The sequence below is a fragment of the Limanda limanda genome, chromosome 2 (genome assembly GCF_963576545.1).
Source record: "Limanda limanda chromosome 2, fLimLim1.1, whole genome shotgun sequence".
NCBI lineage: Eukaryota > Metazoa > Chordata > Actinopteri > Pleuronectiformes > Pleuronectidae > Limanda > Limanda limanda.
This window is the reverse complement of record NC_083637.1, coordinates 30,160,176-30,448,533: the sequence shown is the minus strand read 5'-3', so window position 1 is coordinate 30,448,533 and position 288,358 is coordinate 30,160,176. Positions and strand designations below refer to the sequence as shown.

The 288,358-nt window shown below is 40.6% G+C and overlaps 1 protein-coding gene and 1 long non-coding RNA gene across 2 annotated transcripts; both read left to right on the top strand.

The window, feature by feature from the left end:
- The first annotated feature begins 121,465 nt into the window (after nucleotides 1-121,465).
- LOC133019231 (VPS10 domain-containing receptor SorCS1) lies at nucleotides 121,466-273,135 on the top strand. Its single transcript, XM_061085637.1, has 27 exons — nucleotides 121,466-122,170; nucleotides 198,364-198,431; nucleotides 205,475-205,574; nucleotides 225,034-225,192; nucleotides 235,683-235,756; nucleotides 239,123-239,187; nucleotides 240,486-240,604; nucleotides 240,802-240,891; nucleotides 242,233-242,412; nucleotides 243,393-243,539; nucleotides 245,654-245,756; nucleotides 249,461-249,537; nucleotides 252,105-252,196; nucleotides 252,566-252,673; nucleotides 254,915-255,032; nucleotides 256,513-256,646; nucleotides 258,961-259,074; nucleotides 260,433-260,604; nucleotides 261,591-261,777; nucleotides 262,389-262,522; nucleotides 263,765-263,888; nucleotides 265,015-265,127; nucleotides 267,840-267,974; nucleotides 270,531-270,630; nucleotides 271,037-271,142; nucleotides 271,831-271,988; nucleotides 273,074-273,135. The coding sequence occupies exons 1-27, from the start codon at nucleotides 121,466-121,468 to the stop codon at nucleotides 273,133-273,135; spliced, it is 3,744 nt and encodes a 1,247-aa protein (XP_060941620.1).
- On the top strand, nucleotides 161,413-162,069 carry LOC133026019 (uncharacterized). Its single transcript, XR_009683172.1, has 3 exons — nucleotides 161,413-161,503; nucleotides 161,637-161,707; nucleotides 161,799-162,069. It is a non-coding gene; the product is annotated as an uncharacterized LOC133026019 (long non-coding RNA).
- Nucleotides 273,136-288,358: the final 15,223 nt, after the last annotated feature.

The window sequence follows — 288,358 nt, the reverse complement described above, 5'->3', positions numbered from 1 at the left end:
TTGAAGATTTTAAAATCTCAACTGATATTGTTCATTAAATTAAAGATATTCTCATGTGGGCATGTAAAGGTAACAAACACCACCAGTCAACAAATCCATAAACTCAGTTTTAGCATATTCTGTTGCCAGCCATGAGAAGTGCTGTGAACGAGCCTGAGCAGGCAGCCCTTCAATCCAGGTCTGTGGACTGTTACAGGGTTAAAATATTATTTTGCATCTCCATAAAGATTTGGATTTCTTTCAATTTGTTTTCTTCCAGCCCCAAAACTTGCTCTTTAGAAAGTGAAGGTTCCGACCCCTGTTTTAGTTGGTAAGACAACAATAATGCTTAATTGTATTGTTTCAAGGCCGCATTCTCTTAGAATGTCACTGGGTGCATCCTCAATTCACTGAGAGAGCTTCATGCACACTTCACACACTCACACACACACACACCACACACACACACACACACACACACACACACACACACACAAACACAAACAAGTTGACTGAAGCATGGACTTAAAGCAACACTAAACCCCACAGTAACATATGAATGGTAGATGGATATATTTTTGTAGATGTAACAAATAAAAGACTTTGTCCTGGATTAAAACATAACCACAATGATGACTTAATACCCTGGTGTTCAGAGGTGTGATTTCAAAGTAAACCACTCTGAACCAACACTGTACAGGTAGAAAAAACATGAAGTGTTGAAGTCTAGAATTATTCCAAAGGTCACTTTTAACAACAGCTTACTCCACTTTGGCAAGGAGCAGCCCAATTAACATTCAGATATGTTGGCAGCTCTGCACCAGTGCTTGTCATGTTCTTTACAAATGGACCTGGATCTTTTGCACGAAATGCATGATAACTCAGCCATTGTGCTCTTACAGTTTTTTTCAATTGCTTAAACACTAAAATCAAAAGTACTACACAATTATCAAAACCTTACACTCAAGGAGCATAACATGAGCCCAGATCTGCACCGCTATAAGCACAATGTCAGCTTCACACTTTTTGCAAAACAATACACACAGTGATTTGCAAAACACTAAACACACTTGTATGCATTAGACACAGAAGGATATGAAGATGTCACTTCCTTGCAATTCCTAAGCACAGACTGTCAAATGACACCCCTATGAGCCAATTGGTTAAACACAACCACCAGCTGCACAAACACATGACTGCTTAATTGAAGACACACCAATCAGGTTTAAGCACTATACAAAAGCGGCAGCTGAGTTCACCTGTCTTCAACCAAAATGGAGCTTGTGCTCAAAAAAGAAGAAGAGTGAGGGTGAGAGGGGGAATCCATGGAGGAGGAGAAGGCTGCAGCATGAGTATGTGGAAGGATGTATTGTTCACTTTAGCACTGTGATGTTGCATACTGCACACGTAACCTTTATAATGTAAATGTACTGTATACCAGACCTATGCTGAACTACACAATCTTGTCTTTCACTGTATTTCGGAGAGTTTTACAGATGGATTCTGAGGAAATCCTGCCTTAATTAATATCCATAGATGAGGCAGGGTTCAACCTGACATAAGCAAGTAGGAGAGACAGAAATATCATTGGCCAAGGGGCTATAATCAATGTCCCAGGGCACCGTGGGGGTAACATCACACTTTGCGCTGCCATTACACAGAATGGGCTCCTCCTCCGTCACGCCAGTAGGGGCCCTTACAACACACCTCACATTCTAACATTTTTGGACCGACAGCACAACATCGTCACAGCAGTAAACCACAGGCACCAGATGCAATACATTTTCATATGGGACAATGTGTCATTCCACCGCTCTGCTCTGGTCCAGAACTGGTTTCAACACCATCCACAGTTTACAGTACTATACCTTCCACCATACTCTCCCTTTCTAAACCCAATCAAAGAGTTTTTCTCTGCATGGGGGTGGAGGGTTTACGATATCCGGTCCCAGGCCCTCATTGAAACCTGTACTGGTTTCAATGAGGGGTACTGAATTTTCTTGTCTGATATTTGCTGAGCTTACAGTGTTATGCACACTCCTGTAGTAGCATGAAAACTGGGACATGTTTTGTTTTGATTCTCAATGTTGACTGATTTGGGAATATGGAGAGAAATAAATTCTATTTTCATGAGTCTGCAGCATTGGTGTTGTGTAGAGTTTTGTGAATTTATTGTCTATTTTTCCACTTTTTCTGTGTACTTCACTTACAGGACTCTAATCACTGAGAACTGTAATTACTAAAAGTGTTTTAGGTTAGCAACAGCAGTGTTTAACTGGTTCAAACAGAATTAAGTCATATGAAAAGTGTGTGTTTCATATGGTAACAAAATATGGTTTTGACAAATAAGTGTATAGTTTTTGCAAGAGTGTTTCATTTTGCAAAGGATCTGAGGTGTTCTGCTGATTGTGTGTGTGGTTGTGCTAATTGTGTGTAGAGTTTTGAAACACCGGGCCCTGTTTTCAAAATCATGCTTAAGCAATCGTGAAAAACTGTAATAGTGGAGGTGATTCATTGAAAACACCTCCATGGTGGACAAGAATGGAAATGTGAAATGAAATGTCACTCCCCGTCTGTCTCCAGTCCAGGAAGAGAGGCATTAATAATAAAATGGTAATCCCACCCTACTCGTAACCTGTTATATATCATCAATCTGTGATATGCCAAACATTCCACGAGTCATTATGTGACAAAATTAGGTCCTTTTATTTTTCTGGTCTACTGACTTTACCCTAGCCTGGGTGCCAGACGAACTTAGCCCCGCCCACAACATTTGTTGTTCGGGAAGTTCGGTCTGGCATCGCTCCGTTGGGGAGAAACTATGATCGAACCGAAGCTGGTCGATCCAATCAAATCGTCAGGGCGGGCTTTATACGATGATTGACAGATGATCTACAGTGACGTAATCAACCACGTCACCAGAGAGCGCTGCCTGCAGAGCTGAGATGTGTCAATGCTGCCATCGAGTCTGTTTCAGCAGACATCGACAGCGCATTCATTTTGAAAGAGGAACAGAGGAACGTGATCAAGGCATTTGTAGATCGAAAAGATGTTTTTGCCGTCCTCCTACGGGATTCATAAAAAGTTTAATTTATCAGCTGGCCCCGATGCTGCAGCCACACAAGCAGTCATATAAATAAAAAGAGAGTGGGGGGGGGGGGCGCTACGCTCCTCAGCACATATGAGACAAAAAAGACACAAGTTGGGACGCTGTAATGTTGGAGCAACAAGGAAGTGTAAAACGATTAGCTGCCATTTCTCCTCCTCGCTGGCTCCTGCAGAGCCATGACAGCGGAGCTCTGCAGCGCAGCGTGCGGATCAGCAGCTCCGTGGATTTCTGGTAGGGACGGATCTCTCTCAGAGCCGCGGTCCCGGGCCGGTCCCGGGCCGGTAGCGAGGCTCTGAGAGAGATCCGTAGCGGGCTTCTTCACGCTGCCGCCGGCCGGGGCTCTCACGAGCAGCCCTGGTCACCGGCTGCTTCCTGGGGGCTTTGCCTCCGGTGGATATACGAGCGGCATTAGCAGCAGTTCCATTGATTTATTTAGAGAGTGAACAAACTCGTGAAACAGACAACTGACAACAACTATGCGTCGCTTGACATACGTCACATACTAAGTTGCTCTGATTGGTTGTAGGTCTATCCAATTGAGCGAAGAGGCATTTTGTTTCCTGGTTCTGTAGAAACACGCCCCATAATCACAGACCAATGGAGCGGTCTCAGACTCATATTCTGACTAGAATAATGAGTATGACAACGTCAGGCTAACTTTACCCCACCCTGCATCACCTATTTCCACTTCACTTAATGGTTTTATAGGGTTTCTTCCAACTTTTGACAACTGGCAGAGAGCAGGGGGTGAGCTCAGGGCAATTAGACTGAGGTGCATTAATGCACATGAGCTCAGTAAAGTCAGCTTGATAATGGATATCAGATCTTCTTTGGATAGAGTTTCTTAAAGTGAGTCCAAGGATACAGTTTTTCTTTCACTAGCTAATCATCACATGAACATATGAATGATAACATCCACTTTCACTTTTGCATGTGTAATAATTAAGTACACATGCTACACCGGGACTGGTGTAGTTTCAATTCCAAGGGACAAAAGCTGCCAAAAAATCTTGGCCCATGACTGCAAAGGACAAAACAAAAGGATGCTTTTAAAAGCTAAAAAAAAAAAATGTCCAGCTTCTAAGCCTGTGGACCTTGTGTAATCTATTCAGTGAAATTAGAGACAAAATTGTCATGTGTGGTATGTAAATACGATTAAAAATGTGTTCAACAATTTGTATTTTCCCGTACATAAGTACAACGCAATTTGAAAAAAAAAACACACGAAAACCTGAATATAAGTATATGTATACTTTACAAACAATTTTAGCTTCATTTAAATTGATATATGCGTGTGACAAATTACCTGAATCCCACAGGTCAGGTAAATTGTGAACCTATGACTTTCTTTTCATAACTGCAGCTCTCCACTGAACCACATGCAGCAATTAAAACATCCATGTGAATCGTTTGGTGTAATACATTAAATGGACTTATTATTCATGAACATCATGCTATGTAATACCACGGCGAGTGAGAGAAGTCAGAGAGAGTGAAACAAATCAACACATGGTCATCAATATTGCATCTTTTTTTCCACCAACAGCTCATAACAATTATACAGCACATGAAGTTAATGAAGGAACATCATGAAGAAAGAGGGACGACTGAAGGACACAGTGGCTGTTCAGTGAGGATTCATTAGTATGCGTTTATAGAGGAAAGAATGGGAGAATGCACGGCGGCTGGAGAGCAGGAACATGAGCGAGAAAGCTTAGAATTCATCAAGCTTTTTTTCCTCTAAGTGTTGATTTTCATTCATGAATTTATCATGAAGCAAGCTGACCTGAATGCACGAAAGACATCTGAACCACTTACAAAGAAAGTATCAGAAGAATAAGTAATTCCTTCACCACTCCGTAACTTTTTAAAGCTAGATTTTGGTAAACATGCTGTCTCTCTCTCTCCCTCTCCCTTTCTCTCTCTCTTTCTCTTCTCTCGAACCAGAAAATAAGTGATGAATTGTTCTGACTCTGCCACCTCCAAATGGATGCAATCTGTAAAGAATTGCCGTTGTGTGAAAATGCTCTCATTATATGCTTATGGCGAACGCTTTCTGGCTGTTAAAGCATACAGCTGTCATTTAGAATTATAGCCAATGTACTCATATCTACATGTGGTTTGTTTCCTTCAAAGTAAATAATGATTCAGTCCTGATTGAGTCAGCTTCTCTAGTGATATGTTGATACTTAAATTGTATCTGCTTCAATTGAATATGCATATTTTGTATATGGTATTTTATTTTGTTTGTAGATCCGAGAACCAGTTTGGTTACTAAATGTTTTATCAAGCTTAGATTTAGCCTCTATGATATACTGTATATTGTTTGTTGTTTTAACATCTGATCATTCTTTGGCTTAGCTGAAATTATAATCTGTGTGCACGATAGAACCATGTGAGGTTTTATTTCTTGTTAAAGTGGGTTCCAGTATTTTTCAACCTGGGCCCTATTTTGGTATAAATGTTGCTACAATGTAATCTTATTGGGTAACTGCAACAGTCCACAAAATGTCCACCGAAAGTGTTTATTTTTACCAATAAAAGGTTCAAATTGTTATTGTGGTAACATAACACGTCTCAATCGATGAGAAGTCTCACTCTCAACTTTGCACCAGTTCGTTGTGCCTTCTCCATTTGTTGCCTCTCTCTTTCTTTGTAGGAGCTCTAAGTTTTTATACCCCAGCTCAAACAGGTAGGGACAACCATCATAGTTAGATGATTAGATGATTCATCAACATTGTCCACATCAGAAAAAGTTTCAGCCAAAATAGTTTTTCTCAATAAACTCATCCTTCTAACTTTCTCTTTTACGCTCACTCTTTCACTCACGTTTCTACCTTCACTCTTCCTGCAACATTCAATTCTCACAGGGAGGGACTGTTTGTGAATGAAGTCTTGTGATGTTGAGCTGGGACAGGCAGATGACAGGCTGGTGGCTGGCTGAGGGTGAGCAGAAGATCCTGTGAGCTGGAGAAGAGGCAGGCAGGTTGGCTCTGGCAGGAACACAGAGAACAGGGAAAAACACAAGCAAAAAGGTCTGAGCCATGACAGACACTCTGACATTGTCTAACACTTGTTGAGTGAGACATGTGTAGACTCTTACAAAGACCCCAGATACATTTTTTAACCTTTATTGGTGAAAAAAGCAATAAAGGTGGAAATTTGGTGGAATGTTCCAGTTGCCATGAATGAGATAACATCGTAACAACTGCCACCGTTTTGCGGCTGCTGAGGAAGGCGATGTACTGGACACCCTGTAAACAAACTTGTGGTCGTATCTGATGCTTACAAACTAATGACACTTTAGTTAGTAGTGGTAATGAAGAATAAGGAGCAGACAATTTAGCAATGACCTTTTCACATATTTAGGCAGTGTGCCACATCTTGCTTGCAAACTGACTACAGCCGGGCAATCTTCCCCTTGTGGATGTTTGTTTTGTCTCGTGTTGAGCGAGCACATACATACATTTATGTATTTGGAAACAGAAAACCTTATCCAGAAAGCTAATGGGAGTTGGGTTTCATGGCAAGTCAATGGCTCTTTTATCTGTCTCCATAGACAGAGAAACAACAGCACTCTGGCAGGGGTTGCTATTGTTAAACAAAGATGAATAAAAATATACTGTAATGAATGCAATGTAATGCAATGAAATACTGCCCCCTTAGGAGACATATGGCCAAGCCCAGTAATACACTACGTGATATGAAAATGATAATCTCAGCGCAATTGATTAACACTTAAACATTATTGTGCACATTTCACAACTCTAATCAAATCACTTTACAATTGGGAATATTTAAGTACCAAAAGGTCGAACATGTCGAGTGGTTTACCAACCTTCACAAAGCATTTTCTGAATGTTTTGAAACCTGAATTATTCACATCCTAAGTGCATGCACTGTCAGTGTGCACTCCACTTCTGTGGTCGATCAGTGGCTCTGCTGCTGCTACCTCCAGCTCTGGTGGCTCCATCCATACTAATTTATTTTAGTTTTAAAACTCACTTTTAAAACTAAAATGATTTCCGTCCAGTGCTTTTGCTCTGTATATGAAGTCATCCCCATTTATACTTCCACACCTGCAAATGCATATAATGCGACCATTCACACACTCTGGGCATGTATGTACTGGTGTGAACAGGAAGCGGATTGACTTTTCTGCAGTTGATTGTGTAACCCTCTGGGAAAACCAGTTGTTACCAAAACACTTATTTATAGTATTATTTATATTTCCACCTTACTGAGAATTCCTTTTATTTAATTAACAATTCTGTTTTATTTCTCTGTATTTAATTTATTATTATTAAGTCATTTCCTTTTTGCTCAGGAAGTGTTCCACAGGTCAAAAAACTTGACAACGAATTAGCCTATTGGTTTAAGGTGAGATAACTGCATGTTATTGGTGTAAAACGGTCTAAGTCCCGCCTCCTCACTCACGTTAGATAGGTGTGCAGTCGAGTGTGGAGACAGACCCGGCCTGATGAGAAGTGGAGAAGTTGAAATTACGGAGCGATATTACTGCTACTGGTACTCGATATAATACTGAACAAAGAGAAGTTAGGGTATGTTTGAGCCCATAAGAAGTTTATCAACTACTGAGAGAACCTGGAGAGCAGCTTAGAGCACCGGTTATTCTTTACTTTTCCCGGTGAGTTGCACATGCTCAATTAGCCACCACACGTGGCACAGTAGTGAAATGCTATATGACTTAGCATAGCCTCGTGGTGTTTTTGCCATTGAGTGTACTGTAAGATGTTTCATATTTCTTTAGTTATAGAGACAAAAGGGGACATTTGTGTGTGTAATATGAGTATGTTTGTTAGTTACATTGAGTACAGAGCTAAGGATTATGTAGCTGAATTTCAGCTTTGAGATTAGCTTTCTGTTCATCATTGTGCTGCTTGCATTCACAAATGCAAGGTGTCAGTGTTGTGACAAGAAAAATATTCACATATAGTGAGTATTTGATGTTGAGCTGTAGGTTGTTTGCATAATAATCTAACATTCATATGGTTTCACTGCTATTAAAATTGTAATTTAATAGTATTGCTTATACTTTAATATTAAGAGTTAATGTTATGATACAACAGTAATCCTTTATCCATGGGTTAAGTACTGAATTGTATTATATGTTGACATTGATAAAATTGAACTGTACAGTTAAGAGAATACGAATATTTGCATATGTTGCTATATAAGCCGTGTTATGTTACACAGGCTGGGTTTTCTGGATACCCTTGAACTTTGAGTTGGATTGGAATCTCTTCCTGACGAGGGAGATGGCGAGCCACCCGTGTTGAGCACCTGGATTGAGGAGCGCTTCCAGCATTCATCTACCTTGCTGTCAGTGTGGTAGGACTGTGGGGAAGGACCTCAAAGGACAGTTGAATCTAGCAGAACATCCTATTTTTTGAGGATCACTTTTATTTTCTGGGTGCACCCATTTCAAAAGATATTTCTAATTTTTCTAAACTGAATGCCGGCAATGTTGTAATTTGTGTGTTAATACAATTGTTTTCATTTAAACTTAACTCTGTGTTCTGGTTGTTCATTGTGGTGTCTGATTCCTGTTAATTACTCCTCCCTACGAATCTGGGTTATACTGGTCCAGTGTGCACCTACCCTCCATGTGGGTTACAATTGCTTAGCTGCAAAAATACTTTGGAATTGAGAAAGAATGGTGAAAATAAGGATGGGGAATTTCCTTTCTTAAAACGTAACCGACAGTAATGTCAGCATTCAGCAGTGATAGTTGAGTTGTGACTGATAAGAATCATTAAGGAAGTGAATGTGGGGGACTGTGTCATCATTTACGAAGGTCTCTGTTTCTAACCCTCCATACTACTGGAGTTTTCAAACTAAAACCAGTAGTATTTCCAAGGTTCTCAGTTTTAGATGTCCAAAAATCTAGAGTTGTGCAGATGACAGGTGTAAATGCTGCTACAGTGATGTGCTTTGAAACTTAAACAGAGAAGTGTGGATGTAGCCTGAGCTCAGCCGAACAACCCTCTGCTGGAAATGGAAATAAACAATAAACATCCTCTCGGAAGATGCAAATGGCGTCTACTGAGAGGATGACAACAAGCAAGTAATATGGTGTGCCGATATCACCAGGAAATCAAATACAACATTTTTTAAACCAATAAAACTTTTTTTTAACTTTTTAACTGAATGTTATTTTGGCTGTTGAACAAGACAGTAATTAAAAATTGCTCAGCTGTCCCCCCAGTATAAATCCCAACGCAATGACACAGCAAATTCAACTCCAAAAGGGCACTGCTCCAAGCACAGCTCTGTGCTGATTTTAGAGCTCCCTTGGCAGACTGCCCTGCAGCCCCATGATTGAATGCCACTTGACATATTTTCAATAGGTTTGTCACCTTTTTCCTGTACTCCTGAATATACATCAGAGCAGCCAATGTCTCAAGAGAGGTGTTGATCCTCCCTTTTCCTTTTAGCTCTCTGATACTATCTTCAAGCCGCAGGGTACCTCCTTTTCCTCGACAGATGGAAATGTGCAGGTAGAGTTGATCTATAAACCTCTAGATGTGGCTGGAGAAGTTTGTGACTAACACATGGAAAAAATATAAATATATAAAATGAGGAAACCTCAAAGCAAAGGACATGTTTAACTTGAAGATCAGAGACGCAGGATTTTTACACTGGAGCCATCTTAATTTTCACCTAAATGCAGACCAAAATATTATGTAGGCCATATTCCATTGACAGGGATGACAAGATTCCTCTGCAAAGACAAGGCAACAGCAAGTACCTTTGCATGCGTCATGTGTAGCACAGTGGAAGATAAGAGTCAGAAGCTGACTGTGGGTAACAGTGAGCCAATGGCCTTTGACAAAATGCGTTTAGGGATGATAGGTCTGCCTAATGAGGTCTGGCTGAGGAAATGACTCACCTTAAAGCCACTAACAAGATTGCTGATAATTCAAAAAAATGACAGCTATTTACTTGTCTGTAAAATTACACTGTAAATTAATTAATGTCCCTCCAAAGGCTAAGACAAATTGCCAATTAAACACATTTAATATCACAGTTGAATATTGAAAATGTCAGCTTTCCAGTCACCTTATGTGTTGTCCTGAAAATGTATACAAGTGGCAAGTGACTCATTTTCCCCATTCAACTGTCAACATTTCACTAAGTTAACTTTTAAAAGTACAGCAGAATCTAAAGTACATCAATACACTGACAGGGAAAACAGACACTTCACAATAAAACAGACGACATTTCCCACACTCCTACAGGGGAGCCACAGGGATTGCACTTACCAAAGTACAATTTGCTACCTGCAGTAAAGTAACATCACGATGCATGCTCTTCATGCAGTTGTCAAAATGTTGGTAAGTATCTGTTGAAAGTTGAAAGCATCTGCAACTCACAAACACTTGCAGGGGAAATAAGGGAGTTTACATAAGCAGCCCCAGTGTCCCTACAGTACAACTATAGTCACTGCTGATGCTGAGACAAACTTCTATATGGGACTGCACCTGTCAGAGGACCTGCTGTGTGTGGGCGCCACCGGAGCTTGTATTTACCCCGGAGGAGCCAGAGCAGCTGTGTTTAAGGTCTCAATTGAGTGGGAAGAAGAGGATTGCCCTGCTGACTTGGCACAAATATTACAGTACATGTGCTGTTCAATTAATAAGGTGTCTTCAGAGGACCACCAAGGAGGGAAGGTGAGAGGAGGGAGCCTGAGGAGATGGCCGTTTGGGTTCATGGCCCATTTGCACCCACACAAAGGCAGTTATTTCTAATTGTGTCAGCTACTTCAACCAAATCTGTAATAATGACCCTTGTGTAAGTAAAAAAACATGCTGCTAGTCACTTTTCATTTCACCCTGAAGGAACAATAATTAATTTATTACCTTTGTCAGCCTTCGTTTTAGTGTCCAGCGGTAAGGAAAACGCATGGGGGTGCTTTCCCAAGTTATCGTTGAAAGAAAGGGGGGGCTTAGCCCCTAAGGGCTCCTTTGGGGCTGCGGATATCCATTGTTTCAGACAGTTCATAGATTGGTTCAATCAGAAAGAGTGTGATTTTTCTCTGTATCTTTGCTTGCATTCATTCAGTATAAGATAACAGAAGTTATCTGTCCCCTCTGCTAAAGAATCTTCTTATATCCATCTGGTCAATGAATTGGATGATATACCGCTACAATAGCGTTATGAGGGACACTGACATTTAGTTTTCACTAGCATTAACTGATTATAAACAACATTCTATAGGCACTGATATAATTGTTTTAAAATACTAGAGATAGATATTAATGCAAAGTATAGAGAGCTGTCGATAGTTATTTCTTACATTTCAAATTTGCTTGTTCACATTCTTGCTCACTGGAGACATTTTCTAACAAAATTGCTAGCTAGCTAGCTTAGTGTTAACATAGCTCATTACAATATTCCCTTTCATTTGCCTCAGGTAAACCTCAATTTAAGCAGATAACAATCGTTAACAACTACAGATAGCCACATTCTGTAACCACCTGTACTTACAATTTCACTCTGTGCATCATTTACTATGAGCTAAAATCCTGCTGTGTTGATGAGAGACGTTACTTGGCAGAGTGAGAAAGCCAGCGCAGCAGCGATGCAGACCCCCCAAGGTCCTAGTGCCCTGTCTTGTATTGTTACAGTTTTTTTCAGTCGCTAACAAGCGTTTTTCTAAACAGTAGTCACATTTTCAAAACTCTAAACACGATTAGCACAACATCGGTCCTTTGTGGCCATACCATTCACACATTTCATGTTGTTTTCACACAATATGCAGTCAGTGAACACATTTATATAATGCCTACAACAGACAAGCTATACCTCCAAACAAAATTATGGATTGTTTTTGTATTATTTACAAATGTTAACACACAACATCCCACAATTGCAAACACAACATTCCAAACCTTAGATACAGTATAAAAACCTCTGCTTCTGTAATACAGTAATATCAGTTCTAAAACAATATATTTCAGCGCCCAATCACAAACAATCACAAACAATTGAATAATTGACACACAGCTGATGTATGTTGGGCATATTGGGTCAACCACAGCTGATTCCACTCTGGCTTAGAATCAATGGCATTACTAAAAGGAGGACTTTGAGGAGTGATGTTTTTGGAAACAGAAACCGAAAAAGATGTCTGGACGAGGAAGAGTTAGAGCAAGGGGCCCAGGGAGAAGAGCAGGCCCAGTGAGAGGAGCAGTGAGAGGTGTAGTAGTGAGAGGAGCAGGAGTAGTGAGAGGAGCAGGAGAAGTGAGAGGAGCAGGTCCAGGGAGAAGAGCAGGCCTAAGGAGAGGGCAAGGTAGAGGTATAAGAATGCGTGGTGGTGGCATTCTAAGGGCTACAAGGGCAGTGGTGAGTGATGGAATTCGTGCCACTATCATTGACCATGTGATAAACCACGGTCTTTCACTAAGGGAGGCTGGTGAAAGAGTACAGCCCAATTTGGGGCGGTCAACGGTTGCGTCAATTATACGCATCTTTCAACAAACCAACAGGTAAGTTTGCATTTTACATGGATTGTTTCTATTCTCACTTGACATGTCAATGAGGCCATACAGTAATGCATATGTTGATTTTTTTTGTCCCTCAAAAGAATGCAACGTCTTCCTCCCTCTGGGGGAAGAGGTAAGCTCCTTAATCATCAACAAGAGCTTGCCATAGTAGATATGGTTGTTGCAAATAACGCAATTAAACTGCATGAGATTCAAAGCAGAATTTTGGAGGACCAAGAGATATTTCACAATATCAATAGCATCAGCCTCGCAACCATTACGCGGACATTGTCCAAACACAGAGTGCGGATGAAACAGCTCTACACTGTTCCCTTTGAGAGGAACAGTGAGCGAGTCAAGGTGCTACGACAACAATATGTCCAGGTATAGTGTGTATATTCAATTCAATGTACAGTTCTATAAGCTTTGCACTTTTCAAGTAGGTAACCTACTCAGTAATAGGTTACAGTACTGTATGGTATATAGTACTATAATGGCATGATTTACATACATTTTGTTTCAGAGAGTTATGGAATTGGAGGCCAACCAGGCCCCTCATGAATTCGTATACGTGGATGAGGCAGGATTTAATCTGGCCAAAAGGCGTCGACGTGGAAGAAATGTCATTGGAAAAAGGGCCACAGTTGATGTTCCTGGACAGAGAGGGGCAAATATCACTATGTGTGCGGCAATTTAAAATGCAGGATCACTCCTCCACAAATGTCAGGTTGGACCTTACAACACCGAGCGCCTCCTTGCTTTTCTCGATGATCTCCACCAGCGCCTGGTTCCAGAGCAGGATCAGGAGGGTGAAAACAGGAGGACCTTCGTTATCACCTGGGACAACGTGGCCTTCCATCACTCACAAGCAGTTACAGCATGGTTTGAGGTCCACCCAAGACTGATTCGTCTATTTCTTCCACCCTATTCACCTTTCCTCAACCCCATAGAGGAGTTATTTTCTACATGGAGGTGGAAAGTCTATGACCATCAGCCACATGACCAGTTGTCCCTCCTTGAAGCCATGGATGCTAGCTGCAGGGACATCACAGTTGATGATTGTCAAGGGTGGATCAGGCATTCCAAGCGGTTTTATCCAAGGTGTATCGCCTTGGATAACATCAGATGCGATGTGGATGAAAACTTGTGGCCTAACCCTGAAGATCGCAGGGATTAGATAAAGGAATTTTGTGCTTTTTTTTAGTTCTCCCTTTTTACTGGGCTTTTTGGTGTTGCTTTTTTGTTCATGGATATTTTGTTAACTTTAAACAATACTGTAAAACGTTTTCTGTTGTATCATACTGTAAACAGTATTTCTACTATACCTCCTGTAGTAAACAGTAAAGAAAAATAAACTGATTCGCTTTTTACTGGAATGCTTTTGAATGTGAACATTACATGTGGATATACAGTACAGTTCCCAACCAAAAAATTTGGCATAAAAAACAGTGGATTGCATGTTTTGCATACAAATACCTGTAAAACTGAAACATAAAAGTCTATGCAGTTTTGTAATGTCCACAATAGCCAGTATTTTGAAACCTGGTGTACTTTGATTGGCTGCATGTTCCTTGTGAAGTGAAAACAAGAGTTATTCTTTGAAAGAATAATTTCATTTTGAGTCAGATGTCCAGTGTTTTGGTAAAGTTAGTGTGTGCAGAGAAAGATGTCTTCTATTTTGAAATGAAGAGTTAGTATATAGTTAACAAAATGTGCTTTTGAGAAAAAAATGATCTATTTGGCCAATCGTGTTTTGTAGGTGTAAGTCTGTGTTAAGAGTTTAGAAAAAGTATTTTAAGTATAGGTAAGCGCTCGTTAGCGATGGAAAAAAACTGTAAGTATGATGAGAGGCTATTGGATTGTAATTTGAAGTGGGAGAAAACATACAAAGCAGAAACGCACTCACATATGTAGCATGTTAGAACTTGTTAACTTGTCCATGTGTAAAACAATAGTTTAATTTTTTTTTAAAATTAAAAAAAAGAAATTAAAAAAAATCCCAAAAATTATTTGGGGGGGCTGAAGAACATTTTAGGGGGGCTTCAGCCCCCCTAAAAACAGGCCTAACGACGCCCCTGAAAGTAACCCATGTGGCCCACTCAACTTTCATGATTATTGGCTGACCATTCAACTCCCAGGATAAATATAACTTTCGATTCCATTTTCTGGCCCCAGCTCTTCAAAACCAAAGGTGCCTTTTTCTGTTGCTTCACTCAGGTTCTAGAATATACGTTCCCTCCCACAACTGGTCATTTTAAATAAATCTTTAAAAGCTGTCTTGGTTTTAATTTATTTTAATCTGAGTCTGCCTCATAATTGTGTCAGTGTCCTCTCGTCATTTTTCATCTTCGATATGCATCATGCTTTAAATTCAATTTTCAATAAATTATGATCCCATTTTGTAAAAAAAAGATGGAAAAATGATGAGAAGAAGATCTGTTACGCTGAATGTGTTTTCTTGCTTTTTGATTGAAATGTCTTCACTTTGTCCAGTGTTGTGATGTTGGGACTAAGGAGAAGACTGTTTATTGTGTTTGCCACCTTCCTGATTTGTAAGAGTTACGTACGGTTACTAATTTCATCCCACCTCTCCAAAGGTGTTTTGGCCGATTTGATCACAATCCAATTTACTCCTGTACTTTTATTTAGCTTATGTTGATTTAATTTCATTCCCCAACTGTTCAATCCATTGTACTTTATACAATAATTTAGTTAGCATTACACATTTGACAGCTCTTTGTCCAAACCTTGCAGCCACATTACCCACAATGCAGTGTGGTGAGTGTTTTAGGTGTTTTGTGTACCCCAAGCACGGATGAGGAGCAGGCTACAGAGGTCTGGTGAGCTCATTTTCTACAAGTTACCAGATTCCATAAAGCTCCCTCTGCAGCCTTGAAGGATTGTAGTCAACTTTTTCGACATACGCAGCAATTCACCCTAAAACCTGTACACTAGTCCAAACCTCTCCGGAGACTGTATACAGGGTTTAAAGAATGTATTTAAAACAAGAAACTAGTGTTTTGAAAAAGGTTACCTAGACTTCCTGTACCAATGAAAAGCTCAATTTCGAAACAATTTAACACACCATTGCTCTGTTCATTACACGTAGGCCTCTCTTGGTCTCGTATGACACGTTATATGGGCTAATATTTTCTGGCTCTGCTCCTTTACAGGACTTTTGTCTACCTTTGTGGTCGTTTTTGGATTTTAGAGTTTATTGTTTCCTGTTTTAATTTGAAATGTCTTAACGTGTGTATCTTTTGCTTGTTTTACAATGTTTTTGTCTAATTTCCTGTGACTGCCTTTATGTGTTTTACTGGTTGTATATAGTCTCTGTGTTCTCCCTACTCGTCTTTGTCAGTTTGTCTGCTCAATTAGCCTTGGTTCAATATCAGTGCTGTTTGATAGACAAGCTGAGAAAATCTTGTCTCATATGAGTAATTGCCTCATTCAATATGAAATAAAAAAGTTCCCTTGAAGGTTTAACATCGATTTTACCCTTGCAATAAAGTATTGCACAAATTAAAGAAGATATCTCTCCAACATGCTCTTTCAGTAAAGTGTAGATTGATTACTTAGCTCATTTGCTTTTGAATGTGCCTACTCTCAAGAGTTCTGCTGGTTTATCAAATCTTTAAGACGTGTCATTACCTCTCAAATTTTGGGGGAAATATTGTTAAATCACAATCATATAATTGACACCAACTCTCCCGTGTACTTCCTTTCTACTTTTGATTGTATGTTTCCCTATTCTATCAACTAGTTAAAGATACCTCTGTGTGTTTGTGTTTCTACCCCAGGCCAAACAAACAGTCCATTCAAAAAACCCACATGTTGAACACATGCACTGCACAAGTGTAAGCAGTAGTGTTTTTTGAATTATACCTGGCCTTGACCACTGGAACCTGATCAAGTACATTAAGAAAAGGCACATAACTCAAATTGATTCCAGATATTAACATGAGTGGCACACTGAGTGTAACATCTGCACCAAATGAAAGGCTGACCAAACTAAATATTTTCAGATCAAATTGCTTTATCTGCTTAAGCTGCTCTATAACCAGGTGGTTGAATAGTCTATTTTGCTTAGGGGGGTTCCTTATTGAGTGAAATGACCCATAGGTATTTCAGTGTTGGCAATGAAAAGAGCTGTTAGAATTCTCTAAAAACTACTTACCTTCAGCGTCCTCTTTATGAAAGGAAAGGAGAAAGCACCATCCCAGAGGACATAACTGCCCCAGGGCAGACCCATGTAAATACTTAAAATACTATTAAGCTGTTCAATAATGGTGTCATGATCCAAAACTGATTGAAATCCTCACATGAATGACTGGGCTGTAAATACATACATTTCTTCTTCACGTGTCTAGTCATGTTTAAGTACAAGCACATTGTTCACAACATCATCAGCATTATCATCACAACATAATACATATGTAAATGTCACTTTAATACATTGGAATCAATGAAAGTCTATATATTTATGTCTGATTATCGTTTTCTTTGGTCCCTTGCTCAGTTCTTTTTATTAAATTACTATTTCAATTTATTTGAATGACTCAACTTTCTCTGCTTGAATATCATTTCCATCCTATGAATTATAATTTCAGTCATATATTTTGTTGTTACTTCCATCAAGTAACGTATGGTCAAATTGAATTGTAGGTGTACAGCATACACTATTTCACTGCATATAATCTGAATAAACTTGGTTAGTGTAAGCGAGAGACTGTTTTTGCACCACGGCTCTCCTTCACATCTTTCCTTGAACTCATGGCACTTTCAATCAGGGTCAGGGAACAGCGAATAAAAGGAACATATTTTGACTTTTAACAAGAATTAGACCGGAAGGGGGGATGAGTTTGGGCTTCATCTCCAGCAGTGGCCAATCTTGTGCCAGTGTTCCAACATCCTGCTCAGGATACTAGGGAAGGGCAAACACAGGGGAGGGAGTGGTGCATACAGCTGCAACACATACATAACACGACAATGACATAATATCAGCTTTAAGTTGATATAGTAAGCAGACATCTGTAATCTCATGTAATAATTCTGAGTCACAGTACCTGACACCTTTTTGATTCACACATAATTGCTTGATTTGTTTTTAAGGCTTTATTAGAGCAGTTGTAAGCAACTGTCCTGAGGATCTTTTGAAGTGAAGGTATATTGAAAAGTTACATAACCTCATTTAAACTTTGGGGAAAGGTTGTGACAAGGTAAGACGTAAGCAACGTTAAATGTTGGCACGAGACATGAGGCAGCAACAGGTACAGCTGACCATCAACACTGACCTCTTCTTGTTGAGGTCATTGATTATTATTGCAGGAAACAAATTCTACAGAGATGCCGCTGCTGGGTCTCTGCTGCTGTGAGGCGAATGGTCAGTTGCTATAATGGATTGATGTATTTGCCTTTGGAGCCAAAATGTCCATTAACGCTATTCATAGAGGCTTCTTCTTTGTTGGAGTATAAAAAGAGTGTGCAGGTGGGATTGGTTTGAAAACAGCATTAGAGAGAAAATAAAATCTCTTAAAACTCTCTAAATGTCAGCACCTGGAGAAGTAATTACTGAATAATTGCTATTGATCAGTACTTCTGTTAAATCCCTACAGAGATAGTTTTGGTCATTTTGCAGTATGATGCAGCACAAATCATTGTAATTATTCTTGCTAACCATTGAGTTTTTATTTAAATTAAATTTGTGAAAATCATTTCAGGATTTTGAAAGGAAATGGAAATGTTTTCATTTTATCTAGGAGGACAAAAATAACTATTCGGAGGACAAGAGACGTATTCTGACATGACGAGTCCTGCTAATGATTCATAAAAACAAAAATCACTCTAATGAAACTAACTACAAAGATTTTTTCAGCTGCAGGGCACAGACAAAATCATCTAAACACTGAATAGGAAATGAGACTCTCTGAATTAACAATTACAAACATTAAAGGTGGCTCTGATTAGGCTGAACAACAATCTGAAACATATTTTAAAAAGGTCTGACAATCAACAAGATGAGCATTCTCATAATGATTCGATAAATAACTCAGACATTCAGGGTTAAAACTAAACTTTAGAAAAAAACGTGGTCATCATATTTCAGCGTTCTTTAAAACTGCTCATTCAACAGCATGTATTTCAAGAATATTCACTGAAAAATACATGAAATAGCTATTTCATGTTGTTTTATATGAACAGTCACTGCATGAAAGTGTATTTTTTATCTTAACATCTCACTATATTTGGTCTAGAAGGGGCAGAGCCGCATGGCATAGCTTTGGATTTACTGGTCAATCCATCTTCTAACCAAATTATCACAAGGTTTACGCCCAACCAAGAGGAGACCCCTGTGGTAGACCCAGAACTCGCTGGAGGGATTTAATTTCCCACCTGGCATGGGAGCACCTCAGGATCCCCCAGGAAGAGCTGGAAAGTGTGGCTAGGAAGAGGGACATCTGGGATACCGTACTTGGCCGGCTACCTCCACGACCTGAGCCTGGATCAGCTGAGAACAGTACACAGATAAATGGATCTCACTATTGATGGTTTACAAGATGACATGATGAGATTAACAGGCAGATATATAGTATGTGTTTAACAATAAACACAAAAAAGACAATGAGCTTGCAACGTAATGTGTCACAGTTACCACAGTTTGGGGGTTAGGGTTAGATCTTCTGTTTCTCATCCTTTGTTGTAGGCAAGCCACCATCACCATGGTTCCCAACCATACTAAGGTGGAAATTCAAAATACATGTGTCTCATCTACATCCTTGTGGTAAGACCAACAAACTCACTACACTACTACTTGTTAAAAGTAGTTAACTCATTACTAGTCAAATCACAATAATCTTAGTGTAACATGTTAATCCCTAACACTGGACCAGGTGGATTCCTACTGTCCCGCATAGGAACACAAACCTAAATTGTTGCTCAGCAGAAATGTTTAACACACTGACTGAGTTCCATTTAGAGTGGATGTCATTTTAGCACAAGGATTACTGTCATATGTCAATCTACAAAGGCTAACCTTAACAGGCCATTCACATAAAGTTCGGAGCTATTCTAATTAATCCTGCTTTGCTTATTATGTGTGGATAGTACTATGGGAGTTGTTGTTGAAGTCCAGTGTGACTAACTTTCTTAATTACAGCTCCCCTCTTCTCTCTCCTCCCCACTCCTCTCTCCTCTCCTCGTCCAATTCACACAAAGGATCTTCTGCCCTTTTGTCCCCTCCGGCTTTCTGCATAGCTCATTTATGAAGTCTGGAAATATCTGCCAACTCCCACCATCCTCTGCCCAAAATAGCCGCTTCCTTGTACAGCAACAGGAGCAGGTCATGTCTGTCCTCTTTAGAGGATCGACGAGAAATTAGAACCCAGGGGTGATTGTCAACAAGCTCTGTCAATACATGGATAATGGTTGCCGATTGAAAGATGCCCTTTAATGGTGCTCCTGACATTGTAATGAAGAAACAAGATTGCAGAGACAGAATGAATATGGCAGTAATGACAAAGACCTGGATATGGGGAAATTCAGAAAAGTAATTTACAGAGAATGTGATTTACTGGAGTAAGACAGTAGAATTATTTTCTACAGGCTGCAGATATCGTGCACATTTTGATTTATTGATGAATGTTATCAGGGAAAGTCACACAGAATTTACTGGTTGTTAGACATTCATCCATCTAATACTTCTCAGAGTAATATTGCATTGCTCATTCTCTCCACCCATGGAATTCATAAACTTCTCAATATTCCAGTGCAATTTGAACATCATAATTCAAATTTGCTGCATAGTAATCTGCCTTGAGAGGCAAAATAAATCACACTCAGCCTCCTTGCAGTAATTCATGAGCTTGTTTGGGTCCTTTATTCCTTCCACTCTGTCACTACACATGAGCATGGCTGCAAAGCATGAGACTACAAGTCTAGGAAATGACAGAATGTTACACATCAGTTGTCGCCATCCCCAGTCATCATCACCAGGAAGTGATCACATTGCCCGCAGCTGCTGAGCATTGAGTAGCCCAGCTGGCAACTGGCCACACTAAAGTTAAGACCCTTTATGGTTAATTTGTTAACTATAACTTTTACAACTTGTAAAATAATAATATAAGAGCCTACAGCCATGCTAGTGTTCCTTTGTCACGCAATTGATTTGAGCTGAATGCAAACATCGGCCTGCTCGTGTACCATATGTGATTGTAATGTGATTCCACTGGCCATTATCTCATGTTTGTATAAATGTATTTATTTATTGGCTCAGGGCAACCTCTTGAGAAGAAAAAAACACTGGAGGCTTTGCGACATTGACACATGGGAGATCTCCTTAAGAGTAGTTGCTGACTGTGTACTAATATTGTGTATAATTGTCTAAATGTAATCTTTATGTGCACTGTGACTTATGGGAATGTAATGAGTTATGGGTGGGGTCACTGTAGTTTTGAGGGGCTGAAATGTTTAAATAATGTCATATCACACTCTCATAGTTAGCTTAACCCTTGTTCCAACATAACGTGCTGATCTGTTGTTCACTGACCAGTTTATATTCTGTTCCTGAACAGAGCAACATACAACAATTATGCTGATAATAATATACTAATCATAATGCTGCATATTGTTTATCATGGCAATAACACAAGTACTGTGTGAGTCAATGTCATTAGTTTGTCTGGAATTTTGATCATAAAACAAAGTATTGGATAAAGTGGATGAAGTGACAATTGAAAAGTGAAGAGATCCCCAGTTGTTACATTTCATCCTGAGGGAAATGGGACTTTCTGCACTAAACTCTATGCAACACATGCAACGGCTTTTGAGACATTTCACTCTGAACCAAAAACATCATCCTGCTGGTGTCAGAGCCAATCTATCTTCGGGATACGTCCTCTGGAGACCATCAAAGTCTGAACTTCATTTCATGGTAATTCTTCAAGTAGTTGTTGGGACACTGCTGATGAGAGATCAGATCACAAGTATGTGAGACTCATCCAGTGGGGATTATGAATGTCTGGGCATAGTGGTAGACTGACAAACGGCCTGCCAGACATTCTGTCTCCATGTTATTGCATGAAAAAAGTATTGCTTCTATTACAAAAATACAATCAACAATTGTGTGGAAATGGCTTTTGATCCCTGATTCAACAACTCAGAGACACTGTTCTGAAATGTCCTTGGTGCAATCAAAACGTTTTGTGCCAGTTGAAGTAGTCCACAGAATGATTTCATCCCTTGTTAACCATCAACCTAGAAAACTTTTCTTTCCATCCCTGGGATAAACCACATGTATTCTATTATGTTAAAATTCAGTTCTTGTTCTACTGAGTGGTTTCTTTTTATTTCTCAGTGCTGCATTAAACTATTATTTATGAGTGTCTGCTTGTGTGTGTTTCTGTGTGTGTGTGAGGGGTTTTCTTAGAGGGGGCGGGGAGTAGTTTTTATCTGAAGCACTTTGTGTTACATTTTGTTTGTATGAAAAGTGCTGTATAAATAAAGTCTGATTGATTGATGGATTGATTGAATAACACTTGAGGTTAATGCCATAAATAAAACAAGCATGTTGCTCTAATCGCAGGATGTAAATCCAGCTTGATTCTAACAGCTCAGCAGGTTAGACCCTGGGCGTCCTCTGCTGAAAGTGAGCAAACCTCATCTAAACACATGCTCTCAGAGGATCTTTCCTGTAAATACAGATAAGAAGAAATTAGACACATTTATTTAACAACGTGTTGACACAAGTACTTAAATGTGAACTGTGGATTTGAGTCTTTCTACACAGCAATCACAACTCTCCAAATATTTGTCTACATATAATGGAATGAAACCAACACGAGGGAGTAAGGCCACAACACTGCTCAGTCATTTTGGAAGTTAATTTTCTCCTTGTTACTTTCTTATGCACTATAAAGGTGTCACACACACACACACACACGCACACGCACAAGCACGCACACACACACACACACACACACACACACACACACACACACACACACACACACACACACACACACACACACACACACACAAACATCATGCATCAGGTGATTTTAGTCTCCCTTTTGGTTACTTATGCTAATAGCGAGGCTACCTCTGGGCCACAAACATATATTGTAAGTATAGGAGGTAAGAAGGTTTTATGATTTTTCCAGATTGTCAAATTTCAGTAAATCAAGTAAAAGCACAAGTAAAAGTTCTGCATTTAGCCCTTATCCCCACAAAAATTGTGTTTATTATATACAGGATATGCAGAATTGTTGCAATATTACTGATTTGTTGACATGTAAAGAGAAGCTTGTAATTAATTGTGGTTGATTCGTTTTTTCTATTATATCTTAAAAACGTTTTTATGTATTTACAGCATTTACTTATTTACTGTATTTGAGTACTTGCACTGGTAAACAGTGGTAACAGGTAATTATTATAAATAATAATAATAATAATACAGCACAAAATTAATCAAGCAAAGCAAAGCAATACTATGATTTAACATAAATTGCCCATGTTTTGGTCCTTCTCTCATACCTCATACCACTTTAGCTCTAGGCCCACAACTTAACCAACTATTAGAGTGTGTGTAGAAAAGTTTGCCACTAACCCACAGGCATCCTGATCAACTTTAAAGACAGTCGAAGGCTGTAGACGGCCATATTACATGTTACATGTCAAAGTACAGGTAACAAAGTAGGAATGTAATCCAGTCAGGCTCTCTGCCCCAACCTCTGCTCTTAAGGAGCAGAGGTTGGGGCAGTCAGTGCTGTGGAAAAGGGGAAAACACAAAACCTTTGAAGAAAGTTATGAGATTACACTATCATTTCTGCTAAATGCCTATGGCTCTTAATATGACAAAGTCTCAAGACATCACCCTTCTCATGCGAAGAGCAGAGGCAGAGAACTTAACAGATGATCATAAATATAAAAAATATTAACTATGGTATTTCTCTCTGAACATGTTGCTGTGAGATTTTGAGACTACTTCTAAATCTGATGGTAATTGCTGTCCAATCTCCAAGTTTCTATATCGTTGAAAATTACAGAAATCAATAGTGTGATATGATAACATGGATTTTAATGCATTTTACTGAAGCATTTCTTTGCTGTGGTGCTTTATACACTGGATTTCACATACATATTAAACCATTTCCAAGTCTTAATTTCAGTGGCTATCAACATTCAATTTTGATTATTACTCACCTTGTAAAAAAACATCAATGTTAGGCATAAATATTTTGAGACCAGGTTTTCAGGTGTGTCAAGTTTCTGTCAGTTTGTAAGAACATATGTTTTGCATTACTTAAAACATTTGTGTAAAGTAATATTGATACAAGTAGTACCTTACTTACTCCAAAATAAGGCAAGACATTTTGACAAAGGTATTTATCACATGCTTGTTGTGGAAAATCTGATGGTCAATGATCAACTCATCAGTGAAGAAAGCGTTCAGGAGCCTTTTGATGTCTTATGCTGAAATATTTATTGAAGCTTGGCCAAGAAGAAAATCTGAATTCATCGATATAACAACTGTGCATGATGTCCCCTCATATTCTGAAGTTGGCTTTCCTGCAGTCACACTTTGAACCCCTGCCGTCCATAGAATCTATGGGTCTGCTAGTTCCTCAACAATCAGATGTATTTTCTGGTTCTGGAGACAGTACTGCCTGCTTACGCAGTCTCATATCCGTTGTGTCTAGGAAGTGAAGCCTTTGACCTTTGCCAAGCTCTCGCACTTCCCCAAACACGACAGCCAGCTAAACAATGCCCCAGAGAGAGGCCAGGTAACAGTGTCTCCCAAAATTCCATAACAATGCAAACCCTCACACTGTGTGATGCAATATTATTCAAATGAAAAAAATTGAAACTGCAGACACTTGCTTTCTCTCCCTTCCTTGTGTTTACTGTGATAAAATGATGTAATAAATAAATGTGACGGAGATTGAGTTATTGGTAAATTACAAAGCAGCTATACATAAGTAAACTGCAACAGAGATTATGATTTCTATTAACTTCATGAGAAATTGTTGGTCATTTCCATAGTAAATTATGACACAAATATGTTGATACTGAACAATTTAGTAGAATAGTTAGTTACAGACAATTGTATTGGTTTGCTGCCAATGTGTCTGATCTAGACGTACAATTTCCACTGGACTGGGTTAAATAGCACTTTTATGGCTGTGTCCACACTAATATCATATGCGTTTATTTTTCAAAAACATTTACCTCAATGCCTCACAGTAGTACAGTTTTCCAGCCCTTTTTAGAGTTTTTAAGAAATGCTGCTAGCCCTGTTTAGTTTGAAAACTCTGCATTGTCATATTTTGCCACTATCATTTCTCTCCATACTGTTAATGGTCTTTATATGTAATCTCAGTGTTCACCATCCACTACAGCCACCTCATAGGGACTCAGTGGAATGCAGTGGTGGTGTAGTCGTATATCAACCGTTTCTAGGACACAGGGTTGCTCCGTCTGTGGGCATCATCGTCTGAAGGCAGGTCCTCTGGTCCTGATGACCTGATGACCTGAAGGCCAGACTGAACCTGAGCCTCTGCCCCAAATGGGAACGTCAAGCCAGCAGAGACCAAAACTGATGATCCATACAAATACTCCTAGTGAACTTTCAAAGTAGAGAACAGGCAGTTTGCTTCAAATTGCTCGGAAACAGGTTTTTTTCCACAAATCTCATTTTCAGTAGAATCTGCCTCACACTACATTGTGCTATGTAGTTTTATCACACATAATACATTTCAATAAATTCACTAGGCTCCAGGTATTATAGATAGATAGCACACAAAAGAATGATGTAAATAAAACACATGGGTTTATCAAGCCCTTGTTGTTTAAGATGAATCCTAGTGACCTTTATAAATCCTGTTGAAATAACAAACTGACCAACACATCAGTTTGCTAACAAACAATACTAACAACAAAACCATACATCTTAACACAGCTTCCAAGTTCTTGTTGTAGCTTAGTTGGCAAGATCATGAATGGACAAACAAGACATGCTAAACCTTATGTCAAATACTAGCATACTAGTTTATATGGCATGCTAATGGAGGCATGGACTCACAGGAACCCTGTACAATTTTGCTAATCCATGTATTCAAATAAAGTTAGAGAAGATGTTATGATAAGAAAGTTGTAAACCCTTTCATTTACTGAACTGGGGTGACCCTACTTCATTTTGATCGTATCATAAGTTGTAGCATCTTTTCTGGATGTGGTGGACCATGGTTGCACAGATTACTGTACTAATACAAATACACTGGTGTACATGTCAGTACACACACACACACACACACACACACACACACACACACACACACACACACACACACACACACACACACACACACACACACACACACTGTCAACCCAGAGACACACATTTCTGTACCAGTAAGATTTTGTACAGTTGACTGCACCAAGTTCTTAAGGGATAGATACCAAATTATGCAGCGCCCATGCAAACCTACATATTCATGCTGAGCACTTGAGTGAACTTGACAGTGTAAAACCATCCTCCAGCAGTCTGCCCGCGCCCCGTCACTGACTTTTGGATTCCATAAAACATATCCCCCTCCACGGCAAACACAGACCACCATGATGCATGTGTCTCAGATGTGCCCAATTACAACACAACACAAGTGAGTCATTTAAGGTTGAACAGTCATTCTCAACAGTCATTTTATACTATTCGGGTCAACATGGTCCCCCTTAGGTATCATACACCCATGTTAAAAAAACATATTACTAATAATGTACCAACTCAGATGAGATTCATACACAGTTGCCAAATTCTGTTCTATTTCATTACAGTTTATCGTAGCCGGCTGGTTCATTTGTCAGATAAGGCATTTCCCTTTGGGCAGGTAAAATGCTGTTTGCAACGACTCACTACTCACTGACGCATGTAACATTTAATGTCTGTGGATGAAAACAACTTCATTTTTGATGTTCGCAACACTGGTTCTTTTGCTGTCAGACTTTGTGGTGATTAATAATGGATGTCAAGGTTACAATTTGCTTTTGATACTTTTTACTGTGAATGGGCAGGGGTGCGTGTGTGTGTGTGTGTGTGTAAAATAAAAAAATAGAGATAGTCTTGTAAGCTGCACATATCCCATCAATCTTATTTACAAAAAAACAAACAGAAACATAATTTTTCTGTGACTCAGCCGCTAAATAGCGGCATGAAACAGCACAAGACCCTTCTTCTGCTCCTCATTTCTGTTAATGAATAATTTAAGCAGCTCTGAATCTATGACTGAAGGAGGATGAATCATAAGCAAGCCATTGTATGTTTTTTTACTTTGAAATCTGGTAATAAATTGAACAATCGTTTCAAACAAACATCTTCAGCTGGGCAATTTAGGTCTATCATTTGCATTTCCTTTTAATTTGTCTTTTTTACTTTTACTAGGTTGCTTGTCTGTGGTTCAGTTATATGATAATAACACTCAAACCAAACACAAATTGAGGAGTCAACACACAATTAAGGCTTGATGCTGATCAAATGTGGCCACAGTATGATCCAGCTCAGCAAAAAATGAATGAATATGATTATTATACCTGAGCTGTCAGCGTCCATGAAATGCTTGACTGTTTTAAATGGCATGCGGAGGCTCATCTTTGTGTGTGCATCTGTGATGTAAGACTAATAGGCAGCTCTGATTATTGTCTTCACTGAGTTAGATGTACAGATGACAGTGGTCTGAGCAGGAGGCTCACGTGTGGCACATTCACTTCTTTCATTCTATATGGCCGTAGGAGAATGGAGTGAAAACACCATCACAATACAGCCATCTTATCATGTTAATTTACAAATCATGGACTTGGAGGTTTGAGTGTGTCAGGCTGGAGGAGAAAATCGACAAACGCCAGTGACCATGCAGAGTAGGCAGATCGAGGATGCGCATGCAGCATTGGAGTAGAACACCACGGTGTCATATAGCTTACAGACATTTGTAGTAGAATGAAAAAAAACAGCTGTTGGAAACATGTTATGTTATGTAACTCACATCTTTGCATTGGATCCATTTTAACTAAAACACATTGGATAGATCTGTGTCTGGCTGGCTAACCTGACACATATTAACAGAGTAACAATGACATAAAAACATTAGCATGCTGTTTGGCTGACACATAGGTTCAGAGCATTGTGGCATTCATTCCAAAATGGTAATATTATGAAAATCCTGTTCTTTTTCTTCAGACTGTTACAGACACTGGGTACATGCCAGATGTGTTATGTTAATGCAACAGCTCCGATTAGAGATGAGAGCAGTGTAAACAGGCAGAGCTTCACTGCTGACACACTGTCAGTGCAGGATTTAATCACTGGCCTCTGATCAGCCTCAGAGGATCGTGAAAAGACTGTGTAATTATTTTGTCTGGAAAATTATAAGCAAAACAACGTGACACATCATGCATCCGAAGCCATCAGATTGCTCCTCTATCAGCTGTTACTGAGTCCCCAATTGAAACTAAACACATGACAAACACAGAGCCGGAAAAATGTTCAACCAAACACTCATTAAATATTAATGAGCACACAGTTAGACTGTGAAGTGTCTTACCTGAAGACAGATTCTTATTCCTTTCAGAGCGAAACAATCCACAGCCTACATAAGATCAAGGACCAGGGGCCTCATATACAACCGTTGAGTACACACAAAACGGGCCCTGAAAGATGTGTACGCCACTTCTCACGCAAACGCTGGGATCTATATAAAAACAAACTTGGCGGTAGAATGTGCACAGTTGTACACTAGAGAGATAGCAGTAGACCCAAATCATTAATAGTTTTAAATTATATCTTCTAACACTGTGCGTGTACCATCAAGTACCACTTTGGTTTTCATATAGTGTATTTGTGTGTGTGTGTGTGTGTGTTTGCAAAACATAAAGAAAAACAATTCACTTTCAAAGTTCCATTTTCAAATATCATCTGGAGTTAGGTTAGGATCCACTGATGTGGGAAGTATTCGATTAGATTGCTCTAAATACATGTGTTCAGTCATCACACAAAACATTTTTGGCCCATGATGATGAATGATCAGCTGTTACAGATTCTATAGATCTGTGATCTTGGATCTTTGTGCTGAACTGAGTCCAGTATTGGATCAACCTTACAGAACCGAACCATCCAAGTTCAAATACTCAGGTATGTTAGTGCATCTTCTAATCATTTAATAACAATAACTTTGTTAAATTTGATATATCACAGCGGTCTTTGAATTGTATAATCCTGTAGTTTTGGATGATTACAACACATACAGGCGATACAACAAGTTACCTCACATGTCCCACAGTGTGAAGAAATTCATTTTTTGCTTCCACCTTTGAATTTTTATTTCAGGCTCTGTTCTCTCTATCGTACCCACTCTCACTCACTGTATTATCCACAGCAGCAGCAGCAGTGTATTTTTTTTATTAGTGACATCACTGCTGTGGCCACCAAACAATCTCTCTTTCTTCACCTCTACCTCACTAACAAAAACCTTGATGTTGGGGTCAAATAGTTTCGCTTCTTCTTCTCATCGCTTGATGCTAATTAACCAGAGAAACCCATTGGTCAGCAGGTTATTTAAATATGTATGAGGTGCTTTGCATTGACCACTTATGGTTGAATGTGGGTGTTAAGGGGGCAGAAAACGTACTATAATGGAAAGTTTGCAATTTGTATATGTGAAACATGAGCAGATGTGTGGAAGGTTGACCAAACAGCTAAAAGCCCACTTTAGGTTTACGATAATCGCCAAGAGGCTTTCATTTTATGGCCTCATTGTATATGGTTGCGATTTCACACCAGGGGTCTTCCACAGAGACGTGAAGGCAGGATCTCTTCCAAACTGATAAGAAACCAGGAAGGTACCAAATACGTTTGCATACCCATGGGAGGCCTGTGGGTATAAGGACACAGACATCCCCTCTGTTCTTTGTTGATATGTACATGTCATTCAGGCGATTGTACTCTGAGTCCATCTGTAGATGCTGAATTAAACTGAGAGACAGACGAGTGCTTGACCTTGTACTTGATTGACAGAAATTGCCACCACAGTACGGAATAGTTTCCAGGTGGACTGTGATTTATAAGGGAACATTGCCATCAGGTGTGCATGCAGCGGTTTTATAAATCTGAATCTTTTTTTGCATACACCATCATCGGCTTTTGTGCACATGCATAACAAACATTTTCTACTCATTACTCTCCTGCTGGCCTGCACAACTACTTCTGAACCTATCACTTTATTTTAATTCCACCTTATGAGTAGGATTGTGAGTTTCGGGGCAACCAATTGTTCATATTTATTCATGGTTCCAGTTTATATTTTTGTGACCTGTATATTCGGGGCCACTAGTAAAGCTTGTTGTCACGAGGACTTTGTGCCAATGTCATTTTTCCTAATCCTTCTCAAATATGGCTGTATTTTCCTGGATGCATTCCTGCAGAAATCTCAATTTTGGCAGATCTGTAAGGCTGCTGGATGATGCTTGAGGGGAGGCGCTGGTGCAGTCGGAGGGGAGGGGGAGGGGATCTTGTTTCTTACATGGCTTGTCAAAGTGTTGCGTAGTGAACAGATGCTGAAGTGAGATGAGTTGAGGAGGCTAGTTTTGGCGAATGCAACTATATGTCATCGTACCCCGATTAGGTTTTTAGGGAGACGATACATGAGAGTATGTGAGAAAGCAGAGTCTCATCCCTCTCCCCATCCTCTTTTTACAGCCGTCAAAACTACAGGCTGAGGAAGGTAACATCGTCCTCTCTAGTGTTGCAGAGACCATTAGGATTACTTGAGTGCTAATTTTGCTGTTGCTAATGAAGTGAGTTCAAATTAAGGCACACTTCCTAAGTGATAATTGATTGTGTGGTCATTAGGTGAGAAGTAACAAAGCATAATTCTACAGCATCCACCTCCAGGCTCTGTTATTGAACGCATGCTACCAGTCCCACAGGAGCCCAGCCCACTAACAGATCATTTAAATAGTCCAGCCATATGATGAAACCTCTCTCTACCTGGACTCTACTTTGCCCTTTGAAGGTGCCATTAAGTGCTTGGAGCCACATGAAAGAAATGAACCATGATAGCGCCAGTGGCTCCATCTTTCTGCATAGGCTCAGCTTCTTCCTCAGCGGCGACAGACGGCTGCCATTGATAATTGGACTTAAGGTCCTCTCCTATTATGTGCTTGTCGAACAGCAATCTAACACTTTGCCATCTGTTTGTGTTAGTGTTAATCATATCTATTCTCCTACGTTATTGTTCCAGATGGCCTATGTAATTGCATTGCATTGCATTGTTTCTTCTGCAGATGTTTTATGGTGTGGTTTCAGAGCACAGCCAGCTCTGAGTTGATAAAGTACTGGAATTGTTAATGGGAAAATAACCGCTTTCACAAGCTGGTTCCAAGTTTTTGTCACTAGTCACACAAACATTGAAATTGCCGCTAATGGGCCGAGGGGAGCCATTGGAGGACCAGCGGCCGTATTTGCATAGTTCCACAAAATGGAGGAATCCAAATTTAGACAGTGGTAGTGATTGCATCCACCATGGTGTGAAAAAACAAACAAATTTCTTGGCAATCGGATGTTGAAAGAGCTCCAAATGTACTTTATGCAGGGCCTTCTCATTAGTTTGGTTGGAGGGAGAAAGCATAAAAAATATACCATGGTGGCAGCGATAGCAGCTGCAACAATAGCAGCAGGAGTTTCAGTTCCAGGGATTAAGTTCTTGTGGAGGTACTCTTGCTGCTCGGTTTGTTTTACAATATATGGAGAGATGGGAAGTATCCAGAGCATAAATGAAACTGTTTTATGAAGGCAGTGCCACTCCAATAGCTGTCATACTGTCTAACAGATTTGCCATTAATTTCAAGAGTCGCATAACCTTTAAGGCTTATGAGTAAAATACGAGACAGTGGCTGTATAGACTGCCTTGGCCGTGCGATGCTGTACCGCAGCTTATTTTCCCTAATCGCCTGTGTGAGCACAACACCGCTGATTCAATCTGAATTTGACAAATGCTGCTGACTAGAGGAGGACAGCTCTGGCATCCTACATAGCAATTTTGAAAACTGACTCATTTTCCGGTGCCATTGTCTGAATAGCAATAGTGTCTGCGATGAACTGAAATCCCATTATCCCGCAGATACCTGAGCATCAGCTGTGCTGTGTGCGACACCACCAGGGGAAATGAGGGTCACTGAGACTCCCCCAGTCTCTGATTCATCTACTCAGACGAGGCAAAGGTCAAATCATGACTCCAGCTCATCATCAGCAGAGCTCCCTGAACCAGCCAATCAGTGGGGAAATTATTTTAAGGAAAAGGTGGGGAAACAGGTGTAGGAAGCAATGGAGAATATCAATTGCCATGTGAATATGTCACGATTATTATTCTCCGTTCATAGTCAGCAATAATTTATTCTGTTTGTTGAGTAAATCCTGTCACTGATGTCAGATGGGTTTATTTTAGGGAGCAGAGGAAACTAACAGCACTAAATACTTGATGAGAATGTGAATCCGTTGCTGACAAAAACACGGTTACTCCACATCCTCACTTTCCAAGGGCCAAGCTTATCTCCTCTAAAAGTTTGAAGTCAGCACATTTTCCTTCTCACCACTCTATTGTCTATTTAATGACAATGAAATCCTGCCTACTGTTGCTCCATTTTCATAACAGGCAGTGACAAAAGAAAACACAATGCTCATCTTACAGTGCAAAAATCACAGCAGGCTATGTCATGTTTCGAATTTAATTTCCTTTGTGTTACATGAATCAAGTTCCGAATCTAGTTAATTAAATCATGTATGATTCAGAGCCTAACAGTCGTGTGTGTTCACGCGAGGCAAAACTGCTGTAGTTGGCGTTGGGCTAAATAAAAAAGGTGCAAGTCTCATCTCATCACTAATGAAGCTATGTCTGCCGGATGAACGAAGTGACAGCGAGGAGGCTCATTTTAAACTGTCCACTCTACACTACACCAAAAGTGAAGATATTGTACAAGGCTGCCCACACTATCGAAGAAACAAAACATTACTCCCTCTGATCACATGTGAACAGACTCCATGTCAAGGTATCAGTCCTTATTACACAATGCTGTATAATCCTCTGCAGGCTGCAGAGAAAAAGGCTGTGAATAATAGTCAGGAGAAGCTCACATGAGATACAGTGAAACATGATGTGATCAGAGTGGGCTGAGGAAGGACAGTGAAATGAAGCGGTGCCGCGAGGAGCTGAGTATCTGCGATGGACCAGGGCACATGAAATGGAAAATAACTAATCACTGCCATCATAATAGCTGCTCAAAAAGGGTGTTTTGTCTCCATTTGGAGCAAAGCAGGAGATTAGAGGAGATTTAAAACTCATGCAATGTGCAGCAATATCAATAAGTTACAGCTCGCAAATGCAGGAGAGAGGAGCCGGGAGAGGATCCAAGGACTGAACATGACACCATGTCTCTCCCTTTATAGGAGTTTCTCAGGCTCTCATCTATTACACGTGCCATTGTGATTACAGATAGTAGTCTGGGAAATCATCAGCTAAAGTCGGAGTATTTTTCAGCTCCTGCCTTTGCCCTAAGGCCACATTTTTTTGGGGGGTTTGTTTTTATCTTGGTGAGTATTTCACTGAATCATCATTTTGGTTTCAACAGCTCAGTGACCTACTGTATTTGCCTTTATCCAACAATCAGATGATAGAGCAAAACATGCTTACGTACTGCTTTTAAATCACTTTATCGTACACTTCTCTGAGAAATGTCAATACAATTGTTGTCAAAGTAATGTAGTTACATGCTTTTTGGCCGGGAAACAAGTGAGAACAGACCAGAATAAAACACGTGTTGTGTGTTAAAGTATTTCTTTGCTGCTGTTCCTGCTGCAGAGGGAAAATTCATTTTTTCAGTGATGGTGGTTCAGGAGGTGAACATGCGGTCACTTCCCTTTTATTCATCACGGTGTCGCGTGAAGGTCAATGGTATTAATGACAATTTTACAACTACTGCCCACAATATTTGCCATAAATGTCTTGAACATAAAAATACTTGCACGCATTTGATGAATTATTAGTAGAGATTAGAAATCAATCAGTACAATTTTGAAATTAGAGCTGTCCTGCAGCATGTGTTGAAAATGACATCCATGTCTTGGGGACATCCTACTATCAAATTAAACTGTCTAATTGCGACGATGAACCAAGATAAATGCCTAGTTTAACATATAGATCTGCTTCACTGGTCAAATAGATCACTCTTAATGCCATGTATGACCGGCTGCTCTTGTATTAGCATTTGGAAGATTTTCACAGATTTAATTAATTTTTTTTTTCTACACTGGGCTGATAGTTGCTAAGCAGCTGAATTAGTTACACGTCAGGATGCTATATAAAAAAAATCGAAAAATTTAAGCCCATTAATTGTTGAAGCATGATTCAATTGTGGAAGAAAATGAGATAAGTACTGACAAGGCAGAAAAGGGCAAGATTTAAAGTCAAAAAAATATGGATTTCTTTTTTTTCTAAATGATTCACGTAAATCAGAAGATTCCGTCAATGGCTTTCATGTCTCAACTGAGAGAATTTTCCCTGTATCAGCTAATAGTGGGGAGGGGGAGGCAGCTTTGTAGTGCGGACAGCTCAGGAGGCTTGTGTTCACATAATGAGAGTCTTTATACCCTGCGTGAGTGAATCTGTCTTGTGTTTCAAAAGGCTCAGCTCTTGAGTGTACGATTGCACAAATGAGAAGTTAAGCATTAAAACACCTTGTTTCTGCTTTATCACATTCGCTGTGTTTTTCACATTCAATTCTTATGTTGTTTCATACCTCTGTATGACAACCTCTACTGTAACTCCATGATAACTACACACCTCAGATTTTGCTGATGCCCAGTCAGCAAACCTTCACATTTATTCCCCCAATTCCATTCTAATGTTTCACAGGTCCTCTATCATACTTAAAAGTACATATTCATATAGAAAGAGACGTGCTGAATGGAGTATCTGAGAGGGTGAAATGTTGGCAGGTTTCTAAATGAGATTATTAGCAGCGGGATCATTAGCATACACAAACATGGACTCTTATTATAAGGCAGCTGGACCACTTGAAAAAGTGTGAGACTGGGTCTGACCTCATTAGTCGGAGCATATGGGAGGCAGACCCGCGCATCAATGCAATAATCCAAGTTTCACTGTGAATGCCCAGCGTGATCTCCACACTAAACTATATGGGCTTAGTCTAATGAATATGGATTACCAAAAAAAGGCTGGACGTGTTTGGCTCTTCCACTTTGTTGAGCACTTCTCTAATCTGCAGTAATAGCCCAGAGACACAGGGTTGTTTGTCACAAACTCTGGATGTTCTATGTTAGATCTTCATGATATTGTTTGTAATTCTGGTAAAATGGCAATTTAAACAATAATAATAATAATAATAATACATTTTATTTATAAGGCGCCTTTCAGGGCACTCAAGGTCGCCGTACAACAGTCAGCAATACAGTCAGTTTCAAAAGTTTTAAAATGCACAAAGCAGAGCAGCAGCAGAACATCAACGTCAGCACACAGTAACATTAAGAGTTATCAAAAGTTTTAAAATGCACAAAGCAGAGCAGCAGCAGAACATCAACGTCAGCACACAGTAACATTAAGAGTTATATGCCTGCTTAAATAGGTGGGTTTTGATGGTAGATTTAAAAAGATCAATTGAAGTTGGCTCAATGTTCCTGATGTCCGGAGGAAGGGAGTTCCAGAGTTGAGGGGCAGAGTGGCAGAAGGCTCTAAATCCCATGGTGGACAAATGGGCTCGGGGGACGGTCAGGCTGATGGAGGAGGCAGACCTGAGAGACCGGGTAGGGACATTGATGTGGAGGAGGTCAGAGAGGTATGGAGGAGCGAGGTTGTGGATGGCCTTAAATGTATGGAGGAGGATTTTATAGTTAATGCGGTGTTTAATAGGAAGCCAGTGGAGTTGATGTAGAACGGGGGTGATGTGACTGATGGATGGTGTTCTCGAGACGATCCGGGCAGCAGCATTCTGTACCAGTTGAAGTTTATGGAGGAGTTTGTGTGGGAGACCAAAAAGAAGGGAGTTGCAGTAATCCAGGCGGGAAGTGACAAGGGAGTGAACCAGGATTGCGGCGGTGTTGGGATTGAGTGAGGGCCGGAGGCGGTTGATATTGCGGATGTGGAAGTAGGCGGACCGGACGGTGTTGTTGATGTGGGTATGAAATGATAGGGTGCTGTCGAGGACGACACCCAGACTCTTAACCTGAGGAGAGGGGTAAACCAAGGAGTTGGCTATGGTGAGGGTGAAACTGGGCTGTTTTGAGTTTTTTTTTTTTTTAGGACTTTGTTTTTAACTATGTACTTGTGGCACTCTGAGATCCTCGGATGAAGAGTGCCTTACAAATAAAATGAATTATTATTATTAGTGTGCTTAGAGCCAATGATGACTGCCTCAGTTTTTTCACTGTTCAGTTTGAGGAAATTGGAGGAGAACCAGGATTTGATTTCCTGTAAACAGGCACAGAGGGAGGAGGGTGGGAAGGTGGAAGAGGGTTTGGAGGAAACGTAGAGCTGGGTGTCGTCCGCATAACAGTGGAAGTTGATTTTGAATTTACGGAGGATCAGTCCAAGTGGGAGGAGGTAGATGATGAATAGGATAGGGCCAAGGACAGAGCCCTGGGGAACACCAGAGGAGAGGGGGGATGGGTCGGATGTGAATGATTTTAACTGGATGAACTGAGTACGGCCATGGAGATATGAGCGGAACCAGTCTAGGGGTGTGTCAGTTATGCCAATGGAGGCAAGTCTGTCAAGGAGGATGGAGTGGGATATGGTGTCAAAAGCGGCGCTCAGGTCGAGGAGGATGAGGATGGATAGTAGTCCGGAGTCAGCTGCCATCAGGAGGTCATTTGTGATTTTGAGGAGGGCTGTTTCTGTGCTGTGGCGGGGGCGAAAACCGGATTGGAACTGTTTATAGAGGTTATTGTTGGAGAGATGAGCATGGACCTGGGATGCCACTTCCTTTTCCAGGATTTTTGATAGAAATGGCAGCTTGGAGATGGGACGAAGGTTATTGAAGTTGTTGGGGTCTGAACCAGGTTTTTTAAGCGTCGGTGTCACTGCAGCAGATTTGAGAGAAGATGGGACAGAACCAGAGGTCATAGAAGAATGGATAATGGCAGTTATCAGGGGCAGTAGAGAGGGGAGGGAGGCTATAACCAAGGAGGATGGCAGGGGGTCAAGTTGGCAGGTGGATGGTTTGGATTTCCGGATGGGCATATAATAGCTCGGCGGTAGAGGGGAGTTGGAAGCATGAAAGTGGTACAGAAAGGGGGGAATGGAGAACCAGGGGGGGTGGACAACTAGACATGTGAGGGGTCAGTTGCTGGTGGATGGTAGCTATTTTTGTGTTAAAAAAAACCTTCATTAATGGATTTTTGGGCCACTTATTGAACAAGTTTTAAACACAGCATCTGGAAAATAATCACCTTATAAAGTTGGGGCCCCTCTGGGTTGGCATGCAATTTACATGTCCAGGAGATATAAAGTCAAACATGCTTATCTGGCTTTCCAAAGGCTCCAGCTCTGTTTCAGCAAGAAAAGTATCTGGCTCTTAATCTGTTCAGATGATTTACCATTACAAGCTAGTTTCCAAATTTTCCAACTGTGGTCCGCTTCCGGCTGCAGATGGAAGAAGTGGGAATTTGTAAACCATTAAACTAGAACACTTAGCTAAAAGAGGCTCTGAGCAGGAGAGCAGAAGTGTTCATTTCATCAAGGAAGACCATCATGAACAATATTTGACAATGACCAAAATTAGACTAACATTGGGCGGCTGTGGCTGAGGGGTAGAGTGGTCGTCCTCCAACCTCAAGGTCGGCGGTTCGATCCCCAGTCTGAACCATCTGCATGCCGAAGTGTCCTTGGGCAAGATGCTGAACCCTCAATAGCCCCCCATAGAATAACAAAGTGCTGCAAGTAGATGCACTGTATGAATGTGTGAGTGAATGGGTGAATGTGAAACTGTACTGTAAAGCGCTTTGAGTGGTCTTCATCAGACTAGAAAAGCGCTATATAAATACAAATCCATTTACCATTTACCATTTACCATTAGTAAAAGTAACCTTAAACAAAATGCCAAAATCATAAAATCTGTCAGTGAACAAAAAGGATGATATGAAAGATGCACAATTGACCTAGTTGCTAGTCTGATGCAATATTTTTCACTGACCTCCCTGGATATGACAGACGTATGCCTATGAGCACATTCCAGAAGTATTATAGTGAACAGGAGAGTGAATTATCTGTGCAGTGCGAGAACAGTATGACAGGGAGATTGGCGCTGTCCAAACTGTGGCTGATTGGACATGATGAATGGATTTACTGACGACTACGAGTCACATGCCAAAAAATGAAATCTGCTGACGGTAAGGAGGGGGGAATGTTGATACCATCAAAACCTAACATCATACACGTTTTGAATGTTTGATTTAATTGATGTCTTATAGTCTATAGACCCAGCAGGGAGGCTATGCTTTCATCTGCGTTTGTTTGCTTGTTTGTCTGCTGGTTAGTAAGCAGGATTATGCAATAACTACTGGACCTGAACACTGGGTAAATCCAGAATTTTTTTAATTAGCAAAATTAGGTGTTTTACAACAATTTCAAATGAATTTCATTGATCTTCATGAAAGAAATTAGGCATGTTTAGGGGACTGATATTTATGAGTGTATGTATTTTGCTCACCATGAGAGCAAATACAGCACACATCGTCCTCCATCAAGCAGCGACTTTGATTTACTGACAGTAATTACATGTCCTTATTTGACGGTGCACTTTCTGGCTCAGCTGTTCAGAGGAAAAGTCTCCAGCTGACTCTGCATCATGTAAAACGTTTCATTGGAACGGACAGTCAGACATACACATCAGGCTATAACATCAACTCATATTACTTCATATTTGCTTTCATGTTACTTTTAATAGGGTTGATTATTTAAGATACAGAGGGAGGGATGTAAATTATTTTACCCAAGGTAAAGGAGAGAGTGAAAAATTGTGTTTATAATGCTTTAAAAAAAACACATAAGAGGAGCTGCATACCCATTTAATAATTTTCATAAAGTCCCTGAGAGAAACTCAATTTAGCCAATTGATGTTGATAAAATGTGTATATTTATAAAGTATATCTATATTATTAGGTAAATCTTTGCATTAATATAACAGTTAAACCTTCACTCATTTGTTTTGCTTTTTGTGCAGCAGAGATATAAAAACAAAATGATTAAAAGGTCATCAGACGCTCACAAAGAGGTCAAACTCCTATAAAAACAAGACAACATATGACTTATATGTTGTCTGGTTGTCTGGCAGAGCAGAAACAGCCTCATATGATATGCTCTGCTCCCCGTTTCACTTATGTGTAAAGAAAGAATTCCTGTCAGGCCTTGTGTCCAGTCATGACTGTTCTTCCAGCCTCATGATCCTCATGGGGTACTGTTAGTTAGCCGCATTACTGTCAGCTTACATCTGACAGGAACCAGGAGAACGACATGACGGAAAAGAGCCTTAGAGTAAAGGCAGGTCATTTGGGAAGGGAAATGGAGCTGCCATTACTACCTGCAGTGCTAAACTGGCAGACATTTCCACAGCGATCATTACAGGGGTGCATAGCCTGCAGAATAAGGCACGAGGTGCTTGGATGTTAGAGATTTTCTCAGAAGGGCTCTGATGATGCCCAGAGCTGCACCGCTGTCAGGAACCCCAGGGGAGACGGAGAGAGGTGGTAAGCTTTTTTAAAGGTTGGAAATTGCAGGAGAACTACTTTTAAGGTCCCTAAAAGCCATCTAGTAGTCAGAGAGGCAGGGTGGAACACAGGGCATCTTCTCGTAGGTGCAACAAGTGTGACATGAATACATATCCTTGGTTTTCATGCTTTTTTGTATAAAAAATAAAGGTCTTGCTGGGTATGGAGGATGACTTTTTGAGTTATGGAGTAAATATCCAGATTCATAGATATCTAGCGTTTAAAATCAGATTAAATGAATAAGATGCAGATTGGGCTGCTAATATCCCCAACCCGTTCCCATGCTTCAACCCAACTCTTTGCTGACAAACACCATAGTTCATACGTTGAGCTAATCATTTCCAGGGCCATGATTTATAGGCCCCTTTTGCTAATAAAGACTGAGTAACAAGCTGTCAATGCAGACTCAAGGTTATTTATGTCCCCTGTTACAGCAACGTTTCCTCTTCACTGGGACAACAAGACCCCCTCGCCAATGATATTGGAACCCTGACACAGCAGCTTGATGGCATTTGTTTGCTGACGTAAGGATAATTTCATCTCATTTTAAGATTGCCATTGAAAGAACATTGTAAATCAAAAGAGGCCGCATGTACAGGAAGTGATCTCAAAGGTACATTTGTTGCCGCTGAAATGTGGTAATTTCCTTTGATTACAAGAAAGTTTGCTTGAGCAGTTGGAAATTAAATCTGGAGCTTGCTTGAATGTCAGTACACTTCTTGATCTCTGTGGTCAGTCACTGCTCCCTATCACAGCAGCAGTTTCACCTTTAATGTAGGAACAAAGCAGCTCTACTGGAATCAATGCACATGTCAGGACGGTCAGATTGGCAGAAAGGTCACAAAGCCCAAGACCGTTTAGTCCCCATATAAAGTATTCACAACCAGCAGCAGCTACTTCTCAGTTTCCTTTCATAAATTCCTTCTACATCGTGTCACCTGTCCTTTTTGGCTTGGATACAGCTCTAATATTCATTACCTGTCATCTTTATGATTCTGCCGGTTAATAATAAATAGTGTTGCTGTGGAAGCACGACCAAAGGGTTCGGTGCCATTTAACAGTACACGAGATTTATTAGTATAATGAACCCTAAATTACTTGAAATCAATATTAGCATTCATCTTTCATTGTGGCTATGCTAAATGAACTAGCTAGGGGCAGTTGAAAATTCAAACCTAGACCTGCAATTGTATTATTGTAATTAAATGCATTTCCGTGAGGCACAGTTAATTTCTTCATGATTGCCAGGAATTAATCATGGCTTATATTGCCATGCAGCAGGGGTCACAGTAGCTTTGAATGGTTTAAGGGAAATGCAGAATATAAATGACAGTAGACAGTGTTGAAGTTAATACTATTGTTGTACTACTACTACTATTACGATACTTTTCAGTTTGTGTACAGCTTTCATTCAACCTTCCACATCCCAGGATATGGTATGTTCTGCAAGTCTGTTGTGGCGAGCACCATCTTCTTTGCTGTGGTGTCCTGGGGTGTGGGCATCAAGGCAAAGGACGCCAACAGACTGAAAAAACTCATCAGGAAGGCAGAGTCTTTGGTTGGCTCTAAGCTTGTCACCCTGGAGGAGGTGGTGGAGGACAGGATGCTGGCAAAACTGCTGGCAATCATGGACAATCCCTCTCACCCCCTCTACAAAACACTGGACAAGCTAAGGAGCAGCTTCAGCCACAGACTCATTCAACCCCGCTGCTCTAAGGAACGATACAGGAAATCGTTCCTCCCAACCGCAATAAGACTGTACAACTCCTCTACCTCTGTCAGAGCCACCATCACAGAACTGCACTAAATATACCTATCTCCTTGCACTGTGTAGCCTGGACAACACTCTGCTCCATATACTGGAACACTTACTTCACATCATATGTGATATGTGTTAATAAAAACCATATTGATATTATATATCATTCTATACAATAATATTGTCTTTTGCACACTCTGTCTACATATTCTTACACTCATAGTATATTATATTATCTATTGTATAGTCAAATACTTATATTTATACCTCTACTATATATCATATCATATTATATCATACTCTTTGTATATTATTTGTATATATAAGTCTATATACACATTTTTATACATGTGTACATGTTATTATTATTATTATATTTACTATTACTATTATTATTATATATAGTGTTGCTGCCATTATTACTATATACTGCTATTATATTGGTATAATTACTATCATATATAAATATATATTATGTTATATTATATACTATATATACTGTGTTTCTGTTTTTATGCTTTCTACCTCAATATTTTTTATCTTATTGTATTGTATTGTATTTTATTGTATTCAAATATACCGGCTGCTATGACGACTTAATTTCCCTTTGGGGATGAATAAAGTAATCTATCTATCTATCTATCTATCTATCTATCTATCTATCTATCTATCTATCTATCTATCTATCTATCTATCTATCTATCTATCTATCTATCTATCTATCTATCTATCTATCTATCTATCTATCTATCTATCTATCTATCTATCTATCTATCTATCTATCTATCTATCTATCTATCTATCTATCTATCTATCTATCTATCTATCTATCTATCTATCTATCTATCTATCTATCTATCTATCTATCTATCTCTATCTAATGCCAATGAATTATGGATTACTCTCTAATTCCTTAATGTTCATCTATTGAAGATGATGCTGCACTGAAATCTACATCTACTTTAGCTCTACCAATCTCTCAACAAAGACTTCCCTGGCGGCCATTATTCATTCAAAGGATAAACATAAGTCTGGTGCAATCAAAGAAAACAGTCAAAAGATTCAGATCTGACTCAGTTGGTGGACACATCAATGAGAACACCACTTGCAGCTCACATACTTTCTGCACCAAATATATTCATGTTTGTGACATGTCTGTGTGTGTGTGTGTTTGTGTGTGTTTTAAGGCTGTTTAAGGGAAGTCTTGGGATAGACGAAAGACAGACTAGAGGGGGGGCGGTAGGCAGCTACTGTAAATTTGCTACATCATCAAATTCCAAAGGTCATGTTGGAGTCAGTGAGAGTCAGTGTGCATTATCTCGTCCATCACAGAGAGAGTTACCCTGAGCAGAGCTATCCTTCACAACGATGCAAGCATCACACCGTATTTATAGCCACAGTTTTAATAAAAAAGGTTCCAGCCTCTTCACAGTCAACTGTATTCAATCACTTCAAAGACAGTCTGTAAAGATAACTGTATTTTTTATTAATTTCTCTTTTAAATAATTGTAAATCGAATATCGATTTTGTTTCCTTATCTTTATTTAGGAGCGTGTTTAGGTTTGTGAGCAGGACTTTTTCACATTCACATTGTACTGCTTTTACTCAAAACTCTGCACTCACACTCAAACAGCACTAGATTTGCTCAGCTTGTGCTCAAACTGTGCACTTGCCCTCAGATCTCTTGCAATCCAGCTTCAGTTCTTCTCGTGCTTTAGCTGCAGTTTTTTGCCGTTTTTTTTTTAGAAAATCCAAGCGTAACCGTGGACAATTCACACATGCACAGAAGCAGCGTGTGCTGGAGGTGAAGAGTTGAAGCACAATAAATCTGTTGAAGCAACAAAGTACAAGTAAACAGTTTGAGCACAAGCAGAGCTAATCTAAGCACATTTGAGTGTGAGCCCTGTGTTTTCGGTCAAAGCATCACAAAATCAGAGTCCTGGTCTGAAACTGAAAGATCTGGCACTTGAATAAAGGTAAGAAAAAAAGCCCATTTATCTATAGCCTAAAAAACTAAAACTAACTAGGGCTACGTTGTAGCACTAATGGGCTAGAGCACCCGCACGTTGAAGCCTGTTGCGGGCGGTGGAGACAGCGATCGATGACCAAGCACACGTCTCTGCGTTGCATGCGTTTTGCGTACTGCGGCAGCGATAAACGCTTTACTTCCTGCGTCCGTCACGCGATGTCGATCCTTGCCTGCTAATTGCTCATTACGGTCCATGCTATCAATTGCACATCAATCAAGATTTTATGTAAATCTAATGATAGTTGTAAAACAAAGCTTACTTCCTGTTGCCAGTAGGTGGCGCCATCACTACTATTACGTACAGACTAATATATCTGTTCAAGTAGGGGCTCTAATGTAGCGTGACCAATTTTGTGTCAATTGGACAATGTTACCACAACTTAATTTTCACACTGATCAGCAGGTGGCGCTATGACCCTGAACTAATATTAATATATGGATGTGTTCAGGTCACCACTGTGATCATAGGTCAGTAGTTCGAAGCCGGTTGGATAATGCAGAATGGATTAACAAAATACTTCCTGTTTCATGGCAAATCAATAGGTGGCGCTATGACACTGAGGAAATAATGACACATAGAGCTGTTCAGGCTAAATGGCCAAAATGGCCACTAAATGCAAAATTGCCGGCCTCCTGTGTCGTTTTTCATAATGACCCTTGAGACTTTTTTTTATTACTCATCGAAATTTCAAACGATTTTTGTGAAGATCGGTCAAAGGGAAACCTAGGGGCTGGTTCCAAGAGGCGCTGTTGAGCCATTTTGCCACACCCATTTCAAATTACTCCAGAATACTAAAATATCCGTAGACCTTGAATATCCTGCAAAGTATCATAACTTCTTGAACATGTTCAGACCCTGAAAAAGCCCCCGAAAGAGGAATAATAATAAAAACTCTTACAATTTCAATAGGGCCTCCCACCGCTCGGTGCTTGGGCCCTAAATACAAAAATAAAGCCCATGTTTTTCATGGTTAATTTATTACGCCATTCTCAATGAGATTCAATAATGTGACTGTTTTATTAAAGAAGCGAAATCATAGTCTGCGACTTGGAAATTAGAAGTTAAATTCATGAGCAACCAAATGCAGACTTTGCACAATTCAATACAGCCTTACTGTAAGGATTAAAGAACATGGTTGGAGTTGTTGTTGGTGCAACGGCAGAAACAAGTAGGTTTCGAAGGTTTGACAGAAAAGACACAGAATAAATGAATCGACATGGGATTGATCTCAGAGCCCAGAGCTCCAGGTGAAGGTTTCAAACAGGTCCAGTTTTCAGAATCCAGTTCAGGTAAAGTGCGGACAAAGAGGCAAACATGAGCGTGTGGCAGTAGGGGCTGGCTAACTTAGGCAGGTATGGTGAGGTCGGTAGCTGATGCTTAACGTAGGCAAAATCAGTTATAGTTTTGATTCAGGTGAGGTGACAGAGTAACAAACCATGAAACAGAGGCAGAGAGGCTTGAAGGTGCTAAAGCATTACTGCTGTAAAGTGTATGATTTGAATACGTACATTAAAGGGAGGACGTTTTAGTTCAGCGTTGGGGATCATATATCTGACAAGGGGGAGCTGCCTTGGACCTCTATTATTCTCACTTTACATGCTGCCACCGGGCGACATCATCAGAGCACACAATGTTTGTTTCCATAGTTACGCAGATGATACACTACTTTACCTTGCTGCTGAGCCAAATGATAATGCTCTGAGCTCCATCACATGTCTCTCAGCAATAAATGCATGGATGAGCAAAAGTGTCCTAAGAATTAATGAGGACAAAACTTAAATCCTATACAAATATTGTAAACATTATACTAAATTGAGATGGAGCATATTTTAAATGTTTTATATATATATATAGTAGCTACAACTTCTTGTAGCAATTGTGAAATAAATTTCCCTCTGAAATGTCATGGATAGTCATTTTAAAGTGGCATCAAATGCCAATCTGCAGAGAGAGAGAGAGAGAGAGAGAGAGAGAGAGAGAGAGAGAGAGAGAGAGAGAGAGAGAGAGCATATGGTGAATAAAGGAAGGAAGTAAGATACTGAATTCACAATGTTTCTGCTACACTGGTAAATAATGGCAATGGTAACATGGGCCTCAAATGTGTACTTTCTTGCATAACTCTACATGATGAATTCCACAACTGCTGCTAAATAGCGCTGACGAACATGATGCTACAAATGTAGAATTTTGTAGTGAGATCCAGAGATGTATTTCATTTCATTCAGTAACTGGAAATGGCTTCAGATGTGACAAAGACATTGTTTAAAGAACTCTTGGCTAAAAGCACAAATATATACATGTGTATTTTACACCCTATGGAAATGAGCCTGATGTATGCTCCTCCTGCTGCTGCTTTACTAATATGATATAATCTATGTATTCTGATTTGACTAATGTAATCAGAATTTGATTAGTAACACTAAACACAGCCAGGGTCCTTTTTAAAGTCATTAATAAACATGAACATTAATAGTACACTGTTAATGTCATCAAACTGCTGTTATTCTCCAAGACATAGACATACTTTTCAATAGCTCTTTTATCTACTTGCAGCATAAATGCTAAGCCTTGTTCAAACAGGGAGAATTGCCCAACATCCCTCCGCCAGGATGCTCCACATTGTGCCTTTGTCCAGGATACTAGCAGACCATGAAATTAATACACTGTGGTAAATTATTCATTATTCCAGCCCCTTTTTATCCATTACATCTCAAAGGAATCCTTGACTGCATTCATGTTGACAATGCACAACCGGACACTGTGTGGCGGCACTCGTTTGTTTTACTTTGAACACGAGCGTTAACAAGCTGAACGTGGCATGTTAGATTAATTATGCTGCACAGGAAATGACCCCCAGGGCTGTGTGTGTCATATCACACCTATCGCTATGTCCCGAGGCCTCGAGATCCAGACTCCCTGTTCACCTAAGAGAGATATAACCAGATTACCACCCTCAGGCTGTCTTTGCTTCATCTCTCCACTTTGCAGAAACAAAAGCCTTTAAGAGTGTAGAAGGTCAAAAAACTGATATCTGTGTTATGGAAACCAGCGTTGTTAAAGTTTGGTTTGGGGGAATTGTTCTACTTTTCCTATTTATCCAGAGGGTGACAAACTCCTGGATGCCGTTTTTAGCCCCACCAGCAGCGTAGCTCCAGGGTTTTATCAGTGCTTGTTGAGTTGGTTGGCGCTACTACACGTGTTGTTATATGACGTACCATAAACTTCATCACAGGTTTCTGCTTTCTCCAATGTGGACTATGGACTTAACTGAGCATGTGAGAATGAGGGGATTTGTCAGTTTTTCCTGATTAGAGAAATTGGAAGTGTTACAACTGATCCACATTTCTCTCATCCCTGGTCTCCCAAGACAGATTTTAATGGTCCCCAGAAGATAAATAACAAATGAATGGCAATTCTCTGACTTGCCTCCCTTGCAATTTTTGCCTGTGTTTTGAAGGGGATGACAAAATATCATGCATATCAAAATACATTTAATTAAAACTCTTTATTCCCTGTATTGATTATTCATTAATTTCCTTGAAAATGCTACAGAGTACACCACTATTTTGTTAGGTAATTACAAATCCTGTTCATTTGTTCAGCTTCAATGGTGTTTTTCAAAAAAATTGAAATTTACAAAAGAGAAATTATTGCCTAATTAAATTATAATGAAAACTCCATTAAAGAAGAAACCGTCACAAAAGGCAGAACACCTTCATTAGTTAGATTAGTAAGAGGTCATATTGTTTTTCCTCCTTTATTTTTTATTTAAAAAAAATGCATCCTACTGGACATGAATGTTACAAGTCCTATGTGTTGGGAAATGTTCACCAAAGAACAGCTGAAAAGAATCATCTGTAGAAGAATGGCAGGACGTATTTACTTACCCTATCTTCAGCTTTAAAATACTCCGTAGCTTTTCCATTTAAGTCATAAGACAATTGTGCAGATCGTAGTTTTTCTCTTTGTTTAAAAATTGTTTGGTATCATGTCAGACAACTTCTGCCAAGCTCCTTCAGACTGGGAGGCAACCTGTTATTTGGTATAATTACAGGAACACTCTCCCCCTCATGTTTAATGGACTTTGCAGTAATTATGGTCACATTCATACCTGCAGAATAACAAATGTGCTGCCAGTATTCATCAGGCTTCTTTTCATTCTCTTTGAGAAAGTTGCAGTGTTGTGCTCGTCAACACCTCATCTTCTTGGATGCTGTCCATGGAGGTTGACATCAGACAATGTCCTTGACACATTTTGATCAGCCACTGAAATACCAATTTCAAAAGAAAAATCTGTTTTTGTAAATGGTTCTTCCTTTAACCATTTTAAGCGACTTTGCCTCTGCTCATATTCGTAAGCCTCCACATGATTTTATACCCTCTCACTTCTTAATTCAGCCTCACAGTCTGGTCTCTTTCTTGTACAGGCAACAATTACTTTTCATGCGGAGCCATGTTGCATTAGACAATACCAATACGCAATACCTTAGGAAGAGATGTGTTTTGTACATGACAATATACTTTAGATTTTCCAAAGTATGTGGTCAGATTTAACATGCTAGCATTAACATTAAAAGACTAAGTAGAGTTGCCTTTAGAGTCCAACACAATACACCTCATGTCACCCTCCCCTTCCAAGCATGTAGGGGAACCTACAGTGGAATGCAAGTAATGTAAAAAAAAAAAGCAAGATGCCAGTGTTTGGTTTGTCTGTTATTGGATACTGTAGAAAAATGGTGGTGCAACTTGGTGGAAGGGGACACAATCATGCACTAATTACAAGATAACAATGAATAGTATACTCTATTTGTAGTGATAGAACCCTAAATGTTACGTGGGACTGTAGAACAGGTGAACCCTGGTGCAAACACAGACGTGGAGACAGGTGTAGGGGAAAGATATTTATGGCCAGACATGGGGGAATGGGCTGCAGGTTAGTAATTACACCTGCTTCACTTCCATGCATCTTAGCCTTACAGTAAAACTGTTCTCATCATAACATGCACCAGGGAGGTTATGTTTTCAACCCTGTCTGTTTGTCTGTTGATTGGCTTGTTTGCTTGTAAGCAAGATTATAGAAAAACAACGGAATGGATTTCTACGAAACTTGGTGGAAGTCTGAAAGAAGCAGTATGGGTCAGGGAAGAACCCATTACATTTTAGTGCCGACCCAGATCAGGGGCACAGCCATGAATATTTTTTCTTTAGTTTTAACATAGCAAGATTTTTCAACATTTTGCTATTTACCCAGGGAATGAAGATAACTCGTATACAAGTGTGTGAAATGTTGTGCATGTTGGTTGAAATGAATGGGACTGCTGGCCCTTGTTATTACATTTAAACATGCAATCTGTTATATCTTTCACATAGGCCACTGTAACCGACTAAATCCACACAGTAATCGTTATGACCTGCTCTTTCAGAAATCTTTTTAGATTTATATATCAGTTACCAATTATTCTGGTCTCCCCTGTGTATTTAGACTCTGTGCTCCCAGTCACTTTCAACGCTATGTCTACTCAGGTTTGCTTGGTTTAGTTCGGTAGTGTTCATGGACCCGTCTCGGCTTAGTATATTGTCCACTTTTTGATGCTTTTCTTGATGGATTATGTGAGTTTTACCTCACTGCAGGTTTTCTGACCCAGCCTGTAACCAACTTTTGTTACAAAAGAACTGCATTGCACCTATCTGCCTTCAAGAGTGTTGCCATTTAGGTCCTGTTTCAAGGACAGTAATCAATTAGTCACTTGCATGTGGTTTGAATCGTAAACTGTCCTCTAAATAAGTGGTCACCAACCTTTTCAAGACAAGATCACTTTTTAATACCAAACGTAAGCAGAGAACTACCAACCTGATATCTTCCAAGAAACCCACCTAGGAGGGTCATGTTTATTAGTTTTTGCAATTTCTGTTAAAAGCTGAATGTACGAGCATTAATATACACAACGAAAGGCGGTTGTGCAACTTATCTATTCAATGCACAGTGTTCAAATTAATATCAATTTATATTTACTGCATCTGTTCAGTGCACAATATTTAGCTACAGTTCAACAATATGTTCTGCAGAGGAGCTGCTACTGTAGCAGAATGTTTTTTAAATAGGCTTTGCCTTGAATATATATATTGTGGTATCATCAGGGGTTGAACCACTTAGCAGGGTGTGGGGCTGTGCGTCACAGAAGTAGAGAAGTCAAAATAAGGGTTTTAAACAAAAGCCGGTTTATTAAATAACAAAAAGTCTTTCCTGAAGTAAAGCATAAAGTTCATCCACCGGTCATTAGTTGTCCTCCATCCACTTGCTTCTTCAGTGGGATCCTGTCCAAGGGATTTTCCTCCACGTCTCCTGCTCCTTGCTTGTGGCTGGTCTCCACTCCTTTGTTCCCCTCTCTCGCTCCCACACCTGAGCTCCAGCTTTAATGAGGGCTGAGGCCTTGGCACCTCCCCCAGCCGTGCCTTCTGGGAGATGCAGTTCCCCCGGCATCCATCTTGTGGGGATGTAGCCACTCTCCTGATGAGTCACATAACGCCCCTCTATAACCCGCCCTCTTGTGATGCCACACATCCCTCCCCTCGGACCTGACGTCCTCGGCAGGGTGAACGAGGTCCAAAAGGCATCACGGCGGGATAGTGCGTCAGCGTTTCCATGACTACGACCGGGCCTGTGAATGACAGAGAAGTTAAAAGGTTGCAGGGCTAAAAACCACCTGGTTACTCTGCTTTTAGATTCTTTGTTTTTGGCCATCCACTGTAATGGAGCATGATCCGTTACTAGAGTGAACCTCCTCCCCAACAGATAGTATTTGAGTGTTTCTAAAGCCCACTTTATCGCTAAACCTTCTTTCTCGACGGTGGCATAGTTCCTCTCTCTTGGCAGCAGCTTACGACTCAAATAAAGAACTGGATGTTCCTCACCCTCATGGATCTGGGACAGGACAGCACCCAGCCCCACCTCAGAGGCATCTGCATGGACCACAAACTCCTTACTGAAGTTCGGAGCCGTAAGGACTGGTTTTGAACATAAGGCCCTCTTGAGATTGCCAAATGCTTCCTCTGCTTCCGGGGTCCACTTCACCATCCTCGAGTGCTTCTTTGTGGTCAGATCTGTGAGTGGAGCAGCTATCCCAGCAAACTCAGGGATGAATCGTCTGTAATAATTTGCCAGGCCTAAAAACGATCTCACCTGCTTCTTTGTCAATGGGATGGGCCACTCTTGGATGGCAGCAAGTTTCGCCTCCTGTGGTTTGACGAGGCCTCGGCCAATGGTAAACCCCAGGTAGTTTGTCTCACTGTAGGCCAGCTTGCATTTTTTGGGGTTCGCTGTCAAACCTGCTTCTCTTATGGACTCCAGGACCTTCTCCACCCGAGGTAAGTGACTATCCCAATCCGGACTCTGGATCACGACGTCATCTAAATACGCAGAAGCATATTCTTTATGAGGTTTCAGTACCTGATCCATTAAGCGTTGGAAGCTTGCAGGTGCTCCGGCCAAACCAAAAGGCAGCATCCGATACTGCCAGAGACCTCCCGGCGTGGCGAAGGCTGTTTTTTCCTTTGCCTCTGCTGCCAACGGAACCTGCCAATATCCTTTTGTGAGATCAAGAGTAGTTATGAACCGGGCATTACCCAGGCTTTCAATGAGTTCGTCAACACGAGGCATGGGGTAGGCATCAAATTCAGACACAGCATTCAGCTTTCTAAAGTCATTACAGAAACGTACTGTGTTATCAGGCTTGGCCACCAGGACGATAGGGCTTGACCAGGCACTCTTTGACTCTTCAATCACATTCAGTTCCAACATCTTGCTTACCTCCTCCTCAATCACTTTCCTGCGGGCCTCTGGTACCCGATACGGCCTTTGGTTAACGGTTTTTCCTTCCGGCGTGCGTACTTCATGCTCCACCAGGTGTGTGCAGCCCGGCAGGGAGGAGAAAACGTCTTGGTTGCGTTCCACCAGCTCCTTTGCCTGCTGTAGCTGGTGAGGGGAAAGTTCGGGACCAAAACTCACTGCTTCCCGGGCTAATTCTCTTTGCTCCTTTGGGAAACAGCCAGTAAACAATGTCTCTCTGTCATGCCATTTTTTCAAGATGTTAACATGGTATATCTGCTCACCTTTACACTTTCCGGGTTGTCGTACTCTGTAATTAACTTCCCCCACCTTCTCGATGACTTCGTATGGACCCTGCCAGGTAGCCAAGAATTTACATTCTACGGTGGGAACCAGAACTAAGACCCTGTCCCCGGGTTGGAACTCCCTGGGTTGGGCTGTTCTGTCATACACAGCTCTTTGATCTCTCTGGGCTTTTTCCATGTGCTCCTTCACAATGGGAAATATGGCGGCCATTCGGGTGCGCATTGCCGTCACGTGTTCAATCATGGTCCTATGGGGACATGGTTGTTCCTCCCAGGTCTCTTTGGCGATGTCTAGCAGTCCCCTGGGTTTGTGTGAATACAGCAGGTCAAAGGGCGAAAACCCAGTGGAGGACTGTGGGACTTCCCTAACTGCAAACAGGAGGTAGGGGATGAGCTGATCCCAATTCCTTCCATCTTGGCCGACTGCCTTCCTTAGCATGGTTTTAAGAGTTTTGTTGAACCTCTCGACTAATCCATCTGTCTGGGGATGGTATACAGAGGTTCGGACCTGTTTCACCCGCAGCAGGGCACACCACTGTCTCATGACACGGGACATAAAGGGAGTCCCTTGGTCAGTCAGTATTACTTTTGGTAACCCTACCCTAGTGCTGAAGAGGAATAGCTCATGTGCTATTTGCTTAGCATTAGCTTTTCGGAGGGGGATGGCTTCTGGATACCTGGTTGCGTAGTCCATCAGGACAAGGATATACTGATGGCCTCGAGCACTCTTGGGTAGTGGCCCTACAATATCCAGCCCCACCTTTTCGAAAGGAGTCTCTATAATGGGTAAGGGAATGAGAGGGCTCCTGTATCTTGGTTTTGGAGCAGTGACCTGGCACTCAGGGCAACTGCGACAGAAATTCTCTACCTCCCTGTGAATACCTGGCCAACAGAACCTCTGTAATATTCTCTCTTTGGTTTTATCCACCCCCAAGTGAGCCCCTAGTATGTGCGTATGAGCTAACTGCATAACCGTTGGACGGTGAGGTTTCGGCACCAGAAGTTGTTCCACCACTTTATCCTGATACTTAATGACCTGATACAAGAGACCATTCTTGACTGCGAAGTGAGGGAATGAAATAGTTAGCCTAGGTCCCACCAGGGTTCCCTCTACCACCTGGACATTCTTAAGAGCATTATTTAGGGTAAGGTCCTGTATTTGCGCAGTACCAAACTGACCTTTCAGAGGGGGTTTCGCTTCCACGTCCAAAGCCTCATCGTCACTTGGCCCGGGTTGCAGCTCTGAGTCGGCCGGCTCTTCTGGTTCTGACTCCCCACCACTGGAGTCTGCTGCAAGAACTTGAGCTACAACAGATGAGGAATCGCATGGCTTGGAAGAATTGACCCCTGACTTGTTAGCTTTTTTGCCTGGAAACTTACGTTTTCGTGGTTCTAGCTCACACCTCTTTTCTGCCTCTTTCCACAGCATGGAGAAGGCTGGGCAATCTCGACCGATCAGGACGGGGACAGGGAGGTTCTTAATTACCCCCACTATAACATTAAATGTGCCTTTGGTAGTTGTCAGCCTCACCCTGGCAGTGGGATACTCACGAGTGTCCCCATGTACACAAACGACCGGGACGTGTTCACTTTGGGCAAGAGGTGAGGCTTCCAGGACGGACTCCTTGACTAGTGTTCGGGCACTTCCCGAATCGAGCAAGGCTTCTACATCCCGTTGATTCACAGTTACGGGGCAGGTCGGTCTGCAGTCTGCACTTTCCCCAAGGAGAGCAGCAAAGTTGGCGTGTAGACTGCTGGAGGACGCAGCTGTGGGCATTGGCTCGTCCGGCTTGTCACACTGCCACGAGATATGTCCTATTTGGCCGCAGCGGAAGCACTTCCGAGGGTCTGGGTTTGAGGATCCTCGTTGCCGTTGAAACGGGTTAAGCACCCTTCTCAGTGGGCTAGCAGGAGCACTAACCTGTGGAGTAACTCCAGGTCGAATTCCACTACGCCGAACAGGCACCGGAGCTGTTGGTTCTTTCCGGGTGAGACGAAGCATATCCATGGCTGCTTGATACTGTTCTACGGCTTCTACTAACTGCATGGTTGTTGTTATCTTCTGCTGGCTGATAACCTTTTTAGCATCAAACGGCAGGGCTCTTAGATATCGGTCGACGAGAAGGATCTCTACAATGGCTGCTGGACTGTTTTTTTCCGGATCCAGCCACCTGTTTGTTATTCTGGTTAACTCATGTAATTGTGACCTTGGGGTTGCCCCTGTTTGAAATTTCCACTCATGGAACCGTTGCGCTAAACTAAACTTGGTAAGGCCCTGACGGCTTAGTATCTCCTCCCTTAACTTATCATAGTCCCGCCCAATCGTCCCTTCTACATCACGAAAAGCTTTTAGAGCCTCACCAGACAGAAAGGGAGCCACAATCCCGACCCATTGTGTCTTCGCCCACCCCTCTCGAGCGGCTGTGGCCTCGAAAGCATGGAGGTAAGCTTCAACATCATCAGTCACTCCCAACTTAGAAAGGAAGTCACTTGCCCGGGGTGATGACCTGGTTTGTAGCTCCTGCTCTTTAAGTTGATTTGCCCTTACTTGCTGTTCCAGCAAAGCCGTGTTCATTTCCTGTTGGACTCTCTGTCCCTCCGCCATCAGCTGCAACAATTCCTCCATGTTGTTTTCGGGATCAGCTGTGTGAAGTTCTGAAAAAAGTTGAACTAAAGCGTCAATTCCGTCACTTCTGCTCATTCGCACTTACGCCCACATTCTCCACCACATGTGGTATCATCAGGGGTTGAACCACTTAGCAGGGTGTGGGGCTGTGCGTCACAGAAGTAGAGAAGTCAAAATAAGGGTTTTAAACAAAAGCCGGTTTATTAAATAACAAAAAGTCTTTCCTGAAGTAAAGCATAAAGTTCATCCACCGGTCATTAGTTGTCCTCCATCCACTTGCTTCTTCAGTGGGATCCTGTCCAACGGATTTTCCTCCACGTCTCCTGCTCCTTGCTTGTGGCTGGTCTCCACTCCTTTGTTCCCCTCTCTCGCTCCCACACCTGAGCTCCAGCTTTAATGAGGGCTGAGGCCTTGGCACCTCCCCCAGCCGTGCCTTCTGGGAGATGCAGTTCCCCCGGCATCCATCTTGTGGGGATGTAGCCACTCTCCTGATGAGTCACATAACGCCCCTCTATAACCCGCCCTCTTGTGATGCCACAATATATTGAATAGTTCCTTGTACTCAAATAAATAGAAGTACTATATAGTATGAAGATGTGAATCTTCTGCTCCTGTAAATATTTCACAACAAAATATCCTTTTTAAACAAAAGAAGGGATTCTGTCAACAGAAACGCTGGAGTGCTTTTATTTTGAAACGTATACAGAAAGTAGTTTTAACATTTTAAAATGCACGTTTGTGACATAATTTCAACAGATAAGCATTAAACTCATGTGAAATATAATTTTCTCTGTTTATTCTTTTGTGAAACACAAAGTTTATCTTTCTATGACACAAAGGTATTAACAACACTTCCCGAACCCGTTCCAATGTAAAAGCACTCCAGCGTTTCACTTTCTGAATCCATTCATTTGTTCTAACGGGCTTTCATTGTTATCAACAGACCGAAAGATGCGCGTCTTCATCCTGTAGTGTCCTGGTGTTAAGTCTAGTACATAACACGACTTGTTTCGAAGGCAATGCAGTACATAAACCAGCAGCTCTGCCGCCAGAAGCGGACACTCTGCCGTCTGAACAAAAGACACACAGCTGATTTGCGGCGCAACCGCAGACAGAGAGTTCAGAGAGTTGGGGGGTCGACAGTAAAGACTGTGAGATCGACCGGTAGATCATGATCAAAGGGTTGGCGACCAATGCTCTAAATGATAAGAGTAACTAAACATCCCATCTAAAACTTCTTCAACTCCAGTGAATGACATGCATATGGCTGAATGTTCAAGGTAAATCTTGGGTTTCTTCTAAAAAACCGATCCAGTAAGGAGAGAATGAGAGACAGAATCAATTAATGAGCTGTTGAGTATCTGTCCACTAGAGCTAAAAATTGTATCTGGGGTTGAATCACATGTTATAAATTGCATGAGGTTTGGCTGGAGCAATGTTCAAAGGGAATAGATTTTTGAATAAAGACATAACATATAACATAAAAAAAAAATACACATTAGAAAACTATTTTGCCCTTTCTTTTTTAGACAGTGTCACACTCACATTGCTTATCCAATGTAAGTGTTATAATCTTTATGAATTATAGATGAACAGGACATATTGGTCAAATGAAGGAGCCTTTCCAACATGATGTTGGTAAATTGGTTATAGCTGAAAAAAACCATCTTGTTGTAAATGGGGATATAATGGGAGAAACTAGTTGTCGTGTCACTGGAAATAATATTATAAACCAGTACCTCGATTTCACCACAGGTCATTCTTTTCAGTTATACGGAATGCAGACTCAGGCCTCTTCCTGGTTTAACGCATATTTGGGTTTATGTCAAACATCTTAATACATACTCTTTTTCTCCAATGCAATTATTGCTGTACCCAGTGTGCAACCAAAACAGCTCTCCTTGTCACTGCAACCCAAGAAAATAATTACAGATTTGTTCTCCAAATTAAATTCTTGAGGGACAGCGTTTTAAAGAGTCGCTCCCTCGAGGATTGAAAAAGCTGACGTAGCTGCTCTGTCTGTGACCCTTGTAGGCTGTTTGATGAGATTCACACTGCAGTTTATAGGAGATAATCTCCTGTGTTTAAATAATTGTACACACTTCAGCGAACTTCTTTTTGATCTTCTCACCTAGTCAACCCAATACCCAGGATGCTCTTTTCTAAGTGTTGCTTTATCTTTTAAAGGTCTGCTCAGTATAGAAAAGCAATTAATGTAGCCAAATATACCAGTGGGAGGGATTCGGATGTTGTCTGACTTTTTCAGGAAAATTGACCCAGTAAAGCACCAAGATGAAAGTCCTTAGCTGTGATCAGATGCTTGTCCACTTAATGCACTTTTGGGATTTTTAACGTGTTGGCTGGAAAATGTTTTTTTGGGGGAAGGTGTTATGTTGGTATACTTTATAGGGGTATTCCCATCTGTTGCAAGCATCAAAATAGGTTTGGAGGATTAATGGAGTATTTTTATAAACACATCTTAGATTTTTCATCTTGCTTTTAAACCATTTAAGACCCACAACTGGGAATTAGATTTAACAGTTGCTTTTTATACTGCAAATAAAGATGTCCATGCATGCTGGTGATGACGATGGATAAACCACTGGACTAGACACTCGATTATCATTCAAGGATATCTTGCAGAACAGCATTTCCAGTCTAGACAAAGTCATTATAAACTCCAAACCAAGGTTGTCCTAAAGTCAGTGGCAAGTCATTTTTGCTCGACAATCACTGGCAGCCTTTGCAAACAAAATGTCTTATCCTGGCTTCATCTGAAAGACATGGAGATAATTATCAAGGGGGGCCTCATCGGAATTCATTAGAAGTCCCTTGAGACAATGTGGCTATTATGTCAAAACCCCTGTCAGCTATTTTTATCATATCTGCTGCAGATCTAGTTGTCAGTGAATTCATAGGGAGGTAATTACCTCACACTCAGAAAAAAATAAGGTGGAAACGGGCAGACAGTGGGAGGGGAGGATTGCCACAATCCAACACCCCTCGGTGGTCTGACAACAGGAAGAAAAACGGGAGACAAGATTACTTTGTCATTCCGAAGAGAACTGTTGTGGAAAGCTAAATGTCAGCAGGAGCTATGAGTTTGATTAACCAGGTTCCCTGGTACAAAGCTGGAGGCAAACTGTGCTGCTGCATTTCAGGTTGTTACACAACTGAAATAATTCATTACCATCTCTGGTGCAGAAAGTTGAATCTAGTTCGAGTTTTTTTCTCAGTTGCCCTGATGAATGGAGTGGATTTGGTTGTTTTTTCTGGTGGACTGGTGTCCTGCCTGTAAAACATATTGATATATTATGAGAGCTTATTACCAAAGCCCATGGGATATTGACTCCAATTAAAGTTTCACAAGTAAGGCTTAGTGTAAGTCTTTTACCTCTATGACCCATTCATTCTCAATCCTTTTTCCCTTTCCCCACCTCTTTCAATCAGCTGATTGTGGGTGTAATCCAAAGAGATTCGACCACAATCTCAATCAGCCAATCATGTTGCGGTTGTCAAACTTTAAATCTGCTCTCCTCTCTTTTATTGTCATCTGTCACGTCTGATTCGCTGTAGCCCCCCCCCCCTCCTATCCAATCACTTCCAGTCTCCGCAACAAATGACCTAAGTGCCAAATTAAATATAATTTCCTATTATTGTTCAATGCAATAATCTTTCTTTTCAATTGACTGTCCCCCGTTTGTGTGTAATTTTCTCCATAGTACATCTCAGGCCACCTGTCCGTTACCAGATTACGATGTCTCTCTCTCTCTTTCTTGCTGACTGCCTGTCTGTTCCATTGCCTGTACCTGTCTGTCTGTAAGCCCTTGTCATCTTTGTGTATCCGAGTAACTTCTCGGCACCTGCCTGTCCAGACTTCATCCTGCTGCCACTTACACACAACAGTGACTGACAGCAGTGCAACCTTCACTTACATCTGTGGACTGACCGGCACTTAATATAGCCCTGCAGGACATTTTTCTACAGTTTGTACCATCATAGTAATTTAAAAGACATTCTTCTGAAAGGATGTTCTTTTAAACATCTCATAACACTGCACAGTGAAGGACTGAGCAAAAATAATGGCCTTTGCGTCAGTAGGGGAGCATTCAGCACTCGTCTCTGCTCATTTTCATAACACGCAGGAGAGAGAATTGTTAATTCAGGCCTTTTTCATCCCATCCCCTCCATCACTAGTCAGGTGCGACAGCCTTTTAATTAACCTGAGTGACATGGAATGATCACATTCATCATGTAGACATTCACTATTCACACAAGTGTTATTTGAAACCAAAATGAGAGAGACCCTCATCTACTGCTGCATGTCTACATGTAGGGAAAGAATGAGATAGTGGTAATGTTTACTAACTAAACATCCCCATGAAACAAGCTTCAGAGACATTCTGTATCCTGCATGGAATGATTTCCTGCACACATGATTTAATTGTCCAGGCACATCTCTATTAAGAAGATGTCTATAATTATGATCACACGGTCCTCAAGAGAGCTTGTAATATTTACACAGGCAGCTCTGATGTGGGAGTCGGAATCTCATTCACAGAATGCTTGGAAGTAATTTATTGCACCAGAGCACACGCGAATGGTTAATCGATAGGATCATAGCAAAATACATTTGCTTGATGCACTTTCACATCAATATTATGCACAGAATTTGATGTATGTCCCAATCTACCCAGTGTAATCCCTTCACTCCCAAGACAAATATGTGTGCGTCAATTTAATCAAGTGGTCACAGAATAATCTCATCATAAACAGCCTCAGCTGCTCGTCCTCTGGAGTGCAAGATGCGCTCCGATCTCTTATGCCCAATCACAGCATCTCGTTCTGGCTCAACGCCAGGTAAGATAGTACCCAAGCTTGCCAGACAGACAGACACCCTGGCCGGCAAAGGCCCACCCGGTGTTAATTCAGTGCAGCGACCAGCCTGCCAGGCAGACTGTTGGGTGATTGATGATGTTGCTGGGTTTAATTACTTTTATTTGTGTTTTTGGCATGGGGATGCCTGAGCAGTTTTTTTCCCTCTTTACTTGTCAGACAAAACCAATCATGGTGACAAGGATTTACAGACCTGAGTTTCATCCTGTCTCCATCTCTTAACTACTTATCATTTGTGTATTAGGAGACGCTACAGTGAAAAGAGAGGTGCCTCGGAGAATACTGTACAGCCAGAGCGACGGCTTGAGTAACTTCGTGGTGCAGAGTGGAGACACAGTTTTCCAAGCACTTAGAGTGTTGTGTTGAGAAGCCCAGGAGTCAATGGGCTCACACACACTAAAGACACCTTTCGACCTTTTGAGGAAATGCCTGCAGGGCTATAAAGAAGGCTCTTTCTTAAATATTCCCTTGGCTTAGCAGTACGACTTTATTTAACCTTCCTATTCAGCTTTTATAGGCTGTATATAAACATTAAATAAATGTTTATAACACAGCTGTAAGTAAATATTATGACTGATTAAGTGTTCTCCTGACAGGCTTCTTCTCATAAAAAGCATCAATGTCTAGTGTAGGAACTAATGAATGGATGATAACACAGTGTAACACAGCGGCAATCATATGCAATGATAAGATATAATCAATAATTAAATCTTCACACTATGTGCAAGCATTTATTACCAGTTTATATGAGTCTTTACCGAGCACCCAGTATATGCCATCTTTATCAAAACATTTAGTGACATACATATATTCACATGAGTGTTGAGTGCCCTGAGCTTTGATATATTTTTGGTGTTAATCAGTATTGGAAGAAGTACTTTCATCATTAAAGTCATACCAAAGTGTAGAAATATTGTAACACTGCACATTTGATTGAAGTGGTCTTTAAATATTCACCCACTCTCTTTGAATCTGATGCGGTGAGACATGGGTTCACTTGGGGCGAGTAATGCAACATTTCACCCAATCGATGTTCTGTTCTGTGGGTTATGACGCTCTCATCATTTCTGAAGACAACAAGCAGAAACAAAGGGATTTTGCACTCACTCACTGACAGATAAATAAGATATTGCCCGTTTCTTTGGTGTTTATTTTTAGAGCAGAGGAGTCGACAGATTGCTTACTTCACAAGAGTACCAGCGCCCCGAGGGTAGAGCGCCTCCCCTCTCACATAGCAGGCACTTTAAAGCAAAAGCAGTCACTGTCAAATTCCCCCGCAGTGTGTCACTGCTCATCCAGCTGGACTGGCAGTGGACGATAGACATCCAGAACTCCAGACCTAGTCATGAATTATACATTCTGATCCACTCTTAAGATGAGATGAGGATCTGCTGATTGAGTCTCACTGTCCTCTAATGAAAGAGTGACATCATGGGACAAGGGCAGAAAAGGAAAAGGTTTCTGAATTCAAAAAAATTCAAGATTTGGTCCACAGATGTGAGTGGGTTAATATTATTTGAAAATGCAATGTTATTTTAGCCAGAAAGAGTTTATGTCACTGCAATGAAAATATAAATAAATACAACCTCCTTGGTGGTTAGAAAGATTCCAGGATTATAAAAATAATTTTCTTTAACATTGCAAGATTCTATAATTTTTTTTACATTTCCACTGATTTCCCAGGACATTCATGGAACTTCAGGCAAAATCAGGCATACTTGGAGGACTGACATCTATGAGTATGTGCAATTTTGTGCAGCTTGATTTAATTTAAGGAGACTGTTGGCAGAGGTAATGACTGCATTGAGTGCAATTCTAGTTTAAATAAAAAGTTTTTTTTTTTTTTTACTGTTAAATGCTCTTTAGACAAGAGAATGAAAAATTCTTGTTTTCAAAATCAATGCGTTCTTTGCTCCCTTTTTAAAATATATTAAATATATTATCCTATATTAAAACTGAGCAATGGTTCTGATGCAAATTCAACTCAGGCTTGTGAGCCTTTGTGTCTTCTCTTGATGAGTGGTTTCACCATCACACCTCTCAGGAAACAACTTGACAAATTTATGCGGTAAAAAAGAAAAGAAGATAAAGGTAGGTTTCCATGTGTTAATTTCTCAGTAAACAGGATGGATGTCTAAATCTTACCCTGAGTCTGTGACAGTCACTCAAGCACTTGCGACAAGCCGCCACCCACACAAACCTTCATGCCCGCAAGCATTCTTCTTGCACACGCCCAAACACATGCGCTCACAACCCCCAAATTTACCAGTAGATGGGTTCCAATTTGCCAACAGAATGTCTTTGAGCGAAAGGATGACTGATATATTCATCTAGTGACACTCATTATCGTTCACTAATTGCCAGGTATAGGAAAAAATTATATCTCCCCTGCAGCAATTGTTTGGAGTGTGTCTCAAGTGATCACAGTGTCATACAGTATTTCTCCGTCTTATTTGTGAACGTCATCTCACAGTCTCCCACCAGTAATGAAATGCGGCAGAGGAGACAATTTGCAACAGAGTTATACCTTGAGGGCACAGCCACTGCCACCCAATTTCAACTCTTTATTGTTTTGCACCTACAATCAAGCCACGTTTTCCTCAGCTTCCTAGCTTGATGCTGCTGAGAAGCTGAAGAGCTGGGAGCTTGATTGTAAAGAATTGCAGGTCTGTTCTGGGAGTGTGCTTTTTTCCCCCTCTGTTGGTGATTGCCTGGCACAACCTAAGAGAAATGAGAAATACAAGCTGAAGTGTAGTTCTACTTGATGACTTCTGGTGCTTCATGTTGTGCTCTTTTTTAAAGAGACCAGTGCTGTCACCCCGTTATCTCTCCCCAAAAGGAGAAATCATCATTATCTCAACTTGTTTGTCTGCTGAAACGCAAGGGCTGCTTGTTCTTCAAATGGGCCTGTGGTCCAGCCAACACATCCAGCAACAAGTCTTAGTGTCACCATGACAGGAAACTGATCATATTCCCACCGCTGAATGCAGATTGGAAGCCTGACTCCCTGCAACCTTTGCAAATCATCAGAGAGGGAGTTGGATTTACAAGGGAGGTAGCAACAAAAGCATCATAGCAGATGCTTAGACAGTAACAGGATTGCAGAGTGCCTGCAGCCACAAAACGCACAAATAAACCACATGGTGAGCACCAACACCATCTAGACACACAAGCATGAACCAATCTTATCAATCAGCACAGATGGCAACATTGCTTAGTCTTGACGCATACTCCACAAAGCTGACCGTCGGCACAAAATATGGGCAGGGAATATTAAGGCACAACAGCATGAAATACAGCACTGACTGCAGGAATAGAGATCTATATCCCCGCACACACAGAACTGCCAGCAATTGCAGCATTACTTAAGTGATGAGCTGACATTCTATTTAACCAACTCGTGATGTCAGTTTTGATCTAGAAATTACATCATAGGATTACTTAATCCCAGGAAACAGGGTAATACAACCTGTTTAATTTGGCCAGAAAGTGGTAGTACTACTCAACATTTTAACTCCACTTCAAAGAGAGATTAACTTTACATGTGTAACTTTGTTTATTAAGATCAGGAACTGAAGAAGAGTTTGGCCTCAAGACCCCGTTATTTTCATTAGAGCAATAGTTGGACATTTTTTTAAATGTTCTCATTTGCTTAGTGTTAATGCCACTTTCATATCCATCCATTACATATTTAGCTAGAACTAGCACAGCTTGACTCTGTCCAAAGTAACAAAATTAGACTACTGAGCTCCTCGGGACCATAAACCTCCCAGTCCACCAGGTACTGAAAACCTCCAGGATGCTGGAGACAGTGAATGCTGGATGGTTGTCGATGATCCGTGTGAGCCAAATCTCCGTTTGGAGGGGTATAGAGTCCTACTCCACTGTCCCAAACATTGATCTGAAGCTTAATTCTAAGGCTGTTCTGTAAATAGATTTGTATAATACAATACATATTTAACTTAACTTCTGTTCAACCCATATCCATGTCAGGCTTAAAATGCCAACTTCCCAGCCAAGTCTGGTTTAGGACCCGGCCGAGTACGGGCACGGATAATTGAGTTGGTTGAACAGATACAGATAATGGTGTACTCGCTACTCCCTAGTTGCAACATTCAAATTTGTATACAGTAATTGAGTGCATGTACTTAGTTACATTCCACAATTGTTTACGGCACACCAGTACAAATAAACAATAACAATAATAACTACGCGCATGCATTGTAGGGCGAAGCGAATTTCAGAACATCTTATGAAATTTACACCTACTCTGAGCCAAAGACAACAACCGGATCTCCTCCTTGGTCAAGTGCCATACCAGCATTTGTGAACAACAATAATATTGACTGTAACCATTTACTTTATCCTGAGGATGGTGGCATTGACTGGATTTATTTTGCAGGAGCAATCAATTTGGCTGAAGGGACTAATGGGCCATTGACAGGGCTGTGGTTAGGGACCACATGAAAAGGGGCAAAGGAAGGTGGAGGGTGTCTGATGAGAGATTATCTCCGTCTTAGCTGGCAATCTTAGGCAGACAGCCTTTAGAGAATGGAACTGTTGGAAGAGCCCTTTCCTGTCCTGCTGCTCTTTGAGGCAAGTTGTACCAATGTTGGGGGCCAGGCTGTGGGGGTGCAGCAGTGGGGCATACCTGCACAGGTGGGAGAGGCACAGGAGCAACAGAATAAGTGGCAGGCATGTTGCCCCCATGCAGCAGAACACCACAATTCTGCATCTTCAGTTGCTTGTTGTGCCACCAAGTGTTGTTTGATTGACCTCTGCATGACCACACCATCACCCAGGAGCAGCTGTATGATCTTGCTGTAGTCCCAGAGCACAATTATCCTGTTTTATGGGGCTCTTATGGATGTTACAGAGTTTTATAAAGATGGCCACTGGTCAGGGGATCCTGTTGAACCTAAGACACAGCGTGAGAGGCTCTCCACACCTGATGTGATTTAAATAAGGTTTATTTTTAGAACGCTCGAAGCGTCCTGTTGTCAGACAAATCTGGTGCCGTTAAGCATATGCCACCCGCTGCGGATCAAAGGGCTGGAGATTCTTCCACGGAGCTGTAATGATATTGGCCTGAAGGTGGCTCAGTGTTAGGGCAGTTTCAGAGTGCCACCAGGTTCTCTGCCAGTCCCCGCGGTCGATGCACAGGTCACAGTGCTCATCCATAGCCTGGTAAATATAAGAGTACATAATAAAAAAAAAAATTGTCAATATCACAGGAAAAAAAGTACCACTTCTGTCATTGTAATCAGTTGATGGCCGTGTGCTGCTGGGGTAAAGGATAGTGATACAAAAGTAGCTCCAGCTATAGCTGCAGGGACAGTGGGAATGGGAAACAAAGAGGTGTGGAAATTGGGATAAATCACATCACAACTTCCATCCTGTCTGGAACACGAGTGGTGCTCCGTTTATTTAGCATCAGTTAGCATCACCATCAAAACAAACAAGATGGCGTTAAATACCCCAGCATGCCCCGGGGTCCCGGACGTCATTACGTTCCCGTCGCGCCGGGCCCCTGACGTCATCACGCCACCCAGCATGCACTGGGGTCGACGTCATGACCCACGCAGGAGCCTGACGCCGAACGCATTACGTAAACAATGGTGCGAACACATACTGAGCGCGGAGGTTGAATTATGTAAGTCCCCCACTCACTACACACGTCCCCCCAGAATTCACCATAGCAGACAAAAAATATCACCAAACAGGTGGTTGTATTAACCGGCCAAAACGACTGCGTTTTGGAGGGGGTGGAGGAGACACTACTGTGGCAGGTATCCCGCCTCGACAGGAGTGTGGGGCATGGAGTGTGGGAGGTTCGATAAGAAGGGGAACAGGGGGTGGATGCATAACTGGAGGCCGCCCGCGTCGTGGGGGCTGGGCTACTTCAACAGGCTTAGCCACGTCCAGATGAGCTGGTTTGAGGCGGTCAATGGAGAGTCGCTCCGGTTTGCCTCCCATGTCCACCACAAAATGTTTGTCCCCCTTCTCCAACACGCAAAATGGGCCCTCGTAGGGCGGCCGTAGTGGTCCCCTGTGAGCGTCGTGGCGAACAAAAACGTACTCCGCCTTCTGAAGCCCAGCGGGGATGTGCGACTGAGGGAGGCCGTGCCGGGAAGTAGGGACAGGTGCGAAAAGCCTTGCGTTGTCCAGTAGCGTGGCCCGCTGGGGAGCCGCAGACCAAGGGACGTTGGAGGTAGGAACAAAATCCCCTGGGACCCGCAGAGGCTGGCCATAGACAAGCTCCGCGGATGAGGATTGCAGGTCTTCCTTTGGTGCAGTTCTGATGCCCAGCATCACCCACGGGAGCTTGTCGACCCAGTTGCAGTCTTTGAGGCCAGCCCGAAGTGCAGCCTTCATCGACCTATGGAACCGCTCACAGAGACCGTTAGCCTGCGGGTGATATGCAGTCGTGCGGTGGAGTTTCACTCCGAGGCTCTGGGCCACCGTGTTCCACAGCTCAGACGTGAACTGCGCACCCCGGTCAGAGGATATGTCCGAAGGGGTGCCAAAGCGGGCAACCCAGGTGCCGATAAATGCCCGTGTCATCTCCACGGATGTCAGCGATGTCAGTGGCACAGCCTCAGGCCAACGGGTGGTCCTGTCAACCATGGTGAACAGGTAGGTGAAACCATGAGAGGAGGGTAGAGGGCCAAACAGATCCACGTTGACATGATCAAACCGCCTCTCTGGCACCGGGAACAACTCTAACGGGGCTTTAGTGTGTCGGTGCACTTTGGCCCGTTGGCACTCCAGACAAGTGGCAGCCCAGTCTCTAACGTCCTTTTTGAGGCCGTGCCAAACAAACTTCGCCGCCACCAGTCTCTGCGACACTTTTGACCCAGGATGGGAGAGGCCATGGATGGCATCAAAAACGCGCCGTCTCCATCCCGTGGGCACGATCGGCCGAGGCCTGCCTGTGGAGACGTCACACAGGAGCGTGGTGTCAGCCTCCCCAAACACGACGTCCTCTATCCTCAAACCTGTAGTCGAGGTCCTCAGGGTGTGTAAGTCTGGATCTGTGGTCTGGTCCGCTGCCATGCGGCCGTAATCCAGGCCAAGATGGACAGCTCCTGCCACAGCCCGTGACAGGCAGTCCGCCACCTGGTTGTCCTTACCGGCCACGTGCTGTAAATCCGTGGTGAACTCGGAGATGTAGGACAGATGACGTTGCTGGCGGGCGGACCACGGCTCAGCCACCTTGGCCATGGCGAAAACCAGCGGTTTGTGGTCGACGAAAGCGGTGAAGTGTCGACCTTCCAGCAGGAAACGGAAGTGTCTGATGGCGAGGTAGAGACCCAACAGCTCCCGATCAAACGTGCTGTATTTCCGCTCGTTGGTGCGCAGTTGTCGACTGAAGAAAGCAAGCGGCTGCCAGGCCCCGCCTACCCACTGCTCGTAGACAGCCCCGACTGCGTAATCCGAGGCGTCTGAGGTGATGGCGATGGAGGCTGTGGCAGAAGGATGTGCCAGCATTGCGGCATGCGCAAGGGCTGCCTTAGTGTCAGCAAAAGCCTTAACCCTGCCCTCAGTCCAGTCCACAGCGTGCATGGGCTTGCCTTTCAAGGCTTCGTGCAGGGGCTGCATGAGCTGAGCGGCTCGAGGGATGAACCGATGATAAAAGTTCACCATGCCGAGGAATTCCTGCAGGGCTTTCACGGTGAGCGGGCGTGGAAAACGTGTGACCGCCTCCACCTTTGATGGGAGAGGGACTGCGCCATCCTTAGTGACTCTGTGTCCCAGGAAATCAATGGTGGAGCGACCAAACTGGCACTTAGCAGGGTTAACAATCAGGCCATGTTGGTTGAGCCGCTCAAAAAGCACTCGGAGGTGCGACCGGTGCTGAGATTCGGACGTGCTTGCAACCAGAATGTCGTCCAAATACACAAAAAGAAAAGGCAGGTCACGTAAAACAGAGTCCATGAGGCGTTGAAAAGCTTGGGCTGCGTTTTTAAGTCCGAACGGCATCCTTAGGAACTCAAAAAGCCCGAACGGCGTAATCACCGCTGTTTTTGGAATGTCCAGTGAGTGCATAGGCACCTGATGATAGCCCCGGACGAGGTCTACCTTAGAAAAAATCACCATCCCGGCCAGGTGTGCTGAAAAATCCTGTATGTGCGGGACTGGGTATCGGTCAGGTGTTGTTGCCTCATTAAGCCGCCTGTAGTCGCCACATGGGCGCCAGCCACCACCAGGCTTGGGGACGATGTGAAGAGGTGACGCCCACGGGCTGTCGGATCGGCGGACTATTCCCAGGCGTTCCATGTTGGAAAACTCGGCCTTAGCCACGGCAAGCTTGGTCGGGTCGAGGCGGCGAGCACGGGCGTAGACGGGTGGACCAGTAGTGGCGATGTGGTGCTCCACACCATGCTTCACGGCAGACGCGGAGAAAGTGGGCTGAGTGAGTGATGGAAAGCTAGCCAGTAACCGGTGGAAGTCATCCGGTGTGGACAGCATGCTAGACAGTCCCATGGAGCCAGCCCCGCCGAGTGTGCACGTATAAGAACAGAACGTGACGGCGTCGATCAAACGGCGGTTCTTTACATCCACCAACAGTCCATGGGCACACAAAAAATCAGCGCCAAGGAGGGGAACGGCGACCTTTGCCGTGACAAAATCCCAGCCAAACCGATGCCCCCCGAAACACAACTCAACGTACCTCAGTCCATACGTGCGGATGGGGGTCCCATTAGCCGCTTCCATCGGGGGCCCGTGGCTGTCGGTCACCATATCCAAACGGGATGCAGGCAGGACGCTCCTCTGTGCTCCCGTGTCGCACAGGAAACGTCGTCCGGAGATGTTGTCCCGGATAAACAGCAGCCTGCCGACGTGGCCGACACTCATGGCCACTGCTGAGCGCCGGCCCTGGCGTTTCCCGACCCGCCGAACCTGCAGGGCGGCCGACATCTATAAGCCTTCGGTCCAAACTTCTCGTGGTAGAAGCACAAGCCTGAAGAAGACTGTTGGGGGCCTGAAGGTTGCTGCCGACCTGAAGGCTGCTGGGGGCCTGAAGGTAGCTGCCGACCTGAAGACTGCTGCCGACGAGAAGAGGTTGCTGCGATGAGTGTGGAATCCTCCATGGTCACTGGATCGCCGTGCGGTGCCAGAAACGCGGCCATTACATAGCGCTCTTGACTCGCCACAAAAAATTTATCAGCCTCTTCAGCCAGTTGTCTACAGTCGGTGATTGTGGTGTTGGCCAACGCAGCCCTGACTTGGGAAGGCAGCTGACGCAGGAAAAGCTGGGTGAAAAGAAAATGGGGGCTGTGCTCCCCCAGGAGATCCAGCATATGGTCCATGAGCTCAGATGGTTTGCTATCACCCAGTCCCTGGAGGGAGAAAAGCCTGCTGGCTCTCTCAGCGTCTGACAGTTCAAAAGTCTTTAACAGGTGAGCTTTGAGTGCCTCATACTTGTCCGTAGCTGGAGGGTGTTTCAGCAGACTCACCACCCGGGATGCTGTTGAACTTCCAAGAGCTGACACAACGTAGTAGAAACGTGTTGTGTCAGCTGTTATGTCCCGCAGGGCAAACTGCGCCTCCGTCTGGGCGAACCATGCTGAAGCTGATGCTTCCCAGAATTCGGGGAGTTTGAGGGCCACAGCGTGCACAGCCATGGTCAGGTCCCGTTTGTGAAAAACGTCAATCAAACGAACGTCAGGGTCACCAGTGTGGAAATTGGGATAAATCACATCACAACTTCCATCCTGTCTGGAACACGAGTGGTGCTCCGTTTATTTAGCATCAGTTAGCATCACCATCAAAACAAACAAGATGGCGTTAAATACCCCAGCATGCCCCGGGGTCCCGGACGTCATTACGTTCCCGTCGCGCCGGGCCCCTGACGTCATCACGCCACCCAGCATGCACTGGGGTCGACGTCATGACCCACGCAGGAGCCTGACGCCGAACGCATTACGTAAACAATGGTGCGAACACATACTGAGCGCGGAGGTTGAATTATGTAAGTCCCCCACTCACTACAGAGTAATAGATTATAACAGATTATGGAAAAACTTACCAGCTGTTAATGAGGCGGAGCAGGGTGTTGATGCTGAAGGAAAAGTATCTGGAAGGCTGGTATTACTTGGGAGGACAAGTGGAGAGCCAGGGGGGCATATCTGTGCACTCATACTCAATCTAGAAATTAAATACTATTTTTGGATTTTTTTGTAGTTTGCCTTTATCCAAGTTTTTTATTCTTCAGATTTGTCTTCATCATCACTTATCAATTTATCAATCCATCCCATTCACAACCTGTTCACTCTCACAATCTGTGCAAGCAAGGAGGCAAATAACTTCTGTGAACTTTGAACTGTCTGTGACATTCACCCGCATTAGTGTATGCGTGATCATCCCCTGACTGAGCAGTGAGGGGGGTTTGACTGCCTCAAATGCAGCTGGAAATACAGGCTTTGCCCACTTATTTATGAACTGATAGGAGATGTTTACAGAATAATAATAATAATCATTAATAAAGGAAAGATAAAATGTGAAACAATATAATGGCTGTGGCTGAGGGGTAGAGTGGTCGTCCTCCAACCTGAAGGTCGGCGGTTTGATCCCCAGTCTGAACCATCTGCATGCCGAAGTGTCCTTGGGCAAGATGCTGAGCCCTCAATAGCCCCCCATAGAATAACAAAGTGCTGCAAGTAGATGCACTGTATGAATGTGTGTGTGAATGGGAGAATGTGAAACTGTACTGTAAAGCGCTTTGAGTGGTCTTCATCAGACTAGAAAAGCGCTATATAAATACAAATCCATTTACCATTTAATCTTGTCAATGAATAGGGATCATGAAGACGGTGTACAGAGGATGTGCTTCTTCTGTACACCTGCAGATGCCTCATGAAGTGGAAGATGTCTAGCTATACAATGAGGTCTGACCACCAACAAAATTGTTGCTTTAGTTTGGTCTGTCCTCCCGACATCAGTCACAGTCGACATACAGTAGCTGAGGAGGGGCTACGCCAGCATTCAGGACTCTGCTGAGGATTTGGTCCACCTCGCTGCACACATGCGGTGTTCCCTTATGTAAGGAGTACCAGCTTCTTATTGATCTGTGATTGCACTGAAATGACAGTGAGTAAATAAGTTGTATAAATAAACAAGTTGTAAATCTGTGACTCTAGTACAACTGTCTTAGGTCTGGTTAATAGGTCATTCATTTCAGCTTATGTTTGAAACAATTCTGTTTTATTCCATTGTATAACTATATAAATGTGAGCAATTTTAACTTACTAATAATAAAAACATTAGCATATCAATAGCATTTGTAAACCAGCAAATTCGAACACATGTCAGTTATATATAGTAATATGCCAAAACTGCTTGTATTACAGTCTGGTTACACACAAGTTTATATTACTAATAAAGTGATTATAATATAATGCACACAACATGCTATTTTATAATGATAATAATACTGTGCTTCAAGAAGAGTAAGGCATAGTAACCCTGAGATTATGTCTTGGTCTTTGAGGAAAACCAAATGAGCAGGGTTTTTTAGCTTCCGAGCAAACTGCCTGACTAAATAAAATAACATTTCTGACATTTTACCTCTACGAAATAAATTCAAAAGTGGCAGAGTTCAACAGAACCAACCCACAACAACACCTGCTTCATTCCGAGGAACAAAACACCAGGTTAGATAGAAAAGACGGGGTTATTTTCACCAGTTTTTGGGATGTGTAGTGCCTTCATTCTAAACAAATTATATACCTGTGCCCTTTTTCTGTTTTCCTTTTTTTTTTGTTCAGAATCAAATGTTTTATGGTCACAGTTCATCTCAGAGCTGGTCAGCCAGCATGGTTCCAGGCATAAAACTCTTTTTATGAGGTTTTTCTGAAATGTCAGGGGAGAAAATGTTAATTTCCTTTCTTTACTTATTTACTTTTTACAGAACTATAGTCGTTCTAAAAGTGAGAAATCAGTGTTCTGCTCTTTACCCCAAAAAAATATATGTCTTTAAAATAATAAACATTTTAACTGGTGGTTTTCACATCACAACTTGTGACCTCCCGCAGATATTGAACAGAGATGATAAATCATGGTAATTTGCTCATTTACCTGCTGCTGCTGCTCAACACTAAGGAAGAAAAGACTTCTCTCAGTAAAGTTTAAATGGAGTCAGTATCAATATGTTTGTGTGTGTCTGTGTGTGCAGAATAACAGGACAACATATGGATGGATTTGCACCAAAACTGGTGATAATATTACGTGGGAGGGTATCTCCCAGTGATTGTCTTTTAGAGGTAATAGGTCAGGTTGGGGACTAGTGGGACGACATAAGAGCAGTACAGAACTGTATTCTTGTTGCGTTTACCTTGAATCCTGTTTGCCTGCTGATTTCGGTAAGATCTTTATGGATATTTTAACGACCAGCAATGAGGGTAGGTAACCCATCGTGCTCTGTATGTCGCAGGTTGTTTGACCCACCCTTTTCCTTCCCTGGTGGAGCCCAATAGAAGTAAGGCAATTCTCACCCGTCTATTCATCCTCCTTCCCTCATCCCTACTCTCATCCCTCCATCCTACTTCCTTCATCTCTATACCTGCATCCCTTTAATCTTTCTTCCTTCCCTTCATTCTTATTAATTTGGTGCATACTTCTGTCTCGTTAGTAGGTATTGTCTGGGGGGGCAGTAACAAGCTTGGCTGGAATGGAACCCTTATACTGAGTCTCATCTGCCCGGTTACCAGTGCAACCTATGAGATGCATTTTTATTCCAACCCCCTTACTCAACGTCAAATAAATTCTCCTCGATATCCAATATATCAATTTCCATTCTAATCTTTAAATCATATGTAGTTGGGGTGTTGTGGTTGCTAGTGACTTAAAAATAAAGAGCAGATCCTGCAGTTGAGTTAGTAGCACTAACTAAATCCCCTATTGCATTGCAAGTCACATTCAACCATCCACATACATTCAAAACGAGTGGGATAACTCTTTAATTAGTATAGTAAGGATTTGAGGTATAGCTTACAATGACAGATTTGGGCTGAGAAATAGAACGAATCATAACCTATACTGCTCAGTAAGTGGTGGTGACTACATTTTGATGAGTAATATGTAACTTGTAAATTGTGCAATTCACTGTTGTGTAACTTGCCCTACAGTGTTTGTAAGTGTAACAATATTCTCAAAAGTATAAAAACATTAAGACATAATTAAGAATATTAAATAGTGTTTGCAATTTCAAGGGAGAACTGCAGGGTGTATAAATCCCACTTGGTCCTATTAAACACTCCTATACAAACATAGTTAAACAAGCTTGAGAGCAGTTAAAACTTATTTTTTCACCCAAGTGATCCAAACCGTATTCTGAGGAAATAGCAGCCTGTTGAGAATATGTTTACCAAATCGAGATGCCTATTACAAGCTGATTAATTAAAAGCATGCTTCTAATTCCCAGAGAATATGTTGTGATCGGTCAACAGGACTATTTAAGAGTGTTTGAGGGAAGAGGTCTTAAATTGTCAACTTGTCCTTGTCCCAGCCAATGGCGGGATTAAGCAGGGGGATCAGGGAGTGTGTCTATGCATGAATCAAAGCCTTGTTCAAATACAGACGCATTGTTCTGATTTTAAATGAGACAAGAAAGCTTTAGCTACTTTGATAGTATAATAAACGTCCCTCTTTTGTTGTTTTCCAAGGACCTTGTGGAAAGAGCCACAGCTGGTGCAAATGGAATCTTTTGACCAGTTCGAAAATATGACTTCTTAGATGATCAAGAAAAATAAAAGACTCTGCCACATCTAAATTAAACATTGCCTTGATTCAGACACGCTTTGTAATACTGGCCTGCATTACCTGAATACCTAATTAGATTAGCAATCAATAAAGTTTCATCCTGCTCATTATCCTGTGCCACTTTAACTGTCTCACACATGTCGAAGAATGCTCTTACACAGACAAAATGAAATACCACTGCTGCATTTAAATAAAGTGCAAATGCCAGGGTCAACTATAAATCCTTCACCACAGTATACATAAACATATGATCATTAAGTTGTAGTACGTTTGTTTGGTCATCACGTGTGCTGTTTCTCTATTGAGTAACAGTTTTCTTACATTTACTTAAACCTTCTTTAGTATTACCCTCTGTAGTGTACCCGACTCACCCACAAGAGCAGGTCTTGTGTGACCATTGGACTGAATAATGAAAATATAGCTGGGAGCTGCAAACTGATGTTGCTGTCATCAAACTATATCATTTCTCGTGGAAGTGGTGTTTTTCGCCATCCTGTAAACACAAGTTACCGACCATGAAAACATGAAACATTAAAAGTCACGTTGCGTTCAGTGACCAATTGACTTCTAATGACTTTAAATGTTTGTGATTATTCAGGACAATTTGTTTGCGACAATCTCTTAAGCATATATTTTAGTGCCGCACCGTCTGACTGTGTAACGACATGAGGTGATAAAATGTCCACTTTAAAACTTGCCTTCTTTTCTTAGTATTTTACTCCATCCTCTAAAAGCAAATGGTCTATGGCCTATTAATCAATTAACTACCACTTTTATGGGCATTACATGTAATTGCATCTAAATTGGGTTCAATTGTATTTGATGGACACCCCATCCACCTGACCCATATATAGTTAAATTAATCAAATTTAAGTAGTATGACCTAATTCGACACTATTTCCTCTGTGAATGAATCAATTACTAGCTGAATGACCTTCCTTCTGCAGTCTGGACATCCACATGCATATTTTATTTACCTGCATGGTTTTATTGATGGTACACCCCATACAGCAGAATTGCCATTAAAACCAAAGTGTTAGTTCTCGTTCTGTATTGATCCTGGGCAATGTAATCTCACTGAATAGCTTAGTTAGCCATCTTAGAAAGTGTGAATCAGCTGAAAAAAGGTGTTGTGGAGAAGGTAATGGTATAGAGACAGCAGTGTCTCTGCTGCTCCACCTAGGTCCTCACTTATTTATAAATCCTCTGAGGTGTAAAGGTTAAGAACTGTCATCAGATTAGCCATTGATTTCAATTAGTGCTGCCTGCTACTAAACAACCGTTGTCTGTCTGTGATTCACTGACTTGTATTGATCCTTAGGTTTGTTCCATTACATTTGATTGCCAGTAGCCCGATATAAGTTGTGCAACCAGTTACCAGTCCTGCTCCATTGTTCTCTGCACGCGAGCCAGCTCTGACACTACATCCAGTCAGGTTCCTTAGGATGGACAGTTTTACCAGTAAAGGCTGCTAATAAGGTTAGGCTATGCATACTTCACACTGGTCGCAGAAATGTCAAATGGTAAGGTTACTTCACAGGAATAAAAATGGGCTGAGGGGTGTTTCACCAGAAGTATAAGGAGACAAAGCAGGTCAGCACAGAAACTATAGCTGCACAAAAAATGTTTTTCAAGTAAAAGATTGTCCTCTCACCAAGATTAAGCAGGTACTTAGTATACATGAAAAGATGAATGGAATCATTTAATCTAAAGTATGTTTACCAGCAGGTACTTGTTATCGTTGAGCAGCAGCGGCTAAAACACAGGATCACAATTTCCATCACACCCTTGACTCAAAGTCACTGCACTCAGAACATCACCCTCTATTCTGGATTCAATGAAACACAAAGAGGCAATTAATACCTTCAAAATGCTTGGTAAGTGTGACGTTGGGAAGCTAAAGAGTTCTTAAAAGTCTTAGATTAGTTTATTGATTCCTTTAGAACGATAAAACTATTTTTCTTTTAAGAGGCTATGTAAGGCATAATGTTGTTCTTCAGCTACAGGGAACCTTTCGGAGCTTTGGTCTCTCCCAATACAGAGCTTTTAGGCCACTTGAATGGCTGTCACATTATCAATCATGTAAGATCATGAATATTTCAGTCCATCTTGATTGAATTTAAAAAATGTCTAGTAGGGTTATATTAGGTGCCACTAGGGACATTTCCAGGGTTTTAATCTTGCCGGCACTGAGCCTTTCTCATCTGCCATGGAAGGAGGCTGGGTGGAAAGACATGATAATGTCAAGAGTACCAGGAGCAGCTTTTCTCCTGTGAAGACATGTGTAAACAACATAGGAAAATGCTTAAAAAACAGATGTTTGAATAGATGTCGATACACAATAATTATGAGGGCATTTTTCAAATTACAGGAGAACCAATTTGCTAATGGGATTTAAGGGGTCAGTTGTGGTTAGTCAGTGGTAGTGAGTATCTTCCAGTGCAACTAAATCAAGGTGAATTAACTTGTTTGTGAAGCTCCAAAAGAAAAAAGACCTCACTTGAATGTTTTAACTGTAACGTACACAGATCTCACACTCACACATAATTCTATTTTCCTTTGCTGAAATAGAAAATATGGCTTAAATCTTTAGGTGGATGACTCAAACTGAAATATATTGAACCCATACTAATAGCATGACTAGATACTATGAGTAGTAAGTGAGTAAACAGCAACAAGAAAACAAAAACAATATGCTTTTCTTTGTTATTGTTTTCCTTTGTTTGTATAATACTTTACAACTATAATTATTTAAGACATGACATTCCAATTTTGGTTGTCTTGGTTTCCACATGAATCTATGAAAGATAGAGACTAAGAACTCAAAGTCTCTCCAACAAATATTGTTGCTCCTCCCCCTTTCTTTTCCAGTTGTGTGAAAAGGGGTTATCTGTGTAGGAGGACCCACTGTAGCCTTCAGGAAGCAGACCCTCTCTATTCCAGGCCACTGTAGAAACAGGACAGTGTAATTTGGCGGGCTCTGTGGAAGACGACCTGCTCTCTACGTAGATATTAAAAGTATATTCCAAGCTAACAAAACATGATTCTTCCAATAATAATATTCCAACTCTTAGTAATCAAGAGTTGGAGCAGTGTGTTCACAAAACGAAGTGAGCACGTATGCTTGTTTCAATTTCCCAGTCACATGGCTGAGTATTAGCGTTTGGCAACAGCTTCACCTCCAAATTATGCATCAGTGCTGTTATGTTTCTAATAAATCGTGTAGGCATTTGTTATGCTCCTTTATACAACTTGGACAATAATCAGATAGCCATCCAAATAGAAAAACACATAGTTGTCAAACATGGTCAACACAAAGGAGAAATTGGAAATTGGGTTTAGTTTTATTTTGTGAAAAAGCATCACAAAGAATTAATTATGGCCACACGGGACATTGGAGGACATTCTTCACTCACCCCTCTGTATCATGTGAATTAGATAATAACCATTTCTGAGATTGATTTTAGAGAAAATGTTTGATCCTTGTAACAGTTCCGAGGTTGTAGAGCCATGTAGAGACACCATTGACACCCCAAATAGCCGCAGAGTAAAGCTTACTAAAGGGGCAGATTATGTCAGCAGCTAGGGGGCGCTGAAGGTTCTGGTTCATGGTCTATTTCTCGTGGTTGCACAGGAGGAAGAGACATCCTTTGGGAAAAGAAGCCCTAGAGGTCAATGACACATGAAATAAGATCGTTGTGACTCAAGTCTAATCCAAAATAATAACTTAAGATCGAGCTAATGAAAGACATGTCATACAGTTTGCACATCTGAAATCGAATGGCATTGCAAACCACCCAAATGTTTCCCACATGTAAGCTACAGACTGACAAACAGGGGACTGTATGTCCTATTCAGCTGGAGCTAGCTCACTTTCCCTCTGAAAAGGGTTTTGTTTTTCTTGTGCAAAAAACCTGATAAATCATGTGACTAGATGTTGAGCCCAGCATCACGATGAGTAGGATACAAGCTAGATGTTTTTCTCTGGAGTTGGTAAACACAAACAGGGAATATTTACTGATTTATAATGATCAGGTCATTACAAACATACATTCTAATGTTGCACAATGCCTCCGAAATGTGAAGGTAGGTCACATTTTGCTAAGGCATTAATGAGATCAAATATTTACTGTTTTGTTTTGTTCCCTCAACAAAAATCTACTTATGCAGGTTTAAGAATATATTCTGGCAGGACAAGGAAAGGCAGAGACGCAGGTACTGCTTACTGTTGTTTATTCAGTAGTCAGGAAGAACAGGCACATGTTCCCCATACGGGAAGTATATATAGCTACAGACTTTACATTTCCCATCGACCCACTGGGTGAGAGGACACACCCATGAGTGCACGCCACACAGCCCCCCCCCCGAACACCCAGAGGGAAAAATACAAAATGGGACAAAAGTCAGTACCTCTCAGGGGGTTTAACGAGGCGACCATAACGGCTACGCCGATCCCCGTCCGCAAACGCAGGGGTGAAACAAGCAGAAGGGACATAATTTACAACAGACACAGGATCAGGAGGCACAACTGGAGCAAACAACACAGGGGTCTTAGAAGGGGGGCGACCACGACGGGGAACCCGGGCCGGTAGCACCTCTTCGCCGCCCAACAGATGAGCTGGCTTAAGTCTGTCTAACGAAACACGCTCCCTGCGCCTGCCCATGTCCAGAATGAAACTTTTAGAACCCGCCTCTAACACCCTAAACGGGCCGTCATACGGGGGCTGGAGGGGAAACCGGTGAGCATCGTGACGCACGAAAACAAACCGAGCGGTCGCGAGATCCGTTGGCACGAAAGACCGAGGAGAAAAATGATGCACGGGCACCGGTGCACAAGCGGACTGTGACGCAGGACGCGGAAAGGGGGCCGAGCTGTGAGACAGAAACTCCCCTGCGATGCGGAGCGGCTGACCGAGCACCAACTCTGCAGGCGAGGCATCCAGGTCAGCCTTAGGAGCCGAGCGCAACCCGAGCATCACCCACGGCAACCGATCCAACCAGTTTGCATCTGAGAGCGCAGCCCGCAATGACGCCTTAAGCGACCGGTGAAAACGTTCACACAAACCGTTAGCCTGGGGGTGGTAGGCAGTGGTACGGTGAACCTGTGTGCCCAAAGACTTTGCTAGCGCCGACCAGAGCTCCGAAATGAACTGCGGGCCTCTGTCAGAGGTGATATCAGACGGTGCACCAAAACGTGAGACCCAAGCTGAAAGAAAAGCGCGTGCCACGTCCGCAGATGTCGTGGAAGACAGAGGAACCGCCTCTGGCCACCTAGTGGTCCGATCTACCATGGTAAGGAGATGTGTAAAACCCTGGGAAGGGGGAAGAGGCCCCACAAGGTCGATATGCACATGATCAAAACGCCTGGCTGGAATCAAAAATGGCTCGAGGGGCGCCCTAGTGTGCTGGTGAACTTTAGCTCGCTGACACGCCACACATGTGGCCGCCCACTCCTTGACCTCTTTGCGAAGGCCAGGCCACACAAACTTCGAAGACACCAACTTCACCGACGCCCGGACACCCGGATGAGAAAGAGAGTGCACCATATCAAAGACCCGACGGCGCCAAGCATCCGGCACCACCGGGCGGGGGCGGCCCGTGGAGACGTCGCAAAGGAGGGCAGGCCCACCATTTTGCACAACTGCCTCCTCCAGCTCCAGACCGGCACTCGCAGCTCTCAGTGCAACGATACCCGGGTCCCCAGGTTGATCGGCAGCCAGTGCGGAAAAATCAACCCCAAGATGCACAGGGCACACCAGCACCCGCGACAGGCAGTCTGCAACCGGGTTCGCTTTACCCGCCACATGCTGGATGTCCGTTGTGAATTCGGAAGTCGCCGCACGGCCGCCAAGAACCGTCCGCCTTGGGCACCATGTGGAGCGGTGAAGCCCACGGGCTGTTGGACCGCCTAACGATCCCCAAACGCTCCATGGTAGCAAACTCCTCCTTCGCGGTGGCTAACTTCACGGTGTCGAGGCGACGCGAACGTGCGAAAACGGGCGTACCCGCAGTGGGAATGAAATGTTCCACGCCGTGTTTAGTAACCGCGGCAGAAAATGCGGGCATTGTCAGCGAAGGAAATTCCGCCAGTAAGCGCTGGAAGACATCCTTTGACGCCGCAAAATTAGCGTGTGTTAACGGCCCGGGTCCCCCTGACTGACACGGAAAAGACGCAAAAGACACAGCATCAATGAGCCTGCGGTTAGTTACATCCACTAACAACCCATTAGTGCACAGAAAATCTGCTCCGATAATAGGAACCGTAATGGAGGCTACAACAAAATCACACAGAAATTTGCATCCATTGAAACACACCAAACGTCTCTATAGCCGAGCCGTTAGCCGCTGTCAGACGCGGACCACTGCCACGGGCCGAGAGGTCCGTAGCTGCAGGAGGGAGAAGGCTCTTCTGCGAGCCGGAGTCCACCAGGAACTGATTACCTGATATGGAATCATGAACAAACAGCAGCTCCTCTTGATCACCAGCGCCCACGGCTGCTACCGAGCGCCGGCTCTTCCGTTTCCCGGTGCCTGGAACGCGCACGGAGGAACGCAGCGGCGCGCCTTGCTGCCGAAGCGCTGATGGAAGAAACACAGCTGGCCGCGCTGTGTGCGGGTGGAGACTGCAGCCGTCACTGCCGGAACCTCGTTCTCCAACGTCGACTACGAGGACTCCACGGCCACACTCTGCACGGAGACGTTCCTCGAAGACAGCAGGATCCGGTCCGCCTCCTCAGCTAATCCACGGAAGTCGCCGGCCGCCAAACAGGAAGAGTTGGCGAGGGCTGCGCGCACCTGCAGCGGGAGCTGGCGCAAAAAGATGTGCGGGAACAGGAAACCCTCATCCTCGGAGCCCAGCAACGACAGCATCTCATCCATCCGGTCCACTGCCGAACCATCACCCAAACCGGGAAGCGACAGTAGCTTGTCCGCTCTCTCCGCGGCTGACAAGCTGTAGCGTCGGAGGAGAAGCTGCCTGATGGCGGCGTACTTCCCTCGCAGTGGCGGGGCCCGCAGGAGCTGCATCACGCGCCGGGTGGATTGCTGGTCCAAAGCCACGACCACCAAAAAATACCTGGAGTCGTCTGCCGTTACTCCTCGCAGATGGAAGAGAGCCTCGATGTGCTGAAACCACGGCGCGGGGTCGTTCTGCCAAAACTCCGGCAGTTTAACGTGCTCCGCGGAGCTGGTCGATCCTGGAAGCTGCTGCGCCATGGTCGTCGTGGAGACACGGTCCTCGGGAGCCGGGGAAGAAAAAACGTCTTCCCCCGATGAGGAAGGGACACTATCCTCCTTCACCTCGAACATGTTCAAAAAACGGGGTCACCAATGTGGCAGGACAAGGAAAGGCAGAGACGCAGGTACTGCTTACTGTTGTTTATTCAGTAGTCAGGAAGAACAGGCACATGTTCCCCATACGGGAAGTATATATAGCTACAGACTTTACATTTCCCATCGACCCACTGGGTGAGAGGACACACCCATGAGTGCACGCCACAATATAAGGTTTTATTTGTCTACAAATGTAATTGATTGCCTTCTTTGTGATTCATATTCATCTTTTTGTATACTGGAAAATACAAATCAAGATTAACTTTTTTTTATTTCCTTGCAAATTTATGCAAGTGTTATAATAATAGTAGCATTGTCTTACTATCTCCCCACTCATAAGCAGGTCCCACAGGTAAGTCAAAAAATATATTAATTTCTAATTATATTTAAGATATTAAAAGTTACTTCTTTAAAGTGACCTGACATCATGGTCTGTCATAGCTATTTTTACAAGGCTGATGTAAACCATTAAGCAGTACCTCTGCTGCAGAATAACAATGGGACCTCTGTGTTTTGCATACTTACAGTAATGGCAGTCATTTAATGGCAGAAAGATGTTTTTGCAAACTTTAGTCTGCAAAACATAAGTATTACTGTCATGAACAAGTGTCCTTGTGAGCCTTTGTCTGCCTCTAAGCAGAGGGAGATCAATGGAGAGTTACTAATTGGCTTGTATTTTTTGATGTCTTCCTCTGACATTTAGCCGTTTATCAGAGCTGCAGTGATAGATGTATCTGTGTCACTTGTTCAGCAGTGTTGTCAGCGGACACGTGGGAAAAAAGAGTGCTCATTGAAGTAATTATTCATTAAAAGAAGGCTGGGTGAGCCGGCGTAGAAATTAATTACAATAATTTTTAGCCTTTTGTTCAAGAACAGAAATACTACTAATGAGCTGCTTAGATTCCATCTGACTCCAGTCTAGGCCAGGGCTTAGCTTGCAATCTTAACTCTCAATTTCTGTTTTTTTGCTGCCTCTCTCTTACACGTGCATTCTCACACAAATGCATGCGCACAAAGGTTCAACGCTGCCAGGACTCAAAGCCGTTTAGCAGCCAGCTCCAACGCTGTCAAACTCCAGTAATTAAAAGCAGAAGGGTCTAATCAGGGTTTTTGACTTTGGAAGTGAACAGACAGATGGTGTAAGTTATACCACATCACCCCCTCCACCTTAAAAATTATAAAATGCTGAGGGGGTCCCACTTATCTACTTTCTCATTAATAAAAAACAATCATCAAGGCTTTAATCAACCCTGCTTTGTCGTGATACAGACATGTTCAATATTCTAGGTAAGCCTCCCTGCAGCAAAAGTGGGCAGAAAAACGTCTCTAGCTTTAGAGGACATCCTTAGCAAGGCTGTCCATTCAGTTCTGCCAAATCGATACTCTCGATATCCTCAAGCAACACAAAAAAAGATGAATGTTTTCATCCATATTAAAGCCCACTGAAAAGATCCTTTGGGGGAAAATAGTTCACCTCTTCAACCCTGCTGGGGGAAAATGGTTAGTATTCTCTGTGATAGATTATAGGCTCTATCATCTTCCCCTTGAAAGGCAGGCACGCAGCGTGGTAGGGATGCCACAGTATTAGATAAAGGATTCTTGCTGTCTGGAGTGGGAGATCTAATTTGAATACACTTTTACACTTAAAAGTGAAAGCGAAAGTATTCTCTGAGTTGGCTAATGAGCCGATTGGTAATGCATTTATTGCTGCTTACGTAATATGGAACATCTAACCCTATTATTATGCATCAAGATCAACAGCGCAGGCTTGATATTCTATTAGTTATTCATTATAAACCCCCTCTAACATGACTGTCTCATTAAAACTGTTTCCTAATGTAACACAGGGGAAACCCTGTTACCTACACAACCTTAAAATACCCTAAGTAGCATGACATGCAACAATGGGCTACATTTATCAAAATAGACATCAGCACTTTTTGTTTTGCTTGGAGTGAAAGTCAACTTAAATGGTAATGGTAAATGGATTTGTATTTATATAGCGCTTTTCTAGTCTGATGAAGACCACTCAAAGCGCTTTACAGTACAGTTTCACATTCACCCATTCATACACACATTCATACAGTGCATCTACTTGCAGCACTTTGTTATTCTATGGGGGGCCGTTCAGGGTTCAGCATCTTGCCCAAGGACACTTCGGCATGCAGATGGTTCAGACTGGGAATCGAACCGCCGACCTTCAGGTTGGAGGACGACCACTCTACCCCTCAGCCACAGCCGCCCACAGCTCGGCTTAAAGGGGACATAGTATGAAAATTCCTCTTTTTTAGTGCTTCTACACATTAATTTGGGTATCTGGCATGTCTACTGACCCAAAAACTCCGGGAAAAAAACACTATTTTTTTGCACTTCTGTTTAGATGCTAATCTGCATTTTGTGGTATAAGTACTTGTACTGTGCAATGACAATTAAGTTGAATCTAATCTTAAACTCCCGCGATATGTTATGGTTCCTCTTTGTCAGAAACGTCATGCTTGAGTGACTGCGAATGCGCTTCCTTATCATTCTCTCGTCACTATGAAATGGGAATCACTCTTACAAGGCTCTGAAGCTGCGGGCGGCTCTGAAGCCCTTCTGCAGTGGCTCCCTGTAAAGTGTTGTGCATGTCACGCATATTTTTGGTGAACGGACAGCGCACACACACAGGCCCCGCCGCACTCACTCACTCAGAGACACACACATGAGATCAGAGCTCGTTCACGTGACGCAGCCGACAAGGGGCAGGGACAAACAAGAGACAGTGTTCAAAAACCAAGTTGAAAAGAAACTACGATGAAGCCTGTCTTGCTCTTGGCTTCACAGTCACTGTGGTAGGACATGAGGAGAGACCAGTGTGTATTTTATGTCTGAAAACTCTATGAGACCCAACAAATTAAGAAGACACTTAACAGTACATTACATTACACCCAAGTCACATGCATGTGTTCTTTTTGGTTGAGCTTTATCATCTTTGTAACAAAGTGATTATAATTGAATACATTTTTTCTCTATTATTGAAAAAGTAAAGACTGATGGAGGAATGTAGTGATAATGTCACCAAAAGAACTGCAATTAAGTTGAATTTAAGAAAAGTTATGGCACAATTTTTTGAAAAAACGACAAATGTCACAAAAAGTTGTTTGATAAAGGATTTTTTATTTGCACATCAGAAATTCCTGAAAGTAATGTGGATTTAATGTTCATGTGTATGTTATGTCAATACACATGTTAAACTTGCGCATTTTTGGCCCATTTTGTTGGGGCGGGGGAGCGGGTGGGACATGAAAAATATTCTCGACCCAAAGTGGGGCATGACAGAAAAAGTTTGAGAACCAATGCACTACAAGCACACAAGCAGACAGACAGATAGAGAAAGAGAGGGGGGGCTATGAAGACCATCATCATTAACCTTCGAACCCCTACATTGAACGGCCCGGTGTCCGGTGTAAACTCGGCGGGAGGGGGGAGCTGGCTCATTAGCATTTAAAGGAACAGGCTCCTAAAACAGGTCACTCTGAGGAGGGCTGTTTTAACCAGGATAAAAAGGGTGCTCTTTTAAATTATCCTTGTGGTATTTTGACCAAAGTATGTTACAGACATTTCATTAAGACCCCAAGGAACCATATCAACTTATGGTAAAATGGGCATAATATTACCCCGTTAAGTAACTCTAATTCATTTCTATAACAATGCACGTAATGGCAACATGATACAAAAAGACTGAAAACATGAAAACAATATGACTGTGACAGAGGTTGCTGCGATTATGAACCTACAAAATTACATTTATTAAACAAGTCACTTTCCTTCGCTTTACAGAGATTTATGAGTATCAGCTCCTCGCTTAACTGCCCAGCCCGACACTTAACTGTTAGTTTGCTCTCTCTACTTACTGCTGCTGAGAACAGCAGGCTGCTGAAAAGTCTCTGAAAAGCCACCGTATACTCTCTGCCCACCACCAAACAGCAGACAGACACAGTTATAAACATAGAGGTGCACTTAGCAGCTTAAGAACCACATATCTCCCTCACAAGTTGATAGAGACTAGAAACAGAGTTAACAACATCAGACTTACTAATTGGTAGGTGGTCAGAAAGTACAGAGGTACTGGAGGGCAAGCAAAGATACATGTAGCCTATTTTAAGCTTAACGGCGTGCTGTGGCTCCGGGAAGTAGCGGGTCGTCCTCTATCCAGAAGGTCGGTGGTTTCAACCCTCCTTGGGCAAGATTCTGAGCCCGAATTGCCCCTGTCGGCAGTGCCGTTCTCATAGAAAAAGTGCTACACATGCACTGTGTGATACGTGTGTGACATTTACAAAAAAACAACTGTACTATAGAGCCCTTTAGTGGTCATCAAGGCTAAATACTCTCATTTTGAATTATACGTGTTGACAGCCTAATTTTATACATTTTACTGCATTAGTTTGCCAAGTCAAGTAGCCTATATGCATACGGTAAATGGCCTCTATTTATTTAGCTCTTGTCTACTATTGATTACCACTCAAGGCACTTACAGTGCAGGTTTATGTTGCCTACTGTTTTCAGACTAGCTAAAACTCACATACTATTTTGCATATTTATCATAAATACTGCACTTTTACAAAATAGAATGTCAAGCTAGACATAACTGACTAGTACAAGATATATCATAATGAATAGTCAAGCTGCTGTTCTCACATCCTTATACATCTGTCTGACCTCAAACTTTGCAGTAACATAACTGTACATCTAAAACAGTAAAAGAAAATTAAATTAAATTTATCCTCAGTTTACAATAAACAGAACAAGGAGGAGGAATTCCCTAGCCGAACGGCTTGGATCATGATTGGTCGAATGTATCTATCATGCTGCTTATTCAACTGAATCAGTCTAAAATCTCTTTTTAGAAAGAACGCAACGACCATCAAGCTGATCCACAATACCTACTTATAATTGCTGGCTGGGTAACACAGGAAGTCTAACTTTTCAGCCCAGCAAACTCTTCACAGGCTTAAAGATCTAAATCTGTTCAATCAGCTCAATACCCATCCTCAATGTTCACCATAACAAAGATAATTCTTAATTATAACAATAGTTATAATTATAATAATAACAACAAACAAAATACTAGAGTTGTTCTGTTAATCATTATCTTTCTTTACAATGTAAATGTATGCGTATTACTGTAACTTGACATTTGCCCCGGTGTAACCAGCCTTCATGCATCACAAATAGACTCGGAAACATTGTATTGTACTGGCCCCTCACAGACATCATGGGTTGGCACAGCTCAGCATCTTTCTCTTGCCTTGGTAGTGCCAGCTCTCAATGTTGTCTTGAAATGACACAGCTGAAAGACTCTGAACACACATAATTGGCTGGTATATAGGTTGCTAAGCTACAGTAAGCTTCCCCTTTTAGAGGTCATAAAGGTCTGGAACTTCCCCTGTGGAGAATTGAATGGTTTACATCAGCTGTTTCTGCTAAATGACAAAGATAAGTGCAGTGCATAGGTCTCATGGTGCTGTACGTTTGCGATTTTACATACCGAACAAGAGGTAAAGTTTGATTCGCACTCCCCCAAGTCCATCAAGGGATGTTTACGCCTGATTGCTTTTAATATATCAGCAGTGTGGAACTGCAGTGGGAGGATTTTTGCAGGTGTAGGGGGGGTGTAGATTTATGGCTTATGCCTGCCACATTCACTTCTTTCTAGGCCTGAGATTAACCAAGTCTTAATGTAACAGCTGAGACATGACTGCATCAGTATGAAATCAATATCTCATACTTTTGTGAAATTGAGTTTTGGGAGCACAGAGGCGAGGTGTGGAAGGCTGAGGCACTGGAGAACTTAACTCCAGACTTTACACACTGTTAGTGCACAGCATGGTTAGAGTGCCAATACGATTACACTGTTATATTAAAACATAAGCATAATATGCTGTCCTTTTCGGTTCTGTTTCCTAATGAGGCTTCTTTTTTAAAGGCTTTTCAAGTTGTGACTAACAGCTTTATTAATCTAAACAAATCTTTTTTTTGTCTATTTAATGACTTTAATCCAGCATCAATTTGTGGTCTGTACAGCTAAACCATGTGTGCTTGAGGATGTGAGACCGCACAAGCCAAACAACAAATAACCCTTTTGACCTGGATTTACACATAAAACTGTGCTGACTTCGAATTTACAGAGAGAGCGTAACAAATGAATATTTTTGCACTCCATAGACCCTTTGGATAACTGACCTGTTCTGATAAGACGTTCACCCTGTATTTTCCAACAGGGCTTTGGGCAGAGTGGATCCTGGCTGTCCTCTAATCTTCCCTGGTAACACTATCTACACACTGCAAACATGTTGGAATTTGTATCAGCTCAGGGAAGTACGTGGCAGGACTAGGATGGATCAGTGTGTTGCACACATACACAGTGATCAGTGCTGTCTGGAGTTTATTTGCTCTGTCCTTTTTTAACAGCCTTGTGACTTCTTGATGCACCCTCACAGAAAATACCTTCAAAACCAATGCTCATGACTTTGCTATTTGGTCGTCTGATTGTGTTTCAATAACAAATGTGGTTTAGCAAAAGTCAATGCAGATGATTTGATTCTTTGGATTCTGAAACCCCAATTACTTAGAAATCTTCCAATACTGTCCCTAAGATACAAAGCTGTGACTCTTCTGTTTAGCCAAACTGGACGAAGGGTAATACAGAATGGACTATTATTGTGGTCTTTTCATTTCTTATATCATCATTATAGGTACATGCTGCCACCCATTAGATTATGATATATGACCATTTGACTTGTCTGCATGAAAGATATTGATACCTAAATAACGCTACCTTCCATTTGTGTCTTTCACCAACAATCTCTTTGTAGTTTTCCCACTCTCAACATCAATATCTACAGGCTAACGACTGCTTGGCATCATGGCATGTGGTCAACATTTTACAGACCTCATATTTATTTGATGCTTTCTTATTGGTAATATATATTGATTTATTATTACCTCTAGGTCCTAGGTTAAATCTTGCACCATGACTAAGAATCTACAGCCATTCTCACCATCTTAGTTTAGTACATTAGCAAATAAATGTGGGTTTCCCTCCTGCACTCACTTAAGTTTAGAGTTTACAATGATTTACTCATTGAGTTTACCTTTTGACCTTATTTACATTTCATCCACAACTGCAAAGCAGATAAATAACGACACATGGCTTTTGTTTCATACAACATACTTGGTTTTTTAGATTAGTTGACACTGATTTTTATTTGTAGCGTGCACATTTAGTCATCTTCTGTACAGCCAAACTTAAGATTTATCATTTAGCTTACCTTATGTTCTAATTATCCTTTGTTTGTGTTACAGTGAGGGTGCTGCTGCTGCAGTTGGAGGGACATCCCATCATGCTCAAGCTAAAAGTGCGCTTCTTCTTCTTCTTCTTCTTGGATTTGGCAGACTAGACGCTGCAATGGTCTATTGCTGCCCTCTTCTGTTTGCTATCAATGCTCCCTTTGTCGTTATTCAAGTGTTAATATTGTCCAGTACTGTGTAGTCAGTTTCTTTATTTTGGTCCGGTCATCCAGGTGTATTAGATTCTGCAGAGTAAAAATTGTTTATCCCGTTGCTCCCAGGTCTCTGAATAGTTTTCTCCTTTGGGGTGAATACTTCTTGGATCGGATGAGGATATATTTTGTTGTCTCTGAGTCTCTGCACTCTCATTTGCCATCTGGGTTTTTTCTTATCAGAGCCAGCTTAGTCCCCAGCCCAGGCCTCAACCTAGTAACGACCGCTAAATCCTTCCTTTTGCATGCAAAATAGCTTTTTGTAAAATAAGACCTCCCCTTCTTTTCCTCTTCCCATGTATTCTGCCACATTTTTTTGACCGACTTGTTTATGATTGACGTGTATTCTGATAATTTGTGTCAAAGAGTAATTTCTATTCTTTCCCTTTGAGAATTCTATAATAACAAATCTGCTACCTCATTCCCCTCGAAACCTATGAGTGCTGGTACCCGAATAGCCGAACTACCTCACACCTTGCTCAGGATATCGGTGCCCGGTTATTCAAACCCTTAAAGGGACTCTTACCTTTGTTGCATTTTTACACTTTTTTTGGATAAGGTTAAATTGGTATTAATAAGGTAATGACACTCTAAAATGCAAGACAGACCCACCAGGAGTAAAAACAAACAATTATTTCACTCTCATAATATTTAGTGAAAACTTCAACCAATAAAATTCTTCGGACCGAAGGACCTTATTGGCCGACAGACCTGTCTGTTTGCTGCATGGACATGCAGGTTTTCCGTCTGCTTCTTGTGGCGCATTCGGGCCCGCGTCATCAAGGCATGTGAATGTAAATGTATATAACTTACCGAATCCATTGCTTTGGTAAACAAAAACTCACGTGCGTGCGCGGAGGCAGTAGTTTGTAAGTCTGCTTGTAAATAAAGTTTCTTCAAAAAAACACCGCGGATGGGAACGAGGGGGTGGGGCATTGGAGGAAGGCGGGATGATTTGAATGTGCTGTAATTCTCAAATGCAACAAAGGTAAGAGTCCCTTTAATGATGGCAACCCTAACACTCTCCAAAAAAACAGTTTGTAACTGAGAACTTTCCTCTTATTATTAAATGTCCCCATCTGACTTGACATACTGTACAAAAACTGTTACCGTGGGCACTGAAATGATCTGCCGATGAGCTGCAGTGAAGTGAGATTTGTCACCTTCTAAATTTAAAAGCATAGTGTCTATTTTCTTTTCAACTCTTCACGGTGAATCAATCAGCGTTATGCAGCCCATGTTGCTCCGTGTTTTGTTATAGTAAGCACAGATAAGATTAATTTATTCCCATCAGTACTTCTGGGACTCTATTGAAGGTCATTCATGAATGCGAGCGATGAGAATGGCATTTGAAATTGCAATTGAAATGTAAAACCTGTTTGTCTAACCAAGATGATGGTCTGTAGACACATTCGTACAGTGCATCTATAGGCAGCACCATTTGGGACTCAGCATCTAAGACTGTGAATCTGACCCCTGACCTTCTATTGGGAGGACAACCGCTCTACCCCTGAGCCCCCGCTTAAGGATGTGGTCCAGAGAATAAGATTGATATGCTACATGCAATAGTCTCAAAATAACCTTTTATATGAATTTAATTTCCCTTCATGAAGAGTTGCACAGCCTCAGCAGCTTTGTTACTTAGTAGCTTTCAAAATTGCCATTCCCATATAAACACATAAACACACACAGCCATCAGCAAAAGCCAAACGTCCCTCCATAGATCATCAGAATATCACTTCCTCTGTGATAGATGATGACCCCCACCCCGTACTCCTCCTCCTCCTCCTCCTCCCCCACTCTGTCCTCCTAATCCTATTTTTAAGCATCCGTTACCTCTTCTCCCCTCACAACATCCGGCATTCCTCTGAAGGCCCCTGACACTGACGACTGATCATGGATCAACCTTCCAAATACAAGGAGCATGTTGTACAGTACGGTTGTAAGACCTGTTTCCTGTATCTCCGCCCTCCTCTGTGAACACTAGTGCAGGACAGGGTAGGCATTCTGTACACACGGACAACTCAAGCGTCCAATTTAAAGGGGCGGTCTGGGATTTGACTCTGCACCAAAGGGCCCATAATTGGCATCCTTCTTGTCTTATTAAAGGAGAAAGCACTGGGATGGATCCCCTAAGCCAGATCTTGGCCTTTATTAGAGTTGTGTGCAGGCTGAACCACACGGACAATTAAAGGCATTACTCATCACAGTGCTTTTGTTCTCAAGCAGCAAATTAAAGTAATTAACTGCTGTAAATGAAACTTAAAAAGGTTTCAGTGTAACTCAGGCAATGATTACACAGCTGGAAAAGAGTCTAATTGTGACAAGTGAATACCGCCTAGTAGTAAGTAAACAGGATTTCTGTTATATATTCAAAAAGATTGTTCTGCATTCATTACAGAATTATATCTATGGCTCCAATGGTTATATTTTTTGTTTCATGGTAGAAATTCAAGCATTTTGTTTTTTTGCTCAATTTTTCAAGGACCTCTACTTTCCATAAAAGCTTTCTTTTCATTCATGTTCAGCTTTGAAAGCCTCCAATGCAGCAGTGTTTCATGACGCCCCTGGACAAAGACAGGGTTGACAGATTCACTGCTCCTCTGGTTCAGTAAAGCATGTTGAATTAACAAGTTTGTGCCATTGGAAGCAAGAGGACTTAATCCTACAGGGGGTGCAACAAAATACAGTTAAAAAAAGTGTTCTCGCTTCTTCTGACTGCTCAGTGATTCTCTTTACTTCCCTGCTTTGTTCACAGTCATGCTGGCATTGAACAGGACTAGTCAAGATCTGCCGCCCCCACTAAGCTTGCAGCTACAAGCAGTCCCACAGCCACCACAGCCCCACCTCTGCTACCAGTCTTGGCTGTGCTTGCAGCTTTTTTCCCTACGTGAGCCCTATTTAGAATACGCTGATATGTGAACAAATCTGACAATTAGCAGTTTGCTGTTTTAGTAAGTGTGCTGCAGTGAGTTAATATTTCCTTCGCCAGCTGAGTAAGAGGATGGAGACCATGGAAAGGCTCTAGAGACCATTTGATGGAGATGGCACATGCACAATTATCATGTTACCCCCCTATGGTTCTCCTTTACAGCTTGTTTTTCACATGGTGGCTGAATTAGCTCTTAGAGTAAATAGATGGGCTCTAAATACTTAGGTACTGTACACATCTCCCACTTTGTTATGGAGACAAACTTCCTGCACCACCACTAGTTTCATTGTAAAGCTGAAAAGTACAGCAAATGTGTCAACATGCATTTTATTCTTTTGTCCCTTACCATAGAGGATATTCTCTTCATGTTGGGTCACTGTATTGTGTGAAAACCATAAATTGCATAACTCAGGCAGTCAGACCTGCAAATGACTTCTGGCAAAGACGTTCCATTATCTGGCACAGCGGCTGAATGTGCTCATTGTGAGCTAGAAGAACAGACCCTGTTCTGGTAGGGATAAAGCATCCAACAATGCATCTAATGGCTGAGTGTGTTTCCTGCATGTCTCGATATGTGCTCTCTTCAGAGAAATACTGTTTCTGAATATAAGAAATAATTTAAATTGCTCTTGCTCAATTGCTCAGTTTATTGCAGTATTGTGCTAAATGAAAAATTCAGTAACCCAGGTTTGAGAAGTGAGTATTTATGACATACATAAGTCAGTCTATAAACATTAAATAGATGATGATGATGATGATTATTATTATTATTACTATGTATTTATTAGATCAGATGCAGATTGTGGCAAAATAAGACAATGTTGGGGAATGTGGCACTTTTTCAAACTAAATTTGCATTTATGCCATTTAGTTTTTTTCTTTTTTTCTTTTTTGCACACATAAATAAAGGCATTTTGTTTTATACAATTTTCCTTTTGCACACAACACATGCACACCTGTCTGAGCACTGGTTCTGTGTACAAGTACGTCCTGCAAGCAATGTTCTATGGGATTGTGATGTTATGAGTCTATCCTGCTATTACAGTTTTTCTCGGTTGCTTTGGCTCATTTCCACGAAACAGAAATGACATTCTCAGAGCACTAAGTGCAATTGGCAAAATAGCCTATATGGTTCAGCACAACTACATGGATCACCTTCAAAAGGTCATATCTCACCCAAAACAGTTAACTCAAGCTTCAAAACCAAATCAATTTCTCATTTAAATAATCAGTGCCCCCAAAATGAAAAGTTCCTTCTCGATTGCTGTGGCTCATCTCTCGGGGGGAAAAGGACATTCTCCAAGGTTTAAATACATTTGCCAAAATAAACTAGATGGTTCAGCAAAACTCCATGGCACACCTGCAAAAGGTCATATCTCTCCCAAAACAGACAACTCATCAGTCAAAACTAAATCCTTTTCTCATACAAATAGTCAGTGGCCCCAAAATGAAAAGTCCCGTTGGCATTGTTTAAACACTACAGGTCAAAATGTTTAGATGTTTTGTCAGTATGGCAGTGGACCATAGAAATATCCCTCATGTGCACATTTCAATCTTAGCTCAGTCCTTTGACACTGCATGGTTACAGTAGATGTTTTCTTTCCAGAATACTATGTGTAAACAGAAAAAAGATTAATTCAATGTTTCACATAAAATACTTTATTGCAGTCATACAGCCATGGAAATTGTTACAGTAATTGCCATACATCGTGGTTACAGTAACAGAAAATGTGTACAGTACAATATACTGTGGGACAATAAGCACATCAAAACTAAAATTAGGTATAGCCTACACTAACAACACATTCAGTAAGAAACTAAAGTAAAGCTAGAGTTTCACTAGTTTTCATCCTCACTCTCCTGCTCATCCTCGCACTCATGTCTGTCTGGCCACAGATTTTCATCAACATCACATCTGATGTTCTCCCTTGCTATGCAACGGGGGAAGAATCTGCGTGCATGCTGGAACCATCCCTGACACTGCTCTCCACCTCCATGCAGATAAAAACTCCTCGATAGGATTGAGGAATGGGGAGTAAGGTGATAAGAGCACCATCAGCATTCTTGGATGGGCAGTGAACCACGCCCTGATGAGCGGGCCACGGTGGAAGCTTACATTGTCCCACACAATGAAAAATGTGTCGGAATAGACACTATTACCATTTGTATTTAGTTGTTTACTTTGACTTTAGTTCAATAAATTTGAATACTACAGTTAACTCTACCATCAATAATTCCATAGTTGACTGACCACATACCTGTTGTCCCTGCGGAATGTTTGAATGATAGAGGAAACTGTAGAGCGTGGCACATTAGGCTGAACTCGACGACCTGCCTCTGCCATTGTGAGGCCATGGTTGACCACATGGTCCACAAGTGTAGCCCGAATTTCATCTGGCACAAATTGTTGTCTTCGTCCTCCTCGGCCTCTTCCCCCTTCTCCACCACCACGCACCCTTGCTCTTCTTCCTCTTCTTCTTCCTCCTCTTTCTCAAGCAGGCAGCTGCCCTTGGTCGTTTCCCTGGCCAGGTGCTTCCATGTTCATAAATTGTACTGAACTTGGTCAAGCTCTAGATATTTGATGGAAGCATTTATGCTCCTGGATAGCACCTGTCAGCTAACTAAACTTACTGTGTGATTTGTGATCGGATGTGTGAAACTCCCCCTTGATTAGTAAAGTTCTAGTTGCACCTGAAAATTAAGCCGATGATCCAAGAGATCCATATTACAGTATATACCATGATGTTTTTCATGGTATTATGTGCCTGAAAGATTTTGACAGTGGAGTGAACTATTGTGCAGGTGATGATGTAAACAAGGAAATTATGCCAACATGTTCTGCATAGAACAACCACTTGACTGAGAAGCAACATTCAGTTTAGACCAGCAAGATTTATTCAATTGGTAATTGGGCTAACTCAAGGCAATTGTACCTAACCATTTGCAAGGTGTCCTAAATCATATGAAAATTGTGCTTGTCATGTGCAAGGCTGTGCTAATACAATTGCAATTTGATTAAAGGAATGAGATCTTCCAATCTGTTGTGAACAAGTGCCCAGTGGTTTGGAGGTTTGCACGTGTTGTTTTGAGAATGTCATTTCTGTTTCGTGAAATGAGCCAAACCAATTGAGAAAAACTGTAATAGTGAAGTGCTGTGTTGCTGTGTTACGTCTGAAACATGTTTGTCTGACTGCTTGTGAAATGCAATTAGATTATGGCAGTAATTATGGAAGAAACTTTTGAAATTGTGAAATGTTGTTATAAGAAAACACATTGAGTTTGTCATTAAAAATACATTCCTTTCATGCACTAAAAAAGGTTTATTGCAATAACCCAGTCATTAAGCATTTCAAACAAATATATTTCATTAATATTGAAAACATAAAACTGATTCTAATAAATTTGAATCAAATTGTATTAATTGATTATAAATATATAATTTTTTGGGGTTATTATGTTATTATTTATGATGAATATGTGTCATCCAAATGGATAGACATTTTATATGCAATTAAAATACATAAGTCTTAAATACTAGGCCTAAACTTGTCCGCAGCTGGCTTGATCAGATATGACATGAAAAGCATTTAATTATAAACTGACATTAATGATTTCTTACTAAATTGTGGGCACAGGATGTAGAATGATTGCATATTCTTGCATACGGCCAATGGCCTCCTGTTTGGTTATACAACTGCCTGGTGCAGTGACCTTTTCTCTGCTGTCAAACTAGCATATATATATATATATATATATATATGTATAAGGCCATTATCTAATAGCAATTGTTCCGTAAGTGTTCGACCATGAGTTTAGGTCGTTAAAATAAAGTCCACAGTGATTAAAACCCCCCACCAACAGCTCAGCACGAGTGTGCATAAACAGTTTGTGTATCCAAAAGTAAATAGGCCTATACATATATATGCTTATAGAAACGTACACATGAGGAGGGTTGCCATGAGTGTTACCTGGTTTCAGCATCCTGGGCTGTAGTCCGGACCAATTTCCAATCACTACTTTCACTGGTACGTTACTTCGCAACTGAACATCAACGAGCTGTGAATCAATGCGTCCAGGTGCACTGGCTGTGACGTTATATACAGTATATTGAATTCAATTTAATTGGTATCGTGCCAAATCATAATAAACATTATCTCAAGGCTCTTTACATAGAAGGTCAAGACCTTAAAAAATATAGAGAAAACCAACAGTTCACACAACGACCAGCACTTTGGCAACTGTGGAGAGAAAAAAACTCACTCATTAAGTAGAAGAAACCTCCAGCAGAACCAGACTCATTGTGGGCAACATCTGCCTCGACCGAATTGGTTGAGCTGAGAAACATGGGAAAGAGAGGGGAGGTGGGTGGAAAAGAGGGGAGAGAGAGGAGAGAGATGGGGGGGAGGAGAGAGAGACCAGGAACAGAGGAGAGAGAGAGAGAGAGAGAGAGACCAGGAAGAGTTTGTTTTTCTCTGTGATTTGTGGTGAGATACTGGATCATTAAAGCATTTGAGAACTTCAGAAGGAAAAATCTTTTAACAACTCAGACATTTTAATAAAAACTAAATTGCTTTTTAAGAAGTGAAACATTTTCAAAAACACTGGTTTAACAATGAGATTTAACAGCTTATTGTATGAAATTGTCATTTTAATTGGAACTATAGCTGTCAAATGAATGTAATTGAGTATAAAATACAATAATTATCTCTGAAATGTATCAGAGTGGAAGTATTAAGTAGCATAAAGTGGAAATACTAAAGAAGAAGTACTTACATGTTGTAGAATACTAGAGAGTTAGTGTTTGTGACTTTGTGTACAGTAAACTGTCCAGCCTACAGTAGTGGAGTAATCATATATCTCTTGCGGTGCATGCATGAACTGAATGATCTTGATGGAACAAAATAGGCTTGTTTACTTTATTGATAAGCCTATGAATACAATAACCAGCATCTAGGGCAGACATGGGCAAAGTACGGCCCGTTGGGCCTTTTAACCCAGCCCGCCGAACTTGTCCAAATAAAAAAAAAAAATTAAATTAAAATTTTTTTTTTTTTTTTTTGGAAACTAACAATTTTGTAGCACTTAAATGGCACGTACTTATAGAACTTTGTAGTTTTGCTTTATTTTTGAAGAAACCGTACTTTCTTGATTCTTGTTGTTCTGGGTTTGAACCCTCGGGGTTGAATGCACTTATTGTAAGTTGCTTTGGATAAAAGCGTCAGCTAAATTAAATTTGCCAGGGATTGTGGTGTATAGGTCTTGAAAAGGCACATGATCTCCCTTCACTTTTTCCCTTTGCCCTGTGAGCCCTTCTGTAAAATGAGAGGATCAAGGAAACAAAGAGTGGACAATGAGTGCCGAGTGTTTAACACGGAGTCGACAACAAAATACTTTTTCACTGAAGTCCAATCGAAGGCTGTATGCCTGATATGCCGAGAAGTTTTCAGGGAGTACAACATCAGCCGTCACTTTGCTACGAAGTCAGTCAACGCAAGAATGGGTTGCTGCAGCTCAGAGGTTGGCGACTTATTTACAGACTCAGCAACATTTTTTTTCACAGACAAACTGCGATTAAAGAGTCATCTACCAAGGCATGTTTTTTGGGGGGCATTCGAAATAGCAAAGGCTAGCAAGCCTTTTTCTGAAGGCGGGTTTTTGTTAAATGGCCTTGCAAATAAGTGCTTTGCTACTTGGTAAAGGCCAAATACTTTCATGTAATGATTTTTCCATGTCATTTATATTAGTTCACAAAAACACTCCATCCATCTGTTCCTGGCCCGGCCCCTCTGTCAAATTTTGGAACCCATTGTGGCCCGCGAGTCAAAAAGTTTGCCCACCCCTGATCTAGGGTCAAAATAATGATATCTACATGTTTGGATAAACTTTTTTTTCCGTACATGAAAATTAAGTGTTTTAAAAAACACTTAATTCATTTCCTGGGTCTAAATATTCCACTTTCTTCCTTGTATTAGTTGATACAGATGTCAACTAATACAAGATGTCCATCTTCCTGTAAATATCAAATAACATAAAGATGTTCTGTTTTAAATGATTTGCAAACTACTAGCTACAGTTATTCTTTTTTTCCCTTTGGCTGTTGGTGGTTACTGAATAAAGACCTACTTCTTCAAAATGTATGTAGTGTCTCTAATAATGCGTTTACACCAAACACGAAGAAAACAATTTCACGCAATGACATTGCATACAAAGTCATTGCAATGAGAAGGGCAACGCCAACACGCAACAAAAATATTTGAAAGCAGCATAATATAAATCATTTGATATAAATGTGGCTGGTATAATTTTACAACAGTAGATTTTACTGTGACTCCAGATCCAGTAGATCCAACTCAAGCCTGTAAGGAACAGAAGAGGGGTCATTGGGTTCATCACACAAGGATAAACTGTTCTGTATATTGTACTGCAGCTATCCGGTACTATGTGGCAGAGCAACTGCTAGCCCAGGTACTTCTAGAATTGGATCTTGTAACACAAACATTGTCATCAAAAGTGCAAAGAATTCTCAGTGTCTATGCTAATATGATAAACTTACTAGACTTGCTCTAATTTGTTATGATATTAAGGAAATTGTTTTTTATAGTTGTATACAGATTTTGACATTCATTCATCACTTTCAGGTCTTGCTTCGTTGGCATTGTTTGACTACTTGTAAGCCATCATCATTGAACAATTTCCATTTTTTTTTGTTTTTAATTTGTTGTATTTTGGTAAACTTCATAACAGATAGTGATAGACAAAAAAAAAAGATATCCAACATCCAAGGTTTGAGTGTAAGTCATGTTCAGCTTATTATCAATGAAAAGAGATTATTTTGTGTCTGACAGATAACAAACAAAAAGGCAACATAATATACAGTGAAATTGATGACCAGTCTCCGGGAGCCTCCACAATAATACAACTTAATATGCATGAGGACTTTGGAAACCTTGGAAAAGGTCAGCAGTGTACTAAATACTGAATGCAATTAATTAACAAAATAAAAGCCCTGCCATAAACATAATGTTTTCATTGTCTCACTCAGGCAGCAAGCAGGTGGATAACTGCAATGCCTCAACAAAGTTGTTTTTCAGTTCATATAGCAACATTTAAATTTTACCCAACCCTCTAAATATCATTTATAGGCAGTATATAAACATGGATTTTATGTTTTTTAACACAGTACATGTTTTAAGTGGATATAAGAGCTTATTGATGTAATTGTCAGATAGTAGTCCTGTGGATACCCATAAGTGGAGGCTAATGTTTAAATATAACATGATTGACAATGCAATAAAGCTCAATAGCCCCATTTTCAAGAACAGATTTCGATGTCATGGGTACTTTAAAGCCACTAACTAACAAATATGGAGCAATTAAAAAATCTAATACAATTAAAATCCTCAAAAATCAATGAAATCTTGTCATTCATTCAACTAAATGAGTGTAATTAAATCAGTCTGCACTGTTAATGAACCAACCAGCATGTGAACAATTTTGTAGTGCACATTTGGGAATGTAAATTTGTCCACAAGCTCTTTCTACAGGATGCTGGCAAGCCGCATCAATGCTGCATATTCCAGAGGGAGATGGCTGCTGCACGAAGTGGAGATGCAACACTTGGCCCCAGATTTTGATCTAGAGGACTTGTGTCAGAAGCAGTGACATAAATGATGCATCTCCTCAGACCCATCAATAACACCCAAAGAGGGACTAATGGAGGTATAAAACCGGACAGATAGGACGTTTCTCTTGAAGCTTTCATAAATCAGCTACTCAGAATGACCTATATAAAACTGAACAGCACTGACGGGCTGCATAAATTACAAACGGACTCTGTAGGAAGCATTACTGTTATTGTAATTATCATAAAGCTCTTGCACCTTAAGCACATGTATTAAATGTCCTGGTAAAATGCATGAGGTTTTACTGCAGAGGAATATGATTCATAAATGATGTATACAGCACAATACAGTAACAGACCTCACAAGCAGGCTGAGTATGAAGAACTCTATATCCTGTTATCACCAGTTGTTTTCAATGAAATCCGATTTGTGAGGCTGATCACACAATGAATAGTATTAGGTGGTAAATCAACTGCATTTTGTTCATTCTTTGATTCATTTATTTGTCACCTAAGTCAACACTGTATGTGTTTGTGTCTGGTAATGTGCGTGGGTGTTTGTGCTCTTTGACCTTCACCTGGTGTTAACTTTGCACCTGAGCTAAATATCAGTAGAGTCCATTCCATTCGGGTTCCTGCTGCCATTTAACACAGAGGGTGATATAAGCACCAACCTCCTCAGTCGAACCAGAAAATGACCTTTCTAAGATTAGCCTGCCTTTATACTGTACACCTCATGTTGCCTTTATCGCCTCAAGTCATCACTTATGCTGCACTCGCACTGTGTTGGCAGATAAGGAAAGAACAGGAAAAACTTCATAGCATTGAAGCAATACTCTGACATAGAATGTGATACCACCAGATTAATGGATATTTGAAATGTATTATAATGCTATATACACATAATGTATTGCGGCTTTTTAATCAGCATACATGTTTGGTATTTCAGGATTGGACTTAATTAAAATGCCTTTGACTCGTTCTTTTTTTTTTTAATATCTTTGATTGGAATTACAAATCAGTAATGACTAGGAAATAGAAAAACATTGTCCTCATTATTCTGCTGGTAAAAACAGTCTGCATGAAGAATTTTAAAAGTTACAAATCATCACTGGACATGAAAAACATTAGTTGAAAGTTGTCTGTGTTTCTTTTTGTCATTTGACTTGCCTTTGCATTTAAAATTTTACGGTCAAAAACAGAATTCATTTCTTGTTGTTTATTTCTATTTTCTAGATAAATCAAATTTCCAGAAATAAGTAATAAAATTGTTTGTGTCTTTTCATGTGAATTGAGTTTGCATGGCCTGGGCATTCAGGGCTGTATAGGTACTTCACCTCACAACTGAACATCAACCAGAGGAGAATGTGCCTGTGTGCCTGTGTGGGTTGAGGAACGTTTGACTTTTCACTCAGAGCCCATGTAATCAGATTACAGAGTCCACACTGCCTTTGTGAGTGAGTGAGCAGTGTGCGTCTCAGTCTCGTCCGTGTTATTGTTGTAGTTGTGAACGCTGTTGTGACCGTCTGAGTAGAGAATCTCCTGCTGTGTTGTTTATATGAGAAGAACAAACTCCAGGCAGAGTCTGGACCCCTATTGTGTGCAAATATTCTGACATGAGAGAAAACAGCTCTTACTTTTCACAATCGCTGTTGCTCTTTCGTAGTATTTTCTGTTACTAAGCTGCCGACTGCAGTGTAGACAGTCTGCTTCCTGTTTACACTAGTTTGATGTACGTTATGGGTAACATGATAAATGTTTGCAGGGGCAGATTCAAAGAGTTGCTGATGTTTCTGGGCTGAAAAATATTTAAATTGAACGACATCTGACACTGTCAGATACAGGTGAGTTAAATGTGGTTCAAGTTTTAAAGTAGATGGACTCCTTTGACCGATTATAATATATATATTTTATTAAGCTATATGACATCTTTAGATCATTTATACTGAGGCAGCTGTGTAGGCAGCAAGTGAGGCTTCAGTAAAATACATTACAAACAGTTATATATACAGGTATGTTGTATTGTGAGTGCTTATTTCCGCTGGATCATTAAAGCATTTGAAAACTTCAGAAGGAAAAACCTTTTTACAACTCATACATTTAAAAAAACTAAATTCCTTTTTCAGAAGCTAATTATTTTCAAAACCACTGATTCAGTCTTTAACAATGTGTTTTAACAGCTTGTTATATCATCTATCGTTTGAAATCTTAATTTTATCAGAGTAGAAGTATAAAATACTATGCACTATGTACAACAAAAACGAAATATTTTTAGATTAACAGTGTTAATGTGACATTGTGTAGTGTAAACTGTCCCGGATGTTTTACTGTGCAGCTGATGCATGCCCCTGGTTTGCTAGCCTTCAAATAACTGTGTTTTTTACTTCTGCAGAAAAGCTGGGGCTGGTTATTTAAATATGTTGTTGTCTGTAAATATTGTATGGCATGAAATGCTCTCTATAGAGCATGCAACCATGTATCTCTTCCCTGTCCTTTAACTTTAACAATCAAGCAAAGCTGATTTGGAGAACTATTTTGCCCTAACTTTTAAGAGGCAAGGGTGAAATAGTTATGCGCTCATGACGGCCTGGCTAAGAAGTTTGTCCAACTCTGTAACAAGGTCTGTCCATGCCTCAGCAATTGGAGAGGCAGCTGCTCTCAGTCAGACAGAATGCAAGCCATGGCCTTTTACACCAAGGAATTAGGAGTGATGGGCTGAGACAGGGAAGAGAAGGAAAGGGAAAAGAGATGTAATTAGGGAGCAAGACAGAGAGGATGGGGTGACGGAGGAGGGTGAAGAAAGGAGAGATGAAAGGAGAAAAAAGCCAGTAAGAAAAAAAAGGGGGAAACAGAAGAGGAGGGAGGCCAAGAGAGACAAAGAGACAGTTGGATTTGGAGCTGAAAATCATTTAGCGCTAAGCTAAATGCCAACTAATAATAGACTTTAAATCAATCAGGCCCAGCTATCTTGCAGGAGAATTAATATGCCCCCTGGAAAGCATTGTCCTCCTTCTAAACGTTGTAGGAGTGCATGTGTTTTTTGAAACCTCTCTGAAATTATTGAAAACCCGGAGAGACCATTCTCATGTAGACAGATCGCTTTCATGTGATCTGTCTACAGATGAAAGTGCTCAGTGATGTGTTCCGAACAACATCTAATGATCAAATGAATTTAAATACCGCAGCTACCAAAAGAGCTTTTTGATAAAAAATGACAAAAGGATGCAACAGTAGAAATGTACAATAAAAGCAAACTTGTATCCTCGTGAGTGGAGCACTTGCTTTGATGCGAGCTCTCCACCACAGGTAATCAGCCTTCTCTGGTGGTTTGACAGCTCGGTTTGGGCCCTCTACATCTCATCAGTAAGTCTGATCTCCTGTAAACAAACAGTGACTAAGTGACAAATGCAGCCCCTCTAGGTATCTGTGCTCGTAACAAAGACTACTGTAGCAGCAATTTCTACTTAACTACTACTGGTGGCTGAGCTCGGTTTGATTCTGACGTGTGTATAAAAGATGAGGAGTAGAGGTTTGTCTAGTTGGTCCCTTTGACCATTTATTGTTGAAAGATGGATTACAATTTGCTTGAAACAAACTAAAATACATTAAACTAAAGAGACTCTCGTAGAGCACAGATTCCCCGTCAAACGTCACAACACATGGTCAAAAAAGTGTTGCCTTGCTCAGCCGCGCCCAGATGTCGTGGCTGGCTCCTTAAGCCTTTCCCCTTGGCTCCATACACACACACACATGCATGGCTAATAAAGAAAGATAACATAAAGGTTAATTTAGCTCCTACAACTACATTTGAACAACAGAAGGGAAGACAGGGTATGTTTAACTTCAAGTGTAGCTGTATTTACGCCCTGTCCCAATTCCTCTTCCTTGGCCCTACCCCTAGATATGAAATACCCTTTGCAGATAGTGTCCGCCTCCAAAGCGGACCACAAGGGAGTAGGCCAATAAATCTTCCCCTAGGAATAGGGTCTCCACTCACTACTTCATCAGCAGCCAAGCAATGTTTTAACAGTGACAAACAATATCAACTAAGGTTATTATATTAACAACCATAATATGTATATTGTCACATCTGACAGGTGTAAGACAGACGGGACAGATTGATCTATTGATCAAAACACAGTCAGCATGTTCTCATCGGTTCTTTCAATGTAACGTTAGTTCTTTCATAGAAACTTCTGCCCGCACTGAATATGTCAGAACATGCGCAGGGAAGTTTGCAAAATTTGGCTTGACAATTCATCAGTGGGTTAGGGTCAATGTAATGGAAATAGGAGTAATTAACATTACTCGGTACTCTTCCTCTGTTTACAATTTGCTTGGATAGTGATTTTCCTGAAACGCTTGTCACAGTGAAGTGTTAATTTCGTTGACGATAACGAAAAATATTCGTTAACGCCCCTTTTCCCATGACTAAGACGAGACGAAGACGAAACGAAAACGGATCTTTGAAAATAAAAACTATGACGAAATCTATTTTAATTTTCGTTAACGAGACGAGACGAAACGAAAATGTTGGCGGTTGACTAAGTCACAACAATTTTTAAATACATAATCGTATCAGGCCGTCATGAAGTACCCGGAGCGGCGAGTGTGTGTGTGTGTGTCTGTGTGTGCGTGTGTGCTCCCAGACAGCGCACCGGACCCGAGGCTCCGCCCCCTGCCGCAGCGCACTCGCTCAGAGACACAGTGAGATAAGAGCTCGTTCACGTGAAGCAGGCCGGTCACTGACTCACCGGCTGCTTCTTAACTATGGAAACAGTGAAAACACAGTTTCTTAAAATAAATAAAATGTCAACAGTTTTCTTTATTGTTGTTCTATAATTTCATAAATGCAATAATCTACAGATTAGTATAGTATAACTTTATATAACATTTTATCAGCTTTGTTATCAAATATGTTTTGCGGCTCCAGACAAATTTTATTTGGGGGAGGAGGGGGCAAAATGGCTCTTTTGATAGTAAAGGTTGCCGACCCCTGCTATAGACCTATAGGAGGGATATCTAATGGACAACCTAAGTACTGAAAGCTAGACTAGTATGCAGTTGTAGACACAAATGGGTCCCTGGACCTGAGAAGGGAAGATAAGGAGTTTAATGTGGCTATTAAATGTGACTAAAACTAGACTAAAATGTAATTAGTTTTCGTCGAACTAAAACTAGACTAAAATGTTCTGAGTTTTCGTCGACGAAAACTAGACTTAAACTAAGAAGGATAAAAATGACTAAATGTGACTAAAACTAATATGCATTTTCGTCTAAAGTCAAAGACTAAGACTAAATCAAAAATAGCTGCCAAAATTAACACTGCAGTGAATCAATCATTTTCAAAAAAAGACATGCTTTTTTTGAAAGATTTCATACAAACATTTATGAGTATTTTACCTGCAGCAGTCGCCAGGTTGATTTGCTTCATCCATTTGTAAAGCATTCGGAAATTTCAGTCTACCCCCTTAGTTTTTAGGGAAGGTCCTGAATACACTATGTTTGAAGGGAAACATGGCTACTTCCCCTACATCACCTTAAAGAATGGGAGAACACTTCTTCTCGGCCATGCACAATATGACGGAGGAGGGCCAAGTGGTAGGGCTAAGGGGTGAATTGGGACAGGGCATCAGTTACCCCCCTGTTTTATGTGCAAAGCGATGCCAGCAGAGCTTAAAACTGCATTTTGCATAAATGTTGTGTGATAACGAGTTAATTTACTCAGTGTCAGGGTGCAGGTAAAAACATTTTCACTTAACATTTTTATGCTTTTAAGAATGTGACAAATTGCTGCCTAATTATCTAAGATATTTTTTCACCCAATGAAACATTCATCATAGAGCGAGAGGTTTTTAAAGATAATGGCCTTTGAAGGCGATACTCTTTCTGCCTGCTTCGAAGCATATACACAAGATTTCTCAAGCTGTTGTCACCATGTGCTTGAAAAGCCCATTTTGCCATTGATGATATAATGGATGTCACATGAAACTCAGCCCTGCAAAAATCTTGCGTCCCCATTTATCACTCTTAATCATTTCCTGCAGATTTCTCAAGACCACATTTATTGAATGCATCTATCTTTCGCCTGTTGAGACTGTGGACAAAGATGGATAGCCCCAGCCTCCAGATTTAAGGACTTCCCAAGCCAGACTGAACACGGCTGACAAGCCGTAATCTTTCTAAATTCTAACCCCTGCCTCATCTCAAGCACGCATTTTTCAAACCATGGACTCATGTGAACATGCATAGAAACACTCCACAAGGATTGGGGTCAAGACAGGGTTATTGTTCAGAATTAAATCTTCTTAACATTTTAAAACTAAAACACTCACTTTTTCACTTGTTCAGTCATTTCTTATTCATGTATTTATTTAAAAACCTTGAAAGATTGAGGGAGAACATTAATTGTTAATGGTACCAAAGTACGGACATAGTAAGAATGCAGACACAGTTAAAATCAAATAGCCATTCAACTAGAATACATGGCTATATACCTTTCAAGGTACTACTAACCATGTTGAAATTAAATGTAAAACAAAATATATATAGCATAACAAATACGTTTTCCTTATAATCAATTACAGTGATTCCTCCTCACTGACATAGTGTAAATACATCTAGTTCCTGAGTTAATGATTTTCTGTTTTTGTTTTTTGAATTGTTTCACCGGTGGTAAGGTCTCTGCATACCAAGGCTGGGTCGGAAATCACCCGCTGATCACTATATAGTCCACAATATGCTGAGGTCCATTTTTTTTAGTTTTTTGTAATTTTGAATACACTGTAATGTCTGCCACAATGCATCATATGATAAATGCATCGTATGCATCGTGGGGTTGGAAAGACGGGGAAGAGAAGGGGAGAGGTCAGTAGGAACAGCCTTACCCGTCATACCCGTAAATACAAGCAGAGCAGAGCACCGCAGCACAAACTGAGGCCAGCAAGGTCATTATGCATTTAAACACGGGCATTTAATAAGCTTTTTACATGCATTCAATCAGTCAACGGTGCTTTTTTCCTTGGGAGTGTATGACCAAACTTCTTTTTGGCCTTGCCTTTTGCCTCTATGTTTTTCAGAAACCTTTGCCTGATCTGACCTTTGCCGTAGATTATGTCTCTGTAGACTAATGCAGCCCACTTCAATCTTAGTTTGGCCAACAGCATATTAATATGTATTTATTCAAACAACAAGTTTCTAATTTCTCTAAATATTGTTGAATTGCACTCTCTTTGCACAGTTAAGGACCAGTTTCAAGTTGTGAAGGTTAAATTCACAGAGTCACTCTTAACTGTTTGGAATCGGTGTACTAGACTTTCCTTGCCAGGACCTGGGTAGTCACTAAACAGGGATTAGGACAACCAGGTCTTATAACCCGGAAGTTGACATTCACCCAAAAATAATTATTGATTCGATTTTATGATTTCTATTACTTGTTAAATTTCCATGTTACATTATTGTATAATTGAACATAAAGGGTCCCATTCAATGACGATTTTTCATGTTGAGTTAGTTTGAATAAATCAAAAAAATGTGTTTTATGTACATGTTAATGTTTAAGTTATGACTTTATCTACTTAGAGTTAATTTATGCATGAATACCGAAAACTGATACCCCCCCAGAAAAGTCAGTTGTCTTAGTGCGTTGTATGCACCACAAAATTATTAACAACCTATATTTACAGCCAATGTTGGTACTTGTTCTCTTTGATTTATTCTGGACATGAGTTTTGCATTTGACACTGTGAATCACTTTCTAATGTGTTTGGTTTACTCTGTAAACTTGATTGATATTCACAGAAACCAAGACTGGTTTAAATGCTATTTATCAAAATGGAACTTTCTCATTTGTCATTAATGCCTCATTTTCTATGGCCCCTCTCATTTGAAGTGTTCCCCAGTTCTCCATCCATGCCCCCTTATTTTTTTGTATAAGCTGCAACTGGTAAGTATCATAAATAAACTCCAGATACTTAACCACTTTAATGCAGACACACAAATTTATGTTCCAATAAAAACCACTGAAGAGAGCAATTTTAAACGTCATTTATATTGTCTGTCAGAAATAAAGTGATGGATTTACCAAAACCTTCTTCAGTTAAAGCAACACTATGCAAGTTGTTCTACTTTAAAATAGCAGCTTCAAAATGACTCTGATGGTACCCTGTCTTAGAATAAAGAGGACAGTGCATCTTGTCATTCCCACTACTAGGAACGCCTGTTCTTGCACTATGTAACTTTAGTGAGTATATATCTCCTGTAAGAATTTTCATACATTAATATGTGAAGTTTTTTTTACACATATAAAAAATGCCGCAGGAGTGGTCATGTATTTTTTTTGACAGCACATTGACACCGGCATTAGCTCTTATCACCAAAATTGTATTCTCTCTTCAAGTTGACATCGGCGTAGGCGTCTTCTATGTGTATCTCACCCCCATCATGAGCTGTTTGTATTCTCTGTTTTTTCCCCCATTTTTTTGTCTGTAAGATGTCAGAAGTGCCACCAACAACATGTCCAGTTGGCCACACTGATAATGTCCAGACATTTTACTCAGGGGCTGGCAGAAAAACTCCAAAGATAGTCGACAAGAGCAACTGACTCACTCTCTGGATGATTCAGTAGAAAGTCCTGAGTTCAGTGCATGTCTGAAAGCAGCATGATTGTCAGGGCCAAGCATAATGTTGAAATGTAGATCAGGCAAATAGACTTAGAAATTATGAAAAAAATGTATTTATTTCCAAGATTTAGCTAGGAATCTTTTAAAATATCAATAATTCTGTAATTTTGTGGTACAGACTGCTTGGCAATTACTAAATTCAAGAAGAAAATATCACATCAGTCCAATTCTAACTTCTCTTCACTGGTTAACAACTCAGTTTTAGAACTCAAGATTCAAAATTTAACTGATGACTTTTAAAGCACGCCATATTTCAACTCCCAGTAAGGGTTGATGCTGTTCCCATATGGTTAGAGAACACACTCAGATCCTCAGGCATGGCTCTGCTGGCTGTGTTCATTTACTCATAAAAAGCTTTTCATTAACTTTAGCAGACTTATTGCAAATCACAATTATCTTTAATATTATCCCCTGTTGTTATCGTCTAAATTGTTGTGGATATTTGTAATTCTAATTTGTTTCTAATTTTTTTACCTTTATTACCTGATTTTGATTTCCTTATGTCTCGAATGGTTTCAACGTGCTTCAACAGCACTTTGTAAATTGCAATATAAATATGGTTATTATTTTTATTTGGAGTAGTATTGTGATCGTAGACCATAGATCATGCTGGTGGATGGCGATTAACAGATCAAGATGGGGGGCATCGTGATCACGGCTGATCATGGACTATGATATGAAAGACAGCTTCATATACAAGATGCCTACTCACATATTCTACCATTACTGACAATAACTCCATTTCAATTGCCATTGCAGATCCCTTCATCTCTATTAGACATTTTAGTATGTGTAAATGCTTTAAACATCGAAACACTTTCATTATGTTAAAAAACAGTTTCTTCTAATCAATGTTGTAAATATTGTCATTGTGCTGATGTTCTCAGCCACATGAGGCATCTAATGCACTTCAGTTTGCCCTGGGAGAGGGATCCCTCACATGTGGCTCTCTCTGAGTTTTGTCAATTTCACCTCAGTGAACAGGGTTTGTTTTGGTAGTTTGTTGTTGCAGTTACTAGAAACCGACTTAAATGTTTGATGTCCAGGTGGGAAACCATTTGCTCTTCAACAGAGAACCTACTGAAAACAAACGTGTTCTTTTCACATATGGTAAATGTAATGTATCAAAAGTAACAAGACACCTGGTAATATTAAAAGACCTCACAGTAAAATTGCTCTGCAGTTTGGAAAATACTGGATAAGAGATTTAAAATCTGTGAAACTGGCCTCAGATATTTATACTTTAGTATTTTACATTTACATTTTGATTATTTCTTTTCTGTGTTGTTTTTTTCCTCAATATTATACAGTAACACAGGTCTTGAACCGCATCAAACAAAGTAAGAATCAGTTGTACTCAGCACATCTGAAGTCATTGCCAACCATCAAGTTGAGGACCCTCTGTGCACTGTTAGGATGACTAAGTGCAAAATTTCTCTCCATTATTTATGAAACTTCTCAGTTTCTTTCCTTGCGCAGAGGTCATGACCCTCATTGCAGGGTGCAAAAGAAGGTTTGCGGGGAAGACATTTAAGATGACTTAAACTGAACTATTACATAATATAATTTTTTTTTTCATCATGTTGGGGAAATCCTCCATTGCTTTTGCCACAGTGTTGCTAATTCTGTGAAGATCTACTTTCCTGTTTTGCCCGTAGGACCAATTCACTATGTAATCACCTAACTCATGAAAATTGCAAAGGGGGTGAATAATTTAAGTAGCTGTGTTAAAAATTATCTGTTGTAGAGTGTCATAAAGGTAGTGGTCCAGAAACAGAAGAGACATAGTAAAGTAAATAAAAAGAAATCCAGGTAAAACATTTTTCTTTGTTCCTCATTTATAGGGTTCAAATGACATATTCCTCTGTTTCCAATATTTCTTTATTGTTACTTGAAGGCATGCTTAAATAGAGATGAGGACAGACCCTTGTTTCACAGTGGGAACATATTTTAGCTACGGCATTATACATTTTAATCTCATGTATGCAAGCACCTTGTTCTGCACCAGGAATGAAATGCTAATTGTGGCAAGATTGACTCAAAGTACAATAAACAGCAGTTTGAGGTTAGACCATTTGGCCTTGCACGCTTTACAAAAACCCCAGTGAAGGACATGATATTGAACTAAGCTGTTCAGCCTTATGGGAGACCAGCAGTGATTTGATTTGATTAAACACAACTGTGAAATCCCAGCTCACCAGGGTCTGCTCCAGTCAAGCCCTTCATAAAAAAAAAAACACAATTTGAATACACATTGCTTTGTCTGGGGGAGAATAAAGAAGTTATTTGTGATGAGGTATTGAGTCTGGATGTTGTTGTGTCGCATGTTAACTGAGCGAATAATTTTTACGGATTTTACAGCAGCTTATGTAATCGGAATGTGTGTGAGCAGATTTAAAAACCAGTGAAGCATTCTGAAATTAAGGGTTGATTAAAGGACAATGTATTAGTATTGTGTTTGAGCAACACAGGTCAAGTTATTATAGCTTGTTTCATCTTTATACAGTCTGATGGACCTGAAATATTCTACTTAATCAAATTCCTAACCCATTAAAAACCTGAGTCTTCTGCTGCCAGGGTAATAATGCTGAAGATTATGTACTTAAGTCTTGTGACACTGTTTTTTCCTTTCTGTGTCTACAGGAACCGTTCCGATTGATGAAAGTTCATTTACTCTCTGATACACTGAATATGTCACATACTTACACTTCACTTGAACACCTGGTTATGGCCAAACAAAAGGAAAACCTTATTCATGCTGATTTAACAACACAAAATTCTTAAAATGCAACACAACTAGAATACAACTCTGCTCGATGTGACTGGTTCACTTCATTTGACCTTCTGAATTTTGAGTATATTCATAATTATTTAAGTTTAGAGGAGAGAATTGGGGGAGAGAAGAAAAAAGAGGAGACCTGGAATAGGTGTTGTAGTTAAATTCAGTAAAATATATAATGTAGCAGTACCCATAAGTGCAATGGTGTTATCGATAATAATAGCAGCAGTGATAACAGCTCTGATTAATTACAGTAATACTGATATTAATTATGATAATAGTTGCCCTCAAGGCTTTCGTCCCTTGCACATTTTTCTCAAGGCACATAGTAAGATAGCTAATGCGCTTAATGACCAGATAGACTTAAGTAAGATTTTTGATGGATTTTGTCATGTCTGGCCATATGCAGATTTTGTTTCCACCTTTAAAAGAAAAAACTACATTTTGGGGCTTTTCTGCAACAGACTAAATATATTCAATAATGATAATTGTAATTACTAAGACTTCCTACTACATAGTACTTTACTCTTTGTTTTAATTCCTTTCAAGTTAAAGTGTGATGAAATTTAGAACTGCTTTGTATTACCTACACAATAATGTAGATTTATGATGAGGAACCGTTCAGGACTGTATATTCTGTGTCTGTCATATTAATACATTATCCTTTCATATAATCATGTGTGTAAATAATTTATATATATGAGAGTGTCAATATATACAATAAGGAAGACTATATGTAGCCCAGAACATAATGTGTCCTCATAATTAACTACTGAAATGGTTCATGAATTAAATATTGAGAAATATATAGGTCTGTCAGTTGCACATGACAACACACTCCACTTTAATATTTGTAGCTGATATTAAATGAGCCTTATCATTTTTGCATGGGGTGAAATTGGTTAAAATCCCACCTGTAGAATGACTGAAGGCAGCTCCACAGATAAAGTCCAAGTGTCCTTCAGCAAACGTATTACTCCAGTGAAACTGCTAAGCAGCAGCTAGTTGAAGATGCTTGGTACTTGGCAGCCTTGTGTACAAGTGTGTAACTGTGCAGAATTGATTGTGAAGCGCACAATTTTTAAAGAAAGAAAAACACTCAGTCAGCAGAGAGCTCAACAAAACACAACTGAAAGACTCCGAATCAAATCATACAACAATGATATCCTCACCACTTTAAACACGTGGTTAATAACCATTAGATATCTGGAGCTTTGAATGTTTACCACGTCACTGTGTCATTGAGAGGTCTGGAGGAAAAGTCTCAGCAGACAGTGCACACCGCTCAGATCCAGTCACTGAGCCAGGAGTTGTAAATGCCATCACATTAATGATGCCTCCAGGGTATAGACAGTCCCCTGCAACCATGTGCAGCATGTTTGTGAAACACAGGGTGGTCACAACCCGGCTGTCACATCCTGGCTGTTTAATAACCTCGTAGCCACAGTATCACTTTAATTACTTTGCTGTAATGAACTCAAGGAACCACTCCTCTTTATCATTCACCCCCAAAGAAAACCTGCTTAGACGGTGGATCTTTTTCATTTTTTAACCACATCTGCCTGCTGTGATTAATTTGACTTGTATGGCTACAAGACACCTTAAATACTGTGTGTGACGAATTCTATTTAAACAATGGCCCTTTTGTGATGTATGACTCATTAGAAATTGTTTTTATTGATAGACCCTTTTGAAATTTAATATGAAATGTGTATGTGTGTGTGTGGGTATTTTATACAGTATTCATGTCATTATCATTTTTCACCCTAAATGATTTCATAAATATACAGTACTATGAACCTGAAATGAAAACATAATATATGTAAATTGGGCTCAGTTGTCTGTATTCAACATTCAAATCCACAAAATATCAGCATTATGTGGCGAACATCAATATGAAAGGTCTGCCAGCAATCTTCTTTTCATGATAATTCAAGTCTACAAACATTGTTCTATATTTATTCATTTTTACCCGAGGTCATTCCTTTTCCCCGAAGTTTCAAACAATAACTGTTCTGTTTAATCCTTCCTCCCCATTTGCCCTCTAGCATACACACATTCATCATCATAGGGTGGCTCAAAAGGGACATTTAAAGTAATGTGTGAAGTATAATGATACAAATACAACATATGTTTTAATAATTAGAAAGAATCTATCTAAAAGTCAATGTGGGCTTGAAATATTTTAATTCACAAACCCATTGTGCTTGTGTGTTTGTTTGCATGTGTGTGAAATGTTGTATTTGTGACTTTTTTTAAATTGTACCGAATTTCTTGAAATTATCTCATGAACAGCAATCTCCCTGTGAATGTTGAAAGCAAATGGATGGAAAGATATCTATCTGTCTATCTATCTATCTATCTATCTATCTATCTATCTATCTATCTATCTATCTATCTATCTATCTATCTATCTATCTATCTATCTATCTATCTATCTATCTATCTATCTATCTATCTATCTATCTATCTATCTATCTATCTATCTATCTATCTATCTATCTATCTATCTATCTATCTATCTATCTATCTATCTATCTATCTATCTATCTATCTATCTATCTATCTATCTATCTATCTATCTATCTATCTATCTATCTATCTATCTATCTATCTATCTATCTATCTATCTATCTATCTATCTATCTATCCATCTATCTATTTCTCAGAGAGAGAGAGAGAGAGAGAGAGAGAGAGAGAGAAAGAGAGAGAAATAGATCACATATATATGACAACGTAGTGTTTACGTCCTTTTTTGAATTTAGATGCATTTTCTTTGAATGGGCACTCACTCAGCTTCACTTCCTTCTTACTGTAACATCTGGCCAATGGCGATCACTTCCTTCCCGAGCCCTGTTCAGAGCTCTTGACTACACAAAAAGGATGCGTGGACCATGCAGCCAGTGTGCTGATATATCCCATTCTAATAGGAATGACAGATTGACTGGTTTGCTTGCTAGAGCCTTTTTACAAAACCATAGATTGCTGAGCAGAGCCGCTGCCGAAACCTCAGCTGTCCCCTATAAATCCAGGGGCCGACACAGTGTCTATTTAGTCATAAATATGCATGGTGGACTCAATTACTCAGTGTGTTATATGTACAGCCATCCTGGCCATAGTTTACATTGAGCCCCTTTCAAAAACAAACCCGTTATTTATTTGACTCAGGTGAAGGAATCCGAGCTGTCACCAGTTTTGATTTGTATTTGCATGGTTTCAGGGCAGGAATGGCTCGCACAAGTTTGGTGATAGAAAACAATTTATTGAATTTCATAGTACAACACAGAACATTGTGCACTTTAATTGTATCTTATTTTTCCCTTTTTCCCGCCGTCCTCCTAGTGAGTTCACAGGGAAAGCATTGATATAGAAATCCCCAGGAGCATCTGTCCCTTGGTAGAACAGATGTGTCCTAATATCCAGTCCAGCATGCTTCCAGTAATTATGGGCAGTATATTAACAAACAGCTAATGTGAATAATGTTCAAGTTTTTTCTCAGCAGATTTCTATTTATTTATGAGCCAGGGAGTTGCTTTTGAGCTGTGCACCCCCCCCCCCACCCCCCCACCCAACACACACACACACACACACACACACGCCATCACCCTCTGTCTAAGTAGATGAAAAACATGTATGTGGTTTCTGTGTACTTTAAAGAGTTGGTTTCCAACCCAAACATCAATTTAAGGCGTTAATTGCCAATTACATTTAGGCAAACATCATCTTCTTCATTGTTTTCTCCCTGAACTGTCAAATCTCCATACACAATTCATCCACCCAGCATGATTCTGTAGCGTCTTCGCTTCATTATTCAGTGATATCCCACATAAGGGAACAGATGCTGTTAGCTGGTGAGAAGGGAGACGGACTGCTTATTAAGCATGCTCGAACTGAACTGAAAGACCACCCTCCGTTCTGCAATTATTCTACGGCCTCTGCCTCAAATTACAGCTTAATTGAACTTTTCACAGTCATTGCACTGCAAACTGTTCCTCGGGTCAAAGTTGACTGGGTGGCGAGGGGCGCTGCAATTTAAAGACATCATTAGCTCGGCTCATCTCATAATTATCTTCTTAGGCTGGTGGCTCTGCTCAGATGTGAGGTCAATCAGAAATACACTTATTTGCATGGAGGTGCATGTCAGCGGGTGGTGCAAGTGTAATTTCATCCTGGAGCAATAAATCTGTTACTGCCAACTGAAGTGTATACACCAAAAGATATGTTGCTACAACAATGTACAAATTGTCATCATTATTTTTGCCAGGAGACAGACAGTAAAGTTAAATGGGAGAAAATCAAGATTATATAATGTGTGAGAAAAAACACTTCTAGCAGATGAAAAGTTGAATTCACAGTCAGTATACATCCATATATATATATGATTACATTATTGATACAATAAAATGACACTATAATAACAATGTGACAATGTGAAGGGAGCTGCAGTGAGGAATCTCACCAACTCTTGCTAATTGTTTAGCAATCTGACCTGTGACTTTTCTTTTTTCATTCACTCTATACTACCTGCTCAGAACCAACCACAAGACAGACACTATCAGCTACTGGCTGCTGAGCATAGTGGAGTATTTGCTGGCCCAGCTCTACAGCAGTGCAACAGAAATACATTGATATTTTCAACCCTCAGTTGAAATTTCAATAATGAATGTGCCATCACTTAATTGCAAGTGGTGAGTGGGAAGTCACAGCATCAGGCAGGTCTGCCGTGTCATGTCAGGGCAGTGGTGCTTGGCTGCCTTGAACCGCGGCTGGGCAACTTGAGTCAACTATGGGTTGCTAATTATCCAAATATCCTTACCTGGATATTTCAAAACGGTGTACGAGGCTGAATTTAAACACAGTCAGCTGGCTTCTAAAACCCACAGCTGCCATGAGCCTTTGTGTATCAAGATACTGGAAACCAATGATAGCTCACTCCAGCAAGATGTTTCCTCAGCTCCTTGCACTCTGGAACATTGCACGTTGAAACCCTTCTGACTAAAGATGCTGGTTTAACAAGCCGATGTTGACCTTTACCCCTAGGAGAGATATATGGACCCCGACTCGGCTACTAGTATTTGTAAACATACCAGGTCAAGAATCCAATAAGGCCCAGGAGTTTGGTGCATTCTGGTTACTATTGTATTTCTACCTTTTAGGGAAATAGGAATACCACAATCCCTTTTCCCTTTTACTGTATAGATACACACGTTTTATTAGAAATTCTCCCAGCAGTGAGTGATTTCTAGCTAACTAGTACAGCTAAATTCGGAAACTCACTCCCGCCTCCTTCCAGTCTTCTCAACTACAGTCTAGTTTTCAAATATAGTCGGTCTGAAAAAGTATATTGAACAAACCACAATACATGGAAACACCAGAGGCAAACCACACTGTTGTGCTGCCTATACATTGATTGGTAAAGTAGCTGCTAGAACCAGATTCTTCTGGTTGGTTGAGAGCAAATAAAGAGCTAAAAGTAAGTGACTATGGCAACAAGCTGCTCACAGAAAAACTAAATAACATCTTATCAAGTTATTTTGACGGATGCATTTGCCAGTTTAAACATCTCGCGGACAAGGAGCAACATTCATGCGTATGTCGAGTTATGGTTTTCTAAGATACCCAACAAATCAAAGTCCAGTATTTGGTCACCCACATTTAATGCCAACTTTGTTTTGTACGAGGTACGTTGTGTACAGTGGGTTTTGCTAAAGGTAGCACTGTGACTAAAAGAGCCTATTATGTAATAGGTGGAAAGCCTAATGAGATAATATATGCTTAAATGCTTTGTAGAGCTGAGAAAGTGCAGTGTATAGTACATTTCTGACAATTTGACTCTGTGACACGTTTCTCATGACCAATTTTCATTTCAGTCAGACAACTCACGTGCGTACATTTATTGCAGCATTACAACAGATTTAGAGTTTGGCGTCTAGGCTCCAAATTAATCACTTCCCCATATGATTACACAGGAATGATAGGAGTGATGAGCAAATACTTGTAACCCCCCCGTTGGAGCCTACAGGTGGATGCTGGGGTGGTGGAGGGACTGAAGCAACTGGTGGCAATACTGCAGCAGCAGTGCGAGCAAGAGGGGTTGATGTGAAATGTCTCTCTGGTTAAATAGACCACCTGATGAAGTGGGTGTGTACTATAGATGGTTGTGGAGTGTGAGGTATGTCACATGATGAATGACACATGATGTATGTAACATGATTGGCGCAGTGCAGCTCGAGTTGCCTGCCAGAACTAGCTCCCCGGCGTCGCCACATTTGATGTTGTTAATGTAAGACATTTAATTAGGTCAGCTTTAAAGCAACTATCCAAAGAATCTTGGAATATAATAGGAAATTCTGTTTGTCAGTACCCTTGACTTACCACTTCTAGCAACAGTGCCTACTGTGGAGCGTTGGTTTGACAGATTTCTTTATACACGCTAGACTGAAGTTTAAGGGTTAGAGCCTGTGTGTTCTCATGCCGTTTGTAGGGCTTTTTTATCTTCAAGGACCTTAAGCTTAATTTAACACTGAATCTCAAATAAATATTAAGTGATGATGGCTATTTTAAATGATGTCCTTGCCTAAGGCGGCAATCGGTAAAAAAGAGTGATCAGTCTGTTCTCACAAAAGCATGGGACCTTCTGGAGTGATGTGATTTTCCACATGTTCATGAATAAGTCATCTAGAGCAAAACCGCTGAGATAAACAAATCAGTGCGGTGAGCTCAAACTCCAATTAGAGAATTGTAACAGATTGTTCATGTTTAGTCTACTGACTCCTGATAGAAGGCGACGCTGCGCTTTGCTTTCCCTCTGAAGGTCGAAGGCACTTTGAACATCCAGCACAGTAGCCTGAAAATGAGATTCATTAATAATTATCGTTGCCTCGCTCCAAGCACACTGGTAATGTTCCTGAGCAGCAAATATTAATATTTCAGCCCCGGTACGCAAGCTTTTAAAGCAGTCAGTCATTTGGCCCTTAAAATGGATGAAGATGTATGTCGTACCTCCTCTTACCTGGCTTTTCAAAACTCTCCTCCTTCCGCCTCAACCCCAACCCGTCATTATTGTTGATGTTGATATGAGAACTCAAGGTTTTAACAGGAAAATGCGGTGACAGCCTTGAAAATGTGCTGCAACCACTCTGCCTGTATTATACTTGAAGAAATGAATAGAAGATGAGTATAAGTAATTGGCTTCTAATTCTTTCAGAATGAAACCCAGTGAAAAGTAGCAGGTGGATTCAATGTCTGCTTTAAATCTTAGAAGCAGCAGATTATATGACCACTCACCAGTGGTTTATGGAAGACGCAGTTTGCCTCGGCAGGAATTTCTTGGAGATCAGAGCAGATCTGAGAAGAATCTGAACGCTGCTGGTGAGAGCAGGCTTTGTCTGTGAAATATGCACATTTCCTACAATGAATGAAGTCATTGTGTGGTGAAACTCCCTCGTCAATAGACAGAGAAATCTTTTTTCTTTCTATGCTATTAACTGACAATAGCACTTTCAACAAGCAGCAAGTTGCCTCAGTAGACAACAAGGTAGTTTTACAGGAACACATCAAGTTGTGGTTTTTATATTTGTTCTAAAATAAGTGAATCAAGGAGAGTGCAATAAGGACTGAGCCTCGGCTGAAAAAGTGCCATTGGAAACTGGGCAGTGGGGCATACACTGCTCTCAGAAAAAGTCCAGTGTGAGGAGAATGCTTACGAGCTAGTCTTTGCTGCAATCTCTATAGAGAAGAAATGAACTTGGACTCTCTGTGAAGTGTTGGGCAGGAAGATTGCTGCCCTGCTAAAGACAGTGTCAAGGTTACTGTTTGTGTCGCTGGAGATGACAGGATTACTCAGCAGCATCCAGTTTCCTTTGGAAGATCCCTCACTTCTATAACTTTGGGTTGGCATAGCCATCTTAAAATGGATTATTCAATTACTGCTTTTCAAACGCCTTCACAATACAGAGCAGGGATGCGGTCCGGCTCAGCCAATTTGGGACACTGCTTGAAATTCAATTCATGAGCTGGAAATGGAATCCTGGCTAACCACTGGTCTATTTCTGTCAGCTGTTTTTTTTTCTTTTCTGCCTTGTGAAGGATTGGCTTTGATTTAGGCTGCAGTTAGCGTCTCAGAAACTCATATTGTTATGGGTGGACGGTTTTGCAATTAATGGCAGCCTGAGACACAAACATGCCAAAAAGTGTTAGAGATAGAAGAATGCTGAACCCAGAGTTTGAACCCAGTTTCATGAGCCCAAGCCAAACTGATTGCTCCTGACCCTATGTCTGCTCTCTGCTGTGAATGAATACCAATAAAGTTTATGTTACTGGGAATGTATTTTTCTGGAGTTACCTTTCATTTGAGTCGAACACAGGGAAAAGGGAGCCGTTCACTTAATTCCCCCTCCTCTCCTTCTTCCTTGCTCTAGGTTCTTGTTTTGACTTCCTTCCTCTTTTCAACTCCTGCTTGTTCATCTAAAACCCTTAAAACACAAGCTTGGCTTTTACATTTAAAGGCCTTTTTTTCTGACTTCACCTCTTTTGTGACGATCAAGAATGTTTCGGCCGGAACAAAAGTCCATCACATTTTGTTCCACAACTCTTGTTGGTGTTAGTGCTGAAAAAGCTTTGACTGTGCTGAGGGTTACCCTGGGACGCGAGCAAGAGAGGGGGAGCAATGTTGTAAAAGAGATTTTCAGAGTCATTGTCATGGTTGGATCGAACAACTGAAATAAAATGAGGTATACTGGCTTTAGAGGAGGGTGTTTTTTTTACATCTCGTGTTTATCTTAATAACCAGACAAGTTACAGACGGTAAAAGCCCTTTTTAAAAAGTCCATAAACATGTGTTTCAAGCATGTAAGTATATGTATGTGCAATAAATACCAACTGTGAGGCACAAGCTGCCTCAGAGAAGGTTTTGAATCATCCACTCTTTACTGCGCTATGATGTGCAAGGCCAAAGGGCGTGTTTTCTGGCTTCACTTTCTGGCCTCACACACAAGAACACTTACCTTTGATTTCTGGAGCTTTATCATCTCGTTGTGTATTTGTAGTCCACGGGGGTTCGCCGAATCTGACAACTCAGGCCTGCGTATTGCCTTCTGCAACATCCTCAGAAAATCCATTTCTGCTATTGGCAGGGCATTGATTCCCTGTGAATGGATGGAGAGTCTAGGTGGGGACAGGAGATGACACTGACACACATACACACTCGCCGCAGAATTGGTTGATTAGTGTCTGCGAGCCATGTGGGCCTTGTTCATTGCAGCACCATTAATCCAATACAATATGTCTGCTTAATGCTGTGTGCCACGCAGACAGGCAACACTTATCATCTTTAACGCCTCTGGTTGGACACGACTGGGGAGGATCACAAGTATCTACATGCAGCTGCAAAAGCACAGTTTGAGGCAGGACACGGTAGATTCAAGAACTTCGTAGATCTCAGGCCAAACCAAATAAGGGTTATATAAGAGAAAGATGAAGTTAAGGAGTTAAATTACATATGGTTATGGAAAAGTTGGGCAACTGAAACACTAGAATCGATATTTTTATATCAATGTATTTAATTGAATTAATAAAATAAATATAGTTATTTATAGTGAGTTTCATCAGTTGGTTAAGGCACAACTTTAATGCTTGGGTTCACTCTTGCTGCTTTCAGTTGTTTCTAGAAAACAAACTTTAAAACTCTCAGTGTATGACTCAGTCCCAAACAACAGACAGGAATAGTTTGTTATGTTTGTAAACATAGTGGAGTGGACAATAGAAACCAAAGAGGGAATATTGCACCTACATTTATCAGATGGACCAAAACAAAATGACTGATGATGTTGCTCTGTAACTGTTCGATGTGTAAATAAACAACTACTAGATAAAAGGTTAAATATGAGCTATGGAATTGCCGAACATTGATGTTTTCCTGATTGGGATACTGAGTCAGAGCAATAGGTCGAATCAATAATTTGAGTCGACTCAAATTCACGAGAGGACCTGCTGCCATTAAAACAATTGAAGTGAATCGATATGGATTTAAATCTGGGTGACTAACCCTTTAAAGGTCTAGTGTGTAAAATTTAGGTGAAAGGGATTTATTGGCAGAAATTGAATAAAAAAAAAAAAAATCCTAGTTATGTTTTCACTAGTGTGTTTTATCTAATTGTTGTTTTCTTTACCCTAGAATGGGCCCCATATATTTAAATCTCTACGGAGGCTGCGAAGTGAAGGTTTACACCGGTTCTCCCTCATGTTTTTCATGTTTGGAATACTACTACTACTACTACTACTACTACTACTACTACTACTACTACTACTACTACTACTAATAATAATAATAATAATAATAATAATAATAATAATAAAACAATAGAAAACAACTTCTGGAAGATAAGGTCAATTTATCTTCATAACCCAATATTTGTTTTTCAACTTCACACCTGTAAAGTTTCATTATTGTGTCTTGCACAGCTATGACGTTATCACAGTGACAAGATCTGTCCACAGACAGACATATAAACCCCAAAGTACTCAACACCACCTCTGTGGTAGTTCACACTACGGTCGTTTTATATACAGGATCATATTTTGCCATGATTACACACTCACACGCACAAGCACACGCACAGACACACACACACACACAGGGTGCAAACAAAACCAGCCAGTGACCACAGAAGGAGAATGGAAGAGGCAGAATGAGCAGCACCGGGCTGTAATCACCACAGATGGGTCATTATCAGCATATGACTGTCTTTAAACCAAAGTGTTTCTCCTCCACACACTTGTTTAGAACACAAGATGCAACATGTGCTAGAAGGACATGACAGCGAAATGAAACATTGCTCTTGGTTGTATTTGACACTAAATATATCCCTTTACTCTTCAATCTTAATTTGTTGTCGCCTATGGATGTTTTTCCTTGTGGTGAAATGAATCACCTCTCAATCTGCCCATCTCATTCCCTCATGGCATCATGCTCTGCTGTGAACTAGAAAGCAGCCAGCTGTTGTGGTAGTCTGTGACCATTTGTATATACCTTTGTGCTGCTCAGTGCTCATCAGCAATCACCATAACCTCGGGTTTAGAGACATGGAGAGTTTCAGGGCCAATATCAAAGAGACACTCGTTCATCGCCTGAGACACTGTGAATTCTCACCGAGACATTATACAATTATTAATCATTGAAATATCCATTATTCAATTTAGTCGGCAGGTTTCCCAGTATAGCCTACAGGTGATTCTCCAGCTTGCCCCTCAGCTCAGTGAAGGAAAAGGCATCAGCATATCGCTCTGTAGAGGCACGATCAATTGCAAAATGCATGCATATATAGATGTGTTCAAATCTCATGTCCCAATGTAAGCTAATGAATTCTTTACTGCTGTTTTATTAGTCATAGACTCTTCCATCCCTGACACTTCACTTGATTGGAAACATGTTAGAGGCTCAAAAGAACTGAATCCAAACAAGTTCAGGGTAAAAATAAATCAGTATTATTTGCTTAATTGGGTGATTTCTTCTCCCTTGAGGAAGGCTCCTGATACAATCTGCCACAGGAGGAAAATCTACCAGCAATAGCTTCCCAGAAAGAATGTGGCTGTGAGCGGGAACAAACGAGCAGCCGAATAAAAATGAATTGTATTACTGACTGCTTTAATTACAAGCGACCATACGGTGGAACATAACAAATACGGAGAAAGACAGTCGCAGTATTATCCTCCATCTCCCAGTCCGGATGCTCAGCTCCTCCCCCATGCGCGCGGGGCTTCATTTGATCAAATCCTTCAACTTGGACCACTTAGGCTCAGCTGCACTTTTTTACAACACTGCATTTGGGCACCGCCACAACTTACGCAGCAGTTCCTCTTCCACAGCGCAGCAACAATTAACACACAGCGGCGAGGCAGAGAGAGGAGTGAGGGGGAAAAAAAGGACTTCGTGCCTGCACCGCATCTTTCTGCGCCGCCAGCCATGGAGACGGGCTCCACATTTTGCCCAAAGTGGCACAGTGCGCTTTGGCTTTTGCCTTTGATGATGCTCAGCTTTTTCCACGAAGCCAAAGCTGATATAACTTGCAGGTCCTGTCAGCCTGGAAATAAGTGGCGCGCACAGGAATTACTGTTGAATCTCGACATGAGTTCATCCTCGGCGGGGTTGAAGGGAGAAGTTTTGGGACGCGGAGCCGGGGCGGCGGGTGGAGAGGGTCGGCGGCTCCGTTGCGCGGCGGGGTCCGCTGACTGCGCTCCGGATGAGGCGGAACACACGGGGCCAGGGCTGGGGCGGAATACACGCAGCCTGCGCGCAAACGGTGACATTGGTGAGAGCGAGTTTGCGAAGACTAAAGTTTCATATGTGAAAATGAGTGGCCAGCGGAGGTCCAGCGACGGGGCCGGTCTACCCTCTGCCGTCTCACCCATAAGGCGCACCAGAAGGAGCAGTGGTAAAGATGAAGCCAGGTCCCCCGGCTCGGCCCAGAGTCAGGACCCGGGAGAGGGCACCGGTCCGGCGGCGGCGCCACGCAGACTGACGCGCTCCGAATCGCGCAGGAGCGGAGAGGAGCGGAGAGCCGCTGGTCCGAGGCAGGAGGAGCTAAAACTTAATAGTTCTACGTTCGCCTTGACCGGGGACTCGTCTCACAACCAGGCTATGGTGCACTGGTCCGGCCAGAACAGCAGTGTAAGTCATTCCTTATGTCCACTTTAAACATGCGCCAATCCACAGAGGGAGGGAAACGTGCGCTCATGTTGTCTGTCAGGAACACATTACTCAGGAGAGGAGCCAGATCTCGGCCTGATGCGCTGGGAAAGGTGTGAGAGAGAGTGTGTGTGTGTGTGTGTGTGTGTGTGTGTGTGTGTGTGTGTGTGTGTGTGTGTGTGTGTGTGTGTGTGTGTGTGTGAGTGAGATAGAGCTAGAGAGATACAACCAAGAAGAGAGGAACAATCTCCCTCTTGTTTAATTGATGTGTTACTTCCCAGCTCATATCGCTTCCATCTTTGTCTTCAATAACAAGGGTTGAAAACGGGGGCTTCAGCATGATCATGAATTATAGTGGAGGATACTAACAGTCAGTGGGTTTATTCAAACGGACACTATTCAAGCCTCACCATTGAGATCAGGCCTATCCCTGCACTTTTGGTTGGGTTGAGTGCTTTTCTTTGTCAAGAGTGAGAGACTGATCTCCAGTGTTGAAGGGAGAGAGAGGAGAGAGAGAGAGAGAGGGAGAGGAAAGGGCTTTATCACCGGAGTTTCCTCAGACTGGGCAGCTGCATTGATGTCAGGATAAAGCATGTTGAGCACGGAGCATTTCTGACCAGCAGGCAGGATTTTCAAGTAGCGCCGTAGGTTGTGGGAGAGGTTAAGCAATCTCAGCCCTCCTCCCTCCTTTCTGTGAGACCACGTTTCCTGAGCCACGGGCCTAAAGCACCTGCAAAGTTTAGAGCTGAAGAGTGGCCTCTCTTCGCTTGCTGGCTTCGGATCCTTTCATGTGAAGGCAGGAATGAGCAGATCAGGTGTTTTGTCCGTGTGGCGTCAGTCCTCAGGGGGAGGAAGGTATTTACAGGTGCTTCAGCCTTCAGAGCAGGCAATCAATTGTTCTATTATTAGTTTTGGATGTTAGTTTAACGGAGAACATTTCCATTCTGAGGGACCAGCAGCGGCAGCAGCTGCTCGCCCGTGTAGCCAGAGAAACTGGCCAGTACAGAGAAACCTGACATCTAATGTTTTGGAATCAATAAAAGGTTTAGAAGTAAAGAAGGACTTAATAATTAACACTCACCTTTCTAAAAGAGAGACATTCGAAATTAAATTATATGCAGAAAATAATACAATAATATAATGTGTAATTGTTATTTAGAATTTGATTAAATTGTCCATATTTCCTTTTAATTGATTAATTTAGCTAAATATCAATAAATAGTGAAACAATGCCAATAATGTCTCCTCTAAGCCAGCTTTTTTTGTTCATCCATATTTTTAAAATCCCAAGATAATGAATTCACAATGATGTAAAATGGCACAAATCCTTACATACAATTTCTGGATTTGTAGAATTGAGGGTATTTTATATGAAAAATGACAGTTGCAGAGGACATTCATTTTCAGTGCTAAGGTAATGTTCAGGTATCGGTACAGAAAAACAACATGTCAGACTCCGACACACATGTTCTAGGCTGTCTTTTAATGAGTTTCAACAGCATTAGGCACCCAGCCTTTGTACAAGTGAGGATAACGTCAGACATGTCCTTCACCTGAGTTCAGCCCCTTTGACTGCACGTCCTCAGTCACGCCACAACTTCTGCAATTTATTAAAATGTCGTCCGCCTCAGTATTAATAAGAAAACAACATGAGAGGAATGAAGTTTGTGTGAGTTCCGTCTTTGTTCGTCAGAATGTCCATTTGTTTCTAAATGACCTTTTTAGTGTTGCAGCCCCTGTCTCCTTGGAGCATTAATGTGAAGTGTATCTACAGTGTAGCTGGCAGTGATGCTGGATGTGTCATTCTGCACAGTGTCGTCCATGGTGCAACATTTTATTGCATGTTTTACCAGCTGGCTTTTATTCTGCTGCATCTTTGTTCGTTCTTCAGAGACAACAAATTCTGGATGCAGAAGAAAAAAAAAGCTCTTTGTCTTGTTTTGCATCCGAGCAGAAAACAGAACATTTACAAACACACTTTATGTATCCCTGCCGATAATGGAATCCTATAGATTATTGCTTTAAACTTTAATTAACATTGGGAAAAGCTTAACCTAAAAAAAAAAAAAAAATTGCTGGGGCGCAATTCAAATGTATTCATCTGCTGTGAGGACCGATGTCTCCACACGGCTGCATACTTTTCTTCTGAGTCAAAATATAATTAACATCAACTGAGCATCAAATGCAATTGGTAATGCAACCAAGGCCTGAATAAAAAATTTACATTTGTCCTAAAACCAAGCTTCCACAACTCCATGTCCTGACGGCTGCACCACTGCACTGCTCAGTGTTACAACCACACCACTTAGCCCTGTCTGTAACAAAACCAATTACAGTCAAACACGTATCAGCGGCTCCATGCCCTGCACTTCCCTTCTGCCTGAAATTCCATCCTGTGCTTCAGGTGTTGACAAACTATTGTAGTTTGTGACAAAAAGTGACCTTACAGTGGAGGCAAGAAAATAAATACACCTGGAAATGTCAAAGATTCTGGCAAGGATTTTCCATTTATCATTGTTATTTTCTTTCCTTGCTGCCATTTTGTGTCCGCCCTCAAAACAAAACAGACAATCATCACTATTTATCAGCCCTGTTTGTTTTTTGCCATGTGAAAGATGCTCCTTTTGTAACCACAAAACAATTTGCCCTTATTCTTTCAGTTGACGCAAACAACTTACTTGAGACATGCGAGAAGAGAGGATCTGGCATTAAAAATGTAGAGTTGTTGCTATAAGTGGCAACAGACGTCCTCGGTCTTTACAATCTGAGCTGCTGTATAAATAAACACATGAGTAAACAACATGGCACGGAGCTAAAGTGAAAAGGATACAGATAAAGGCTCTGCTGCTCGAAAAATTTAACCTTTAAGGCATTTACAAGGCTCGTCTGTTAAGCATCCAACATTACTGGAAGCCTGTATGTCAGATTGGATTGGAGGTTATAATTAGGACTCATGTAGCATTGCCGCAAGAGTCATATAAGCATTGTAGGCCAAGAGCAAATAGAGAAAAACATGTATCATTAGTACAAATACACGTGCAGCAGTTGAATGGACTGTACTTAATTTAGTAAATGATGGAAACGTGATTATTATAAGAAAGAATGTAGGATGTTGATGTGGAGACTCAGGTCAGTTTGTGCTCATTCCTTATGCTGTTTAATTGTGCCGGCATATTAATCTGGACTGAAATAAAAGCTGCACTGTAAAAAAATGCTTTGTGTTGCCTCCACCCCCAAAGGTTTTGAGTTCAAACTTAATTTTGGTTTAAAGTTTTTCCATGATCTGATCATGACCCGAGTTTTGTACCACTTAAAGCAATGACCAAAAATTTAACTTACTCTCTATACTCACCCGAGAAGAAAATGTGACCCTGTGGCTACATTATTTCATCAAACTGTGTTATTTTTATTTATTCCAAGATTTACTTTGTGATTTGGTTAGAATCTATTTTCTGGCTAATCCACTTTCTCACAACCTTTCCTTTGTGGTCGTCTGCTGTTTCTACACTCTAACATAATACGACACTGTAGTGATGGAGAGGAGTTAAAATTATTTAAGTCATTTGACCAATTTTTTCCTGTTTCGTTTTTTGACAAAAGTAATGTAATGTTTAATCCCAACTGGAAGGACTAGTCTGGTCAAATACAAACACTGTGTGTTTGGCTGTCATGTGATGGGTTTGATTGAGATATTTTGCTAATCCACAGCACTGGACATGCTGTCACACACCTTGTCCCATTTTCTCCGTACACATCTACCGGATGAGGCAGATGGCCGCCCATATTGAGTCGAGTTTTAGAGTTTTTTTTTCCTGTAGAGGGTTTTTTTCTTTTCACAGTTGTCAGTGCTGCTCGTTGTGGGAACTTTAGGTTTTTGTACAATTTGGCAAGGTCTCGTCCTTAGTATGTAACCTTCCTTGACATAATGTGTGTTTTGATTTGGTTGCTATACAAATAAAACCCAATCGAATTTTGTTTTGATTTGAAACCCACCATTAAAAATATATTTTTCTATAAATAACCAGAGTGCCACTGTTCACAAGGTTGCCTCACAACAAGAAGGCTCTGGGTTTGAATCTACCGGCCTGGACTGCTCTGTGTGGAATTTGCACATTCTCCCTAAACATTGGCCTGTGTTGGTTAGGTCAATTAGATACTCTAATTGCATGTGGGAATGTGATGATGGATAGTTGCAGCCCTGTGATTCACTGGCAGCCATTCCAGGGTGCACCCTGCCTCTCAAATGTCACCTGGGATCGGCTCCAGCCTACCGACAGCCCTGAGAGGATGAGCATTGTAGCTCATCATGAAGCATTAGGGGGAAGTTACCTTCACTTTCTTTGCTCTTTATGCAACACAGGTTAACATAGCATACATTCTCTTCATCCATTGTGTGCTGTATGGAAGATTTTTTTCAACCCCTTTTTGGCTGTGTAGTGTTAACATGAACATTGTTCACATTCACTATCTGATAATGGGAAATAGACTGTAATTATGTAGCACTTTTCTTGTCTTCCACTGAAAGTGCTTTACAGTACAGTTTTTCGCCATTCACCCATGCACACACACACATTCATACAGTGCAACCACGGGCAGGACTTGGGGTTCAGTATCTGGTAATGGACAAGCATGTTTTGGTGTAACTTCGTCTATCAGTTTTTCCACTCCTAATAACATTGTATTCTCCTCATAACTCAGATCATGGCAACATCACTGAAACCAACTATTTTGGTTCTTGTCTGAGCAATGACAACAAGATAAAGAAATAAAGCCTAATAATGTATTCGTGAAATTCAGAAAAAAATAACTATTTTCTTTACGGGGTCACAACATTTAATTTCTAGTAATAGTGTTAGCTAATCCGGCTTAAATTTTTTGCTTGTTGTTTTTAAGCCATTATTCGTAGATTTGTATTGAGATAAATTTCGATCGGTAGTCGTACATACATTTTTTATACTCACCATGATTTGAAATTTTGTTTACATGTGGTTTTAATACACTGTGAAACACATAACAGCACATTCAGCTTCATCCGTGAAGAGACGTCATTGTAGCAGTGAAAAAAGTCACTGAACTCAGTAATTTAATCTGCAGTCACTGAACTAGTTTGGAAAATAAAGACACATCTGAGTCCTCATTAGAAGCACGGAAACATTGAATTAGTTTTACACCACTGTGTCAGAATTACACACACAGAGTTCTTGGTGCTGGCAGAGCAGCATTACGATGCTAGGAAAAAGGTTACAGGCAAAGAGCAGTCTCACCGTGGGACCTGTGGCATATTGCTCAGATGGATGTACCACACGCACTGGGACAGCATTATTTACATTATGAAATGTCAGGAATTAAGTACTTTGGCCTGTCAGTCAGATCAGTCGGCCTGACATCTTGTCTGTCAGTCTGAGAAGTTTACTCTTGAGCTTCCCGAGACGTATTGTCCTGCTGCTGGAACCAGTCCAACAAAAGCAAACAGAAGCAGGTGAATTTGAAATTGAAACCCTGCAGAGACAACAGCAGTTTTTCTTTTCACAGACGAGCGAGTGATCTATCAAAAGGTTTTTCTGCCAATTAATGAGGAATTGATCACAGGACACTCTTTGAAGAATTTTTGAGAAAGTCACTCACTGTCCCATGACAGTCTGGCACTACCTCTCTAGGTGTTGAGGGAATCTATTTATGTTTGTGTATGCACTCTCATTGCCATGGCAACAGCTAATTTACCACCAACTCAAAGATTTGTTTCAAATCTCCGCTGTGCACTGACATTTCCTCCACACCATCAAGCCTTCACAATTTGCTAATTTTGAGACATTTGAGGGCTGTCAATGCCACATGAAGTTGTGGTACGAGCAATAAATTGAACACATTTACAACCTGCTCATCCAAGATGGCAGAAATAATCAAATGTAATTTAGGGGAGAGTTGTGCAGCGAGGAAAAGTGGTGTGGTTAGCAGACAATTTGACTCACCTTTTTATACAGTACAGTATTATTTATTGTTGAAAAAGGACAGTGGTTTAAAGGTTAAATTAAAAGTTATTTATATTTTAGCTTGACAACTTTAGGGATGACAATGTGTGTATTTTGGTTAGGCCACAACATTTCCCCAAACAAATATCTCAGTTAAATGGATTTTTGTGTCATTTGGTTGAAATCTACAGATTTTTGGCCATTCACCAGCTTTCCACCAGCATATCACACCTATACTGTGAAACTATGAAAAGTAATGGATTATGGTGGTCAACTGACCTTTCCTCAAGCACCAGCATGCAGTTGAGATTTGTGTTTTTTTAGATTTTACTTGTGGGATCATCTATGGTTTGAACCAGTACCACCATCAGGTACAATTTCATTGTATGTATGTGTGTACGGATATCTATCTATCTATCTATCTATCTATCTTTCTATCTTTCTATCTATCCATCTATCTATCTATCTATCTATCTATCTATCTATCTATCTATCTATCTATCTATCTATCTATCTATCTATCTATCTATCTATCCATCTATCTATCTATCTATCTATCTATCTATCTATCTATCTATCTATCTATCTATCTATCTATCTATCTATCTATCTATCTATCTTTCTATCTTTCTATCTATCCATCTATCTATCTATCTATCTATCTATCTATCTATCTATCTATCTATCTATCTATCTATCTATCTATCTATCTATCTATCTATCTATCTATCTATCTATCTATCTATCTATCTATCTATCTATCTATCTATCTATCTATCTATCTATCTATCACTGGCTGTCCCTTCACTTCCTTGTTGTTAAGCTTTTGAAACTAATCACATTTAACAGTGTAGAGAGACAGAGATAGATTCAAAACAAAATCCCTTTTCACACTGAGACACCTGCAGTGACAGGAAATCAGCTTGAAGGCATGAAGAGATGAAAGAGAAGAGGCAGAGGGAGATGAGGAGAAAGATACACGGGAGAGAGAGAGAGAGAGAGAGAGAGAGAGAGAGAGAGAGACAGAGAGAGAGAGAGAGAGAGTAATCAAATCAATCAGTCAATCAATCAATCAATCTATTTTGCTCTGGTTACAACCCACCAAATGGTTAATCAAAAAGGGTTTTCCCTTGCTTTGATGGACACTTGAGGGAACACTTTATATGAGTTGGCTACACTGGATGCGTGAGCTTCATGGAACCTCTTTTCATTTCTGCACTCATTTGATCAGATCAGAGCGGCCACACTGCCTGCATGAGACGTACCTGACCACTGCTCTTCTAGACAGTTGGGATATCGCCTATTTTCTCTAAGGACTGCAGACAGGGAAAATGATATTTTACAAAACTTCCTATGCCTCTATCTTTTATGTGTCACACACATATGTGTTTGTGTTGACTGAATACATGCATTCGTTTTAACAAAGTATTTTAGTCTTTTGTATTTAAGGAAATATAGTATTTACTTCAACACCAATAACCCCATGTAGCAGCTCTGCAGACGTGCTCCCTGTGTGAACAACAGACGTCTGTGAGAAGCAGCAGATCAGTGTGGCCCAAGCGTAAACAGACACCTGGTTGGCTTCTTTAACACTAGTGAAAACTTTTTTTTATAACATCACAACACACACTGTGATAAACATCACTGCATTTTTTACAATACACCTCCTTTACATGAATACTTTTCACACTTCACAAAGAAGAATGAAAAAGCTGAACAAATAATCTGTGCCTCTATTTTAAAGGTAAGAAATATGTATCAAATTACTGCTTGAAGTGAAGAAAAGGTACATATTATTATTAGATGACTTTAATGGACTAAATCATACTGTTCTCTAATGTGTTTTTTCCGTAATTCCTATACTTTCTACTCCATCTGCTCTTGTTGTAAGAAACACCTGTCCATATTGTTCTTCATACAGCTAATTATGGATGTTGAAATAAAGTCTGAGTGATTTTTTTGTTAAACTAAGTTTTGTCTTTAACCCCTTAAATCTGAATAATCAATGGCCTCAGCCATATGAGACTGTTGTCTACAAATATCTTCCTCATCCCATTCAAACAGGTCCCTCAGGACTCCTGCTCCTATTTATTCGTCAATTTCTGATAACATAAGACCACTTGCATGCTTGGACCATGTGTCTTGGCCACACTCACACTGTAATTACAGTGTGAGTGTCCAAGTCAGGTTGTGAACATTCAGTTTCAACCCCAGCAGAGTATTATCTGTGTGCTTTCAGACCCGTTACTTAGCCCATCCTGCTGAGAGTAGATTTAAAGACACATTGAAACAGCAAATATAACCGAAGCCACTGTGTGGGCTAAGCGATCCTCGGGGTATGTGCCTGGCAGTGATCAGGCAGGCGGACGCTGTCACACTCTGCTGAGCAGCATTTTACTTGCCATCAGGCTGTATATGCCTGTAAACAAACTGGGATTTCCGTCCTGTCTTTCGTTTGCATGAGAAACCATCCCACGTGAAACACTTACAAATAAGTCATTATTTGCTTTCCTCTGACGTAGTATGCTGTAAAGGCGTCTCTGGAGTAGTCAGGGTCTTCCTGTGGGCAGGCTCTCGACAAATATTATACACTTTGTGGGTAATATGTTGGGGCTCTCTCAGCCAAGCCTGTGAGGCCTCAGGAACGCACACTTTATTTCAGTAAGTACCCTTAGGTGCTCCTGAGAGTTTCATTTCTATTGCTACCACCTTTCTGTTTCTCACTCTTCAATTTCTTTTCAGTCATTCAATGACATTGTGTCTGCTGGTGTTTTGCAGGCCACTCGATTTTTTGCCCCTTCAATTTACAATAAGAGGGAAGAATTTGTCTTGTACTCAACGGAAATGGATTTATCCTTATTGGAGGCTGATTACTTAAGACCTGTGTTTTGTCTTTTCCCCCATCTTAAGACATATACTTACATTTTCTACAGGTTGTGGATCCATTTATGTAGTAAAGTAGTGAATGATTTTCTGTTAAACACATGGCATTAATTCTTCTGCCTACAAAGGATTAGTTTATTAATTTATTTTATTTTTCAAGTCTTGTACACAAGTTTTATCACTCTCCTTATTAGTTATGTCATATGATATCAAATATCAAATTACAATACTGCCTTCCCTTTTGAGAACAAACTCATCATATTACAAGAATATTTGAAGATAATGTTGTAATTTTACGATAATAAAGAATAGTATGTTTCATGCTGGATTTTTAAAATCCTGATCCTTATGATAATGTGCTGCTGATGTGCCAAAAGTGGGGGGGGGGGGGGGTGTTGAGTCGGATTTTGAGCTGGACACCATTGTTTCTTATACTCTAAACATGTTGCACTTAATATGCAGACCTAACTTTTTTATTTTGATAAGGGGTTAAATAGAAACTTTGATATCTTTTTGAGTTGCACTGCTGACATAACTTATAAGCCCTCTTTTTTATTTATTTTTATCACGTTGGAGTTGCTAGTTTAAACCTACAGTTTTGCACTTTAATATTTGAGCCTTTGTTTACATTTTGTTTTGTGCTGCATTATATGGTGACATACAGTTTGTTGTTATCAAAATAAAATTAACTGAATTGAAATGGTCAATTTGATTTTTTGGAGGAAAATTAATCGTTTAGATTAATCGACTAATCGATAAAATAGTCATCAGATTAATCGATAGAAAAATAGTCGTTAGTGGCAGCCCTACTTAATATTAAAAAAAATTCAAGTTTGCTGTGAACATAGCAGTCAGGCCTCTTATTTCAGAAGCAATGAACCATAACAGTTAGGTTACCAATAAAAGGTAAGCCTACTACTTCTTTGCTTTCAGCCAGCTACTCAAACAGACAAGCAACAAAATAACAAACAAACAAAATACACAGGCAAGTGTCGGCCTACTTTGAAATAAATTAAACACAGAACTTTGTAGGGCTATTTGAGTCCTCCTCATATTTGTGGAAAATGTATGAAATAAGAAGTACCCTATTTTTAAATAAATAAAACCAAATAGCTGCAGCCTAATCGTGTAACGGACTAGGTTTATGTTTATGTTTGGTTTTGACTTATGTTCAGTAAAACACTGTGTTGAAGGAGCGTTCTGATGTCCGAGTGTCAGTGAAGGGGTCTGGGTGAGACATATGACTGTTTGGACCAATAGGATGGTTGCTTGGGGATCGGGGCTTTTTTAAAAAAAATAAAATAAACAAGCGACGCTTAGCCTGGCGGGGGGGGGGAGAAAAGCCTGGCGGCCCGCCAGGCCTATACAGCACTGGGGGAAACCCTGGACTAAACGCACCAAGTCGTGTTGAAAAGGAAAAGTCAGCATTGGTGATCAAACAGTGTTTAAGCCTGTTCAGAAACGGAAAAGGCCTGTTTACCTTTTTCCAAATAGAACAAATGGGGTTGAAAACACACTTGTTTCCGTCAGTCTCTCCTTAGAGTCATTCTTAGTACTGCATGGGATTATTCACACACGGGAGGGAATGAAAGCAGTTTTGTGAAAAATGAAAGGAGATCTCTTGAGAGAGATGTTCAAACTAACAAACACATACTTCTCATCCCCACATCTGGCCAATTGCTTCGTGAAGTGGACATGCCTCTCAGATTGTTGCTGTTTGAGGAGTTACAAACAGTGTCAGATGCATCCATCCGAATCCGACGTTTGAGAGGTGTAGAGGAAGGGTTGGTTTCAGACGCTGTTTGACATTTGACGAACACGCAAACCTTGTGGTAAAGAGCTTCCTTGGGCTTTACATGCCACTTGGATTTTAGATTTCCCTTTTAGTGCTTGAGGTTCACTCATTTGGAAACTTTGATCTTGTCTGTCTCTGAACCTTTAATTTTTATGAGATGGCAGCTGCAAAATATAACATAGAAAAAGTTAGCTGATGAAAAGCTCTCTGTTTCAGGTTTTCAAAAATTCAACCCCAACACCTTAATGTTGTACCCACATCAAGAGGAGTACATGGCAGAAAGCCAGACGCCAGAGGGAGATAAGTTTGTGAATCCGAACTAGATGTCACGAGAACCGATACTTCAATATCAAGGCGATTCTAACATTCTAAAAACGTTATAGTACTCCTTGTTTACAGTACTGGAGGTAGCAAACAATACCGACCAGTCAAGGATGGTAGCCGCCACTGCTTCGGGATCAGGGCAGGCGTACAATACATGTCCGATGTCCTTGAACCATGCCGTATTACTCCGCCACATGTCCTCCCTTCCCGCTCCCCCGCTGACCTGCACTCACTTTGCAAGTTGGCGTCACTGGTCAGAGGTTTTTGGGACCAGTGCAATGCTTGGGGTTTGCTTTGTGTTTGTTTGATTCGCTCTGGAGTTTACGAGACACGTAATAAACATAACATTGTGTGTGCAGCCCCTGCTGTATTCATACAGTCATTGAGCTACCTGATAACAGAAATCTGATAATTTTCCTACATGCCACTGTTCTGCTTTGTAATGTTATAAGTCTTTTCTTTGTATTTATTACTTGAAGGTTACATAGCTTCTGTTGTTTCTTGTATGTGGAAATGTAGTAGTTAGGATTTATTGTTGGTATCGAATCGGGTATCGAGAATTGTGGAAATTTCATGTATGGGTATCGACTGCTAAATTTTTGGTATTGTGAGATGCCTTATAGGGCGAAGTTAAAAAAAAGCGTCAGAGATCGACTGATCTCTCTGCGTTTTCTTTTTTTGTTGCAAATTAAACAGATGTTGAGTAGACCCCTGTGTTTAAGTGTGTTACTTTCTTTCAGCTGAAAATTCAAACTGTAGTGTATAGTGATGTCAGAAGGAGATTAAAACTCATCACTTCGTTTTGGGAAATGAATAGCTCAACCTTTTTCTTTTTTAATATTCAGCACATTAAAAATACAAAATAAGCACACATTAAATAAAATACCAGATACAAAGAGAACCCAACAGTTATACACTGACAGTGGTTATATATTAAATGAATATTATAAGTTTACACAATTGCTTACATACACATAATGACATGTAATATATAGCTTTAATTAAGGGGTAGATATTCAGCGCTGCACGGCATCAAGTCTAATGCACCTAATATCGAGTTCAAAGAGAGGACAATGGACTACCAAGAACTAATCACAAAATTATTCATCCAAACTGATATTATGTGCTGATTTATTTTTCAGAACTAAGGAGTGTGAGCGGCCTCTATTTCTGTAGGTGAGGCAGTTGTATTTCTAAAGCACATCATACACAGAGGTAGATTCTGTACAGGGACAGTAAAAACAACACAGAGACAAGGTTAAAGAGAAATTTTTTTAAGATGAGAAAGTCTTTCAACAAATTTCTAAAACACAGTTGAAGCTGAATAAAAGTGATTAAAACTATGAAATGAGGTAAAATTATTAAAAAGTTTTAGTACTTAAATGAAACAAAAAAACTGATAGAATTGAGTGAAATATTAAATGATAATGATAAATAATACTCTTAAACACTGATGGTATGACCATAGATTTGATAAAGTAATTTAATAAAAAGCTGGATTTAATAACTGCAATGGATGGAGAATTCCTAAGACCATCAGGCATTGGGTTCAAATGGAATAAACTAAACATTTGTAAAAGGAGACTTTCCCCGTATGTCCTTCTAGATACAGTAAATGCACTTTATAGTGAAGTGGCATTATCTCTTTACAAACATCAGTGCACCTTACCTTCAGTGCTGTTGCTGGTGACATACGTGCAGCAGCCCATCATCCCCGCGATGTGATTGACATTTTGATGTGAATGATGGCAATCAAGGTGATTGGTGTGTGGGAGAGACGAGCTCCGCGCACTATTAGGAGAGAAGTGAAGCGCTGCTTAGAGGGTGAGCTGCGAGGTGGAGCGTGCTCAAATAAAGATTTTGTCCGTTTTTGTGACAGTTAGGGGAATAATGTAATTTGCACATAAAAAACAGACAGTGTTAAGGAAGAGCGCAGAGTTAAATTGCTTCTGAAAATATCCGAACAAGTCAGATTTGCAGGATGGACTTCATAGAGATGCAGCCAATAACCTCTGACTGTGGATTTTAGTCTGAGGCAAAGGGCTCGATTGCTGGACACTGTGTTCATACATTATCTGCTTCCTTTGAAACCTCTCCCCCTTGTAACAATTCTGATTGACAAGGAAGATTCTCACAGCTATTGCAAGGTAGTCAGAGGCCTTCTTTCTGGAGGCAGAGAGTCCCATCTGTGGACCATTTCTGGGGCACAAATTGAATCACTGGCAATCTGTAAACCACAGGAATGTGTCTGAAAGTGAAGATGAAAACGGTGTCTTTCAAGAGCCCAGCACGTTGACTGAGAGCAGGAGATGAGAGGGCTGGCCAAGTTAATTAACCAAGCCTGATATAACATGGATACACACAGAGTGGTGGAAATAGCTGAGAAGGAACACCGAACAATACAAAGCACAGGCGATGGATGAGTCTCTCCCTCTCAGCACACGCTGGTTGTTGTTTTAATAAAAAGTCTGAATGTGTAACAAAACAAGACTAAAAAAGAGCCCTTGTGTTACCTACTCCAGCTCTGGAAATTGATATGGTACGTACCAAATACTTAATGTTCAAAAGGCAAAACAACTTTTTTCCTGTTTCTCTGCTTTTGAAGCAGCCCACACTGCTCCTGGCTTTGTACGCACAGATGACCCGACCAGCAATTCACAGATCTGGTAATAAGTGTGGACAGTATCACATTGCTGGTCATTATGATCAATGGGTTTTACTGCTACCTCGATCCCATTCACGCTACTTGAAGAAAAACAGCACTATACAGAAGTCATGCGTAAATTCATACTTTTCTCATTTTACTCTTATCTTGCTGGGTGGTGAAGTTCATACTATGTGTCGTTTTTAAGCTGCAAGGGTCCTTACAGTTTTGGTGTGTGTGTGTGTGTGCGTGTGTGTGTGTGTGTGTGTGTGTGTGTGTGTGTGTGTGTGTGTGTGTGTGTGTGTGTGTGTGTGTGTGTGTGTGTGTGTGCACGCTGCAGTACCACTGAGTGAATTACTTAGCTACCTGTGATAAGACTAACACTACACAATAAAACGTCTAAATCACATTTTTTAAAAACACATGTAATTAATCTCTGCTGTTTTGAATATTTAGAGCTTCTCACCTATTAACATAATGAGTAGTTACAAACAAGTCTCTGCTAATAACTCTGAGGTTGCTCATAATTAACGTCTTGGAAACATGGCTGTAACTTCATCAATCCCATGTTATTCAAAACGCTTGTTTCCGTGTGTGACTAATAGCTGAGTTAACACCTCTGTTTAGTGGAAGCGCATAATGTCACAACATTAGTGCTGCAAATTAGCACAGGGAATTTGAATTGGTGATGCAAAAGTCTGAGTATGCAGCCAAATCCCAAATAGACACTTAGAGCTGCTCCTGAAATTGTAATGTTTGTTAATGGAAAGGTAATGTTGAGACAGAGAGTATTTTTAGAGAGGCTGATCAGTCATACAGCCGTAACAGAGATTCTCCAGAGACTGCAGAGACACAGCACAGCTGAATGTCAGAATGCTCCCGACTGCTGGGAGAGAATCACCTGACAGCTTCCGTGTTGGACTTGGTTTACTACTGTGGCTCCATAAGCTAATGCTGTGGGATGGACAGCAAGTAAATAATGTGTCATTGTTTTCACTGGAGATGGAGGAGCCACCCACAGCTGAAACAGCTCATTGTTATGGTTAATGTATAGCACTGCAGTATTGAATAAGACTGCTGTAAGGGTTTTTGGGGTGTCGCTGTTTTTGTTTCAGTGTATCCGCACTGGAAAAGTGACACACTGGAAGATAATAATAACAACAACAACCACAACAATTGATAATAGTGATAATAATAAACATAGTTTTAATAATAATGATAATATAAGCATAATATTATTATTATTAATAATATTAATAATAATAATAATGCACATTATTTATATAGCACTGTGTAGCATGTAAGGCTGCTCAGGGCACTTTACAAGAATAATTCAGAAACGGAATGTAATAATAACATATTAAAGTAGTTTAAAACAATGGTTAACTAAAAAGAAAAGGTTGCTTATTAAATAAATAAAGGACCATACAAATAAGTGTTGAGCAGTATTCTAAATATATTAACAGACGTTGCCTTTATAATATTTCATAATAGTTTATTCAAAATAACCATGCTTTATCATATACTGTTGCTAGCTGTGTGTGGCATGTTCAGCAAGCCAGCACTGAGCCACCTCAGCAAGTAGTTTGGAAGATACACTGTTTGTATACTCACAGCAGCCAGCAAGCATGTTCAATACGTGGCAAAAAGTGCAGAGATCATGGCAAATAAAAAAAACACATACTTATGTTTTTGCTAAATCCATTTTCCCATGATGCATTGCCAACTGCTGCTCACAGCTGGAGAAAGTGTCACATGGTGGTAGAGCATTGTAAATATCAAAAGAAAAAATAAGTAAATAATTTGTTTCCTCTTTTGTCAATTGGCAGTGACACCAGGGGTTGACCCAGATTAATCCTTGCACATTAAACCAAAATATTACTTCTGTATAGTGTAGAAGATTAGTTACAGTTTTCTTTTACTTGAAGGGTTGACGATATGTGACAAACACTGATTGAACAACAGAGCAGTGACAGTTGTTGTGTTAAGTCAAACTGCTGCTGCATATTGACTGAGTGGGAGCCATTTTACGAATGAGACAATACAGCATCGACAGGTGTGAATTCATACATTATAAAAGGTACAAAACATATGGGCCAGTAATACTGTCCCATATTCTTGTGGACTTTTTGAAAGAGGTGTCCATGTGTTTTATGAAACAGTGATACAGCAAAAGAATTCACTACTCGCTTTTTGGCAGGCGCCATCTGTGTATAGAGTCATCCTTGAAAAGGCACACCGGGGACAGATGAAGACATCTGGAGATACAGTAGCTGCCACATCTGCTAATGTCTAAACACATTTACCTCAGCCCTGTCATTACCATGTGAATTACCATGTATCCCTGGGATGAGCCTTTGATCGGCCCAGCACCTCGTGTCACAGCTCTTGAAGCCAGCACCCAGCCATCACAGTCCATTAGACAGCAGCAAAGTAAGGCTGTTGACAGTGCAGCTACAGCACCAGCGCTGGATCATACTGGAAAACATCCATCTAATATTAGCGGCTCGGAAACATGCAGAGAGAAGGCATTTGCAAGATAGTGTCTGGTGCAAAATCGGAACTCATGGTCAGAGGTTTTCGACCAGTCACGTGCTATCACACACAGTTACTCTTTTTAACAGATCACTGCTTTAATTTATCAATCAATTGCGCTTGCTTCTGTCGTTCTGTTGATCGATGTCAAGCTCTCGCCAATAAAACTTGATATATTGTGCAGATGTTTCATATTAAAGTCCTGCAGGAAAACAAGTGATGATACCTGAAGGCCTGCTTGAGGGCTTTTAATGTGAAACATCTGAGCAACTGTTACATTTTTCCGACAGCAGCTTATCATCGATAGGAAAGAACAGTAAAGTAAAATGGGCTTCAATTAAATAGGAAAACAGTGTGTCTGTAAACTATTATAGTTCTGTTGTTTTACTGGAACTGGATTATTCATGTCAGTTTAAAATAATAATGATGAGATCTAATCGCAGTTCTGCAGTAAATAAAAAAGGTTAGATCGTTCATTTCATCTTGAAACGTCAGGTAAATAAAAGTCTGAGCCCAGTCACATGTAAATATTAAGTTGGATTCAGTGGATTGGTAACACCAATCATTTTTATTTTCATTTTCTTTAATCCTTCATCTCTGACAGTCACAAAAAAACAGGGATTTGTTTTAAGATGTACATTCTAAATACGTAGCAGCGGACTACAGATGGCGGGACAGTAGACTGGAGGAGCGTGTCTAACTACACCGGGCGTCAGCTCATTAGTATTGCAGGTCCTCCTGTTGGACACCAGCCGTACAGGGATCTAATTAATTCATCCATTCTTCAGTGAGTCAGTCCAGGGGGCAGGGAGGACCTTATAAAGTGGGACTCTATCATACCACAAATCCCTCCCAGGGCGTGAAATGGAGTGAAATAAAATCATCCTACTCCAGGTTTACGAAGAAAAATAATGAAAAAAAAAAGCGTGGTTGTCAGAACTAATTGATTACTTTTGTACATCAGATTTATCATACATCCATCTGCTGTCGAAGTAATGCTGAAGAAAGCTGGAGTTCATCTGTGTGAGATAAAGGGTGATGCTCAGTGTGATCATCATTGTGTGAGCGTCGGCTCTTCACATCCTTGACTCACCACACGCCTGAGTGGTGCACTGTGGAGGTGTGTGATAGTAGGAGTCAGGTGAGAGCGAGAGTAGGAGCACAGCAATCCTGGCTCTGCTTCTAATATCAACAATAATCTGAAGGACATGCTTTGTATATCACTAATAAACAAAAGGCTTAGTTGTATTGATTTGAAAAAAATAAATTAAAAAAGGTGTTTGATTTTCTAAAGGAAGCGTGTAGATATCTTGAATCTAGGCAGCAGTTATTAGTGTGCCTTTGGGCTGTGGAATACAGTAGTTTGATGAGTGATAAGATAAGCTCTTCCTGTTCAAAGGTCTACACTAATCTTGGTGTTACCAACCTCAAACCACACAATGTCTTTGTGAGAGACACATATATTTATCTTTATTCATGTGTGTTTCAAAACAAGCCCTGTCTATTGGACGTGTTAACAGCATTAGCAATTCTTAGTCAGAAGAGCCCATTAAAAAGACCAAATCAACGATGTAACAATTCTACTTTTGTGTGTGTGTGTGTGTGTGCGTGTTTGTGCGTATTTTAAACACACCAGTGAATCATGGTTTTACTCTGTTACATTTTCCTCAATGAACATGTTCTCTTATTTGTTGTGAATATTTCCCACACACATCACCCTGCTGTCCAAAATACTCATTACCACATCAAAAACAAAACAAGTACACAATTGTTTCCTTTATTTTAACAAGAACTATTTATTTGTGACCCGTGCTTGAATTTACAGCTTTTGTCCTCAACAGTAACAAACAGGCTTGGAGCAGACATGGTCAAAATGTCAGATAGTAATCTATTGTCTGTCATTAACAATAATAATAATAATAATAATAATAATAATAATAATAATAATAATAATAATAATAATAATAATAATAATAATAATAATAATAATAATAATAATAATAATAACAATAATAAGAATAAGAATAATCATAAACAACATCATCAGCCTATCCTTAAATGCAGATTCTTGTCAATGCATTACATTTTCTTCGGCTCTCACTCAATACGTGAGGATGATCCAGTTCCATGATCTCTGTGAGAGTGAGGTGCACGGGGAGCTCCAGCAGAGGTGCACTTTGAACTTCCTTTGCTCTCTTTGGTAACTTTCCAGACAGAGGACCTCCATGGTGAGTGGAGCCCATCCAAATCAAAGTGGTGTCTTTCCTTATTTGGCAAAGTGCCGAGGCGGTGCGTTGCCAGCTTTACCAGGTGCCCGTGGCCTTATAGGAGCTGGACTCAGGTAGAGCTCCTCAGACCAGATGGCCCTTCCATGGGGCTGGATCACTCAGCCTCCCCCCTCAACCCTTCTGGAGACCACCGGCCAGGAAAATTAAGAATTCTAGAAAAGGCAGAAATGCAATACTGTCGAAGTATAAACCACTGTATATCCCCTTCCATATTAAATTGATATATAGCCCATTTTAAATGTGTTAAATCAATATCAGATGTATGGACGTTTTCTGAACATAGATCCTGTTTACAGCATATTACAGTCCTCTCAGGTCTGAAATGAAATGGCAGCAGTTCTTCACACAGTAAGGCAAATCAGGACAGATTTAGATCCAAAGTCCATCAATGCACTCCCCCGAGCCATTGGCCATGTAGAAGCTTTTTCACCCCCCCCCCCCCAGTGCTTGATTGCTGTAAATCAAAAAAATGACCAATCAATGGTGAAATGACAGACTGCACCGTAGCATTGCAGGCTGAGGGAAGTTGGGGCTCAATGTGATCAGATCACCCCCCCCCCCCCCCCCCCCACACACACACACACACACAATGCACACTCCCCCTGTGGCCCTGGACCAGGTCAAGGTTAAGAAACTGTACAGGCATGTCTACTCACTTCATATCTGTAAGAAGCAGCTCAGTTGGTGGCTCATGTGAAACATCCCCGGGGCTGCACACAGCCCAGCTGGTGATACAGTGTTATCTGTCTGTGGATGGAAACTGTGAGCTCAGATAGCAAGCTCAGTAGTTATTAATACAAATATATAAGATTTCTGATCAAAATCAGTGTTGATAGTCTCAGAATGTACTAATAATACACAATAAGTGATTGTTTGCTTATTTTAAATGCTGTCAGCCGTATTTTCCCTCCTAATATATAAGCAGTTTCTCACTAGATGTGACATTATAGTGCAATAGCCGGAATAAAAACCACAACATGGCAGGATTCCCATTTCTCAGTGGCGGAGAATAAGACAGGAACACTCTTTGCTTTGTGTCGGATCACTTCTTACATCTCCCTCCCTCCCGCTTTCCACCGTTTCTTTTTCCATCTCACTCTCTGCTGTCAGATGTTGACTGAATCAGGTTAGAGATGGGAGGAGCAGAAACAGAAGCGTCGCTGATGAAAATGACAATATATCCATACGATGTTTGGATATTGAAATGCTCAAACTTGCCTCCATCCCCAGGAAAACATGGGCTTATGTAACCTGTAGGAGCGTGAAGGAGCGGTTGGAAAGAGGAATACATTTAAATAGGGTTTAAATACCTACAAGCCATGACTACTAAAATATTCATACAGGAATAGTCAGAAAGATTCATAATCTCCAACACTTAGAAAATCCAAGCATATTGTAATACAAATGATTTCTGATTTATAAGCAGCACAGAGACAAAAAGCAATAAAGTGCTTTGCAGGTTGTAGTGTGATGACGGAGGCGCTCAGCAATTTTATTTGATGTGACTCTGACATTTACTGATTTGTTATTCAAACACGGTCTGACAAGAAGAGCACAGATAGACCTGACATCAAGGAGCTCCATCTGTCTGCCTGTTGTCTGTGTTGCCAGAGTCGATGTAGTTTCACCCACAACACATCCTTCTACCTGTTTTTTCAACAGCAACTTAAATACGGCCCAGACTTTATCACCCCCAGGAATAACATGATAATTGTGTGCACTGCATTGCGGATAACGAGTATAACAATAGCTCACATGGTCATGTTAGATATTGGTTGAAAGCAGCTTCTTTCAAGGCTTTTGAAAATATTTGACATGCCAGGATCAGTGTGGTCATCCATTTTCATGTTAGTAAAGGCAGGTCATAACCACCTAAGACACTGCACACACAATTACATCAGGTTCCAAAATGTCTGAATCTCACAACACAACATGACAAATGACATAATATAAAGTAAGAAAAATTGTACGAATTTAAACTGATTTGAACAAATATCTGAGCACATTGGTGATTTCCCCTCTGTCCAAGGTTTTTGGGACTCATGGTGCAAACTAGTTTTCAACCATTTTATGATATTTGATGATGATATTTGAAAAGGTTTGTGGCTTTGAACTTTAAAGTACCCAAGATTAACAACAGTGGCTTTCTAAGATCTCTCTTTTTTAGCCTTGTGTCATCTTGCATATCTAGCCTCCATCAGCTGCTGAATGTGCGACCATGACCGCCAGCTGCTCTGTAACTGTTTGTCGCTGAGCAGGTAGTGAACAATAGTCTTTTAGAATTTCTTCTGTAAAAGCAGCTTCTGGATGTGGCTACAAATGACACTTTGATGGAGTGAAACTTTGTTTAAAGCTGAAGGGAACACATTTGAGTGATAATGCTCTTTAGGTGAAACCCTTGCCACATCATTCTCACATTGACACGTTTAATACTTACTATAATCATCATAATTATCATAATCATTATTGTCAAAATAAAATATACCCTAATCTGGAAGACTTGAATCCCAGTGGCGAACCTACAGGGAGTTATCACTCTCATCTCTAAGGACTGGTTAAGCATCTTTCTCTCAACTCCGCTGTCATTGTAATGCATAGACCGAGAAAAGGCTGCGATAAACCTTAAGGGAATCTATGTATCTTGCAGTGTTACATGTCAAGTGGATAGGTGGGATTTGATTAAAAATAACGAAAGAGAACAACTAAGAGTTCTCTCATTTTCATTTTCTTGCTCAAGAAAATATTTTATTTAGTTATTTTTGTAATTATTTAGTGGAACATTTTTGTAAATCTACTGAAATGGTTAGCAGTGGTGAAGCCAACCACTGAGCCTATGTCCCTCCTCCAGGGTCACAGTAACAAATCATTGTTTAAACACAGTGATTGCTATGTCAATTTAACCAGCTTAGTCAAACCAGTTTATAAATATATTTGAAACTGAAACACACACTTTTTACAGATGCAAGTGACTGATACATACAAATCTAAAAAGTTCCTCATTATACATATGAGGCCATTCGTTTTAGCTCCATAAAGTTAAAGCTGGCCTAAAAGATACTTCCAGATCCTTTTAGCAGCAGCGTTGACTCAGAGAAAGGTTCTTCCCTCAGCAACTGAACAAAGTCTAGACCTGTTTGAAGCTGTCTATTTTCATCTCAGGGAGACTTTTTTCCCCCGTTATCTTGGGGAGACTTTTTTTTTTCATGGGACTCGTATGCAGGAGCCACAATTTCTCCATCTGGGAATCTAAAATATTGCTGGTTCGAGCACTTTAATTCATCTCATGGGCGGGAAATTTGCTGCTCAACACGTCTGAAACGTCTGTTTCCGTGCCACCGAGGCACATTGAGGCAAGCGGGACGTCTTTGTTTCTTCAGGTTGTTACTTTTCTTTTCATTGTTCTTAAACTTGACTGCTGGGATTCCTTAAGATCCACGTTGTGATGGGGCAGTCGTGTCGAAAAAGTATTGTGCCTAATGAGATTTCCCTCTACTTCTTCCCTTGCTGGGGGCCTTTGAGAGCCTTGTTTAGTTCAAGTGAAGGTCTTATTACCGTATTCCTCAATTGAAGGACTTCTTCAGATTCACACCTCAAGCAAATTCCAGCCTGTTTGATCCCTCTGCACCGCGCTGATGAGTTGATCTGAGGGGCGAAAAAAATAATTTAAAAAGTGCCTCTCTCAGATGATGAGAGATGGAGACACGCTGAGTCTACCAGCACTTTGTAGGTTTTAATTGCTGGGGAAACAGGGATGAGGTCAGAATGATGCAGGCATTGTATCATTAGATGGAATAAAGAATTTTCTGTCTTGTCAACCACAATCCATATGGAAACCATAATTAGAGCAGCTTTAATTAGTATGCCTCTCGATGACAGATGGCAGCGTCTTGCTATGTTGACATCCAAAAGGTATGTTTTTTAAAATGTGCAACTTGTCCCTCCCAATGTTTCATTTGTTCCGTTTGAAGCTTCGGTGTTTGTTGCTCTCGGTGCATTTTTTACCTCTGGCTGTGTGTGGAAGTGGGGGCATTTTCTCTGTTTCCCTGACAGTGTGCTTTTTACATATCCACACTGTATAACCCAACATAATTTGAGCCTCTGCACGAGTTGTTATGTTAATGCAGCTACAGATAAAACAGATATCTCCAGCATCCACGAGGGTGTTGAATTTGGCTAATGGCATTCACTGGAGAGGAGAGTTGAGGCAGTTTGTTCATTACCATCAATCATGAAATTGTTAATTTGAGTGATTAATGTTGGCTTACAGTGAGTCTCCTTTGCTATCTCTGCCTGTCTCCATGCACATATTTAGCTCATAGAGATGATTCCAGACAAAGCAATGTCACAGCAAGGAGAAATGAAGACTGTTTTCACATCAATTAATGTAGCCGAAATGAGTATGAAGGCATAATTAGCAGTCTTCATTACCAGGGAGTGATTTAAGACTCATTGATGAATAGAAAATAAATGTTTGTTTAAAGAATTGTTTATTGGGATGGGTAAGTGGTGGGATGCTCCGACTGCTTATTTGAAGTTCAAGGAAATACCGGCTATCTGAGTTGCTGCAGCAATGTTAGCTTGTGACAGTGTTTTTACATTTTGGCCATGGCAAGTGAGGCTTTTGTAGTTTTGTTTTCCTCTTAAAACTCTGAGATGAATCGAAATGAAGCAGTGACTTTAGGGATTATCTCAGAGGTAGTTTAAAATGGCTAAACTAGATCTTTTAAAAATGTTTATTCTGGTCCTAGTGCTACTGTAATAATTCTGAGCACCTGGGTTAAAAATAGGCACATTAATAGCTCTTAATATGGAACGCCCAATGGCTCCCAAAGTGCCTTGTTTATTTGCCTTCAGCAGGCAGAAATTGCTGCAGTATGATAAAATAAAGCTGAATAGGCGTCACATGCTGGGTGGTGTTCTTTCGCTGGCACAGGCGACATAGATCCAGGAGTCTGGAGTTTAAACCTTGCATTAAACAATAGTTGATATTCACTTAATGACTTCTTGGTTAGGTTGAAACAATTAAATGTTTTATTAGGGTTAATATACTAATGGACCATTATGCCCACTGTGAATCCAACAAGATGTGTTGTTGTGGAATAAAAACTGTACAGATATCGAAACATATACACAACTTACCTTGTGTTTTACCAATTATGAGGAAAAATTGACTTGTTTTGTGGCTGCCAACAGTAACACAAACTAAATGTAGAAAATGTGTTGACTGCAGTTTTTTATGCCGACCTGCTGCTACACACCTGCTCCAAGGGGGATTTACAGAATATGTAGGAGTTGTTCCTCACTCCTTATTACCTGCAGCGGAGCTTAGTGAGCACCAGGTTGCTGGAATCATGTTAGCGTGATCAACAGCCCGGCGTTGGCATATTTAAGTGACAACATCTCATGTGTGAGAAAGTTGAAGTCAGCTGATATAGAATGATGTGCTAATGAATTATGCATTAAAACCCTCTTCCTGAACGCTCTGCCACTAGTCTATGTTGTTTCGCTGTAATTACAGAGTGGCAAATGTAACCAAGTGTCACAACAGCCTTTCCTAGGAGTACCCTGGCACGCCACGCAATAATGCTCTGTATTGTTTTTTGTATTATTTCTTTTAAATGGAGACTGAGAGGGTGACATAGGTTATTGTTATGATCCATCATCAAACTTGTTGAAAGAAAAACTGTTCCTCCCCAGACGAGCAGATAAGTGTGTTAAGCTGCACTCTCTTTTGATTCACAATAAGACACCGTGTGTGACAAATCAAGAAATTGGATGAAATCGGGAATGGACCATTTGCAGTTTAGTGCCAAATTGCACTGACATCTGTTTTCTTTCCCTCTATATTGCCATGTTGCTGTTTTGTTCCCCCCTTCCCCTGCGTGGGGGTGATAATCCAGCTCTTTGCTGTCATTTGAATAGCATGTTTGTACTGATCCCTGCAGTGTGCAACTGTGTGATGCTTCTCTCTGATCTTCTCCCCAGAGGACCATAACTCTCTTCATAATGTCAGTGGCATTTTTTATCCTGACTCCAGCCTGTCAGCACCCAGAGGAGACGACAGGTTGTGTATATCCATCAGTCATTGTGTGTAGTCATTACATCCAGCAGGCCTGAAACAGGAAGGAGTTTCCGCACTCTGGTGTGCACCTGATTGTAATTTGTAATCCTTTTCACACCTAGTTGTTGCATTGGGTAAGATTAATATTGCTTGGTTTGAAAACTTTTGTAATCACTCTCATTGCAGTATAATGGTGATCTACGCTAGAATTAAATGGATCCCAAAAAATGTATTTGGCACATCCACCATGTCGTGGTCTAATATAGTGTCCTCGAAAGGCATCAGGTTGTTGAATATTAACTGAATTGTTGTTTTATTGAAGGTCTTGATAATATCAAAGCTGTTTCAGTGCCTTCAAGCTTTGTTCTGAGGACTGTGATATACCAGAATACAACATTAGGTGAGGGAATCTGAGGCAGTCAGATTTTTCCAAAGAGCCTCACAGCGTTTGTGGTTTTCAGTTTACACCTCATTATGACACAGAAGTTACTCATGCATGTACATTAGTTTAGGCAGTAGGTGACGACAGCTCGCACACAACCACGGAAATGTGCAGTCTCTTAACCTCCAGTGAGTGCATTGCTTAAAAAAAGCACGTCACAAATTCTTCTATTAAAATGGTGAGACTTTGAGAGAAAAGGCTGCGCGGTTTAAAAGCCTGTGGTTTTGATTTAAAGTTCTACTAATGTGAATCCGAAGAAATATACATCACTGGAAAAAGTAATCTATGTGTAGTTTAGTGAGCATCATCAATAGAGTTGTTCTTTCAGCAATTTCATTTAGTTTCTCTCCTAAACTGACAACAGACAATAATCAATCAATCAATCAATCAAGTTTTATTTGTATAGCCCACATTCACAAATCACAATTCGTCTCATAGGGCTTTAACATTGTGTGACATCCTCTGTCCTTAACCCTCAACAAGAGTAAGGAAAAACTACTAAAAACCTTTTTAACAGGTAAAAATATGTAGAAACCTCAGAGAGAGCCACATGTGAGGGATCCCTCTCCCAGGACGGACAGAAGTGCAATAGATGTCAAGTGTTAAGAAAACATCATTAGGATTAAAGTTTTTAACAGCATCGATGAGGGTAAACATTTTTTCAATACTATATGTGAAGCAGTCCTTCTGCAATCACAGTCTCTGGTCAGCAGCAAGATCACGATCCAGCATCAGGATGGGATCCACTATAGTCCACAGTTATTGTCCACTGCCGCCAGTTAGAATCCATTATCAGCTGCCGCCTCGGTCGTGGTCCACCATCAGCCGATGCCAGCGCAACTAAGGATCCTCCATTACCACTACGATCAGCAGGCACGATACAGAATCCACCGAACTGGATCCACCATTGCGACCTCTGACGCGCGATCCACAATCATATCCATGGTGCGGCCACAGCTGTGGCCCTGCATCCGCGGGCGCTAAGGCACAGAAACTCCGGGAAAGGGGTCAAGTTAGTAACATGTACTGATGAGATAAGAATGACCTTGATGTGTTAGGGATGGAGAAAAGGAAGGAGAAGCAGGAAAGAGAAACTCCGTGTGTCTTGTGTCATAAATTCCACTAATTAGCTCTAACTATAAGCTTTATCAAAAAGGAAGGTTTTGAGTCTACTTTTAAACGAACAGAGCGTGTCTGCTTCCCTAACTGAAAGTGGGAGATTATTCCACAGCAGTGGGGCTTGATGGCTAAAAGCTCTGGCTCCTACTCTACTTTTAGAGACTTTAGGGACGACAAGTAAACCTGAATTCTGGGATCGGAGTGCTCTAGTAGGTTGATATGGTATTAACATCTCTTTAAGGTAAAAAGGTGCCATATCATTAAGGGCCTTGAAGGTGAGGAGGAGAATTTTAAATTCTATTCTTGATTTAACAGGAAGCCAGTGTAGCGATGCTAATACTGGAGAAATGTGCTCTCTTTTCTTAGTTCTCGTCAGGACACGTGCTGCGGCATTTTGGACCAGCTGCAGAGTCTTTAACGACTTACTGCTGGAGCCTGATAATAGTGAATTACAGTAGTCCAGTCTCGATGTAACAAAGGCGTGGACTAGTTTTTCTGCATCTTTTTGCGAAAGGACATGTCTGATTTTTGAGATATTACGCAAGTGGAAAAAGGCGGTCCTAGAAATTTGTTTTAAGTGACTATTAAAGGACAAATCAGGATCGAAGATCACTCCCAAGTTCCTGACTGTTTCATTGGAAGCAAGGGCAATGTCATCTAGCGCAGCTATATCATTAGATAATGTTTCTCTAAGGTGTTTAGGGCCGAGTATTATAACCTCAGTATTATCTGAGTTTAATAAGAGAAAAATGTGGGTCATCCAGGTTTTTATGTCCTTGAGACATGCTCGAAGTTTAGTTAATTGATTACTTTGATCAGGTTTAATTGACAAATATAACTGGGTGTCATCCGCATAACAGTGAAAATTTACCGAGTGTGTCCTGATAATGTTTCCTAGTGGAAGCATATATAATGAGAATAAAATTGGGCCGAGCACAGACCCCTGTGGAACACCATGGTTAACTTTGGTGCGCACAGATGACTCATCATTAATTTGTACGAATTGGGAGCGATCAGAAAAATAAGATTTAAACCGTTCCTTTAATTTTAATTAACTGTTTTAGTCTTTGTAATAAAATTTGATGGTCAATTGTGTCGAATGCTGCACTGAGATCTAACAGAACAAGGACAGACACAAGTCCCTGATCTGAAGCTATTAGAAGGTCATTAGTGACTTTTGCCAGGGCTGTCTCTGTGCTGTGATTGGTTCTAAACCCAGACTGAAAGTCTTCATATATATTATTTTCCTGGAGAAACTCACACAGCTGATTGGCTACAACTTTTTCTAAGATTTTAGACAGGAAGGGGAGATTGGCCTGTAATTTTCTAAAACCTCTGGGTCTAGGGTGGGTTTTTTGAGTAGGGGTTTGATTACAGCTATTTTAAAAGACTGTGGTACATAACCTGATGATAATGACAGATTTATTGTGTTAAGTAACGAACTATCTATTAGGGGCAGAATTTCTTTAAGTAATTTAGTTGGAATCGGATCTAAGATACAGGTTGTATACAATAATACAGGCACTCAGTCTTTTTCACAACCTTAGGCCATTAATGCCACCATCTTGTTCATTGCTGATGTTGTTAACACTTAAAATATGTACATATTTTAATTGGTCCCAAGGCTTTGAGGCCGCCTGTCAGTAAAGCCATGTGAGTCTGCCAAAATGTGGGTGTGATTTTGGATGAATTAACTTCCTGAAACATTTAATGTCAGATATTTCAGTCAGGCTCTGAAAAGCTGTTTCATGCACATATTTCTAATAGTCTTTCTTGATTAGTGCAACACACCTTTTTGCTGCTTCCATGTAAGCCTTTGTCAAATATACTCCAGCTCGTTCAGATACACTGATTTCCCAAATCTTTTAGATTCCGATTCACAATGTGATTCAATTTGAGTTAATATTGATTCAGTTAGGGATATTTCATTGTTCAATACCAATTTAGCTTGTCTATGAAATACATTTTCAGAGAACTGAAACCCACGTAACCAAAACAATGAATAACTATGTGGGTCTGTGACCAAAAATTGCTTTTGAATAATAAATATTTAACATTTGGCGCAGGATATATGTTACCAGCTTGGTAAACGTGGAATGATTATGATTGTATAAAGTTAGTTTCCAGAGTTTCCTTTTGGAGTGTGTGTGTGTGTGTGTGTCTGTCTGCTTGTCAGTATTTACACACAAAATTACAATCACATGTATTTAGTTATTAATCGATGGTGTCAGATGATGAATCGGGATTGGTTCCGGTCACTCTAACTCTGATGTCCTGGCTGTGTGCGTGTCTTGCTGCGTGTGGCGTGAACCTGGGATGAGTCTTGGTGTTTTTTAGTTAAAGTAAGTGCAGGTCAGTAGGAGTGTGGAGGGCGGACACAGGCCAGGAGTGGAAACCCAATATTTGTACTTATTGGACACAGCGACTCTTTCACGTGAACAGACTCTGCTCCTCTCATCCCTGCTTCACTGTGTATGTTGCTCTGTGAGTGTGGGCGTGGCCCCGGGCCTGTGCGTGTAAACTTCATCTGGCTCCGCCTTCACAGATATAGATATGAGACGAGGTAGGCGACTCGCTAACTAGCTAAAATGTTGCCGCTATTCTTATGTAAAATCGGGTCACTCATGGGAAAAGGCATTTATTCAAAGATCGATTCCTACTTTTCATGAATCGATATCGGATCATTTGAATGAAGATCGATTTTAAACGAACAATCAATATCTAAACCCAGCCTAATTTAGCACCTCCTCACGTTGTTGACACGCCTACTGAGTACATACCAAATAGATCCCTCAGATCATCAAGCAAAGGTCTCCTCACTGAACCGAGAATAGATGGGCCCTATACTCCATGGAGCTTTAGATTAGAATCAAATCTCATTAAAAAAACTACACTACTTATCTTTTTCTCTCAAGCTTGAACTCAATTTAATAACAGATATAACCTGTATTACAATTTTATTTTATTTTCTGATTTGTCAGTACAGGTAAGGGATTTGGAAGGTTGCTAATTCATTTTTTAACCACCTTATGTACGCAGGGAATTTTCTGACCACCTAGTGGTGGATTTATATCGACGGTATTCTCAAATGTCATACAGATTAAGACATAAATATAAGAAATAAGAGAAATATAACTGACAGAAACTTGAAGGACGGAAAAGTACGTTTTTCCTGATATTGACCTAAAATGTTTGTAATGAGATTAAATATATTGGACATTATGAAAACAATTGTTTATCTGATTATATTTACAGACTTCGTCCAAAGCTGTACAATCTAGCTTATAAGTACATATACATGTAGTATGTGATTGAGTCTGTGACGTAATGTTTCTCTTTGTAAAGCTTTTTGTTGCACATTATACATTCGCTGCCCACCTGTGGCCTTGCTACAGGAAAGAAAGTATGCATAGATCCATGTGGGGTTATAATGACAGCATGAGGCAGCGGCTTTAAGCTCTAAGAAACTGCAGCACAAGCCAGATGTTTGCCAATGTTGGAGCTCTGTTGTAATATGAAATCCCGCATATAGATGCATGTGCAGGCTGAAACTGTTTTAGTTTTATGTGGATTTTATTTATTTTTCTCTCACTGTGAGGACTATATTAATAACAATCATTTCAACTGATTCGTATTAAAATCTGGTCTTCAGAATTAAGGTTTATTTATTTTTAACTCTTATACTCTATTCTCTCTTAAAAAAACAGGTTATATTGGTGTACAAGTGTATTATGTAGAATAAGTACAAGGATTCTAGTTAATCCATAACAATTAACTGAATCAATAATATGACACAATGAAAGGAGACTATCCACAAAAATATCTGCTTAACTTAAAGCTGCACTATTCAATATTCTGTATTAATATGGATTAAATGATTATGTGTAATAAGTCCTAGTGACAAACTCACAGAGAATGAATATCCCACTCGGCTTAAGTCTTTAAACATCTTTCCACCACTTGTTTTGGTCCATAATTAAATTACACTATTCTGGTCTTGATGTACCACAGTACAGTTTTGACATCCTCCCATTCACAGTCACAATCTTGGAATGGGGGGAGACAGGGATCGAATCACCACCCTTCTGGTTAGTGGACAACCCGCCCGGCTTTCTTTACCTTTGGTAGCTTGTTTCTGGATGTATGCTATTTAGATTTTGGTCCCGTGGTTCCTGTTCTTACCTTCTTACATTACATTTGAGCTTGTTGGATTATGAATGTCATTATAGTTGGCTAACACTGCCCATTTATGGGCACAATACACAAAATAGATATCCCAATGGTTTGGTTGTGTCATTTTGTAGAATTGACGGAGCTATTCACTAGAGACCACAAACATGTAATCAGGCACGTGCACAGATAGACCCCTAGTGATGCTCAAGCACCAGCCCTTTTGCCCTGGATGAGAAAAGTGCCCTTCTGCTGGAGCCCAATTTTTTCTTCATTCATCAATATTTAAGAATAAAAATTACTCTCTCTGTCATCAATTCCCCCCCAATGTGTTTTGATATCTGACGGGGCATTTATTTTAGTTCTTGTGAGAATTTCGCCCCGACATGCTCCGCTGGCCCCGCCCCCCCCTCCTTCTCCCCTTCCTCCTCATGCAGCTGAGCGCCAAACGCTGCAGCCACTTCTCCTCTGACGCGCAGCATCAGACAAACAGGTAATGACGCTGTGTGTGCAATCCCCCGACTTTGTTTGGTGATAAATGAACCACAACATTAGCGCCGCAGAAAACATTACGTCGCAACTGGTCCGACGTTTCCTTAAAAAATAAACCAACAAAAAGCTGAAATCCGTGATTTCAGAGCCTTTGCGCTGTTTACTGACGTTTCTCATGTTTAATGAAGAGGGAGAGGGAGAGAGATACAGGCAGACAGACAGACAGACAGACAGACAGACAGACAGACAGACAGACAGACAGACAGACAGACAGACAGACAGACAGACAGACAGACAGACAGACAGACAGACAGACAGACAGACAGACAGACAGACAGACAGACAGACAGGCAGACAGACAGACAGACAGACAGACAGACAGACAGGCAGAGAATTTAAAGGCAGTTTTACTATTCTACAAATTAAGTTCACTAGTTATGTTTCATTTAAAATCGTAATTATTGAAATGAAAGGTAGGTCTTAAGTTGAGCTACATGACAGTCTGGTGAGGCATATTGTGGTATATTATTAGTGTTGTGCTGCTTATACTTCAACTCTGTCAGAAAACAGTAAACAAAAATGTGTGTGTACTGTGTTGTCAGCTTTATAGAGATTATGTAAGTCACTCTTGATTATTATGCATAACATTTATTTATCTCATTTACAAAATTTGCAGCATAATGGCAAGAAAAGACAGACTCCAAAAGCAGAAGGATAGGGAACTGCAACAAGCAGTTCAGGGTAGCAGCTCTCTTTTTTATTGGATCAGGCCATCAACTAGTAAAACAAATGAGGGAGAATGAGTAAGTTTTTATTGATTTATTATTATTATTTTTAATTTCATAAACAATTTTGGCGATGGGTGCCCTTTTTTTATGGTTTGAGCACCTGCCCCCCAAAATGTCTGTGCACGTGCCTGCATGTAATGCTAAATTAACTTGTGCTGTCAACTGATGCTGCTCCTCTCTGTTGTGAAAACACCAGGCAGCTTAGACTGGGAAGTAGCTGCAGAAAAAAAAAGATTAACTATTGTTTGCTTTTGTTTGTGAAGGGACAATAATCAATGCATAGATACATACAACACATTATGGATATTTTGGTCCTTTTTTGCGCATGCATCACTTTTAACGATGACATGGAGGAATGCTGCCAAGGAAACTGACAGTGAGGCTGTTTCATGGAAGCAGGAGATCAGATCTTACTCAGCACAGGTAATCCAGCCATGTGAAAAGCCGGTAGCTGTTGCCTTGAATGCTTAATCCCATCCTTCACTGTGACACCCCCATTCAGGAAACAAGCCTGTCAATAAAACACCTTTCTGGTCACTATAGTGCAAGGAGTGCTTTATGTCACGTCAGCACAGCGTGCTTGATCTCATCTCAGACCACGACCGTAGACAAGTAGAGGGAACACAGAGTGGGTGGGAGGCAGTACAGCCATATTAGTGCGCTGTTCAAAAAACTCCAGTGGGGCTGCAGCAGCGGAGACATCGTTCCACATAATGCCTGCGCCACACTGGATACGTAGGCTGCCTGTGTGCATTGCGGGATGTCTTACATTTCATTTGTCACCCATATCTTCTGTGTGAGAGCGTCACTGCTCTACTAGAGAGTCAGGGTCGATGCACCACACTTGGTTCACTGAAAAGAAGACAATGAAAATGACCTTTCACCAGCTTCACACTGTAGAGTCCTGGCGGTAAGTTGAGTGCATAGGCTACTTTTATTCAAGCAAATACAGTAAAGAAATAACTGACACAAGATTCTGGGTGTTTGTTGCCCAGACCGAAGACACTGGTAACCAAGTTACAACTGTTTACATTTAAGTCTATTCATAAACATTTATAACATGTATAATATTTATCACAATATTATACAATTTTTACTCTAGATACTAAAGAACATCACCTTCTATTCTCATATGATTTACAGTGATGTAAACTGTAACTGTCACATAGTTTTCACATTGTCATGAATGTATCAATGTGAGGAGTGGACCTGAGCGTCCGTTAAAGCTGGTAGGAGGCAAACTACAGTTTCCAGGTATCAAACATGAGTTTATTATACAAAAATATGGTCCCATGTGACACATACAAATAAAAATATGTTCCCAAAAAATGACAAAAATAACAATTAACTCTGCTGAACTGATCAAAACACAGCTCATACTAAAGCAACAACAATAAACATTGCGTGCACATGGCTGCAATCTGAAGTTCTCAGGTTCTAGTCCATCCAACCAGCAGGAGCCGGACTTGACCAAACCAATCCTTGATAGCCCCTGAAAACATCCATTTTAATCACATTTTATAAACACCTGCACTGACATTTGTCCGCCTACTTACAACCAACAGCTTTTAGAAACTCTACAAACTGAAATAAAGCAAATGCTACACCCCCCCCCCCCTCCACACACACACACACAATTGCTTGCTACCATCACTACTGACGTCACTGAAGGTTAAAATACAGGAAATTCTCAGCCCCTTCTAAATTGCTAGGAAGGAAGGAGGAAATTAAAATTAGTTGTAAGGCAAGTGACAGAATGGTTCTCTTTTCAGTGCCAGTGTCACAATGCAATGTGACATATAACAGATTGACAGTTCAAGCAGTGTCTAAATTAAATACTGTACAATGTAATAATGAAGACAATATTTAAAGATAATACACAAAGTAAATGGCAAACCATATCGTGGCACAATATCAGGACTTTTTTTATTTTCAGGTGTTGAGATCCACAGTATAAGTGTGATTTCTGTCTGTTAAATACTTCCTGTGTACTTTTCAGAGAAAGCTAATCAAAAGCTTGTCTCGTACTCTTCAGTGTGAGTTTGTTATCCATGTTAAGCAGCAGGCCCAGACAGACAGCCCCGCGCTAAACTGAAGCTGATCCTGCTTCGGGTTTGTTTTCCCCTATCAAAACGCTGCAGAGAATAGAGCTTTATGATTGAATTGCATTAGTCTGCATAATTACAACACATTATGCGCCATCATTTGTCATGCCGCTCTAAAAAGCTCATCAGACAAATGTTTCGTCTCTCAGTTGTTCCTTCATTTGTAATGATATCGGATTTCTTTACAGAGGAGCAACAAAGTCTGTCAAGTAATTTGCAGGGATTCTGGTTGTGTTCATACAACCGCAATGTGAAGGTTTATAGTTAGTCAGCTAAAACAGCTAATATTCATGTTATTATACATATACTGCAGTTTAGTTTTAGCTCATTGAAATATCCCATTTTTCAGCTAGAAAATAAAAATAGGGGGGAATTATTTTATACCTCCTCCTCAGGATGAATCAGGTGCTGGAAAATCTACCATTGTAACTGTGGGCTCAGTCTTTTTTTAGAGCACATTCATTAAATATGATTTTGAGTGTAGCATGTATGAAATTGCAGGGGTTTCTGCCAACACTTTCTCTACATCATGCTAATATATTCATAAAGCTATCGTATTTAAAGAAACTGTTCATTATTTATGTTCCCGGGTATAAGCTGCATCAAGTCACTGCTGGAGTCTGAAGCTTTTTCAGCTTTAGCTGCCTGGTACGGACCCACATCTTTGGAATATTTTAGGTTTGCGCTCCAAACAGAGATGTCCTTGGGAAAACGAATATAAAGAAAATAACAACATAATATGTATGTGGTTTGCATCGATTGACAGGACTACACAGTCTGGAGGCCTTTTGGATTTTGCATTTTGTTCCTTACATATCCCCAATGATTGTGGGTACAGCTAAATGAAGCCCTAAATAACAGTAGCCCTGGCAGCCATTGTTAAATCTGTCACTCTGTGCCCATGAGATCCAGAGCTACAGGCCTCAGCTAAACACACTGTCAGTTGGACCAGGGGCGGGAACAGAGAGCAACTCTACCATGGGCTTCTGGGCTTTCCACAGCACAGGCTACTTCACATGATTTATGTGGACTTTTTTTTTTTTTTTTGTGAGAATCCCTGTTCGCTTTAGAAATGTGACAGTCTGTCCACGGGTTGGAACAGACTGTCAGCTCCTCCTTTTTTTGAACACTACAGAGCTATGGAGTTTTGAGGTTATATGGACTTTCTCTTGAACTTAGTTTGCTTTTGTTGTAAACTTGTGAAATGTATTTCTATCTTCAAGAAAGATTCAAACACACATGCAGATGTTTATGAATATGTGCAAATATTAAACATCGAATTAAATCGAACTTGACAGCTGACCTGGAGTTGAGATTGCTTTGTTAATAATGTTATAACCTGACACTGATGTCTTGCCACTTCGTACAAAATTAGTCACACATGAAAAAATGTATGTCACTAGCATCTTTATATGAATATATTAAATATTAGGCTGTATTTTTTATTAATTTACTAAAACAATGGAATAACAATCACAATTAAACTTTTAAAGAAAAATAGTTGTTAATCAAACGTTTGTCTCTCAGCTTATATGATTATTGATTTTTCTGCATTGGTAATGCATTTGTTGGTGAGATTTAATAGACAGGGGCAAACAACCATCATCCCAAATGATCCCTGTCCACTTTCAACCATTGAACAAAGGCAGAGAGAAAACACAAATAAATGTGTCTCTCAAGTGAGATGCTATTTAAATAAGAGCAACACATAGAATTAAACAGAAGAACAAGATCCAATAAGAAGCCAAAAAATATTAATAAGATAAGTAAAACAAGAGTTTGCCTGTTGACATATCTTGATATTTTCAAAGTGTCCTCGATAGTTTGCATCATAATTAAAAAACGCTCTTATCAGAAGGTCAGGGGCTCAGACCCCTGGTCCTCAGGCCAAAGTGTCCCTTGGCAAGATACTGATCATTCAATGACCATTAAATCAATCATATCAGAATGTGTATATAAATAATGTGTTAAAAATGATACATAAAGTCAAGCTCAATTACGGACCAATTCTTAGATACACTTTGATCCACTGTGTAATGAAATATTGTTTTAGGCAGACAGTCTGAACTGTTCACAAACTGTATGAACATCTGAACAGTGCAAGTGCAACTTCGCTAATGACATTCCAGCAGACACTATTGTGAAACTGCATCTGGGTTTATAAGAGACACAAAACAAATTGTTTAAAAAGTGCTTCTTTATTGTATCATTTTCAGTTTACACACATATATATATATATATATATATATATATATATATATATATATATATATATATATATATATATATATATATATATATATATATATATATATATATATATATATATATATATGCATATATATATGGGATGCATGGTTCATGATACAGGTCCAAAGCCTCATTCCTATTGGCTGTGGATGCAGAATATTTAGCTCCAGATGAATTACATCCAGATCCCCCGGCCTTCCATTTGTCAGCACTAATGACCACAGTTCCCTCCCTCTCGCTCCGCTGTTGTTTTACCTGTAATAATGAATTGATTTGTGACTGTGAGGCAAAGCAGCTGTGAGGGAGTGAGAGAAAGTTTGCATTAAACTCATTAAAGTTCATATTATCCAGTGTTTGGCACACTGATTATAGCAAAAGGAGCCATCTGCTTGGGGGAGCAGGGCTCCCATCACAGCCCTGTGTAATTTACCAAACAAAGTTTGTGTCTCCCGTCAAAAAACTCGGCAATCCTCAGGGGTAGTGCCGAGGTCTGTGTCACTGTGATCTGAAGACTGTAGGTGTGTCTCCGGTGAATGAAAATTATGTAGATGATGTTTCCATGGGGTCCTCCTTGCTGCTCTCTGTGTCAGTCAATTAATGGAGCTGGTTATTAATCTGTTCTTCAAAATTGGATTGGTTTACTGAGGAATGAGTTTGGCTTGTTCCTCATTAAAGGGCAATATTGTAGGGCTTTACTGGAGGAGGTTCTTCTGGACCACATTAGCATCTCTTCTGCCCTGTAATCGGGATGGTTACTCAAATGTCAATGTGGTCTTTAGGGTTGTAATGAGTAACCTACGTCCGCATGTGTATTATCATTTTGAAATGGAAATTAAATCTTTCCAGACAATGTTACACTCAGTATCAGAAGTAATCTCCTTCCATAACACACTTGAAAACACAAATCACACAACTATTTTTGGACACTGGACATGTGCGTGCCAGTGTAAACAGGAAGCAGAGGGTCTACTCTTTGCTTATTGAAAGAAGATGCTATAAATGAATAAAAACAACAGTGTCGAAAATCAAGACGAGGGATTTCTTTTCTTGGTCAGACAACGAGGTGGAAGTGTTACTGACAGTAGCAGTTGGTAGCACTGTGCATGCACCACTGGGGGTCGAGTTGTGACTGATAAAAACCAATCAGGAAGCAAATGTGGGCGTCCATGTCATGTTAAAGTTTATGTCCATCCAGATTAAGACGAAATCCAAGAGTTTTCAAACTGAAACAAGGCCAATAGCATCTCCAAAGCTCCAGAGTGGTGCAGATGTCAGGGATAAAAGTGATGTGATGTATTATATTATGCCTGCTGCACAGGAGAAGATGATAAGCCAGACTTCGAGTCCCTTTCATTTTTACTTACAATCCCAGGGGAAGATGCTGATTTGAGGCTCATCTGAACAGATGATATGGTCATATTATGCTGTAGTGTGGGGGGTTTACAGACTTAATCTTGATGTCACCAACCGACTCGGAGTATCATAATATGAAAGGAAGAGCGATTTAGTGAATGAGCCGAAACCAGCAATAGCCAATGAGAGTGAGCTGACCTAATCGCCAACCTGGTGTTGTTTACTTGTGTTTAAAACCGAACCATGGCTGCCTACATCGTAGATAAGCCTTTTGTTTCCTGCACCAGGTGGACAGTAGAAAAGAACAAACCTGTTGAAAGGACGAGTATAAGTGCTTGTTTAATGAGCCCTGTCGTTTGCCCAAAACATTATACAAACAAGTACAACCACTGCATGAAAAGAAGCGTTTTTTGTCAATCTGTGTCGCAGGAAAGTGTTGGCACATCCTTCGGTTAACGACTTTCACACGTATCTGCAGGCAGCAAAGGAAACGCTCAGGGTTCCTGCAGTTGTCAAGCCTGTGAGCTGTTGAGAGGTGACCCCCCTGCTCCAACGCCTAGAGGACGCTTTCACATGCAAATGACAATGCTCTGAGCTTCACAAATGCAAATCAGTTTCCCTGAGAGCAGACAACACCTTTGTGTAAGAGGCACCAAACAAACTATCTGGCTGAGTAAACCAGGCTTAAAATAAATATTAAACCTGAAATTTTAAATTGTTCCTAAGTAAGTAAGTGTGCTATAATGAATTATATTGTATACCACGAACAAAGGTCAATGCATTCAAAAGAAATTAAAAACAATGCACTTTATTTAAAATTTTCATTGTCATCCAAAACAATCCTAAATCTCAACCACTGAGAATGGCATGATTACAGTCACTTTTTCAATTGTGCTGGTTAAATGCACAGAGGAAGTGTTAACCACACCTCTACCAGCAAATAAATGATGCTGGGTATGATCATCTGTGTCCTATAAGCTCCAAACTTCTACTGGCTTTCCATAAAAATATCTGTCCTCCCAAAATACTGGCATTAAATTCACATGTCAATGGCAAACTAAGCTGTTCCATGAATTATAAATGGTACCTTTTCACCACTACTTTCAAAATTGCTATGAAACATTCATTGATTTAATGATTTATTTTTTCAGTGTAATATTTAATCCCCCATGGACTGCACAGTGACAAAACACAGCAGCCGGCTGTTTGGCTACAACATACATCTCCACTCAGTTTGATTATTATTTTAAATATAAAGACACAATATAGAGCTGAAATTCCTTCATAATTTGAACTTCAATTGTTTAATTGTTGTTATTAAACTTTCTCAGTATTCCATTAAAACAGTCAACACTTTTATCCAAAGCGACTTACAATAAGTGCATTCAACTTTAAGGTTACGAACACAGAACAGCGTGAATCATGTGTGTAAATTTACTAAACACCAGAAAAAATAAACTGGGCCTCAGTCACATACTCATCCCATATAAAGTAACCGCTGCTCACGTCACCCGCTCGCGTCATCAGCTGATGGACTCGTCCAATCACAGCCTCGTATACTCAGTGCAGCAGCGTCGAGTCTTCCGCACACAGGAAGCGGGTCGTGTTTAGCATGGTCGGAACGAGTGACTCTGTCTTCGGGGTAAATAACTTGCTGAAGTCGACACGACGCTGTTCCCTGGAGGAGAAGATGAGTGCGTGGGAAGCAGAGCCGCGGGCCCGGTGTGGACGAGTCGAGGCGGAGAAGACGGAAGCACAGTCCCTGAGTTAAGGTGAAAGCTAAGCTAGGAGACGCCATGCTAACTACGAAGCTAACTGGTACGTCTGAAAAGCATGTCCGCCACTTTGGGATAGCGAGAAAGTTGCTAAAATACGAATACAGCATCGAGTGCTGGAGCAGATCTAGTGCATGTGTAAATATGTATGAGTAACTTAGATGTAACAGTTTGTTCTCGTTAAGTTTTTTCATCAACGTGACTTTTCTGTATGTTTTCACAGCCTCAGCCCCCCCCCCCCCCACACACACACAAACAAAGAGGCGTGAGGCCGAGACGCTGAAAGTCCGGATTTAAAGTGCAGAAAATTAAGCCATTGAATGTAAGTAACTGTTTATGAATTGTTTTGGTGTTTTTTTGCTGCGGATCTTCCAACGGTGATGCAGCGCGGCTATTTACGTTTATTAATAATAAACTCATGTTGTTTTCCAACTGCCTGTCCATGACGTACAAAGACACACTATGAGCCAGTATGATCCGACCAGACCTTACATCAGCATTGAGGAGTTGACGGAGAAGAAAGAGGGTAAGGTTATATTCATTAAATAATTTTCCAGTTACATGTAAAGGTGTATGTTGTCATTGAACTGTGCTAATTTTACTGAATGTGTTTACAGCTTATTGAAGCGGGACAGATGACATGGATCCATCCTTCCACAGCCAGGAGCGCACCGACCTGTGTCCCACACTTCATATAAGACTGGAAGCTACACTGATCTCACAGCTACACACCACAGACGTCTACACACTGGAGAAGATTCAGACAGAGTCCCACAAAGAAGTCATGACCCAGAGGCTGCAGAGAAACATTTCAAGCCTCACCTGAGTTTTTGTACAATATATTTGCTGTATGTAAATAAAGCTTTGACTCCACATATACCTTGTTCACATTTGTTCCCTGTACAATATGTTCACCTATAACATCAAGCATCACATGAATGTTTAGTTTTAATTAACTGCAGTGCTTTTGGTAAAGGCTTACTAATAAATAATAATAAATATTAATATATACATTTTTATTATTAATATTGTGTGGGAGGGGCTTACCCCACGTGCGGAATGCTGTGACCCCACGTGTACACTGCAATGACCCATAAGGTGACCAATAGCAACACTTCTACCAACCAATCACGAGTGACATTAGTTTGGCAGACACTTTTATCCGAAGCAACTTACATTTAATGCATTCAACATCTATCAAGGGCCATTTAGGGGTTCAGTATCTTGCCCAAGGACACTTTGGCATGCAGATGGGGAAGTCTGAGGATTGAACCGCCAACCTTACCTATCTCCCTATCAAATTCACTGTTTGTTCAAGTTCTTAATATTACAATTATCCTTTTGAGGCTGTAGAAATAATGTCAATTTTTTTTCAAATGAATTCATCTTAATTTGTATAGCTCCAAATCAATCAGCATACATTATTTCAAGATATTATACAGTGATGGCCTTTTTTATGCAAGTCATTTCCAAATTTTTAGAACCTGTATACAGGGAACGCAATCTTTCACATCAGTATGTATAAATTGTTGTTAACAATTTTGCATCTTTGAGCAGTAGTAGGGTAGCCTGACGTTGTAATACTCATAATTCTAGTCAGAATATGAGTCTGAGACCGTTACATTGGGCTGCGATTATGGGGCGTGTTTCAACCGAACCAGGAAAAAAAATGACTCTTCGCTCAATTGGATATACCTACAACCAATCAGAGCAACGTAGTATGTGACGTATGAATCCCGTAGGAGGACGGCAAAAACATCTTTTCGATCTACAAATGCCTTGATCGCGTTTCTCTGTTCCTCTTTCAAAATGAATGCGCTGTCGATGTCTCCTAAAACAGACTCAATGGCAGCATCTACACATCTCAGCTCTTCAGCGGCAGGCATGTTTGTGGAAATCAAAGTCAACCCAAGCGCTCTTTGATGACGTAGTTGATTACGTTACTGTTGATCATCTGTCCATCATCGTATAAAGCCCGCCCTGATAATTTGATTGGTCCAAACAGCTTCTGTTCGGAGATAATTTCTCCCCAACGGAGCGCCTCCAGACCGAACTTCCCGACCGAAAATGTTGTGGGCGGGGCTAAGTTCGTCTGGCACCCAGGCTAGGAGTAGGGGTGATATTCACCAACCTCTCCTCTCGTTGTCAATATATTGAACTTGACATCATCTTTCTTTACCCAATGTGCAAGTTTTTTGATTGTGACAATCTATCCACTGAATCACATCCCGTTTAATGTGAATAGTAAGTTGGTCTCTATTTCACGCCATTTGTTCCAGTAGTTGCAAATGGGCCGAAGCCTTAAGGTCGAAACATTACAACATTATAGCAACAATACAACAGTTCCTATTAAATACTGTTGCAAGATCCCACCAAGAACTATATTTAAAATAAGAATCAATATATGCTAAGGCTGCGTAATAAGACATCAAGTCATGGTTCTTAATAGAATTCCCAGGACACTGTATCAATACAGATTATGTGTTTACACTTTCTGTTCTGTCAACCAAACCAAAAAGAGATAACAATGAGATAACAGAACATTGGGAATTCTGACAGTGGCCAGTGTCTCAGTAGAAATGTGATTATTAATTTATAAAAGATCCAGGTTCAGTTTGTTATATTACATTACAAAACTTGTATGATGAGCCTACAGGCAGGTTTCAAAACTGTGTGTTACCATTTAAGTCACATTTAAAACCCCATTAAACCATGTCAAAAATAATGATACTAGGAGGAGTTTTTTTAAAGTAGTGATTGTGATTATTGATTATTGTACAAAGGGCAAAATTACTATAAAAAAAATAGACTTTAAGTGTAACACTGGTTTGGGGGTTTCTGCCTAAAATCTTAACCATGTTTCTTTAGCTCCTTTGTTATATTGTAGTGGACAAAGTAAATGGTAAATGGATTTGTATTTATAAAGCGCTTTTCTAGTCTGATGAAGACCACTCAAAGCGCTTTACAGTACAGTTTCACATTCACCCATTCATACACACATTCATACAGTGCATCTATTTGCAGCACTTAGTTATTCTATGGGGGGCCATTCAGGGTTCAGCATCTTGCCCAAGGACACTTCGGCATGCAGATGGTTCAGACTGGGGATCGAACCGCCGACCTTCAGGTTGGAGGACGACCACTCTACCCCTCAGCCACAGCCGCCCTAGCATCAGTTGCCTACTTACACAGCCATCTGATACGGAGCAGCAGTTGGACTCAAGGTTTTTCATTGGCAATATACGTTTTATAGGTTTTATCTCTGCCTTGGTCTCTAATGAATTCTTATGTAAATATCTGAGTGTTCAGCTGCCAAAGGCTCTGCCGTGGTCCTGTGCTGCGTTCTGGGCAGGTAGTGAACAGAAGCTTTATCAGAGCTCATTTGCTAAAAACTGCTGTTTTACTAATGAGGATGATTAAAGTAGTGAGACTGAACCAATACAGTAAATCTGTGGGACAAAGACGATAGAGTGATGCAGAGCTTCTTGGAGTTGCTACTAAGTTAAGGTACTGATCACTTAAAGCTTTGCTTATTGCAGCTGTAACCGTAAATGAGAAAAGTCCTATTTTGCACAACCTAGCAGTCACTTAAGATGTTGTAGATATAAATATGAAGACAAGAGGATGTCTGGAGAATTTGGTTTGGACTTTCTCTGGAGTTTACCTTTCACAAATTACGTGTTAGATACGTTGTCATCACACCCACTCACTTATATCGAATTAATTTCACCCACACATTTGGAGATTCTCCAGTTTTCAAATGGGGGATGGCTGGAGAAACTCCAGAGAACGTCCGGAGCCTCACACAGAGAACAATGTCCGGATATTATCTACATTTCCATTGCATGTCTGACAGCAGCTTTAGCAATGAGAACATTTGAGGTGCTAGCAAGAAGACATGCATCCCTCAGATGAAGCCACAGATTTGACAAAACTGACACCATAATTTGCAGCAAACCCATTTAATGGCAATATTATGTTTTACCTTCATGATTGTGCAGGTGGAACGCAGTCTGATGAACAGCAACCAAAGAGGTTTGACAACGTAAAGATCACATCGACATTGTTTCCTCGCACATCTGGATTTTCCAAGTGGACTAAAGAGACCACTGTTGTATTTCCAGCCACTTTAATTTATTTAGAAGTCAATTTTAGTGTCTGATTTAAGTACCTGCTCCATTTGTTTCAGCTAATATAGCCAGCAGCTTCATAGGGATAAAAAATGTTCATTACCTTTCAAAGTTCACTGGGTTTTTATCTGGCCCGCTAAGAGGGTTTTAAGTGTCTTGTTAAGTTGCCCATTAATTCAGGCCATATTGATTTCACTTGGCCGCTGGAGGGCTGGCCAAATATAATATTTTTGAAAACTTCCTCTTGACTCTGAAAAATGCTTACATGCTAATTATTTTTGAAATGTTGGCCGTTCTACACCCCTCCTCACCATTGGTGATCGATAGTGTTTGATATTTCTCTGCATGTGATCATTATTTGTGTCACCGCTGCAATTACTGCATGCTGGGTATTGATGCAAAGCTTTTGCTTGTCTCCAGGGTGTTTTTTGCACTGTGTTAGTTAAACTTGTGGCAGAAGATTTAGCCCTGATCCTCGACTAATTGCACAACTTTTCACCAGCTTACCTCGATTCCTGCTCTCTTCCTTCGTGGATCTTCCAGTCAATAGTTTGTTCTGGCAGGATTGAATGTTACAGTTCAGTGATTTTCTGTCGTTCAGGCATCCTTTCACCAGTTCGCCGATGTCCACCCACAGTGGGATAACAAGCCAACTGACATCAGTGTGAGCAACGTGTGCAAGACAAAACTTCCCCCCCCCCCCTCACCTATGACAAGCCAGAATAGATCAACACAGACACAAATAGTTTCACAAATAGTTTCTTCCCTTCTCCATCACAAACAGGTCTGAGACGTTGTTGCGAATGCTGCAACTTTTTCTCCATTCCCCCTTTCTCATTCTCACAGATGAAAGTCTCACTCTTCCTCTTCTTCCCCCTCTCCTCCCTGTTTGCTGTCACATCATTGGCCTGCCATAAATATAGACACAGCTTGAGTATTCTCATGCTATTTACACTCACACACAGCATCTCTGTCCTCTCGCTTGCCTGTTGGGCAATGTAGTCAGGTGTATGCGCATCAGCAAGCAACGCTCCATATCTTTCACACCCAGTGATACAGAGGCAAATGTAGAAACAGGTTGACAATCACAATATCAGCTTGAGTTCCTCAACAGAGTGGCTGTGGCTCTGGAAGTAGAATGAGTGATCCACCAACCAGAAGGTGGGTGGTTCGATCCCTGTCTCCCCCATCCTGCATGAAGAAGTGTCCTTGGGCAAGACAATGAGCCCCACATTCCCCCTGATGGTTGTGCTGGCAGTGTATGAACGATGTGTGACAGAAAATGCTGCATATATGCACTGTATGAGTGCTCTATAAATTCAGAACATTCACCATTTACTCCAATATATGTATAAAACAATTGTGTCTATATTGTTATAATATTAAAGTTATACATATTTTAACACAACTCCACCTAGATAGCAAATGAACTGTATTTATTCTTTATATATATAGATTCTGTATAAGGTCGGTCTGGTTTTGTGTTGCATCATTGCCTGCTGCTGAGGTTATTGATTAGTTGAATATAGAATTTATCGATATTAAAATAAAGTCCATAATCTCGTTCAATAGGTATACTGATATTTGAGGCTTAAATAAATCTGAAATCTTACACCACAACCAAGATCTGGTTAAAAAGGGCACCTGTCACCCTGCTGCTCATCGCCCTCCACAGGTGAACCATCAACATCAAATTCAAGTCTCTAAAGCTTCCCTACAGGCCAACTTGTGGCTCAGAATCCATCTCCTAGTACCCAATCAAATGGGCCTATGCTCCTTCTCGGCCACTGCTTTCCTCTAAGGACCACTGTCTGGCATTGCCATCCCCGCACACAAGTCAATCACAAGCCAGACTATTCTCGTCTGTGGTTCCCAGATGGTGGAACAGGCTACTCCACACTATCAGAGCAGGGTTGTCCCTCTCTATCTTTAAGAACCTCTTGAAGACTCGTGTTTTGAGAGCACCTCCTCTCCTAACACCTCTATCATCCTATCATTTCCAACTGGCATTTACACTGCACCTCTTCAGCTGTTCTCCTCCACTTTACGTTGTATTAAACAAATTGAGCCCATGCGTTCAGCAAGTGACCTGAAGCTTGAGTGTTGTCCCCCAGCTGGAGGCTGATGTGGATAAAATGAGTAAATGTAATGACATAGATGTCAGCATGCTGGTGAATGGGCACATTGCACATAGCATATATTCCAATTGATATAGTAAAAAATAAAAAGTGACATTAAATTACAACATTATATACTACTATATTAGCTATTAAGACCATTGATTGTATCTGATGAAGACCTTAAAAGAAATGTTCTTTAACGGGTCAAAATGTCAATGTGAAGGAGACTCAGGAACCAGAACAGTTGTGCAACGGTTGTATTAAATGCACTGTCCGACTGGGTTTTATAATGATAATAAAAATAGCAGTAACCAGGTGTATTAATAATAATAATAATAATTATTATTATTATTAATAATTATAATAATAATAATAATTATAAGTGCATAAAAGGAGATCCCCAAATACAATTCTAACGAGACTCTAAATGTCGGATGATACATAAAAGCAGACAACATATTTAAGAACAATAATAATGCACTAGAAATGTTAATCCCACTTTGGTCGAATGATCATTTGCAACATCGCTCAAAAGTTTCTTGATCTTAGACTCTACGATCTGTGTAGGTTGAAATATCAGCCTGAGGATAACCGTACAGAGTGAGGGGGTGAAGACAAGCGATGTTTCAAGGAGAAATGTTTACTGTCAATGCATCAGGCAGACTAAGCAGATGAGCTGCACAGAAGTTAACAAGTTAACAGCCATTATCAAATCTGAGCCATCTTTGACAAACGTTTATTATATACTCGTAAAGGCAAGGTGACAGCATTAGCTTAAATATGGAGTTTCTATATTGGACAAACGCATTTAAACCATGGCTTATCTCACCACTGTTGTGTCTTCTCTATTGGTAGATGTCAGAGTGCATTCTCAAAGAGGTGTTTTATACCTTCCTTAGGTTGATACCTAATATATCAACTTTTAGTCTACCCATACTGCAAAAGATAAAAGGGAACTTAACATTAGTATATAAGTACGTGGTGTTTGAATAATCTTTCTTCTGAATTTAAGATGCATTCTTACTCTCTCACCCTAGGAAGGAGATCACTATAAAATTTGGAAAATGCATATCAATGCATACTTAGTGAAAGAGAATGTAACTGAGTTTAAAAGAAAAATTAGATTAGTCATAAAAATCTCCATAACATTGGGAGTTGATCTCATTGTGATTAATCCAGGGTCACTGGGGCTGTAGCCAGGCAGCTATGCAGGGCTCCTGCATGGAGCTCCTTCCTCACTTCACAGGGATAGACCTCTGCTCTCTCTCACCACTGAGAAGAACAATGGCCTGTCTGAAGTGACTGATCTCCCTGAACTGGCAGCTGGACGACATATTTCCACATTTCCCCCTCCTCCAGCCCAATGTGCCAGGAGACTTGTGAAGGTCAGGCTGGCAGGCATCATTCACAAGTGACTGCCATGACTATTCAACACACATGTACAAACACACAAACATCAGCAACACTTTTTTTTGCTGTAATTAACCAACAGATGTGTGTGTATTCAAACTGTGTAGCATTGAATTGAGCCAAAATAAGATTAACTCAAGTGGTAAAGTTTTATGCACGACCAGTAACACCAGTAGCACTGTAGCCTTTAGTGTCTTGAATGAAGGAGGATTGTGTTAGCCGACTTGCACCCTTTACTGAAATGTATTTATATAACAGGACCCACTAATGAAATTTGTTCAGGGTTTCTAGATTAATTTTCTATCCTGTGTTAATGAATTAGGATAACATTAAATTGACTAGAAACTATTAACTATTATTTTACCAGACCCTGTGAGAGAAATTGTGATTTGTGAATATGGGCTATATAAAAAATAAACAAAAAAAATTAACAATGCTTAAACAGTTTGAGGTTTATATTTAACATCAAGTTGACACTATTGACTGTTTGTCAGGATAACAAAAAACAGGTTTATATTGAGAAAAGATTAAAAAAGAAAGGTAAAACAACTCCCCGGTGTGTGTGCCCTGGGGTTTCCCTCGCTGTTCGTCCTTGGCTGCTCATTCGGCCTGTGGAATGGTTTATTCTCAATGTGAAATACTCTTTGCATGAATGTTCATCGTCTACATAAAATTGGTCTTTGGGGGAAAAAATATAAAATTAAATAATGTATATAAACAGTATATTTATATATTCTTTTGCCAGAATGTGCAGCTGCTGTCTCTAGACCTATGAGCCTCTTAAAGAGGAAAATAACGTTGATGCATGAGCTTTCCTTGGCGGAAATGATTGATACCAAACATTGGAAGGACTAAATTGCCACAATTTGTTTAGATCCTTGGCAAAGGGTATTTTTTCGCATTAATAAAACATTATCAATCATTAGCATGAAACTGTGCGTTTCTCCCATTTTAGCCCAAGATGCAAAATGTGCCTCTCACAAATGCCAAGGCACGTATGTCTGGAGATTTGAATGAGCCAAATAAAACGTGTTAGTGTGTTTGAGGCTCAGTTCTTATCATGTTTGTGCTGATGGCATTGGACTGTATTTCTCCTTAGCTATGATTACACTGTTGAGTGGTGAGGCTTCTGTGTGACTAAAATTTTATAGAAAAGTTAGAAAAAATAATAAATAAGTGACAGGATGTTTGACCTCCTTCTCTTCAGGGCTTCCAAGTTTTTAACTTTCTCTGTCTGTTCCTTAAAACAGACGACAATAAGAAAGCATCATAAATAAACCTGAGGCAGAATATACCCCCCAAAAATAAAAAGATTTGGTTGAGAAAAGAACTGAAAATCAAGTGAAAAACCATGGCATTCTTTTTGTTAAATCCGCCACTCCATTTCTGCTGTTCTATAAATATGGAGGGCTAGGATTGGGTGAAACTTCACAAAATAATTAGTCTCTGTAGGGATGAGAGTAAAAAAAGGAAATGTAAACCAAGAGGTGGATGGGAATGAAGAGCGAGGCAGAGACAGCTCTCTTTTTTTCATTGCAGGGCCTGTTATGTGCCAAGCCTTTTTTCTTCCATCCCAGAGAACACAGACATCACTTTGTTTCTCCTACCTGTGATATTTGGCTCCGTCTGCTCTGATTTTAGCAGTTTTAATTGTTTTAACAACCACCGAGTTTGAGGGGGCACAGGGGAAGCTGAGATTCTCTCTCTTTCCCTCCTCTAAGATCTTTCCTGGGCAGAACAATTTGTCTGAATTGTGAAAAAATGACACTAAAACATTGTATCTGAAATATTCTTTAAAGCGACTGCTGCTCTCTCACTGAACGACAGCTGTCAAAATTTAAATGTAAAGTATATACTTACTTTCCTGGAGAGTAGAGGGAAACTATTCAGCTGTAGGAAACATCTGCAACATTTTAAAACAATCATCCCCACACTTAAATATGAAAAGGATCCCAGCTGTAAAATAAATACTAAGTTCTCCTGTGTGAAAGGATGACGCTGATATCCACTAGCTTGTACAACTTGCTGTTTTCATAGAAATCTGCATTCTTCTCCTGTCACGCTCCAGCCAACGTGGAGAAAGCTTCTGTCTGCGACTTGGCACTCTCTCTGGTTCTGATGCTTCCCACATGCAAATTAAATAGACAGTATGACATTTAAGTAAGTGCCATGCCTTTGCCTTTGACTTTACTCTCCCCAAGTCTCTCACGCTGTCTTATCTTGGAAACTGATGCAAGCAGCCCCTCACTACGAGGGCTTTGGCAGTGGATCCCGCAGAGAATCAGTCACTTATGCTGAGACACCAGTGTCAGAATAGGCTGCAATCGGACCCAGTGTTCAGAGGCATTTGTGAAGGGATGCTTCTTGCGGTAAATCACTAGGCCTCCTGATGTATCCTGCTTGGCACAATGTATGGTCAGGTCACAGCGGAGGGAACGACATTTTGGAAAAATTATGACACTTATTTGTTCACCTTGAATGAGAAGTAAGTTGCCTTTCTGGATCTTTGCTTTGCTTAAGCTCTTTCAAGAAGTCTCCACAATAAAGCGAAGATCAGGAACTGTTCATTTTTTTTCTACATTGGAGCAGGACTGACAGCTTCCAACAGCAGGGCCTCCATCCACTTCACGGTGGTCAAGATAAGGCCTGGGTGGAGATGGAGAGAGAGGAGGGGAGAGAGAGTCCGACGGAACTCTTTCTTTTGTTATCAACCATGCCTGTGGCTCTATGAGATTTCCCATGAGGCTTAGAGTGCAAACAAACCTTGTGGTGAAGTGAGTGAACAGACCTTCTGCAGAACTAGAGCGGCGGCTGCACTCGGTACCATGGGACTTCAAACAAAACCCTGTCTGGATGTTCCTGGGCCAATCAGCCCCTCTGAGGGCTTAATTCAATCAACACATTCAGAACATCGTGCGTTTTACAGCTCTGTAGTCTAGCGCTCAGAGTGAAAGATTTCCATTTGTGAATTTTTTCCATTTAGACCTCATCATTGCTTTAAAATCAAATTCCCCTACAAACCCTATGTTGAAGTGTATGTACTGATGGGTTTAATGACCCTATGTTGTTTCCAAATTGAATCTGTCAGCCACAGATTGTGATTCGAGAGGTCCTTGACATATTGGTGAGGGCCTTAAGACAGAGGCTACAGTTAAGACCTTGTCAGCAGTAAAGGATTCCTTTTAATCTATTTGATCTCATTAAAATGCTCTATAGCATGCACTCATGTTCCACCCTACTGTATTGGGTGTATGCATTTTTGGGGTGAAGGGGTTAACCTCAATTGAAAAGATTTTTTGGGCCAAGGGGCGGATCTGCAGCAGTAGCGCCACCATGTGGTAATTTCTGATCACTCCATCATCATACATTGCCAAAATTAAAACCAAAAGGCAAGAGAGTGTGAGGGGCATCAAAAAATGCTGTTTGGCAAATGTCATCAGGAGTGTGTATCATTTTGCCTACTCTGTTAGTAGTAAGCGATAGACTCTACGGCACCTGTGAAGGTTCTCCGTAGTATTAGCTAGGCAGATCATTTGCACCCCCAACAACCTGCTGTGGTGTCTCCCTGGTCAAACCACTGTCTGTTACTCACCATTGGAGATGGGGACCACCTCAGTGACGCTCCAACCCCTCACCCACAACTATTTGATCCAGAGCTGCTCAGGTCTTTGCAACAACTCCCACTTCCAACACGAGAATCTACTGTTCACTCAGCGTGTAATATATCCCAGACCTTGACAGGCGCTATTGTTCCAGGATAATCAATCTGTTAGAGGTCATAATGTTTTGGCTCATTGGTTGTACACTGATGAGTGGCCTCAGCGCTGCCCTGGTGGAAATCATGAGTGAGGATATGAAGTATCTTTAAGAGAGTATTCTAATAAAAAAGTCCTTCAGGTAAGTTGCAGAGACAGCAGCTCGGTGCCAGTCAGGAGAGAATGACTTTGGTGCCTGGCAGAAGTCCCCACTTCCCCCAGTGGGACAGGACAGAATTTTCATAACTAACATCTTGATTTGCTGTAAAGTGAAATTAGGGCCTGCGTTATGTTCAATTAACTCCGCGAAGCTTCTTGTAATTAAAACTCAGCGGTCCCCCACTGTTCAATAACTCTGTGCCACGAGAGAAAGAGAGGGAGAGAAGGAGAGAGAGAGAGGTGGGGGTGGGGGACTGACAGAAAAGTGGGGAGGGAGATTGAGGGAGAGGTAGATAGAGAGCCAGAGAGGGACAGACAGAGAGAAAGACGTGGAAAGATAAACTGCTGCTTCATCATGTTTTCATCAGATATGACCTTGGCAGTCATAATAGACGGGCTGGAGATATCACTGGAGAAGAGCCAAACTATCCATAAGTTGAAAGATAATGTGAGGAGCATCAGCCACGGTGGCCTCTTCATAACGCCCTTGCCAGCTGTTGTATGGCGATCGGGGGCTGCGTTACTGCCCCCTAATGAGATGTTTTCCTTAAATTGATTACACAGGGGACGGATTATGTTCTGCTGTAAAATGCTGCGTAATTTAGCTTTTAGGTTAATTATTTACGATTCCATCACAAGTCTCTTTGGTATTTGCGCCACAGCATTTAAGAGGATATTTGTTGTTGCTGCTCGTCCCTCTGGAAGGAATACACGAAAACCAAGACGACATATTCCTCAATAAGCACACGGTTGATTCCTGTCTTTTTTAAGGGGAGTCATGAAGAAGCATTTAGCTTTAATCGCAAATGCTGCAGTGCAGTGTCATGGATACACCGCAATTTAGGTTCCAGCGATAATGGCACTTGTGTCATTATGATCTGTTGTGATTCTAAAACTTGTATTTAAGCTTTCGAGCTTTTCTTTTATGCAAGCCATTAATCTTTGTTATGCATTTACCTGGAGATTGCAAAGTGACAGACAGGCAGTGTCTGTGTCGCCTCGCCTCTGCCCATACAGAGCATCTAAAGTGGCTGCTTTATGGGATCGGTTAGAGAATTTTAACTAAGCCATAATCCCTAAATTGATAAAATTACCTCCAAATGCATTGCAATGTTTAATTCATGAGCAATAATATGCAAGTAATAAATCTGAATATAGGAATAAAGGCCCAAAACTTCAGCAACAAAACCCCACCAGAATCTTTCCGTTATTTCTGAGATGGTGTTTGCTGATTATTTTCCATGCTTCAGAAAGAAATAGTATGCACTTTATGACCTCTATTAAATATATTGAATAACATTGCCGGGAAACTTGATATAAAAAAGCCAAGTGAGGAGGAAAATAAAAAGCTGTGTATCGTGCATATAAATTAATTTGTTGCATTTCTTTCATTTGCTTTATTTTCCTTTAAGTTCATGGACATATTGAATAAAATGCAGGACGCCTTTGGCTGATTAGCATGGAACTTAAAACCAGCTTGGCCATGTTAATTTTGTGCATTTTCTGCTTACACCTGCAATTTCTGTTCCAAGCCATCACCTAAAAATCCCAGGCCTACAATAAAAAGGGCTGCATAAGTAGCCTATATATTAGATGCTTGGTCCTTTCTCTGCAAATGCACTCCCTCTGTGGAATCATGGGAGCTTGGACTCTATCCATAAAATAGCAAACACTCAGCTGCCTGGTATGGACTGTTTGTGCACTAAATATTTCTCATCTTAAATTCCATGTCCAGAGCGGCCTGCAGTTGTTTTTTACTTGTGAACTCAGACATTTCTATGTCAAGTATAGGTTCAGGCTCTTAACAGCCTTTCAAGTACGTGACAGTCTCTTTCAAAGTATTGAAAGCATCAGCTCCTGTGTTGGGAGCATCTGTCCATTCAGGACTGTCAGCAGAAGTGGAGGCCTGCAGCGAAGCACTGCTCATGGATGTCATAGATTTGCTGACAGTAATTGGGGCAGCGGGCGGTGGTTGGGGGGGCACGGAGAAGCTAGATGCCGCCTAATGGCCGCATTGAGTCATTTCGCTCTAAAAGAGATTTTTCCCCCTCTTAATCACATAAAAAAAGCTAATCCTCAATCAATGAAAATGTAAAGCAGCGGCTTTCTGTTCTATGTGTGCTGATAGCAGCTTAAGGGATTGCTAGTGAGGGGCTCAGCATTTGCAAGTGCCTGGCACGCTTCAGAGTCATGTCTCACCGGGTGCACACAAAGAGGAAAAAGCCTCCTTTTTCATTCTGAACGTCCCCTGAAATGCTGGGGACGTGCCTTTATTAATGCCGTACATTACAGTACGGGAACTATTTTTTTTTCTTCTTTCGCCTGGTACAGTGATGGAAACACAGTGTGCTTAGAAAATGTTTTCTTGCTTTGCACTTGGATCCTGGCGTTTTGTGTGGCCTTATTATTGAGTGGAAAGCAAAACATAATAGCATCATAGACTAATGAATTGTGTACCATACCCCTCTTTTTGAGTATTTTTTCCTCAGATCAGGCGGAGTGCGTGTTGTTGTAATATTTACTTTTGCTGACACCAACAATTCTGGGAAGTCATGAAAATGCACCGCAGCTTGTTATGGTAATACTTTGTCAGCGAGTGTGTCAGACCCCGATAAAGAAAGTCGGGACATTATTCACCCTTGAATCTTTATGGCTCTCACTAAGCAGCTCCATTTACACGTTCCCTAAGAAAAGGTTGCATCAAAGGGAATCAGGTTGTTGAAGAATAGGCAACATTAAAGCTGTATTTATGCATGCTGACGATATACTGCAGCTTAAACCGGTATGTTTTGAACATGTAAACCCAAAAGATCAGTGTCAAAGAAGTATTAACCCTGCTTTGTGCTGCTTCTTATTCGTGCATGCAGAAACACTGTAAAGGATCCAAATATAGTTTTTAAAAAAAAATCTGAACTTCTATTTTTTAATGTTTTAAAGCAGACACATTTACATTCTGTACTGGTATTTGCGAACATGATGGCTACATTGGCCAGGCATTTTACTCATGCTGGATCAGTGGATTCATTTGTATCACAGTCCTCGTTTAGTCCACTATAAATCATGTCTGCTGCACCTCCAAGTATTGCTCAAAGCTAATACAGCACCCCCACCCCAACACTGTCCTAATCAGATTCACCACCTGTTTGTCCCGCTGCAAGAACATTTTTCACCTCAGAGACATCCAATCATGTGTCATCTGATGATACTTTGGTGACAACATTATGGAAATTGCTGGAAGGGCTTCCAGGATTCACATTAGATTTGGGTGGGGTTACCATTTGTGCTTGTTTATCGCTGCATGCATGTTTAGAGAATAATTCACCTCATTTAGATACAAAAAAAGGATAAAAAATGGCCGGTTATGTTGCTCATGTAGCTGCAAGCTGGACCCTGTTAACCCTCTGATGGTCTTCTCTAAAGATGTCTTCTTGAAAATTGTTTGCACTTATCTCAACCTGATTGAGGTTGAGAGGGTGAAGTGTGTTGGGGGCAGTGCTGCTTTTAGAACCAGACTTTTGCAGATGGCTTTATCTTTGGATGAAATCCCTTAAATCATGGTAGCTGTGCACACAGATAATTCAATAATGTAACCTAAAACTAAGTATGAAAGAATTAGATCATATAGTAATATAAGTGACGTAATATGAGTGAGATACATCAAACCAAATGATACCTCCAGGCACCTGGTGTTTGTTAAGTTGACCGTATATTTTTTAACAATATAAACAAAGATTAATTTCCTGTCAAACTAATCTTTAATTTTTTTAAATACATGTTTTTGGCCGAGGTGTCTGTGGCCTCTCATTACATAAAAAAGGAAAAGGAATTCAAAAAAATTATATGTGAGCTTTGGAGATGTAGGATCCGTGTCCTGAGCATGACAGTGAGTGCATGTCATCGGTGAGGAAAGACAGGCAAGCTATAAATTGCTTTGGAAAAGCAGCCTGTGAAATGCTTTGTCAGTGTCAGAGCTCGGTGAAAATTGAAGCAGAGTGAATGTGTCTGAACTTAGACAGATGAGATATCAAATTGGCGGGCAGGAGTGTGATAATCAGGGAATTGGAGAGGGAAAATTGCATCAGAAGGGAATCATAAGCCTGGCCAGAAGTGAGGATTTGCTGATCCCTGACCTTCTGTTTCAGAGCAGAGGATTTTAAGTAATGAGATCTATGCAGTGAAACAACTCACCGATCAGAACGCCCGACTTCGACTCACTGGGAGGAGAGCGTCTGCCGCCGTACAGAGCACAGCCAATGGATTTAACACATGTTTAGAAATGTGTTGCAGGCGCACTGAAAGACACTCGGGTTACGACCAAATAGGGAAAAGAGGAATGAAATTTTGTCATAATAAGTAGACCATGATTGAAGGTAAAATGCGCTGAAGAGCTTTCATGGTGACAGTGAATATGGTCTCCACCAACCTTCTGTTACGGGAATAAGCTGCTTGAAAAAGATAAAAAGGCCAATGTGTTTATTAATGAAGCCGTAGATGCACTAATAGTTGTGTGTTTCTTTCACCTCTGTCAGTATACATTTTCCAATGATCATTATTTCCCCACTGAATCACAGAGTACCTGCAAGGTTGCAATCGCTGCACAACCAGTATAATCAGAAGGTTGTGTTGGTGGTATAAAAACAATCTAACTAAGGTTTCCTGTAAAGGCAGAGCTGCTCTCTCCTTCATGCTCGGATTCTGTCTTGTTTCCCGCACATGAAAGGACCAGTGTGTAAGATTTAGGTAAGCAGGATATAATGACAGAAATTTAATATAAATAATCCTAGTGATGTTTTCACGAGTGTGTTTCTTCTAAATTATACAAATTGTTGTTTTATTTACCCCAGAATGGGCCCTTTATATTGAAAAACTTTATATTTACATTGGAAGCGGGTCCTCTCCATGGAGGCCGCCATGTTTTTTAAATACCCTTTAAGTTTTTATGACAACTGAAGGTTACCACAGATTCTCTTTCATGTTTGGAAGTGGAGGGTGAGATGAGGGATATTTATTTGCAACATGACATTTCACCACTCTATGTCACTAAATTCTACACACTGCAACTTTAAAAGGAGTTTTGTAATAATAGACACAATCCACTAAGACTACACAAACTGTAAACCTGCAGTCTCTCCTTCTAATTGTTTCTTACATGTTGGCTTGAAAAGTAAAAAATCAAGTGTTTGTCAACCGGACCGTGTTGAAAGTCGTCTCGTTAATTCTGCCTTAATCACTCTATTGATTACATAATGTCTGGACAATGTTGCGAGAAAGTTAAATGTCTTGAGATGAAGAATAATATTTTCTCTGCAGTCTATAGAAAGGCAGTGACATCATTTTAATTCAGGTCATTAGTCTGAATAATTACCATAATTGGGCTAATTTGGTTCATTATCTCTCTCTCACAGATTGTTTGTTGCTGGGCGGCATAATGTTTTACCACATCTCTAATTGCTAAAAGGTTCCTATAAACAATTTTTCTGTGATAACAAAATCATTTCAACCAGTAAAATGTGAGCATAGTATTCAAACAATTTATTTGATTATGTGTTATATCCAGCAATTATTTAGTTCACATCCCATCATAATAATATATTATTTGTATTAATACATTACATGATTGTTAAAATACAATATTATATAAAATGCATTTATATTTAAGAGAAGAATGATACAAAGAATCATATACTTTTATTTGACATGTAATTCCATGTTATATATTCTTTGTGTATTTTATTATAAGGTGTATTTTTATTCTGATACTCACCGCCCCCTTTGTCTTGTCCACATAGAAATACAGAGAGAACTTGGTGGACTATGTGTGTTCCTAAAACTCTTATCTTATAGCAGTGAAGAATGACTCCCTCTGATCATGAAATAATAGGATAATTTGTGCGTTTTTAACATTGACAAGTACCTGAAGGAAGAGAAGTTAAAACAATGTGCAGGTCCAACATAAACTGTTTTCAGACATGCTTCCGGAGTATGTCAGCAGAATTAGGTCCTGGCATCGAGTTTTCATTTTTTCTGTGGACTTTCTCCACTTGACCACCATGTATAATGTCCATAGAAAGTAGTATACCGAGTAGATACCTAGAGAAATGTCTTGAGAGTTTGTGGTAATAAAAACGACATTGGTGTCTGTGTATCTTGTGATCTCCGCAGCGGAATCAGTACGTCGCTACCTGCCTCTGTCTGCTGCACCACCTCTCATCTGTATAGGATTTGTTGACTGAAAGGACAGCCCAATGAAAGAAATCATAATTATTATGACAGTTTCATAAGTAGCTTAACAGATGGCAGATGGTTTCTTTTTCCATTGAATTCAAGTGATAATGTAAAATATTTCACACCTCCTTATTGGCTGTGTAAGCTTGCAATGTCAATAGAGCACAGAATTCAGTGTCTCACAAACCTTCAGTATGTTCAAATAAATGTGTGAAAGCTTGCAAACTGCATCGCAATTATTTTATATCGAATCAAACACACAATGCCTTTAAGGTCAGAGAACCTAAATGCAAGTAGAAGTGTTTGAGGAAATTTGATTCGAATCATTAAAGCAACATTAATTTAATTTTATTCACTTGGGGCTCAAAATAGGGTAAATAATCACTGACCTTCTGTTATATTTCAAAGTTATTACAGTTACTGTGATAGCAAAAATAAATAAATGTATACATCCATTGACATGATCTTTTCTTTGCAGTCGTATCTGAAAAATGTCACTAATATTTCTAATTTTCCTTCTGGCTCACAGCTAAGAGAAATGTGTCGCTCTTTCCCTGCTGAATGCTCTACTATGCTCAGCACTACTATGTTTTTGGTTCTGGATTGGTAACATATCCCAGATTTATCAGACTTATTTTGAGGCTGGAAATGGGACCGATGCAAAAATGTTCAGAAAAGAAAACAGTTACCTATAAAAGAAGCTCCAAAAGCTCCAAAGAGCCTCTGGGAACACTACGAGCAACCCCTCTCACATGAGACATAATCGCTTTATCCAGGTTCAATGTTAAACATTTTTATAGAGCAGCTTTGAAGACCAAGAGTCTCATTTATTATATGAAAGCATCTCCTGTGACGGAGCCTGGGATAGCATGAAGCACCAATTAAACAAAGGGACAAAGCAATGTCTACTGTTGAAGCCACAGTTGGAGCAGCAAGCGTTACAAGACACATGGATATCTTGAGGCTCTCATTTGGCCCCATCACATGTCGCCACCATGAGGACTAGTGCTTGAGGTCCTTAGAACAATTATTCTGTGCTGTGTTGATGTGCAGTGCTCTGCCTGTTCCAGTACACTTTTGCCTGCAGTTCACGACAGAAGTCTTACTCCAAGCATCAATGGCCTGTCCCGCATCAATGGCCTGTCCCGCGAGTGGATCTCTGCTTAAAAAAGATGGAGATGATTGGACGGTGGAAAACAGTACAAAGAAAAAAAACCTGGCCAAACAACTGCTGCTGCCTTAAATGGAGAAGGATGAAGGGAGAATGGGCCCCAGCTCGCAAGAAGCACACAAGATTGACTCAAAATTGAAGAGCACAGTGTAGACGTGTTTAGACGAGCAAATTGTGAAAACAGCAAAAGATGGAAAAAAACGATAGACTTTCTCTTCACTCTCCACTTCCCCCAAGCCTGAGCTACAGCTCACCATCCAGGGAGGCACTGACACGTTCATACCAGACGTGTCCAATCTGCTTTAATGAACCAGCCAAACTTTAAATCTCTCTTACAAAAAGTCTCCAAAAAACTGAAGGGCTAAACACACTTTAACACTAGACAAAACTCTCTCACTGAAGCACATAACATTTTGTTCGCCCTTGATATCGAGTTTTTGGATTAACAGTTACTTTTAGAACAGTTCTTATGTCATACCATCTGCCCCTCCACTATTATACCGTTGAGACATAGATTGGATGGATGTGTTTATGCAAGCCTGAAGGGGCTGTACACACTACATTCTGCTTGCTTCCTGAATGTTTGACATGATTCTGATTCATTGGGCACTTGTCCGTCCTTTACTAATCACAATATCTCCTGGATACACAGCAGTGATAATGTCTCACTGAATAAGCAGATTGGGCAGATTTACAGCAGATTGTTGAAGCCCACAGATCACTCAGCTCATAACTATTTGACAAATTTGGCAATCTAATTTACTTATGCCACTCCATGTCCAATTAATGTTGTGTTGCCGCCTTGGACAACCCAATGACCACAAACATGGTGACACTAACTCACTGCAGTCTAACTAATTGATTTCTGGGAGGTCACTCAAAGACAAAAAGGACTCAATCATTTTCACACATGACAGCAAAACAACAAAACCAAAAAAACGAATTATGATGAAAACAAAACTACATTCAATATCTTCAATCTCAAGCTGTGGACTTCCAGTAAACTGGACAACAGAAGCCAGGTTTTGTGAATATGCAAATGTGACTGTTAAGCTTTTGTGGTGTTCCAGTGATGTAATTCGTCTTTTCTTTTAATAGACAAAAACACAGAGAAGACTGCTAATATTTAACAGTTACGTTACTCTCACCGCTAGTAAGCAAAATATGTATTTCTTCTACATTTACTCCTTCTACTTGCTGCATTGTGAGCTGATACAGAAGTCATGATGAGAGTTGTTAGTCATGACTGTTAGCTTGAAACAACCAACCGTTGACTCCATCTCCACACCTTTCAAAGTGCAAAAAAAGTTCAGATTAACCTTACCTATTTTTCTTGGTAACAACATTTCTATTTGGACTGCTTTGGCGAATTTTGGATTGGTCGTATTCATTGAACGGTTTACTCTTGGGTGAGTAAAAGTACAGAAGATGTGCAGGCCCATATTCTTCTTGGTCATTCGACTTGGTTTGCTGTGGGACACTGTTTGTGTAACTTGTCAGTTTTTGTGACAACTTTCAGTTTTCTGGGCATCATGAATTCAGGAGGTTCCTATAGAGCAGGGGTGTCAAACTCAAATACGCAGTGGGCCGAAATCAAAAAATTGCTTCAAGTCGAGGGCCACAATTTCAACGTTTATTGAAAACTTATTGAAAGAACCTTAGTGCACATATTGAACCTGGAACTAACAAGGCCTATAGAGTATTGCCGATAAAACAACATTAATTATGAAATAAATGAAATACAAATAATAAATAATACATAAATAAATATAAAAGTAATAAAATCAGTTTCATTAATTGCTTTCTGGCTTTATCTGCAGTATTTCCAGAGTAATTTCCAGTGAAAACATTTTCTACAGGCAAACAACAGCCAAAAATAATTGACTTCAAAGAAAAATCAAATGTCCTGTAGTAGCAAGAGAAAAACAAGTTTTCCTGCAGCATCTGCGTCTCCCACAGGCGCAGCTTGGTTTTAAGAGCCCTCACTGTAGCGTACATGTCAGTGACGACACGCCCCCCCCCCCCCCCCCCCAAGCTGCAGGTGGAGCGCATTCAGGTTGAGCTTGTGATGTCACACAGACACGTTTTATTGTTGTGCCTTTCCCTTTGCTTTCAATAAACTCACAGATCTCCTCACGCAACTGGAAAAATCTTTCCAGCACCTTTCCCTGGTTCAGCCATCGCAAGTCACCATATTCTGCACCTAACTCCTCCAGAAAAGACTTGAACTGGCGGTGATTTAAACCTTTGGCTCTGATAAAGTTAACCGCTGATGTTATGATGCTCATCACATGTTCATTTCAAGGCTTTGCCACACAACGACTCCTGGTGTATGATGCAGTGATAAGCTGTCAACTCAATTTTTCCTCACTTTTTTCCTCCTTCATCTTTTCTTGGATCCACCCTTTACATCCGCGATCATATACTGTTCCTCCCACCTGTCTTGAAAGCTCCTGTTTTCAAATGCCACCTTTCGTTTAGCCATTTTTGGGGAGCGGGTAGTTGAAAGTTGTCACAAGTGATATGTCATACAGACTGTGAGGCACGCGTTCGCGGGACCGTGATTGACATATCGACACACGGGCAGTGCATTGTGGGATCTGTCATTCACCATTGACCCGCCCACTCGTCAGCCAATGAGAGCCTGTCATTGGTCTAGAACTGTCAAGTGCCCCATCCCGACGTGTTCACTGACCCTCAGGAATTCTCAGTACTTATTTTGTATTGAGAACTTGCAAAACACTGCCGGCGGGCCAGCTCTAATAGTAAATAGATTTTATCATGCGGGCCACATGTAATTCATTCGCGGGCCACCTTGAGTTTGACACATGTGCTATAGAGTATGAAGCCATCTGGTAAAAAAACATTCTGAAATTCAAACTCTCTTTCAAGTTCTCCCTAACAATATAGTCATACTCATGAGTGACAATTACCTCCTACAGCGCTGAGTCAATTTTTAATTATAAAAGTTAAATTTGCAGACAGTGAAACTGATTGCATGTAAGTGCTGATAAGGCAAATTTGGAAAGAAAGGGACAAGAATTGCCGTCCTTTAGGCACTTGTCTAACATTTACAAATCACCATCTCTCTTGGATACACAACAGTAATTACATTTCACTATATACACAGAACCTGAAGTACAATAAAGCCTCTCCATTCATATTTCTCCAACCACAAAGAACATTTGAAAAAAGTCATTCAATGAGCGGAAATGTGCAGATTTAGTGGGGATTGTCGAAGCTCACAAATCTGTCTGCTCATGACGATTTGACAAATTAGACAATGACCTTTTCACAAATTCGCTTTTTGACTTCATCGTAGTCCAGATAAGTTTCATTTCATCAAGTCTGACAGCTCTACTCCTACAGATCCAACGCACTAGTCAGGCAAAGGCACATTGTCTCATTAAGAGTCATGAACTGGTGAGTCTAAATCAGACACATTTTGAAAATATCCAGCTCCACTAAACTCACAGTTCATCAGTTCATCCATCTACTTTGATAGTCTGAATTAGATGATTGTTACAAGGTCAACTCTCAGTGTTTTCTTATGGACTTTAGACTTGTCAGTAAGTCATCAATGATAAAAACATGAAGCTGTTGCTTTCTGATGCATTTAACTGACCACACTTGTTCACTCTTCTCTCTTCTGGTGAGCAGACATGAGCTCTTGTTTCAGTAAGCAATAAATATACTAGCAAATAACAGAGTGGAAACTTTACCAGCCAACTCTGCTGTTTATTGCTTCCTATGGTAGAGCTGTATTTAGAGTTTGCTTCTGTGCCATATGCTCTGCAAAAGAATCCACGTCCCCCCTCCCTGTAAGCCCCTTATTAATTTATGCATTAACTTGGATCAGATCCAGTTTGAAATTTCCAATGGCATCCAGTCGTTGGTGCAGGCTCAAATGATACCTCAGTAAGTAATTGGATGGTGTTAGGGATACCATCAAAAACTATAAGCCGCCTGGCAGAAGCAGGTCGACAATAAATCACTCTCACTTCTCAGCCATAAGGCCTCCACCCATACCTCAACACATTTCATTTCTTTTCAGTTATTTATTTAATAGGACTGTCTTTGTTTCTGTGCAGATCATATATTGTATTTGTTGACTCCATATAAGATAGAATAGGGTGCAATATCATTAGTTGGACCTTTCAAACTGAATTTACATAGTTTTAATTAAACTCCACACAACTTCTTCTTAGTCAGAACTAATCTGAACAGACATACACTATTAACTCCAATAAGTTGAATGTAGGGTTGATAAGTTGTTTCCCGAAAAACATTTTATCTTATATCATCCTTAAGAAATTAAGTTAACTCTACTAAACACGTATGCTAGCGAATCATTTCATTCAGACCGAATTAAATGATTTTCTTTGCTTGCATATTGTAGCCTGTTTTTGCTAGCTTTTCCAAGAAAACAAACCCTATCTTTAAAATGTTTAATTCGAGGACAGAACAGGAACTTTTCTCCGAATAGAGAAAAGAAACTATTGCAAAATCGTTTGAAAGTTCATTAGCTAAGATTTTCCCACTAACGCTCGGGATTACTGACAAACTCCAGATGGTTAGTTACTTTTCCAAATGACTAAATATAAATTGCTATTTCAAATTATTTTCTTCTCTGGAAAAACTTTAAAGTTAGGTAAAACTGATGATATTTCAACTTGTGCTAAAAATATTTGTGACAACACTTAGCTAAAGCATGTTCATCATTTGTTTTTAAATATGTATGCAAAAAGTGAACAAAATAGCCTGTGATTAAATGTTAAATTATAATCTTTAATATTGTGGTTTGGTTGTTCTGGCAACACATATTATTACTGGTGGAAACTACAAGTAGCAAAGGGGCCCATAGTTCCATTCCAAATGTTACATGTATCAGCTCCTGTGGAGAGCTAGTCCGTCTCAATCGCAACAGAAGAAGAGCATCTTGTCCATATGTTTGCAGCAGAGCCAGAGGAGTCTTTGGCTTAGTACCATCTTTGTCAGATCTTCACCTCCTCTTTGTCACATCTTTTTAATTTTGTGTCACATTTTCATTGACTCTTGTTTTCATGTCTTCATCATGTCTTTGTTAAATCAATTAATAGACTAACAAAAATTGTCTATACCTGGGTTAGATGAACTCTTCTACATGTATGCATCAGCATTTGTCTTCTGCATTATGTGTATATGCATCATCTTTCATTTGTTCCTTCTTCAAGAAAAAAAACTTGAATGGTTTAAATGTGAACTTCAAATGTAGTACGTCATCATGAAATGGAAATGATGTTTACTTAATTCCTCTGGCTGAAAATAAATAACCAAAAAATATGTAATCAAAAATACAATTTCATATGATTAATATCGTAAGCGTTACAACTTTGAACGTTTTGAGTTGAAGGAAATGCTATATCCTGCACCAACGTAATTGCAGCAGTGTGAGAAACCTTTGAGCTCCATTGAAGTGAGGGTAAATGTTAGTCAGTTACGGCATGCTGACAGACCCCAGATAAACATTGATCATGTTTACTCATGTCCTCGATGTTAACCTGCAGGTAATGACACACATTCTGATCAATGGCGCAGACTGCTACAAATGGATGCACCGTAAATTGATTCTGTGGTTAGAAGCCGCTTAACTCAGATGATGCCTAAAGAGAGAAATTACTCCTTTCCTCTGGTTCACTCACTTTCATCTTACTTCCAGTCCTGCCAAGAGCTCTCATTTCCCCTATGATTATTTCCTGTTATTGTGGGGGCACTGTACCTTCTGCCTCAGCTTGCACAGGCACACTTCAGCCCAGGCCAAGGCTGGCTCGACATCCCAGCCTTGAGTATCTTCAATGTGGGCTGGTGACATGAAGAGATAGATAAAATGCAACAGTAACTCCAACTGAGTATAGCCAGTTTGAATTTGACCTTCCTGACTCTACGATTACCTACTTAACTTTCCGATTTAAGAGCAAGTGGAAGAGCTGGCTGAATTCATACTGCAAACAAATCGAGGGCCGCATATTACCATAATGCTGGGTTTTCCAATCCCAAAAAATGAGGAAATGTACTGGGTCAAATGCCAGTGAGCTTATATTGATAGGCTGGTGTCGCAACATAACAAATTTTTAACCCTAACTCATACGTTGAGCTACATTACCTTGAATAACTCAGCGTAGGGCAGTTGTTGACGTGTTGCAGGACCTGTGTGGATTGGGGGCAAACACTCTGCACATAGGTTTACTTTGTAGTCTGATCATGAAACTGGCAGGATGTTTTCTTCAGTTATTTTTCACAGCAGATATTTGCCAAGTCAGTGTAGGAAAAGATCTTGTGTAAAATGAAATGAATTATGACTGAATTGCATTATGCTGCTTCAGTTTCAGGGTCTTGGCTCGCTGCCACATGATCACTTGAACTGAACAGAGCCACCATTAATGATTCTCCTACTTTGACGTCAAAATGTGTGCTGTGGAAAAGGCCTATTGTTAGACTGATGATGACGATTTCACACCCAGTCTGTCCAGTCAGAGAGACTGATGGTGGCAAGAGCAGAGGACGAACCACAAAAGGTCAATGAATGTTAGAAAAGGAAAGCAGCTATTGCAGCCGCATCAGTTTCTGAGCTTGAGGAAGCAGTGGAGGATTATGGCCAAGAGAGGAGAATGACTGCAACACATTGCTACAGCCTGCACATACCATTTCCTTGCTTTAGCATAGATGCCACAGGGACTCACTTTCGCTTTTTGAGGTACAAAGTGGTATTGCAAGACTGGACAGCAGGAGGTGGCTGATTAGCAAAGTAACTTCAGAGATCACTGCAGCACATAACAAAGATCATAACACAAACTCGATAACCTACTGCTCCTTAGACTTAGTTACTTTACATTACATTACATTTCGTTTAGCTGATGCTTTTATCCAAAGTGACTCACAATAAGTGCATCCAACCATGAGGGTACAAACCCAGAACAACAAGAATCAAGAAAGTACAATTTGCATAAAAAAAGCCAAACTACAGAGTGCTTCATATAAGTGCCATATAAGTGTCATTTATTTTTTAAGTATAACGTAATAGATAATTATTTAGTCTGCGGCGGATGATGTATAGACTCTCTGCTGTCCTAATGTCAATATGGAGCTTGTTCCAACATTTAGGAGCCAGGACAGGAAACAGTCGTGATTTTGTTGAGTGGCAAGGTGACTCTCACAGTGAAAAAGTAACAAGCCGATTGGCAGATGCAAAGCGGAGTGAGCGGGCTAGGGTTTAAGGTTTGACCATGACCGAGATAAAGGCTGGAACCAATCCGTTCGCAGCGCGGTACGCAAGTACTAGTGTCTTGAAGCGAATGTGGGCAGCCACTGGTAACCAGTGAACGGAGCGGACGAGCAATGTAGTGTGAGTGAATTTAGGTTGGTTAAAGACCAGTCGAGCTGCTGCATTCTGAATGAGCTGCAGAGGTCGGATGGCACTCGCAGGTAGACCTGCCAGGAGAGAGTTACAGTAGCCTAGGTGTGAGATGACCAGAGCCTGGACCAGAACCTGAGCCGCCTTCTGAGTGAGAAGGGGGCGTATTCTCCTGATGTTGTGCAGCATGTATCTACACGAACTGGTTGTTACAGCACTGTTGGCGGTAAGGGAGAGTTGACCATTGAGTGTCTCACCCAGATTCCTAGCAGTCTGGGTGGGGGCTACCACACTGTTTTCAAAGGTAATAGATGTCAGTCATTGGGGAAAAGAGAGGATTAGTTGGGTGTCATCTGCGTAGCTGTGGTAGGAAAAGCCATGTGAGTGAATGACAGAGCTGAGAGAGTTGGTGTACAGAGAGAAAAGGAGAGGACCCAGGACAGAACCTTGAGGGACCCCAGTAGTGAGAGTACAAGTTACCCGATAGGTACGGTCTTTGAGGCAAGATGAGAGCAGGGATAAAGCAGAGCCTGAGACACCCAGATCCTGAAGGGACAAAATACGTTTCTGGTGGTTCACCGTGTCAAACACAGCAGAGAGGTCTAGAAGGATGAGGACAGAGGAGAGAGGCTGCTATAGCAGTGTGAAGTTGCTCAGAGACAGCAGTTAACTGACTAATCTCTTGAAACCAACAGCTGCAGCAGACACATAAGTTGATATGTAGATTACTTTGTGAGCAGCATACAGTAAATCATCCGATCATGCTCCGAATAGCTGTGGGCAGTCATACATCCGTGTATGAACAACTGGGGAAAAAAGGCTGCTTCCCGGATCCCAGGGGGACGGTACTTGATAATCTCATTACTATGGCGTTGTGACAAGGTCATGACCAGCGTGATTACAATTTACATTCCTGTGTAACGCCTTCAGACATGTCTCCCCCCTGAAACCGCTGTGTGTCTTTTGTCTTATCATCTATCAAACTCGATATTTTCACTTAGTCTCTCTTAATGCAGATGTTCTATACTACTGAATTACATGTATATTGTGCACAGTGTTTGATGATAGGGAAACTAAAAAGGCAGACAACAGGTCAGTGTCAGCTCTCTATTGTTGTCTGTGTTGATTAAATTGTAGCCGAGGTAAGGTGAACCAGTCCAAAGAAGTGCTTCTTTTTTTTCCTTCTCGTCTAATCACCTTTAATCAAATGCAAATGATGAGGATGGGGAATCTTTAATTCAGAATAATAGGAACAAAGGGAGAGATAGGAGGAAACATAAGAGCTTGTTAGTTACCACCATGGGTATGCTCTCCAGGATAGGTCCTTAGGGGACTTGTTTTAATCTTGCAACACTTTAGGCAACAGATGGGGGGTAGGGGGCTAACCCGATGCCCGAGCTTCTGAACTGGATGAAATGAGGCTAAATCAATCAGGGTAATTCTTTTTTGAGAAAGTTGACAAATTCTTTATTCCCACTGCTACCACAGCATATTGCCTGGGGATGCCGCTATTGTAAATTCATTCATAGGCCTATTAAACAATTATACAACCAGTTGTACTCCTGGCAATGGCAATTTGAATAATGAATCTGCATTGGCAGCAAGATTCCTCTTGTTCACTTCATAATGCATTTACATGTGGAGACTTCATGACAGAGATCTGCATGTTTTTTTTAAATTATTGTCCAGGGCCCAGCTGCCTCCCCACAGCATGCAAGGTCTCTTTAATTTCATTAAACCCCCTGATTCTACTTCATCACACAGGTTGGGGGACACATGCATCTGTCTGCAGGGTGCGGCAGAGCCTTCGGCAGGTCTCACAACCTTCAGAAAAGTTGAAGTTGCACATCTATCCTGGTTATTATTTGTTACTTCACATGGATAAGAAACCAGGGTATCATCAAAACTGATACATCTGATTCAAATTCATGTATTCAGTTTGCTTGTTCAGAAAATCCGAATAAAATCGGATATTTCTCTCAAACATTATTTACTATTCCTCGGTGAGTAACCCAGTTTTTAAAGTTAAGCAAGGTTGTAGCTCAGCTTTTCATTCAGCGCAGCGAGTGCATTATGCACTTGGAGTGATGTTCTGTCTGTTATCAGCAGGACGCGTGTCCGTGAATTTTCTTTTCAACAATTGTGCCAAATGTTATCTCCCCCTTATGACAAAGTTCCAAACAATGATTTATTACCTAAATATACATTCTTCTCAGGTATCTCACTACTTTAGAAAGTTTTTAACGAGCTACACTTTACATGTAGAGCATGGCCAAAACACAACATGACAGGCCATGTTAATCACATTTCCTTCATATATTTTTTATTTTATATCCATATATTTTCATTCTCATATACATATATCTCCATTCTAATGAAAATGTACAGTCACTTTCAAGTATACAGACTTAACAGTATAGAGCATATATTATAGTAAATGAGATTGTGTATATTAGTAAATACAATATATGTGTTAGAAGTTCATCCTGTTTTTTTTCCCGACACACATGCATTACACGAATAAAGGGAATGAAATGTTCCTCATGGACCACAGTGCCACCCAGAACAGACATTAAGGGAGCCTAACAATGAAAAGAGGCCAAATACAAATGACACATGAAGCCACCAATGAGGGGAGCAAACACACCCTGAGTAGCTCCTCGGTCGTATAAGCGATACAAGAGAAGCAACTTTTATACGTTTATCTTTTCACAGCAGAAACAGAAATCCAAGTGAGTTTATGAGAGGATAGTAAAAATTATAGACACATCATTTGTTCTTATTAGCTAAAGGCAAGCAGATGCATGTTATTGTCACTTAACACAGAGAATGGAAGGAGGACAACAAGCAACTAAAATATATGTCTGCAGTATTTGGAGAAAACTCAAACGAGCAAAGGGAAAAAAACCTCCCCTGGAACCCAGAAACTTGCTTTGATGCAGGTGTGCAAACTGCAGCACCAGGGTCTTTCACACACTGACACACACACATACACACAAACACAGACACACACACATAATGATGTGTATATTTTGAGTGGCCGCATATGTGTATATAACAACACACTCACACACACACAACACACGCATTGACAGATCTACATAGAAGTGAAAATATAGGTGAATCCATTTATGTGTGAGAATGGACATATGCCCCATATACACAGAAACACATTTCACATGTAATTTCACATACACATACATATTTACACATATGCAGGTACATCCCCACACATATTTTTCTGAAGTACATAATTCATAGCAAAACATAAAAACGGTACAGAACATGTCACACCCCCAAAACACTGTGATACCAAAACATTTAATAATGTCTCTGCCTACTTTTAATGCTCATTACCAGGAAGTATCCTCTTAACTTCTTCCTTGAGCCTTTCATGTCTTGAAATGCATCCTCTTGAAAGATCGGCTGCTTAATTGCAATCATTTTCATCCATAAAATCCATCCAAGACACTGTAGAGGGAAATCTGTGAGGAAGTTAAGTGGGTTAACAACCAGTTAAGAACAGCAAAAGAGTTCAGATCAAGGAGAATGCTTACTTTGAATCCTAAGACTGCATCCTCTTCAAATGAACACAACACAACAAAGGTGACAGGCCTGCACGGAGCAAACAACCGAAGTGAAACAGGTAGTCACAGAAGCTGCAGAGCATTGACGCAAACATCATATATCTAGAAATACGCTTTGCATTATCGCTCGGAAAAAAAAGAGGGGAGAAATTAGTTTTTAGTCATTGACACATTCTACGTTGTATTCAAAATACAAATCCTGCATAATCTAAAAAACACTTGAAGAAATCAATGCAGATGAGGCCACAGAAGACTGATTATCTGCTGACTAATAAGCCCAGATTATGCTATGCGAGGACATATATAACCTCCCGGGGCCATGCACCTGACAGACCTTGATTTATTCCGATCCAGATGAAGATATATTATTTTTAGCTACGTGACAAGTAGCTGTAAAGCGAGCATCCCAGCTATGTTTCACTTTTGTATTAGTGATAGGCACAAGTGGTGAATCTTCCAAAGGAAGATGTGACAGGCTAATCCACAGAGAGGAGCGTCGCTGGCTCAGTGATCCTCCATGAGCTCCCTGACAGTGTGAGGTATTTGGAAATGTTGGCAGGTAAAACTTGTTTACATCATTGCATGTGTGTATTGCACTGTTTCTCCCCCTCTGACTCTTCATTACAGAATGAATTCCTTGATTAACAGGGAACTGCAAAACAGTTTTATTAAATACATCTTGGGCAAGCAAATCCTTTTTTTTTTCTTACTCTGAATATGCATCATCATCTGTGCTCAGATTGCGCTTCTCCAGTAATGAAACACAGCAAAAAAGATCTGGCCCCTAGAGAATTCTGGTCTCATGTGATTACAAAAATGAGATGTGAGAAAAACAAATAGTTCATGATGCCCTGCAGAACATGAACCCAGCACTTTTTCCTTGTTTTGGGAGCTTTAAAATGTTTGGTAATAATCTGCATTTCTCATTTGTTTATTCTGCCTTCTCGTGCCCCCGGGGAATGGTTATTGTTGTTTGTCTATGCACGTTTGGGAAGTTTGATCCGTGATGATATTTTCTCTCCTCCTTCCAAGGACAATTACCAAACAGTACAGGAGATAACAGTATTTGCTGGCAGCAAAGGCATACTTTTGATTGAAGAAAAATAATGCAGAGATATTTAATAAAAACTAAAGCTTTGCACAGAGACACTTGTTCTTGATCTTCACCCGGAGCTGAGGATTCCCTTTGCATGACTAATAACACTGACTGTTTGCTTCATACATTAAGAAACCTCCTACAACAACCTCTTGAGACACATCCGTGTGTTTTTCTTTGAGCTGTTCTGCTGTGAAACTGACTCAAGTGAGTAAAACTGTAGGTTTAACTCTTGTAACAATGACTTTGATTGTGGTGGTATTATTTCAGATGGAACAGGAAAGAGAAAACAAGGACAGAAGTCCTGAGGACAGCACACAAAGAGTAAATGTCACCAGACAGACTTTTTTTTTATTCTTGTAACAAGACATAACACGTGGGAAAGTCTGAGAATGAAGTTAATAAAAAAGATTCTGTAAATCAATTCTTTTAAATATCTGATCTGAATTCTTGTCTAGACTCTGTTAACAGGTGGGGAAAAAGCCTTTGGCAGCTGAAAAGGAAACCTTTATTATAATCATTTCATGTTGTAAAACTTTGCAAGATCTAGCTTCATGATGGTTGTTGTAATGTTAAATATTCTAACGCTTAACTAATATTGAACAACATATTAAAACAAATGTTCAAAAAAGGTTGGGGAAAAAATTATGTATAATTAGTATTTGTACCATTTTAAAACAGTATTTATGTGGGTGTTTGAGTATATATCATATCAATACATACATCATTACTCACCCAATAGTATGTCTTTCATAAACATATTAACTTCCTGGTTATGTGCCTCTTGAACGCATTATCTCAAGAACACCTTGAGGGAATTTCTTTAAAATTAGTCCAAACCTTCAGTTGGGTTTAAAGATGAACTGATTAGAGTATTGTGCCTGAACGTCAAAGGTCTGATAAGGAGGTCAAAAGTCAAGGTCAGTGTGACCTCTAAAAACGCACATTTTTCCATGTGAATGTAATATATCTGGAACACCTCAAGGGAATTCTTTACATCTGACACACGTGTTCACTTGGACTCGCTGACTTACTGATGGTTTTGGTGGTCAACACGTTTTGGCCTCTTGAATGTGATATCTTGGGGAATTTCTTCAACTTTTGATAGTTGTACCTTGGACTCAAAGGAGAAGTGATTACATTTCACTGGTCAAAGGTGAAGGTCACAGTGACCTTATATGAGTCATCAAATAATGATGTAGCTATGTTGTTGGCGGAGGCATGCAACCACAGTGCGGTAATTATTAAGCTACTTGCTCCCAGGACAACAATGCTCCTCCTGTTTGTTTGTCTCGTTACATTGACTTGAGTGGGCAGCAGAGATGACTGGTGATCCTGAAGCTGCTGTTCCTGGTTGTGCTGTAGGACTCTGTCTCCTGACACTGTGGCAGCTGCTGTTTCATCAGCTCATACACTCTCTGTCTGCAGACCTCTGCTCACACAGTTTGATGCACACGCTGAAAATCTCCGATGCTATCTCTTTTAATTAATTCACCCTGCATTACAAACACAATTAAAATTTTGACTCACTATCTTAATGGGTGTTGTCCTGCACTGTACAGTATAATCTATTATGGACCTTATCACTGGTGATGTATAATGTGAATCACTGCATCTCTCTTGTCAAAGTGTAACACAAATCCACCGGCTCCGTCCTGTCTCGTTCACGCTCCCCTGCACATCTCCCAACTGTTACAAATGAGTGCGTGTCTGTCCAGAGGTCGTCTCTGCTGGGCCTGGTGGAGAGGAACCTTGCCTCACCACAGTATTTACAGTAGGAGAAGCCCGCAGGTCTAATTGGCATGGTCAGGGATGGAGCGTATGCACTTTCCAGTGGGAGCCCATCTGACAGTGCCACTCGCTGATGACTGCCCACATAGGCTCCATATGTGGCAGACAGAAGGGCCTGAGCGCACACTGCCCTTCAACTAATGAAGCCAAGTCATCCGGGTTATACCTCAGCTTTTTAAAGGACTTTATCCATTACTGGAGCCAAAGCACCAATTCTCACAGTGTGTGCACCCACACATGCATACACACTAACATACAGTATACACAAGCACATGGGGCATTTAAGAGTTGTGAAAGCACAACTGCTCCCGTTTTCTCGTCAGAAAGTGACTAGAAAACAGAAACCCCTTCACTGTGGAAAATAATTGTAAACAACAGTCCTGTAATTATTCCTATTCTAATGGTTTTCAGTGTTCAGCTCCTTCAGGACTGTGGCAGAAGGGGCATATGTCAGTGTATCCCTCGTATGTTGTGTTAGACAGTAAGTGCTCAGATTGTAGACGACCATTTAAATAATGATTAATCTTAATTATATGCTCTGCATTTTACTGTTATTATCCATGGATGTTGCAAATAGATGACATTTACTCATTGTGCTCATATTTTATATGGATAAGCATGTAATGGTCAAAGTAGGTAAGTTGTGTGTGTGTGTGTGTGTGTGTGTGTGTGTGATTAACATGAACATGTTTAATGCAGCAAAGCAAACAAAGCTGTCTTGATCAAAATGTTGGCCAACGTCACTCACTGGGCTGGTGACTTTCAGTGGGACTGAATCTCCATCTGCAAACAACAAATGTCCTGTTGAGGTGCTGATAGATAATGTTGTTGTGGTGCATTGTAAGATGTCTCTTCAGGTTTGTGGTATTGCAGCTGCAGAGTTTCTCTCCTGTCAAAAAAGACACACTTACTCTTTCTCACCGTGCTGTAATATTTGAATTGGGTTTAAACCTGTTTTGTTACCTCCCTGCATGTTATCTGATCTCTTACAGCAATAGTGTTTAAGTGCATAGCTAGAGTCAGTCCAGCACTGTTGGGGGTGTGTTCAGGGTTGTGCTGCTTTGGTGTACAATGACAGAGAGATAAAGCAGATAGAGGAATTTACAGGGCAGGCATTTGAAGACAAGACATTCAAAGATATTTAGAAGATGTCATTGTTTGAAAAATGTATCGTTTAACTGTCTCTTCTTTTTTAGTAAACATTTTTTTAATGTTTTATAAGCTTTTAATCAATGATATAGCTCTCAGCTTAGTCATGATACATAATGGTTGTGATTAAGGAAATAAACACAAACCTCAGAGGGATTCAGAGAGGTAAAATCCTTACTGCGCCTTTATCCTCACCTTTCACCCCTCTGTCACTTATACTCAGGTGTACACATGTAGACTCATGGCAGAAAATGGTGTTGGGATGTGACGGGGAAGGGAAATGAGCAGAGGGATATAAAGAAAGTGAGGAACTACGGAGAAAGAGAGAAGCTGTGTGGTGCGAGAGTGAATTCAGCCTCCAGCTGGGCAGCTAAATGGACTTGGTCTGTCATTAGCATGCAAAGGTCTAGCCCGGACATTTAAGGTTATTCATTCCCCAGGCTAACTCTCCCCACGCTCAAAACGCTCAGATACTTCCTGAATCAATGCCTTTTTACCAGTTGTTGTGCTGCTGTTTTTTTTTCCTGCAACACATCATCAACAACACCCCCAAACCCTGCCAGCCACAGCTTGGCTGAGTGCACCACACGTTCCCAGTGTTCTGGGGCCTGCAGATGTTAGTGCATACTTAATAAGTCTGATCACAGGAGCCCCAACCTCACAATTTGATTCCACAACCCGAGGTGCATCTGTTCTCCTTGTACTCACAGGAACCCCATGCTGGTTGAACCATTTCACAAAGTCACACAGGTCATGCAGTGGCTCGGCCGCTGCATCAATAACTTTGGGTGTGTCAGTGGCAGCAGGGTCATCGGGGAACAGTTGGATATTGGCTTGACTTGACATTGTTTAGACTGAGGTTGTTTATTTTACTCCATGCACTGGGACATATCTGTGTGCATTGCCTTGCTTGTACATGAAGCCTTTTTCCCGATAGCAAAGTAAGAGATAAGGAATGCGCCAGCACATCACAGGAAATACATTATGTGAATAGACATTTCTACATTGGCAGCATCTCCTCTTCACACCCACACCATATCACCTGACCAATGTGCTGCAGGGTTGCAAAGGGGTCATCATATACTGTAACTGTCAAAGCACCACAAAATGTTCCATCCATTCATGAGCGAGAGAAGTAAGGGCAACACACAAGTTTGAGACTATAACAGTTGAGACTATATTCAAATGAAACTGCTGCATTCTCTCTGAAGAAGCAGAAGAGGCAAGAAAATATTCAGAGTTTTATCCATTTCAAATACACCTCCAGTCACAAAGTAAATAGATTGTGAGTTTCCGTGCTGCTTTACTTCTTTTATATGCTCGGAGCAAAATATGATGTTTCTGCCTCTGTTTTTCCCCAAAGACTTCGGCTGACCCACTTTCCCTCATCCCGTGCACCTTGAGGGTGTTAACGGAACAGGGAATATTTACAGTGGTGTGTTTAGAATGAATCTGATATGATTAAGTAATGAGCCTGGAATAATTAGAGGGGATTGCATTAAGCAATGCAGTGTATGTTCATAAGCGTAGAAGAAGAAACCTTGTTAGAGCCTTCAGAGGTTCAAAGTGTAGTGTGGGTGTATAGCTCTCTGGTGTTGGAATGAACTGAGTTTCATTCTGGCAGAAATGCATCTCCATTTTAACACAATAACAACTCTTATTCAGTGATCGTTGTCACAAAATGAAAACCAATCAAGGTACCTTGATGAAAAACTTAATGGTATGATTGCTAAATTGTAGCTCTGCAACCACAACACACAAACTATGTAAAGTGTTTTACGTGAGTGGAGATGGTAACTGGTCATCCCAAATGACATGGGTTTGGATCCATTTCATTTTTTGCATAAAACCTTTAGCACCACCAGAGGGAGCTGTGTGAAGTCAGATAATTCCCTCAAGTGATGTCAGTTGTGGCAGTTTCAGTTCGGTCTGAAGATTTTAAGTTTGTCTTGTTCTGCTTCTTTTTAGTTGTTTAGGAATTTGTATAACTTCCATTTTATATTGACATAGAGATTTTGTATAAGTATTATATGTGATCTTCAGCCATGGACAAGGTTAATATCCTGTGTAATGGTATTAATGTCTCATGAGCTAAGCTAGGCTAAGCTAACTGGCCAATACACCTATACCAATACAACAGGTCATCATGGATTGTAGGCCTACCAATGTTTAAAGTTTTAAAGGGATTCACCGGAAAATAAAAGTTCATTCATTATCTGCTCAATCTTTGACACTTGGTGACACCACAGTATGGAGGCATTTTTTTCTCTCTCTGTATTGGAATTGCACTGAGCCTCCAAAGGTGTTTTGTTGACTCAAACACGTCACCCATCCATCCGTCCGCATAGTGGTCATTAGATTAGATTAGATTAGATAGATTAGAAACTTTTTCGGTGAACTATCCCTTTCGTACCTTTAGGAGATGCATAGCAAATTGTATTTTGCAATGTACAATAAAAATAAAGGCATTACATTCTATTCTATTCTACCAAGGGACAATGAGTAAATTAATTAGTAAAATAAATTCATATTTTTATTCTCCTAGCAAACCATGGAAATAAAGCAAGATACCAAGTCCACTCCACTTTGTACACATGTTTTGTTCATTTTCAAATAGGAAACCTGGAGGAACAAATTTCAAAAAACAAAGATGTCAGGCTTAACTGAAGTGAAATATTATCCATAAAGATAACATTTAGTAAAGTGCTCCCCTGTTTTCTAGATAATGATCCACAGTTTATCATTTGACTGTAGCTCCTTTAATGAATCCCCCTAAGCAATTGTTTCATAGCACATTATTGTAGAGTGAGTGTCTCTAAATGTTTATCCCCATAAACTCAGGTCTTATTGGCATTCAAGCATTGGATGGAAATGGACATTATTTTCCCGGAAATTGTGTTAAAATATGTGGTGCTAAACCAAGGTCCATTAAATTAGACCTGGAGTACTTGGACCCATGAAGACTTTTAGTTTCATGCTGGCACATGTTTACAAAAGTCATCAACTGTTTTTGTCAGACTCCCACAATGTAGGATTTCAAGGAAATAACCCAAATCGTGTTATTTCTTTCGATAACCACAAACAAACATTTGCCTCATGACCATTCAGTCAATTAAGCAATGATACTGTTTAACCTTCTCACCAGACATATGATCAATAGGCCTCTGTATTGATGGCAATGCTTGTTTTCGTTCTGCAGGTGATTCTGATGCTGACCAAACTATTTGACTTCAACCTCAACAGCGTGACTGAGAGTTCATTATGGAGGTAAGCTTATCACACAACACAAGCTCATGACATTTCTAGAAAAGCCTTGAGCGGCGATGAGCATGTCACAATAAATTGGTCAGACGGGATTGCTGGACTTAGTTCTACATATTCTGGTGTTTTTAATCCTGTGGTATGAACTGCTCCCAGCTCTGCTCTTAGGTAAAAAGAATACCCACACGCACAAGGATCTCATAATATGACTTAATGAAACGTTCAGGGCTTGAAAAAGAGGCAGCAGTCAAAGAAAGATCTCTCAAATGACACGGCTGAACTGCCCTCGTTTGGTTTTAATGTCTGTGGGCACCAAAATCCCTCACATGAAAGTAACTAATCAACACCACTGGAGCTGGCAGTGTTATCTAGCAAATTACCTTGACCAGCCTTGAACAGAGCGTAGCCGTGCTCAGAGTGTCGAACTCCATTCTGATGTAATTTTGGTGGATGCCTGCTGGGGACAAATGTGGCTGCCTTAATGTCTCAGAAAAAAACGGAGGAAATCTTAACCAGAGAAAATCAGCGAAAGTAATTATCGTTATGAAATATATTTTTCATTATTTTGGCTGCCAATGAAATGTAGCACCACAGGCATGAACAGCTCTATTGAGGAAAAGGGCTCAAAGGGAGGAACAAGGATAAAAAACGATGAACTGCACAGAAAAAATAAAGAATAGGGGTGAATAGTTTATTGTCAACGTGAGAAAAAGAGCTATTTTCTGACAGATTTTCCCAACATTTAATTTCACCTTTATACAATTTAGCACAATCAGATGTCATCACTAAATGAATGATTTTTTCCAACCCATTCAATACCACTAAATCTTTTTGAACTCATCAGAGTTCCAGCTCTGATGTTTCAAATTGAAATATGTTGTCATGAAAAAAACAAAATGTGAAATAAATTAAATATTCAGCTTTCAACTTCCACTAGAGGCTAAATGTGTGTTCAAGGCTCTTCTGTTTTGTCAATTTGATTTAAAACCTCTTTTTTTTTCATTCTAGCAACAATTTCAAAGTTTTCAAAGATACCAGATGTGTGAAGTAGAAATATGTGGGAGACATGTATATAATTATACACAATACATCAAGATGATTTCCAGTTGAAGATTTTCATCATCTTGGGTTTGAATGTTTCTCTTGGTGTAAGCGTCATGAAGCTTTGATGAAGTGTTGAAACGGAGAGATACTTGGGCTGCACATGATAAACTGAGTGTCAATAGATCACTTTGCAGAGAGTTTAGAATTTAAAGAGGGATGAGGGGTAATATAACGTTCAAATCATGAATACCAGATGACATGTATATTTATATAACACTCAAATACCCACTTCAGTGCAGTGTCAATTTCCTGTGTCATGCAGTTTACTTTGTCTTAATACATGTTGTGAATCAACCAACCATACTATTCCTAATTGTGTCTATAGTTAGAGACAGAACTTTCTACTGAGCTACTATTTCTACTATTTGTCAATTAATTTCCCAAATGTTTTATTTTAACCTGTATAATCATTTGCACATCTGCTCATTTATCTCCCTGCTTCACAGCTTAATTTTCAAGGCTGTAAAGAGGGATGAAAAAGTAAGAAAGTAAATTGTGTGTTTGCCCTACTGTTCAATTAGACTGAAGTGTATTTGACAGAAAGGACACAAGTCGAATCACACCTGAAAGTGAAGCAACCAAAGAGGAGGTATCATTATCAAATTGAGGGCAAGTCTTCAAATTTGGTAAAAAATGTCACTTGAACTCAAAGATGAACTAATTAGATTTTGTTTTATGGAGGTCAAATGTCAAGGTCACACTACAGGTAAAGGTGTCAGTGACCTTTATATGACCCTATGAAATATATTATGGGGAAATATGTTCACATAATCTGCACTGGTTGACAGAGGCAGACCACCGCAGTTCGGTAATTGGAGTTACTGTATGTAGTGCTATGAACACATTAGGGTTTAAAATCAGGAAGTGAAGTAGAAATGTAAAGTGTATTTGACTTGTGGCTACCAGCTGTGTTTCCTTACCATTTGATCAGCTGCATACGTAGGACTAAATACGTAGTAAAACAGAGCTCTTTGCATAACCTTTTATTATAATCATTATTGATATCCTGTCACCAAGTGGTTTGCTAAAGCTTCACCATCACAAATCAACCTATACACTTACACACTCCTATTCAATTTGTCTTAAAACAAAGTTTTCCTGAAGTGGATTTTCTCATCATTGTCCTGAAAGCTAACTTGGACATTGCCTTGTATTGAGGAAAGTGTTTCCTGTGCTTTTTTGCCTCCCTTATGGAGCCAGAAGGCAGCAAGGTCACACAGCAAACAACACAGAGGCTGCCTCAAGGCTCGAGCTCTCACCCTCAGCTGTGGCAATGTACTGACTTCATTTACCTCATAGAGGATCGAGTGAGGCTATTGCTCTGTGTCTCTGATGATGCCACCACATTACCCTTCTAATGGTGCAACTACAACTGACATTTCACTCGTGTATTATAAATCCTAATGCCTTGAGAAAACAGAGCTGAATGGGTGATTATGTGGTTATGTGAGGTGCATGTGTGTACCCACACAGACTGACAGAAAGACAGATGAGTGAATAGATCAGAAGCATCTTGAGAGAGCAGAGGGGATAATGAGAGCGCAGGACATTACCGGGCAATATACGGCCAGGAAGACGGACGGAGCATCAAAGCAACAGATGACTGCATTTAAGATAGCCAGAGAGCCAGCACGCCTCAGGGAGGGTTTCAGGGTAAACTGGGCATCGCTGCCTGCTGTGGCTCAGAATATCAGCACAAGGTAACAACTGTTATACCTTCATTTTATATGTGATGTGGTTTCCTCGCCTTAGTCAGTCAGCACTATGCTGATGGAGGAGTGGGTGAAGTGATTGAACAAAACACTTTAGGGGTCTCAGGGGTAAACAGTGTTGCAGCCAAAATGACCCCTTCTTCAGACGTAATAAAACAACAGAAAAAAACCCACTGCTCGTTTGGTGTCATCCAAGTGTCCGCAAGCCCCGACATTCATATTGGACTCGAAACAGTGTTATTACATCGATTTTTAAGCCTAAAATTCCACTACTGGAAGTAGCGATGCTAGCAGATGTAGCCATGCGAATGTGCACCCCGGTTTTCCGGTGTGTGCGCACGAACGTGGGAGTGGCATAGAGGAGGATATTAGAGATAATTTAGGCTTGAAACAACGACACAGTTTCACGTCGAATATGGAGTTGGAGCTTACAGACACTTGTCACGTGGTGACTTGGTGAGTAGATAATGAGTGAATTTCTGTAAACTATCCATTTAAAGAATCAGCACCTACTGACACCAAATCTTAGACCGGAACCTGACTCCAGACCTGAGTCTTTAATTTTGAATTATTTAGTTTAATACTGATCATAAGCTAATGCAACAGATCAGAACTAAACCAAATGTGTCTAGACGCTTAATGCAACGAGACAGTTCAGACCAAAAAGTCAGGGAAAATGGCCGCACACACTGAGTCAGGTTCATAAGTTTCCTTGAAGTTTTTAGATTTTTCTCTCCAAAGTCATCAGTGCTGTTCGTTGATGGAACTTTCTTGATAACTTTTTTTGGTCTCAACTTTATTATGTAAAGTGCCTTGAGATAATATATGTGGTGAATTAGCCCTAAACAAATGAAATTGAACTATCTCAACATGCAAGCAGCTCCCATCCTCTGAACCGTGGTTAATCAAACTCCCCAGTGATAATGTATTGGTGTCATAGTAGCTACTCCTATCGGTATGTAGTAGACCCTAGAAATTATAATTGAAATTATATCTAGCAAATGAGCGTCTACATTCTTCTAATCCATTTCAGAAAAAGCGAAAACGGGTTTTAAAAAATACATTTTCGGCTCTAGGCTGGATGTGTGTATGGGTGTGTGAGTGAAAACGTGTGTTTCAGCTCAGTTGTCCTCTGAGCAAATCCACAATCTATGTTCCTCTGTGAGCCATATCAATGTAATGTGAGTGCTGTGATTAATGTGTCCTGTACAATGTTTCACTCATACCTTTCTTTAATCCAACCTGTGGACAATGTGAAGTATTGGCTCACCTACAGCCCCTGTGGAGAGAACATGCACAAAACGGATGAAATCACAGCTGTGTGGTCCAAGCTCCGTTTTACACCCACACATAATCACTGAATAGCCTTTCAACAGGCACTATTCTTCCTTTCACATTCTTAGTCCTTGAAAAAAACATAATTTTCCATTGATGTAACATTCACGATCTGCTGGGGTTGGGTCATTTCACCGGTTCATGCTGAAAGTTGCTTGTTGCACTAAAAATAAGTCATTGGCCTTTTAATGAAATGATTCTGTGTAGGGGGGCAATCAATAGCGTGATGTCATTGTGCAATGGTCGTGTTTGATGATGGTTTCTGATGAATGATGCTGAACTCATCCAGGGAAGGTTTGCCCAGGGGAAATGTTTTTGCTCCCCATTGAAACCAAACTGTCATAAATCAATCATCAATCAATTAAAATTGTTATAGTCCATATTCACAAATCACAATTAAGCTCATACTGCTTAACAAGGAGCGACATCATCTGTCCTTAATCCTCAACAAGAATACGGAAAAACTACCAAAAGGAACCTTTAACAGGGAAAACAAATAATAGAATCCTCAGAGAGAGCCACATGTGAGGGATCCCTCTCCCAGGGCGGATAGAAGTGTAGTGGATCTTGAAGAGGCAATGCATGAGAAATTAAAGGGATATTTCAATAAAATAATGAAAGTTCACTCATCATCTCACCACTATGCCGATGGAGGGGTGGGTGAAGTGTTTGAGTCCACAAAACACTTCACCCACCCCCTCCATCGGTATAGTGGTGAGTAAATAGGTGAATTATAATTTTTCAGTGATCTATCCCTTTAATTCCATTAATATTTGTTTATCTTTATTCCTGTATGTGGAATCGAAACATCAGAAAAACTTTCCACTCGTCGACGTCGTTCTGGATTTAACAGCCACATGGATATAAAAACAAAAACAAAAAACAAAGCTTGACTTGAGTGATGGCTTAATTTGAAGTCACTCAAGACATTCTGCAATGTCTTTCCTGCATTTTTAAGATGGCTTTTTTCCTCTGTCTTCATGTGAAATTATTATAGCTCCTTGATTGAGCCTCAGGCTGTTCAAGGTAAATTACACCTGACAGCACAGATAAGTTGTTCAATCTTTTGGCGACAGTCTAAAATGTTAAATTTCAGCGGAACACAAATATTGCATTAGCATTTTAACCAACATTTGAATATTTCAGTAGTCATTCTAAGATGGCTTTAAATTTAGCGGTTAAGAGTTGCTCTGTCATTCGCCTTTATGTAACTTAAGTTTATATACCAGAGATATGGAGCATGTCTCCTTGCCGGCCTTGTCAGTCTACCAGAGGGCGCTCTGAAGTGGACCTGAAAATGTAATTATAGCAAATGGGCATGTTAATAGCCAATAAAAGATGCAGCGTTTGAGAAGTGACATGGGGCAGAGACATAGAGCCATGTGATTATTTTTTGGCAAGATTAAAGTGTTCTATAATGATTTACCCATTGATTAAATTTGACTGTTTTGACTGTTAATCAATTAATAATTTCACAGTGCTTTGGAACAAAGGTGTGCAATTCCTGTAAGAACACACTGTCTCCATCAGATTAATCATAAATACATTACTCTTCAATTTTCCAGCCTGTTCAGCAACGCCACATGCACAGTTTTGCATAATTAGATGTTTTATTATACACATTTTTTATTGCAATATGAAGTGATACAGCAGGTGGATGAAATACACGTTTAACCACGAGGAGCATTAAACCGGTCCTTATCCCTAAAAATTCCGATAAAACTATGATTTTATTCTGATAAAATGTCACACTGATGATGGTGGTGAGAGCCTTATAAACATTTCAGGAGAAACTAGAGTGGTCACACTGGGGTTGTCAACCTCTGCCAACCAGTGCAGTTTCTGTGTGCATCATTTATTTCCCAGAGGGTTAGGTTAGGGTCACTGTGATCTTGACCTTTAACTATCTAAATCGAATCAGTTAACCCAATGTGAGCCAAATTTGAATGAAATCCCTTGAGATGTTCCTTAGATATTACAGTCACAAGGCAATCGTGTGTATGAGAGGTCAGAGTGACCTTTGACCTTTGACAACCAAATTCTGATCAAGTCTTATGAGTCGAAGTGAATGTTTTTGCCTCATGTAATGAAATAAATGTTGGGCATTCCTGATATATCATGTTTAAACAACACAAGGTCATGTGACCATGACCTTTTTACCTTTGAGCACAAAAATCAAATCAGTTCATCTATGAATATTTATACAAAAGCTGGACATATTCCCTCAAGCTAATCTTAAGATATTACGTTCATGGAAAACTTACTTTTGGAGACCAACATGAAGGTGACCTTTGACCTCTGGTTCCAAAATCAAATCAATGAATTGTTGCCTCCAAGTGAATGTGTGTGCCAAATGTGGAAAGTTTCCTTGATGGTGTTACAGAGAGATCACCCTCACAAGGAAACAAAATGTGCTTTGTGAGGACTCAGTGACCTTTGACCACTAAAATCGAATCAGTTCATTCTTGAGTCCGAGCGTATATATTGAAACAAATTTAAGGGAATTCCCTCGAGGCTTCCTTGAGGTTTCGTGTTCACGAGAATAGGACGGACAGGCAACCTGAAAACATGAAGCTTCTGGCCACTGGCTGTTGGTGGTGTGAAGTGTATATATGGACACTTGCATCCAAGTATTGATGTGTGCTGTATTTAGACAGAAGCTACAGATGAACTTTCTCAACAGCCATGTGTTGTAATTTGTTTGTGTATATTAAACAGTGCATGAAGCAGCGGAAGCAGCAGAGTGGCTGTGGGTTGTCACTCCATTGAGCACAAAAATACATAATTACTGTACAGTGGTGCTCTTTCCCCTTTGCACCCTGAATTCTCGAGGGAGGACTTTTAATTGCAACATGTAGTTCACCAAGCATTCATCAGACCTTTCTGATTTCCTTCCAGGTCAACCGACTATGGAGCAACGTACCAGAAGCTGAATGACAAAGTCGGAGCAAAGACAATACTCAGTTACCTTTATGTGAGCCCGAACAACAAGAGAAAGGTAGTATTGTTTTTCTTATATCATTTGAATCTGATCGTTGTCTTGAATGTGTGAATTGTGCGAGTTGCTCTGGTTTCTGTTGGTCCCATACACAGTGTGTAAAGTCAAATACAGGCAGACATACTGATGCTGTCTGACTCATCGTTCTCTGTTTAAATCCTGTCTCTCCCTCTGTTGCTTTCTCCAATGTCCTTAAGATGCACAAGGCAGTATTAGCGCTGGCAGCACAATACATAATACATTATCCCGTGTCAGAAATGAATAGCCTGGCTAGTTTTTTTTTATTTATTTCATTACAAAACTAAATCAAACCAGCTGAAAAGGAGCAAAAGAAAAGAATGGCCTCATACCTCAAGCTGTTCCTTCAGGTGGTCTCCCTGCATTTCAATTGACGGATATAACCATCTGCCTGTTTTCACTCTACGGCTTCACCTCGTTCCCTTTACACAACTCAGATCAGGAAGGGTCATTTTTTCCCAGTTAATTATTATAATGAATCCCAGACGCCCACTGGATCAAGTTAGGAGCCATATTAGTGACGGGGACATCCCATAGGTCAGTGCTAGGTGTCACAACAGAGGATGAGATGGAGCTGATGAGCAGGATATGATCCTATAAAGAGACATCGATTCCACAGTGAGGATGGAGGGTTCCTCATTATGAAATACAGTGTTATTGTAATGGTCATAGAATGTTTAGAATAACTTACTTGTTGTGTGCAAGATCTCATTTCAAGCTGACAACGATTCTACTGCATTTTAGTTTGGGACTTTAGCTGCATCTAAACAAGCACTGCTATTTTCTCCCTCAACCAATGACAAAGGGGCGTTACCCCACACGATGCAGTGAAGCAGAAATCCGCCAGTGAAAATAAAGCGAGTGAGAGAGAGCAGCGGTAGCTTTTTTGACAGGATAGATCTTCAAGTTCTTTATATTGTCACCTCAGAAAAAAGGATTGTGTCTTGAATGAGAACTCTGAAGAAGAGTCTTCCTGAACTGAACCTGGAAAAGGATGTTTTGATTGTAATGATTAGGAGCCAGTTATCCTTTAATCAGAGGCTTTCTCGGCGGGTTTGGGGCCAGATGAAGCTGCAGAGCCACAGCTCTCCACACATGCTTAAAATAAATTAGAGGCAGCACACCAGCAAATGGATAGTGTTAACAATTTGTTCTGCCCTCTGGTACATTTGGATCAATTTATTCAGGTTCCATTATGACTCTAGTCCATTAGGGTTTTGGGATGTGTTTTTTTGAATAGTCTTTTGTCCATGTCCATTTTGCGTTTATGTATGACTGTCAATGTCCCAGAATTTCTGCCCGACCCAAACGCCCCACTTTTCCTCCTGCGGGTGCGTTTGTTGCCTCCATCTTGGTTTTAGTGCTTCTAGAGAGACCATCAACAATAACAGCAGAAACTATATCAGAAGCTTTGAACAGCCTTGTAGAGTTTACTTCCTCATTGTTAGGCCAACAGTATGGTTCACTGTCATCAACTCACAGTTATGATTGCCCCCCTATCCCTCCTTTAGCTGTACCCCTCCTCTTGCCTAAGAGCATAGTGTATGTTTGTGTGTTCAGTAATCATGTTACCTCTTAAGACCTTTTCCTGCAAAAACACTGACCTTGTCAGGACCACACAACCTCATGGGGACCAAACCCTGGTCCTAATAAGAATAAATGTCATTTCTGAGGTCCTGGTTAAGGTTTTAGGTAAGACATGTAGGTTGTAAGGTTGAGGTTATACGCATAAATTGGTTGTGGCTAAGGTTGGGGATAAGGTTTCTGTTTGGCTGTCTACATTAAATGTAAACCAATGCAAGGTCCTGATAAAGATAGCTGTGTATGTCTTAGTGTTTGTGTGTGTTGGTGGTGGTGGTGGTGGTGGGGGGGGGGGGGGGGGGGGTCCACCTCCATGGAGGCTGTACTATGTAGCCTCCATGACATTCCAACAAGTAGCACACACTGGAGTGATTGTAATTGAAAGGGAGGGAGACTGAGGTACATATGAACTCCCTTTCCACTGCTTGGTTGGATTAACAGTGCAAGTTATGAGAGAACCTTGAGCCAATGAAGAGGTTTTCAATATTGTCCAATGAGTCCACTCTTCGGCCAGGACAGTTGAAAAAGTGCATGAGCCTTTGAGTCCGGGAAAAGCGGCTTGCCAAACAACAAGCCCTACACTCGAACACACAGAGCGGCAAGAAGAGCTGCCTAACGGGTTGTAAATATCTTTTTACACACTCTTTTGACACACATCCATCATTCAGGCTCTCGCATACACACGCACATCGTGTCTGTCAACTTTCCTCTCGTCTATTTCCTATCATTTACATTCCCGTGCAGGCTCCCCTGCTAATTATCTCTGTCTCACACATGTTCACACATCCTCTCTGGGTCCTATTTCGCGCTCAGATTCATTTTATCCCCATGGTGCCAAAGCATGACATTTGTGATGATTTAAAAAATTTCAAAAGAAGAAGAAGTTTAGAGCTACTCTAACAACCCCAGAGGCTGTCTTCATTTTATCCAAATAATTTTAACTGTCTGGCGGATGAAAAAAGCGACACAACTTTGCTGTTCTCAGGTGATTGCCAAAGACTGAAAAAGCAACAGGGGCATCACAGGCATGATTTGTCAGGCAAATTTTTAACTTGTCAGATTTTTGTTGTACTGAGCCTGACAAGCTGAGCTTAAATACGGCATGTGCACATCATATAAGACTTACTGTGATTACTAGTTTCAAACTTCTAAATACTCGGCTCTCTTTTTATGCATCAGCAGCATAGATCTGAAGTTGTGTTAAATAATGCAGACGTGTCTGTGTTGATGAAGATGCAATACATAATTCTGCCAATCAAGTCTGTTAAATATGAACTCAATAACCCACAACAAAATGACATTTCTGCAAATTAATTTAACAACGACAACTGAAACTTCTATTTCAAGCGAGAGAAATTCAACAAATAAGATAATGTGTTTGTGAAACTTTTCAGCAAATCAGCCCAACTTGTCATTAGTATTCATGTGGACAAAATATTAGAAAATTAATATAAACTCTATACTTTTTCTTAGGCTTTGTTTTATTATTTTTCAAGCAGCAATCCTCTTAACAATAATTACACAATATTCTGTTGAATTGAAAGGGTCATTGATAGAGAAGATTGACACATGCAGATGAACTGACTCTCATGGAATCTGTGTGTTGAGAATAAATATTGTAATAGTGAAGTAAAATTGTTTGTAATAGAAATAAACAAGCAATTTTCCAAGAAAAATTATATAGCTGTAGTCAGTGCACACAAGTCCATAGATTTTTTCTCTTTTATAAAAATGTCACAGAAGGGGTCTTATTCATCAAGTGTTAATAATATAGAATGCATCTTGTGTCCTAATCGCAACACACTACTTCCTTTGGCCATTTACATTACACACGCCTAGCTGATAAGATGAATCGTTTTTTGAAAAATGGAGACATATACTGACAGAGATTTCTGGAATTAGTTAGATGACAGGATTGCATCATTTTCAACAAGATATCATGTTCATGTATGATATTTACCTGGCAGATGTTAATTTGTGCATATATGCTAACATTTGCTAATGTTAATATATACTTTATTCATTTTATTTATTTTATTAGCATGTTGTTATGATGCGATGGTGGCTTTAATCTCAGGTAAACCTTTGATGATATGAATTTGGTGTGTTGAACACTTTTAAGTGTAGTGCCACATGAGAGTTAGGAGATCATACGTTTTTACAGTGTATGAATTTCTGCAACAGATTTAATGTCAATCATGCAGTCCCTGTTTTTTCCCCTCTGATCTTGTACTGAAGTGTTTGACTGACAGATGGACGGACAAGCAGTGCCACCTATGCTGCTCATGTAGCTAAAATTAAATACTGGAATATATAATATAGAGAAACTGATTTTGGAATCAAACACAGGGACTTTTTCACACTTCTCTCTCTCTCTCTCTCTCTCTCTCTCTCTCTCTCTCTCTCTCTCTCTCTCTCTCTCTCTCTCTCATTCTCTCTCTCTCTCTCTCTCTCTCTCTCTCACACACACACACACACACACACACACACACACACACACACACATACACACACTCTCTCGACATCTGCTCTTCTCTCCCACATGCAGTTATTTCCAAGTTCAAACACGCATTCTTGTGAGGGAGGATAGAAGAGACTGCAGGTTCTCTACTGTCTCCCCCGGCATGGCGCCCTGTGACCGCTGCTGGTGGCAGACAAAGCGTCTCTCTTCACACGGTAGTGGAAGCAGATCAGGCTTCTGTGGCTGTGGGGGAGAGAGGGAGTAAAGCAGAGGAAGATGGAGAGGGAGCGAGAGAGAGAGAGAGAGAGAGAAAAGAAGAGAGGAATTGTGCAGGGGATGGGGGGGGGGGGTAGAGTAGTGGAGAGGGGAGGAAAATAGCAAAACAATGACAGAGTAAAAAAATGGAGAGATGGCTCAGGGGTCACCCATGGAGAAAACAGAATGACAACACAGCAATTATATCAATTTTCATATTGTGGCTTCACACTGAGCCTGTACATGAGAGAACACATCTCAAGCACACATTAGGGGAAATTACTTTAGGCTTTGGCATCTGGATTGTGTGTGAGAGCACATTATTACAGTAAATGGCTTAGGATGGTGAGTGCTGATAACAAAAAACCCTTACAGATAGTTGTCGTATAAAAAATCACTATGGTCTCCAATGGGTTGAAAACAAATAGGAATGTTCCTGGCAAAATGTTGATGTGAACCGTGAACTCGGGGTATGCCGCTTTACGGCTTTTTGTCTTTGACTTGTCTTTAAGGATCAAGTAACTGATGTCTCTCATGAATGTATCGACTTAAGCAACAATCAGGGGACTCAAGGGTTTTCACAACAAAGGTCTCAATTGTGTAAGTGTGTGTCTCTGTTTGTCCTTGTGTGTGTATACACGTTTTTCATGTACAGTGTTAAAAAACAATCCCGGCCCCATGCGGACGGCATCAACAGACAGGTGGGTGGAATATGAATCCACCTCAGATGGGACCTCTCCCACTGATGATGAGAATTTTTTATGTATCGTCTCACTTTTGGACACAAGCTCAAACTTCAAAGATAACTTTTGTAACATATCCTCAAAGTGTCCTCAAAATGGCAATGACAATAGAAAAAACTAAAATAATCCATATACTCTCAGATAAAAAGCAGGATCTCCAAAGACTTATAGCATGATGAAAGTTTTGATGACTTTAACGAATAAATACTTAAACATCATATAACTTTGTGCCTTTTCTGCAGTATATAGTATAAATCTCTCTCCCAATTCATGATGTTTTAATTAAATTATTTTACTGGTTTAAATATTTGATTTAATTTGGATCTCAGTTCTGTGATTTATACAAATACTAAACATCATGTAATTGACATGCCCCTTTTGCATCTTGAAAGGTCACTAGGTTCATGGGCGAGAAAGTTATAGGAAGTGTAGTCAAAACTTTCTTTTTATTGTTCGTTCAATGTGACGACAACATAATGACAGCCGTATCGAGACATGAGCGCACTGATTTGGCTGATGAGCATTTTAGAATTAAAATTAAGGCAGTGAGTTAAAAAAAAAAAAATTGGAACTGTTATATATATTTTTAAACAGCAATGCAGTTTTTTCATCGAAATTAGAAAGGGACAAGTGCTGGAAACAATAATAATAATCCAAAAGTTGTAAAAATAGGAGGTTTTCCATCATGACACAAGGAACCTTGATCTGAGTGTGAGCTGTAAAAGGCAGAGATAGTTTTCCACATAACAGGAGGAAACAAGAAAAGATGGAGCTGTGTTGGAAGCTGGTGCCTGCAGCCTGTCGCCTGCAGCTCTTCGTAACAGCTCACTGGGGCTGCACCTTCTTATTGCATTTCTCACTGCAATATTTAAAACTGCTTCACTGTCAAAAAATGTCAGAAATGACAATGAACATTCTCGATTAGCGCTAGCTGTCTTCACAACTGTATCGCCTGTGGCTTCTTCACCGTAAAAGCCCTATCGTGGCTTCACCAGTTGAATTATTCAAATTTGAACTGGTATAGGAAATGTTGGGTCTGCATTAATGATAACAGAATATAGTTCCACTATTGTGGGCCATTTTATGTTAATACCTAATTTGTGAGAGCATATGAATCCAGCTGAGGGATGTTGGACTGAAACTACAATAATAAAAACGACTTTGAACTAAAGAAGTTTCAAATGTTTTTAATAGAGCACTGAGACTTTGCTGAAAGGGAGATTTATAAAGAATTATGACTCTCAATATCAATTCATTAAGTCTAGATTCTGACAAGCAATTATAAAGTAAGATGTGGAAAATCATTCACACATCTCAGGCTTCAAAATAACATTCCCAAACCTGCTTTGTTCTGTGAAAAAAACACTGTGTTTTAAGACATGCCTCTGCATGACTGCACCCACACAGAGAAAATGTCTCCATCACATCAGCTAATGGGTTGACTTGATTTGTTTATTTGGGGACAGTGTGAAGCTGAAAAGGAAAATAATAAGATGGACTTCTTTTCCACGAAACATTGCATAAACTAGCCAGCAGCAAGTAAGTGCTCCAGTAAAAATATGGAAATTTGATTAAACAGGTCAAGTGTCATTAAGACACATGCTTGCTTTTAGCAGATATACCTGCAGCAATACCACCTGGTGGAGGAATGGCAAACTGATACCAACACGTCCTTGAACTGCATGATGCATAGTGATGAAGTGGGCAAAAAGGGCGGTGAAGTGTGATTTTGTCCACTGGCTTTTTGAGGACACATTGCAAAGCCAAATGAATCTCAGCGAATCAGCCACGCTATGCTGGGTGGAACGCCACGCGCACACCGGCGGAAACACAATCTAATGGATGATTGTTTCGTTTGAGGTGGTGGGGTGGGGGTTGGTGGATGCTGGGAGGGGAAGCAACATCTGTCTGCCCTAAGGCACAGACTCCAAATGGCTGCGACGAGCGGAGAGGCGAAGCGCACTGGAACCAGTGAGAAGACACAGCGACAGGAGGAGAGACAGGCCTGAGAGACACAAATAGAGGCGGACAGAGAGATGGAGGGAGATGGAGACTGATTGACAGAGTGTGAGACAAGGACAGGAGAAGGAGGGAGCTGGAGTTGTAAAGGAGATGGGATTGGTAAATCTCTGTGAGCTGTAGGATTTCATCAGCATTCCTTTCCATGCTTTTACGGGGAATGGGCCATTTTCTCAGCATGGGAGTGAAAGCTATACGTCAATGTGTCCGATGCTGCCAGGATCAAAGACGTGAGTCCCCCCCCCCAAAAGCAATCAACTCATGCTCATGTAAAGTGTTCTGAATAAAAGCATCCACCACATGGCATATGTTGTTATGTTATTTATTAATGATCATTATGAAGAATTCATTAGCTCAGTAGCTCAAGATGGATGAAGATGTCTGAACTGGGAATGCTGCTGGTTAATTATCTAAACTTATCCTGTTTGTCTTGCCTGTGTTCATTCATACGTAATGAATCTGTAGCTCTCTGTTTTCACCGACAGCTTGTACACCATCCAACTTATGTACTGCCATGAGGGGCAGCTAACCTGCTATATCCAAGATGGATAGCCAATTATACTGAAAGGCAAAGGAAACTGACATGTTAGTATTTGTCAGGCCTGGCAGGGGCCGGGGTTGAGCTAAAATGTCAGGCGGTGTTCAATTAGTCCGAGTGTAAATGCCTCAGATCAAGAGGCAGGAGCTCGGCTTAATAAGTCGGATCAAACAGTTGAAAGCACCTGGTCGATGCAGTGGAGTAGGCAGCAGCAGGAGTGGAGAAGTAATAATTATGAATGTGTGTATCAGATCGTTTTGCTTTCAAGTCCTGCACTTAAAGCCACATTTTATACATACCGATGGATACCTCGCGTCGAACATGAATATTCATGTCCAGAAGTAGCGAGAGTGATATGATTTTCTATGAGCTGTCAATGCAGACAGTCTGCTGAGTTAACACGGTTCCACATGAATACGCTGAGGCCCATCCAGGACTTGATGGCTACAGTTAAATCATTAGCAATACTGCCAATCTCCCCTTGTGTCTGTTAGCATTAACTTTGTAATTGTGAGCCAATCTATTCTGTGGCAACTGACAGTGACTGACAGTGGCATGGCTAATGGTATTTACAGGTGTCTCGGCTGGCATAAAAAGACATGCCATGCAAGCATTAACATATAATGCAATTCATACGATGTTAAAGTCTAGTAACAGTTTAGAATACAAAAGTTCTTTCTTTGGTATCTTTAAATAAAAGACAGACGCGAATCAGAGATCGTAATGGCGGATCCTGTATCGTGTTGGCATCTGATAGTGGTGGTGGACCATGTTCTTTTTACCCTGTTAAAAGAGATTTTTAGTAGTTTTTACTTAATCTTGTTGAGGGTTAAAGGCAGAGGATGTCACACTTTGTTAAAGCCCTATGAGACAAATTGGGATTTGTGAATATGAGCTATACAAATAAAATTTGATTCATTGATTGATTGAGTGATGAGGTCAATTTAAAACTCTTCAGGATGAATAATGTACCGTCCATTTACTCTTTTCTAAAACTGCAGATACATCAGCATAAGTCATAAACACAAATATCACACATAAGTAAATAAATCGCATTACCCATGTGTCACCATAGAAAACGCTTTGAGTGGTCATCAAGACTAGAAAAGTGCTACATAAATACAGACCATTTATATATCAAAACTATCTGGATATCAAACAGTGGTTTTAGGAAGTCTTCAGACACACTTCACAGAATCAAAGAATAAAATCGCCATACTTGTCTATCAACTTAAACTCTATAACCAAGAGTTAAAACCTGCCCTCCAACCTTTGTTCAACGTTATCATACATGAAATGTCATATTTGCCAAAGTATTCCGCCATCAGCCTGAACAAAGAAGTATAGGATACCGAATTATTCAGAACCTTTCCTGTAATTGAACTGAATTTGGTCTGATGCATCCTGTTTACTTCCGCTTTACTTAGAGTGGAAGTTGCATCGAGTCCAACCGTGGAAAAATTAATTGATTCATAATTTAGAAAAGCGTAGAACTGGGTTTATAAGGTTCAGAGAGCTTCAGAAGTCTTCTGCAGAGGTGGAAGAATTTGACAAATAATATTTAAAGGACTAAAAACACAATTTGGTCTGTTTTAGCAATCTATGCACACAGCGTCAATTAATTTAAGGCTCGTCTAAACACACATTTTGCTGCAGCAGGCGCTCGTTTGAGTTATACTTAGCAGAAAAGCCGTGAGTCGACCATCTGTGTGTGAAACAAACACAGTGTATAAATGGTTTTGCACCAACCTATGTCTGTGCGTTTTACTCATTACATACGCTGCACCTTACTTAGGACCAGGTTTTTGAATGTCAAAATTACAAGGGATTTCTGCTGATTCAAGATGTTAACATAAAACCTGACCACACTGAATTTTGAGAACAACACAGCCATGGGTGCTCAGATATAGGCATTTTTTCAAAGTGCATTTACTATTTAAACAACATGGGCACTGGAAGGGAAAAGGACAGCTGTGTACAAACTACACACTTAGTCAGGTTTGGTAGTAGGTGGTGGTATCATGCTATGGGGGTAATTCTCAGCAGCAGGGACATGGACACTGGTAATAACTGAGAGAAAGATGGGCACACAAGAACACAGATATAACAAAAGAAGACTATAAGGTGTAACTGTTTAATTAAGGGTTTTTATCCATTGGCAAATCGAGATTACAGTTAAAATCTTTGGCTTAAGTTTTGAAAACTTAAAAAAAAAAAAAAGTTTGTAATCATGACTTACTTAGTGAATTATATCAATTTACAATGAAATCTACAAAACAATGAATTATAAAAACTGTAAAGGTGTCTAAATAAGCAAATCAACATCCAGACTGGTTCCACCAGGCGTTTGGGTGAGTGTATGTTAAGTGTAACATTTTGAACATTAAAAGTGTCCCCTATGTTCCCTGACTGCATTGCTGAGATAATGAATAGATAGATAGATAGATAGATAGATAGATAGATAGATAGATAGATAGATAGATAGATAGATAGATAGATAGATAGATAGATAGATAGATAGATAGATAGATAGATAGATAGATAGATAGATAGATAGATAGATAGATAGATAGATAGATAGATAGATAGATAGATAGATAGATAGATAGATAGATAGATAGATAGATAGATAGATAGATAGATAGATAGATAGATAGATAGATAGATAGATAGATAGATAGATAGATAGATAGATAGATAGATAGATAGATAGATAGATAGATAGATAGATAGATAGATAGATAGATAGATAGATAGATAGATATTTCATTCATCCCGCGAGGAAATTCAAATATCCCGTAAAACAAAGAGACACCTAGATAGTGAAGAAGGGTGGCTGTGGCAAGAGGTAGTGCAGGTCGTCCCTTAACCAGAAGGTTGTAAAAATGTAATTGCAGTTAATGTGGGGAATATTACTTAAATGGTAATTTAAGTGGTGCTTTGAGCAGGGGAAATCTGTCTCTGATCCATGAATCAAATGCTGCGGGACTGCCCTTGCATCACATGTAAAAGTAAATGAAGGTTGAATGTTGGGAAACAGGAACCAAACATGTTACCGGAAGGGGTTTGGACCAAACTCAAAACTCGAAGTACACGTCAAAATATTGTTTTCAAATGATACCATGTAAGGTTGATCTTATTTGGTAATTTGGTTGAGCGCAGGGTGCGTCAGGACCTTGCTATTGTAACTCAATCCTCTGATCAAGAAGGTAGCGTTCGTATTTCGGATGTCAAGGTGTCATCCAGCTTTAAATAGCTACAGACTATAATTAAGACAATCCTTGTACATTTTCACATAATGCAATAGCTGTAATCTAGCACAAGGCGTGTCCATGCATTTGTGTTCAGCTCACTCCTCATCAAAATCTTTGTTCTGCAATCTCTCACAATTTTCCTTCTCCCCTTTTTAGATTTATAATTGTTTGGGATAAACTTTAATTTTCCACATGAGATGAAACATGTTCAGCCTGCTCTAGTATACAAATGTGGCTAATCACTTCCTCCATAATTGTGCTGCTTAATTATGCATGCTGTTTGAGTGGTTTCTTTGGTCCTGAAGCAGAACTCACACGGCTGCTTTTGTCACACTGTAGGTGTGTTCGTCTTTGTCGTAGACAGATCAGACAGTTGATTGATTCATGAATCACTTACCTTCAGTGTTGATACCATTTTGATTTTTTTGGTCTGTTTTTCAACTTTGTGACAAGGCTTGGGCACACAAGAATATGATTCTTCACTCATCCTCACATTGAGACAGGTGTGTAAACCTCAATACATTAAAATGTGATAGACACCACAAGGGATACGTGATTATTAACAGTTGGTAAGTTGACCCCCCTCACTTCATGCCTCAAGTCACAGATTCAGTCACTTTCGTCCACTCTAAGAAATTAGTTATAACTACACACAGTCTTGCCACGGGACAACACAAGTCACAATGCCTGTGAGCCATGGCTCCTGAGCACTCAGCACTCAGGACAACAACATGTTGACAGGCATCACAGCTGATTGTGATAATTTTTCAAGTTGCCCCCAAGATTTCAAATTTCCATTCTGTCTTTGTTGGCGAACTGATAATTTGAGTGTTCTCTCAATTCTTGCCTCATTACAATTTTTTGTCAGAGGCAAAAGGATTGACAAACAGCAGCTGTTTAGTTCATATATCCATCCAAATGTTTATGACTGACATTTATTAAACTATTGGTTAAATAACTCCTGCCTGGTTAAAAGTGTTGGGAAATATACTCTTCACATGTGTTCTCATGCAGACAGCAGCTGCGACAAACATGAAGAAAGTGCTTCTCACTTAATATGTAGCCTTGACCCCCTCACTGTCCCAGCCCTAGCTGTGCTCTGTCATGTAAAATTGATTTCAAATACAAGATAGCGTCTGGCTCCCGGGTGCCTGCTGGTTCTGTCAATCCCAGTTAACCTCAGGTGGATAATTCTTTGTTTACGAGTTGTTTTTTTGCTCAAAAATCAAAACAAACATGAATCGGGTGAAGCCAATGTATTAACTTGTATTAAATCATTTCGAGTTAAGTTGCTGTCACTGTAGAGCTTGAGCATTGACTTGCCTCAGAGAGAATAAATCATAAGCTCTTTTCTTTGTTCCTTTTTTGAACACTTTTCCAATATGTACCCGCTTTAAGTCTGACAGTAACAAAAAATCTATTTGTTTCAGAGAACTGTGGGAAATTAGGCATAGATTTATAGAGAGGAATCACAATCCAATTACCTGGTGACTGTGTGAAATGGAAAATATGAAGCTAATTTCATTAATTCCATATCTCTGAGTATTTATGGTACTACGGCGGCGAAATGAATTCCATTCACATATCTTAAATGTCCTCCAGCCGGCACATTCACGCTTCATTAACCTTTGTCATTTTCAACCTTTTTGGCCTAATAATTTACAGTCTCTCTCTCTCTCTCTCTCTCTCTCTCTCTCTCTCTCTCTCTCTCTCTCTCTCTCTCTCTCTCTCTCTCTCTCTCTCTCTCTCTAACAGCCACACACACACACACACACAAACACACAAACACACAATGTCTACTGTTCCACAAAGTAGGCAAAAAGAATGTGGATTCTTTACTAATCAACTTACCTACTTTTGTCAGGTTCAGGATACTGGCCTGACTTTTCAATTTATTCAAAAGGGGGTGTTTTTACTTTTTTTCCCCTTTGGTCACAAATCACAATTTATAATTTTATTCTGAAACAGGTTGTTTAGATTTCACGTGAGGATTCAAGTTAACTGGTAGACTCATGGGCAGAACACAGGAGTGGAGACAGTGATTTTCAAAGATTTAATGTAATCCAAAATGTTGTATGTGCGCTGATTAAGTGAGGTAGGAACAGAGTATAGGAACCTGATCCTCCACAGGTCACAGCACATTCTGATAAGTATTCAGGTGCACAGTCAGATACAGAACTTTCAAAGAGGTCTTTCAGAAAGGCAGGAGTAGGATAAACGTTTGTACCACGATACAGAACAACAATCTGTCTGGGTCTTGATGAATGAACTGCTCATTATGAACAGCAGGAGAGGAGGGCTTTGGTTGGGTGATGAGGGATGAGGCGTGGATGAGTTGGAGTTAGAGGACGTAACCGTAAGCCACGTGCACACAACAACACAAACTAAGGCACAGGAGCAGCACCCAAGTGAGGACAGGCAGCAGCTGACCGACGCAGAAAGAAGTACTGCATTCAGTTTTATCAATAAACCATTGAAATCATTAGTTAGCAATTCCATATCAGAAGACTGAATATATAGGAGCTGGACTTAAAGTTAAATTTATAAATACTATAGTATACCGAGTATTATTTTTGCAGGGGCTGCTCAATGTGGCATAGTGCAAAATCATCCCATTGAAAAGATGAAGCAAAGCGCGATATTGCGTCAACTGTACTTTAAAGCATCTCTAATGGCAAAAACAACAGCAAAAAAAGACATGTTGTGGACCCAAATCTTGACGCAACATCGAGTCAATAGCTTCCTACAGTTATTTTAATCATGTCAGTGGCAGTGGATGGAGCAGAGAATTTTAAACATAGAAAAGGAATGTGAAGATAACCTTGATTTTACATTGTTTTGTCAAATTCCGTTTCCCAATCTCAATTTTGTTTTCCTTATCTTGAAGTGTATTCTGGTCAGCCGAGAGGTTGATGTGGTTGTTGTAGAAGTTGATGATGAAGGAAAAGGACCGCGGACCCAGTACTTACAAGTATAACAATGTTTATTACACAAAGTAGTACAGGTCAAGACAAGCTCTAGAACTCGGAGAAATCACACAGCCAAATGGTGAAGTCTGACAGGCCATGGTCAAACACACATTATATAGAGAGGTTAGTTCCACCCACGACTTTGGGTAACATGTCATCTCACCTAAGGCCTCCTAATAAGGACGTGTTTAGTACATGAAGATGAGAATACACTGGTCAACGTTTGTCCCTTCACCTCTAACCATTTGCTGAACAGAGGTTACTCCCTGGTTCAAAGTTCCTTCCAAAGAAGGAAATACCTACTTAAATAAACAACTGAAAGACTCTCGGAGACTGTCTGAGTCACCAAAGTAAGCCTGTCACTCTATTTAAACACATGCTAAAGTAATTTACTCTAGTGAGTACACGACAATCTCTCTTATGCTTTGTCCCCACGACTGTAGCTTTTTTTTTCGTCCTCTCTTTATCCAAAAATCTTTGTCTACATGAGCTTTCCCGTCCAGATGAGAACAAAACAGCAAACACACTCAAAAAAGCCTAGCAGAACAGTAGGTCGCGATCAAATCTCAACAATCTGTCAAATACCAGAGAAAAACGCTTCGCTCCAAGTAATTCCAAGATACTCCACCATTACTGACAATAATCCATCAATTCATTGACCTTTAGTTATGCTTCAAAATGTTAATTCTAATCAATGCTGCTAAAACCCTTATCTTGCTGATGTTCTCCTTTACACTTGACATCTATTGCACTTCTGTCCGTCCTGGGAGAGGGATCCCACACATGTGGCTCTCTCTAAGGTTTTTATGTTCTTTTTACCATGTTAAAATATTTTTTTTGTAGTCTTTCCTTACAGAGGATGTCACATCTTGTTAAATCTCTATGAGAAAATTTTGATTTGTGAATTTGGGCTATACAAATCTATTTGATTGATAATTCTGGGAAGGGAATGCCTGTTCATGCTGGTGATGAATGCTGCAGTGATGCTAAATTTAGCTGCAAACTTATAATTAGACTTAACAGTGCTAACCAAATACAGAGAAACTGGCGTATAGCTTCTCTTGTTCTTTTACATGAACACTTTGAATACACAGAAACCCTAGTTTTTGAAATTCTGCACTTTGGAAGGCATATGTGAAAGACTGTGTTTTAATGACTGAAAAAGCTGTTTTCATGTGGATGATAAAATAAACCGCAAAACCAGCTGCGAAAGGTTTATGACTAATGTCTTAGCAAATAACCTGTAGATCCAGCATTGAGTACCCATAGCACTCATTTCAAGTCACATGTCTGTTCCACAGGAATCTAAGTCCAATGTTAGGGCAGGCAGGCAGTGGGGTGTTTGTCTGGTCTGGCGTAGTATGGAAGGTGAATGCATTTGTGGCGCTGCGAGCTGAATGTCGAGCCTAGAGAACTGGCACTTTTGTGAGAGGCAGAAGAAATAGCACTAGGGAATTGCTCAACACTGGGAAACTATTGAGCGGCTGGGAGAGTGGATACATCAGAGCAAGCAGAACAATCTGGTGGTGAGAGGGAGGTGAGCTGGGGTTGCAGACAGCTGTAGAGACGATTGTTAAGCAAGGTAGGCTGTGTCCATGACACACAAAAGCACAACTCACAAAGGGAAAAAGGGAAAGTTGTGGCCACAGCCAACTCTAATTTGTTTTACTTTGTCTAAAGTCTACTCATTTGTAATCAGGCAATGGAGCGGTGGTATCGAGGTCCACCAATAAACACGCCCCCATATTAATCTCGGCAATCAATTATGACGTCTATTCCAGTTTTTATAGCATCAGATAACTAATGAAAACCAAATTGACCAGAAACATAAACACAACATATATCTGTAATGACAAACTAAAATAACAGAAACCGTCGTTGGGAAAGATTTATTTGACGTGTATTGTGGTCCATGTTCAGTCTGCTAACATGGATGAGATAGATGTTATACAGGGTGATTGAGATGTTTTCCCTTGACTTTTGGCTGCTGTCATGTTGTCCATCTTTACTGTATATAGGGCTGCAACTAACGACTATTCTGAATGTCGATTAATTGTTGCACCCCTAACTGTATACAGTCATTACCTCAGTCAACCTTGATCAGGATATTTCAGTTTTTTTAACATTGCTTGATCGGGCATCTTTCGTTATTTCTATCTGGTTTTCCAGGGAATAATTCATGGCTCTTGAAAAACATGGCTTGATTGAATTTAAGGGGATCGAATGCAGTGAAGCTGCATAGAGTGACGGCAGGGATCGAGTACAAACAATGCAAAGCTCCCATATATTCACATTATTTTTTCCTGAAACATTACGCTGAATCTGTTTTGTTTTGGGAGATGTCCTCTGGACTTTTCTCATATTTGTTGATAACTAAAGGGTAAAGAATGAATGTGTCAAACAATCTCCATAATCTTCAATCTCAATATAGGATTTACACATATCACCAGGGTGTATTGATTTCCATATGCTGATGTGTAGAAGTGTGTACAAGTGTGTACACTTTTTGAGGTGTACACTTTTGTGTAAGATTTCTAAATTATAGAACTAAATCCCCCACTTACTAGAAAGACATCAGGCAATTATAAAGTTGTCTAGTATTCCAGCTGTGCAGCAGTGTCGGGGCATGAACAAAGCGTTAATTGGGATTTGTAGTTCAGACAGCGTTTGAGTGCTTTTGATTGGATTGGTCAGCATGTGGCGCACGTATGTGGCATTATACCTGACTTCGGTGATTGATGAACTGGTGTTAGTGGGTCTGCCCACCAGGGCTGCAGTTACCAAAGTGAGTGCTGACAAATGACTCACTAACATGAGGGACTAGAAACACTTTGCAATACGGTGGCATACTGATAAGGATATTGACTATGAGAGCAGTGTGTATTCTCATTCACTCTGATGTCTGCCGACATAATGCGCACACAGAGATTGTCATGCCAAAGGGCATCTCTGAACCAGATGTAAGTCACTGTGTGTGTGTGTGTGTGTGTGTGTGTGTGTGTGTGTGTGTGTGTGTGTGTGTGTGTGTGTTGCAGGCACAGTACTGCCTCTGCACTTGCATAAGAACTTTTATCGACCTGTTTGCAACAGAGGCATAACAGAAAATACTGGACTCAGGCACAGCTTAGTGGCCTCTAATTTACCAAGTGACACACTTGGTAAATAACCAATTTCTAAACTGGCAAATTAGAAAATGTTAGTGTTATACAGATTTGTTTTTTCTCTTTCTGCTGTTGCATCAATATTATTCTGTAAAAACCAGGCGAATTATGGATACGTATTCATTGCTTAATTTTTGTGACTTTATCTTAGTGTCATTATCAGTGATATTTTTTAAACTTAACTTGTCACATTTTCCTGGGATTCTCTGATGGCCTGTGATTTGAAGCTGTCCCTTTGTCTGGTATGTGCTGCTGCACTCATGTAGCATCTTAGAAGTGTGAATAGGTCAAGTTGTGGGCAGATAAAGTCTTTAATGATGTTACGGCCCCTGCTGGTCGGTCTGGTCTGGTAGATGCTCAGTGTTGGTGAGGCTCTTCCCCTGGCGTTATGTGCTGCTCTTACCACCTGCTGTAGAGCCCTGCGGCGCGGCACTGTGCAGCTGCCAAGTCAGACTGTGATGCAGCTTGTTAAGACTAGGGTTTGGATACAGTTGAGATTTGAACCCATACTGCTCCTGATGCCTGGAATCTCATACCCAACAGCACCTTTTAGGCATTACATCTCTCTTTCTGTTGGTGTAACACTTACGTTGTCCACTGTGGGGCTTGCTGGGTGGGTGTTGTTTAATATCCCCCTGTAAATATCATCTAATGCACATGCCATTGGTTTGATACTAAGTTTTAGGACAAAAAAATCTCACATATGCATTTTATTGCTGGAGGCAACCAGTGGCTGAATGTTGAATTCGTAAATAATTCTGTTAATGTCAACCAGACACGGAAACATACAAATCTCCAAAATAAACTTAATCCAATGAGCTAATTAATCAACAGACGATGTTGATGAAGGCTCAGTTAATGTCTCATAGTCCTTGGAGGGTTCATCCTCTCCAGTACTGGTGTTAGCTGCTACTCCTGCATGAGTTCACGCTCTCATCAGTGTTTCAACGTATTCAATGATTGAGTGGGCGTTTTCCTCGGCTCCCCAACATGTGGCCTTGGCCAGCTTTTTATTTTGTATCAAAAACACTGTGTCGAGCCTTGACTTTTGCAAAACATAGCCACACTCATGTCATTACTGGGAATTGCTATGTTGTCACTTTAATCTTTTCTAACTCTTCTTCTGTTGGGGTTTATTGGAGGTTTGCAAATTGCCACCACTCCCTGATCTCACGTCAGTTTCGCTCTCTTTCTCTCTATGCTCTCATTACTTCCTCAACCAGACTTGCTCTCGCGTATCTAAATCCGGCATTATTTGTATCTGCCCATTGCCCTTACAATTTCTGAGTTCCATACCAGAAAACTCTCCACTGTGCATCTCTAGAGGAATTTGATTGGCATGCCAAATTCCCTCTGCCTTCACAAGAAATACAGACACCGCTGGGGTTTCCATACCACTCGTGTAGTTATAAGTCTGGGTGAGATCCTCTGGGATGTGAACACTTAGGACAAATCCTGACCAGGGATGTTAGCTGACCACTAAAGACCTGTACGTTGGAATTCAAGTTGTTGGACAATGCCACTTTAACAAGGGTTACATCGGGCGGTATCTGCCAGGTACCACTTATAGACATACAAAATCATAAGCTCACGTGTAATCCAGTATCACTCACAGGCTCACACTGATACCTGCAGTCGATTCATACACCCATAAATGTGTTACAGTAGGACAGGTAACTCTCTGCTACTGTACACTCTTCTAATGATGAGAGTGCCTGTCTTGAAGTCCACTTATTTAATTATGTTTGCATCTGATATTATCTGGGGATATCTTTGTGATTTTTATTTCTGGGGACCGTGCCAGAATTTGGCAAAAAATGTTGGACGTTTAATAAAAGAAAGAAGCTCATGGGAAATTAGTGCTTTCCAGGCCTGACTGAGTATGGGAAGCGAGAGTGGAGACAGAGGCAGACGGCAGAAACGGAATTGACTGGACACACACAGTCATGGTGCTTACGCCAAACAAAGAAATACACACATTTAAGCTTCAAGCGTTTTTACCCGCTAATCAGCAGCCACAGCAATAATGCACTTTATATCACACATATGGTAATCAGGCTTGATTGACTTATCTCCCCCTCTCTCTCTCTCTCTCTCTCTCTCTCTCTCTCTCTCTCTCACACACATACACGCACGCACGCACACACACACACACACACACACACACACACACACACACACACACACACACACACACACACACATACACACGTGGGTGAGGTGCATACATGTGAGAAATAAGAAACAATAGATATATTAAACTACAACTCTGCACAATCAAAGTAAAATAGTCTCACACTCCTGCAGTTTAAATGATAGAATATTTGGATGTTCAAATATTTCAGCACCCTCTTCCTTTTGTTTGTCATTGTTTCCCTGTGTTTTATTTTTTGTTACGCTGATTTGCTCTGTTTGAAACCCGCTAACTCTGACCCGTATCTGTTCCCCTGCTGTCTCCAGATCATGCTGCTAACCGATCCGGAAGTCGAGAGCAGTCTCCTAATCAGCTCTGATGAAGGAGCAACCTACCAGAAGTACCGACTCAACTTTTACATCCTCAGCCTGCTCTTCCATCCTGATCAGGAGGACTGGATTCTTGCATACAGCCACGACCAAAAGGTAAGAGAACAAGCCAGACGAGTTGAGGGCTGGGTTGTTTAAGGTTTCAAATAAGCTGAGTGTTGAGTCGGATAAGCAACAACAATCTGGGGATGCCTTGCCCCTGAGCGACTTGGATAAATGTGAGATCCTATTACAAATGAATTTGGCTCAAAGCACACAGTCAGAGTTCATGAAGTTCATTTGAGAGGAAGGTGGATAAGCAAGGTTGTATAATTCAGGTAGTTCCAAATCCACTGATTCAGAACTCTGTGTTCACCAGATAGAGCAAAAGAGATGAAACGTTCGGATTTTCAGAAGTCAAAATCTGCACTTCCAGATTTTAAAGTTTGACTTTCTGTATCACAATTCTTTATCAGTTCAAAAATAATACATTTTAAGTCAAAGTTAGTTCAAGATTATGACAAAGTTAAATTGTGTTTTTTAATCAGTACATCATAATTCTGACCTCCTAACACCGATTGTTATATGGTACAATTTTCTAAAAGTTAATTTGCATGGTGGACTTATGAACTATGTGCATCCACTAGAACCAATAATATCGTGATTGACTCGAGGATATTTGCATAAGATTTAAAAATGTTGGACCTATAGTGTAGCTGTATGTTTTTGGACCTGCTCAGACCTGGTAGTGTCTGTCTTGAGTGATCTTCACCTCTCAATTTGTAAGTTCACAGCTGGCAATCCATCTCCATATGTATATACAGTGACCATTGGTTGTATCTCACATACAATCATTTAATTTCTGTTGCAAAGACCCAATGATGCTATCTTTAGTCCGTCTGACTTCACCAATGACTTAATATAAAGATTGACGGTATGTCAGCTGCCTTGATTCCCCCCCCTGGTGGGAAGCTTCAAGGTGGGATATGGGGCAAACTAGAAAGGTACACGTCAATTCATTTTTTTCCAACATGGTTTCTGTCAGGTAGCTATGCCTGAAAAGTGGGCGAGCCGTCCTGATTGACAGTTCAGATAGAGTTCAGATTGTTGTATTTGAGGGACTCAGATATTGTGGCTTCTCTCCACTATCACTGCTGCATAATAGACATTTCAAGATGGCAGCACATTTATCCTGGATAATTTGGCCTCTTTTTGTTGAGTAGTAGCAAGTGGAGTGTGTGTATTTATGTGTGTGACAGTACGAGTGAAGCAAGGTGAGGGACTCAATGCGCTGGGCACAGCTCAACAACTAAATCCTGAATACGTCCTCAATACATCTTGGGTACTTTCACACTTACTGATGTCAACTTGTGATTGGATGATTCTGTGTTAATAGCAGGACCTTTAATCTGTCGAGCTCAGCAGGGAGGTTCCAGACCTGCAGAGCAAGGTATCATTGACAATGAACAGCAGCTGCAGTCCGAGGCTTTTGAATCTGCATGTGCGAATGGCCCGTTACACTTGAAATGAAGCTAGACTAGCAATGATGCATTTTGTTAGTGATTGAGTGGTTTTGAAAGCACAAGTGGATTTTTTACAGATGTGCATAATATCTTTTTGAGCATGTCCCAATTCTGTTTGAGTCAGGTGCATGAACTTTTCAACTCACAGGGCACCTATCATTTATCATCAGTAGTGTAGACCAAATCTGTTGCACTTACAACTGTATGACAGTTAACTATATTATACTTATATTAGAGCTGGGCAACGATTAAAAGTTTTAATCGCGATTAATCGCATGATTTCCCTGATTAATCACGATTAATCGGATTTGTATAATCAAAAAACAATAATGAATTCAAAAGTAGTGTATAGCGCACTTTATTTTTAAGGTTCTGCCATATGAACGAAAGTGCCATAGCATTTGTTGTGCAAACACTTTTAACATCAGCGTTATAATACAGTAGCAGTTAAATAAAATATTCAGTGTAAATCTCAACTTAAACAATGTTATCAAAGCAAATACAAAATTAAAGCTCAATGCCACTGCCAGGTCATTAATGTTATCCTGTTCGTTATGAAAAAGAAAAAAAACTGGCCACAAAATCCTGAGCCACAATCATATCATTAAAACAGGCAATTTCTGAGGTAACAGCAGAACCATTTTACTTTCTTCAGGGAGCAGCATAACCAGTCTAGTACCAAATGTCCCTGTTAGAGTGAGACACCAGAAAACACTTTCAGTGCAGTTTGTCAATTCCTAGAACTTGACACTGTTAGTTTAAATGTACTGCCATATGAACTAAAGTGCCATAACACTTGTTGTGCAAACAAACACTTAACATCAGCATTGTTATATAGTAGCAGTTAAATAAAATAAATACTTTGTGTAAATCTCAACTTAAACAATGTTATCAAAACAAACACACTTTATTTGACACATTCCACTGCTGTGCAACGTCAGTAAAGTGTCCCGCGCACGCTTCAGCATAATGTCTCTCCTCTGTTTTCATCACAGTCAGAGCATGTGAATGCAGCGCCCACTTCTCATCAATATAATGCACTGTAACTCCGATGTGATTGTGGTTACCGAGTGATGTCCTGTAGTCGCCAGTGAGAGCAACAGCGGGTGCACGTTGTAAAGTTGTCGCTTTCGCAGTCCTCTCTTTTTCATACAACTCGTGTATTCTTCGTGTGATGGTGCTTTTTGAGGGCATCTCATACCTGCAGTCATTTGTTGCGATTCTCAAAATGTTTCTCAGACCGACGTCTTCTACAACACGAGTCGGCCTGCAGTCTGTAGCTATCCACGTCGCTATGGCAGCTGTTAGCTTCTCTTGCCTTTGTTTATCTACACTCCTCCCTGCATCTAACATAGTCTGGAAGAACTTTAAATTGATAATGGCCATTTAAAAGCTCCGTACCCCGCACCATGATTGTTTATCGCCAATTCTTTCCTTTTCCGGTTCCGCAGCAGTCAGCAACAGACTTTCACAAAATAAAAGCCTAACTTTCACAATAGTAAAATAAATAATAAAAACTGCGTTAATGCGCGATAAAATAATTGTCTGCGTTAAATAAAGTGATGAGTTAACTCGATTATAACGAGTTAACTTGCCCAGCCCTAATTTATATATTATATAATAATATATATATATAACAAATCCAATTACAAATGTACATTTAATTGCTTTGTGCAGCTGCTTGGGTTCAGCCATTTAACATTCAAGAATTAAGGTGAAATATATATATATATTTTTATAGGAAAACCTGTTTATATTTAGGTATCACAGAAACACATGGTTTTGGTTTTATAAATAAAATGTATAATTCTCTTATTGTAAGCTACACCTTCAGAATTATCCTGCCAGAGCTTGGAGACAGTGCAAGTGGTTATTGAATAAATAATCATCTAATATAATAGGCAGCGTGTGGGTTGGGAGAGTTTTATGTGAGAACTAGTGAGACAGAGAGAGAAAGACGAGAGAGGTGCAATTTATAGGCATTTTAAAATGGCTGTTTGCATTAATAAAATGCTTTTTCTTTCAGCTCAGCCCATTTGGGTCTAATGTTTCAGTTGTGATGAATAATGAAGGCATTCTTCTTTGCTGAGGAGAGGTGTAGATGTGTTGTGGTACAGACTGTGTGTGTGTGTGTATCTTTACCTTTGAGTTGTTCCTTTCTGGAATGAATATCACTATTCCCTTGTGAAGGGAGTATGATCCTTCTTATGCACACATGCACCTTGCCTGAAACCCATAATCAAAGATCACATTTTTAATTCATTGTTTGCTTGTCTTTTAAACCTGTTTTAGAATTAATTTCCAAATGGCTGTCATAACTTACTATTTACTGAGTAAATAAGGGTCTGACATTCCGAACCACTCTTACATAATAAGCTTTAACCAACGATCTGATGGTGTTTAAGTGTTTGAAGTCATCATCAGCATATTATGTATTAAAAGATTTGTGGATATGGCTTATATATATATGGAGACCAATCCCTAGGATTAAAATTATCTTTTCTACCAATCCCTTCTGCCCAGTCCAGTTCATATTTGTTCGACACTGACATGTGGTGCCTTCAGGATGTATAGCCACATATTTGCACTGACAGTCCGGCATCAACAAAGGCCCACACGGCTTTCATATCTTACCAAACCAACCGGCAGCCACTATATTGACAAAGGTACTTGAGTTACTGTGTGGGCAATAGTGATGTGTTCATTTTGAACGAATCCTTACAAGGACTCGGGAGAAACGATTCCTCTCAAAGAGAGATTCATTCATTTTCTTGTGGCCGCGCATCGGCAGGTCACGTGAAAAAGGATCCAAAGACTCTGTTGGCAGAAGAACGAAACATTGATCCGAAGACACGGTCGGGAGGTGAACGATTAGTTCATCTGCCGGGTACGAGTCTTTGGATCATTTTAGCTAGAGAAAACAGAAACGATTTGTTCATTTTAACTGGGTCTTCGGATACCGATCTTTGGATCATTTTTCACGTGACCTGCATAGGCTCAGAAGAGGAAACAGAAAGGATTTGTTTACCTCGTTCATGTCGCGTGACTAGGTTTAGTAAGAAGTGAATGATATTCGTTCACAAGTAATAATTACAGGTTTCGTTATTTTAACTTTTTTGTACTTTACTTACAGTTCAGTGCAGCATAATTGTTTGCCGTGATAATTAAATGCTAGTGTGATAATAAATGACCATTTCAAATCATCCAAACTGTCATGATTCATTATTTTAATGCAGGAAAAATTTCTCCCCCCCCCCCTCCGTTGAAATGAACAAATGACTCGAAAAAAGATTCGTTCATTTTACTGAACGAGATTCAAAGACCCGAGTCGGTAAAATGATCCGAACTTCCCATCACTAGTGTGCAAAGATACACCTGTATCTACCAGCAGTGCGGCTGGTGGCTGACCCGTTTTCCCCCTCAGGGCTTACAGAGCTGTATTTGCACATGCTCAGTAACACAACGCCTTTTTCTAACTCCACCGGACTAAACTTGAGTCTCCATCTGTAGATTGCACTCCAGAGGAAATAGAGCGCATGGGGCTCATCAGATTTGTTAATGTACCAAAGTTAGGCAACAGACTGCGTGTTAGCCTCTTGTACTTGGTTGATGGACGACTTGCCTGTTCCACCCATCCATCAATTATCCATAATAATCATAGTGTGAGTGGAGTACACTCTTAACAGATCGTAAGACATGCATACAAAGTAAATGCAAAGACAAGATACGATTCACAACAGTTCACAAACATTCACTCTTACAAGTCTCCAATAACCTATCCCCCAACAAACACATTGCTCTTGTTTTTTAGAATGATCATTCATTTTGCCAGCACCTAAATAATACTTTGAGGGTAATTATGTACTGTATATGTGTATAATTTCAGGCTCCGGGCTTGGGTTCACTGATGGAACACAACACTCAAACTTCTGAGCTATTTTTAAAAGAGGTCAGGGTAAATTATAAGTTTACAAAACATGATATGCACAATGCAGTTTAGTTTTTTTGAATGATGACAGTAAAAACGTGGACCACGTTGGACCAATGTGGCTTTGCTTTTTCCAAATAGACAAGTATTTACTTGTCCGCAACAGTTTAGCTATTAATGGTTACCTCCGCCGGAAGCAGGATATCTCTGCAAGGAGAGGGAATATATAGCTCATATTGAACAGGAAATGATTCCCCATCATATGTCATTTGACAAGTAACAAAATTAAGAAGTGACAAAGAAATCTGAAAATAACTCTGCATTTATAGCTGCATCATATAGATACAACCTATAGCTTTTGCATGGCAAAGTATTCCATGGTAATAAGGTAGTAATGATATCATATGTGATATAGGCTATTGTAGTTATGCATTTACATTTGCAACCAATATGATTAGACGCAAACTCTGCAGCTTCTTTAGATTAAGCATTCATTCATTATCATTAATTATAAATATCATGATAATAAATAAAACATGTGAATAGAGCAGAGTGCATTCCGCTGTCAATGCCCAACAGTTCACCTTAACTTCAAATAATTTGCACACAGTCATAGATATCAGTCCCCTACAAATGGCTGATTTTATTTATTTGTTCATCAAGATCCATTTATTATTTCCTGTGAAATTGATTAGAATGTCAGAAAACACAAAGTAAAAGTAAGTAAGAAAATATTCCTTGAAAATGTAATGGGTTCTATCTTGACCAACATTCCACCCTTGCGTCTAACCCTAACCCTAAATCAAGCAAACCAACCAACAAACCAACCAACAATCACCAGCATTCAGGGGTGAAAACACAGCTGACCTATCTGGGGTTAATTCCTGTTCCCTTGTGACTGCTAAAATAAAGGATTTGTCCATGTATGCACAGTTCAAAGGGGCCCTAACTCTGCACATGTCCACGTGATGCATTGTAACATATTTGTTAGGACTATATCAAACCACAGTTCTTTGTTCTTCGGTCACTCCCTCTGTGCACTCCTATGTGGCAGGTGCCGACTTGCTCACTCCACTCCCCTCCTCACCCACCCCCTCCCCTCACCAGTGTCCAGCCTCACATGCATCGTCTCTGCCACAAAACTGCTTCTCTTTCAATTTCCTGGCCTCCTTTTGGCAGTGCTGCTGCATTTGTTGATTGAGAGACCTTTTGAGGTTGTGGAGGCTGCTCCGACCCGCCCCACCCCCTTCTGCTGCTCTCCACCTCTACACTGTCACATGCTTGGCTACAAACTAACTTGCGGTGGGAGGATAATTAGTCAAAGTGATTTCCTGCAACCCTCCTCCCCCTCCCCTCACCCTATACCTCCCAGGCTAACCCCCTCCAGCTTGCATCTGCTTAGCACAGCTTGGCATGGGAGTCATGGAATTCTCATCACCTGTGGGGTTGTTCACTCTCTGCTTGACACGAGAATACACATAAACCAGATGCAATAGTCACAATGAATAGATGAATAGTGCGTGAATGACCGTTGTGGAACAATCCAATGAAGCAAACCCGTCAAATGAAAATATATTTGCTACGCCTCACGTCAGGACTGCAATAATGTCACACTTCACTGTTTTTTACTGTCATCCTCAAAGGTGTGGGGAAATGTTAAATCATTAATTGATTTGTGCTTAGGCAATAATGGGCAGTCAAATAAAGGAAAGCAGTAATTCAAGTCTATGAGCCCATGACTTCTGGTTGTTACTAACATGTAATACCAATGCAAAAAAAACTATTGTGATGCTATAAAAACAAAACAAAAGCCTCTTCATTGCTTTTCTCAAAGTCGTTCAGCCATATGCATTATGTAGGTTTTATCAATGGAATAGGTTTACTAATAGGATTCCTCATGGCTGCATACCATCATTGAGTTTTAATAACAGTTTTCCATCATCTTTTGCCGAATGTAAAAGGGCAGCAGCCCCACGCCACAATCCTGAAACAGTGCTGTTTGTGATTCTAACACTCGAAACAGGGGATTTATTGATTTGATACCAGTGTCTGTCTGGGATGTGATCTCATGAGCAGCTTTTAAATGCAGGCCAACACTTTGCCCTTCAGAAGAAAGTAAATAAATACAATTAGAAAAATAAATTAATATAAACAAACAGTGTCCCTTTTTTCTTATCTGCTATTAAATGCTTGTTGACACTCTATGCATGGCTGCTCATGCCTTAAATGGAAAAAGTCCAGCACGAAACAACTGAAGAAGTTCTACGCTTTTTTTAAATTCCAGCTGTAAGCTACAGAGTAAACAGATGAGTCAGAGAATGCAGGTGTGTTTGGAGACAAAGGAGTTTCAATAAGCGCTTCCCTCAGTCGATGGGGTTCATTTACACAGCAGCAGAATATATGAGGCGAAATTACAATTTGTCTTGATGCAGCACTTTAAGAGTTGCCACATGTTAATTTATAAAAAATTTGTCAGTTTTAACTTATTCTACTAGAAAATATGTTTCATTGAAAGTATACTGCAAGACATTGCATGTTATGGCTGACTGCAAGAAGGTCCCCTGTTCAGATCCTGGTTGGATATGCCGGCGACAGTCAAGGGTGAACCCCGCCTCTCTCCCAATGTCAGCGGCACTGCTACCTTCAAATGATAAACAGTGTGGATAATGGAAAGATAATATAAGAGGCATTTTATTTGTTGAATGAATGAAGTGTATTTAACTGCAGTGGGGTCAGTGATGGTTGTGCATGATGGAGAGCAAACAAATGAAATGTACTAACAAAACCACTTCGGTTAAAATTGTGACTAACTAAAATTGTAGTTTTGTTTTAGTAAAAATAACCATGTTTTGTCATTGGTCACCATTACATGACTTTTGTGCATGTGAGGCTCAGCATGTCAGATGTCCTAACCTTCTAAAAGCTGTTTCTGCTGAAAACGTTTGGCTGCTGCATCCAGACACACAGTTAATGAAAGCAGCGAATAGGTGTGGAACCTCTCAGTTGATCCTTGATTTCCAAGGGGCTTATGTCTCACAACATACCCACAGCCAATCAGGGCAACCAAACGCAAAATAATGTTGATGAAAAACATTAAGACACTACAGTGTAAAGCAGTTACTTGTTAGAGAAGATGCACTGTCCAATTCAGTCACTGTCTTAATTGCAAGCCATGTCCCAATTCATGTTCCTTGGTCTTTTAACATATGTGGTCTTTAGTTATTGGGTCTCCGCTTTTTCATCCTGAAACATTTGTTTTTATTTCGTTTTTTTTTACAGTTACTTTTCAGAAGGTCCAGAGTTTCTCTTTATACTCTCAGCGCATGTCTGAAAGTAGTTTTATACAAAGGAAGAGGTAGAAGGCTCAGATACTTGACTTTATTAATTCTCTTCTCAGATTTGAGCTTAAATCAGCTGAAATGAGGACCTGCGGAACCTCAATGGAACAATTGTGGGAACAAATTAAGTCACATGCAGGTTCTTATGTGTGTGGACAATTACTGTAGTTCCATCACACAGAGTTTTCACATGCTGCCTCTGCCCTTTCTGTGCACTGAGGTAGAATATGAGCAATCCAGTGATTTATTGACGAGTGAACAATGGCTGTATTGAGACCACCCGCCACGCTGTGGATCCCCTCTCCCTCTCCCCCTCCCATTCACAGGCTTGTTACAGCCGCAGACACATTTCTTTAGTTCAGGGAACCCGGCATCCTGCACATATTTCTTTACAGTTCCATTATTAACCTGTTTTTTATTGTGTATGCCCCTGTGGGCCTCTGCAATAATGAATATTTGTACGAAAAAGCCATACAATTTTTTAACCATACTGTAAGTGTCGTGCATATTCGTCTGTGTTTGAATCTGACGTAAATTCAAATCCAATTTAGGATCCAATTTTAAATATACAACCTGTAAGTACGTGTGTGTGTGTGTGTGTGTGTGCAACGGGTGTGGGCTATTGGGGGTACAAATTCAGACTACAGGCAACTGGGGACAAAGCTGTATCGCCAGTTGTTGATTTTTGGATTACTGGTTGAGGTTAGGGTCATTAACAGCAGCTGGGAATATGTCTCTACCCAAGTAATTCATATCAACCATCGGACTGCTAATATTGTGGTTTATTCATTTTTGTTGATGTGACAGTGGAACAAGTTGTAAATATGGCTGCTCTGTTCATCCTGGGGGATCTCGGTTTTTCAGGTTAAAAACTAAAAATATGTACTGCTTACCAACAAATATACATTTTTTTTAGATATGAAAAAAAATAAAAAAACTTTAAATATAAAAAATATAATATGTTATTACAGGAGAAAATGGAAACTCTGCTCTCTTTCTATCTTGTCCTTTAAATTAACAATGGATGCTGATTATTATTATTAATAATAATAATAATTATAATACATGTTTATTATAGGCTATTATTGATGACAATTATCGAAGGCAAACTCAGTGGAAAAAGACAGGGTTGGCAGCAGCAGCAGTGCGAAAGCTGCGGTGCACATATGAGGTGTTGAAAGAAGTCTTCCAACTACTGCATGTTATATCTGCACTGGTCAAGTTTACTGCTGAAGATTCAGGTCAGAAGCAGCCTCAGGTCACCTGGTGCTCTCGATGAGCTGCTTGCCCCTGGATAAAGGTTCAGGGAAGGGACAGGCAAGGGGTTATGGCCAGAGGATTAGGGTCCAGGAAGTCTCTAGGATATTAATGCAACTCCATATATCCAAAACTGCCCTTTGACAAAGCCTCTGAGGACATTTTGGCCAGCCCTCGCCTTATTTAGTGGACTGTTTGAGCGATAAGACTTGGCTTGAAGGTTCAGTTTGGAATTAGGTATCATTTGGGTTATATATGAGTTCCATTGATACGGTTGAGGTCGTCTAGTGTTCTTACAAATGAAGTAGCACAACCGTTTGTGTGTGTGTGCCTGTGAGACCCTGTGAGAGAGCTGATCTCCCTGTCATTGTTTCTCTGCAGCTGTTTGAAGGATGATTGAGATACTGAGTCAATGTGTGAAAGCAAACCCAAGTGCCTTTTAAAAGGCAAACAGAGCATTTGATAGTAAGGCAGCTTGTGTTGCACAGAATTGTAAATTTGATCGGCTGTTAAGATGCTATGTGAATAACAACTCAGTGATGCCTGCTTGTCTTTCTGCAGCTCTACAGCTCAGTGGAGTTTGGGAGGAGGTGGCAACTGGTGCATGAGAGAGTGGCTCCGAACCGCTTCTACTGGTGAGTACACAGGTCTGGACATGGTTACATTTTGAAGTAGCACACACACAATTCACCTGAAGTGTGTATTGGTGGCTTGCCCAAGAAAATTGTTCTTTCGATTAAAATTTTATAAAATTATGCAATAAGGTTTTGCTCCCTGTTTTTTTGTTGTAGTTGTTGTTTTTTGAATAAACAAGCCCTTGTAAAAAGTTTGTCATTAACTTGAACTATTTAGCTCCAACTTAGTCAGATAGTTGCATCAGCCACATGCATAACATTACTAAATATTTTAACTGTGTTTGAATATCTAAACTGTGTTTTTTTCCATTGTGAATTATGTGTGTATTGTTGAGCCCTGCAAAAGGATCATTGGGACTGACAATAAAGTCTATCTATCTATCTATCTATCTATCTATCTATCTATCTATCTATCTATCTATCTATCTATCTATCTATCTATCTATCTATCTATCTATCTATCTATCTATCTATCTATCTATCTATCTATCTATCTATCTATCTATCTATCTATCTATCTATCTATCTATCTATCTATCTATCTATCTATCTATCTATCTATCTATCTATCTATCTATCTATCTATCTATCTATCTATCTATCTATCTATCTATCTATCTATCTATCTATCTATCTATCTATATTTCTATCTATCTATTTATCTATCTATCTATTTATTCATCTATTCATCCATCCATCTATCTGTCCTTCTGTATCTCTTCTGGCTTAGCTTTCTGCAAGTTACAATCCCGTAGTCCTGAGGTTCCTGAACAAAGCCAACAGACCAATTTCCTCAATTTTAACTAAAACACAAGTGCCTCTCAATGTCTCAAACCTAACCAAAGTCAAACTCGATCAAACTACAGAGGTAGGACATTATCTTGGGATTAAAGGCCATTTGGTTGATTCAGAAAAACTTGAACAGTTTTTAATTTTTAATTTTTATAGAATAATCCCATTAATTCGGAAACAAGCGTTGATTTTTTTTTTCTCAAATAGCTTTTGAACCGGCTGGTATTTCACCTACGTTTAACGACTATAGCTTTTACTCAATAGCAGGAGAATAATCGAGAGAGAACTCACTTCTCTCCTGGTCTTCTTGAACCAATCAAAACTACAGATAGCATTCTCCAGACACAGAAATGATACAGAAAGAGGCCTTCATAATAATGTCCCCCTTTATACAGAGAGCATAGTAAAAAGGCAGCAGTCAAGCAAATGTATTGGAACAGCAGACACATTCCAAGTGATGCTAATTAATATTCAATATAAAACAGATTAATTTGTCAGTCACATTGTACTGATGTATTTGCCTTTCTGGATTTGGTCAGTTCGAGATGTCTGGAAAACTACTGAGACCAGTTCCTGACAATTTAAAGCTCCAGTGTGTCTATTTGTCATCAACAATGTATTTCATGCAATTGATGCACTTTTGATTTGTTCCTAAGAAGAAAAACAGTAACTGCCTGGAAACTATAGCTAAAGCTAATGTTGAATACATATTCCAAGTGAAGAGCAGCTATGACGCTGTGTATGTCCTGGACAGACTAAGTCATTCTGCTCCACAGAGTGATGAGTTGATGAGCCAGAGAGGTTTTTAAGATTTTCATTATTCATGTGTCTGACATGCCTGATCTTCCTCTGTGGCAGACAGTAACTTTATTTGACTGACAGTGTTCAGCTATAGAGGGAAGCTTCAAAATGAGTCTTCAGTTAAGTCTTAGCATTGGTCTCCTTTTTACATGGTGTAAATAATTTGTTCCACCTCAGCAAAGCCTTTAAACCCAAATGATGACATACTGCTCTCTTTATTTGTTGTCATCCTATTCTTTCAGACGCATGCATATCTTTAGTTAATACATTCACCATCACTTTGACCTGGTCTTCCATACTTTCCTCAGCTAAACAGTTTCACCACCACACAGGTGCTTTCTAACCCAGTGGTGTCTGCCCCCTACATTGTTTCTAACATAAGACAAAAAGCTTTTGTCTCAGCAAACTGCGGAGGAACTGTCAGGGTAGGAACAAGCTGGCCAGCCAGGAGTGAAGGGAGCCTGGAGGGCTGATGCTGCAGAAGCTGTCAGAGATCTATTTTAGGACGCACACTGTGCGGTAGGTGTGGTGGAAGCCCTGATAATGAGGCTGCAGAGGGAGCTTACGTCTGCTGCACATGTGGCCACCAAACATGTAAGGAAGATGAAGAGTGTAAGCGTATTATTTGGTCGACCTGAGCGGTGCTAAGCCACACAGCGCCGGTCGGTGTGAATTGGAACAAACGGTGCTCTGCATTTCCCCACGTTCAGCTAATCAATTTGTGAGCTTATTGTGTGCAGTCATAAAACGTTCTGCTAAACATGTGACAATGCATATCCCTTCAAAAAACATGTGCAGCTGCCTGTGTGTGATATTTCGCAAGGCATCAGCTCCATCTCACTTCCAAGTGCTGTTGTTTTCCCACCTGTTCCCATGCCAAGTCTCCACAGAGACCACACAGCTGCCCAAACCAGTGTCACACAGAGACACCACTGGAGGCACAGCGACTTAAAAGCTGAGGTTTGCCTCCCAAGCTTAAACAAACCGGACAGCTCCGCTAACTCAAAGACTTTGTCTCTGTCTGCCTCACACTGCTCTTATGTACCTGAATGTTTTTTTCAGGAAAAAATGTAAATGTAAAATTGGATAAGTAGGCCATCATATTCACTGTTGTGTTTCATCTGGGAAATCCCCAATACTACCGATAAGTATAATGATTAGAGGCTATGGTGGTCTCTATCTCTCACTGTGTCTGCTTCTCATTCCTCTCACACAGACCCCTTTTATTTCTGTCCCTATTTATGTCTGTGCTACCTGTCCACACATTCTCTCTCTCTTTCTCTCCACCTCCCTGTCTCTCTCCCACCTCCATGTGTGTTCTGCCTTTGCTTCTCCTCTGATCCCCCAGTCTTTTTAATACATATTTAATGCCGTATTGATTATATGCTATTCCAACTGCGGGCATCCCGACTGTAGCGAGAAAATCAATGGCTTTTCCTCTTCTAATGATGTCTTCTATTTCTATGCGGGGAAAGGACCTTCTGGGGCCTCGGAACATTTAGATCACTCTGTAAACCTGAGGTCTTTCTTCTCCTTGCACTTTAAACTGCCAATGATATTGAAGACATAGATGTGGTAATTTATGCTGCCAATTGCTTGCTGATGTTTACTAGAACAGTCACAGCACTTGTCCTACCCACGCTGCAGCTATACATTTGTCTGACTTTGCAGCATGCAATCGCTCAGGTCAGACATCATCCACGGTAGGCAGCACCTGCCCAACAGCAAAAGACCAGCAGTGATGTTCCTGAAACACATTTGTCCTCCTTTCAGGTCGAAAATGGGTCTTGACAAAGAGCCGGGCCTAATTCACCTGGAAACCAGCATCTCTGAAGGACGTGAGTAATTGAATTCCGAGTTCAGGTCTCCATTTTCTGCTGTCTTTGTACTGTACCCTGAGCATTGTCCTAAAGTAGAAAGAAACCAGGAGTTGTGTGGACAATTCTGCTGAAGGGTAATGCAAAGGGACAACGCAAATGGCCAAGTCTGGGGACACACAATGACAATGGAGAGAAAAGTAATGCATATATTAGAATGCTTTTAAAAGCAAGTGATTTAGCTCAGTGGCCAAGAAATGTCACTTATTCTCCTGAATTACAATGAACACTGGGATATTGTAGGTTGATATATAGAATTTGACTTAATTGCCTTACGACATCTGATGTCAGAATCTTTCGAAAAAAGTACATTGTCCATTTTTTTTTGTCCCCATAATTCCTCCGATTTATTATAAAGAGTATTCTGTCCGAGCCATTTAAGATTGAGCCTTTTAAGTAATGTATAAACAAATCAGATATTTGCAATACATTTAATAAACTTTAAAAATCATTTTTTTAAGGGGATATCCATCCTTTTAAACAGTTTATAGTCTTGGGAGAGTGACTGTAAAAAGCACTTTACTAACATAGTGTATATTTTATAGTATAATGTATAATGTGATTTCTTAAGGGGAAGATGATGTCATTAGGTGGTAATTTGGATCTCGTGCATTATGAGAAATTAGAGTCAACAGTTATGAAGTTGGACCGAAAAGATCCTGCTGCAGCGATTTAAGCCCTTCCTGTTTCAGTCAGCCTCCTGTGGGCCTGTTCACTTAACATTAGTGCAACGCAAAGCTGATGGAGTGCCCTTTTAATACTCAATAACTACCACATCCTTTTTCAGTTCACTCATTTTTCAAAAAGCTCTCAAAGTATCGTTGCCATCTTTCTGTGAGAACATCCTCTTTGAGGCCATCACAATAGACAGAGACAGCCATGCAAACACACACAGCAAACATTAGTTGTGTCAGATGTTACAGTTGCATAGCCAGAGACTATCACTATTGATCATGTGCGCATGGAGGAAGCCAACACTTTTTTGGCAGAGGCTAACCCGTGGGGACAGCTCTCTCCCAGCGCGGCGATTGAAGGCAAAGAAAGCAATTGGCCTCTGTGGTCATCTGTCTTCCCCTCCGCCCGGTTCCTCCCTTACTGGGACCACTTTATTGACACGAGTAATGTAGGAAGCCTAAGGAGGCCGCTTGGCTCTGGGTGAAGGCTGCCTTTCTTCATTGGCTAATAACATTGCAGAAGCCATGGCTTGACATGTGTGCTTGTGTGTGTCTTTGTGTGTGTGTGTGTTTGTGTGGGAACAGATGCACTGTATGTCACCTGCAAGCTGCAGAACTGCACCGATGCCAACAAGGGCAAACCATTCCCAGGCTACATTGACCCCAATTCTCTGGTGGTGCAAGATGAGTATGTGTTTGTCCAGGTGGGTAATTGGCCAGTTTACTCAGTGAAAAACATTGTTACAGTGTACGAGCTACGAAGTGTGAGGATTTTTTGCAAGACATTTTTCAAGGTCATTGTTAGACAGGTGCTGTAAGTGAAGTTTTATGTGTCCCTGTGGTGACTTTATTCGTACCCGTCTCTCCAAATGTTTGCACTCGACGCCTTCATCACCTTAAGGTATCGACTGCGGGGAGGCCAATCTACTACGTGTCTGCCAAAAGAGACGTCTTTACCCCGATGAAGCTGCCCAAGTACACCCTACCACAGGTAAGTAACATATCTGCACCTTAACATCACATCAAAATGAACGGATTGGAGAATAATTAACTGATATTTGGTCAGAGTCCGTATCTCATCATCTGTCACCAAGCATACATGAGAGGAATGCAAAGCTGCAGCCTGCGGACGTCCTCTGCATGCAGAGGCACGCATCAGTTCGCTCCCAGCTCTGTTCGCTTACGTGGACTAAAGTTGCAGTAAAGCGCTGCCTCTATGTGACTCTCCTCTTTGTTATTTATGGGTAAATCAAGACCAAAAGCAACTCTCAACAGTGTTCCAAGGGTTGTTATTCCGTGCTGCTCTGCGTCGAACACAGCCTTGCCTTGTCACGTCCTCCATTGACAATTAAACATGTTTTATTCAATCAAGCCCCAGGCCCCCCTCCCCAGTCGATGTCTGCTCACTGCAAGGTGCTATTGGCACAATGAGAGGCAGATGAAGAACAGAACCGAACAGCATGGCCTCAGCTGCATAATCTCTGCCCGATAAGCCTGGCGTAGTGTTAATGACTGCCGTATCCTCTGAGTTAAAATATGTGAATGCAGAAGATGTAACATATGTGATTGTTGCATATGATTAAACCCAGCAGGTGTCTAAGACGAGTATTCAATTTAAAAGTTTCTTATACCTCATTGGCACGCATGGCATCCTGAGAGGTGATGTTAATTACATATAAGGGTGTATTCAGATTAAATGTATTTGTATGGTATTAATTTCAGATCCATGTAAATTTATAATCTTAATACTTACACAGTGTGCTTCAGAGAGTTTGCTGCATCCATATAACAATGTACTTTACTTAATGCTGCCACACAATTAACATAACATCCTGCAGTTTATGTTTAGAACAAGATGTTTAGTTTTAATGAAACCCTTTGCACATTTTAACATGATGTACTTCATTTTATAATGCAAAATTATTACTTTTATTTAAAAGAACAAATCAATTGGCTTATTATGAATTGGTTAACACCCTAGGCAACCCTTGAAGTGATGTGATAAGTTGGTACCATGTATCAAATGTTTTGACAGGAACACAGCATGTTCCCTGTGTGAGGACATTGTCAGCATAGTGTATAATATGTACTTAATTTCTCACCATTCTGATAAGATCATATTAATGCTGAAACAACTCCTTTTCATGTTATTATGACATATTTTATGAGAACAATCATATACCACAGTGCAGATATAATCCAAAAAACAAATATCCACATAAAAGCTGCACATCAAACAAAACAGAATGACAAGGGAGTGATAAAGAATAATATACAACACTGTGGTTATCTAGTGTGCCATTGTTATCTCATACATTTCTCCCCCTGCCAGGACCTGCATGTGATCAGTACGGATGAGAACCGTGTGGTGGCAGCTGTGCAGGAGTGGAACCAAAACGAAACATACAACCTATATGTGTCCGACACGTCGGGGGTCTACTACACGCTGGCTCTGGAGAACGTGGTCAGCAGCATGGGCCACGAGGGCAACGTCATGGTGGATCTATATGAGGTAAAGAAACAACTCATTTGGTTGCAAACGGTATGATATAAAATCTGTACTTGAACATACGATATAACACCATGCTGAGAATTAACTTTGGTCTTTAGTGTTGGATTTGTATGCTGCACATGAGGCCTATTTCTATCAGCAGGTCTGCAGCATCAAACAAAGGGCCTGCTTGATGAGTGCCTAGCCTGCAAGTTATTATGAACAGTGATCAATATTTTAGAGCTTGGCGACAGAGATGATGAAACGTGCTTCTTTTGTCATTGTGGAAAAAAAGACCCTGCTGCGGTAGGCCTACAGTCTTCAGAGCACATTGTGTGAATATGAAGCAGCTTCAAAGTGCTGACATCAACAAAGGCTGGGGGGGATTGTGCCAGGGATATGGATTTTTAGGAGGCTGAGATTATTTCTTTCTTTGATGAATAACTGCAGATATTACTTCACAAAATGCATCTAATCTAAAAAGGGGGAAACATTAAGTGAGTTAAAGAGCTAATTCTGAAGCTGTGGCTCCAGTGTGCAGGTAGGGTATTTAAAGACACATCAGCAGTACGAGTAGAATGGAAAGATCTACTCAAATCAGGAAATGAAGCTGCCTTCCTGTGGCCTCTGTGGTAGAATCAAATCCACCCTCTTGATTGGGGTCACCACCCAAAATGTAGAATATGCTAAGTCTCTCCTCCAAGGGAGATTGAAGTATGTGACAATTACCAAAGTAGAGTTACTTTGCCTGATGCGACTGTCACTGATTCAATTCTGCATCCCTTGACTTATTCCTGTGAGCCACAAGCGAGGAGTCAGATTCATTTAGGACACTCATTGATTACTCACAAGCTCCCAGACAGTCAATCATTTTCCACTCAACTTGCGTGGGACTTCATGTTGCTTTGTTGCCACATAAAGTACAGACGATACAGACAAGGCTGGCACACGTGGCTGCGTTATCCCGGAGCTGTGAGCTGCTTTTTTTTCTATTTTCCCAGGTAGCGGGAATAAAAGGGATGTTCCTGGCCAACAGGAAGACGGCTAACCAAGTAAAGACGCACATCACCTACAACAGAGGCAGAGACTGGAGGCTGCTGCAGGCCCCGAGCAAAGACCTAAGGGGCAACAACATTCACTGTGTGCTAGTGAGTGTATATCTGCGAGTTCATGCTATTAAGTGTGCACTTCCATCAAAGAGGGGCCTTGACAGGAGTTGACTGATCCCAGCAGCAATGAGAGGCCAAGCTCAAAAAAGAGCAGCGCCCGTCAAAGCTGAGTGCTCCGAGGCTGCTGAGCAGAAAGGTCAGCCATTTTGATCCAGTCCAATAAGCTGACCTCCCATTTAAGAAACACAGAGAGAAAGAGGTGTCAGGCAGAGAAGACAATGCTCTCTGTTTTTTTTATTTTTTATCTGTCTTAGAATCTCAAAGTTGGCTGCTTCTCGTAGTCTATCCGAGTCAAGGTTTTGAATTTTAAATACACAATCTAACAGTGTATCACTCTCTACTAATATTTGTAAAAGAGTTATAGCCAGACTCAGATGATAACATAGATCTGATGTAACTTCATCAAACATGTCGGCCATTCTGTCAAACTATAGTCCAACATCCAATGTATTGAGCATTTATGTTTGTAAATATCAGATCTTTTTTTTTTCTATTGAAACTCAGAATAATATTTGAGATTACATCCAATTTAGAAGATTGTATTAAAATATAAATATCAAATTTTTTTAGCATTGTTTTGAAAAAATATATTTTGGAATATTTATTAAACCAAGTTCATTCAAAGTATTTTTTTAACAAGAATTTTTATGTAAAAATATAATTTTAACGTCAATATTGAAAGAATGTTTTAATCCTTGGGCTGAGATGGATTTTAGCCATACCAATATTCTTGACCAGGAAGTGTGTGTGCCGTCTCTCAGGCTCCATGGTGAGAAGCTGTGTCCCACCATTTTGAAATAAAGTTTAGTCACAAGTCTGGTTATCAGAGGTTTTGCTTGAATGCAGTGGTTCAGCAGATGTATCTGACAATCTACAACTGATCCAACAAATCAAAACATACTAAGGTTGAGACCTTAACATGTACAGAGAACCCCAACAGTTCCCACAATGAGCAGCACTTTGGTGACTAGGGAGAGAAAATCTCCCTCATTACTGGAAGAAACCTGTAGAACCAGACTCATGTGGGTAATTCATCAAAGAATTTAGAAACTGGAAAAGTAGGAAATCAAAAGTTGGGGAAATGTTGGAAGACCCTGGATGTAACAGGATAAAACAGGATAGAGTAAAGGTTAAATGTGTTCATTGATGATCCTTGAAAAAAAAAAAACGTCCACATTGTCAGATGTTTATTTATGGTAGAAAATCAATCTGTTTGTGCACATTGTCTATTCTCTGTGCTCTCCTCAACATCCACTCTATCCTACAGCTCTGCAGGGAGGCGTAATCGGACATCCAAATACTGCTCTGTGTTGACATTTACCATCAGATGTGTGTCTGCTGTTTGTGTTGACTGCATATGTGCAGCTGACATTCTGTGTTACTACCAACACATTACCGTCAGTATAAATATAAATTGTATATTGTGAGTTATCAACAGATATGACAGTCAAGAAAAATACATCTTATAAATTTAAAAAGAAGAGAAATTAAAACAAAATTTAAATAAGACAATGTAACCCTTCCAATTATAATGTATATTATTGTGTTTTTGACCAATGTCGGGGGGGCTGGGGGTAATGAAATCCATATAAAAATACAATAAGAGAATTAACTGTAACTGCAATTCATATGTATTCAAGTTTAGGGAGTTGTAATTAAGTTTAGGGAAAAGACACTCAAAGATGTTTGCAGCACTGATTTGAGCTAATTCGGTAGAATTGCCCATATATGAAAATCATCAACCTCCTTTGATAAACCAATTAGTGATTCTGTGGCATGCCTCGCCTTCCACCCATATTACACAGTCATTTGTCAGGAAATGTCAGAGTTTTAATAAACCTCTAAACAGCCTGTCACAACATGGCCTGCACCACTGGCATTTTGCTGGGTCGTAATGAGAATTGTGTCGGTAAAGGTTAACCCAATCAAAATTAATGGTGAGCCCAGCCAATGGGGAAATGGTGTTTGCGATAAAACTTATGACTTGGGAGTCGATGCCGCAGCAGATTTAAACAGAAATGTATTTTTATTGATACTGTTTAGACTTGATTTAATAGCTTTGATGATTGAGTTCTATGATTTTTCTCCTCCAGCCGTACTGTTCTCTACATCTCCATCTCCAAGTTTCTGCAAATCCCTACACATCTGGAAACATAGCCAGCAGGGAGTCAGCACCAGGGATCATTGTCGCATCAGGTGGGTGAAAGGAAATCTCTACTGACTGACATGTCGTCTCCATCGTCTTTCTTCTTGCACTTCTGAGGATTCCTCTCTTTTCTCTTTAGTTTCTCAAATTCTGACCTTTTTTTTTTATTTCTTATACAGTTATTAACAAATGCATTCAATGGTCATTCTCGAGTGGCAAACACATGAATGCTCTCAGCTGCCCACATATATTTTTATGAAGGTACTGGATTAAAGCATTTTAAGATTACAAATGAGTGACACTTTGCAGACAGCAAGTGCCATGAAAGGAATGTTAAGTGAATGCATCTAGTTGAGATGATCAAATGGATTCTGAATTGTTCGGTTTGTTTAAACTTCCATAACCCTCCAATTCTGCGATTAATTTTTTATATTTTTTTTATTGGCACTGGTGTTCACGATCGACTTGTGTATCTCCTTTTGTTAGTCTTTCTTCCTTCCATTCTTGGATGCATACGATAATGTTATGCTAACTCAAAGAGACAAAGACCATAAAAATCACTTAGGCCGACAAAGAAGAAAAGAAATCTGCCTCTTTGAATTAGCTGGAAATCTTGGCACTCAACGCTTCTGTGCAGTAATGTTTCCGCTGCAGCTCTTCAATGCTGACGTCTTCTATGCAGCTGAAATCGGCTGTTTGCACTTTTTTAACTCTTGCCCTCAGTTGTTTGTCCCTGTTCATCATCAGTATACGACTCCCACAGGAATCGGACAACATGCGTGTGTCATCATCACCTTCAAACAGGGGCGATTGACAGGACAACAGAACACTACACATTCTCATTGGCTCACTAGTCAGAGCATCACACGGTCCCTGAGAACACAGGAGACAAAGCAAGGTCTCCCAGCGACTCACTGTGGGGGAAAACAAAGAGATGAAGATCAGCTGCCCCCTCATATATATTCACACCTCAGTGATGTTTACTCCTGGGTGGACCGACACTGTAACAAGCACAGAGACAGTCCCCTCAGGTCTCGGGAGAAAGCCAAGCTCATGCTTAAAATGTGGGTGCTGGGACATTGGTGAAATATTGTGATTTGTGGGAGCAATTGACTGATATAGTTTTGTTACTTGTCGTTCTTTAAATAACAAAATGTCCAGAACAAACAAAGGAAATATTCATCATTAGCCAATACGTCCAAAGAGTTGGAATAGCAGATGTACCTGCCACTTAATATTGAAATTGGAAGTTTTGGTTATAATTACTCTGATGATAGCGCTTAATTTCTCCAGTGAAATCTCTGCAAATAGTGACATCGAAAATGCAACAGTATAAATATCACAAAATTGTGTAATCTGTTGTCAATGTCCAGTTGATTGTAAAGACCTAGTTCTAAGTTCAGCTTTTGACGCTATGGACTTACTGAGGAATGAGTGATTATTCACTCTTGATTAAGACAATAAACAAATAATATAATGATTTTATAATAACTATCAGCTTTGAATCCTGAGTTTGAAACTCATCCCTGCATGCAATTTATTTATTTATTTATTCAGGGTTAGGGTTTTTACTCTGTGGTTATTTACTTAAGTTAAAGGTTTGGGACTGGAACTGACACTAATCACCCACATGTCAACGGTGAGAAGATGGAATGAGCTTCAATTTAGTAAGATGTCAGTTGCTGCTGCTGTTTTTTAAGACAAGAGTCCATATGCAGGCTGCCCTCTTGTGGTATCCGTAACCTCTGACCTCAGAATTTTCTGAAAGCTTGCGTGACTGAGAGGTTGGTTCAAAAAAGTTGTTTAAAACCAGTAAAAGTAAGGCAACTTGTGATAAAAACTAAAATTCTTCAGAAGAGAAAAATGTTCCTTTCAAAAGTAAATCGACACAAATCTTCTTTTTGTTGAGTTCGTAATGTACAGTCAATGAATTACACTTCCAGTGTTTTTAATTTCCAATCTGTGACGTTCCTCGCAGCAGTTGTTGAGTTGTAGCAGACAATCAAGTAGCTCAGTGAAGGTGGAAGACTCCACAGGACTAGATTTACTGTCACCGCTTTTAGTTTCTGTTGGAAAAAGATACACTCATTAAATCCCAGGCAACACACAGCAGGCGAAGACATTAGAGTGAGAGTAACTACTATTCTATGAAATTTGGACGAGACTGTATGGTGGGGCGGCTGTGGCTTAAGAGGTAAAGCCACTAATTGGAGATTCTGCGGTTCGATCCCTGGCTCCTAAAGTACTTGGCCAAGATACTGAACTGCAGTTTGAGCGGTTGTTGGTCCAAACTGTGTTTGTGTGGTATACCGCGATAAAGGGACCTGCAGCAGGTTTATATGGCTTTAAAGGTATTTTGGAATATATAAATTGGGCTGTGTAATAACTGTGTTAAGTTGCTCTTTACTTCTAATTGGGCTGTTTTCTAACTGTGGTTAGCTGCTCTTTACTGAGTATCTTCACAGGAAATTCCGGTATTTGTCAACCAGGGCCCTTGACCACCTACAATGTTATCTTATGGGGCAACTGCGACAGTTGTTTAAATGTCAACAATTAAATGTATGAAATTGTTTTTCTGTGCCTTTGCTAAGACTCGCTTCAATATGTCTTGCTCAATGAAAAGATTCACTATTAACTGCTAGTTGTCCCTCCTCTGCTTGCTACCCCTGTCTTTCTCCTTATTTGCTTTTCAACTTGGGGGAAAATGGAAATGGACACCTCAGTGAGAGAGAGAGTTGGAGAGAGGAGTCTGGATTTTACTGAGACAAACTATAATGGCTAAATCTTTTTCTGATGTGGACAATATTGATGCAGCATCCAACTTCGATGGTTGTCCCTGTTTGTTTTAGCTGGAGCATAAGAGCTCAAAATTAAGCGAATGCAGAGTGAGGGAGAGAGACAATCTAAAGACCTACTGCAGGGTTGAGACTCAGACTTGTTGAGTGAAAAATGTGCAATGTTGACAGATTGCAGTAAAGACCCTGAATAACAATATGAGCCTTTTACTGGTGGACTATATTGTAGCCACTGTCCCTGCCAGCAGAGGTAATCTACTGGACTGCTACCAAAAGTTTTTACAATTACCAAATCTACATTTATAAACATAGAGCCATTGAAAAATACCCGGAAAATGTCTCTTTAACGTCAGCTGGGAAAATGTGGCTTTACTGAACTCCACCTATACACTTAGGTGAGAAAATCATCAAAGGAAGTCAAGAAAATCTGAATTTTCCACTGTCAGCTTGTGTCTCTATACGTTTGGGATTGTAAAGCACATTATCACTCAGTTAGGTTTTACACTTTGAGGTAACCATACCTCTGAAACACCGACTGTAGCTTCCAGCCTTGTGTTTAACCGCCTGCCACCAATTACAAGCCAAATTAAAATAAGTGCAGCAGTCTGTAAAGGAGTCGGTACAGCATTCATAGAGCTTGTCTTAAAGTGGTCAGAAGTGCTGAAAGATGAATACAGTCATCTGGATTTATTGGTTAATTTAGGAGTATGGGCTAATGTCGCACTGCACTGTAGATCTTGTGGAGCAGTGTAATTACCATCCTCCGTCTGCAGCTGCCGCCTGGAGCCCCCTGCTGTATCACTACTGTCAGTCTAAAGGCTCTTTCTAAATACCGCGGCTCATTTGCTCTCGCACGGAGTTCATTTCCTGTGCCTTGCATTATGCAGTTTGCCTTTCCTCCAAAAAACTTGCTGTGGTTTATTGTCTGTCTGTTCTGTGAATCTCTGTCTTACCTTCAGGCTCATTTGGCTCGGAGTTGTCCACCAGCAACGTCAGTGTGTACATCACCTCAGATGCAGGAAACACATGGAGACAGGTGAGCGAACTTTTTATAACTGCAGCAATGCCCTACTGTTAAAGTTCAATTGAATTTCAAATGATCCTCACTTTATTGCGAAGTATAAACAAGTAACCAACATGCAAAGACACTGCATCTTTGAAAATGCTTCATCCAACCTATAGCTTAGATCAGTGGTTCTCAAACTTTTTACAAAATGTACCACCTCAGGAAATATTAGGCTCTACAAGTACCTCTGTCATGAGTCATGACTAACATTAAAATACAGTAACGTAGGCAACCTATTTAGCTACAGACAGTTCACACAAGAGGAAGGTTAATTCCTTATTAGAAAATTATTTATTGTTAACTATTGTCAGCCACAGCCACGCTGTGCAATGGGGAAGAACTATAACTGGCACTTAAACACTTCCACAAACACTGGTGTATAGATACAAGTTAAAGCTTTGTCACAAGACATGAAAAAAGAAAAACAAAGCAGTAATGACGTCGTGGACCTTGTGGAATAACGGAAATAACAGGTCAAGTGCATGCGCACACACACAGACACACACACACAATACAAATCATGTTAAAGGTTGGCCAGCATGTTGGTGAGCTTTGACATTTAACAGACTAATGAGAAGGGTGCGCCTGCTTCTGCGAACACAGTCCTGCGATGTCTGGGTCAATGGAGGTCACGACTTCTGAATAGTTCCCATTTGGAGCCACGACTGTAGTCCCCCCAAGTGTAGACGCTTTTGTGAAACCCCCCTTTAGTGCGATCTTCCTCCTACCTCCTCATACTTCCACTCCTTCCACGTCGAAGGGGCACCTCCCGTCAGGCCCCGCAGGAGCTGCCCGAGTTACGCATGCTTCAGGCTCCAACGCAAGGGGATGAGCCTTGTGCAAGGGCTCTGTTGTGGTTAAAGCGCACTTTGTGGCTTGAACCACAATGTGCGGCCGCTGAAAAAACGTTTGCGCCCACCTTCGATTACGACCTCCAATCAGACAAGAGAACCAGCTGGATTTAAGCATATTCTCAGAGTCACGACTGTGTTTTTTTTAACCGTCTATTTTATAATATATTATTGTATTTAGATTCTTCCACATACATCTAGAGTACTTACGTACCACTGTTCGTACGCATTCCACAGTTTCAGGGTGGCTTAGATGAATGGGCTCTTATGGCAGCAGTTGACTTACAATGGAGGGGCGAGTTAGAATGCATGCCGTCAACTTCTGTGATGCCCTTCTGGCTAGGAAACATCAGACTTTATATCCTAAAAACATATATTAGCTTTCCTAATCCTTGGTTCTTTCAGGAGTGGAGGATACATGACAGATTTCCATGCTATCACAGGGTTTGCACATCTGTTCACACCTGGCATTAACATAGTTCTGCTCATGCTTCCCGAGTGATCACTGGTGAACAGATCTCGCTTCCCTGCTGTATATGCAAATAAATATAATTTCTGTTTGCAGAGATAAAAACAGTGTTGTTTGTATCTAGTTTGAAGCAGTGACGCACAACCTTGCCTTAGTAATATTTGATGCACTCATATGTTATATTTACCGACTCTTCAAATGTACATTATTGTACCTTTATGAACCTTGTACCTCTTGAGCATATTTCACCTTTGGCATGTGAAAGAATACCCTAGATATTACAGAGGACATCAGTTAAGTATGAAGTCTTTCAGTGTGGCCCAGGACACACTTGTGCACACACTGTCCATTTGCAGCTAAGACCAACTGCAATTAGATCGATATGCATCTTCTCACGTCTGCTTACAGCTGTCCACTTGTGATCCGATCACCTGGGAACAGGATCATAAACACGGCATTTAAATGTATTTTGGGTGATTGGATTTCATCAGTTGGATTGCTTGAACACATGAAAGTCCATCCACCGATTAGCTATAGCGCTTATTCTTTGAGGGTTACAGCCATGTCAGCCAATGCCAGATGACGTTGGGCGAGAGGTGGATACAACGTGGACAGGTCCCCAATCCATCACATCCCGACATATAGAGACAACCACATTCACATTCAGAGTCAGCAGCATGTATTTGCACTGTGGGTGGAAAGCCTTGCAGACACAACGAGAACAAGTTAACTCCCCCATATGAAGGTTTAAGTGTAAAAAATGTTTATAACTTGTATTTGTATAGCACTTATTAACTCAAACAACAAAGTGCTTTACAGCAGGCAAAATAAATCAAAAGTATGTAGTAAAAATGCATCCGAGGTGCATTGAGGACTCTCCCTCATTTTATCATTCAGGCGTTTAATCCACATACACGAGCCATTGTTTTTTTTTTATGGTGATGACCAAATCAAATATTAAGAGTAATTCGCTGCAGTGCCTGCACACAGCGCAGGTAGTCACCATTTTCAATTTATGGAGCTTGTTTCTAATTAAACATGACAATGAAAAGTAATTATTCAGAAGCTGATGTAGCAAGATCTAACTGTGATGTCTACTGTGTGCTCGTGTAGCTGTTGGGATGTGGCGTTGCCGTGTGCAGACATGTGTTAGACATGCTCACGGGTAACAAGCCGCCACTGAGCGTTGTCTCTGGATTGTTATTTTGTCCTTGCAGATCTTTGATGAGGAGTATGCAGTGCTCTATCTTGACCAAGGAGGCGCCTTGGTTGCAATAAGACACACTCCACTTCCCATCCGACACCTATGGTGAGTTATTATGACAGAGACGGCATTTGTCACAGCATGACTAATACCCTTGGAGGAAGCTTCAAGACTGAAGTTAGTCAGACTAAAGCAAATTAGTTTTCCTCGCACTGGGGGGGAAATATTATTCTAGATAGAAAACCCATGAGCCACGGAAAACTCTGCTCCGACAATTGCCATCCTGTTTCACCTTTCTGTGTCTGGAGCCATAATGAGTCTAGCTTCCACTGATCAGTGTTCTCTGAGCAGAGCGCCTCAGCTCTGCGCTGAATATGAAATACAGTTGTTAGACGACCCTCAGGGTCATTAGCTTGTGCAGACTGTCGGGGGATTAACACTGGTCCCCTGTGCAATGGCTGTTTGTGTTTCCAGGTTGAGCTTTGACGAAGGACGGCAGTGGAACAAGTACAGCTTCACTAACACGCCTCTGTTTGTGGACGGCGTGCTGGGAGAGCCCGGGGAAGAGACTCTCATCATGACGTGAGTGAAAGAGATTTGTTAAAATGGAAATCTATCAGTCACAGTGAAAAATCAAAGTAACGAATTGCCTTTGTGGACGTGCAGGTGATTTAACCCTGATCTAACCCTAACCCTAACCCTAACCTTAACCCCAGCCCGTGCTACTTGCATCTAGATCTAATCCTGAAAAATTAATCATTTCTGACTGTCTGTTTTCCTTTTCATGAATAAAAAAAAGGTTCCTCTCAAGGTGCACCCAACATCAAAACTGGGTCCATCACGATCACAGGAGATCAATGCTCTGGCAGCCGGCGACAACGTTACTGTCCATTTGAAGAACTTGAAGGAAAATGATCAAAATGAAAAAAAAGGCTGAGAAAATAGACGTGAAACTTTGTTTTTTAAAAAAAGTTTTAACAGCTTGAAGAAAGTGAAAAGAGCAGCGAGCTGTGGCATGTCCTCAGAAATCAGATTTCTGAAGATTCCCTTTTTTGTACACACTTATTTTTAGAAAAGCCCCAAAGCAGAAGTCTGTGCATAACTGACGCAGCACTACTCCCTTATTGCAGACAAGATTTAGGGCCGTGGGATGTGTTACCAAAGGGTTTCCAGAGCCATTACATCAATGTTTCATGACACTTGCCATAAATGACAGACTGACAGTCGGCTCTGTAGTCAGCTCTACAGGAGAGTGATAGGGCACAGCTGGAGAGGCAGAGAGGGACAGAGAGAACAGGAAAAACGCACAGCAACAGTCTCAACGAGAAGAGAAGGAGTCGAAAAGACAACGCTGGCATTGTGAACACTGAGAATAGGTTTTAGAGCATGCAGCCTCTCAGCTGGCAGGCACGCCATTAGTTTTCATAAGACCATCATGCACTTATTTCTTATCAATTTGTACTCATTTTTACAGTAAGTGCCTGTCATGGTCTGGCGCCTCAAGAGCTAATTGACAGATTGATTGTGATAAATTTGTTGTGTTATGGATGTTGGTGGTGTGTGTGCGTGTGTGCGTGTGTGTGTGTGTGTGTGTGTGTGTGTGTTGGGGGAGGGGGTCAGTACAGAGAAACACACCCACTCAATTTAGCTGGGGATGTAATATTTATCTGTGTTGTCTCATAACCTTGGATGCTATCTTGATTTTGACCATTGCAAGAAATATTGATATTGATTCTGATTAGCTTGAGCACTTAGAAGTCATACGTTTTTTAATAACAGCACATCAGCTCAGGTTAATAACATCACATTGTGGAACAAAAAATACAACTATTCTGTTACTTTTCTAGTGCTCAAATGAACAAGTGCAGCATGAGAAGTGCTTCCCATCTTTAAATGCCTATCTCATCTCCAACCCCCGCTTCCGGATGCAAGCTTTACCCCCCATCCTCAGGTGCCCAGGAAGGGCCTTTCAAACAACTATCAACACCTACCATCACGTCATACAAACTATATGCATATATGTTTATATATATGATGTTACCGCCCCTGTTTTCTAACTAACTGCCCCCCTGTGAATGCCAGTGGTACTGCTCTGTTTCTTTTGTGTCGATAACCTTTTACAAAACGTGCACAAATATGGACACAGTGAATGCAGAATAAGGACAGAAGGCTCTGTCCGTTTCTGTATTTACATATCTAATGTTACGCATTAATTAGCCTGAGTGTATCGCTGAAAAAAGAGAGTGCAGTGTTGACCATAAAGTTTGTTGGGTAAGCGGTTTGTGAGAAACTCTCAGAAATCACTTTTTTATTTGTTAAATGACATGAAGAAAAAGAAAGAATTGCACAAAGGCAGTAGTTTCTAAGAAAGGCGGGACTCAACTGCAATGGCACTTCCCATGCTGTCACTATTGGAGCGGAGCGGCCGACTCCAGCAGTAACGAACGAGACCGACTGACCATGTAGGCAGCAGCCTGGAAATAACGCAGGCCAAGCAATCAGCCCCTACCGACAGACACATTGTGAACAGGCACTGCACTAGTGGGATTCCATGTTCTTCATAATGATGGCACATGTCATCCATTGCGACACTGAGGCTCACTGCTGTGTTTTTAATCATTTCTGGACAAAAATGGAGCTCTGTGGCTCTGTCTGGATACACACCCCACACATCACATGGGGAGACTCACTTTGTTTCTGTTCTTTTGTAGGTTTTTCTGACAATAAAAAAAAACAAAAAAACGCTGCACATCTCCATTTGGGTGTGATCATTATAGCATGTTTCGTATGTAACAAGCAGCAGCGTGTGTGACTATTTTCCAGGATATTCGGCCATGTCAGTCATCGCTCTGAGTGGCAGCTGGTGAAAATCGACTTCAGGTCCATCTTCAACAGGAGATGTACAGAGGCGGATTATCAGACATGGCACCTGCACAACCAGGTACAGATGGTGCCACCACAGAAAAAGAATGTTTATCACACATCCTCAAAATGTTATTTTTACATTTTTCATTCGGTATAAAATGCACATCTAGAGCTCAAAAACAAGACGATGCATTAACTCTCTTTTCTTTTAAAAGCTTAAAATCGATCTAATTTCAAAGTAACATGCTGTTATGGATCAAATGACCAGTAAAGCAAGTGAAGCATTGTACGTTTTATTGTTTGAATATTATTGTTAGTTATTTGCGTTTTGTTTATTTACAGATTAAAATCAGATTCTATAGAAAAAACACCTCACCTCATTCTGCTTCATAAACAATTTCAATGTATTGAGCTGTTATTCCAAAATGAGATATGAATCACTCCATGGAAAATTAAATAATCAGAAGTCTGGAGCCTCTTTCCTCCGCAGTGCTGCCTTTTAAAGTTTGGCTGATGCAGAGGTTAGCCTGCTCGGGGGGGCCCTTGATCAAACGCCAGGCTTCATCGGCGGTGGCCGACGCGTCTCTTTGCTCTCAGCCTGGCAGCCCAGCAAGTGGACTGAGCCTGGACGCTCTCAGCTCTCGGAGCACTTGTGCATATTCATTCTGACCCCCCCCCTGCGTATATTAAACCTGGCTGAAAACTCCTCAACCTGGCCTGAAGCCGAGCCAGAGACTTAAAGCGTCCCTTTATTCAAGGCCGAGCCCTGTAATTGGTTTAGACGCCCATATGCTCTGAGCAGTATAATGATCAAAACATATAGCATGGAGGACGACAAGAGTCCGGGCCAATTACAGGCTTAACCTGCCTAAATGTTGAGATGCTTGTTAGCTGCAGAAAGAAACTGAACACCACCTAAAAGCAGAGGACAGCGATTGTGTTTTAAGGCCACTGGGAAAATTAAGGGTATTTGCAGGAGCTGGAAGTCTATTTATGGATACAAGCAGATTTTTTTAAAGCATCTCACTACTGACACCTAATGCACAAAGAGAGAATGTCCCTATAATAAAAGCAGAGCAGCCATGTAGGCTGGAGGAGGCAGTGAAACAGGATGGTGTAATCCATCTCATCTTTTTTTTCCCTCCAACTGATTTCATATTCACTTCCTGCGCATAGATACATGGCTAAAAATGGATTGGGTTCAGGCAGCTTTTGCAACTGAAGCTCCTTGTTAATCATTCATCACAATATTACCAAAAAGAAATCCTCCAAAAAAAAACTCAAGCCACAAATGCTCCAGTGTGACACTTGCGATGAACATTTTGTCGAGTTTAGCTAACCACACAGTACGAAGCCGTAAATATTCTCTGAACAGGAATGCGGAACGAGCTGGAGCAAAGCTAGGCTGCGTTGCTTTTCACACAGAGGGATGCACACTTGGTTGGTTGCATTGTGTAAATTATTTATGGTGGCAAGTGTAACAAAAGCAGTTATTTATTTTTTTACTCTCTCTGTATGACTTTCCTCTCTTTTATTTTTTAAAACGGGGCCCGCAGGGTGAGCCGTGCCTCATGGGAGTGAAAAGAATCTACCGGAAACTAAAGCCCACGTCCAGGTGTGTTATGGGGAAGATGTACTCGGTGTCAATGACGTCGGGACTCTGCGAATGCACAGAGGCTGACTTTGAGTGGTGAGTGTACTTTTCTTTCTTTCTTTCCCATTTTCATGACCTCTCTGCGGCTGTTAATGGAACATTCCATCAAATTTTACAGAACAAAGTCCTGGTCTGAGTGCTGCTCTTAACCTTTTTTTTTTTATTTGCCATTTTTAAAAATTTTTATAGAGGTTATTTTTGCTTGGGTGTTCACACTGCAAACTTATAAAACAAAAGTCTTTGACAAACTGGCGAAAAGGTTTTGAAATATTTGTGGGTGTCAACAAGATCCATTTTGCTGCATTATGTTAAATTGGGCAATCCAGGGTAAGAGTTAGGTTTATTTTTTATAGTCTTTGGGGGGAACTTGTTCTGGTGGCACATTTTCCCGTGGGGAGGTGAGCACTGGCATGAGTCCTTTTCAAAGCTTTATTTTATTTAGTGCAGGTTGCTTGGAGGTTGTTTCACAAAGTGAAGAAGGTTTTGAAAACGGTAAAAGGCAGGAAGTGGAGAGGGAGTGGGCACAGGACCATGGGCAGAGTCTATATCCACTGAGCCTATAGGAGTTATGAGGAAATTTTGCACACACAGCTGTTTGCTGATGATGCTGTTAGGGTTAGAGGAGGAAAGATACACTGGATTAAAATGGTGCACGGATTTACCACAAAACACTGAGTGTCAAACAATGTTATGTTATGTAAGAAGTGGCGAAATCTGAGAAGTGCATTCATTATGGAAACACACCCATCCACATGCTATAAACAAATTGTATATTTCTGTCCTATTAAAGTGAATCCTTTTATATTCCTACAGTGACAATACGATTGTCATACATCATTATCAATCATAGACCTGGTTTACTTGGACACCAATATTATTGACTGTTTTCTGAATAACACATATTCCGATAATGATGTTTACATGAGTATCATAATAGACGTTAATTATGACTAAGCCATTACATCTAATTACAACCTGAGATAGTTTCATGTACAATACTACAAAATACAATTTTGGGGGTTTTCTATCCAATTTGGCCAAAGGTACAACTCCCTTTCATTTTTTCATATTGTTTACACCCAGGTCACTCGGTAACTGCCATACATGTGTCGATGCTGTGAAAACTTCAATAGGCTGTAGTAATGTGATTAAGATTATTAAATGTCTACATGATACGACTCAGATCGGCATATTCCACATGTCTTAATTCATTTTTAGCTTATTCCGAGAAAGACTCGAAGATGCTGTTTACATGGCAGTGTCATATTCAGACTATTGCCTTAAACAGATTAAAAAAGAAAACATTGGTGTCCATGTGAACATACTTTTATAAACAAACAATATCTAAATAAAATGAAAGAAGACATGAATGACACGTTAATAAGGGATGTTATGAAATAAAAACAACCAATCAGTTGTGCTGTGTGTGTGTGTGTGTGTGTGTGTGTGTGTGTGAGTGTGTGTGTTTAACAGGTTCTAAATCTCCTTATCCACCACGGATAATATCCTCCAGATTATAATTACAGAGCAGCTTCGACAGAATCTCTCGGAGGCTGTGCTGCACCTGCTGAATGTAAAACCAGTCAAACGCTCAAACGCTTAACTTTGTGTGTGTGTGCACGTGTGTGTGTTTATTCAACTTGACATATTCAGTCACCTAAATGTGTGTCACCGTTCACAGTTTGAAAGGAAAAGTATTCAAAAGCACAAAGATTATTCCACAGCTTTGTATTTTGTTCTGATACAGACAATGTTTGTTCCACATCCTTCTCTCTTTGAAACATCCAGAGTATTACTGTTTCTTCTTTTTTTCTCTCATGCTTTTGTCCCAAGTCTACAGGTCTCTTGAGTGAAGCAGCTCCTGGAATAAACACCATCCAAACCATAAATCACCAGGCCTAATAGCTTACATTTACAATCACAACACTTTTGCATCTGTGTGCATGTCGCACTAATTGGGGCAATTTGTCCCGATCATTTTGGGGACATAGCGCTGCTCTGCCATTTAATTTGTAGGACAAACAACTTGCAGTTTCAAAAGCACCGAAGAGGCGCAGAGCAGTTGCTGTAAAACAACGTGTAGCTTATGTAAAATTATGTATTAGAATTTGAACATGACACTTGTTGAATCACCTCTGGATATGCTATTTTCCTGATCGATCCGTCTCTGAGTAGCATCAGCTGCTTTATAAGTATGTGCTACACTTGAAGTAGATTGTGTCTCAGTTTAGGAGTGAACTTTTCCAAGCAGAGCCTCCGGGATGTTTGCATCAGTGTCCTCTCTGCTTTTGTTTTCTGGTTCCTGATTGAATAACCGTGTCTGTTTTTTTGTCTGCTCGGATCATTACAGTGATTATGGCTACGAGAGACGGTCCAATGGAAATTGCAGCCCAGCCTTTTGGTTCCATCCATCATCGATGTCCAGGAGTTGCACATCAGGGATGACTTTCCTTAACAGCACTGGGTAAACACAGGCCCGGACCGGAGCAGACTACAATCAGCACTCAGTCTCAATTGTGACTTTCAGGCACTGGGTGAAATGAATAGTGCATTCATGTTTTATAGGTCAGGGTATAAACCACCGAGAGTGATGTGATCTGCTGTAGGAGGAATAGTGTGTTCAAGTCATAGTTTTGAATTGCCAGAAATAACAACAACGATGTGCGGGTCATTACTCAGGCATCCCTTCCCCCACCTTGTACGAACATCAATCTGCGAATGAGCTTGCAGACATTTAGCCAGACTCGAAAATGGTGACCAATTCATGTTTAATCTGTGTAGCGAATCAGCTGATGACTCCACTTCAGTTGAAAGCCCCACGTATAAAGAATACAATAATATCAGAAATAGCTTGAAGCCATTTTATGGAAAACCTACCCACGTGAGAGAAATGTAGCTTGGTCAGGTTCAGCCTATGTTAAAGCGTCTGGAACATTGACAGTCCCTCCACATTTTAGATTTGCTGTCAAAGAACAACCTGTTTGTGTTCCTGTTTACACCCCCCCACACACACACACACACAAACTGCATCCATCAGAGTGATCGTTTCTTACCTTCGAGGAGAAAGTGAAAGTGGCCTCGATATTATCTTTTCTAAATGAATCTATTACTGGTCCAGGAACAAAAGTCACTTAGTCGGGTAATAAATGACAATAATTCATCTAATTTAATTTTTTTACGTCTGAATGTAGAATTTAGACAAACAAACAGTCCAAGGCATCTTTATCAATTTAAACAGACAATCATTTATTAAAGTGACCATAATCTTGTTTTCCAATCTCACTTAATTATTTCACAGAATACTTTACAATCTTTTTTTTCATTTTAAATATCATGAGTTTTATGCTTATGCTTTTTTGTTTTTTAGTTTTAATGACCTTTTGATTTGATCCTGGATTGTGAATAACTTTTTGAAGTCTTTTTTCAATGTCATCTCTCTAGATACATCATTGCTCATGCTTGTGAGGTTTGATGATGTTGTTTGACATATTACTTTGATTATGCTATGTGGTATGTTCAGCATGTGTGAAGAGTCCGTGGTACAGGTGCTATAAATAGCCACAGCCGTGCTTAACGCTTTCATGTGAGAGCATATCTGCGGCGCTGTATGGATGATTGCTGCAGAGGAGATAAATCTCTTGCACCATTTATAACACAGAATCAGGTGCAGAATGCTGCTACTGTTTCCTACAGTTTTACTCTAAACAAGGTTGAATGAATACGAGCACTTAATGTACTCCTGAAAGACATCGAGCAGAAAACCTGGGTTTGTGCCTCCTCATGCGTCTCAGTAATTATCCATTGGTGTTTTCCCGACCTCAGCTACAGGAAAGTGGTGTCCAATAACTGCACAGCTGGAGTCAGTGTGGAGTACACGGCCAGGAGGCGACAGTGTCCCATCCAAGCTCCCAAAGGTCTCCACCTGGTCACCAGCGAGGGCACACTGACGGCCACCTTGGGCACCAATGTCACCTTCCTCGTGTTTCTGGAGGAGGTAAGATGTATACCTCCTCTCACTCTTTTCTGAAGGCAAACATGGGTAATGACAGAATTAGTTGTATTTTCTATTTGACTCACTCCCTCATGTTTTTTTCATTTTTTTTTCTTTTTAGAATTCAGTTTTGCCTTTAATCAGACTTTCCCAGCAGAAGTTGCTCTGACACTAGACCCTCAGTCACTTTCCCTTGTAGATCTCCTGCTAAGTGAAAATCCAGGCTTACACAAGACATATATGTATGTGTGCCTGGTGTTGGCAGCTATGCCTGCTGCTTCATCACACTTAAGAAAATGTCAGGTGTACTTTGGCTTGAGTCCTCTGCAGCAGGTTGGACTCTAGCTATGTGACTTACTCTCGCTCTCTCTCGCTCTCTCTCTCTCTCTCTCCCCTTTCATGCTTAAGTCTGTCCTATCAGTACCTAAAATTATACTTTTTTTAAATGTCTGGATGTTTTTTGTGGAGACTGCGCTGAGCCCTGACCACGTGATATTCATGCAAGGCACTTATAATATATGTTTGTATACTAATATTAGAAAATTTAAAAAAAGATCCAGGATAAATTGTAATAGTTGAACAATTCCCTTTAGATGTTTTCTGGTCTTTACAGTCAACAGGACGGTAGCAGAACTATTTGTTTTAATTTATAACATCAACTGTATTTGTTGAAAACTAATTTAAAAAAAAGTTTTCATTTCAAATTTAAGTCTTCAAGTTTAATCTTTTTTTTATCACTTAAATTGAATAAGGAAATCATTCAAATTAAAAAGTTATATTTATAGCAAACTGTGACTGAAAATATTATTACATTTGAAATTAAATTAATTTGTTGACATTTACAGAAAGTTAGCTTTCAAACTCTCAACTGTGCATGAATTCATGACCTGCAGGAACAACCAAAGACTTTATCCCTGCAAGTGTCGTGTGTCCTGCAGCTGGTTTGGGCAAAGTCTTAACTTCCAACCTGAAACTGTTTGTCTGCACAGGGAGACGGAGCGAGGACAAGCATCAACCTGGACTTCGGAGACGGCCACGCTCTGACCTACTCCAACGTGAGCTCCATCGAGGATGGCATCAAACACATCTACAGGGCGGTGGGAATCTACCGGGTGATCGCCACCGGGGAGAACAATCTGGGTTCGGAGACCGCCATGCTGTACCTACATGTAACATGTGAGAGGAGTTTTGTATTATTTATTTGGATTGTGTATTTATTTAGAAAAGACATCTTTCAGTTTTCTTGCGCTCCTGGTTCCAGCTCATTATGCTTTCCACTTCCTACTACAGCAGTACACGCTCCCCTACCATAACCAAACAAACAAGTGAGGTAGAACAAATCCCATTACACTTCCACTCAAGTCAACTTACGCTTCGCAGCCACTCAGCGCACTGAAGCCTAAGCAGCCCCGTATGTAACCGGGCTGACCACCCCTGGTGAATTCACAGGGTGACAGATGCAACAGAGCTGACTTATTGATCAGGGAGCACTGCTGCCCCCACCAATCTGTCAATCCTATGTGCCAACCGTGCAAATAGAGCCACCACAGGCCCAGGAGTGCCACAAATGAAAAATAACACACAGATGGCAGCCAGTGGTCCCAGTGCAGGGGCGAATTCTGAACAAACTCTCCAACCCCTCTCCCCCTACTCTGCACCAACCTATAAACCCACTCTCATTTCTCTCTCTTCGTGAAAAACGCTAATGTTGTTTTCCACATTTTTACGTTCCTTTTTGCACATTGTGCTGCAGTTTGTTGATGTATACTGTGTGTGTGCCTGAGTAGGTCAGCTGGAGTATATCCATCTCTCAGCTCCCTTTGTGGCGGTGAGGAATAAGGAGGTGAACCTGACTGCTGTTCTCTGGCCAAGCCAAGTGGGAACGGTCACCTACATCTGGTGGATCGGAAATAACACCGAGGTAATGTATACTCAGGACTTTCCCGCTTCTCTGTCACCAGTTGGCTTTTAAGTAGGTTGCTGACTCTTTTTGTTGAGCTACATTTGTGTGTCCAGGTTGCAAAAAGATGTGGTTTCATTAATCAGCTGTAATTACAAACTGCAAAGCTTTTTCACATAACAAGATATACCAACTAACAGGCTTAATGGATATAAAAATGTAAATGCACTCATTATCTTCTCACCACTATGCTGATGGAGGGCTGGGTGAGTCCACAAAACACTTTCAAACACACCTTCAGTTGGCTCCATCAACAACTCCAAAGCTGCCCCAGCTACATTTCACAACACAGTGCAGTTTAATGAGCAGCCATTGAATGCTGTTGGTACTTACCAACAACAGCTTAGTGCCAGTGATGCAGCATCCAAAACCCAGGTGATTCCTGATGTTTCCCTCCGCTGCCCTAACATCCTTATTATGCTGTAAGCTTTTAATATTGTAATTTCAGCTAAGATTTAATGTTCATGCTCATTAGTTCTCCTGTTACTGCTGGGGTTGTGTGAGAGCACCTTCAAAAAGTTGGGCCTTTACCCTCCAAATGTAATGTAGCTCTATAACCATTTGCTCTCAATGGGCAATTACTTGTTCTAAATGAAAGTACTGTGCATCTGCAACTATAATGTAATCATGCGAATCATGAACTGTAATCTGCGACTGTAAACAATACTTCTGAGTTCCAAAATCTCTAACACACTAGCAGAGTGTTGAGACGGAGAAACTCAGCCTCCATCTCTCTGGACCAACAGATGCTCTCTACACTGGAACTGCTCCGCTTGCTCTTTGTCCTCCTATTTGCAGTTGTGTAAATGTGTTTGTTCAGCACCAACAGGGGCCTTCCACTAGGACAGCCAGTTATGTCAGCTGGTAATAAACCACAGCAGTATTAGCATTTCATAGCTATCGGAAGAACAAATGGAGACGTGAGAAATGACTGGAAATAGCTGCTGTTGTCACACAGGGAACTGTCTGCGGGCTGTGATACTGTGTGCAGCACAGGGCGGATTGCTGCAAAGTTCCCTGTGTATGCTTGTGAATGCATGTGTGTTTGTGAGTGTGCCAGCAGGCTGACACCTCTGTAGTGTAAATAAAAGCAGTGGTAGGATGTTAAGCAGCCGCTGATAAGGGTCTCTCTCGGGAAGCCCCTGACTCTGACTCTCTCCCTCTCCCCTGCCTTCTCTCCCCCTCTGTCTCTCTCCCCAGCAGCCAGTAATCACCCTAGAGGGTAGTGTAGCATGCATGTTCTCCAGGGAAGGCATCAACACAGTCACCGTGCAGGTGTCTGCAGGGAATACCATTCTGCAGGACAGGAAAACCATCGCTGTCCACGGTGAGCCCACGCTGACTCCATCTCCATGGGGATTCTGTAGCTATGTAAACACGCTGAAGAGATGTTTCACCACAGTCTATACAGTTATAAACACATAGGTGTTTTTCTCATCATTCGAAAAAGACCATCCTGCTTAATTTTAATGAGGTCTTAATTTTGTTGATGTTCAACATAACACCTGCTCCCCATAAAGGGATTTTTTAGAAATGGTTGTTCTTATGAATAAGGGTTATTAATAGATAATCAATTAAGTAGATGATCAGACAGGTTAAAAACAAACCAGCACATTACACAAACTCATTTGGAAGAGGAAAGTCAGAGGGATGAGTTCTGACCTACCTGCCTGTTAACTGTCTATTTTTAAAACCCATCAACGTAAACAGACTTTTTGCTTTAATTTGAACACCCTTGCCATCGCTTTTAGAGCTGTGCACGTTGAGCACCAGCCTTCATTTGGGAGCCATTGCCTCCCCAGCCGCTCTCTGAAGACCTGTGATCAGGGCCTTTCGGTTCTTCCTCGCTCCAGGCTCAGAACTAAAGCAGAATGTGCTTTTAGAATTGGGCCACCCAACTTTGGAACTCTCTTCTTTTGGCGCCTGTGGACTTTTATTGTTATTTATTATATTATTTATTACTATTGGAACTAAACCAGTCAGATGCAGTGGCACTGGCTTTAACATTGAGCTCATTGAGCAGATCAAGTATCAGTCTGATGTGTTTGATTTAAATTAAACTCACTTCTTCATCAGTGCCATTACACAATCCATCGGTTATATACTCAATTCTTCCATCACCAACTGAATTGTTAGTTCTCCAACAATCCCTCACATACCGGCTAAGTTATTGGATAGCTGAGTTTAGCTTTCAGGTACTTAGAACCTGTCTGATGGTTTGATCTCTTGTTGGACTAGATCGTACCAAGGTTGCTTTATCCCCCAATCTTAACATTTACTTTAATGAGCTCTGAAATCCTGGCATAAAAAGGCTGAAGAACAAAGTTTTAACAAACTGACTTAGAGTTATCCTTTAAACAGATGGTAATAGATTTTGAAACGAGAGATTGAACCCTGCATTTCATGCCAGATGAAAACTAAAAAGCATCTCACACACATTTACCTCTCGGCAGAATACTTCCGATCTCATCTGCTCGCCTTTTCATCAAACCTTGACGACCACAACCCTGATGTCGCAGAATGGAGGCTGGACGTGAGCCGAGTCATCAAGAACTCTCTGATCCAGGTAAAGCTCTCTCTCGAGTCCTTTCATGGAAACCATTGCTTTACTCTGGTAAATACTGTCACCGCCTGACTGGACCTCTGACGGTGTATGAGTGCAGCGTGACCTCCCAGAGGCTTCTACACATAAATCTGACTTTTATGATGATAAATGACAAGGCATGAGGGAGAAGAGGGGGTAAAAATATAGTTCAAGAGCATGCTGATTGCAGTGGCTTGCACACAGTCTGTGAGTTCAGGGCCATACAGTAACAACGCTAAAGTGTACAGAGGAATAAATGTCAGTATGTGTCTAATGTGTGTTTGAGGCTCTCCTGAAGGGAGGCTCGGAGCCGAGTGCTTCGTGACCTGCGATGTGCGGCACATAATTCAAACCCATACATGACACGTCAGGCACAGATTTTTCCCCATTAACTTCATGTTGTTTTACAACATCCTTAGAACGTCAATATATTTCCGATCCCGAGGATGAAGCACTCTGAACCTTGCATCATATTTTCACACGTTTTGATCCTGCAAAATCAAAACTGATGCCAAAAATACACCCGGCTCCTCGGTCTTCAGTGAGCTTGTCTGTTTTGTTATTTGTTATTGACATCGTTTTCTCATGACAACCCCCGCCTGGAAGGCAGAACATAAAAAAAAGACTGAAAAATAAAACTTTCAGATGAAAATATGACCTGATAACTTAAAACTGTCACATTCACAGGCTTCACTGCAGCACAGCCACGCACGAGCTAAAGGAAGAACCAGGGGCTCCGGCAGGAGTCCGTGGAAATATTCAGTAAATTAAGATCTCTGTGTATCATTCTATCAAACAGGCAGAGTTGAACATACGTGTTTAAATGATACACACATGATGCCATCATTTTTTTTAGAATAGAATATCATAAAATGTGATAATATACATGAGCATATTGTGGTATGATGGGCCATACAATAATTCCGTACAGGTTCTGCTTTCCAAACACATTTAAATAGATTTGCCAATTTATATTTTGGAGTAGTGCAGCCAATCTACTGTCCATTCTGACATGCATGCCGATATTCTTGTAAAGGATGGGGCTGTAGCTATCATGAAGAAATAAAAGGCCAGTCAAAAATATAGGACAGGTATTTTGACCTATTGACCCACCTGGAACATATTTAAATAACTCACATTAATATGCTATAATGTACGTGTCCATTAGTGCAGTAATCACATCCACCAGCGTAACAAGTCCTGTTAGTCTTTCAGGTGTTTTTCACATAAAAGCTAATTTTCAGGGCTGGTGATAAGTATTAGCCAACTATTCCCCTGCTTAGAGCAACTATGGCCACTAGAGGGCTTACGAATTATTTAATTGCCCCCCCCCCATGTTGTAATGAGCTGAACATTTTCAACACACTTATAACATACACGATATGTGTTTTGCAACATTGTTTCATTGCAGAGATGGGTCTCTCTCTCTCTTGCGCTCGCTCTCGCTCTGTTGCACTTTCTCTCTCTCACGCTCTCTATCTCTCGCGCTTGCTCTCGCTCTCTGTGTGTATTTGTGGTCCTATGAAAGAAATCCATAAAATTGTTAACATCCACTGAAGAAGTGATGTGCGTTGCTGCATATATACAGTAGCATGCATTGTACTGTGTGTGTTCATAGGTCAATCACAACTATGACACAGTCAATAGTATTGGTGGCATAGAGGCGATCAGATCTAATTCTGCTTTTGGCCCCTCAAAGGCTTGAGCCGGCCCCTCGAAGGTGCCATGTTCATCTATGACAGACAGCTTTAACATTGTTAGGTCAAAAGAACAAAGCTGAATGTTTGACCTGACCCTTTCTACAATATACAGGGCTAATCACAAATGTAAGTGGTAATATAAATTCCTGGTTCTCTCTCTCCCAAATAAGGGAATAAAGGCCCTAGACACATTTCAAAAAATTGGAACTAGAATTTATGGAGGGAAAAATATTCCAGAAATATATTGGGTATCATGAGGAGGACAGGCAGTGTTTTTGTCCGCAGTCTTCTTCTCAAGCTGCTAACAGTCCCAACAAGCAACCCTAATAAAATAGGGCAGCCTGCATGATGCCCCTGCTGCTAAAACTTTGTTTCTGTCAGTGTTTGCTAATAACCGAGGGCAATTCAAATGAGAATATGAACATTTCATCCACAGAGCGTTGTCTGGGTTTTGGAAATGTTTCGTAATCGAGAAATATGTCATCAGAGATATTCAATTGTATAAATCAAACTGAAGTCATAAAGGTGTGTGGGGACAACATTTTGAGATATTATTATTATAATTTTAATAATAATTATATATTGTTGTTATTATTGTTACTGTTATAATTATTGTTATTGTTTTTTATTGTGATTATTATTAATGTAAAGGAATAGTTTCTTATTTGGTGGAATAAGCCTCCTGTACTCTGCCTGTGACTTGCTCCCATCCGAGAAACAGTCCAGAGGATTTGGGTTATTTTAAAATGAAGCGAAACACTTGCTAGATTCAGATTTAAATCAGACACTTGTCACAGAAAAAAGTAAAGAGGATTTTGAATCTGAGAGAGCAGTCACTCTCAGCTTTTTGGTACATGTTTCATACTTGTTGCTACTGACACATTTCTGTCTGTACCAGAATCATGTTGAGGTTCTGTACCCAGCCGAGCCTGAGCCCGGGGGACACCCATTGTCGAGCTCTTTTAACATTCCTCTCCCTCATGTTCCCCTCCAGGCCACAGCCGTGAGAGAGGACAAGCTTCTGGTCGCCGTCCTCCCAGGTTTACCAACCGCAGCAGAGTTTTTCCTCCTGCCTGACAAACTGTTAACTGAGGGGAAGCCAGAGAAGACTGTTGCTCATTTGGATCAGGTACAAACAAACGTCTCCATCTGCTTTGTCTGCTAACATGTGTATAAAGAGTCATACCTTTTCCCTGCCATGGACACTATTTGTGTAGATGAATGGATTTCACCTTTTTAAACCATAGTTTCATGCACAAGTTTGAAGCATTGTGTCCCATTTTTCGACTTCATGAGTCATCAGCGAAAACCTTTTTTACAGCAGTTTGTCCTATAATTGCCGCCTGAAAAGTTTAAGTTCCCCCTTCCTCCAGGAGATGTCAGCATTGATCCACTGAAGCATGGGGATTTTTTTTCTTTTTTTCTTTTTTTCTAAGGGGCTAATTCTAGAAGACGCCTGAGGAATATCTGCAATAGACTCATCAATAAGCCTGACAAGTATTAACAAGTTATCAGGGGAGGGACTTTTTTTAAACTCTCCAGAGTCGCATCCTGTGTGGAGTCTTGAGGTGGGAGTGGGGAGGTGGGGCTGTGGGGGGGAGGGGGGGGTATCTTGGGCCTCAAAGGGACCTTAAAAGCCAGACAAAGAACAAGTGATCAGTCCACTAAATCACAGCCGTATCAAGATTGACTGAATCAGCTCTGAGCCTCATATAACAGATAATGTCTGATAATAATGTTGGAGCTGCTGCCGGGGGGGAAGAAACCCACAGGCGGGAAGAAACCCACAGGGTTGATCAGCTGGAACAATCATCTGGCCTACAAGGCAGTGATACATCTTTATTCAAGGTTGGCATCCTAGAAGTGTAAAGCAAGCTCTACTTGTTTGAATGTATAATAGATTTACTGACCCTGGTATACATTAGGGACAAAGTAATTAGCGTGGTCTAAAATTAAACTGTTTAGAAATATATAGGAGGGAATGGAGGACTTAGCATCATGCTTTGCCAAGACAGAAATTACTCGAATCATTATTAATATGAAAAATGAGGCAGATAAGATATATGACGCCTCTTTCAAGCAAATACAGAACGATCTGAAAACTGAGGATTTTGTTTTGTTTGTCTGTGTCTTCACTATGCAGCTCCATATCTGCTTTGTTTCATGCGTGCAGATTAAAAACAGACGAAAAAGCTTTATGATATTGGACAAACACGAGAGATTTATAATTGGGCGAATTGAAGAATCTATGTTGGGGAATAGACTGAGAGTGCATGAGATTGGATTCTGGATTTCTATAGTTTACCTTCAGGTCAGGGTAATCTTTCTGATTTATATCAAAGTTGGATGTTTTCTGTGCTGAGAGTGACTTGCCAGTCTGGAAAGCAGAGATCAAGTGAGGCTGCATTGTATGCATTATGCATCACAGTGGAAAGGTCCCACAGACAAAGACTCTTACATAAATAAGTAAGCTCAGATGGGGTCGTTGGTGGAGGCTGCAAGGTTTTCTTGGGTCATGTGTGCTTACAAATAATGAAATTCAATACAACAGCCCGATACAAACAATATCTTTTTAAGGTTATTTTAAAAAATGCATCACAGTAGTGTCACTTCAATTCTATGGTTACTTTTATTTATTTATAATATTCCAGTGTTGATCGAGGTCTACAAGTGACAACAACTTGAAGCTGGACTCATCAATAAATCATATTATACATTATATATCTTACATGTTAAATAGTGGCAAACCCACAGAGAATGTCACTATCATAATGAAAAGCATCTTGATTTTTTTAGTGTCCATTGCAAGGGCTCATCATTTGAATTCAGGGCTTGACTAGAGAAGGTTTAGATGCATCACACAGTTATATTATTTGATTGTTTGTGTCATATTGTACGACAGGAATGCGAACGGAACATTCCAGGCTCTTCAGGTGCAGGGTTGTCTGTCGGGAGAAGGATCCTTTAGACTTGGGCTTTTGTAATTCAGAAGAAGTTTTACACTCACAAAATAAAAAAACTGAATGACAAACCCAAAACGCATGATATGAGTACATTCTAAAATATAAGAAACCATGTTTGGGGAATGAACATTTCAGGTGTCCTTTTGTTTTTTAGTTAGGTCCATGCCCCATCTTATAACATGGATAATCAAGATTTTCGGATTTCACTTTTTTGGAGTTGTCTCGTCGTCATCTATCTAAACAGTCTCTAAATGGACGCTATTGAGATTTCAGCCCCTGTTCATCCGTCCTATCTTAGTAATCATTTCTTTACCCCTCTTACAACTGATAAGAGATGTTCCAGCTCCCAGACTGTGAACCATCGCTGAAGTTTCTTCTGTGCCCTTTATTTACCTTGTTCCCTTTTATCAAATGATGTACTTATATTGTTGTCCACTCTCTGTATGTTGGTAGTCATTCACAAAGTGACAAGGCAGACATGTAGAGCGGTACACCTTCAGCGGTTCTGCCAAGGGCAGGTGATGTTTGGGCTCGATTATTTTTCTGTCTGACAAATTGGATGAACGTGTAGAGAGATTGATCAGGACTCTGAAATGTCAGTTAACAAATGACGACTCTGAGGCAAAGACAGATGAGACTGTCTGGGCGGTTTGATGATCTTGGCAGTGACCTTTCTCAACAGTTACTGTACGTTTGGTTTTGTTTCCTCTGTGTCCCTACAGCTCGCGGAGGTTTTGCTGAGCGCCCTGAACCAGAACCTTGTCCAGTTCACGCTGCGGCCGGGGGTCCAAGTCACTGTGTACGCAGCACACCTATCAGCAGGTTGGTTTACTTCTACCCAGAGAGGCCTTTGTACTTCCTGTAGTAAATGGCACATAAAATAAAGCATGTAGGAGACCTAGATAAACTCAATAGTCAGATTTATTATTTCTGCCCCCATCAACTAACAACACCAACCCTGTGTCCCAACATGTAGCTACACAGAGACATTCAGAGAGTGAGCCCCGTTACAAGTATGTGTGCCTCTTCCTAGTGGGGATGCTGCTACTGTCCTAAAGGGGCTTATAAGATAAAGAGTAAGAGAAGTCCATACTACTGAACATTAAACATTCATCGTTACATAGGTGTCAATTATCCTGCATACTGCTCGTTGCATGATTCAGCAGGTTGTGCTATCGCTGCTGTATTGTTTAGATTCTGCGGCTCTTGTCTCGTCCTGTCTCTGCAGCGCCCCTAGTGGACACCAGTGAGAACCACAGCGGCTCCGCCATGCTAATGCTGCTCTCCGGGGTGGTTGTGGGTTTAGCCGTGTTTGTCATCTACAAATTCAAGAGGTAAAGTGTTCATGAAATGTCATGTCTGCAGTGTGAAGTTGTCACGCGGTACGTGATAGGGAGCCGCCGAAAGCTGTCAAGGCCTTCTGAAGGCTCGGTAAACAAACGGCTGCAGGGGAGGGCTGATAGCTGCCTGTCAAACGTCTGCACATGCATACTGAGCGCTCCCCAGTGGAGGATTGGATCACCCCCCATCACACATTAAACACACGCACACACACACACACACACACACACACACACGCACACGTCTGCTGGATCCTGTGAAGATTCTTTGGTCAGGTCATTCCTTGCAAAAGAAATGTCAGTCAGCCTTCATCCGCTATCAATATTAAGCCCTTTGAACGTCGGCACTTGACCTTTCTGAAATGTTAAATTATGTCTCCTCGCCAAGGTGCAGTTTCAGGGGAAAAGGGCACAAAGGGTTGTGAAGATTTACTGACAAGTCGAGCTAGAATGAAACTTTGGATTCACAGACCTTTGTCACTTTTGCCGTTGTGTAAATGATGATTTACATGCAAATGTACCTGATCGTATCACTGGAAGGCAAAAGGTTCTACAACTTTGTGTGGTTGCAGGTGGTGACACTTACATGATACTAGTGAGCTGCTGGTTGAGCTCTTACTCTTTTTTAGTCAGGCTGCCGTCTTTATCCCTTTCTGTGCCTCACTGTAAATCTTTTCTCAAGGAAGATCCCAGGCCTCAACGTCTATGCGCAGATGCAGAATGAAAAAGAACAAGAAATGATGAGTCCAGCCAATCCAACAGAGGCCACGCCCGGCTCACAGCGGGACTTGGTGCATTCTTTGGAGATTCTGGAAACAGAGTTGAACTCACGGCCCATCGGTAAAACATCCCTTCTGGTTCATCGTGCTCTTGTGTCTGTATCAGCATTTTAGATTTATTTTCATCATTTCCCCATTGCATATTCCATATCAACTGGTTCATAAGACTCATCCTGTGCTTTTGGTTTTGTGTTTCTCAGAAGGGATATGGTCTCGTGTGGGGCAGAACCAGAGCTAAACAAAAATGAGCATGACGGAAAGTATGGTTGCCTCTAAGCAGCACAGTTAACACAACTTTCTGCTCGGTACTGTAGCTCTTTAATTCTTATAAAAATACAAATGAGGGACTTTTTATATCAAACAAAAAATCATTAGTTGCCCTTCTGTAAATCCTCATTCCACTTCAATAATCTGACATAATGAACGTTGTTACCCACAAGTGCTGTGGTTCCATGGAATATTACATTTTTCAGTATCAGTACTGCTGTTAGCACATACTCACATTAGGTCTACATTTTCTTGAAAGTGAGATTAGAGGGAAAAAGAAAAAAAGAAAAGAAAGTGTCACATTCTACCTCTTCTCATAAACAATAAAACACGGTGTGCTTGTTGCCAGTACTGAGCCGAACACTGTGGTGAGCTGTGACTCGAAGTCTATGTCGTCTAAAATTAGCAACATTTTCTTAACTTTGTTGTGTTACTGACATTCCGATGTCCTTTTACTGACTTTGCTCCTGTTTTTCGTTCACTGTTTCCATTCTTTAAAGCTGCTTTACATTCTTCATCACCATCTATCATCCATTTGATCCAGGTTATTTCGAATGTCTGATGATTCTACTAAAACCTTAACACGGCTGTTGGATGAAAAACTTGACTCTTTGACTCTTTTACACTTAAAAGCTGCACACTTCAGAGACAGATATTTCTCTGTAGGAGCTTGGGGAACCAAAACAGAGCTAAAAGGAGGGTTAAAAGACATGAACATTCATATTGCTTCCTGTCTGCTGGATGTGTAAATAGGTCAAGTGGATGATGTTAATGTTTTCAGCTTTATAAAAAACACCTAAAAGTATCAACTTTTCTTAGACTCAAGTACAAGATATCCTCCGATAATGACATCTCTCTCTCTGCTCTGTCTTCCCTCAGGATGTATGAAACCTCATGTACATGTGAAATTCTCCACAGAGCTCCCCACATACATCTTCTGAACTCTGAACTGGACGACCACTCCAGCTGCATCATGGATTTTTTAAATTTTCTATTTTTATTTGCCATTTGGAACACAATGGTTTTGAGCTTTATACATACCTGTTCATCTCGGACCCTGCTGACACATACTGTGCCCTGTTCCAACCAGATGAAACTCTGTACAGGTTATTTTTTTTATTTATGTATTTCCTTTAAAAATTACATGAAACTTTTTAAAAATGCCATTTATTTATACAAGATACATAATCCAGAGAGAGCGGCAGCATGAACCAGTGAGGGGAAAATAAAATAAGCAACAATGTTTTGACTTTGCTTATCTTAGATTGGTTCACTGTTCTATGAAGCTAACAGCAGTAGTGTATTATTTATTCATACAAATATACTTTTGTGAAATATGTTATTAGAAGTGAACAAAACATTTATTTTGTAAATCATGAATGTCTATGTTAGAAATGTGTGTATTTTAATAACAAATGTCATACTTAACATAAATACTGTTATAAAATATGAATAGGGTACTTCAAAGCTTTTGGTCCATTGTCTCTTGGAAAGCTGATTTATGGCACAATACACATTTTCTACTGAAATAACTCTTTTTTTCAGATTTTAATTTCAAAACAGAAATACAGGGTTTGGCTTTCTGGATTAATTTAAACTTTGCTGTTTATCTAATGCTCCTGATACTATTTATGATAAATGCCAGTTTGTAAAATGTTTTTGTGCTTCAGAATAAGATAAAACTTTATGGAAATTGTGCTGAACTGCACCTTCCATCCACAACTGATCCCCTTATACCACCAGACTGTAACCTTTAGGAATAGAAGAAGAAAAGTGGCGGGAGCGAATGTCCCCCAAAGAAAACTATTCAAAAGTTTCAGTCAGCTGCACCTCGACCTCGGCCACCATCCCTACAGGAGGCAGAGTCCAATTTATCAAGGGAAAGATCTGAGGTGGCAGTTGGAATGAGATACAGCTGCTTTGTGAGTGAATCCAAAGACCACAGCAAAGACAGAGAGACACAGAGACAGAGGTTAACGGAGATGGAAGAGTGCTTTTTGGAGACGTGACGCATTAAGAATGTTGTATCAGACAGAATAAGAAGAGGCCGACCTTGTTGAATACTTAATGTGGCCAGTCAAGCTCAAGGCCGGCTAAGGTTGGTGACACATTTAGGCTAATGTCCCGACCCCCCCTCTCGAGCTGCAGCCGTCCTCATCCCAGCTAATTATGTGGTGCTGCAGGAGCAGGAGAAGTAGAGCGCAGATGCTACCAGGCCACACAGATGGTTAGCTTGTTCAGGGGACTGTCACGCCCTGTGGTACTTTGTGTGGGAAATCTGACAGATATAAAAAGCCTGATTGATGCCTTTCAAATCGTATGAGGCTGCATTTCCAGATTTGTTTTATTTCTCTCGTTCTCTCTCTGTTTCCTACGAGGACATATGGAAATACCGAGCAAGTATTGTTTGTGTCAATTTACGATGAGATTCTCTACAATTGTTCAGTCGTGGCTGTGCAGAGATTGCCCCAGTATATACACCTACACAAAAGAAGAGAATGTAAATCTGGACCATGCAGAAGAGCGATCATTAGAGACACACAGCGGCTGCTTTGCCTTGCACTTGACCTCTGCTCAACAGGAACAGGGAAATGAGGATGACATTTTCTATTGGATTTTAAGAGATCTGCCAAAAGAAGGTTTTGTCTTAATCTGTTGTGGATTGATTGGTGACATATACTCATATGGAGAAAGCTATATTCTGTGTTAGAGCATTGGCAATGACAGTTGAGAACACAGATGAAGAGGAACTTGTTTTTATCCGGGTGGGACTTCACCAAAGCGGACGTGCTGTGCAGACAGAAGAAGCCGTACAGATGGTGAAATGTGCCAATTTCAGATCCGAATAAGATGAAAAAAGTGCTGCTTCACTGCTTGATGCACATAGAAGCAGTAAGATAGTGTGGTGAGGTATCCTGACTGTCTTCACACATAGACACAAAAAAGGCCTGAAGCTTGCAGGCGTCTTTGTGTTACATTGTTAACTCACATATTGAGCTGCAGCTAGGCCTTTATTTTACTGTCATTACACCAGGATGTGACAAAGCAGGTTGTTTCTTTGGACTTCAAACAGCCATGTGTTTCACAAAATGGAAAAAAGTATTCGGAACAAGTGGAACTGGTCATCAGCAGGTTGTTGTATCCTCAAAAACAGAAGTTTTGCCGAAACTTTTTCCTAACTTCCCCTGGGTGAGTTACTGGTTGCCTCTTGAGTTTTGAACAGCAGTGGGCGGTGAGCATCCAGAGGTCGAGAGTGCACCGGTGTGTGGGCTTTCATAGAACAGAGTATATGGTGCTTGTGTTTTGTACAGTACATGACTTGCTGGTACGTGTTGCCCTGAAAGAATGAGATATACCAGGACTATGTTCTGCTACAGCGATTAATATCCTTCAGACGAGCTGTGGTGAATGTGTTTAAAAAAAGAAAGTGTTTATATTTCGAAGCTGCATGCTGACATGATTTGCGATAACGATCCAGCTTACATCTTCACAATAATTATAGCTTTGTGTATCCATCTGAGGCTGCAGGACTTAATTTGTGATCAGGTATGAGGTGGTTTATCTCATCCCATTGCATGGTATATAAGGGTGATTTAACCTGCCAGTGGTTTGATTTTTGTTGATCAGCAAAATCAGTTATGTGTCTCTGAAATGTAGCAATATGATTGGGTCCCCACACTTTTTTTAGTTTTGCAAAGTGAGGATGTAAAGTTGAATAATGGCAGGATTTAGTTTATGTTTCAGATTTTCTGTCTGGCTCTGGTTTTAACAGCTTGAGGGGAGACATGCAGCACAGTAGCGTGTAGCCACAGACCCGCGGAGCAAAGCAGCTGAGTGCTAATCCTAACCCTAACCCCAGGGAGCAGGAAATGACCCAAGCAAGATAGGATCAGGAGGACGGTCATAATAAAAGCATTTCCGGCCTTGGAGTTTCACTGGGAGGAGGACAGATCGAACAGGCAGGAAGTCCTGTGACATGAGGCATCCCTGGCTTCCTGGCTCGGATGAGCTGCAATGTGACAGCACCCTAGGGTGTGGGAAACAGCTAAGTTGTAGACTTGCTTTGAGCCAAGCTCTCTTACTCTCTCTTTCCCTCCTCTATCTCCTCCATGACGCAGGATTAGCAAGATTATTATTTTTATAGAGAAATATTAATAATAATAACAAAAAAAGAGTTTTATTACTGTACAGCTTTTGTATGAGAACAGACGGTAAGGTGTTGCAGTGTTTTTGTTTGACCTCAACTGTGCTGTGTGTAATTGTTTTATGCATTTACAATCATATTTATTAAATGGAAAGACGTCTGTTAACTGTGTTCTCATTTTCTTACAATATTTGTAAAGAAATACTATGTATTTGCGTAAGTAATATTCAATCTATAAAGAAAACAAAACAACTGTGTTGGTATTTTTTTTTTACACACACAACTTTGTATTTATAAATGTTTTTAAACGAAAATTGTACCGTGAAGACATTTCTGTGAGATGTGTGTGTATGATACAGCACACTCAGGTTTACCATGATGCTTTGCAATTGTAAGACACTGCATGGATACTGACAGTGTCCATGAAACGTCACTGTCAAGTCAACAACATCAATAAGGGTGAAGCAAAACCACCAAATAGTTTGAAGATGTATCAATTTCACAAACAGATTCAGAGAGAATTCAGACATGTAAATTAAATACAATTTACATGTCCAACTCACAACATGATATAAAACAACATGCACTTTACATCATAAGGTGGGGGCATGACAATATTAAGCCATTATTTCATCCAAAAGTGCAGGAAATATTAGAACTCTTTTGAAGGAAGTACCTGTATGTCCACTGATCAGGGTGGGATGAGTCAAATTAGGCTGCTGACATATGAACAACCGATGGCTACAACATGCTGTTCCAATCCAGTCCACTAGGTGGTGGTAATGCACACGAAAACAATAATAACGTAACATGTAAATCCATTAACACTACAACAACAGCAAAAATGGAAAAAAATTGTGCAGCTGCTGAGCTGTAAAAGAGATTAGCATTTAGCATAATCGAAACACCTGAAATGCTAAACATAATAATGATACAGAGCTGGATTGCCCAGCTGAAATAAAACGCTGGAGTACAGTCCCTATGGAGATACAAAGGACATATTTCAGGGTAACGTTCATAAGGTGTAAATGCAGCGTTATAAAGAGAAACCTAACAGTTCCCAGCATGAGCAAACACTGAAAAACACAACATCAACATTGCCAGATGGGAAATGTTGAAGTATCATAAAAGAAGCTTAACATTATTCTGGCACCACTTCCCAACATCTACTGGTTGAAGAGAAATAGGGTTGGAAAGAAACAAAGGAAAAAGCAGAGACGGACAGATAAGGGGAAGGGAGCGAGCGAGAGAGAGAGAAAGAGAGAGAGAGAGAGAGAGAGAGAGAGAGAGAGAGAGAGAGAGAGAGAGAGACTGCAGGAACAACTATACTTGAATTTAAGCACAATCAAACTGTTATTTTGTGTCCTTCACTTCGTGCAAGATGCCACACAGGCAGGACAGTGAGGTCAGAGAGCTTCTCAGTATCTGGAATGTTTGTGACGTCGAGCATGACTCACCGGGAACAAAAAAACAAAAAGGCAAAGCCAAAGGCAAATTAGTCAGTTACCTTTTTATAGCAGGTGAAAAAGTATTTGTATACCCATTAATATTGGTATGAAAGAGACACTTTTTTGTAAGTAAAGGTTTCCCAAAACATACAATAAGTTGTGTGCTGTGATGGCATCAGCTGTATGTATCCGTTGAACAGTGCTTTGACCTCCACTAATGTTTCATTATTCAGTGTTTTGAGCGAGCGGTTGTTCAGGAATATCTCTCCTCTAGGAGCTGCTCTCACCACTGATGGATATGCAGCCAGGGCTGAAGAGGGCTATTTCACAGTGTAAAACATTAACATATTAAGTGAGGGAACTCTTAAACTAATAGTGAAAAGTGTGAACTACTCTACTGCCACTTACAGCTAGTGGTAAGTTTAAATTATTTTAGATAATTGGCAAGTTAGAGTCTATTAGAGCTGTTTGTCATATGGTAGCCATGGTACAGACTCCACTTTGTCAGGCACATCGTCCAGATCATTGTTGTCTGTGATGCGAGGTACTTTGTCCACATGATGATGTTTGTTTATTTGATCTCACTGTTGAGCTGGTAAGGTCTGTCCATCCACTGCAGCCGTACCTGCCTTGTGTATATGTGTGTGTTGTAGCTCAATGGTGGTTAATTAGGAACAATCACATGATTAACAGGATGTTAGTTTTGATGAATGTTGACCACCTGGTTCCTCCATATCAATGACAAAGTACAGTCATGTGAATAAATAAATTACCTTCTGTGCAAGGAGGAGACTCTGCAGATTCCCCATCCTGTCAATATTCATGGGAAATGTAAAATCTCTTGGAAATAAAATGGACGACGATGACCCGACATGAGAGGGAATACCTGCAGTGAAGCATCATGCTGTTTTCAGAAAAATGGCTCGCGCAGCCACCACGTATTCGATCACAGCACTTGATGAATTCCAGCTGATACAAGTGGACAGGACAGCCTCTACACTGCAGACTTCCACCCCCACTCATCCTCCTGTCACCTGCAGAAGTTCTCTGACGACTCTCACAGATGGGTACAACAGGGAATACAGAACTGATTCACTTTGTGGACTGGTGCCAACAAAACTGCCTCCAGATCAACCACGTTTACTATAATACAAAGTTATTTGCTAGTGCACAGATGATCATGACTAATTGAATAGTTTGATGAATGTTTAAATTATGGGGGAAATCTCACCAGATCTGAACAGGACATTTTAGAGTGAGCTGTGGAAGCCCACCATCATGAAAACGCATAGAATCTTAATGTTGAGTAGTCCCTTTGTCAACCTAACTGTTTCTCAAATATTCCATTACTCCTGGTGAATAAATCCTGTGGTTTCTCTTGTGCCACGGTTCAGCCAAAATTTCAGCTTGGACACAAAATAAATCCTCCGCCGCATTGTCTGCAGCTGAGGACAACTCCTAAACAGAAAGGTGGGGAGGGGGTTTGATCCTCAGCTCCTCCAGTCTGTGTCATAAGGCAAGATACTGAACCTTAAATTACCCCTGAAGATTGTACCTACACTGTTTAAATGGTGTGACGGAAAAAAACTATAGAGGTAAAGAAGCTCTGTATCAATGTGTGTGTGGGTGAATTTGACTACTGTTTATAATCAACACTTTCTATTTTTAAAAGTCCATAAAGTTTTCTCATAGGTCACCCTCATTTCAAATTTCAGTTTTACATAAATATGTCATAATCTGAGAAGCAAATGATTTATTCATCCTCCAGGGTGGATAAACACTCTTGATATTAACGAGCACATGACCTGTGTTTATGTAGTGAACGTTGCACTCTGGTCCACGCAAACCTTGGATTGCTAAATATAAATCAGCGTGTACAGATGAGACGGTGCCAAAACGATTAACACAAATTACTGTGGAACTGTGGAAAACAGAATCTCAGGAGGAGAAGCGTGAACGTTCACACAAACTACTTGAAGACTTTTGATGAACTATTCTGGTGTTTTCCCTAATGCATTTTATTTTTCTTACAGACAACTTACTATGAAAAAACTTTAAAGCAATCTGTCAGGAGTGCTCCTCTTCTTCATGCTAGGGGAAGTTTAGGCCAGTTTGTCAGGCAGAGAGGCTCCTCTCATAAATAGGGATGAGGAACTCAGACATATTCATTAAAGATGAAGATGTTAATTTCAGCATGGATATAACCTTAACAAGTTTCAGTGTGGAATATAATGATGCTGAAGTGAGTTATAGTGCATAAAGGATTGGAGCAATTATAGCTGGCTCTTTTCCTCTTATTTATGCGCTTCCTAAAATAGCTGGGGCTGGAGCAGCAGCAGTGATAATGATGATGGCCGCAGCGACGGCAAAACTAACACAGACTGATTCATATCGATGCGGGCCAGTGTACAGTACATATTTCAGCAGGGGCATTCAGAGAACATATATCATCCAAGCAACAATGAGGATTACTCAGAGGAAGGAGTCATCTCAGCTCACCTGACGCACATTTCCAAAGGCTACCTTAACAAAAGAGGAGAGACAGGCCATGGGGCAGTGTCACCCCTGATGTGTGCTGATGCTGCTGCTGCTACTCACGGGAGTCGAAGGGGCCCCGGACGGAGTGGTGGGGAGGGGGAGGTGGTTGATGGAGTCTTTAATCGTTCTCAGCCAGAAGATGCTCGGGGGCCTAGGGCGGGTGGGGAGGGGATGGGAGCGAAAGATTACCAAGAGATCAATTCCAAAACAGGGCTAACTCTGCTGACATCTCAAGGAGTAAAAGCACTGTTACCCCCATGGGACCCGGCTGCCAATACAGGCTGGTATTACTGCGGATTTAGTGTGAAGGAGACTGCGAGAGGGACATGAGAGCCTTTTGGTGGAAGTAAATAGCAAGAGGGTTACACTTAATGTTACGGTGTTAACAAGGGTGGGAGTCGTATTGGGGAACATTACAGCTGCACCTGGCACTTTGTTTTAGCCGAGAAAATATCTACAGTACTAAGAACTCTCAGTACACATGAAGAAGGTGAAACTGAAGAAAATCGAATAAAAACAATGCTTTATCAACATTTTTTTTCGCAGCAGAAAATGTTAAAAACAATCTGTGACCATGTCTATTTAAAAAATACTATTATCAATGGACAATCATGTGCCAGTTTTTTTATTGTAAATTGCAGTAAAGGAAATGTGTTTAAAAATCTGAACTAAAACGTTCATTTTTTTCAAGTTCTATTTTGTTCGTACACCTGACCTGAAACCACTACTGTAAGCCAAAAATCCTGCAGAAAAACATGAAATATGGTCGAAAGCTCAGAAAAGCTAATTGGATCTTAAATAAAACATGAATAAAAAAATTAAATAAAAAAAAATTTGCCCTGATATAACGAATTATTATATTTAAATGTAATTTTTTTTTACGGTTAATAACAGATCATTACAGACAAATTACTCAAAATAATAAAATCATTTCCTCCAGAGGTTAGAGGTCCTGTTCAGACTTTGCCATCACTATGGATGATTAAAAACCTAAAATCATCTTTAATTAAGCCCCCGTCTGCTTCATAACAGCAAGCGAAGCCATAAGCTTGAAAAAGTCTAAACCTCGAAACCCATTTGTCATTAATTATTAATTTACACGATTAATTAAGTTGGGATTTTGTGTTTGGGCTCTAAACTATGTGCACATTAATGTAAATTTAAAAGGCTGTTGAGATATTTAATTGGTTCAAATTTGGGTTAATGGATTCTAATTTATTAATATAATATAGAATACAATCTTTACATTTATAGATCTTAAAATAGTTTGCTGCATGAATTAAGGAGTTTTAGGAAATTTACATTTGTAACCTAGAGGCACATTAATAGTTCAAGGAATGTGCATAGTAAAGCTTCAATATTATTAGATACATATTATTAGATAGTTTTAATATTAAAAAACATTCACAATTAATTATATTATTTTCAATTTAATTCCAATTATTATTATATATAAGTATTATTATGGATTAAGTTTTGCTGTGATTTGAGAACAGTTTCCTCCTCCTGGAAGTCTGGGGAACCACAGTAAAGTGTTGCTGCTCCTGTAGATTTCCCATGAAGAGTGGGCTGTGGGGAACTTTGGATTGGGATTCTGTCTTTACTTCAGGTAGAAGAGACTTTTCCAGCCACGACTGCAGAGTGCAGCCTGGAGCAGATCCAGCAATCGGCAGGAGGACGTCTGAACGTGTGAACCTGACCAGCAGGGAGTCTCCAGTCTTCTGCTGGAAGGTGGAGCTCGGTGCTGCAGGACGACTTCAACACCAGGAAGACAGAGAACAAGGAAAAGTTGTAGCTTGTGATAAATGGGCTCGAAACAAAGAAGTGGATTGGATTGCGCTCGTTTAACAATGGTTACCATAGAGACAGATGATACATCTGCCTTGAAGAATAGGAAATAACTTTACACAACCTATACAATCAAGGCAATGTATCTGCTCTGTAAACAAATATTAGTAAATCATTTGGCTTAATAAAATAAAAGGGTAAAGGAAAATAGTATTGTTGTAAAATTGCAACACAGATTTATGTTTAATATCTCAAAATAAAAACATCAAAAGAACAGGTACTTTAACTAAATACTGCACACACAGTCAGACTAGGTGTCAGTCCATTTCTTCTCATGAATTTCACAAAAAAACATCATAATAATGTGACATGGATCTGATTATTACCAGGTAATGAAAATTTGATTCACAAGATAAAAGCTTATGAATGATTATATCTCTGACCTAAGTATTTCAACGTGTTTAATGAGGCTACAGAGATTAAGGCAGAACTAGAAGCAAATTCCTCCTGCCGAGAAATTTGGAATGGGTGCCTTCTGCGGCCGGGTCGGAAAGTGACTTTTTTTTTTTTTTTTCTGGGGGAAGAGAATGTGTCAATTTGAGAGAGAGAGACAGAGAGACCCAGAACGGGAGAAAGAAAATATACCAGTTAGAAAGAGGAAGAGAAAATGTACCAGTTAGAGAGAGAGAAAAAATGTACCAGTTAGAGAGAGAGAGAGACAGAGAGAGAGAGAGAGAGGCAGAGAGAGAGAGACCAAAAGAGAGAGAGAGAGAAAGAGAGAGAGACTGAGAGACTGGCTGGTATAAATGAGAGAGAGAGAGTGAGAGACTGACTGGTACAATAGAAAGAGAGAGAGAGAGAGAGAAAGAGAGAGAGAGAGAGAGAGAAGAGAAAATGTACCAGTTAGAGAGAGAGCGAGGGAGAGAGACAGACTGGCTGCTTTAAGAGAGAGAGACAGGCCCAGAGAGGGAGAAAGAAAAGTTACCAGTTAGAGAGAGAGAGAGAGAGAGAGAGAGAGAGAGAGAGAGAGAGAGAGAGAGACCCAGAGAGAGAGAGATTGTTCAAGTTAGAGAGAGAGAGAGAGCGAGAGAGCGTGAGAGCGAGAGAGAGAGAGAGAGCGAGAGAGAGAGAGAGAGAGAGAGAGAGAGAGAGAGAGACAGAGAGAGAGACAGAGAGAGAGACAGAGAGAGAGAATGAGAGAGAGAGAGAGAATGTACCAGTTAGAGAGAGAGAGAGGGAGAGAGACAGACTGGCTACTTTAAGAGAGAGAGACAGACCCAGAGAGAGAGAGAGACTGACTGGCTGCTTTAAAAGAGAGAGAGAGACTTGATCCAGTAAGTGGAGCTATCACTATCAATAAATACACACTAGTATATCTTTTCAGGTCTGGAACCTGATGAAGTGTGTGCGATTTGGGACCGATTGCTCAAACTGCATTTTCACACTGACCACTATGTGGCGATCTCACTATCACTTCATACACACTAATACAGAAATCTGATGAAGAGCCAATAACATTGTCTTTCAAAATCAATGACAGTTGTTTATTTAAAGAGTTCAACAGTTCCCCTCTGAAAGACAAAAAAAAATTGATGTTTAAATTCTGCCCTCACTGGGACTTGACCTCTTGACCTTTGGGTCACTGTCCCTCTGCTCTACTCCCTGCACCTCTGCTAATGTTGATCAACACCTTTGAAGTGTTGATTTAAATAATCCACTGTCTCATTGTTCATTTAAAGAGTTCAACAGTTCCCTCCTGAAAGACAAAGAAAAACAAACTTGTAAGTCCTGCCCACAATGGGACTTGAACCCTCCTCCTCTGGTTTAATGTCCCTCTGCTCTCCTCACGGCACCACTGCTAATGTTGATCAACACCTTTGAAGTGTTAATATAAAGAATCCACTTCCCCCCTTCTCCCTTTGGCCCCCTCCTCAGCGTGTTTATCTCACTAACGAGACACCTGTGAGAGACAGCGAGTGACAGATTTGACCACAAAAGCACAGGTCCGAACAAAATGCTGTAATTCAAAATCTATAACTTCTATCCGTGAAATGAAAACACCGTGAGAATCACAAGGTCTGGCCGAACAAGTACATATCTATATTATTTTTCAGAGTCAGAAAATGAGGCCGTTCTAGCAGTTTAGAAACGTAGTTCTCTGTTCTTAAATATCCTCCGAACGTGTACATTGATTTGAATGGGAGAGACATTTTTCCACACTCTAGCACAGAGATCAAACAAATACTTGTTACTCAAAAAATATAAGTCCTATCTGGAAAATGAAAACATTTTGAGCGTCACAAGGGTCGACACTACAACCAGATATATTTTTTATTTGCGAGAGCTCAGAAATGAAGCCGTGAGGGCAATTTACTAAATATTTTTTTTCTGGGGGAAGAGAGACAGACTGGCTGCTTTAAGATGAGAGACAGAGAAACTGTACCAGTATCAGAGAGAGAGAGAGAGAGAGAGAGAGAGAGAGAGAGAGAGAGAGAGAGAGAGAGAGAGAGAGACAGACAGACAGACAGAAAGAAAGACAGGTTTAAAAGGGAGCGAGATACTTGATCCAGTAGGTGGCGCTATCACTATCACTTCATACATACTAATACAGGAATCTGATGAAGAGCCAATCGTATTGTCTTTCAAATCATTGAGGGTTGTATATTTAAAGTTCAATAGTTCCCTTCTAGAAAAACAATGTTCAAGTCCTGCCCTCACTGGGACTTGAACCCTTGACCTGTGGGTATCTATCCTCCTGCCTTACTCACTGAGCTACCTACAGTGATAATGTTCACCTGTGAGGTGTTTATATAAACAATCCACTGTCTCTCTTTCATCCTCTGGCGTGTGTAAGACACTAATTAGCCCAGGTGTGTGCATGCCAGAGGGAGAGCTCAGACCTCAGGAGGACAAAAGCACAGGTCCGAACAAAATACTATAATTCGAAATCTATAACTCCTATCCGTGAAATTAAAACACCGTGAGAATCACAAGGTCTGGCCGAACAAGTACATATCTATATTATTTTTCAGAGTCAGAAAATGAGGCCGTTCTAGCAGTTTAGAAACCTAGGATTTCCTTTCATAAATCTCCTCCGAACGTTTACATTGATTTCAATGGGAGAGACATTTTTCCACACTCTAGCACAGAGATCAAACAAATACTTGTTACTCAAAAACTATAAGTCCTATCTGGAAAATGAAAACATTTTGAGCGTCACAAGGGTCGACACTACAACCAGATATATTTTTTATTTGCGAGAGCTCAGAAATGAAGCCGTGAGGGCAATTTACGTTTTATGAGACAGTTTTAAACTTTCCAGAAAAATCTTCAAATTTAACATGGGATCCAATGAGAGATTTTTCCGGCGAAACATTCCTCGATTTTCAGACACGCATATAAGCCCTGCAAAGCGTTGCCTAGAGGTGCCGGCCAGGGGGCGGCACCCATAATGAATAAAATACAAATAAAAACGTCTGATTTTGCCAAAAAGCAAACTGTCCTTTTGACCTCAGATTATGTGCATTATATAACTGTTCTCTCCTGCACGACTCTGTGCACCTTAGCTGTCTGCCTCCTAGTGCTGGGATTTACAACTATGTTAAAAGTGATTTTAAGGTTAGAGGTGGAAAATATTCCTCTTTGCAGACCACTTTGTGCTTTGTGGACGAAGAGTAACAGAGTAACAGAGACCAGTATAACACTAGGGTTTAGTAATTCTTCCCATTTATTTCAAAATTCCCGGAGAAGATATTGTATCAACTTTGTTTAAAGAAGTTGTTTTATTCGACCTATCTTATCTGTTCATATGCTATTACCTGAACTGGATATATGCATTAAACCCCACTCATTTAAAAAGTGAATGAAGACAATTTTGCAACTTTACATATTTTGCTGATTTATTGTGCTAGTATCCTTCAGCTTATGATGAACACTGACTTTGTTTCATTTCCCAATGCATTGCTTAGGCCACCTCTAGTAATATCAGACTCAATGGCCCATGATGTCACGTTCAATTAGAAGCTGAGCTTAATGACGAGGACCGGAGCACTGCAGGAAATAGACCTAATTGTTCGAAGAGGGAACACTCCGCAATGGAAGGGCAGGGGGAGGACAGACTGTTACTTTGTGTGTGTGTGTGTGTGTGTGTGTGTGTGTGTGTGTGTGTGTGTGTGTGTGTGTGTGTGTGTGTGTGTGTGTGTGTGTGTCTGGAGACAAGCTGACAGCCTGCTACTTTGGCTCAAGGAAGTCTATGTGTGTTGTTGTGTCTGCATATTTGTATGTCTGTGAATGTGTAGTTGAATGTTCCTTCTCGTCAACTACTCATTTGGAGGCAAATCTTCATTTCAACACTATTTCTACTGGACTCAGTGACAGCAGGAGGTATAGACAGAATCCAACTGGTGTCCCCAATGTTGTTCAAAGCTGCACTAATAAAGTTTTGTGTTCACTATGACTACATATAATGTGAAGGAAAACATAATACAGACAATGATCACCTGACCCGACAGTTCCTCTCAAACATGATAGGTAAATCATTTATTTTCTATTTTACTCTTATAAATGTACTGGTTAAGGTACACGTTTAGACTCCTTACAGTTATCTCTATGCAATGCTCATTCAAATGACATTATGTCTGTGGAATAGAGGACTTGATACATTACTGCTGGTTTTGGTCACTGGCAGCAGGAGTTTGTGGTCTTTTCAGAATGGTGTGCCGTGGTGCTGCTTGTGTTCTGCCCTACGTGGCATTATTGTCTGAAGTTATATATTCAGAATTGTTTTAAGGTTGATGTACTTGAACAACTCTCCTCTATATCCCATATCTCTTGTCTTGTGTTTAACAGAATTACATTGTAACTATTGCGGAGCGGGGATTGCGTATGTGTGAGACTGTGTATCTGTGTTCGTGCATGTGTGTGTAGGTGTGAGGTGTTGCAGGATAAATTAAAACCTGATCAAATTAGACTGTGATCCGTACATCTGTTCAGGGCAGGACTGTTTCGGACATCACCCTATATTTCTGTGCACCCTAACAGAAAGTTCAGCACGGAATTATATAAAAACATTTTTTTAAGTGATCAATAATCATCAACACTTCCAACTACAGAGTAAAGTCAAATCAAATAACCCTGTTAACTGATGGTAGTAGAACAGGCTGTGCATACTGATCCATCACCACATGAACAATCAGGAAGTTACATCAAGAAGTCCAGACCTTCTTTCTAGCTCTGTTTCACTCTCCACATACACCTGAGAGAAATGACTGATGCTCCATTACGTTCAACAGCTAGTCGCTGACTGTGCTACTTGCTGGTAACATGCAGTGAAGTTATCAGAGGGTTTTTTCACCATGAACAGCAGGAGTGAGAGAAAAGCAGAGCGAGTGAAATGAAACAGTGAACAACAAAGCTGCGATGCTGAGGGGAACTGAGGAGTTTGGAGACTTTATAGGGACCTGCTCACATGAGCCACTTTCATGTTGTCCATGGGTATGTTGAAATAATACTGAGAGCAGCTCTGACGATGATACAAATGTAAATGATAATGAGAAGTTATTTCACCAGAGTGAGTTTGCTGCACCGCCTGCTTTACACAGAGTCAGTATGGGTATATATACATGAAACAGCTGTGGCTCAGGGGGTAAAGTGAGTCGTTCACTTATAACATGCTTGGCAATTTGATCCTGAGTTCATCCTGTCCCTGGACAGACTGGACCTCTAAATTGCTCCCAGTGGGCTTGGTGGCATGCACGGCGACTCGCTGCTGTGTGTCAGTGAATGAGTGATGATTAAGAGAGACTTTAGATAAAAGTGTCTTTTTGCCATTCACCATGTAAGGCAAACATAACCAATAGAAGTTTCACATGTCCCATAGGCCTTCAACACCCAAAGCAAATTTGCACAGAGTTATCATATCCATTATAAGGCAACCCATATTATAACATAAAAAAGGGGTTTCAACAGTAAAGTGAGTCACACAGAAAATGTCTACGGAGCCCTTTTAGCAGTACAGAGCAGCGAGGGCGCGCAGGGGCCATCATGTCTTTATTTATGGTAAAAGCAGAATTACAGAGAAAGGCCACAGCTAACAAGCCAGCCCTCTGCTCTCACAGTCCCCTGAGGGAAGGGGGAACAGGGAGCAGTGATCAGCCAGAGCCTGGGCTTACGTCGAGGGAATGTCATTTTGCTCTGTTGGGCAATTCTGCATGCTCTAATATTAATTGCTATTGGTAATGCTTGATT

Coding starts and splice junctions, on each gene's coding strand:
- LOC133019231 (XM_061085637.1), top strand. CDS start 121,466: ATGGAGACGGGCTCCACATTTTGCCCAAAGTGGCACAGTGCGCTTTGG. Junction 262,523..263,764: donor GGATCGGAAATAACACCGAG/GTAATGTATACT, acceptor TCTCCCCAGCAG/CCAGTAATCACCCTAGAGGG. Junction 271,989..273,073: donor GTTGAACTCACGGCCCATCG/GTAAAACATCCC, acceptor GTCTTCCCTCAG/GATGTATGAAACCTCATGTA.